Below are 288,358 nucleotides of genomic sequence, written 5' to 3'. Positions count from 1 at the left end.
TAAGTGAAAATCCTTCTGAGATGAACAAACTTAAGACAATAAGAAAGAGGAGAGCAATGGACGTTAGTTACTTTGGAACTTTATCCAGAAATGAAAAGTTTCATTTTGAGAACTTAATATCTCTGTGTGATATTTGGGATTTTTCCCATCTTTTCTATTAAGTTTAGAGTGGTAAAAAGAAGTGATTATAGGTTTTCCAGTTAGGACATAATTACGATTTACTTCTGCAAGTGCTTAGAAATGGAGGTTATTGGCACTGGTTTAGCTAAAAATAAAGTGATAATTTGTTTCCCATTCACTATTATTCTTTTGGCTGCCCTCGTTTAGGAAATGTTATCAGGAGAGAGAAGACTGGCAAAGCAGGATTCCAGCATGTAAAACACTCTCAAATTCCACCAAGCTGCACACATATCAAACAGCTAACTGTAAGGGATGCTGCTAAGAATTCAGAGTGATGGAGTTTTGGGGTGATGGTGGGGTTTGGAGCCGGAGGCCAAAAAAGAATTCTTGAAGACATCTTTGGTGCAAAAAGGTGATTTTATTAAAGTACAGGGACAGGGGGGCGCCTGGGTGGCGCAGTCGGTTGAGCGTCCGACTTCAGCCAGGTCACGATCTCGCGGTCCGTGAGTTCGAGCCCCGCGTCGGGCTCTGGGCTGATGGCTCAGAGCCTGGAGCCTGTTTCCGATTCTGTGTCTCCCTCTCTCTCTGCCCCTCCCCCGTTCATGCTCTGTCTCTCTCTGTCCCCCAAAAAAATAAATAAACGTTGAAAAAAAAATTAAAAAAAAAAAAAAAAGTACAGGGACAGGACCCGTGGGCAGAAAGAGTGGCACTGGGGTTGTGACAGGTAACTAATTATATACTCCCAGGCTGGGACGGGGTTAGGGACAGCATAAGTCTCCAAGGAATTTTGGAATCAAGGTTTCTAGGACATTGAGGGGCTAGCTGTTGTTAGAAAAATGCCATTTATTACCGTTTAGTAAAACTTCAGTCATGAGACCCTTGGGATGTATATCATGGGCCCATAAGCTTGGAGTATGACTCCTAGCATATATCTTGGGGGAGTTGAGATAAAGGAAGTTTCCAAAGGAATTGTTATATGTTAAAGTAGACTTACAGGATCCTGAGGAGTCACGATAATGGTAAGCCAAGATTCCCTTTTGCCCCTAGCAAAGTGTCATCATGGAGGCAGCTGAGCTCCTAGAAGGAGGTCACTCTGCCTGTTTCAAGGACTTGTCAATGGGCTGTAGCCAGTAAGGGAATTTAAATTTTTCATTTGCCTTAGTTTCCCACATCACCGTGCCAAGCACTCAAACCCCAGGAAATGGAGTCTATAGGTTTCTGGAGATTAGGCTATGGATCTCCATAGAAAAAGGTAATCACCTTTTTCTTGCACTTTACTAAGTTATCCATAAACTGAAGGAGACTCCTGTCCTGCATGACTGTGATTTCTATCAGTCAACCATCTGCTTTCTTTGCTTTCCCCTGTTCTTGGGCAGCCAGGGGTGTCCAAGGAATATCAAACATATCCCACCTGGGGGTGAGGGGGTGGCTGCTCTTAGTCTGTACTTTGCCCTCAGCTTGCCCCATGCTCCCTCATCAAGAGGATGTAAGTTAAAGGTAAAGCATGTTAAACCTTCAGAAACAGGCACCAACAGAAAAGTGGTAGTAAAAGCCAAATTTAAGAGGGAAACAAGTGACTGTAGACTAGTAAGGGACTTAGTTAAGAATAAAAGGTTTAATAAACTAAGTTTAGGCTTTAGTTCAATAAAAATTAAGAATAAAAATTATTATTCATGAATAATACAAGAATGGTATTTTTAGAAAGCATAAAAAAACAAACAATGTTTTTGCAGGATGAGAACCCTCAAAGATGCTTTTAGTCTTAGATAGCTAGAGAGTGAGAAGTTGAGGCCACTGCTAAGAAGATAACTGGTCTAATGAATTTGGAAGAAAGTGGGATTAGAGAAGTTAAAACATTAATTAAAATTAAAAAATTCGCATTTTTTTCTTTAAGTCAGATGAAGAGAAAAATTAAAAAAACACAGGGAAATGTTTAAGAAGAAAACAGGCATTTCCTTTAACAGGAAATTAAATACCTAGTGCATAAGAGAGTTTCAACTTATAGATGTGTTGACATGACCAAGACTTACAAATCAAATTTATTTTATAAATATTATCATATTTATTCTATCCTTATTTACAGGGAATGTTGGAATGGAAAAGGTTTGGATCATGTCTACTGATCTAATTGGTTTTGAGAAGCAAAGCATTAATTCGTGCTTAATTCTTATAATTTCTGCTTGGATGCTATACCTACCACAGGAAAGGTTAACAAAGGCAAAAGATATTTGGAGCCAGAGTTTTCATATTATCTTTCAGACTAAATAAATTCCAGTATCCCTTTCTGTAATAGGAACAAATTGATTAAAGATGGTAATAAAGTCAAATCGAACTCATCTCGTAAACAAATGGCACTGCATTATTCTCAACAGTCATGTTTTCCAAATTTTCTATGCTTTGAAACAGCTTTGTGCAACATTTATTTTCTCCATGTACAAGCAATATGATTGTGTTTATGGTTTACAAAAAGCTAATTTATTTCAAGCAGAAGATGCACTTGCGATAACTCAGAGTCTTATGGAATAAAAATTTATTTCTGTATAGTATTTAATTACAATAGGTTCTCACAATTCAAACTTAGTTACATTACTGTGAGGTGGGCACCATTATGTTTACAAGTTAAGGAAATTAAAACTCAAAAGTTAAAAGTGACTGGTGTTAAGATTATGCACCTAATAAAGTATGACTGGGGACTTGAAACTGATTTTATGATCCAAATTCAGTATTAATTCTACCCCAACATATGTTTGGAACCACTCAGTACAGAAAAATAGTTGACTCTACTTTAATCTCAATCTCTGATCCAATTTTCATGGTGATAATAAAACTAAATAGGAACACCTCTTTTTCTAACTGAGCATATTTGAAAAATGTGGTTGCTCTTTCAGAAGTAAGAGTAATTATCTGAGACTTGAGGGATGAGTCCAGCTAGTCTCTCCATTTGATAAAAACCTTCTAGAATAATTTCCTGCCTCACATCATTTTGAATTTTATCTATCATCATTTACTTGATCGTAAGTCATAAATTAAAATGCTATCTAATGACACATGCTAACTTTACAAACTAACACATTTTTTGGAAGATAGAAAAGTATCCTGTATTTTTTTGGTAAATTGCATACAGAATTGTCAGGACTTCATCTTGAAAGGAAAGAAAAGAAATTCACTGTACCCAGGAATAATTTTTAGATGGAATGTATTACTTTTATTTTGAAGAATAAGTAAATAAATATTTTTTTATTATAGGCATGTGAAGAAAACAACAGAAATTACTCATAAAATATTAGATAATGTCACCAGTATGGTACAATTTCAAGAACTACCAATGACTCATTGGGAAAATGAGTTTTTTTTAAGAACAGCTATTGATATTTGCATTCATTAGCCAAAACCCTCTACTTAACTAGGAACTGATGATGGAGACATTTATTTTTCTAAAGTACTTTGAAATACTGTTTCATAGCTACAAATATGAAAAACAATATTACTATTCACACTAACATTGCAAATGTAAGGTCAGCAATACTTTATGTATGAAAGACAGTATTTCCTAGATTTAAAGCTATTCCCAGAGGAGGTCTTTAAAGCCTAAAATCACAAGATATACCCCACTTTGGAACAGATTTCATATTATACTTTTCTCTAAAAAAGAATACTTCCTGCATAAATTTTTCTAATTGCTTCAAGATTTGGTGGTAATAATGTATTTTCTAAAGACAAAAATTAAGACTACTGAAAGGTAATAATTCCAACATGGCAGGACCCTTCTGTAAGGTGCTCTTCTCTAATAAAGGAAAAATATTAGCACTAAAAACTAAGGAAAGGGGAAGAATTTGTTAAACATTTTTCCTTTTAAAAGAAAACTGCAGTTCATCTTTAATTAATTTTTTATCACTCATATTAGACCCAAGATATTACATTTTCCAATTTTTAAAGTTGTACATTCTTCCCTGTAGAATCATAAAAAATGTTAGGTACTCTGTAATCTTCTAGAGTGCTAAGGCTTTGTAAAATGTGTTTCTCTAAGTGGCCTTCTTTTGCACCACACTTAAAGGCCGGAAGCTGTAAATTGGTGCATTATCCTATCAATGATAACAGTTTCTGAAAACCAGTTTCTGATAAACTGATAGTGTTCTGAAAAACACCCTATTTTTGTTACCTTTTGTTGTGTAATAAAACTTTATCTTTTCACTGTTATATATCTTTAGGAACCAGAATGTTACCTTATATATAAAAAAATAAGCAATTTATCTTCTATAATACTGTAAGTCTTTTTCCTTCCGCTCAGCATGACTTTCCATGTTTAAGAATAAAACAAGGATTCAAACAGATGAGTTTCCACAACTAGTCACCACCTTTTCTTTGCAAACCTGAAATGCAATGTCTTGTTCCTCATATAAACACAAGATATTAATAATGTACTTGAGCTATTTTCCATTTGAATTGACTGTTATATGGTAAAATGAAACAAATGCATTTTTTCTAACTTTTTCACTACTGAACTGCTTTCTACTGTAGGAGTATATTTTACATTATTATGTGGGATATATCTCTATCTGACATAAAATATTTTAATACAATTTGCAACTTTTTCATCCGAGATGCACTCTAATGGTTTCCAATCTTTTTAAAAAATTTAAAAGGACATTTGAACACTAACGTAATTTTAGAATCCATTAAAGAATAACATCTCTATCAGAGCTTGATTCTTCCTGATGTTCATGTGATCAATAATATCCATGTGATCAATAATGCTGAGTTTAAACATTTCAAATACCATATTTTTTTGCAAAGTTTCTAAACTTTTTGTATTGTCCCTATTTCTATTGCCATCCCAAACTTAATTTGGAGATACAAATACAGGAGATTATTTTTATCATCAAAATGTTCTCATTTTCATGGAGGGTTGGTACCAGGTACTGCTTACTTTATTTGTAATTTTTCCTGGGAAGACAGAAGAAGCACAGTGCTCTGTTTCTTAAAACCTTCCCAAAATACAGCAATAGATTTTCACATAGCAGCCTGGATAGTCGGTTTTCTTGAGATGGAATCTGAGTAAGGACGGTGCTGGTGGGTGCCTTATCCCAACCAGTGGGTCACTCTACTCCTGCATCCCTGTTTTGTTGCATTATGTGCAAAATAAAAGAGACCAGATTAGGCTCCTTTGACTCTCTGTTATTTGAAAAAAAAAATTTTAAGTAACAAAATAAATTCAAAAATTACCAAACTTAATCTGTATCAACTATATTATACATATGAAATAGTTATTAAAACTTTATACTATGGAGCACCTGGGTGGCTCAGTTGGTTAAAAGTCCAACTCTTTGACTCAGCTCAGGTCATTTCTCATGGTTCTTTTGTTGGAACCAGCATCTGACTCTGTGCTGAGGGTGCAGAGCCTGCTTTACTCTTTCTCTCAAAATAAATATATAAACAAAAAAATCTTACACAATGGGAACAACTGAATATGAATGATTTTTATGACTCTTGACTATCTGATAGTCTTAGAAACTAATAATCACAAAATTCATAGGAGTAGAAATAACTGTACTGTGTATAGCATTCAAGTGGATATGATTACCTGAACAATATTACTTACTACATGATATTGTTTGGTCAATGAAAAATATATATTTAGGAGTTCTATTGGAAGTATGATTTTAAAATTCATCAGACATTTTCAGAAAACAAATTATCAGTTAAAATTTTACTTAGTTTAGGGGCGCCTGGGTGGCGCAGTCGGTTGAGCGTCCGACTTCAGCCAGGTCACGATCTCGCGGTCCGTGAGTTCGAGCCCCGCGTCGGGCTCTGGGCTGATGGCTCAGAGCCTGGAGCCTGTTTCTGATTCTGTGTCTCCCTCTCTCTCTGCCCCTCCCCCGTTCATGCTCTGTCTCTCTCTGTCCCAAAAATAAATAAATGTTGAAAAAAAAAAAACACTTAAAATAAAAAAAATTGTACTTAGTTTAATTTGATTACCAAGCATTTCTGTATGTAAATGCCTAATTATGTTACCAAAAACAGATCTATTTTGAGCTTTTTTTTATATAGAATACAGATTTTTACAGTTCAAGCTGGATGTGGGATTGAACTCAGGAACCATGAGATCACAACCTGAGTCAAAATCAAGAGTTGGGTTGCTTAACCAACTGAGCCACCCAGGCACCCCTATATAAGATACAGCTTATGTAAGTATATTGCTAGGAACAATAAGTGAAACATTAAAATCGGTAAAAATAATCTGAAAACTAATTTAGAAATGATTCTATTTTTAAAATCATTTTTAAAATGTTAAAGCTTATTCCTTCTTGTTGAACTGCTAAAACTTAAGACAATTTGTACAGACTACACCTAGAAAAAAATCCAGGTAGATGAATTACATAGGTTCTTTCTGCCCTTACCTGCTGGTTGAAGAAGGAAAGAGTGACTTTTCAAATTGCATGCGTATCAAAAACACTAATCTGTGACACTCTTCTTCCCAAGAATTCTGTTTCTAGGAATGTATCTTTAGAAATATGAAGAGATGTCTACTATATAGACATATGTATATATACACACATATATATACATATATATACACACATATATCTGTATATGTGTGTGTATATATATATATACGTATATATATGTGTGTATATATATGTATATATATGTGTGTGTGTATATATATATATATATGCAGTATTTGTTATACTATATAACATATAGACACATATATATGCCTATATGTTACTATATAGACATATATATATATACATGTATATACATACATATGCAGTATTTGTTATAGCATTGTTCATAAGAAAAGTTACCACAGCTCAGCAGTGACTTTCACTCTTTTAGAGTGGTAGTAACCTCTTTTCTAGATACATAATCATAGGTTAGTAAAATAGGCAGTTTCTTGATTGAGTATGAACTAATTATGTAATTAGAATTTTCAACTGACATTTGGAAACTGAGACTGTTTTAGTTTAGTTTAGTTCTTTCCAAAACTCAAAGTCAAATCTCGTTCATCTCTAAAAATTCTATCTAGAAACTGGCCAAATTAAATTACAACAGTTTGTTCCAATTTTATTCATTTATTCAACAAATATTCATTGAGAATTTATTACCACATGAGTACCATGCTAAATGCTGAAGATAAATAAGTAAGTTAGAGTACTATGCTTTAGAGAAACAAGAATCTTGTGAGGGATTACAATGGAAGTGAGGAGAAAGCTAGGGAAATTTTTTGTCTTTAATTGCTTTCTATAGGCACATAGATCATTTGACTTTGGAATATAGGCACTCTTAGAATACAAGTACTTTCAAAGAGTATATACATTATTAAGAAATGTCTTTTTTTGTACAAAAAACAAACCTTGTACTATGTCCTCTGAGATATGCTGTGCTAAAATCTTTGCCTACTCTCAAAAACAAACATCCATACTGTTCTAGGAAGACTATGTATTCAAAATAAAATAGAAAACAGCTGAATCTTCTGTAACAGTAAAAACTGTACCAGTTAACTTTCTTCATGATTTGCAACTGGCATTGACCTTTTTCACATAATTATTTCTGTACTTTTTATTTTATAATGTTTATACTATTATGAAATCTGTCTATTGGCAGGCATATATATACATATATGTATATACATATATGCATATATACATATACATATATACATATATATGTACATATGTACATATATACATATATATACATATATGTCACAAAATAAGTATTGCCTATTACACACAAAGAATATTTCTGTCTGACATTGAAATTAAATTCTCATTTTTTCTCAAGCTTTACTAGGGAATTGTGTCTCCCCCCCAACTTTAACTTCTTGAACTTATAGTGTAACTTGAACCATTAATTTACTGAAGTGTATATTTAAAATCAGGAAAAAACAGGTCTATTAAATTCTTGCCAATGTTATCAGAAATGTCATCACTGAAATTGCAGGAAAGAAAGGTCTACTGATATAACCCCTACTCACAATTTCCACTCACACACTCTAGAAACACTTTTTCTCCCCTCTCCACCAATATATACCCCTCCCAACATTTAAAGAGAAAGAGAAAAAGAGAGAGAGAAAGAGGGATAGAGAGGATGCTTTCAGTTGAAAAAGTGTAACGTAGCTAGCTACTACAGGAACCAGGACTGCGCCCGTCTCTATCACAAGGAAACAAATGTGAGAAAAAGATAAGAAAATTCAACGAGAAAGCAATAAAAAGAGCCATAGAAAATAGTCTAAGCAACTGAATAGAACAAGAAAAACATACACTTAGTAAGAGGAAGCAGGCCTGGCTCTTGCAAGATGATTAATGACAATTACAGGCCACCTAGGTTTCTGAACTTGGAAATGATGCTTCATAGAATAAAACTTAAAACAGAAGTATCCATTATGAACAAGTCCTCTCCCTCTCAATTTTTTTTCTCTGTACTATCTACAATACTAATTTCATCATAAACATTGTCTCTAAATCTGTACCTCATTAGAAAGTGCTGCCCACAACCCTCGCCCTAAGTGAACCACAGAGCATTACAGTTTTCCTTGCAACTCCCCGCCTCACTGCCACCAAGAGAGGATAGTCAGACGCTGACATTCCACAAACACAGGGTGGGGGAAATTGCCTCAGCTGCAGATGCCTGCTCTCTAACATACATTCAGTCAGTCTACCTCATGGCTGAGTTGTCTTCATTGCTTTACCCCTCTGTGTTCAAATACTATCCCTCCTATGTCATCAGGCATCTTGCTCTATATACTTAACCCCTCCCCTGCTAATTATTTATTTTCTTAGGGCTTTAACAAAGACCTGTACACCAGCAATTTTATAGCTTCCTTAGCAGTCCAGAAATCTTTTCAGAGTCTCTTCTTTTTCATTATTTTTCCTTTTTTTGTTGTTCTTGTTGACTGTCTCTATTGCTTTAAAGTCCATCACCTATTTTCCATTAAAAATTTTTTAAAAGCTCCCTCAGTTTTATGGTTTCCTATAATCACTTCTCCAATTGTTTCCTTTCCTCATAGTTAAGCTTCTTGAGTTTTCTATATTGTCTGTATTTCCTTTTCCTACTCATATCAGTCTGATTTCTTCCTCTATCAAAGACATTACTTTCACTCAAATTGCCCTTGACCACCTGGATTCAAAATGTAATGATGCATTAAATCTCTTCTTTCCTTTCACTTCACACTGTTTTTGATACCACTGAACACTAGTACGTGGAGCCCACCAGCCCTTGGCTCCCAACAACTGGTCTCTACTATGTCTTCCTGTTTTGTTGCTAGATAGATCTCTTTTGTTTTTCCCAGAACTCCTTAAAGACTCCTATTTCCCTCTCCTATCTTTAGCCCTCTTCTGCTAATTACTCCCCCCCTCCCCCGGCTTTAACAAAGACCTGTGTACTAACAATTTTATATCTTTTTCAGGACCTCAGAAATCTCAGAAATTTAGATCCATATTTCCAACTTCCTGCTGGACTTTAAGACTTGGAAGTCACGTAGGTACGTAAATTCAGCATGGTCAACACTGAACTTATCATCTCCACACCTGCTTCTCTTTCTCTTCTCACCATTTTAGGTAATTACATCATCTAATCATCTAAGTTGGGAATGACCTTCAGTACTCTCTCTACCAAATCCTCCCTTCAATGTTTTATTATTAGGCCTTGGAGATTCTATCTTCTAATTATCTCTCAAACTGGACACTTCCTCTCTTTCATTGTACAAGCCTCATTATTTCTCATTGGTACCTCTGCTACCAGCCTAACTGATTTTATCTGTCAATGTACTGTTAATGTTTTAAAAAACACTTGATGTTGAAGATGAAATGATATGAGCTTTTGTGTAAAATCCTCCTAGGAGTCCTTACAAACTATGAGCCAGCAATTCATTTAATACTTTTGAGATTCTTTGTTGTTACATCTTTAATAGATAAGAAGTATCTTCCTTTCAAGGTTCAATTGTCATGCCTGTAAGTGCCTATTCCTTGGTAAGCACTCAGTGTTGTTTCCTGCTATTATTATGACTCACCTAAGTTTTAAGCCCATTCACAGACTTCCCAAAACCATAATGATAAAATTGGAAATTTAAAAATTACTCTCAGGGTCATTATAATCTAACTCCATTAACTTCTTTAGTCTCATCTTCCTGCACTCTCTGATAGAAGCCCTAATTTCAGTCAGGTGTTTTTTCTTCTCCTTCTTAAACAGTTAATTAATTACTTGAAGACCTAATAAAAATTCACTTCAAAAATGAGCCATTCTAGGATGGCTGATGGAAAGGGTATGCAAGGAGAGACTGCAAAAGGTCAAGAGAATTTCACAGAATATTGAAAAGTTCTATTTCTTAACTGGGGTGGAAGTTACACAGCTATATATAGTTGTCAGAAGTCATCAACCTGTAGGGTTAATGTGTCCATTTTATTGTACATAAATTATATCTCAGTAAATTGATTAAAAATGATTTCATATGGAAACACCCAGTAACTCCTCTCTCCCCAGGCTGAGATATGTGACCATATGTGAACTTCCACAGTAAATATGTAGTACTCTTTTCATAGCACTTATTCCAATGTCTTCTCCAGCACTAAATATATTATGAACCCCGTGTAAACTCTAGGATACTAATTTTTATATCTATATCTCCAACATCTAGTATAAGGGCCCCAAACACAGGAGGGCTATAAAGAATATTTATGTAATTAGTTAATGAGCTAATTACACATTGAGATTATAATTTCAGATTGGAATTTCATAATATTGTTGAATTATATAATTAAACAGTTCCAATTTTAATGAGTGGTTAGAAGAACATGTAATACTGCATTTATGTCTAATTTATACAAAGGTTAGAATATGACACACAATTGCTAATAATAGCCACGTAACTTGATCATAAGATTAATGATGTTTATATCAATGCACTGGCATGAAATCTTAAAGTCAGAGTGCATACTGCATACAGGACTTATTTTCATTTTGTGGGAAACCAATAAAGATGAGTTAATAACTGTCATCTATTTATTAAAAGAATCTCTGTGCAGGATTGAGTATGAAGAATATCTTGAAATGGAAAACTATGATAAGAAAATGGGAACACTACCATTAACAGCATTGCCACTTCTAAACATACCAGCAACGACATGGACTAGAAGGAACCATTATCCCCACTGAACAGAGGTACCTAATAAGGGTCACTGTTGACATAGTCTAGGATACAGAATACCAAGGAGTATGACCCTATAAAAAATACATGTCCATCAGCAGGCAAGGTTCCTGAAGATTATACATGGGATGAGGGAATCATCCTATAAAATGTAGAATAGGAGGTCAAACGACATGGCTTTTAGGGAATTATCAGCAGTCAGGATCATTAATAATTTACTTTGATAACCCTACTCACATAAAGTATTCTTATTCTTGGACTAGGAAGAGATACGAAGTGCAATATATTTTAATTAAATTGATAGTTTACGTACATTACATATGAATTGAACTGCCAAATAAGAAAACACCAATGAAAAAAATGATGCATGATACCGAAGCACAGCTCCTTGGTGTTAGACAAAACAGAATCTTTTTTTTTCCATACAACACCCAGTGCTCATCCCAACAGGTGCCCCCCTCAATGCCCATCACCCGCTTTCCCCTCCTTCCCACTCCCCATCAACCCTCAGTTTATTCTCAGTTTTTAAGAGTCTCTTATGGTTTGGCTCCCTCCCTCTCTACCCTTTTTTTTCCCTTCCTCTCCCCCATGGTCTTCTGTCAAGTTTCTCAGGATCCACATAAGGGTGAAAACATATGGTATCTGTCTTTCTTTGTATGACTTATTTCACCTAGCATAACACTTAGCACTGCTAAGAATTTACCCAAGGGATACAGGAGTGCTGATGCATAGGGGCACTTGTACCCCAATGTTTATAGCAGCACTTTCAACAATAGCCAAATTATGGAAAGAGCCTAAATGTCCATCAACTGATGAATGGATAAAGAAGTTGTCGTTTATATACACAATGGAATACTACTTGGCAATGAGAAAGAATGAAATATGGCCTTTTGTAGCAACGTGGAGGGAACTGGAGAGTGTTGTGCTAAAATGGAATCTTACGTACCAATTACTGTTCCTTCCAAGCCTAGAGTCTCTCTTAAAGGAAAAAGCTTTAACTCTCCTTCTCATGAACTGTTAACCCATATTTAGACACACAGGACCAAGCCCCTGCCACAAACTGGACCAAAAATGCATCTAGGATCCAAGGGCAGCCAATACTCAAACTGAACAGTCATTTGTGATATTTGGAATGAAAGGTAGGGTGGACCAACATGATTGTCAGGTTTGGGACCTGAGGGTGTCAAATGAGGATGTAAAGGTATCGATAAATTCAGAAACTGAATAGTCTTAAGAAAGAGAATGCAGAGTGAAGGGCAGGTTGTAGAGAGCTTGATAAACTGAAGTTGTGGAGAGAGGGAAGATGGCGGCGTAGGAGGACGCTGGGCTCACCGCGCGTCCTGCTGATCAATTAGATTCCACCTACACCTGCCTAAATAACCCAGAAAACCGCCAGAGGATTAGCAGAACGGAGTCGCCGGGGCCAAGCGCAGACGAGAGGCCCACGGAAGAGGGTAGGAAGGGCGGCGAGGCGGTGCATGCTCCACGGACTGGCGGGAGGGAGCCGGGGCGGAGGGGCGGCTCGCCGGCCAAGCAGAGCCCCGGAGTCTGGCCTGCAAAAGCGGAGGGGCCTGACGGACTGTGTTCCGACAGCAAGCGCGACTTAGCGTCTGGGAGGTCATAAGTTAACAGCTCTGCTCGGAAAGCGGGAAGGCTGGAGGACAAAGGGAGGGAGAGCTGCTGAGCCCCCGGACGACAGAGCTCAGTTTGGTGGGTGGGGAACAAAGGCGCTCACCAGCGCCATCTCCCCCGCCCATCCCCCAGCCAAAATCCCAAAGAGAACCAGTTCCTGCCAGGGAACTTCCTCGCTCCGCGCAAACACCCAACTCTGTGCTTCTGCGGAGCCAAACCTCCGGCAGCGGATCTGACTCCCTCCCGCTGCCACAGGGCCCCTCCTGAAGTGGATCACCTAAGGAGAAGCGAGCTAAGCCTGCCCCTCCTGTCCCTGTGCACCTTGCCTACCCACCCCAGCTAATACGCCAGATCCCCAGCATCACAAGCCTGGCAGTGTGCAAATAGCCCAGACGGGCCACGCCACCCCACAGTGAATCCTGCCCCTAGGAGAGGGGAAGAGAAGGCACACACCAGTTTGACTGTGGCCCCAGCGGTGGGCTGGGGGCAGACATCAGGTCGGACTGCGGCTCCGCCCACCAACTCCAGTTATCCACCACAGCACAGGGGAAGTGCCCTGCAGGTCCTCACCACGCCAGGGACTATCCAAAATGACCAAGCGGAAGAATTCCCCTCAGAAGAATCTCCAGGAAATAACAACAGCTAATGAGCTGATCAAAAAGGACTTAAATAATATAACAGAAAGTGAATTTAGAATAATAGTCATAAAATTAATCGCCGGGCTTGAAAACAGTATACAGGACAGCAGAGAATCCCTTGCTACAGAGATCAAGGGATTAAGGAACAGTCATGAGGAGCTGAAAAACGCTTTAAATGAAATGCAAAACAAAATGGAAACCACCACAGCTCGGATTGAAGAGGCAGAGGAGAGAATAGGTGAACTAGAAGATAAAGTTATGGAAAAAGAGGAAGCTGAGAGAAAGAGAGAAAAAAAAATCCAGGAGTATGAGGGGAAAATTAGAGAACTAAGTGATACACTAAAAAGAAATAATATACGCATAATTGGTATCCCAGAGGAGGAAGAGAGAGGGAAAGGTGCTGAAGGGGTACTTGAAGAAATAATAGCTGAGAACTTCCCTGAACTGGGGAAGGAAAAAGGCATTGAAATCCAAGAGGCACAGAGAACTCCCTTCAGACGGAACTTGAATCGATCTTCTGCACGACATATCATAGTGAAACTGGCAAAATACAAGGATAAAGAGAAAATTCTGAAAGCAGCAAGGGGTAAACGTGCCCTCACATATAAAGGGAGACCTATAAGACTCGTGGCTGATCTCTCTTTTGAAACTTGGCAGGCCAGAAAGGATAGGCACGAGATTTTCAGTGTGCTGGACAGAAAAAATATGCAGCCGAGAATCCTTTATCCAGCAAGTCTGTCATTTAGAATAGAAGGAGAGATAAAGGTCTTCCCAAACAAACAAAAACTGAAGGAATTTGTCACCACTAAACCAGCCCTACAAGAGATCCTAAGGGGGACCCTGTGAGACAAAATACCAGAGATATCACTACAAGCATAAAACATACAGACATCACAATGACTCTAAACCCGTATCTTTCTATAATCACACTGAATGTAAATGGATTAAATGCGCCAACCAAAAGACATAGGGTATCAGAATGGATAAAAAAACAAGACCCATCTATTTGCTGTCTACAAGAGACTCATTTTAGACCTGAGGACACCTTTAGATTGAGAGTGAGGGGATGGAGAACTATTTATCATGCTACTGGAAGCCAAAAGAAAGCTGGAGTAGCCATACTTATATCAGACAAACTAGACTTTAAATTAAAGGCTGTAACAAGAGATGAAGAAGGACATTATATAATAGTTACAGGGTCTATCCATCAGGAAGAGCTAACAATTATAAATGTCTATGCGCCGAATACCGGAGCCCCCAAATATATAAAACAACTACTCAAACATAAGCAACCTTATTGATAAGAATGTGGTAATTGCAGGGGACTTTAACACCCCACTTACAGAAATGGATAGATCATCTAGACACACGATCAATAAAGAAACAAGGGCCCTGAATGAGACATTGGATCAGATGGACTTGACAGATATATTTAGAACTCTGCATCCCAAAGCAACAGAATATACTTTCTTCTCGAGTGCACATGGAACATTCTCCAAGATAGATCATATACTGGGTCACAAAACAGCCCTCCATAAGTTTACCAGAATTGAAATTATACCATGCATACTTTCAGACCACAATGCTATGAAGCTTGAAATCAACCACAGAAAAAAGTCTGGAAAACCTCCAAAAGCATGGAGGTTAAAGAACACCCTACTAACGAATGAGTGGGTCAACCAGGCAATTAGAGAAGAAATTAAAAAATATATGGAAACAAATGAAAATGAAAATACAACAATCCAAACGCTTTGGGACACAGCGAAGGCAGTCCTGAGAGGAAAATACATTGCAATCCAGGCCTATCTCAAGAAACAAGAAAAATCCCAAATACAAAATCTAACAGCACACCTAAAGGAAATAGAAGCAGAACAGCAAAGACACCCCAAACCCAGCAGAAGAAGAGAAATAATAAAGATCAGAGCAGAAATAAACAATATAGAGTCTAAAAAAACTGTAGAGCAGATCAACGAAACCAAGAGTTGGTTTTTTGAAAAAATAAACAAAATTGACAAACCTCTAGCCAGGCTTCTCAAAAAGAAAAGGGAGATGACCCAAATAGATAAAATCATGAATGAAAATGGAATGATTACAACCAATCCCTCAGAGATACAAACAATTATCAGGGAATACTATGAAAAATTATATGCCAACAAATTGGACAACCTGGAAGAAATGGACAAATTCCTGAACACCCACACTCTTCCAAAACTCAATCAGGAGGAAATAGAAAGCTTGAACAGACCCATAACCAGCGAAGAAATTGAATCGGTTATCAAAAATCTCCCAACAAATAAGAGTCCAGGACCAGATGGCTTCCCAGGGGAGTTCTACCAGACGTTTAAAGCAGAGATAATACCTATCCTTCTCAAGCTTTTCCAAGAAATAGAAAGGGAAGGAAAACTTCCAGACTCATTCTATGAAGCCAGTATTACTTTGATTCCTAAACCAGACAGAGACCCAGTAAAAAAAGAGAACTACCGGTCAATATCCCTGATGAATATGGATGCAAAAATTCTCAATAAGATACTAGCAAATCGAATTCAACGGCATATAAAAAGAATTATTCACCATGATCAAGTGGGATTCATTCCTGGGATGCAGGGCTGGTTCAACATTCGCAAATCAATCAACGTGATACATCACATTAACAAAAAAAGAGAGAAGAACCATATGATCCTGTCAATCGATGCAGAAAAGGCCTTTGACAAAATCCAGCACCCTTTCTTAATAAAAACCCTTGAGAAAGTCGGGATAGAAGGAACATACTTAAAGATCATAAAAGCCATTTATGAAAAGCCCACAGCTAACATCATCCTCAACGGGGAAAAACTGAGAGCTTTTTCCCTGAGATCAGGAACACGACAGGGATGCCCACTCTCACCGCTGTTGTTTAACATAGTGCTGGAAGTTCTAGCATCAGCAATCAGACAACAAAAGGAAATCAAAGGCATCAACATTGGCAAAGATGAAGTCAAGCTTTCGCTTTTTGCAGATGACATGATATTATACATGGAAAATCCGATAGACTCCACCAAAAGTCTGCTAGAATTGATACATGAATTCAGCAAAGTTGCAGGATACAAAATCAATGTACAGAAATCAGTTGCATTCTTATACACTAACAATGAAGCAACAGAAAGACAAATAAAGAAACTGATCCCATTCACAATTGCACCAAGAAGCATAAAATACCTAGGAATAAATCTAACCAAAGATGTAAAGGATCTGTATGCTGAAAACTATAGAAAGCTTACGAAGGAAATTGAAGAAGATTTAAAGAAATGGAAAGACATTCCCTGCTCATGGATTGGAAAAATAAATATTGTCAAAATGTCAATACTACCCAAAGCTATCTACACATTCAATGCAATCCCAATCAAAATTGCACCAGCATTCTTCTCGAAACTAGTACAAACAATCCTAAAATTCATATGGAACCACAAAAGGCCCCGAATAGCCAAAGGAATTTTGAAGAAGAAGACCAAAGCAGGAGGCATCACAATCCCAGACTTTAGCCTCTACTACAAAGCTGTCATTATCAAGACAGCATGGTATTGGCACAAAAACAGACACATAGACCAATGGAATAGAATAGAAACCCCAGAACTAGACCCACAAACGTATGGCCCACTCATCTTTGACAAAGCAGGAAAGAACATCCAATGGAAAAAAGACAGCCTCTTTAACAAATGGTGCTGGGAGAACTGGACAGCAACATGCAGAAGGTTGAAACTAGACCACTTTCTCACACCATTCACAAAAATAAACTCAAAATGGATAAAGGACCTGAATGTGAGACAGGAAACCATCAAAACCTTAGAGGAGAAAGCAGGAAAAGACCTCTCTGACCTCAGCCGTAGCAATCTCTTACTCGACACATCCCCAAAGGCAAGGGAATTAAAAGCAAAAGTGAATTACTGGGACCTTATGAAGATAAAAAGCTTCTGCACAGCAAAGGAAACAACCAACAAAACTAAAAGGCAACCAACGGAATGGGAAAAGATATTTGCAAATGACATATCGGACAAAGGGCTAGTATCCAGAATCTATAAAGAGCTCACCAAACTCCACACCCGAAAAACAAATAACCCAGTGAAGAAATGGGCAGAAAACATGAATAGACACTTCTCTCAAGAAGACATCCGGATGGCCAACAGGCACATGAAAAGATGTTCAGCGTCGCTCCTTATCAGGGAAATACAAATCAAAACCACACTCAGGTATCACCTCACGCCAGTCAGAGTGGCCAAAATGAACAAATCAGGAGACTATAGATGCTGGCGAGGATGTGGAGAAACGGGAACCCTCTTGCACTGTTGGTGGGAATGCAAATTGGTGCAGCCACTCTGGAAAGCAGTGTGGAGGTTCCTCAGAAAATTAAAAATAGACCTACCCTATGACCCAGCAATAGCACTGCTAGGAATTTATCCAAGGGATACAGGAGCACTGATGCATAGGGGCACTTGTACCCCAATGTTCATAGCAGCACTCTCAACAATAGCCAAATTATGGAAAGAGCCTAAATGTCCATCAACTGATGAATGGATAAAGAAATTGTGGTTTATATACACAATGGAATACTACGTGGCAATGAGAAAAAATGAAATATGGCCTTTTGTAGCAACGTGGATGGAACTGGAGAGTGTGATGCTAAGTGAAATAAGCCATACAGAGAAAGACAGATACCATATGGTTTCACTCTTATGTGGATCCTGAGAAACGTAACAGGAACCCATGGGGGAGGGGGAGGAAAAAAGAAAAAAAAAAGAGGTTAGAGTGGAGAGAGCCAAAGCATAAGAGACTGTTAAAAACTGAGAACAAACTGAGGGTTGATGGGGGGTGGGAGGGAGGAGAGGGTGGGTGATGGGTATTGAGGAGGGCACCTTTTGGGATGAGCACTGGGTGTTTTATGGAAACCAATTTGGACAATAAATTTCATATAGTATAAAAAAAAATAAATAAAAAAAAAATAAACTGAAGTTGTAAGGTTATCAGAATTATAAGCAAACAAAACTAATGAGGTAGAGAAAAGATACAAAGAAGAGGAAAAAGAAACCAAATGGTAAAGATAAGAGCATAGACATGTGTAGCTGTGTCTCAGTTATTGGAAAAAAGAAAAGGCACTAGTACAAAGACCTATGTTTACCTCAACTCCAATAAGTTACTTTGTATCCAGCCTTTCATGGATTCTCTATGTATATGTATCTTTCCAACACACCTATAGATTCCTAAATTAATTGAGACTTAGTTTCTTGAAACCAAAGTAAACAAAGAAATTAAAAATCTTAACGAAAATGACTTTCTGTACATTTTAGGCAAAACATAAAGTTGCCAGTTAATATTTTACTTACATAAAATATGGGGAAAACAACTGCTTAATAAACAAAAATGTGTTTAGGAGATAAACCAAATTTTATTAAAAAATCATTATCATTATTGCTATACAGTATTACTATATAATTTTGTTTCAGCATAAATTTCTTTAATTTGACTAGAAAAAAGATGACAACAAAATGAATTAACTCATTATTTCCTTCTAAATGACATGAAAAGCTGTGTGTACAATATTATAAGCTGAAAGAGGAATGGCCTACAAAAGAACTAAAGCTCTTAATATAGTCAGGAAAAAAATTCTATGAACACCACTATTCACAATGAAAATATGTCTTAAAAGTGTTAAGATATCAAAGAGCAGTAAAACATAGTCAATGTAATTCTGGAAATTTTTCACTCATAATTTTGGAAGGAAAAAATTTCTTTTTTCAAGTTAATTTTTTTATTGAGGTAAAATTGGTGTTATAACATTACATTAGCTTCAGGTGCACAACATAATAATTAGATAGTTGCACACACTGCAAGTGATCACCACATAAGTCTAGTTACTGTCTGTCACCGTACAAATGATCTTTTCACCCTTTTTGCCTACCTCCCAACCCTCTTTCCTTCTGATGACCAACAATGTGTTCTTTAAATATATATTTATGAGTTTTGTTTTGTGTGTTTTGATTTTTAGATTCCACATATAACTAAAATCATATGGTATTTGTCTTTCTCTATCTGACATATTTCATTTAGCATAATACCCCCAAGGTCCATCCATGTTGTTGCAAATGGCAAGATTCCTTCTTTTTTATGGCTGAGTACTATTCCATTGCATCTATATACCATATCTTCTTATCCATTCATCCATTAATGAACACTTAGGTTGTTTCCATATATTGACTATTGTAAGTAATGCTGCAATGAATATAGGAGTGCATATATCTTTTTGAACAGTGGTTTCATTTTCTTCAGGTAAATATCCAAAAGTGGAATGGCTGAATTATATGGTAGTTATAATACTAATCTTTTGAGGAATCTCTATAATTTTTCTATATTGGCTACACCAATTTACACTCCTACCAACAGGGAACAAGTGCTCCTTTTCCTCCATAACCTCTCAAAACTTGTTATTTCTTGTCTTTTTGGGAATACTCATTTTGACAGGTGTGGGATGATATCTCATTGTGGTCTTCATTTGCATTTCCCTGATGATTAGTAATGTTGAGCGTCTTTTTGTGTGGCTGCTGTCCATCCATATGCCTTTTTTGGAAACAGGCATTTGTTCAGATCCTCTGCCCATTTTTATATCAAGTTTTTTTTTTTTTTTTTTTTTGCTATTGAGTTGTATGAGTTCTTTATGTATTTTGATATTAGCTCCTTATCAAATATATGATTTGAAAATATATTCTCCTATTAGATGGTTCCCTGTTTATTTTGTTAATAGTTTCCTTTTATGTGCAAAAACTTTTTAGTTTTATGTAGTCCATTTATTTATTTTTGCCTTCATTACCATGGCCTTTGGGGTCTTATCTAAAATAAAACCTCCAACAACAATGTCAAGGAGCTTACAACCTATGTTTTCTTCTAGGAGTTTTATGGCTTCTGGTTTTATATTCAAATCTTTAATCTATTTTGAGTCAATTTTTGTGAATGGTATAAGATAGTGTCCAGTCTTCCCAATACCATTTATTGAAGAGACTGTCTTTTCCCCATTATATATTCTTGGCTTCTTTGTTGTAAATTAATTGAATATACATGCATGGGTTTATTTCTGGGTTTTGTTTTCTGTTCCATTGGTCTGTGTGTCTGTTTTTATGTCTATACTATACTGATTTGATTACTATAGCTTTGATGTATAGTTTGAAATGAGGGAGCATGATACCTCTAGCTTTGTTCCTCCTCAAGACTATTTTGGCTATTTGGGTCTCTTGTGGTTCCATACAAATTTTAGAATTATTTGTTCTTGTTCCATAAAAAATATTGATAAGCATTCCACTGAATCTGTAGATTGCTTTGGGTAGTATGGACATTTTAACAATATTAATTCTTCCAATGCATGGGCACAGAACATCTTTCCATTTATTTGTGTCATCTTTGTTTCATCAGTTTCTCATAGTTTTCAGTGTAAAGGTCTTTTACCTCCTTGGTTAAATTTGTTCTTAACTATTTTACTTTTTTTGATGCCATTGTAAATGGGATTTTTCTTAATTTCTCTTTCTGATGTTAGTGTATACAAACACAACCAGTTTCTGTATGTGGATTTTCTATCCTACAACTTTACTGAATTGATTTGTTAGTTTCAAGAGTTTTTTGGTGGAATCTTTAGGGTTTTTTACATATGGAATCATGTCATCTGCAAGTAGTGACAGTTCTCCTTCTTCCTTTCCCAGCCTAATTTCTTTCCTTCCCCAGCCTAATTGCTCTGGCTAGGACTATCAATACTATGTTGAATGAAAGTGGTCAGAGTGGGCATCCTTGTCTTGTTCCCTGATCTTAGAAAACAAGCTTTCAGCTTTTCACTGTTACATATAATATTTACGAAGGGTTTCTCACATATGTCCTATATTATGTTAAGGTATGCTTCCCTTTATCCTCATTTTGTTGAGAGTTTTATTATAAATAGATGTTGAATTTTGTCAAAAGATTTTTCTATCATCTATTGAGATAACTATAATTTTCATCTTTCATTTCCTCATTGTGACGTATCACGATTGATTTGTGGATGTTGAACTATGTCTGCATCCCTGGAATAAATCCTACTTGATAATGTTGTATTATCCATTTACTGTATTGTTGAATTCAGTTTGCTGATATTTTGTTGAGAATATTTGCATCTATTGGATATTGGCCTATAATTTTTTTGTAGTGTTTTTGACTGGTATTTGTATCAGAATAATGCTAGCCTTTGTAAAATAAGTTAGGAAACATGAGAGTTTGAGAAAGATAAGTATTAAATCTTTTAATTTTTGGCAGAAATTACCAGGGAAGCCATCTGATCCTAGACTTTTGTTTGTTGGAGGTTTTTGATTACTGACTCAATCTCCTTACTAGTAATTGACCTATTCAGATTTTCTATTTCTTCATTACTCGGTTTTGTAAGATATATGTATATTTCTAGGAATTTGCTTCTTCTATGTTGTCCAGTTTCTTGTCATATATGTTTATAGCAGTCTCAGGATCTTTCATATTTCTGTGGTATAAATTGTAACTTCTCCCCTTTCACTTTTGATTTTATTTTCTTTTTTTTTCTTGGTGAGTTTGTCAATTTTGTGTATCCTTTCAAAGTACCAGCTTTTAGTTTCATTAATTTTCTATTGCTTTTTTTAGTCTCCATTTCATTTATTTCCTCTTTGATCTTTATTATTTACTTCCTTCTATGAGCTTTGGGCTTCACTTGTTCTTTTTTTTAATAGTTTGGTTAGGTGTAAAGTTGAATTTTTTATTTGACATTTTTGTGTTGTTTCTTGAGATAGGGTTGAACTTCCCTCTCAGAAATGCTTTTACAGCATTTCATAGTTTTGGGGTTGTTGTATTTTCATTTGTCTAAAGATATTGTTTTTATTTTCCCTTTGATTTCTTCATTGGCCCATTGGTTGTTCAGTAGCATGCTGTTTGATCTCCACATATTTGTGATTATTCAAGTTTTCTTCTTGTAATTCATTTCTAGTTTCATACCATTGTGGTAAGAAAAATGTCTAATATGTTTTAAATCATTGAGACTTGTTTTGTGTCCTAACATGTGATTTATCCTGCAGAATGTTTCATGTACACTTGAGAATAATGTGTATTCTGCTGCTTTTGGATGGAATGTTTTGTGCATACCTATTAAGACCATCCAGTATAATGTGTCATTTAATGGTGATGTTTCCTTATTGATTTTCTGTCTGGATGATCCATCTATTGACGTGGGATATTAAAGTAATATTAATATTAATTAATAAGTAATACTATTAATTACCCTTAATAGTAACACTACTATTGTTGTATTGCTATGAATTTCTCCCCGTAGCTCTGTTAATATTTGTGTTATGTATTTAGCTGCTCCTATGTTGGGTGTGTAAATACTAACAATAGCCTCTTGTTGGAATCTCCCCTTTATCATTATGTAATGGCTTGTCTTTTATTATAGTCTTTGTTTTAAAGTCTATTTTTTTGTGTGTGATATAAGAATAGCTACCCCAGCTTTTTATTTCCATTTGCCTGGATAATCTCTTTCTATTCCTTAATTTTCAATATGTATGTGTATTTTTAGATCTGAAGTTAGTCTTTTAGAGCCAACATATAGATAAGTCTTATTTTTTTTAAAGTTTACTTATTTTTTTTAGTAATCTCTAGCCAACTAACCCATGAACCTGAGATCAAAAGTTGCACGCTCCTCTGCCTGAGCCAGCAAGGAGCCCCTTCAGCCACTCTTTTTTTGATTGGAGAATTTAGTCCATTTATATTAATTTTATAATGTTTATTTTTTTTGAGAGAGAGAGAGAGCGTGCGCACAAGGGCATGAGCAGGGAAGGGACACAGTAAGAGAGACACAGAGCTCAAAGCAGGGTCCAGGTTCTGAGCTGTCAGCACAGAGCCCGATGTGGGGCTCAAACTCACAAACCAAAAGATCATACATGACCTGAGCTGAAGTCGGATGCTTATCTAGCTGAGCCACCTAGGTGTCCCATACATTAAAGTAATTATTGATAGATTTATACTTGGAGCCATTCTGTTATAACTGTTTTCTGGCTGTTTTTATAGTTATTCTCTGTTCCTTTCTTCTTCTCTTGCTCTCTTATTTTATGGTTTGGTGAATTTCTTTAGTGTTAGGCTTAGATTCTTTTCTCATGATATTTCATGTATCTACTATAGTTTTTCCTTTGTGGTTACTGTGAGGTTCACAACAGTTTATTTTTTAGCAGTCTGTTTTAAGTTGACAACAACTTAATTTTAAACATATTCTAACAACTCTACATTTTTTACTCTCCCATGTTTTATGGCTTTAATATCACATTTTACATCTTTTTCTCTTGTGTATGCATTAGCTAATTACTGTAGTTACAATTTTACTACTTTTGTTTTTTAATCTTCATACAAACTTTGTAAGTGGTTAATCCACTACCCTTGCTATAATATGCGTATTTTTTTTTAATTTTTTCAAATGTTTATTTATTTTTGAGAGAGAGCAAGAGACAGAGTGTGAGCAGAGGGACAGAGAGAGAGAGGGAGACACAGAATCCCAAGCAAGCTCCAGGTTCTGAGTCTAACGCAGGGCTGAAACTCACAAACCAGGAGGTCATGACCTAAGTCGAGGTTGGACACTTAACCCAGTCGGACTGAGCCACCCAAGCGCCCCTACAACCTGCCTTATAAGAAAGATTTGTAGTTTCTTATGTTTTATTATCAATTAATGCCTTTTCTTTTCAGCTTAAAGAAAAACCTTTAACGTTTCTTATAAAGCCAGTTTAGTGGTGATGAACTCCTTTAGCTTTTGCTTGTCTGGAAAACTCTTTTTCTCTTCAACTCTGAATGATAACTGTACTGGGTACTGTATTCTTGGTTGGAAGGGCTTTTCTTTCAGCATTTTGAATATATATCATGCCACTCCCCCTGATATGCAAGGTTGCTGCTGAAAAATCTGCTGATATTCTTATGGTGGGATTCCCTTGTATGTAACATATGGTTTTTCTCTTCCTGCTTTTAAGATTCTCTCCTTAACTTTTGACATTTTAATTAATGTGTGTCATGGTTTGGATCTCTGAGTTCGCCATATTTGAACTCTCTTTGCTTGCTGAACCTGGATGTCTGTTTCCTTCCCCAAGTTATGAAAGTTTCCTTCCATTATTTCTTCAAGTAAGTTTTCTGCCCCTTTCTCTCTTCTCCTTCTAGGACCTCTATAACGCAAATGTTACCCTGTCTGTTATCCTATATCACCCTATAGGTCTCTTAAGCTATCTTCACTTTTTAAAATTCTTTTTTGTCTTTTGTTGCTCTTTTTAGGGGACTTCCGCTGTTCTGTCTTGCAGATTGGTGGCTTGTTCTCCTACTTGATCTAGTCTGTTGTTACACCCCTCTAATGTATTTTTAGTTTAGTTCAGCCCTGTCACTCTGTTTGGTAGTTTCTTATGTTATCTGTCTTTTTGTTGAATTACTCACTGTGTCCATCCATTCTTCTTCTGAATTCAGTGAGAATCTTTGTGACCATTACTTTGAACTCTTTATCGAGTAGACTACTATCTGTTTCATACAATGCTTTTTTTAGGGTTTTGTCTTGTTTTTTCATTTGTAACATATTCCTCCGTTTCTTCAATTCTCTTGAGTCTCTGTGTTTGCTTCTATGTAATAGGCAAAAAAGTTACGTCTCCCAGTCTTGAAGGAATGGACTTGTGTAAGGGATGAAACTCATCATTCAACTTTGCCCTAGCTCTTGGTTGCCTCCCTAAGCTTTGTGATCATCTGAGTATCCTGATTTATTGATAAAACTCAATTGTTGAGGGTATGCCAGGACCTGTTGTTTTCCAAAGAAAATGATCTCAGTCAACACCCAGACACGGGCTGATTGGAACTCAGGCAGAAACTTTTAAAGTATGCAAGTGTATAGAGTCTTGTGGGACTACAATCATAGACCCTGCTGACCTCCAGACCAGGAGATCTGGAGGTGTCACCTGGACAACAGAAGAATCAGGCCTTCATATAAGCATACAAGCTCCTTTCTGGGAGGTACCAGTGAGCTGTGGCAAGACCTAGGGAAGGATATACAGGCAGTATCTCCCTGCCTACATTACCTAGAGTTCCTCTGTAGCCTTAATATGTGTGGCAAACTTCAACCTATCAAGGAAACTTAAATGGGTCTCTTTCACATGCAGTCTGGGGTATGTTTCAGTCTGCTCTCTGTGTAGTCCCCTGGGTATGGTATCCTGACCAGAACTGTCTTTCTGATAGTTTCAGTCCTGTGGGGCCCAGGGGTGCAAACCCCTCTGACCAACAGAGCCCCACAATTAAGAAGCATGCCTGTGTAAACTGCATTTGTCTACAACTTTGGCAAGGCCTGGCATGAGTATTAGGGGCAGGGCATGTGATGTTGTGTCCACACATGCCTGTCTGTGCTAACGAGGTAGAGGGAAAATGCAAAAAATGGTACTCTCCAGTGCCTCTTTCCCCAAGTAAAATCCCAATTAATCCCTGCCCCTTTGGCAGACACTTTAAGATTAGCAGCTGAATAACCTCTACATGTAACATGATCACCTCTCAAACTGCTGCCTTTGAGCTGGTTTCCAGCTCACTCAAAATGAGTCTGTGAATGATCCCTCAAAAGAAATATCTCAGATTACACATTTTCCCAGGTCCTATGGATATAAGCACTGTTCATTTCCAAAACCACACATTTTTGAGGCCTCATCTCTCTGGTACAGGTCCCAAGGGTTGAAATGCCTGATAAATGGGCACAAACCCCTTGATCCTCTGGGAGAGGATCCAGGATCATGGGATCTCTCTGTATTGCATGTCACCACGCTGGGTGGCGGGGGTGGGGGGGTGGGAGGGGTGGGGGGTGGGGTTGACAAGGCCGTGTCTCTGCCTCTCCAATGTAGCCCTTTTACTTCTCATTGTGGAGGAAGCTGTTCAGTTAGTTTTCTGTTCTCTTTCAATGGGAATTATTTCACATGTAGTTGTAGATGTTGTGACCATGGGAGGAGGTGAGTTCAGGGTCTTACTATACTGCCCTCTTCAACAAAATTTCTAATCACACTTTGACCTGATATACCTTACATCAGATTAAATCTTTTTTCCAGAAATCTCTGTATACATTTTCAGCTACACAGAGCAAAACAAGTGCAAGTGACCCTCCTTTGTTTAAAGGAATAAATAATCAAGGAACAAATGCTTCTTATATTGAATACTAATTCCACTGTATACATATGTATATCCTGTTTCATGACATAACTGGGTGGACTCAGAGAGTGACACAATAGATTGTAATAATTTTATCTGGCTGTTTTCCTTCAGTGGGCCAATGTTTTTCTTTTCCCATGAGAACTCTCTATAGCAGTAGAGCACCAATGCCTGTTTCTCGTGACTGCAATGCAATACAGTGTAGGACATAAGTAATCCCTACCATGGGAAGGAAAGAGAGACAAAGATTATATCTTCCAGATTTAATGCTTTGTCCCAGATACTGCATTTGTGGTGCTTAGGATGTCTTGCCCTCAATCACTGATAGTTTGGTTTCTAATATGTTAAATATGAAGATACAGAGCCAGATACTATATGTAACCTAGATGCCTGAAAGAAATGTGTCCTCAGTACACTATTTATGACCAACCCTGGGAAAACTGGGAGCTGCTTTCCCAATTCCCCTTCTAATCTTCCCACATCACACCTAGGTAAAAGGTATAATCAGTTTGCTCCCACATTATGCTGTATCTCAGGGAATGTCCTTCTTAATGCTTTTACATGATTTAGAATTTTTCCTTTACTTTTCCAAAGTCCTCTCTTTCCATGTTTATGCCCCCAAAACACAGAGCACTTTCTTAATTTCAGTATCTACTTGCTCTATGGGTGAATCTTCCAGGCTATATGAGTTGGAGTAGCTGCATTATATGGATCTGGAGGACAAAATATTTGGGATTCATAGGTCCTCAAATCCCTCAAACCATAATGCAGGCCATTCTCCCAAGTTTGAATCACTATGATAATAAGGAAATAGGATAAAGAGTACAAAATTGTCTTTTTCTGTCTCAGATAAGGTAACTGAAGCTCTATTGTTATGGCTGATTCTGTATCTCACTGAACTTTTGAACCTACATATCACTGGGACAATGCTTGGACATCTCATTGGGAAATACTGAATAAATATAATGAGCACATCATATTCTTCAACCATCAGAGGAACAAAATAACCAAAAGTTCATGGATGTGATAATGCAGATAAAAGTATAATAATTATAGCTGGTAACAGGATAAACATTATGCTAATTTTATGTTTATTTAACATATTTTCAGAAATATGACCCAGCACATTAAAGTTGTGATTTCACAGATATTTTTGCTCATGGAAATTTTAAAATAAATTATTATTTAAACATATATGTTTTCACAATTGGCACATATTATGAGCAAGTACTCTGATATAACCAAGCAACTTTTAAACCTGAAGGAATTAATCTTATAATAACTGACAGGAAAAAAAGACCAGTTGTCAGATGGATTCTTTGCGCACAAGTCAATGTAAAAGAAAATTTTCATATGTGGAATTTGAAGACCATAGGGGAAGGGAAGGAAAAATAAGTTACAGAGAAGAAGGAAAACCATACGAGACTCTCAAATACAGAGAACAAGGTGAGTGTTGATAAGGAGTGGGAAAAATAGGATATAGGGATTAAGGAGGGCACTTGTTGAGATGAGCACTGAGTGTTGCATGTAAGTGATATATCACGGGAATCTTCTCCAGAAGCCAAGACTACACTGTATATATTGTATGTTAGCTAACTTGACAATAAATTATTTAAAAAAGCAAAGAAATTTCTCATTTCCACCAAAGAATAAGTATAGATCTCAAAATATTTGTCACTGAATTTGTTAATGACTTTTATCTATCAACCCAGAATAAGATATCCAGAAGATATTGGCTAAAATAAAATTTGTATGAAACAATTAAGGAGAAGTATAAGACGTATCTAACAAACATGCTTAGAGACTTGGTAACCACCCTGCACAAGCAAGTAAATGGAATGACTAGATAGTTATTTTTATGGATTATGCCTTGGTCATAAAAAATAGAAATCTTTATTTTTTATCAAGTAAATGGTTATGATGTTAGTATTGATGGAAACTTATGTGTTAAATGGAAGGACTCCTAAGTTAGCCACCATCATACCCAGCCTTCTGAGGTCACAGATCTTTTTCTTAATTGCTGACCATGTACGTAACTCGAGAGGGAAAATAAAATTTGTAAACATCAAGGGTACAATTTACTTTTCCTGAGGGGTCACAGGGAAAATGGTCTGTAATAGAACAATGTATAAAAGAGAGAGAGAGAGAGAGAACAGAAACACTTATTTAAAAAAAAAAAAACAGTAAAAAAGTATTAGTAGGTTCTCATTTCCCCCTAGAAAATGTGCCTTGAGTATGCTACTATTAATAGAATTCTTGCCTTAAAAATCTATATTAAGAAATCCCCACTTGGGGCGCCTGGGTGGCGCAGTCGGTTGGGCGTCCGACTTCAGCCAGGTCACGATCTCGCGGTCTGTGGGTTCGGGCCCCGCGTCGGGCTCTGGGCTGATGGCTCAGAGCCTGGAGCCTGTTTCCGATTCTGTGTCTCCCTCTCTCTCTGCCCTTCCCCCGTTCATGCTCTGTCTCTCTCTGTCCCAAAAATAAAAATAAAAACGTTGAAAAAAAAAAATTAAAAAAAAAAAAAAAAAAAAAGAATCCCCACTTGAATTCAATGAAATTATTGATCTTACTAACTCTGTACTAAGGCAGAAATGTTTGAAATTTTCAAATCTTGATACCTCTAGATAAATGGATATAAGATTCAAACGCAAAAATGTCATTACATATTGATTAATCTTTACACATTTCATATTATCTGATACATTGAAATTCTGTTTTACTAAAACAGCTGTTATAAGCCTAGAAACAATGTCCACATTTGGCAAATATTCATATGCTGCATTTTAGATAAATTCACAGTCATTTGGCACTAACTTATTAGGCAAAGTTGGGAACATTTGCTGAATATTTCTTGGAGGATCAGATAAACTGTCATACATTTGAATATTTATCCTAATTAGCTGAAGGTTTTCTTTTCTATGTCTACTTCATGAATACAGTGTAAGAGTTAATGAAACTATGTTTTCACGGTTAAAAGATTCAATTTTAAGATATTTATCTTTTTATATTTATAAATAAATATTTTGATATGTTATATACATGTTGTGCTAACTGTAAAGCATTTTACAAATATAAACTATTAGTATATTACTTTCTACCTACCAAAATAGCAAAATTATTGCATGCTTCATGTTTAATTGCTTTAATAACCTAAAGAAATTTAAAGAAATTCAATTCATTGAATTCTCTCTATAATAACTCTCTAAACTTTAGCGAGTATAAGTTGCATCTGACAGGCATGTTAAAAATGCACATCCCTAAGCCAGCTCCATAGAAATATAGGTAAGTCATGTCTCCTTTAAGAGTAACAGATACTCATTTCTGAAAAATTACAAAGCAGTTGAACTACAGATGTCCAATGGACCTCCAGTTAGAGTCACTTTTTTCATGTAGCAGACCATACAGGAATGCTAAGTAAATTTTCTTTTTTTCTAGCTTTATTAATTAAGGTCTGGTTGACAAGTGTATATATTCAATGTATGCAAAATTATTTTTGATATATGTATATATTATGAAATGATGACCATAATCAAGCTAATAGACATATCCATCACTTTGCATAGGTGTGTATATGTGTGTTGAGAACATGAGATCTACTCTTCTAGCAAATTTCAAGTATACAATATATTAACTATAGTCACCATGCTGTACATTAGGTCTTCAAAACTTATTTATCTTAGAACTGAAAGTTTCTACCCTTGACCCAAATCCACACTTTTTCCACATCCTCCAACTCTTGGCAACCACCATTCTACTCCTGTTGCTATGAGTTTGACTTTTTTTTTAATGTTTATTTATTTTTGAGAGCGAGAGAGCATACATGCGCATGCACAAGTCGGGGAGGGGCAGAGAGAGAGGAGACACAGAATCTGAAGCAGGCTCCAGACTCTGAGCTGTCAGCGCAGTGCCGGACGCAGAGCTCGAACCCACGAGCTACAAGATCATGACCTGAACTAAAGTCAGACACTCAACCAACTGAGCCATCCAGGTGACCCAAGTTTGACTTCTTTTTAGATTCCAAATATAAATGAGATCATACAGCATTTGCCTTTCTGTCACTGACTTATTTCACTTGGTATAATTCCTGAAGGTCTATCAATAGTGTAGCATATGATAGGATATAATTATTTTTTTCAGGTTGAGTAATATTCCATTGTGTAAATACAGGTATATGTATATCTATCTCACATTTTTTTATCCATTAATCTGTCAATGGACACTGAGGTTGTTTCCATATGTTGATTACTGTGGATAATGCTGCAATGAACAGGAGACTGTAGATATCTCTTAGAGACACTGATTTAAAGGCCTTTGGATATACACCCAGAAGTAGGATTGCTGGAGGTTCTATTCTTAATTTTTTAAGGAAATTCCATACTCTTTTTTCTGTAATGGAAGTACTGGTTTATATTCCCACCAATAATGTTCAAGGGTTCTCTTTACTCCACATCCTTGCCAACATTTATCTTTTTACTTTTTGGTAGCAGCCATCCTAATGGGTAAGAGATGGTATCTCAGTGTGGTTTTGATTTGAATTTACCTAATGATTTGTAATGTTAAGCATCTTTTTGTATACTTTTGACCTTTTGTAGGTCTTCTTTAGAGAAGTGTATTATCACACACTTTCAATGTTTTTTTCATGGGATTAATTTTACTATTAAGTTGAATGATTTCCTTCTATACTTACATATTAACCCCTTATCAGATATTTGACTTGCAAATATTTTCTTCCATTCCATAGGTTGCCTTTTAATTTCATTATTTCCTTTGTTGTCTAGAAACTTTTTAGTTAGGTACAGTTGCACATGTTTATTTTTGCTTTTGCCTATGCTTTTGGAGTTAAATCCACAAAATCCTTTACAAGAACAACATCAAGTTTTCCTGTGTATTTTCTTCTAGGAGTTTTATAATTTCAGATCTTACACTTACGTCTTTAATCCATTTGGAATTTTTTGTGCATGCTATAAAATAAGAGTCCAATTTTATTCTGTTTCATGTGGCTATCCACTGTTCCCAACAGAATTTGTTGAAGACTTTATCCTTTCTCCATTTTGTGTACTCTTGGCACCCTTGTTAAAGATCAGTTGACTGTATTTGCTTGGGCTCTTTATCCTGTTCCATTGGTTTTTATATCTGTCCTTATGCCACTACCATACTGTTTTGATTGCTACAGCTTTGTAGTATATTTTAAAATCAGGAGGTATGAGGCCTCCAGCTTTATTCTTCATTTTCCAAATTATTTTGGCTAGTAGGGATCATTTGTGGTTCCATGTGAATTTTAGGATTGTTTTTTTCTTTTTCTGTGAAAAATGTCATTAGAATTTGACAAAAAATTATTGTTTTTTGCAGGAGGACAATAACTGTATCTGCTACTCTATCATTTTGTTGTCACTTCCTAAGTAAATTTTCTATGAAAGTATGTTTTTTAGTATGTTTCAGAAATTTATCCAAAGCATAGAACTGAGTCTTAGAAAACCACCCCTAGTGTAAAATAAGTTCCCTGTAATGTCTCAAGTACATTTGTAAATATAAAACACATATAAGAAACTGTGTGTTACTGTTAATTTAATCCAAACATCTAAATCTTTATAATCTTATTTGGAAAGAAGTTGTATATGTACAAGAAAGAATTATAGCACACTGCAAGATAATATAAAATGAAGTGTTAATTTGGATATAATTAGGGAATAAATTATATAATATGCACAACAAATACTGTTGAATTAAATTAACTTTGTTTTTTGTTTTTTTTTTTAATGTTTATTTATTTTTGAGACAGAGAGAGACAGAGCATGAACGGAGGAGGGTCAGAGAGAGAGGGAGACACAGAATCTGAAGCAGGCTCCAGGCTCTGAGCTGTCAGCACGGAGCCCAACGCAGGGCTTGAACCCATGGACCGTGAGATCATGACCTGAGCCGAAGTTGGACGCTTAACCGACTGAGCCACCCAGGCGCCCCTAAATTAACTTTGAATCACCAGTGAAGACTATGTAATAGAAATTGATTTGTACTTCAAATAGCTGAATGGTTTTATGTATAAAAAGGCAGAGCTGAGGTAAAGAAAAAAATGAAAAAGGAAAGGCTTTCGAAAAGATCTGGAAAATTTAAAGAAATCACGACTTAGAGTGGAAAGATCAGTAAACTCTGTGATGAAAACATGAAATCATCCAAGAAGAAAGGAAGCTTACTAATCAAAAAGAGTATTAAGAATATTTATAGAGACCATAAACAGAGTATATATTTACTATATTTGAAATGAAAATAAGACCTTGTTAACCACTGCCCATAATTAATTTTTGTTTTTTTTAAATTTTATTTTTCATCAGTTTTTAAAAACAGAATAATACTGGTTAAATTCAATACTTTTTCTAAAGGCCTTTGGAGTAGAACTTTTTTTCTCTAATCCTATTTTGACATGCAACATTGAAATTTTATGATAGAAAAAGAATCAATATCTATGGCATATAATTTGTGGATTTAGAAAATATCAGTTTATTGCATGAGAAATTTAAAATAAATTGAAACGTTAACTTTTGACCATGAATTTTTAAACTTGTAAAATTCACAGATCTATATTATCAATGATGCCGTTAAAGATTTCTTGTAAAGGAATTGTGTTTGTACAGCATCACTTGATGACATTTTGGTTACAACCAAAGTCACATTAATAGTCACCCTGTGTCCATGTCTGCTGAAACATTTAGAGTACACAAAAGCTAGCTTTTAAAATATCCTGAGGTCCAATCACTTTGGCAAAACAAGAGGTGAAGAACAAAGGATTGTACTTCCATTTAGCCACTGTTCCTGATGCCATGTAGCATTGGGAGAGCTGAATCACTTGAATAGACTGCATCATTCTTTGCTCTGAATTTCATTAGGCATCTTATCACAATACACCTTTTTAGTAGATACTTCTTCATTAATTTAGTGCCTAGAGTTTTTATTACCAAATCACTTGATTTTTATGGGCTTGCTTAACTAAATAAAAATATTATTTCCCTCTGACTTTATATGTAGTTTCGCTCAGACTTTACAGTGTAAGAAAGGCTTTGGACATAGAAAAGCAAGCAAGCAAACAAACAAACGAACAAAAACCCAGTAAGTTAGAATCCAAAAGATATGATTTCTTACTTTTCTAGTATTCATTAACTTTAAGAGTCAGTGGATTACTGCCACCATCCCAGGTCTATAGTATAGACTCTACCTTGAGCAGTTTTTAAAGCACAAGATTTGAAGAAACCTGGTTCAAAAATGAAGGTTACAAGATTGTGTTTGGCTGAAATTCCCTAAGACAGTAGATTTCAATGTGAGGGAATGGGGCTCCTTTCAATATCTCAGGAAACATTTTTCCATTGTCAGCAATATTCAAAATATCATGACATTTAAACCCAAAATGTCTACATTTGTGGTTAGATAATGAGTTGATACTTTTTTTAAAGACTTCTTATTTAGGGGCACCTGGATGGCTCAGTTGGTTAAATGTTCCACTTTGGCTCACGTCATGATCTCACAGTTTGTGAGTCTGAGACCTGCATCAGGCTCTGTGCCGAGAGCATGGAGCCTGGACCCCTCTTCGAATTCTGTGTCTCCCTCTCTTTCTGCCCCTCCCCAGCCCCTATTCACCCTCTCCTCACCCTCTCTCTCTCTCTCTCTCTCTCTCTTCAAAAATAAATAAACATTAAAAAAATTTAAAGATTTTTTATTTAAAAACATCCTACAGGAGCAAATAAGGAAATGATGCCACAAAGTAATGTTAATGTGATTTATCTTATGTATTTTATGCAATAGCTAAAGACAATTCATTACAATATTTTCTCCATTTAAAGAACATTAACTTCTTTGTTAGAATTTAAATATATATAAGTATATAATGTATATTATATTAATAAAATATATTTATGTACTTTTAAAAATATTTTTACCTTTATAGCCTTAGAAATATTGTAAAATAATCCACTACAATCCTCCCTTTACTGACATTTCACTCCTGCTTTTAAAAATTATTATTCACCTTTTAGAAAATGTTTTTGATGATGGGATTTCTTTTATTTCATTTCCAAATATATAACCTACAGTGTCATTAATCCTTTAATGCTAAATATATGTTAAAATAAAAAAAGCAATTTTTCTTAAATACAAATTTGCTTTCTTTTCCTACAGAAAGGGTTTTGCTTTTTTTGTTTTTGTTAAATTTATAAACATGATTACAGTAATTTCTTCGTAAAACAACTTTAGAAATACATATAAAGGACCTAGAAGAACATCAAACAATTCCTGAGACTGATGCAGGACTTCAAATCTTGTAAATTATTTATACAAAGCTGTTGAGTTTAATCATACAGGTGGGGAATTTAGTGGTTTGAAGGTCAGTAGGCAGGGAAAGTCAAAACTATCATGAAATAATGGTATTGAAATATTTTTCAAAGGCCTTAAAATCTTAAAGGAGATGAGTTTCAAATTCAAAGTTATTTAAATATACTATATGAAGAATAAGGTCAAATTTCCATTAATTTAGGAGAGAAGCATCTAATTAATATAATCGTCAATAACATTAAATTTTATTTTATTTTTCACACTTTCTTGACACTGACTAATATAATTATTTTGGATATAAACCCTTTTAAATATACCATAATGTATGACTTTAAATTTTTTATTTATTCTCCAATATTTGTTGAGTACTTCTTAGATGTTAAACACAATGACTGATAAAATAGTAATACGCTAATTCTGCCTTGAAGGAACACTGAATCAAGCAGTGGAGATCAGATGTTTATTAAATAACCTCCAGTCAAGATGGAAAATAGTACTGTTAAATGGATTTAGGTAAAATACTATACAAATTAGAGAAAGAACAGGATCGGAATCAGGAAAAGTTCTGTGATAGTGGTGATATCTAAGGTGAACACTGAAGGAGAGAGAAAAGCAATTGGGGATGAAGATCATTTCAGAGAGGACAAGAGAACTGTAGAAACAGAAGCACAAGAAAAAAGAAGGACAAACACACAGGGAGCACAAAGCAATTTACTTTGGATTGAGGATGAGATGCATAAAATGCATTTCAGTGTAAGATACGATTGGGAAAGTTGTCTGGAATTTTATTATAGATAGGGTGGCTCTTCTATTCTGAGACAGAACACTTTGGAGAGCGAATAGGGTACTACATTAATTATGCCAGGACAACAGGCATAAACCTAGACTAGCTCAGGCACAACCAGTATGAACATGCTATTTATAGGAGATCTTTAATCCCAGGCCGGTATGTTTGGATTTAGTTGTATAGACAGGGGGACTAAAGGAGGATTCACCATTATAGGGCACTTTAAAATAGAAATTGTACCTAGTGGGAAACCAGCTAAAGCATGGAAAATAATTAGGAGTCTATGGAAGGTAATTAACTCTTTATGAACATACTTCTAATATATAACACTTATTCCACAGAGTTTTTTTTAGCTTCAATATGTAACAATGAAGACAGATTGGCCAAGAATTCAACGAAGTAGAAATATTTGACTGAAATAATTTATATCACAACATACATTTAAAGCACAATAAGGGCTATCTGGCATATCACCTTATTTTTCTTGTCAGATGCTGTTTTCAGATGAAGTAATTTCCTGATATTTTAGTTTTAACAATATTTCTTACCTTATATAATTTTTCAAAATTAAGAACATATCAAAATGATGAAGGAATTTATCACTACTTAACTCATTTAGTTTGAAGATTGGTCTTAAAAGATATAATTAATATCAATGTTCCAGCCTGCTTTCTTGTTCAATAATGACATGTATTGTGTTTAAGTGATATATGTATGTCCTTCAAAATTCCAAGGCAGTGAAGCTATTGAATTTCACATTTACTCATCTGTTAATCTATATTTGTCTTTTTCAAAGTTTTCTGGGGCTCTGGGAAGGAGAGTGACATAAATTTGTAGATATCTCAAAGCAAAAGTATTTGAACTCCTTTTGAGGTTAGATGGGCTGTTCACCTCATTAAGAGATTTGGTGGCTAATTCTCATTAGGAGGCCTTTGATCTATGATTAAAAGAGTTCATGGAAAAACCTTAGTAGTACAAATGTAATTTAAAACCACAATAAATCTCTTCCTATATTTAAAACTAAGCATGGATGTTACATAACACTGTTAATGCATGAAAGAAGAAATATAAACTACCTAAACAACAATGAACTATATCTTTCACCAAAGGGGATTAATTTTGCCATTTTATACATTCTGAAAATTTAATGCAATTATTGACTTTTTCCAAAAGAAATAGCAATAAAGCAATTCTGAGGCTAAATAACTGTAAATTATATACAAGCAAAGGTATATTAAAAGCCAATCTTACAATTTCTTATTCATTTGTGCAAACATGTACAAAATTACTTGGTATTTTGGCGGTGAGAGTGGACATCCTTTTCTTGTTCCTGATCTTAGGGGAAAAACTCTCAAGTTTTCATCATTGAGTTTGATGTTAGCATGAGTTTTTCATATATGGCCTTTATTACAGGCCCTCTAAATCTACTTTGTTGAGGGTTTATTTTTTTAATTATAAATGGATGTTATACCTTGTTAAATGTTTTTTTCTGCATCTATTTAAATAATTATATGGTTTTTATCCTTTCTCTTGTTAATGTGACGTATCTATCACATTGATTGATTTGTAAATATTGAACCACATTTGCAACCCAGGTATAAATCCCACTTGATCTTGATGAATTATTTTTTTAATGTATTGTTGGGTTTGATTTGGTAACATTTTGTTGAGGATATCTGCATCAATGTTCATCAGAGATATTGGCCTGTATTTCTGGTTGCTTGTTTTGTTTTGTTTTTGGTAATGTCTTTATCTGGTTTGGGTACTGGGGTAATGCTGGCCTTATAGAATGAATTTGGAAGCTTTCCTTCCTCTTCTAATTTTTAAAATAGTTTGAGAAGAATAGGTATTAGCTCTTTAGATTTTTTTGTAGAATTCACCTGTGAAGCTGTCTGGTCTCCTGGACTTTTATTTGTTGAGAGTTTTTGATTACTGACTCAATTTTATTGTTGGTAATCAGTCTGTACAAATTTTCTATTTCTTCTTTATTCAGTTTGGAGAGGTCATATGTTTCCTCTCCATTTTATCCATTTTTTCTAGGTTGTCCAATATGCTTGCATACAATTTGTCATAATATTCTCTTGTAACCCTTTGAATTTTTGTAGTGGCAGTTGCTATTCCTCTTTCATTTCTGATTTTATCATTTTTATGAAAACATAAAAAATATGTTTATCATCTTTATAATCATGAGCAGGGGAAGGGCAGAGAGAGGAGACATGGGGCTTGAGCAGACCTTGACATGGGGCTTGAGCTCACAAACCATGAGATCATGACCTGAGATGACATCAAGAGTTCGATGCTCAATGAACTGAGCCACCCATACACCCTGATTTTGCTTATTTGAGTCCTTTCTTATTTTTTTCTTGTTTTTTTTTTTTGGTAAGTCTAACTAAAGGTTTATCAATTTTATTGATTTTCTTTTTGTTTTAATTTTTGAGTCCTCTCTTATTTTTTTTTTTCTTGTTTTTTTGGTAAGTCTAACTAAAAGTTTATCAATTTTATTGATCTTTTCAATTTTTTTAGCATTTATTTATTTTGAGAGAGAGAAAGATAGAGAGAGAGCAGGGGAGGGGCAGAGATAAAGGGAGACAGAACCCTAAGGGAGACAGAATAGGGCTTGAAACCACAAACCCTGAGATCATGACCTGAGCTGAATGAAATCAAGAGTCAGACGCTTAACTGACTAAGCTACTGGTGCCCTGCAATTTTTATTGATGTTTTCAAAGAACCAGCTTCTGGTTTTATTGATCTGTTTAACTGGATTTTTAGTTTCTATTTATTTCTGCTCTAATCTTTATTATTTTTTTTCGTCTGCTGGCTTTAGGTTTTGTTTGTCCTTTTTCTAGCCGCTTTAGGTATAAGATTAGTTTGTTTGAGATTTTTCTTGCTTCTTGATGTAGGCCTATATTGCTATAAACTTCCCTCTTAGAACAGCTATTCCTGCATGTTCCAAGATTTTGGACAGCTTTTCTCTCCTTTGTATTTTCATTTTCATTTGTCTCCCTGTATTTTTTATTTCCTCTTTGATTTCTTGGTTGGCCCACTCTCTGTTTAGTGGCATGTTATTTAACTTCCATATATTTGTGGTTTTCACAGATTTTTTTCTTGTGGTTGATAGCTAGTCTCATAGTGTTGTGGTCAGAAAATATGCATAGTATGATTTTGACCATTTTGAATTTGTTGAGACTTGCTTTGTGGCCTAATATGTGATCTATTCTGGAGAATGTTCCATGTGCACTTGAGAAGAATATGTGTTCTGCTGTTTTAGGATGGAATGTTCTGAATCTATCTGTTAATACATCTTGTCCAATGTGTCATTTAAAGCCACTGTTCCTTGTTGATTTTCTGTTTGGATAATCTGTCTATTGATATAGTGGGGTGTTGAAGTCCCCTACTATTATTGTATTACTATCAATTACTTCCTATCTGCTTGCTGTTATCTGCTTTCTGTATTTGGGTGTTCTCATGTTGCGTACATAAATATTTATAATTGTTATATCTTCATGTTGGATTATTCCTTTTATGATTATATATAGTGTCCTCATTTGTCTCTTGTTAAAGTCTATTTTAAAATCTATTTTGGGGGTGTCTTGGTGGCTCAGTCAGTTGAGCATCCGACTTCTGCTCAGGTCATGATCTCACACTCCATGAGTTTGAGCCCCGCATCAGGCTCTGTGCTGACAGCTCAGAGCCTGGAGCCCGCTTCAGATTGTGTCTCCCCGTCTCTCTGCCCCTCCCCTGCTCATGCTCTGTCTCTCTCTGTCTCAAAAATAAAAACATTTTAAAAAATTTAAAAAAATAAATAAAATCTATTTTGCCTGATATAAGTATTGCTACCTGGCTTTCTTTACACTTTCATTTGCATGGTAAGTGATTTTTCCATCTCTTCAATCTGTATGTATCTTTAAGTCTGAAATGAGTCTCTTGTGGGCAGCATATAGATGGGTCTTACTTTTTTATCTACTCTGTCACCCTATGTCTTTTGGAGTGTTTAATCCACTTATATTAAAAGTAATTATTGACAGGTATGGACTTATTACCATTTTGTTACTTATTTTATGGTTGTTTTTATAGTTATTCTCTGTTCCTTTCTTCTCTTGCTCTTTTCTCTCATGGTTTGCTGGCTTTCTTTAATGATATACTTGAATCCTTTCTAATTTTTTGCATATCTGCTACTGGTGTTTGATTTGTGGTTACCATTAAGTTTATATATAACACCTTATGCATATAGCAGTCTATATTAAGTGGATTGTCACTTAAGTCTCAACCCCTTTGTTATCAGAATTCTAACATTATTTAATATTATTTTTATTAAAAAATTACATGATAAAAAATGCACATGGTATGAAAACAAAAGAGCATAAAGTGAAAAAGCAAGTCTTCTGAAGCTTATTCCCCAAAGGCTACCAATGGGCACAGATTATTTTTTTGCTTATTATTCCAGAGATGTTTTGCTCATAAACATATGCCTTTCTATAAACTCAAGTAGGAACACAGTGTAAACCACCTTTATTTTTTACTTAATTTTGGTGATGGTTAATCTCAGTACAAATAAATATATTTGCCTTAGTCCTGACACAATTTAAATAGCATCAGATTATCTGTTTTAAAAGTTTTGAGAGGCCTAAACTATGAAATATTTGATCTTAGTGACTTTTATGGATGTAGCACTTTAATGTATTTTTTTTTCTCCATACAATTGTTCAATTTAAGAATTCTCTCTTCTGGGGTCAAATTTGGTCATTTGTGTTTTCCTATAATGAGTTAATTTTTCTAAAATTTCAAATATTTTTACTAATAATTGTATAATTTTATTATTTTGGTAATTTTCTTATTCACAATTTGAATTGTGTATGTGTGATTTCCACTTTTGTTTCTTGATTGTGATAGATGGTATTTTGTCTATTTCCTCCAATAAAAAGTAATTCATGATATATGTATCAGTATAAGCATATAAGCATACAATTTTTGCTTTTAGCTTATTTCTTTTTGTAGTTTTCTCTAATGGTCTGAATAGAATATTTACTATATTTTTATTCTTCTTGATTCTAAATTATATAGATTAATACCATGAATTTTCCTTTGAACATTCCTACTTTGGCCATATCCCACAGAGTTTGAATTATAATTTTTTAAGACTTCACATACTATAATAATCTGTACTTAATATTTTAAATTATTTTCTGAAATACTGTGCTTTGAAGATTTATTCATCTTGATATATAGATAGTTCTAGTTAGACATTTTTACTGCTTTATCATATTCTATTATATGATTATACAATTTTACATTCATATTCTGAAAGACCTTTAAGTTGTTTCCAATGTGCCAGATTTTTAAACAAGCTGATGTAAGTATTCCTGTACATATTTCCTTGTAAATATGCTGTAGAGTATCTTTAAAGCAAGAGTTTTCATGTTTGAGTGCACATAGGAGTCATCTGTGGATATTGTACAAAATATTAATTTCTGTGTTTATCTTAGATAAAATAAATACAAGTCTCCTCTTGGGCACAGGCACTGGCATTTTAAAAAAGCATTCAAATGATTATAATGCACAACTAGGATTGGAACTATTGTTTTTTAGGATATAGGTGAAATTAGAAATCAGGGATGATATTTATTTACTGTTTTAAATAATAGAGCTTTTACCATATGTTATAAATGTTTTTGGATATTTACCCCCTACACTGCTGCTGTTTGATTTCCAATTTTTCCCATTAATTGACTATTTTTGTCATACAAAATTATTTTCAATTCTCTAGTCCTTCTTCACTCAAATAAGGGAGCTATATTTATTAAAATGGTATTTAATTTGTGCATAAAACTTAAGGAGAATTCACATGAAACATTGCCAGTAAATCTGAGACTTCATTTGCAGTTTAACTCAATTCTACACATAACTCAATTCAGCAGTGTGGATAGCTGGTATAAACCACTTTGGTTGTTTCCAGGTCTTCCTCTATATCCTGATTTCCTGGAACTATTATGACTCTCCTGAGCTTTGTATTTGTAGTCCTCCAATAGTTTTATTAGCTTCTAATTTCCTATTTCAATCCCTTCCTGTAACACTTGGAGTAGTTTTCATTTTCCTGATAAAATCATAATGACTACAAACTACAATATATTTATTTACAAAACCTCCAGATGTTATTTCAATAAAGGCATTCATTTTTTTTCATCTTTCAGTACTTCTAAAGATGAACTTTCTGATGTTAAATGTATAAATTACACTACATGATCATATTCCATATGTTTAGAAAATATTTCAAGAATTATTACAATTTATATTTGCCATAACATAACAGAGTTGTTCATAGTGCAATTCTAGAAAGCACAAACCTGTCTAGAATTTAGACTGTCCATTAGTTTGAATTTTTTACACATAATGGAGCAATTGGTTTTGAGTTTCAGATATAAATGATTCATAAATAAAGTGTTAAATTTATAAAATAATAGTATTACACCAATGAACATACATATATTTGAGCACTTAAAAAAATTGTGGTTTACTGGATGCTTAAATCCTGGAAACTAGTAATGTGGTTACTAACTTCATGAAGACGAAATTTGTATTTTTATTTTCCTGAATGTTTATTGGCTAAGAAGAGGATAGAGAAATAATATCTTTCGTGTGTTTGTAATCCATTCCTTATTCCTCAAATCCTCATCTCTTATTTCCAGGTAACCAGTCATCATTGAATAAGATTAGGTCAATCTGGATGATAATGTGTGGTGTGTTTTTTTTCTCCAGCTAAATTTCAAGAGCTATATATAGTTCCTTTACTATTAAATAGAAAATAACTGAAAGAATAATTTGTAAGGTATTTATCATTTTAAAAACTCTATTTAAAGCTATTCGTGCTCTTAATTTATAATAAATTTGTGTAAGAAGAAAACTGTAGAAGAGCAAGATAACTTGAAAACTCCATCTTAAAAGAATTTAGTAAGAAATGTTGTTTCACTAAAGAAACTGTTAGCCAGCTTACACAGGGAGTTTTTCCTCTATAGTTTTTTTTTTTTTTTTTTTTTTTTTACAAAAAGTAGAGATACTTATCAAGTGGTTCTGATAAGTGAATATTATTTGAGGCACTGTATTGTATTTTATCAGTTTAGGAAAAGGGAATAAATTGTGGGAGACACAGTTTGCAATAATATGCTGTTTGTTGTAAAAAGAATGAATCATTAATCTCTTCAGTAGGCATTATTCAATGACCATTTCTTTTTGAATAGTAGTGGTGTGGTATTCTCAATATTTCCAACTTTTTTCCTTTACATATATGTCTAAATAATTTTGTCTCCTATACTTAAATTTCTATTGGAAAAACCAACAATCTTCACATTTCTCCCCCTTTTCATTTAACTTGCATTTGAAGAGTTAGTAAGGCAATTCTACTTCTGTGAAAAATCACACACATCAATTTTTTTAAATTATGAATAGAGAGCTGGTAAGGCTTCTCCTATAGGCCAGTTTGTTGGATAGTACACCCAGGGTTGGAAAAACAACCTTAATGAAAATGGAAATAATGGGAAAAGATTATGTAAAACAAACAGGGTCTTAACGCCACTCCACACAGCTTTAACATAGCTGAGGATGTTCCCAATGACTCTAGCACTGGAGTTGGGTTGTTGTAACATTGGACAAAAGGTGGGTACAAGGAACAATCACCACAGGTTTCCTCCTCTTTTAATCTGAGATTAGGCACTGATCTACAATATGGTGAAATAACACTGAGATGAAGAATAAGGATCAAATGTATTATGGGTGAGGATTTAGGAGAATTGGAGAGCCAGGACACCACTGGCTTTTGCTGTAAATGAAATGAGGAAATGGAAGAGGGAAAAAAAAAATCCCAACTAGAAAAGGAAAATCCCACAGGGGGGAAAAATGTTCCTATGGCCATATGGAGAGGGGCAAATATCAAATACAATTTAGAATAGGCTCTTGTACTTTCTGTTCTTGTAAAATTGAAATACACTGCAGTCATTAGGTTGTCAGTAAGCTATAATGGGGTTAGGGAATTTTAATGCAATACATGAGCTCAATTGAAAACAGAAGTGTCAATTTGACTTTAATTTATGAATATTAAGGAAAGATTCATCTGTAATGGAAGATTAGTGTAAACTTAGTTTTTAAGTTGATATACATATTCAACCTCTGTCAAATTGGACTAGTGTACCCAATTCTCTTCTTCTGAAGAATTAAATATCACAGTTTCTGAAGTGATTGAAAGAAACGGCAGCAATCGTATTTTTCACTCCTAAACCTGAGAGTTATTTTGATCCTACATTTTATTAACTGAAATATTATTCTCTTTAATATTATTTTCTTTGGAAATGCATTTCCATAGTTTCTATTCAGCTACAAAGTCTTTAATGTTTCCGTTCAGCTCCAAATTCCCTTAATGTAAGAGCCAAATAGCAAGGCGGTGCTTTTCTGTTATACATTCACTTGTTCAATAAACATTTATTGGGCATTATTTACCAGGAACTTATTAAGGTTCTAGAGATTCAAAGAAAAATAATAATATACGGTCACATATGTAGGGGGATTGGATGGTGGTGGGGGAAAGTGGATTGATTAGAGATTAACACATACTTTGAATATAATATGGTAAATCCAATGATAAAAATAGTGGTTGGTCTCTAAAAGCATAGGTGAAGAGCACCCAACCTAGTTTTGAGTAGTGTGAGGTGAGTCAGTTTTTCTAAGTATAATTTGATTCTTAACAGGTGAATGAATAGTATTGTTTAAACTCTTCAATAGGCAAAATGATAAGGGCTATTCTAGGCAAAAAAGAACTTGAGTAAAGTAAAGGCTTTGAAAAATGCCACAGTGTTTGTGAGGGAACTGTACCAGCTGTTCAGCACTGCTAGCGGACAAATATGAAGAGAGAAAATGATGATAAAGTAGATCATCGAGTTAGGTGCGGGCTTTATCTTGCAGAGCTTCACACGCAAGGTTAAAGCTATTGGTTTTTATTCTGTAGCCAGAAAAAACGTTTTAAACAAGGCCATGACAGGCTTAGACTGGTATGTTAGGTAGGTCATTCTCAGAACTGTGTGGAAGACAGAACTTACAAGAAATATTACAGCAGAAGAGATCAGTAAGGAGGCGTAAGAGCAATCCATGAAAGAGGTAATAAAATCCTGAACGAAAATAGAAATGATGGAGATAGAGAATCATGTGTGTGTGTCAGGAATCCCTCAGTTCCGAGTCAAAGGGAACCCAACCCAAAATGCCACAAGCAAAATGGAATGAAAAGCTCAAGTGTAAGCACAAATTGATAAGGGGCACTAATGATGTCACCATTATGCACTGTCTTGGTTCTATATCCCAGCCATGCCTCCCCCATCTTAGCTCTATTTTCAGGAATTTTTTCTCACATGGTGACAAAGTGGCAATAACCACTCCAGTCTCACAGCCTCATAATTTCAAACCTAGATGAAACAAGAACTTCTTTTGCACATCTAAATTTCACAAAAATCTTAAGATTTTCTTTGATTACATGAGCAAAAATCACATGTGTAACCCCAAGCAAATCACAGCAGCCCTACTGTGTACAATGGATAAAGGAAAGAGAGTCAAGGAGGACCCAAATTTTCTATCACAAAAGATTTACAAAGAATACCAAAAAAAAAGTATGTGGGAATGAAGAGTTCAAAGTAAGATATCTCAATGAACATCCTAGGAAAGTTTGGATACATTAAGATGGACTGAGATCTTTCTTCTAAACAAATTAAAATGTTGTCATTACTACTGATTCTTTTCCTAGCAAAAAAAGACATGTTAATAAATGGAAATTGAAAATTGGAAATAAAAGTCTGAATCTTAGAGATCTAGATTGGAACTATAAATCTGAGTATTATCAAAATTATATGATAATTAAACTCGCATGTAATCACCCAGGAAGGTGAGGAGAATGAAAAACATGGTATATTGAAGACTAAATGCTGGTTTATAATAATAATAATTGTACATCACTATATTCCTGGTTCTCCTCCTATCCTATTTATTTCCTATAATTATCCTGTGGTTCCATATTCAGTGTAAAGAAACCTAGGTGCAAAAGATTAAAAATATTGCATAATTTTAGACAATTTGTAAATACAACTTCCAAAATTCAAACACAAGTCATCTGAAGCTACAAGTTTCTGTTATACCCACTCTAAATACCATCTGTCCAAATACCTTTGTCACATGGCCAAAACTATTGATTCAACACTTTGTTTGCATACCAGTGCAGTTAGTGAAACCACCTACACTAAGACATTGATCTTCCTGTGTTAATAATCTTTTCTGGCTACAGGATCATTCACATCAGTAATTCAATAATTTTGCTGGTTTCCAAATCCATTTTTTTTGTTCTCTTTTTGCCCAGGTAAATATTTATAGAAATACTAGACTTAAATTGTTAAATTATCGGAGGAAGGGAAACAGTCTCAGTTCATCTTATTTGTCAGAAGTCATTAAGACACTGAATCACCAATTCAAATCATTAAGTAGAAAGTTGGGCATATATTAACACAGTAGTCAAACTGTGAAGAATTTTTTGATTACTTAATTCAATATTTTTTTCAATAAAATGAAAGTGAGTCAATGGTATCACCTCCCTTAACATTAGTAGAACTTCCAGTGGTACTTAAGCAGACATAACTATTCATTCAACAATGTCACTGCCAATTCTATCTATGAATGATGAATTAATAAAATATGAGGGTAGCCATCCACAGGTGTAGAACCCCAAAACTGTTAAAAATAACTTTATGAACGCATTTACCTTTTTCTAATTTTCTAACAAAAGTGTTGTCATCTAAATAGAGTTTTGAAACTCTCACCATTTCTCAACTTTTTGGCTTTTAAGAAACAGTAGAGTTACAAATGCATCGTATTTTTCAGCATTTGTTTCCTCAGTGTTTGTGACAAAACAAAAGAAAATAAACTATGACCATATACATACAGTGGTAATTTAACTTTTTTTTTCTCTTAAGGTGCACAAAAGTTGCATACGACATATTCACTGATTTACAATCACCGAATGCAAACTGACTGTAGTTGATTTTAACCAAAGCAAATGTCTTTTCATTTCGGCAATTGAAAACGTGTCGTTTTTTTCTTTGCTGCTTTACGTTTCCATCAAAGGCACACTTTCACTCTCCTTGAGACTACTCTATCATTCGTACTTAGTTATGTTAGGAGACAAATCATGTACTTTATCTTCACATGAATTTCCTCACAAAAACTAGTATTGCTTCAAGTGTGGCTGGAACATTCTCTCCATCTCTTTGTATGCTTTTGTTTTCCTACATGAAATTTATGGCTTGAGAGTAAATTTCTTCTTACTTGGCTTGTTTCATACCATACATCACTCATTTCTCATAATTAATAAAATTTACCCTTTGGGATTTTTTCTGTTGTCACTTCAGCATATTTTCAAAAGCCACAAGCAATTATACTAAAGGCCATAAGAAAATAACAAAATATTAGCTACCTAAATGGGGAAAACAAACAAACAGAAATCTCTTTCCCTCTATAACTTCAGAAAAACTTCACTGTATTTAACCTTGTCCAGAGAAATGAAATCCGGAACTATGTTCGTCGTAATAAGCCAAGACAATGCAAAAGACAGGAAGCTCCTTGAATGCATGTTTCCTTTCTAAGATTTTTTACCAAATAATACAGTATTCTTGCAAACTTCTCATAGTAGAGCAAAGAATTTCTGTTTCACTTCCTTTATAGGTGACAAAAATAATTTTCAGACTCCCGGTGACTGATTACTTTATAAACTCTTATGAATTACATGTTTAAGCAATTTTTCCTATATGACATGAGTCCTTCAATGTTTTGTTGAATCAAATTTCTTTAATCAAATGTATCTGGGAAATGTGGTACACAGTTGAAAATTCACAGTGCAAATTAGTACTCTAAGAACTCTGAGCTTTTGATTCATATTCAGAACATCATCACTTAAATGCTTTTTAGACAGGAATTCTTAGATTTAATAATGTCATTTTTCTTAACATCTCCCTAAATTTCACTGTAGTTGATAGAATTCTCTAACAACTCAGATGAATGAGGTCCTTTTATAATCTCCTTCAGAAGGTGGAAGGGGCCCATGTATATGATGAGATATTATTCCTGTGATTATGTTATGTTATTTGGCATGGTAGATTTTAAGAAAGGGAGATTATACTCCCTGGGCCAGACCTAATCAGTATAGTACTTAAAAAGGATAGGCTTTTCCTGCTGAAAGGGATTTGAAGGAATAAACTAGTGTAGAAGGATTCCACAGGTGGGAGATTCTGTACTATTGGCTTCAAAGATAAAGGAGGTCAAATGGCAAAGAATGAAAATGCCCTCTAGTCGAGAACAATCCGTAGCTAGCAGCGAGCCAAAAATGGGGCCTTAATTTTACAACCCCAAGAAAAGTTGTTCTGCCAACAACACATATGAAATTGGAAGTAGGTTGTCCCCAGCGACTCCAGCGAAGACCTCATTAGAGATCCCTGGTTTCAGGGGTGCCTGGATGGCTCAGTTGGTTAAGCATCTAACCTTGACTCAAGTCATGCTCTCACAGCTCATGGGTTTGAGCCCCGCGTCAGGCGCTGTGCTGACAGCTCAGAGCCTGGAGCCTGCTTTGGATTCTGTGTCTCCCTCTCTCTCTGTTCCCTCCCTCTCCCTCCACCTTTCTCTCTCTCAAAAACAAACATTAAAAAAAAATGTTTTAAATCCCTGATTTCAGCCTCATGATACCTAGTTTCCAGACACACTGTGCTAGACTTCTGACCCACAGAAATGGGAGCAAACAAATTGGTGTTAAGTTGCTAAATTTGTGCTAATTTTTTAGACAGCAATAGGTAACTAGAGTACTCACATCCCAAGTCACCAATTCCTGTTAATTCTGTTTGCTATTTATTAAATTTGTCTATTTCTTTCTAGCTCATCCATCACCATTCCACTTTGAATCACCACCTTCTCTCACCTACACTCCTCACTGCCCTGCAGATATATCCTCTGAACTATCCATTCTTTACACAGAAACTAGAATATTCTTTGTACGACACAATTCTATTATTATCATCCCTTGCCTGTTATAAAACCTACAATGACTTTTCATTTCTCTAGGAATAAAATTTTTTTAATTGTACCCTTAAGTAAGATATCCCAATGAACATTCTAGGAAACTTGGGATGTTGTTGATAAGATGGACTTAACAACTTTATTAACTTGAATACGTCCTTAACCGAAACTCTGCCCACCTATCCATTCTAATTTCATGACATTTTTTCCTTTCTATTTGCCAGTCACATTGGTAATTTTTCAGTCCTAGAACCATGTTCCTTTCCTCCTGTTCCCTTTCATGGAGCATTCTGTTCTTTCCTTTGACCCCCATTTCTCCCAGTAATGCTGAGATGTTAATCAGGTGGAACACTCTAAAATTAGGTCCTCTGGAAAACTTTTCTTACTCCACAGGTCTAGTCCATCTTTTATATAAGGCACACATAGCATAACAGAGCTTACTCTTCCCCCCATAGCATTTAATAAAGTCATTTACATGGCATTTTTTAAAAAGTAACATCTATAAGCATTCTTCAGTATTACTGCTACTCAAAACATACCGTCTTAGTTGATCCACATGTGAAACAGTAAATTCAGAATCTCCAGAGTATTTCACCTGTCTCTTTTCTTCAATCTCTCTTTCATATATTGCCAAAATAATCTTGTTAATAAGCAAATATTAAAGCTTTTCCCACATTCTATAAGCTGTTCAATATCTTCCTGAGGCACAGAACTTTAATTAAGAAAATATGGCAACAGGTGTAAAATGAGATTTTTCTGGGCTAAGCCTATCTATAAGCAAACTGCAGCCAAGGTTATAATTTTATTCCGTGTAAGATTTACTACCTTTTGCAGGAATTAAACGCATTCACATTTATTGTGAATACCAATTTATTTACATTAGTTCTATCCATCCTATTTGATATAGTCTATAGGATGCCTTTTTGTGTGTTTTATCCCCCTCTAGTCAGTTGGAAGTATTCTGCTTTTCGGTTTTAATAGTCCAGAAAATTTTCCATTTCAACTTTCAGTGGTGGTTATGCTCATTTAATCTTAATCACACCCACTTAATCTTATATTTTCTATCAAGATCTATCATTAATTAGTCTCCAAATTCCAATTAAATAAAACAAGTGTCGGGGCACCTGGGTGGCTTAGTTGGTTAAGTGTCCAACTTTGGCTCAGGTCATGATCTCACAGTTCATAAGTTCTCTGTCAGCACAGAGCCTGCTTCAGCTCTTCTGTACCCCCGCCCCCCATCGTCTCTCTCTGCTCCTTCCCCACTGGCGCTCTCTCTCTCTCTCTCTCACTCTCTGTCTATCAAAATAAATAAGCTTAAAAAAAATAATACAAGCGTCTTCTTGGGCCTTTATATCCCCCACTCCACTCATACCTACACATACTCACTTGTATACATCACTCTCATGTGGAAACTTCTAGGATCTTAGTTATTTTTATCTATTTTTGCTTTGATATTATGCATCAATAGTAACATGATGCATTAATGACAGATTGTACAGCTTATTTTGTTGTTGCTATTGCGTTCACCACAATTCCAAGAATATTCAGTCTTTAATTCATTTGTCATTTTATTGGGGTGAACACTGATGTAATTATATCAAATAAGGCCTGAAAGTCAATAAACTTTGGATTTGTATCTATTTTCCCACTTTTCATCTGAATGCTGTTTTCCTGAGTATAAGAAAGTAGGTCCAACATAGTCTCCCTTAGTATTTTAATGATACTGTTTTGTTGTCTTCTAACAATCGATCCTACTGATGAGACATCATACACAAGCCTGATTTTTCATTTTTTGCAGGTAATCTGATTTTCCTTTCTGAAAACTATAAGAATTTCTCTTTTTGTTTAGTGTGGCCTTTTGGTTCACTCACTGTCTCAGTCCCCTTTCCCTAGAGCTGATGCATTTTAATCTGCCTTCGGTTCTGGGAATTTTTTTTTTATGTTTGTTTCCTCTCTATTATTTTTCTCTGTTTCTTCCTTCTGAAACTCCTAATACACGTAGGTTGAAACTTTCAATGATTTCTTCCACATCTCTTGCCTTTTATGCCACACTGCCAACTTTGTATTTTTTTCTTTTCAACTTATTCTAGGAGATGTCTACAAGTTCAGTTTTTCAATTAACAATTCACTTAACAGATGCAAATATTATTTTAACCCTTATTTGAACCATAATTTTAATGATTTTTTTATTTCTAAGACCTCTAATTGATTTTTCTAACTACTCTTATTTTACAGATGTGTTATTTAGTTTAATACCTTTTATGTTCATGCTATTAAATGAGTTGTCTTGGGAATTGGTCCCTGTTGTCTCTCACTACTGTCTTCAAATATTTGGTGATATTGATTTGTTCAATATTATTTTAAAAATGCGTTCCACTCTTTGTGAATACTGGTTTTGTTTACAGGAACATGCCTCTGATGAGAATGTTGATGACAAGTTGAATATTCTGTTAGAAAATTGAGACAATATTACATCTTCTGGTTTGAGGAATCTCTCTTCCCTCTGGGACACTTGTCTGGAGCACTCCAACCCAGATCTCAAACTCCCTGCTTTAGTCTGTGAGTCGTCTTTCAACATAAGGGTTGGGAGCTGGGAATGGGGGAGGGGGATCCAACTTGGGCTCTCCATATGAATGTATTTGGTTCAATATCCTTGTCCTAGGACCATTACTTTCTTCCATTATTATTGTTCTTGAGACATGCCTGAACTGCTCATAAAGCCACAGAAATCCTCCCAAGTCGACATCAATTTATGAATTTAGGGTTCTGACTTCCTTCATCAATCCATATCTATCTTCAAATGGTGTCAACATTTCTGGTCCAGAGACTTTCTTCCAATGTCATTAGGGATTTATTCTTCATGAGACACATATTTTTTTTCTTTTTAAATCAAAGGATTTGGGGTAAGCAAAAGGTTCACACTCTCAGTCAGTTTTGTACTATTATTAGCTGTCTTTAAAATAGAAAAAAATTGGTTCACATAATAAAGTTTTTATTCAAGGTCACATAGTAAAAAAGTTGCTAAGTGGACTAGAACGTGAACACCCTGGCTCCTGGTCCACCTCGTATCCATTAATATATGGCTGATTTTGAATAGATATTTCACTGTACTCTTTTTTGAAGGATTAATAGGCATGTCTTTTGTTAAATGTCAAGTGAGTAGATACAGAAATAACCAATTTTGTGCTTTATAAGAATTTCCTTTTTAATAGAAAGTCATCAATGGAAAAACAATTACTGTCAAACGTTCTTAGAGTGCTAGGCCACTGTGACAAAACCTCAGTGCTACATTAGAAAATCACTAAGATTCCAGGGTAAATCTGCTTTTGTCACCAAATATCTTCAGCAATATTCGTTTAGCTGTTAAGTTTAACAGAAGAGTGGAAACTTATTATGTTATTAGCTGGACATTTTATTTTTTTATTATTATTATTTTTTCAATGTTTATTTTTTATTTTTGGGACAGAGAGAGACAGAGCATGAACGGGGGAGGGGCAGAGAGAGAGGGAGACACAGAATCAGAAACATGCTCCAGGCTCTGAGCCATCAGCCCAGAGCCCGACGCGGGGCTCGAACTCACGGACCGCGAGATCGTGACCTGGCTGAAGTCGGACGCTTAACCGACTGCGCCACCCAGGTGCCCCAAGCTGGACATTTTAATTATTATCTGCAAGATGTTTTATAAGGAGCTTAACATGTTAATCATTCTTTTCAACAAACTGACAGTCTTCATCTTCAGAATTCTTTAGCAACAATAACCATAGTTAAATAATGCCAAACACAACATTATCCTAAATCACGTACCCTCATTTAACTTCACAATTATGATTCTCCCTTCAGAAGCAGAATGAACAGAATTAAATCACTAATGGCAAGACTAAGCCATAAAAGAATCTACAAACAAGAAATATAATTTTTTTAAACTACCAAGTACATACTAACAATGATATTTCCATCAAGAGTTGGTTAGAAAACATTTAAAGTATTGTAACATATTAGAAATTTATTCAAAAATATCTTTCTTAGTGCTGAATCTTATAATTTGTCTTCTTCTGGTGCATGTTCCTTGAGGGCTTAGTCCATAAACTTTATTCAAATGTAGAATGCTTGTTAAATGCAACATATTTCATACATACTAAATACAATTAGAATAGTTATTTATTCTAGAGAAAAATTTTTAGAAATAATGATAACAGTAGCTAGCATTTACTGAAATTGTATTAAGTGCCATACTATGTGATAGGGGATTATTATGTATTATTTCAATTAATACTCACAAAAAGGGGAAGGTCGTATTTATTTTCCATACTTTTAGAGGTAAAAACTGCAATTTCAGAGGTTAAGTAACTTTCCAAAGTCAAAGAGCTTGGAAGTAAGAGAACTGAGATTTGAGTAGCTACTAGCTTATGAAAAATAGTTTCTGGTTTTTAAGCTTACTGTTCAACTAAGATGGCTATATTTATTCTTCTTCATAAAAAGAAGCAACTAAATAATAATAATCCCAGTATTCATATAGTAAATTAATGCATAGCACCACCTGTTGGGCACCTGAAGAAAATGAATAGAATTCCCAAGGCTGATCTATTAAAGTTAGGAAATTAGACCAGGTATGGTTTGTCAAGATTTTTATAGCTTTGGTTCATTCAAGACAAGTGTGTCTACAAAACATACGTATTTCTAAATAAATCGTTTCTAATATATTAAGTCAAGTTTTCAAACCCTGTACTGATTAATTTTATACGTCAAGTTAGCTGGGCCAAGTAGTGCTCAGATATTTGGTTAAACATAACTCTGGGTGCACCTGTGTATTTTCAAATGAAATGAACATCTCAATCAGTAGACTGAGGAAGAAAAATTGCCCTCCCCAATATGGGTAGTCCTTATCCAATTGGTTGAAGTCCTGAATAGAATGAAAAGTCTAATGCTCCTCTAGATAAGAGGAAATTTCTACCTCCCTACTTGAAGGTGAGACATGGGTTTCCTTCGTCTTTGATTTCATACGGAAACATCATTTCTTTTTGAGCCTCAAGCCTACTGGCTTTTAAACTAGAACTACACTATGATAATCCTGGAACTCCAGTTTGCCAACTACACGCCTGAGCCATTTCTTTTTTAGTCTCTTTATATATGTGTGTATATGCATGTGTGAGTGCGTGTGTATGTATATGTGTGTGTTTGTATCCTATGGGTTCTGTTTCTCTTCAGAACCCTGACTAATAGAAAGCTCTTACTTTCATTTATAACTCCACATTTCTTCAAACCAGGAGTATACTTTAACTAAGATTAAAAGACAAGGTTCTGGAATCCCTTTTTAAAAGAATAGGCATGATAAATTTTCTGTAATGACTAAGCTAGGCAAGGAGAGTGGTATACCCTTCAGAACTGCTGGGCAGAATAAACAGAGCAAACGTCCAGGAACAAGAGCCACAGATTGTCATCACTGACTTGCTGAATAATCAAGTCACAAGTCCCTTTGAGTGTGACCTCATTCTTAAAGTAAATTTAACTCAGTGTGATGACCTCAAAGACTACCTCATCCCTAAAGGTCTATGGATTATCAATCATGTGTGTTAACTCAACCTTGGTGCTTGAACCCTCCCTTACCAATCTCCGTGTCATTTCACAAAACCCTGACCACGCCCACACCACCATGCTCCTCTCAGGAGCCCACAGCAACATTCTAAACCCTTGCTACTTTGTTTTGGTCTGTAGATACAGCATCAACATCAGCATCACATAGGAACTGCTGAAATAACCTTTAGGTTCAAGATGGAGCTGTTCCTGCCCTGGGTGCCATGTCAGCAAACTTGAAATACAGAAATGCAGTATATACAGTCAGCCAATCTCCAAATTCTAAGTCAACTCTGGGATCTAGGCTTCCTTATTCTTTCTCACCTCAAACAAGGTTGACTATGTGGCCCCAGCCCATCAGATATTTTGTTTGTCTCTTCCTTGTTCTTCTTTATTCTTTATCTTATAAAAGCTTCCTGCCTTTTACCTCGTATCACACTTCTCCCAAAGAAGACAGTCTCCATCATGAAATATCAAATAAAGGTTGTTTGTATCAACTAAACAACCTTTAAAATACTGCCTTATTTAATAATTTTTTAACAGAACTGATTAGATATGCAGAATCTTAGGACCCACCCCAGATCTACTCAAGGCAATCTGGATTATAACAAGGTCTGTAAATGACTTGCATAAACACGAATATTTGAAAGAATTGTTATAGCTCTGCTCAAAGCTACTATGCTTGAGTGGAGGAAGCAAAAAGATTTACTGCCCTTAACTAATCTTTGTATTTTTATATTTCATGAAGAACTTTTAGATCATGGACTCTGACAACAACCCAGTTTTCATATCCTGGCTTTGCCACTTACAGCTGTGGGACTCTGGCAGTCCTCAATTACCTTCCTGAGACCTAATTTCCTCATCTGTTAAGTAGGAATAATAATAGGACCTAATTTATAAAATCAATTTACTTTAAACTGGTTAATATGTGGAAAGGTTAGAAGAGTGTCTAATTCATGGGAGTGTTAGGTTTTTATTAGCTATTGTTTTATAGACATTCTTCATCTTGCATAACTGTAGTCTTTTGGTATCAAATTTCAGTTATGTAACCCCTTTTTGTAAGACAATATCTCTAAGTAATTAGTATTTCAATAATTTTCAATATCTCTTTTTTGGACTTTTGTTTCTCTGTCTTGGTTTTCTTCTTTCTCTTTTTGTCCTTTTCTTCCACTCTTTTTTCCTTTCTTCCTCTGTTCATTGTGCAAAGTTAAGTGCTTCTTTGTCCTGCCTTCCCTTTTGCCCACAAACATCCATTGTGGTGTAAACCTCAGAGATACTTTGTAAGAGGTATGGAACATTTGGCTCTGATTTGTAAACCAAAGCAAGAAGCATGAAGGCTATGTGGCATCTCACAAGAAAAAAAAAATACCTTGTAAGTTAAAATCATTGTTCCTTTTAGAATGTGCCCTCTCCTTTGACTAGTCTTTGGGGAGACAGCGGAGCAAAAACAGTGATGACCCAAGCTTTAGAGTTGGAAAATCAGTTGTGCAAAGTCTGTTACGAACCATTAGTAGCCAGGTGGCCTGGTTAGTAGCCAGGCGGCCAAGAACAAGTTTTCTAATCTCTTTGAATATTGGTTTATTCATCTGTACCTCTTATAAAGTTATTGTAACTGTTCAAAGAGACAGTACCTGTAAAATGCTTAGCACAATTTCTGAAATATAGTAAATTCTTTGAAATGTTAGCTCTCATGGTCACAACCTTTATTATAACAGTACTACTCAACAAAGCAACCAGATATAAATTACTCTCCAAAGTGCAAAGCCCAAATAAACAATATGAACTCGTATTAAAACTCAGATTTCCTGTATTCTCCTGCTAAATTCTGGTCCTCTCCTGAATCTTTCCCTTAGAACTCTCCATCTTGCACACGTGAGAATTTTTCACATTTTCTTTCTTCTTCTGTTTCTCTTTCTTGTTATAGGTAACTTTCCCTTTTAGTGCAATTCTTTCTTTTCCTTTAATTTGCTCTTCCTTCTTTCCACTGCATCCAATGCTTTTAGGGTTTGTTCTTGTTTTTGTATTTCTAGAAAACTTGAGTGAACTTTTACACACATTTTTTTAGAAAAAAACTAAAATAATTTTAAATGGTATCTGGATTATTGAATACTTTCTTGTGTTCCCCTTTGTATGTGGTATCTTTGCAAACTAGCCATTTTGATATCTTAGTAATCTTTTAAATATTCACCAGGTAACTCATTTCCAGTCAAATGTGTCATTCATCTCACCAAAGGCTGAGAAGTCTGTTTTAATGCTTCTGTGATTTAAAGTTTTTTTACACTTTGTGTCTGATGACACAAAATAGGAAAGGTGAAAAATAAGTTTTGGAGCACATTTGGTAGTCTCCCCAATAAGTAATGTTATTCTGTATTCATACATTTTCTATCCATTTGGGTTTCTTTGAGTTGTGTTCAAGAAAATCTGGTTTTAATCCTATGTAGGTCTAATTCCATTTTTTCAATGCCTAGGATGAACTTTTTTTTTTTTTTTTAATTTTTTTTTTTTCAACGTTTATTTATTTTTGGGACAGAGAGAGACAAAGCATGAACGGGGGAGGGGCAGAGAGAGAGGGAGACACAGAATCGGAAACAGGCTCCAGGCTCTGAGCCATCAGCCCAGAGCCTGACGCGGGGCTCGAACTCACGGACCGCGAGATCGTGACCTGGCTGAAGTCGGACGCCCAACCGACTGCGCCACCCAGGCGCCCCTAGGATGAACTTTTGATTGAGTTTAAATTTAGTTTACATTTAGTTTGAATTTAGCATTTCTGTATGTATTTTGATAATTATGGTGAAAATGAAACAGTGTTATTTTATGTTACTAAAAAAAATAAATTAGGGGCACCTGGGGAGCTCAGTCGGTTGAGTGTCAGACTTAGGCTCAGGTCATGACCTCAGAATTTGTGAGTTTGAGCCCCACCTCAGGCTTGCTGCTGTTAGCTTGGAGCCTGCTTTGGCTCTTCTGTTCCCCTCTCTCTCTGTCCGTACCGCATTCGCTCACTCTCTCTCTCTTTCTCAAAAATAAATAAAATATTAAAAAAATAAAATATGAGTTGAATTTTTATTTAAAATATCATCTCCAATTTCATTAATCCTTTAGGAGAAAAAAAGAGAGTGCCGTGTTCTCAATTTATTTTTTTGTTCCTAATAAACTCTTTGGAAACCCCAAAATTAAAATCAAATGGTTTGTGGGTAAGAAAATGTGAGCTGAGCAGTATTGACAAGTGCTGGCAAAATAACTGCACACACACACATAAGAAAAATAGCCTTGAGTTTTTCAAATTGGGTATAGAAGTTCTTCCTCAAGCAATGAAATGCTTCTATGTATTTTTAGGACAATTAGAGAAAAATTCATGTGGGGAGAAATTTAACTTCTCTGTCAATTTTGCTCTCTTGAGTGACTTCTCCTGGCATTTCTCAGAAAGCTGAAATTAAGTGGTTAGTTGACTGATGAGCCAGTGTCTTGTTCATAAGAAAGTCAGAATTTAATATTTAGTATCATGTTTTAAAATCAAAATTTCTGTTTAAAAATTTGTCAGTCATGATTACCTTTTACCTATTCCGTTTCCACTGCCGCTATTCCCCTCGGACACACCCCGCTTCACAGGTAACCCTGTTTCATAATCATGCAGACACCATCTGCCAAAAGTCTTGGTTGTTTTTCTTTCTCCTATCTTTCTGAAGCAAAATGTCATGGTAAGTATAGAGGCCCCAACTTAGCAACACTTCCCGTAAATAAAGGAAATGGTGTCTCATCCCAAGTGCTTCAGAGCTCCTGTGAAGGCAGTGGAAAATCTGCAGAGGAAATCTTTTGAAACATAATCAGCAGCAGCCTTGGGTGGGGCCCTGAAATAAGGTCTTACAACTTTCTATATTGATTTCTCAGTTGAGGAACTTAAGATCAAATATCAACTGGAATATTATAAAATGCTGCCCATAGAAACACACTTAGATCTTGCATGTTATCATTAATTATTTGAAAAAGCGTACATTTTATTTCCAGCCTCATGTCCTCATGCACTACTTACACAAAGTAGCAGCAATAGATAATACTTACATTAAAAGTAAAGCATATCTTAGCATCATTTGAGGTTACGAATATTATTCTTGTGTAAAATATTCAAGGGACTCATTTCTCCACCTATAGGCAAATCTTGCAAAAAAGAATTATTTATGTATTTATTCTATTTATTACTAATAATGTGATTGAATCAATATAGTTTTGACAAATTAAAGATCTGAGTGAGATAAAAGGCCTTTTGTGGTCTATTGGTTCGTTATGATTTCAAATCTACTTGTTTATGGCTTAAGCAAAGTCGCTTTGATCCAAAGGTGAATTTGCTTATAATGCAGAGGTCATGTCAGAATAATGTCATCAAAATTATTGTGCTACTGAGTGCTCATTGACGTGAATATATGGAGAAGTGACTAACCATAAAGTCATGTATATTTAAACTTTAAATTCCAAGAATTTGTGAGGACTTACTGAGGGTGTTCTGCCTGAGCAAGGCTGCTCTACTGATCTAAATAGCTCTCCAAAGACCTTTGGACATTCGCTCCTGCCCTGGGCTGGTAGTGGTGAAAGCCATGCAGCAACCCCACGAAAGAGATCATCTCGCCTGCCAACACCAGTGCCTTTGTTCCACTAGCATCGTGCTCTAGCAACAAGGGACTTTCACTTTGTACTGGCAGCTGGATGTCAGCTCCTGGCTGGCTAAACTAACTTTCCTGAGAACCAGCTTGTAGAATGCTAAACCACAACTAAATCTGGGCTTTATTTGTTTCATCTCTCCTTTGCCTGGAAAAATAGTGGAATTAATCTGTCATTGGTTTGGAGAGAATGTTATTTCTTTATTGGCTTCTTAAGAGACATTATCTGTATGCTTTTGGCTTGTGACTGTAAATTATAATTAAAAATTATATAATTTAAATTTAAATTATAATAATTAATTTAAATTGTACAATGAAAATTATAATTCCCATGGTGAACCTGTGTGAAATAAATTATTGGCGAAGACAATCTCAGTCTCTGAGCATAATGTGTGTGAACAAAACAAAACCCCTTTAAAATTAGATTTAAAATCATGTGATATTCCCCCTAAATTTCAAATTGTATAACTTTGTTTGACACAATATTTCAACTGTTTCATGGTGAATATACTACGTATAGTGCCTTTATTTTTAAATATATCATTTACGTTGTACCCTAGGATTTCTTTAAAGTCGCATTTATAAATGAGATTTATGTAACTATGGATTATTAGTTTGGAAAAAAAAGTATAAATCATTCTATTTACGATGGTTGCTAAGGGAATACTAAGCATAAATGTCGACTATCAGGAACCTGAAGTTCACAGGGCAATTACCTAAAAAAGAAAAATTTCTCACATCAAATTGAAAAAAGAGAGTTGTCTAGACTTCAAGAAAATCTGTGTGTGTTTTTCTTTAATCTGAAAATGGAAAAATACATTTCTTCTTTGTCTCGCTGCAATCTGTAACCTAACCAATAAAAACAAACCACATTAATGCAGTTTTCTGCAAAACTCAGAGCTTGTTTGTGTAATAGCTCAAGTCAACACAGTCTACATATTGATTGTAACAACATCTGAAGAGGTTCTTTTACTCAGAATATGTAAAAAACAACAGGATTTGTGGATATCATAGTCCATTCAATGGAAAAAGAACTGTCTACAAATACGTGTAGCTTAAAACTTATAATAATGTTCTGAAGTATACAATAACTCATAATTTAGTGTTCAATTCTTTCTCTTCATTCTACCTGACCTAGAAGCAGCATTCGGCACAGCTGATCATGCCTTCCTGTTTGTATGTCCTTTACTCAGCTTCTACAGCACCACACTCCCTTGGTTTTCTTCCTAGTGCACTGGTTGCTCCTTCTCAATCTCTTTCATGGATTTTTCTTCATCTCTTTATCCTGTAAGTAGTAAAGGGCTCTAGTTCTTACGTATCTTCTAACCTTTTCTATCTACACTAACTTCCCAGGTGACATTTTTTGTTCATAGGGATTTAAATACCATCTGTGCTCTGGCAGTTCTCATATGCATGTATCTGGCTGAGATCATGCCTCTGAAATTGACTCCTATATTCAAATGCCTACTTGACATCTTTATTTGGCTACTTAATAAGCATGACAAACTCAACTAGTCCAAAATTGAAATCCTGAGCTGTACTTACAAATTTCTCATTTTACAATCTTTTTCATTTAAAATATGGAATCTCCATCTTCCAGCTGCTCAAGCCAAAAGTTTTGGGGGGGGTGGTGGTAATTCCTGACTTTTCACTTTCCTTTGTACTTACACCCAATCCATTAGAAAATCTTATTTACTTTACCTTCAAAATATATCTAGAATTCAAATACTTGTCACATCTCTGACCCAGATAATTTTAATAGTTTTATAATAGTCTTAATAAATTTCCTTTACCCTTACAGTGAACCCAAATAAAGCATGGCTGATAATGCCACTTCCTGCTCAATACCCTCCAGTGGTTTCTAACTTTTTAGACTGAGTTGTCCTAAATTTTATTTCCCAGGTTCATTATCATAGGGCCACATCTTCCAAATAATGTCTCCATGATTCAAAGGTACTATTGATATCCAGCAGCTTTTTTTTACACCAAATGGATCATTGTGCTTTGCCTAAGACTATAGGTTGGTACATAAGTCTCCTTTTATAAACTAAGTTTCTTCTACTATTTTGTATAGATGTTATTTATGGTACAGGGGTGGGATTTGGGGTGGAACATGTTTTTGAATCCTTGCATGGCCAAAGTACAAGTGAATTCCTACATTTATTGTGAAAGCGTGTTAGCCTGTTAAGTGTGGAAAAGTATGGGTAAGAGGAGACAAATGAAGAGTCTATAGATAAACATATACTGAAAACTAAATATTTAATAGGCCAGAGCATTTATGTATAAGATATTTTTTTTGTCTAGTAAAATAGCTATTTTGACTAGACAAGATGGAGAGGGATATTATCTCTGTGCTTTGAAGGTATACTTCTCACTGTTGGACCAGAAATCAAATTGCTATTGGCTCTTATCAACCACCAAAGTCAGTGGTTGTGAGGCAAAATTGAGGAGAAATGTCAAAATATGATCTAGATTTACTGGCAATTCTCAGTCCAGAATTTGAAACTTTGCCGTATAACCAAGGCATAATACAATCTGAAGGACTTTACACAGTATTCATATTACTTCAAGAATATCTGAAAGGCTATCTCCATTAATAGCACTTAACTGAGGTTGTAGGCACCTAGACTTCTAAGGGGCATCATAATTTGCACCACCATATTAGAAGGAGCAAGCATGAAGAAATGTCATGTTCACTCTGCATGAAGTTCATAGTGGGAAAAGACAAAATTCAGCAGAAGGTAAGAAGTTAATAAGGAAATGTTGAATACAGGGGCATCTGGGTGGCCCAGTCAGTTAAACAAGTAGCTCTTGATCTCAGCTGAGGTCATGATCTCACAATTTGTGGGACTGAGCTGTATTGGGCTCTGTGCTGACAGCACAGGTTCATTCTCTCCCTCTCTCTGTCCCTCCCCCACTCATGCTCACTCTCCCTCTCTCTCAAAGTAAATAAATAAATATTTTTTTAAAAATAAATGCTTCATACAATTTGATATCAATAAATTGTCTAGCTTCTGGCTCTGAGGGCAAGTAGATATATATAGTGAGAATACATGGCATAATTGAAGACTACTGTATAGAATAGAACTATGTAGTCAATTATTTTAGTTTCTGATACTACAAAGCTTTCTATAGCCAGTGTAGACCTTTAGACCTTTTAGGCTGTTTGTGGATTTGAGTAGCTTCCTCCAGTTAGTTGTAAGACAAAACTGGTCACAGAAAGTAGAGGTGGAGTTTAGTGTACCAGTATCTCAGGATATATGGGTTTCACTGTTTTTTCCCCCTGAAACCAGAACCAATGGGACATACAAATAGTGTGTAACGGACCAAAACAATATGTATGCACATTTATTTATTTAACATATGTATATTTATTTTGGGGACCTATTGTGTAAGTTGCAGGAGACTTCAAGTTTAAGTGTTCATAATCAGGCTCAACCGGTCTGCCCTATTGTAGATACTCAAAAATATATTTTGAACATGAGAATAAATAGATGAATGTTTGAATGGTTGGATTAGTGAACAAATGTATCAGTGAATGACAAAAAAGACATATCTGTCCTCAATGATCTCCCAGTCCATGAGGAAGACAGAGGCAGTATATAAAACAACTGTGTTAAGTAGTCTTCTGGGGGTAATTCAAAAGTATATAGTGTTACAAAGAATACAGCCTTATTCTTAATGAGAAAGTCTTCATGAGGGTGGATCAGAAGGGGTGATGCTTGAATCATTAGTCAACCCTGTTCACAACTGCCTTAGCATTATTTGCCCTTCCCTTTAAACAGCATTATTTCATTTTGCTTCACTAATAGTTTACGTGAACATATCTCAGGCCTGAAGTTTTTTCACTTATTGCTTCATATTTTAAAGCACCAAACATTCCTAATTATAATTGCTCTACCAATTCACTGAAAGTTGTCCTTCTTGAAAACCATTAAATTAAGTTGCCTTTACAGAATGGATTTATTTCTCCATTTACATTTCCAATAATGCTTCTAATTTCTATGATTGACTTCTGAGTTTAAGATGTAAGTTAGTGGAGGATAGAGGCTGGAAGATAGCTGTGGAATAGGAGGACCCTAGGCTCACCTCATCCCATGAATACAGCTTGATAACTATCAAAATCATCCTAAGTACCCCAGAAACTGACCTGAAGACTGGCAGAACAAACTCTACAACTAAAAGTAGAGAAGAGGCCACACTGAAGAAGGTAGGAAGTATAGAGACTTGACTTGGGAGAGAAATGGATCATAACTGCTTGGGTGGGGAGGAAGATGCGGTTGTGAAAAAGGGTAAGAGACAGACTAGCATACAGGGGAACACATTGGGAAAACAAATCCCCATAGCAATTGGCTTGGGGGATTGTGAGGAAGGTGGAATTTAGTGAGTTCTTGCAACCGGGGGTGGGAGGGGCTTAAAGGCCCGCATTTTAAAAGTCGGCAGGCTTGGCTCTGAGAGAACTCAGAGTACATGGGGCTGCCCTTGGAGAGAAGGTAGGGAAATAACTTACGTACATACATCATGGAAACAGAGATCTGAAGAGCACCTGGAGGCCCACAGTGTGGAGGTTATTCACTCATCTCAGAATGTATCCCAGAGAGACAGTGTTCACAGAGAGACCCCTCTGGGAACAAAAGAGCTGGTTGGTGCCAAGCTCCCCTCTCCCCATCCTTCAGCATAAGAACAGGTGCACCTGCAGAAATGAGTGCAGGGCTAATACTCACTAACTAACTTGCTTACACTAAGTCTCACCCCCCTATATTCCAGGGGAACTGCCCCTCCCAGTCATGTTTGCCTCAGTCCCAGCCCGGGGGGCCCCCTCCCCAGAAGACAGGCTTAACACCTACTCACACTGTGTCTCTCCACATGGGAGTTGTGCAGAGCCTCAGTTCCTGCAGAGATGGTGCCAGGTCTCATTTCACAAACAGACCTAGTTAAAACAGGCCACATTCAGGCCAGGGACTAGACACTGCCCACAACAGGCAAAGAGAGCCCCTGCAGATTACTGACCTGAAGGATAAAGTACCCAAGACAAAACAGCAGAGCACACGCAGCACACATTGGAGATACTCCCAGAAGTGCAAGGCCCTAGAGAACAGGGGTACACTAGACAGCAAGGCATACAGGACCTCTTTTTCATAAGGCCGTTACCTTCAAGAACAGGAGACATAGCTGACTTTCCTAACACAAAGAAACAGGCACAGAGATGTAGACAAAATGACAAGACACAGAAATTTCTCCCAAATGAAAAAACAAGACAAGGCTAAAGACAATTATCTAAGTAAAACAGATATAAGCAATATGTTTGGTAGAGAATTTGAAGTAATGATCATAAGAATACTCAATGGACTTGAGAAAAGAGTGGAAGACAGGAGTGAGATCCTCAACACAGAGATAAGGAATAACATAGTAGAGATAAAGGGCTCAATAAATGAAATGAAAAACATGCTTCATAGATTGAACAACAGGGTGGAAGAAGCAGAAGAATGAATTAGTGACCTAAAGACAGTAAAGGAAAGTAAACAAGCTGAACAAAAGAGAGAAAAAAGAACTATGCAAAACAAGAATACACTTAGGGAACTCCATCAAACATAATAACATTCATATTATAGGAGTCCCAGAAGAAGAGAGAGAAAAGGGGCAGAAAAGCTATTTGAAGAAATAATAGGTAAAAACTTCCCTAATGTGAGGAAGGAAATAAACAGATCCAGAAGGCATAAGGAACTCCCATCAAAATCAACAAAAGTAGACCCATACCAAGACGTATTATAATTAAATTGGAAAAAGATAATGATAATGAAAAAAGTTTAAAAGCAGTAAGACAAAAGAAGACAGTAATTTACAAGAAAAAACCCATAAGACTAGCAGGAGAGTTTTCAGCAGAAACTTGGCAGGCCAGAAGGAAGTAGTATGATATATTCAAAGTGTTAAGTGGGAAAAATCTGCAGCCAAGAATACTCTACCCAGCAAGGCTATCATTCAGAATAGAAGGAGAGATAAAGAGTTTCTCAGACAAACAAGGAATTCATGACCATTAAATCAACCCTACAAGAAATATTAAAGAGGGACTCTTGACGTGGAGAGGAGAGACTAAAAGCAACAGTATAAAGGTATGAAACACAAAACCAGTAAAGATGAAGATGTCTGTAAAAAACCAATCAAAGAACTCACAAAAAAAAGGTTATAAAACATAACATATACCTAAAATTTGGGGAGGAGAGGAGTAAAGAATGGGTTCAAACTTATGACCACCAACTTAATATAGACAGCTATATGCAGAAGAGGTTATATACAAACCTAATGGTAATTATATATCAAAATAACACTAATAAATATGCAAAGAAAAAAGAGAAAGAGATCCAAACACCACTGCAGAAAATAAGCAAAATATGAGAGAAACACAAGAACAGATTGGAGAAAATCTTCAGAAACAACAAATAATAAAATGATGATAAACACACATCAATAATTGCTTTGAAAGTAAATGAAATGAATGTTCTATTCAAAAAACATAGGGTGACAGAATGGATAAAAAAGCAAGACCCAATAATACACTGTCTTCAGGATGCTCATTTTAGAACTAAAGACACCTACAGACTGAAAGTGAGGTAGGTGACAGGGAAACATCTGTCATGAAAATGGATGTCAAAAGAAGACCACAGTCGCAATACTTATATCAGACAAAATAGGCTTAGAAACACAAACTGTAATAAGAGACAAAGATGGACACTATATACTAATGAAAGGGACAATCCACAAAAAAAGATATGATAATTGTAAATATTTACGTACCCAGCCAGCATAGGAGCACCCAAATACATAAAATATTTAATAACACACATGAAGGAGCTAACTGAAAATAATACAAGTATAGTAAGAGACTTTAACACCCTACTTACATCAATGGACAGATCATCTAAACAAAAAATCAACAAGGAAACAATGGCTCTGAACGACACACTGGATCAGATGAATTTAGCTGACATACTCAGAAAATTCCATCCTAAAAAAGCAGAATAAATCATTCACCACACCAAGCGGGATTTATTCCTGGGTTGCAAGTGTGGTTCAATATTAGCAAATCAATCAATGTGATACATCATGTCAGTAAGAGAAAGGATAAGAACCATATGATCATTTCAATAGATGCAGAAAAGGCATTTGACAAAGTGCAACATCCATTCATGATAAAAACCCTCAACAAAGTAGGTTTAGAGGGAACACACCTCAATATAATAAAGCCATATATAAAAAACCCACAGTTAACATCATCCTTAATGGGGAAAACTGAGTGCTTTTCCCCTACAGTCAGGAGCAAGACAAGGAAGTCTACTCTCACCACTTTTATTCAACATAGTACTGGAAATCCTAGCCACAGCAATCAAACAGCAAAAAGAAATAAAAGGCATCCAAATATGTAAGGAAGAATTAGAACTTTCACTATTTCCAGTTTACATGATACTATATATATATATAGATATAGATATTTAAAAAAAAACAAAGACTCCACCCAAAAACTGCTAGAATTGATAAACAAATTCAGTAAAGTCGCTGGATACAAAATCAATGTACAGAAATCTGTTGCATAATAATGAATAAGAATAATGAAGCAACAGAAAGAGAAGTTAAGAAAACAATCCCATTTACAATTGTACCCAAAATAATAAGATCCCTAGGAATAAACCTAAACAAAGAAGAATTGTACTCTGAAAACTATAAAACACTGATGAAAGAAATTAAAGATGACACAAAGAAAAGGAAAGACATTAGATGCTCATGAAGAACAAACCTGGAAGAACAAATTTCTTAAAATTGTCTATACTACTCAAAGCTGTCTACACATTTAATGCAATCCCTACCAAAATACCAACAGCATTTTTCACAAAACTAGAACACACTATTCTAAAATGTGTATGTAAACACAAAGGACCCTGAAAAGCCAAAGCAATCTTGAAAAAGAAAAGCAAATGTGGCGCCCAGGTGGCTCAGTCAGTTGAGTGTCTGGCTTTGGCTCAGGTCATGATCTCACAGTCTGTGAGCTTGAGCCCAACGTTGGATCTGTGCTGACAGCTCAGAGCCTGGAGCCTGCTTCAGATTCTGTGTCTCCCTCTCTCTCTGCCCCTCCCCAGCTCATGCTCTGTCTCTCTCACTCTCTCTAAGATAAATAAACATTATTTTTTTTAAAATGAAAAGGAAAGCTAGGGGCATCACAATTCTGGATTTCAAATGATATTACAAATCCGTAGTAATCAAAACAGTAAAGTACTGTCACAAAAACAGACACATAAATCAATGGAACAAAACAGAAAACCCAGAAATAAACCTACAACTATATGGTCAATTAATCTTCAATAAAGCAGGAGAGACTATCCAATCGGAAAAGGATGATCTCTTCAATGAATGGTGTTGGGAAAACTGGAGAGCAACATGCAAAAGAAAGAGTCTGGACCACATTCTTAACACCACATGAAAAACTAAATTCAAAATGAATTCAAGACCTAAATGTTAAGATCTGAAACCATCAAAATCCTAGAAGAGAATATAGGCAGTAACCTCTTTGACACTGGCTGCAGCAACTTTTTTCTAGATAGGTCTCCTGAGGCAAAGGAGACAAAAGCAAAAATAAACTATTGGGAGTAAATCAAAATAAAAAGCTTCTGCACACCGAAAGAAACAACAAAACTAAAAGACAATCTACAGAATAAGAGAAGGTATTTGCAAATGACATATCCTTTTAAGATCTTAATAGCAAATCCTAGTAAGTATCTTCTGTTGTATATATATATATATATATATATATATATATATATATATACACATATATGTTTATTTATTTTGAGAGAGAGAGAGCGAGCGCACAAGTTGAGGAGGAACAGAGAAAAAGGGAGGGACAGAGAATCCCAAGCAGGCTCCACACTGTCAGCACAGAGCCCAATGTGGGGCTTGCACTCACACACTGTGAGATATGACCTGAGCTGAAATCAAAGAGTCAGCTGCTTAATTGACTGAGTGATCCAGGTGACCCACGGGTACCATCTTGATATGCTGTCTTGATATATCCAAAAGGATATATTACATATACTGGTCTCCATGATTGGATTTATGTGAATTCTGATCGTCCTAATTTGATTTAGGGAATACTCAAATCTAAGACCACTTCTTAGACTAAGATACCTCTGTAAAGAGATATTGATTTATATTATTGATTACTGATTTGTATTATTGATTTAAGTTAGTTTAAATCTCAAGGGGTAACTCCTTTTTGACATTATACCCAAATTCAAAGACCCTGCCTTAGTATATTACATGATACAGTAGCCACAACATTAAAATGGAGTTGAGATGGGATTCAGCTGCCTATACAGAAGATAATACACTCAGGGTGCTTGGGTGGCTCAGTTGGTTAAATGTACAACTTCAGCTCAGGTCATGATCTCATGGTTTGTGAGTTCGAGCCACGCATTGGGCTCTGTGCTGTCAGCTCAGAGCCTGGAGCCTGCTTCACATTCTGTGTCTCCCTCTCTCTGCCTCTCGCCTGCTCACACTCTGTCTCTCTGTCTCTCTCTCTCAAAAGTAAATAAACATTAATTTAAAAAAAAAAAAGACAGCTAAATACTAGCTTTCATGCAATTATTTTGTTGGGAAGCATATTTTAAACAAATAAATTTATAAACACAAATTTTCTATCAATAATATTGTATACTATATAATATCAGATAATTATACAGAGTGATATGTTATCATGATAAACAGAGTACAAAACTCTATCACATGAAAATGGCGCTTCACTTTTATGGTCATTCTCCCAAAGATTCATAGCCATAATGTATAAGAAAAATATCAGACAAACCCAAAATGAGAGACATTCTAAAAATTCCTGACCAGTATTCCTCAAAACTGCCAACATCATCAAAAGCAAAGAAATTTACAGTCTAGAGGATCCTAACTCTGTCACAATAACTGCCTCAATTTTATAAGGCTAAATATACTGCTTAAATAGGACTTTGGCTGATACATTAATCCTGTTTCCATAGATGCTGCAATGCTGGACCAAAAAAAAAAAAAAGAGAGAGAGAGAGAGAGAATTGAATCCATTTTTTTTTTTACATATTTTAAAGGCAGTGTTTAATAATCAAACACTTTTAACATTTAAGACCCTTGAATCAGCACATTTCAGGCAATAAACTCAACATCTGCAAATATTGCTTAATCCCCAAAGAACACTCTCTTTTAATCAATTAAACTCATTACATTTGAATGTTCATTTCCATCTTTAGTACACTATTTAACTCATTATGTCAAAATAATGTGTTTATGATTACCAGAGCCATTAAATAACTTTCTGAAAATAAATCTCCTAGAGAAATTTTAAAAACATATTTCTCAAGGGATAAACTAGACCTTTTGAAAGGATTTCCCACTATTTCCCTAGGATAGGTGGTCAGAAAGGACAACACATAAGAAGTGACATTCAATCTGCAATAAGAGTGATGAGGAACCTGCCATGTGAGGAACTGGGAAAAGGAATTCTAAACAGAGAAAAGGACAAGTCTGAAGATGTAGAGACTTAGTAATATTAATTCCCTTTCAAAGTACCCTTTATTTATTTATTAATTTATTTATTCTATTAACTATTAGTAGTTTACAGTGTCCTAGACATGGGACTCTACTTTTGAAATGTTTTTGTCTTATATGTATTGGAATCACGCTCATGAAGCAGAAAGAGGAAAATCATGGATTCAGAGTTGTAGGGCCCGTGGAAGTCATGTCTAATTTTCACACTCTGTTAATGAGACAAGCAAGGACTAGAGTGGCTAAGGGACAAAGGTTACATAGTCGCTGGCACACAGAACCGGATTATTTCACCCTCCCATAAACAACATTGAAAATGGATCTACATGATTTAGTCTTAAAACTCTCACTTTGAATTACTTAAAAGGCATTAGGCTAAAACAAATTTGTAGCATGTTTTCCCAATCAGGTTCATTTCCCACATGGGTTTGTTACCAGTGTGTGACCCTCACTGAACTTTGCCATTTAGAAAAGGATTAAACAATACTAGGTTTGTATTCACTGGTCCATTCTAAAAAAAAGTAAGAGTAACCTAAAGTTAGCATCTGGTCAAGAGTGAAAGCAGAAATAAATAGATCATTACAACATGAAACCCAAATAAAGGCTAAAGTAACAAGCAGAAGCAAAAGTATTTAGGAGTAAATCAGACTTTCTCACATGAAATAGCACCTATTAAACAATCAAAGATTATTATTGAAAATTTTCTAAGGAATTGGAAAAGAAAAGGAGAATTTGAGTCATCACTATGCCTGGAGTGAGGAATAGTCTTAAACTAGGTATCACAAACAAGTAGTATCAAAGAGGAAATACTTTGTAGAAATTACAGTAACACTGGAGTAGTCTCTGATCCCAGGGCACTTCCTACCATTGTCATGATTTATAGTCAGCTCCTCAATAGATCAAGGCTGGTCAAAATGTTATGATGAGACACACGTCTTTTTGAACACAGTTAGTGTGTAATTGTTTTTTCAGGCACATTTTTCATATAATTACATTCTCAATTATTTTTTTTTTCCCTAAGAGAGACTTAACTTGAAAAGTTGAAAACGAAAGACCTTTCTTTAGTGCATATTTTAAATTGTGTTTATTAGGGTCATGTGCACAGTATATTTAAGTTTAATTTTTTTATAGCACTGGGTCATGGAGGGACAATAATTCGGTTCAAAATAATGTGACTTGGTAATTAAGACTAATGGATACATTATAAGCATCTGACTGATAAAATTCTATAAAAATATTAATCATTGTGTGCAAATGAGTTTTAAAGGAATGTATTTTTGAATCCTGTTGTCTCTACTTCCTCTCAACTCTTCCCTTGACTCCTATTTGATTTACATCCTCATTAATCTATCACATTTTAAAATAAATTAAAAATTTTGTCTCTTCTGTCCCCAAACTCATAGCATTTATTATTACTTTTCTTTAACCTTACCATGAACCATGAAATCTTTTTTTTTTTTTTTAAGAATGTCAGTTTCCAGGGCGCCTGGGTGGCTCAGTTGGTTAAGCATCTGACTTTTGATTTTGGCTCAGGTCATGACCTCCCAGTTTGCGAGTTCAAGCCCCGTGCTGGGCTCTGTATTGAGTGTGGAGCTTGCTCTCTTCCTCTCTCTCTCTCTCTTTCTCTCTCTCTCTCTCTCTGCCCCTCCCTTACTTGTGTTGTCTCTGTCTCTCTCAAATAAATAAACTTAAAAAAAAAGAATGTCAGTGTCCTGCCAAACATCCTTGACATTGCTCCTCAGCTAATCTTATTCATTGACCTTTCTTAGTTTGGTGTCAGCTCCACTCCAATACATTCCACATGTTTTCTATGTTTGAGGGCTCCATGGTAGACTTTCTACTCTGCTTGGCTTCATATTTGTATTGTGGAAAATTTAGGGAAAGCAGATATAAATTTTCATATAATTCAGCCAAGATGTATCAGTTTGTGGAAAAATTTTGAAGATCTGTGTTGATCAAATATACCAGATAAATCCTGTATACTTCACTCACACTGTTTTGGAAAAGGCAAAAGTAAATCTTGTAAACAAAGCATTCATCATGTCTCCTAGAGGTTACCAAAGATTTAGATCAGAAGGCAACTTTAGAGTCTTCCCAATAATAAGTAGCACCTTGTGGGAAAAGCTCCCAGAGATATTGATAGAGTATTAGATCTTCAAAAAATTGAAAACTTAGATGGATGTACATGGGCTGTTTCCTATGTTTAAAAGTTGCAATATTATTTGAATAACTTGTCCAATGGATCTGACTAAAATGGCAGTGGGAGTAATTTGAGTGATGTTAGATTTTCTTTCTTTAACATATTGCTAGTTAGCTGACTTGACATAATCAGGATCACTTCAGAATCTGAAGGTGCTTTGGTTTGTTTGTTATTTTAAAATGTATTATTTAATGAAGCTAGTAGTTTTGCTCCACAAAAATGCTTTAGGCAATTTCTATCCAAAGCATTTGTAACCTCTGAACTTTGTTTATATTTAATTTCTACTTACAGCAATTCAGCAGTTCTAAATACTCAATAAGGCAGCAATAAAATAAATTTGGCTTCACTACATACATTCTGAATTATGAGATTTCATAATTCAGTCTCATAAATCAGGAAACCTGAACAAGAATCCATTAATCATTGGGAGTTTATGAGTTAGAAACCAGAACCTCAAAATAATACCATAAATAAAATCCAAACTACAAAACCAATAGTCCTGGTTACTGATAAAGAAACCAGGGGTGCCTGGATGGCTCAGTCAGTTAAGCATCCAACTTCAGCTCAGGTCACAATCTCATGGTTTGTGAGTTTGAGCCCCACATTAGAGCTTACTTTAGAGGTTAGCTTTTTAACTTTTTACTTTAAAGTAATTTTAAATTTACAGAAAGATTGCAATAGTCCAAAGCATTCCTATACGGTTTGCCAATCATTAACATTTAAAATACTGTAAAATATTTGATTTCTCTCCCTCTCTCTCTCTCTATACATATATATATATACATACATATATATATATTATATATTATATATATATGTATGTATATATATTATATATATAATATATGTATGTATATATTATATATATATGTGTATGTATGTATATACAATTTTTATGTAGTATATAATTTTTTTCTAAACCACTAGAATGTAAGCTGCAAACTTGAAACTTTTTTACTGCTAAAGATTTCAATAAAGAGTTTCCTAAAGACAAAGATACTTTCTTATATAATCAGAGTACATCAACATCAGGAAACTAAATCCGATACAACACCACCATCAGTCTACAAGCTACAGTCAAATTTTGGCAACAGTCCCAATAATGTCCTCTACAGAAAAAGAAAAACAAATAATATCTGTAGTCAGAGACCTAGTGCAGGATAACATGTTGCACTTAAGTTGTCATGTCTCCTTACTGTCCTTCAATCTGGTACAATTTTTCTGTATTCCTTATGTTTTTTAACCTTGATGTCTTTTAAGTGTATGGGTCAATTATTTTGTAGAATTTTGGGTTTGTTGGATGTTGACTCATAATTAGATTCAGGTTATCCATTTTAACTAGACTATCCCCAGAAGCAGTGCTATGTTCTTCACAAGAGTGTATCAGAAAGTCACGTTACTGGTAACATTAACTTTGATCACTTCAAAGTGATAAGTAGTATCTGCTAGGTTTCTCCTCTATAACAATATCAAAGCATCTGCTAGGTTTCTCCTCTATAACATTATTGTAATAAGTATCTTGTGGACAAATACTTTGAGATAATATAAATGAACACTTATATTTTCAGGCATATTTTAAATATAGATTATATTCTCAGTGTTTATCCATTAGTTCTGGAATACATTTCTAAGTCTTGCTTGAATCAGTTACTATGTTTGCCTAATGATGATTTTTTTGTTATTTCTTCTCCATTTGTTTTCCCAACACCCTTTATTGAAGAGACTTTCCTTTCCCCGTTGTATATTTTTGACACCCAAGAATGGGTGTTTATTTCTGGTCTCTCTATTCTGTTCCATTGGTCTCTGTGTTTGTTTTCATGCTAGTACCACATAATTTCGATCACTATAGCTTTGTAATATAGTTTGAAATCAAGAAGTGTAATGCCTCCCACTTTGGTTTTCTTTCTTAAGATTGCTTTAGATGTTGAGGTCTTTCGTGGTTATGTATGAATTTTAGGATTGTTTTTTCTATATCTATGAAAAATGCCATTGGAATTTTGATAAACATTGCATTGAATCTGTAAACCACTTTGGGCAGTATACACATTTTCACAATATTAATTCTTCCGATCTAAGAACACAACCTATCTTTCCATTTATTTGTGTCCTTGTCAATTTCTCTCATCAATGTCTTAGAGTTTTCAGTCATAAATACATTCTTTCTCTCATACATGTTTTTCCCCAACCTCTTCCCACATCAGTAGCCCTCTGATTCCTCAGTCCTTGTAATTTCTACTTTCCCTGAACCTTTCCAATACTAAGATACGGCATTTGCAGTACATTACTTACACTGTTACTCTTATTTTCTGTTCACAACCAGTAAAACTTAGCAATCTTACCACTTCATTATGCCTGGTGTTATCCATGTTCATATAAATGAACATTCATACAAGTTCCATCTGCTGTCAGGGATGAAGTCCTCATTGCCAGCTAACCAACTGGGGATCCACCTACAAAATTCCCATTTATCATCTATTTCAAACACTACTCTTGATACCATCTGCCATAGTTCAGGCTCCTAGAAAACTAACTCAGAAAAATATGTGTGGAAGTGGTTTATTGGGCAGTGTTAGCAGGAACTACTCCTCTAAGAAATGAGGAAAGGGGACTTGGGTAAGGGAGACACTGAATATACTGCAATACACTTGCAACAGGGAACATGGCTAAACCCAGGAAAGCTCTAAAGCTAAGGTGTCTTTGGAGAAGTCTCAGATTGAAAAAAAGGCAGCCAAGCCTTCAAAGCCTCTTAAATGTAGACTGCCCCTGTAAAGACGGTCTTTGTCTCTTTGACCAAGAATGATGAACCAGGAGCAAACAACACTTCTTGCAGCTGGAAGACCTGAGTGCCTCAGTGCTGCAGGGGAGAATCTGGTCACATACTGTATCCATAATACTACGGTTCACTTTGTGGAGCACCCCATTTTGTGAAAACACCACAGTCTTAGAATTAATTTTGTCGGGGCACACTTGGTTTGCTTCCAGTGTTTGTCATTTGCAAACTGTGCTGCTACAATAGTCTTGTACATGTCTTACTTATAAAAAGGTTTTTCTAGGAATCAGTCCAAAAGATACTTTTACAAAGTGCTCAATTGTTTTGAAAATAGTTGGACAAATTTTGACTCGCAACAGAAATTTTGATCCATATACTCTCCAACATTTGATATTATCAGACTTCTTGAATTTTCCACATCCAGAGGGCATAAAATGATATTTCCTTGTGTCTTTATTTGCTTTTTCTTTGTAAATCAGTTTTAGTTATAAATGAATTAAATTAGAATTGAGGCACTCCTACTAAAGATAGCTTCTAAAAAAGGTAATATATTTTAAAGCAACTAATTTAAATGAGCACTCGTTACAACTACCTGATCTACAACCAGCTGGATAGCTCTGGGAACCTGAGTGGAAGGGTATTTGTTTTCAAAGTCTTCGAAGTATTATGAGCTCCTCAAGAACATATTACCCTAAATGACATATTTTCTTTATAATTACCTCAGCATGGGTTCCCACATGCCTGTTTCATCGTGGGTAATGCTCTGGCTACACTGAAAATGTGTTTGGTTTATATAACTCCATCTCTATTAATGAATATTGACATTGAATCTTGAAAATGATATTAAAAAGGCAGAGGCTTTCTCTTTTCTTTTTTAAAAAAAACTAATTTCCCTCAGTGACTGAAGCAGTAGTTTAACCTCTACTCTTAAATACAGGAGGAAACTGCAATTATTTAGGAAATGGAGTTGCTTTGGTACAATATTTGTGAACACCTCTGGGTTACTTTTCATTCATTCATTCATTCACTCATTCATTCATTCAACTATGACTTTGGGTCACAAGATAGGGTTCCTCTTCTACAAATAATAAGTGTATAAATGAGTGAAACTTCTTCACACCTTCCTGCACCCAAACAAGGTGCAAGAGATTGAGCCAAGCATGCAGTTTAGACAAGTTTCATATCCTATTATCCCATAAACAATCTTATTTGGTATACACACATAGCAACCACTAATTGACCATAATAATCACATACTCTCCATAAACTATTTCTAACAAATAACACTCTGCGTATGATACATTCAGCTCATCACATTACTCACTCAAACCTACCTCCCAACAACTATATCCTCAACTGTAAGATTTGCAAATACTCATTGTGTTGCTATCTTACACAAGTCATCTGGAATTTGCAAGAATAGTGCCTCCTCCCCTCCCCCACCCCACTGCCTGCCTTTCTCAACTGGCTTTTTAGCCTTGGGAAACTCTATTAATTATATTACCTTTTCCTTCCAAATAGAATATTTTCAACCCAGCTTGGTAATTTAACTCTTTGCTGCTCTTTTTTTTTTAATTTTATTAAATGTTTATTTATTTTTGAGAGAGAGAGAGAGAATGGGAGTGTGTGAGCAGAGGAGGGCAGAGAGAAGAAGACGACATCCAAAGCAGGCTCTGTGCTGTCACTGCAAAGCCCATGTGGGGCTCACAAACCATGAGAGCATGACCTGAGCTAAAGTTGGATGCTCAGCTGAGACACCCAGGTGGTCCCTCTTTGCTACTCTTTAAGTCTAATTTTCACTTTCCCTTATTCTTTCACTGCCAAGATTATCTTTTGCTCCTTTATTTCTCCCTCCCTCAGTTTTCAAGTACCTTTCAACATTCTCCTCTTCCAATGTGTTTTCCTCCCTTTCTTTACATTACATATGTGAAGATACTTCTGGGACTACTAATTTAAACATAAACACAGTAAATCCATATTTAGTAATGTTGAGGTATTCCAACACTATCTATTGTTTCTTACATTCTATCTACTACAAACATTTCTGGAAACATCAGTTCCAATGCTGGAAATGTATTTCATTTTGACAGGGCATCTTTTTACCTTATAAAAGATATAGAGTCCTATGAAATGTAATATTTGATTTCTTCCTTTACCAAACATAATAATACATTTATTTAAAATTTAAATTTGTTGTGACTTCTGATTTATTGTGTATATTTATTAGCAGTTATGGACATACAGAAAGCATTTCCTTTTTTGTTTTTGATATGGGAATATTGATTCTCAAGGGAATTTTTTCAAGTGTTCAAGTTATAATGCAATAAAATGATATTCTATTGCCTCTGAAATAATGTTTAGCATTTAATTTGTATGCAGGGTTATTAGATTTAGCAAATAAAAATATAGTATAATAGGTATATTTCAATTTCAGATAAACAGCAAATAATTTTTTGGTATAAGTATGTCCTATACAATATTTGGAATACAGTTATATTACAAATTATTCATCATTTATTTGAAATTCACATTTAACTGGGCATCCTATAGCATATCTGGCAGCCATAATATCTCTCAACTTTTAAAAAACCAGTTTTATTCACATATTTCAATAATTTAACAAATAAAGGCCAATCTCTACCCAATTAATCACCACCACCAATTTCAAACTGAAAATATGTTCCTGATGATACTGGTTGTTTAACAAATTAGCATGACATTAATTAAACTAAGAGGAAAACACAAATTTCAATAGAAATAGAGATGGTATGAAATATTGTGAAAATTTCTGAGAGACAGAGGGAGATAGAGCGTGAGTGGGGGAAGGGGCAGAGAGAGAGGGAGACATAGAATCTGAAGCAGGCTCCAGACTCCCAGCTGTCAGCACAGAGCTCGACGCGGGGCTCGAATTCACAAACCGCGAGATCATGACCTGAGCTGAAGTCGGATGCCCAACTGGCTGAGCCACCCAGGTGCCCCAAAATATGTTCATTCTTAATGAGGCTCTTCCCACTAGAGAGCACGCTTTAAATGAATTTCATCATCTTCAACTTACAGTCCTATTTCTTTTCTTTGAATTATTAGGTTCATGGAAAATTTTCTCTTTTCACATTACCCTGGACTAATATTTGTTTTCTATGTTGAACATTTCAGTAATTCCATTCCAGCAAAAAATACTAAGTCTTATTTCATGCTCTCTGGAAATAAATAATCACATCAATGTTTTAGATTTATTTATTTTTCAAATTTACATTGAATAATCAGGACAATGTAGTAACCAACCCTTTACCTTTTCTGGGTCCTGGATACTTTTTTACAAGCTGATGAAAACTAAAGACTTTTTTCCCCTGAAAACTACATGTATACACAGACACACAACAGTTTTTATTAAAACCTCAAGAAGTTTACAGATCCCCTGAAGACTGACCAAACACATCAGTGAAGGACCTAGAAAGCACTAGGTTGAGTAGCTGATGCACTTAACATTAAATAATGACTTACACTTAGTGTTTTATAATATATTGAAATTCTATTTTCATCTGATTTTTAACCAGTAAACAATTCCAAATATAATGTAGCTCACATATTAACACACACACATACATCATGTCACATTTCTTTTATTTTGTATTTTCCCAGTTTAACACACCTTACCTCACAGATGTATCTCACAAGAAAGAAGAGAGAGTAGTAGATTTCCTCTTTTGTACTTTACTAATTACTAATATATGCATATTTTACCTAAATATAAAAAGAGTAAGTTTTCTGAAAGCTGGATTCATACTTCATTCATTGGTACATTTTATGCCTTTAGTTAGCACTGGAAAAATCACCTTAGCTAATTTAGGGAAGTAGTTATCCGTTGAAGTTTTGATCTTCATAACCTACAGGGTGATATAGACATTTAAATTGAGACATTTGGTTCCTTAAAATAATGCTAGAAACAATAATGCTTGGAAATAGCATCAGGAACTAATCTTATTAACATAACTTCATATCATTTCAAAATATACTTATATTGCTTTTAAATTTTTTAATTGCAATTTTGGGTGAAGTTTTAGAAATGAGCTCAAAAATAGTCAAACTCATAGTATCAATGAATGGAATGGTGGTTGCAAGGGGCTGGGGGAAGAGAAAATGGAGGAGTTACTAATCAACAGCATATTTTCATGTTAGATGAATGACCTCCAAAGATTTTTTTACAACATGGTACCTCTAGTCTACAATGTTATATTGTACAATTAAAATTTTGTTAAGAGAGTAGATCTCACGTTAGGTGTTCTTTTACTAAAATAAGATAGAATTTTAAAAGAATACTAAAAATTATTTTTTATTTTCTCATTTCAATGTGTTTTTTAATTTAAATACAAATTATTTTGTTATTTGATGGCACTATGCTTACTTTTCCTTTTCTGTCTTTCTAAGATAAAAACATAGCTCAATTGGTCTTAGTAGGGTGATATATCTAAAAGTACACTATCATAAAATAACCTAGAAAGCCTATCATACATTCTACAAACAGGCAATCTTTTTCTATGTTTCCATAAGATTGGCATAAGGAAGTAAAAGATGAAGCTGAATATGGCCAATCTTATGCAGAAGAAAGTGCCTTCAGTTTGCTTCTATTTTTCAGAAGACTTTTCCACCTTTTGTAGTTGAAACTACTGTGTTATGATAATAGTGTTGCTGTTCCTAAATGTAATTCATAGGTACAAAAGCTGTAAGTACCCCCAAGATGATGTCTGTTCCCTTGTTCAGGCATACAAATATTCATCATTATGATCTGCAGGCTTCAGGTGGTCTGGAAATCTTTGCCATTGTCCATAAGATGATAAAATGTATGTATGGGAATGGCACTGTGAGAAACTTAAAGGCGCCTGTGACCTGGAAAATATGCAAACCAAATGCTTTCTATTTTTCAAGGTAAATCTTGGGAGGACTGAGTTCATTTACTACAGAAGGATGCTAATGAAGTATTATGTTCTACAAACCACACAGACATTCTGCTACTGGAACAGTCTCTCAATCAAAAGTCATTCACTGATCATTTCATTTTGAATATTTCATATCATGTGTAATCTCCAGATAGTCTGTTTTTAAGAGAATGTTTTAGAAACACCGCCCGAAATGATATTTCACATTTAACGTACAGAATGAAAAATGGAAACCATTAAGCCACTGTATTAACTGTAATGTATATTTTCTGCCATGTAAAATTGCCTGTAGTTTTATGCAAAGTCTTCATCATCTCACATTAAATTTCTGTTACAATATACAATACCCAATGAGACTGAAATACTTGGAAAGCAAAACATCAATGACCTCCCAATGAACTTGTTAAGGAAATCATGTTGTGAGTCAGTATGAAAGTTGATGACTGGATATGTATTTGTCTGGTGAATGAAGAGGAAAAATTATTTAAATTGGAAAAGTTAAAATTTTTTAGTACAAAGGGTCAAAAATTTATTTTTAATAGGATAAAATTGGTCTTCCCTAAAATTGAAAAGGCTCTAACATTTAAAAACAATATTTGTATATCTATATTTTATGCCACATTAAAATATAAGCTAAAAAATCTAGTCTATATACATGCTTTAATACAGTGAAAGTAAAAATTGTTTGCTTACTTGTGTTTAATCAGTGTTTAAAGACTATTTGTAGAACTATGTAGTCTGTGCTCTACTTGTTGGTAATTTAAGAAAATACAATTTCAGCTCACATTTCTATTACAGTCAAAAGAAATCCTGTTAAAATCTATTTTTTCAAAGTGAATTATAAAAGCAGTCAAAGATAAATATCCAGATGTCTCTTATTTACAACTATAAAAACCAGATCTCTACATTTAAAATTTTTGATATTTACAGCCACATAACTTTACATATGTGTAATATGCATTGTCTTTTTTCAAATAAGTAACTGTAATCTAGATAATTGTCTTGTATAATGCCAACCATGAGTGGGGAAAACAGCAGTCCATTACACAGTGATATAGAAGCAGGTAAGATAATTACAAAGAAAAAAAAGGAATTCTTAACACAGATAAAAGCTACTCTATGTAATACAGGATAACTACTTTTTAATCCTTTCATTGCACAGTTGTCTGTGGAAGATGGCTACCATTCATAAAGGGTAGAGCCATAAATCACAAGAAATAGGAAATGTACCTTCATACCACCAAAACAATACAGTTATAATAATAATTTTTTAAGAATGAATGATCCAGCAATTTTTTTTAGGTCATGAACAATTGGAAGCATTAACAGGTATTCCTGCAGAATTTCCAGTTAAGATTCCAGCTGGCAGCTATAAAAAATGATTAAGTTTGTTCCTTTACAGTGATTAACTCTGATATTCAAAGGATATATGTATATATATATATATATACATATATATAAGGATATATTTTTTTAAGCCACCATAGGGTTTCTGTGTTTACATAGAAAATACGGTGAAAAGGTACTGTCCCCTGTGCACCTGGCTGTTGTTTATTTGCAGAGTTTCCTTGCCACTGGATTAAAAAAGGTAAACTGGGGGGGGGGGGGCACCTGGGTGGGTCAGTCGGTTAAGCATTTGACTTCAGCTCAGGGCATGATCTCACAGTTTGTGAGTTTGAGCCCCGCATTAGGCTTTGCACTAATAGTCTGGAGCCTGCTTGGGATTCTCACTCTCTCCTCTCTGCCCCTCCCCTGCTTGCACTTTCTCTCTTTCTCAAAATAACTAAAAACTTAAAAAAAAAAAAGGCATATTGGATATCCTACAAGTACTATAAATTCAATATATTCAAACATATTTAAACTGGATAAGCTATTGTTTTCTCAAACATGTTTCTCAAACCTGTCAGTCACAGAAACCAAAAACTGGGTAGTAATATTATGAGTTGATAATTATAAAAGAAATGACTGTCCCATAATGAATTACCAAAAATGAATGCCATATATGGAGCATGAAATAAGGCCATTTCCACCTGTCCCACCCCATAGTGATTCTTTCATTCTGTTAATTGCTTCTGTAAACAGTAAGTTGTAGTAAAAATACCCTAGATTTGGGGATGAGATTTGTATTTCAATCCCAGGATTTTCATTCCATAGCTATATATTTTTGGTAAACTACTGAGCCCTCTCAGGTTTTTTTTTTTTTTTTTTAATTTTTTTTTTCAACGTTTATTTATTTTTTTTGGGACAGAGAGAGACAGAGCATGAACGGGGGAGGGGCAGAGAGAGAGGGAGACACATAATCAGAAACAGGCTCCAGGCTCCGAGCCATCAGCCCAGAGCCTGACGCGGGGCTCGAACTCACGGACCGCGAGATCGTGACCTGGCTGAAGTCGGACGCTTAACCGACTGCGCCACCCAGGCGCCCCTCAGGTTTTAATTTTCTTGCGTACATACTAGAAAAACAATACTAAATGTCGAAGGCAAATTAGAAATGATTATAAACCACCTAGCAGAGAGCCTAACAGCATAGTAGGTACTCATTAAATAGCAGTCATCTCAAGTATTAGTCCAGGTATAATAATGTGGTCTGTGGTGGTCATGGCAGCTTAGAAATCTGTGTTGTAAGTGAGAAACATAAGTATAATGAGAGAGTTACCTGCCAGCCTTCGATGTGAGTAAGATGTGATCTGACTATAGACGGGATACTCATTTCATAAGATAATTACATTGTGGCTTTATTAGCTTTTTGGGGTGGAAAATATGGTGTGTGATGAAATTATGGATTCATCCCATTGATTTTTAAAGATCCTAATGTGACTCTAATAATAGCTTTTGGATTTTTATTATTTTTATACTGATTTTTTTTTTTATGTGGGCCACTATCCTACTGTAAAAAAGGAACCATTACCTTGGTGTTTTCCTGACTTCTTTTTGTCAACTTTGGTTTGAAATAACTAAAGTTTTCTAATAGCATACAAGGGTCAAAGAAATAGCTCCCCATGAAAAAATATTGCTGTAATTTGAGCAGATATTACAGAAGCTTTTTCTGATGACTCCAGATGCCCTGGCCACATACCCAGCCCCAATAACCATGCTCTCCAAACTAAATCTAACAGGAACTTCTGACTATTGGTTTCATCCAGAACTGGTACTTCATTTAACAGATTTCATTGGTATATTTTTCTTTCTTTTTCTCTCTTTTTTTTAAAGCATAACGGAGATTTCTTGAGTTACAGTAGATATTTTAGTAACTATGAAAAACAAATCACTTGCAAACATATTGAGGTCATGATTTGAAAAATCACATAAAGTTTTTTTTTATCTGGCTTGGAGTTTCCTGGAAGAAACTTCTGAGGGATGTTTGACCAAAATGAGCAGTTTTGTTTACTTTGAACATGTGAAATGACTTTATACTGACAGTGTATATGGTTTCACAGAGAGAAAAAACAAGGAAGATAAAGAGAGGTGTAATGAAGAGATACTCAAGATCAAAAGTTAATTGCTATTCTGGGTCAGTATTACACACAGAGCTCCTAGACAGGCAACAGCTGGCATATAAATGTCAGAATGTAAGTGAGAAACATTTTTGCTTTTTTTCCTAGTTACATAAGCATCTGAAAAGACAATCTTCATTTTTTTTCTTCAACATTTATCTAAATTTTTTAATTTTTTGAAAATAAAAAGTTTTCCTATGTTTGCTTTGTTGCCTAGGGAGATGGCTGGAAGAAGAGGAAATGTGAACAAAATGAGGTTTGTGGAGAAGAGAAAATGGTGCTAATTTTTTTCCTGTTAATTCAGAAACCTAAAAATACATGACAAAAAAAAAATCGAAGTTCAAGGGGAAGGTCAAATTATTACCCAGAGGATGTAGCAGCAAAAAGAGACCTGGATGAAATTAGATAGTATCAAGTACTAAATATACATTCCTTTTCTGTCCACTGAAAAATTAAGTTATAGAGACTTAATGCTTGGAATTATTTTAGACTTTTATTTCTAATATCTAAAACATGCATTATTGTTAAGTATATTTGACTGTTAAAATTCTCTAGCAATATACTGATAATGGGAAGTCTAGGGTACGACTTAAAAGCAGTGAGTTTATGATGATTATGTGCCAGTCAGATTGCATACAATCATTTTACTGTGTGAAGATTGTTGTTTACATTTAAACACAAGAAAATTATTAAAAAAAAAAAACAAAAACAGCATTGGTGCAGACTACATTTGAGAGGCATTATAAACCTAATAGTAAATAGATTCTTTTGAATTAAGATAGACCTATGACATAATCCTGTTCTGTTCATTACTACCTGTGTCAGGCTGGATAACAGACTTACCCTCTCTAAACCTCAGTTTCCTCCTCGGCAAAGAAAAGTGTAATGAAATGTACCTTGAGTTGTAAGGATTGCATGAGGAATATTAGTACAGTTTCATAGTCATTGCTCTATTAATCACTGTTGTTATTAATACTGTTATTGTTGCTGTCCCTAGGTCTATCTGATTCCAGCATTCTTTCTTCTATCACTCTGGCATTTATTCAAATGCAGTTCCTGAATTTATATTTTGATATTATGTTTCTGTACTATACCATTTTATCATAAAATAAATTTGCTTCTTGAAAAAAAAGTAGGTAGAAATCTCCTTGATCACTGTTCAGAGATAAATCTCACTGTGCTGGTGTACAGATATGAAAAGAAAAAAAAGATATATATATATACACACACACACACACACGTATATATATGTGTGTGTGTATATATATATACATATATATGTGTGTGTGTATATATATATGTATGTATGTATATATATATATATATATATATATATATATACATACATACACACACACACACACACACACACACATACATACATCACCCTTATTTCAACTTAGGGGCCATGGTAGCTAGCAAAGTTGGTTCCAGATAAAATTCTGTAAAACAGTGTACATTTATCCCTTATTGTCTTATAAGAACTGAATAAGCACCAAGAATTTGTTTACATTTTACCATGATAAATACAGTAACAAATACAAAAGGAAAAAAGAAAATTCTGCCTTCAAAAACTTTAAATCTAGAACATGAAATAAATGCATACACATGCACTCCCCAAACACACACACATGAAATAAAGCATTGCAACAGCTCATAAATCATTTCATCAAGTGCAAGGTAAAATTTCATTTGAACATCATTATTTTATACATTGAATTGTCTTTTCCAGATAATGCTCCATACTACCACTATTATTTTGATAGGAATAAAATAAAGTCTAATTAACTAAAAATGCATGCATAACATACAAAGTGCACAGAGTTTTAGAGTCAGGCAAACCTGAGCTCAGACCTCAGAGTTACTGGTGAGTTGAGCAAGTTACTTGTCTCTCTCAAAGATTTATTTTCACCTGTAACTATCTTAACTTCATAGGACTGTTGAGGAAATCATAGATTCACAAAACACTTTGGGCATTTAGGAAAGAAAACAAGGACCCAGTAAATGACTGACATAATCATTGTGACTATAGCTATACTATTTATTTCAGAATACCACATGCTAAGCACTCTACTTAATTGAAGATTTACTCCTAATCTTGCCTCTTCCAATCATCCAAACTTCAGTAAGGACTTTTACACGCACTGTCTTCAAGTGGGAGTAGGAAAAACAAAGAATCAAATAATTCACATTTGAATTGACATTTTTATTGTTGAAAAGTTCATTTATAAGCTTTTACTAACATCTATTTAATTTTCTTTTCCTTAACAATTATGTCTAGATTACTCATGAAAATTTCTTGAGACATTAAACAGCTCACCGTCTTCTTAAATTATCTTTCTTGCTGACAAATTCTGTAACAGAGGTAACATGAGCTTATTTGACTTTTAGTAAACATAGGTAGAATAAAAGCAGTATATGTACTGCTGATAACACAGAATAATGCCTGTTTTAGTTAAACCAACAACCTTAAACTAGTTATTGAATATTATCTTAAATCATGAGAACTTGAAAAATATTTAGGTTAATTTCTGTATTTCTGAGCATATACTTGATTTATATAAATTCTTGATTTTCTTTTTTTGTTGTAGTTTTTGTTTTATTTATTTTGAGAGAGAACATATGTAAGTGGGGGAGAAGCAGAGAGAGGGAGAGAGAGAATCCCAAGCAGGCTCCATGCTCAGCCTGGAGCCAGATGCAGAGCTCCAGGATCTCTTGACCAAGAGATCATAACCGAGAGATCACCCCTGAGCCCATATCAAGAGTCTGATGCATAACCGACTGAGCCACCCAGCCACCCCTAAATGTTTAAGCCAACTAAATAGAGCTCTTCACAAATTGATTCGGACAATACCATCTCAAGGTATAAAAAAAAATAACACATTTACAACATGCATACATAGATATATATCATCATACAGACAAAGGTAAACAGAGATCTTTACCTTTTGTTTTAAAATTTTAGTTATGAGACAGGTATGATAAAGCAAAACTCAGTAGTTTATAAAAGAACAATTGCTGAATTTAAATTGTGTTTCTAACAGATGAAATAAGAATACCTGTCAGATGGCTTGAACTAATATTTGTGGAGAAGATTAAGGTTTACACCTAATTTCCAAACTTCCTTTTCCCCCTTGTTTCCTTCTGATAAGAATTACCTCCTAAGTCTGCATTTGAAAGAGATGGCCTTGATGAAAGTTCCTAGAGAAGGCCAGGTAGAACATTTACATCTCAAAGGCACAGGGACCCAAGTTCTTCCAAGAAGGACTTTTGTTTCTTAAGGCCAGAATTTTTATAACTACAAGCTTTTTGACATGAATAGGGGAGGTTTTATGATTGGCAAAAAGGATAGTGGGTTTTGAGTTGCATTTGAGTTGCAAATCCAGAGCTGTATTTTTGTTCTTTTAAAGACTCAATATAAGACAAGGAGAGTTGTTTTTAATTCCTCCAAGACTTGGGTAGCAACCCAATTGACATGAAGGGATTAATCTACCCATCCAACTACATTTTTTTCAATTTGCTACTTTAGATGAGAAAGAAAATCTTCAACTAAGATGAAATCAAAAGGTCCTTATGTCCTAGATTTAGAGCTTTGTCTTTGGAATGTCTCCCCACCCCACCCCTCTCTGGATACATTTAGCTTAAGGATGAAGGCATTTTAAAAGTTCCTATCAGGCTCTGAATATTGGCTTCCAATAAGGTCAACTTCTGACCATAGAGCTACTCTAAAAACATATTTCAATATCTTGTCAGGTTTCAGCAGGGACAAACTACAAATATTTCTGGCAGTACTGAACAACCTCATGGTCCGAAAAGGCGTCAAAGGGGTACAAAAGATATTACCCTCCCAAGATCCAAAGCCATTCCCAAAGATAGTTAAAAGAAACATTGAGACAATTTTGTAAGACCTAGTAATAGTTGGTAGGACCCCCACTGCAACTGCAGTGCCACCCACACGTCTGCCCAGCCATGTCTAGCAGCAAATGGGGTACAACCCACATTTCTGTCTGATGATATTTTGGGGCCCCTGACCTGATGGCTGTCAAGCCAAGTTCTTAGGACACAAAATTAGGCAATAAAGAGGGTAAGAGCTATTTATGGGAAGGAATGAATTGGCAACCAATGGGTATAGATTTGGAAAGGAAGAGACAAGGTGAAATGTCACTTTCCTCCCTGAATTGGACAGTATAGACAGAGATCTGGGATAGATGACTCTGGTAAGAATTCTCATTCTTTTCTGGATTCTGACAGTTTTCCCAGGGTCCCATCTTCAGACTCTGGAGCAAGTAGAGTTTAACATACAAAGTGTAGCTCCAGTATCTACTAGATTTTGGCTAAGTTTTCTATTAATTTTAATTTCTCCTTGGCTATTTAAAGAATTAACTGGCAGTTACTGGAGAATCTCTGAGTGGCATCAACCCTGCAAGGGGTTCATATAAGAGTCCTTTTGAAGGTGGATATGAGGGTATCTGTAAGGCCACTAACTTGGCAGACTTTTTGTTTACAGTCTTCAACCTCTTCCAAGTGGAAAGACAATTCAGATGAGTAGACTGTAAATATTCAGGCAAACAAGGATGGAGGGGTGTAATGGGAGACATGTCAGTCTTACAGTCTTTTCTTTTGGATACCTGTTGTGTCCTCTTCACTAACCTTTTGCAGTGAAACTTTCAATGAAGCTATTTTGGAATCTTGAAGCTTTTTTGGAGCCTCTGCCTGCCGATTAAAATAGGTATTCCATTGTGTTTGTTTGATTTGGGATGCTTTACTATAAAGAGCTCTTCTTAAATGAATGATCTGATCTAATTGGAATATTCTCTATAATTACCATTCTAGGTTGTCTTAGTAAGATTTTTCCATTTTTTGTAGATATCTACAGCTTCCAGGATTACAGCTCTTAGGCACAAAATTAGCAGGTGTGCCGGAAGGAAGAACACTTAATTCTTTCAAATTTAAGGAGCCCCTTTCTTTAGGTGAGCCTTGTGCCTCTTGGAGCCAAATTAATACCTAAGAGCAATGTGCTTCTGGGTTGGTGACTTTGTGGTGGTTTACAGTGTACTTTGTTGCATAGACATTTTCTTGAGTCTGGTGGGTGACTTAGTGTCAATCTAATCTATATTGTAATCAATGTATCCTAGCACGGCGGTCATAGAGTTAGATGGCAAGCCCTCTATCAGTAGTTAAGTGCTCAACCAGTGCCCACCAATTTTTCAGCTTTGGCTTCCAAGATTCCCATTAGCAGTAGATCTGTTATTCCTTTTGGATTTCTTTGTAGTGACAGACACCATAATGGCTTTTAATAGTCTGACTTGTGCCTGCCTAGGTTTTGACGAGATATTGGTCTAAAAAGTCTGAATTTCTTAACTTATTTCCTCAAGTCCCCCAGTAGTTTATGCTGTGGACCTACCTTAAGTCCCCTTGTGAGCCCCCTAACAGCTGCCATCTTGCTTTATTTTAACTGACGCACACCCATTATTTTCCCTTGAAAGAATACTGCCAAATTCAACCAGATTTACTGTTTCTGGCTGTCTGTGCACAGTTCCAAAGACCTGGAAGGACCTCCCAAAGGCATTTGCCTCGTAGACGAGGTTGGCCACAAACCCAAAAGTTGTGGCCCACTAAATCTCACCATGAAAAATCTGGACTCTCTCATACCACAATTTCCTATCTAGAAGTATTAGAACAAACAAAATCAAGGAGCTCAATTTGCAAAATAAGCAGAGTTCAATCCAATAGTAGCTTACCAGAGATCCTGGAGAGTGCTGAAGAGGCCACAAAGAAATAAGGCTCTGCAGACATCTTCACTTGCTCCTAGGAGTCATCTTCAGAATCTTTAGCAGCTGACTTCAGGTACCATTTTATTGCCAAAACTGCCAAATGACAAAACAAAAACAATTTAGTAACAAGTTTGATATCCTTCATTCAAGGGAAAATAATCCATGGATTGGGAAAGTACAGTGTCTCACAAACAGTGGACCACTATTCCCCCTAAGCTGACTTTTATAAAACTATAGCATACGCAATTTTCAAAGTTCTGGGTTCCAGTTAAAATAACAGATGTTAGAGAGAGGAAGGCATTGTTTGCATATTGTTAGTAATTTCAAAAACCTGACTTTAAATATCAAGAACGAAAGTATATGTAAACATTGAATATACATAGAACCCATAATATACAAAATAGGAAGAATAAGTGAGGACATAAGAACTTTTTCCTTGTCTTAACATGGTAAGATTTGAACAAGTGAGCAAGGAAGGGGAAATCAGAAAGGAATCAACTGGAATTTAAGTATTGATGAGTCTCTAAGAATGAGCCTAATAACCTAAACTCTAGGCTAAGCTCTGGCAGTTAATTGGGATAATAGAAACCCTTATGCATAGATTGCTCCCTCATATGGTTATAAGAATCCAGAGCAGAAGGAACTGTAACCTAGCATCCCAAATTTCTCAAGAGATCATATTTTTAGAGCAAACCACCATTTACACCATAATTCCTGAGTAGTAAAATTGAAAAGCTTAGATAAGTATAAAACTAGAAGAACCTCAAACGGTTTTACCCTCTCCAGGATAGCAAGGAATCCATATCTTTAATTTCCTTCTTCTTTCTCCACCCAAAAGCACATACTGGCTGAGAGGATTAATGGGCAACAAAAGATTTGATGAATATCTCGTGGAGGCATTTGTTAGTTCTATAACAGTATCTGAGAAGGGAGAGAAAAACAGAAAGTACAGCTGAGAGGCTAAGAAGCTGAGAAAATTTTTTTGGCCATTTCATAATGCTAAAGACAAAAATTAGATCCCAGGATCAACCAAGACAGAGGGATCCTATTGTAGACCCTGAGTATTTAGTTTATATTCCCAGAGGGATACATTCCACTATAGGAGTAAATGTGAGAAATAAACTGACTCTTAACAGAGATTCAAGACCAACTTTGAATCAGCTAAAAGTCTACTTGGATAAAGCTGCACCAGCTACAATTTACCTAAGAGAAGCAAAAGAAAAACGCTCTCTGGAAAAAGATAATGTAAACTAAAAACAATATCACATAGGGGTGCCTGGGCAGCTCAGTCGGTTGAGAGTCTGACTCGGTTTCAGCTCAGGTGATGATCCCAGGGTCATGGGACCAAGCCCTGAGTTAGGCTCCATGCTGAGTATGGAGCCTGTTTAAGACTTTCTCTATATCCCTTTGCCCCTCTCCCCTTCTCATTTGCTCTGTGTCTCTCTAAAATAATAATAACAATAATAATAATAATAATAAATTTTAAAAATTAAAAATAAATAAAAATAAAAGCATAATATCACACCTAAGAGTTTTCATATATAATATATGGTACTCAATAGGAAAAAAAAAAGAATGGGCAAAAAAGAAAGAAAAGAATTAACTGAAAATGAAATGAAAAAAAACAGCCAATAGAAACAGAACTACCAGAGATCCAGATAATAGAATTTTGATAAAATAATTTCAAAATAACAGAGAATAATATGCACAGATATTAAATGACAAAATAAAGGATTTTAGCCAAGAATCAAAACTAAACTAATCAAATAATAATTTTAGAACCGAAACGTGGAAATATTCAAAATATGTAAGTTTTCTAAGAATCAGAAAGTTCTAAAGAGAGAGGCAGTAAACTGGAATGTAGCTCAAAAAAATATCTGATCTGAAGCCTGAAGCACAATGAGATAAAAAATGGAAAATAAGAGAAATATAGAAATATATAGGAGTCATAGTGAAAGGGTCCATAATAGGTATTTGGAGTCCATAAAGGAGAGGAGAGGAATAATGAAATAGAGACAATATTTGAATAGAAAATGGTCACAAAACTTTAAAAACTGATAAACACTCTAGAAAGCACTATAAACCACAGCAAGCTACATTTAAATAAAACCAGTTCTTGGACCACTATGGTTAAAATGGCTGAAAGTCAAATACAAAAATAAATGTGAGCAAACAGGAGGTACAAGAAGAGAAAGAATAAAAAACAAAGAAATGCCTGGTTAACAGAAAACAGACAAGTTGGAAAATAAAAATTAGTAATTTCAACATATATCTTGAATATATCACCCATCAAAACAAACTCTGTCTGAAAGAATTAGAAAAAATCCTTAACACACTCTATCAAACACATACTTAAAAGAAACGTTACATAGAAAGTGAGAAGGGGAAGATCTACCAGGAAAATAATAATAAAAGTGAAACTGGGACAGGGCAAGCAATATTTTATGAGAGAAATTTAAGCAAAAAAAGTTTAAACTGGATGTTTTTGAGTTACAAAATAAGAGTTTTGACCTATCACACCAAAATGTGTGTTCTTTTTCAATCACAGGGAAATTAAGTGGTGTAATTTTAATAGGATGCTCAGTGAGTGTTAAAGGTAAAAAGAGAAGTAATAAACATACATTGGAGGAGAACTAGCATTCTGCATTAAATGTAGGCTGAATTTGAACAGAAAGACCATTGGCAGCATTTGTATTAAACATTCAACAAATATTCCTGTTTTATCATTGAATATCTCATAGCTTTCTTGAGGATCAAAGAATTAATACCTATAAAGCACTTAAAACAGTGATTTTCTTCTAAATGTGTTCAATAAGTATTATGTATTACTATTGTTTCTAGAGTACTGTCCCCAGAATAATATTTTCTAGAAAAAATACTCCACTCCCATTGTCTTATTCTACTTCAATTAAGGATTTTTTTTTTAATTTTTTTTTAACGTTTATTTATTTTTGAGACAGAGAGAGACAGAGCATGAGTGGTGGAAGGGCAAGGAAAGAGGGAGACACAGAATCGGAAGCAGGCTCCAGGCTCTGAGCCATCAGCCCAGAGCCTGACGCGGGACTCGAACTCACGGACCATGAGATCGTGACCCGGGTGAAGTCGGACGCTTAACCGACTGAGCCACCCAGGCGCCCCCAATTAAGGATTTTTAAAAATTTATGGTGAGACTTTCTCATCACAACTTAAGTTATTCTCCATGTATTGTAAAATGTGATGAGAGCTCAGTTTCATTCAGTTTAGAACAGAATACTGAATAAGATGTTTCTTCAAAATGAAATAATTCTTGGAGGAGGAGGGAAGATGGCGGGGTAGGAGGACGCTGGGCTCACCGCGCGTCCTGCTGATCACTTACATTCCACCTACACCTGCCTAAATAACCCAGAAAACCGCCAGAGGATTAGCAAAACAGAGTCGCCGGAGCCAAGCTCAGACGAGAGGCCCAGGGAAGAGGGTAGGAAGGGCGGCAAGGCGGTGCGCGCTCCACGGACTGGCGGGAGGGAGCCGGGGCGGAGGGGCAGCTCGCCGGCCAAGCAGAGCTCCCGAGTCTGGCGGGCAAAAGCGGAGGGGCCTGACGGACTGTGTTCCGACAGCAAGCGCGACTTAGCGTCTGGGAGGTCATAAGTTAACAGCTCTGCTCGGAAAGCGGGAAGGCTGGAGGACAAAGGGAGGGAGAGCTGCTGAGCCCCCGGATGACAGAGCTCAGTTTGGTGGGGAACAAAGGCGCTCGCCAGCGCCATCTCCCCCGCCCATCCCCCAGCCAAAATCCCAAAGAGAACCAGTTCCTGCCAGGGAACTTCCTCGCTCCGCGCAAACACCCAACTCTGTGCTTCTGCGGAGGAGCCAAACCTCCGGCAGCGAATCTGACTCCCTCCCGCTGCCACAGGGCCCCTCCCGAAGTGGATCACCTAAGGAGAAGCGAGCTAAGCCTGCCCCTTCTGCCCCTGTGCACCTTGCCTACCCACCCCAGCTAATAAGCCAGATCCCCAGCATCACAAGCCTGGCAGTGTGCAAGTAGCCCAGACGGGCCACGCCACCCCACAGTGAATCCCGCCCCTAGGAGAGGGGAAGAGAAGGCACACACCAGTCTGACTGTGGCCCCAGCGGTGGGCCGGGGGCAGACATCAGGTCTGACTGCTACTCCACCCACCAACTCCAGTTATACACCACAGCACAGGAGAAGTGCCCTGCAGGTCCTCACCACGCCAGGGACTATCCAAAATGACCAAGCGGAAGAATTCCCCTCAGAAGAATCTCCAGGAAATAACAACAGCTAATGAGCTGATCAAAAAGGACTTAAATAATATAACAGAAAGTGAATTTAGAATAATAGTCATAAAATTAATCTCTGGGCTTGAAAACAGTATAAAGGACAGCAGAGAATCTCTTGCTACAGAGATCAAGGGACTAAGGAACAGTCACGAGGAGCTGAAAAACGCTTTAAATGAAATGCAAAACAAAATGGAAACCACCACGGCTCAGATTGAAGAGGCAGAGGAGAGGGGCGCCTGGGTGGCGCAGTCGGTTAAGCGTCCAACTTCAGCCAGGTCACGATCTCGCGGTCCGTGAGTTTGAGCCCCGCGTCGGGCTCTGAGCTGATGGCTCAGAGCCTGGAGCCTGTTTCCGATTCTGTGTCTCCCTCTCTCTCTGCACCTCCCCCATTCATGCTCTGTCTCTCTCTGTCCCAAAAATAAATAAACATTGAAAAAAAAATTTTTTTTAATAAAAAAAAATAAAAAAAAAAAGAAGAGGCAGAGGAGAGAATAGGTGAACTAGAAGATAAAGTTATGGAAAAAGAGGAAGCTGAGAAGAAGAGAGATAAAAAAATCCAGGAGTATGAGGGGAAAATTAGAGAACTAAGTGATACACTAAAAAGAAATAATATACGCATAATTGGTATCCCAGAGGAGGAAGAGAGAGGGAAAGGTGCTGAAGGGGTACTTGAAGAAATAACAGCTGAGAACTTCCCTGATTTGGGGAAGGAAAAAGGCATTGAAATCCAAGAGGCACAGAGAACTCCCTTCAGACGGAACTTGAATCGATCTTCTGCACGACATATCATAGTGAAACTGGCAAAATACAAGGATAAAGAGAAAATTCTGAAAGCAGCAAGGGGTAAACGTGCCCTCACATATAAAGGGAGACCTATAAGACTCATGGCTGATCTCTCTTTTGAAACTTGGCAGGCCAGAAAGAATTGGCACGAGATTTTCAGTGTGCTAGACAGAAAAAATATGCAGCCGAGAATCCTTTATCCAGCAAGTCTGTCATTTAGAATAGGAGAGATAAAGGTCTTCCCAAACAAACAAAAACTGAAGGAATTTGTCACCACTAAACCAGCCCTACAAGAGATCCTAAGGGGGACCCTGTGAGACAAAGTACCAGAGACAACACTACAAGCATAAAACATACAGACATCACAATGACTCTAAACCCGTATCTTTCTATAATAACACTGAATGTAAATGGATTAAATGCGCCAACCAAAAGACATAGGGTATCAGAATGGATAAAAAAACAAGACCCATCTATTTGCTGTCTACAAGACTCATTTTAGACCTGAGGACACCTTTAGATTGAGAGTGAGGGGATGGAGAACTATTTATCATGCTACTGGAAGCCAAAATAAAGCTGGAGTAGCCATACTTATATCAGACAAACTAGACTTTAAATTAAAGTCTGTAACAAGAGATGAAGAAGGACATTATATAATAGTTACAGGGTCTATTCATCAGGAAGAGCTAACAATTAGAAATGTCTTGCGCCGAATACCGGAGCCCCGAAATATATATAAAACAACTACTCATATGGGCGCCTGGGTGGCGCAGTCGGTTGAGCGTCCGACTTCAGCCAGTTCATGATCTCACGGTCTGTGAGTTCGAGCCCCGCGTCAGGCTCTGGGCTGATGGCTCAGAGCCTGGAGCCTGTTTCCGATTCTGTGTCTCCCTCTCTCTCTGCCCCTCCCCCGTTCATGCTCTGTCTCTCTCTGTCCCAAAAATAAAATAAAACGTTGAAAAAAAATTAATAAAACAACTACTCATAAACATAAGCAACCTTATTGATAAGAATGTGGTAATTGCAGGGGACTTTAACACCCCACTTACAGAAATGGATAGATCATCTAGACACACGGTCAATAAAGAAACAAGGGCCCTGAATGAGACATTGGATCAGATGGACTTGACAGATATATTTAGAACTCTGCATCCCAAAGCAACAGAATATACTTTCTTCTCGAGTGCACATGGAACATTCTCCAAGATAGATCATATACTGGGTCACAAAACAGCCCTCCATAAGTTTACCAGAATTGAAATTATACCATGCATACTTTCAGACCACAATGCTATGAAGCTTGAAATCAACCACAGAAAAAAGTCTGGAAAACCTCCAAAAGCATGGAGGTTAAAGAACACCCTACTAACGAATGAGTGGGTCAACCAGGCAATTAGAGAAGAAATTAAAAAATATATGGAAACAAACGAAAATGAAAATACAACAATCCAAACGCTTTGGGACACAGCGAAGGCAGTCCTGAGAGGAAAATACATTGCAATCCAGGCCTATCTCAAGAAACAAGAAAAATCCCAAACACAAAATCTAACAGCACACCTAAAGGAAATAGAAGCAGAACAGCAAAGACACCCCAAACCCAGCAGAAGAAGAGAAATAATAAAGATCAGAGCAGAAATAAACAATATAGAGTCTAAAAAAACTGTAGAGCAGATCAACGAAACCAAGAGTTGTTTTTTTGAAAAAATAAACAAAATTGACAAACCTCTAGCCAGGCTTCTCAAAAAGAAAAGGGAGATGATCCAAATAGATAAAATCATGAATGAAAATGGAATTATTACAACCAATCCCTCAGAGATACAAACAATTATCAGGGAATACTATGAAAAATTATATGCCAACAAATTGGACAACCTGGAAGAAATGGACAAATTCCTGAACACCCACACTCTTCCAAAACTCAATCAGGAGGAAACAGAAAGCTTGAGCAGACCCAAAACCAGCGAAGAAATTGAATCGGTTATCAAAAATCTCCCAACAAATAAGAGTCCAGGACCAGATGGCTTCCCAGGGGAGTTCTACCAGACGTTTAAAGCAGCGATAATACCTATCCTTCTCAAGCTATTCCAAGAAATAGAAAGGGAAGGAAAACTTCCAGACTCATTCTATGAAGCCAGTATTACTTTGATTCCTAAACCAGATAGAGACCCAGTAAAAAAAGAGAACTACCGGCCAATATCCCTGATGAATACGGATGCAAAAATTCTCAATAAGATACTAGCAAATCGAATTCAACGGCATATAAAAAGAATTATTCACCATGATCAAGTGGGATTCATTCCTGGGATGCAGGGCTGGTTCAACATTCGCAAATCAATCAACGTGATACATCACATTAACAAAAAAAAAGAGAAGAACCATATGATCCTGTCAATCGATGCAGAAAAGGCCTTTGACAAAATCCAGCACCCTTTCTTAATAAAAACCCTTGAGAAAGTCGGGATAGAAGGAACATACTTAAAGATCATAAAAGCCATTTATGAAAAGCCCACAGCTAACATCATCCTCAACGGGGAAAAACTGAGAGCTTTTTCCCTGAGATCAGGAACACGACAGGGATGCCCACTCTCACCGCTGTTGTTTAACATAGTGCTGGAAGTTCTAGCATCAGCAATCAGACAACAAAAGGAAATCAAAGGCATCCAAATTGGCAAAGATGAAGTCAAGCTTTCGCTCTTTGCAGATGACATGATATTATACATGGAAAATCCGATAGACTCCACCAAAAGTCTGCTAGAATTGATACATGAATTCAGCAAAGTTGCAGGATACAAAATCAATGTACAGAAATCAGTTGCATTCTTATACACTAACAATGAAGCAACAGAAAGACAAATAAAGAAACTGATCCCATTCACAATTGCACCAAGAAGCATAAAATACCTAGGAATAAATCTAACCAAAGATGTAAAGGATCTGTATGCTGAAAACTATAGAAAGCTTACGAAGGAAATTGAAGAAGATTTAAAGAAATGGAAAGACATTCCCTGCTCATGGATTGGAAAAATAAATATTGTCAAAATGTCAATACTACCCAAAGCTATCTACACATTCAATGCAATCCCAATCAAAATTGCACCAGCATTCTTCTCGAAAGTAGAACAAGCAATCCTAAAATTCATATGGAACCACAAAAGGCCCCGAATAGCCAAAGGAATTTTGAAGAAGAAGACCAAAGCAGGAGGCATCACAATCCCAGACTTTAGCCTCTACTACAAAGCTGTCATCATCAAGACAGCATGGTATTGGCACAAAAACAGACACATAGACCAATGGAATAGAATAGAAACCCCAGAACTAGACCCACAAACGTATGGTCAACTCATCTTTGACAAAGCAGGAAAGAACATCCAATGGAAAAAAGACAGCCTCTTTAACAAATGGTGCTGGGAGAACTGGACAGCAACATGCAGAAGGTTGAAACTAGACCACTTTCTCACACCATTCACAAAAATAAACTCAAAATGGATAAAGGACCTGAATGTGAGACAGGAAACCATCAAAACCTTAGAGGAGAAAGCAGGAAAAGACCTCTCTGACCTCAGCCGTAGCAATCTCTTACTCGACACATCCCCAAAGGCAAGGGAATTAAAAGCAAACGTGAATTACTGGGACCTTATGAAGATAAAAAGCTTCTGCGCAGCAAAGGAAACAACCAACAAAACTAAAAAGCAACCAACGGAATGGGAAAAGATATTTGCAAATGACATATCGGACAAAGGGCTAGTATCCAAAATCTATAAAGAGCTCACCAAACTCCACACCCGAAAAACAAATAACCCAATGAAGAAATGGGCAGAAAACATGAATAGACACTTCTCTAAAGAAGACATCCGGATGGCCAACAGGCACATGAAAAGATGTTCAGCGTCGCTCCTTATCAGGGAAATACAAATCAAAACCACACTCAGGTATCACCTCACGCCAGTCAGAGTGGCCAAAATGAACAAATCAGGAGACTATAGATGCTGGAGAGGATGTGGAGAAACGGGAACCCTCTTGCACTGTTGGTGGGAATGCAAATTGGTGCAGCCGCTCTGGAAAGCAGTGTGGAGGTTCCTCAGAAAATTAAAAATAGACCTACCCTATGACCCAGCAATAGCACTGCTAGGAATTTATCCAAGGGATACAGGAGTACTGATGCATAGGGGCACTTGTACCCCAATGTTCATAGCAGCACTCTCAACAATAGCCAAATTATGGAAAGAGCCTAAATGTCCATCAACTGATGAATGGATAAAGAAATTGTGGTTTATATACACAATGGAATACTACGTGGCAATGAGAAAAAATGAAATATGGCCTTTTGTAGCAACGTGGATGGAACTGGAGAGTGTGATGCTAAGTGAAATAAGCCATACAGAGAAAGACAGATACCATATGGTTTCACTCTTATGTGGATCCTGAGAAACTTAACAGGAACCCATGGGGGAGGGGGAGGAAAAAAGAAAAAAAAAAAAGAAAAAAAAAAGAGGTTAGAGTGGGAGAGAGCCAAAGCATAAGAGACTGTTAAAAACTGAGAACAAACTGAGGGTTGATGGGGGGTGGGAGGGAGGAGAGGGTGGGTGATGGGTATTGAGGAGGGCACCTTTTGGGATGAGCACTGGGTGTTGTATGGAAACCAATTTGACAATAAATTTCATATAATAAAAAAAAATGAAATAATTCTTAAAAATAAGCCCTTCGAATCATTAAGGCAGGTATTAGAATCCCCATTTTTCAGATAGAGAAATTCAGACTTAGAGAAGTCAGGTGGGTGACTTGTCTAAAATCACATACAAAAAAGTAAACCAGGACCTGAACTGATATTTTCTTTTTTAAATTTTTTTTAATGTTTATTTATTTTGGGAAGAGGGAGAGAGACAGAGCACAAGCAGGGGAGGGGTAGAGAGAGAGGGAGACACAGATCTGAAGCAGGCTCCAGGCTCTGAGCTGGCAGCACAGAGCCCAACACGGGGCTTGAACCCACAAACTGAGATCATGACCTAAGCTGAAGTTGGACACTTAACCAACTGAGCCACCCAGGCACCCTGAACTGATATTTTCTAAGTCCAGTGGTCTTTAAGTATACTCATAACTAAATAGACAAGTTGGGGCTCCTGGGTGGCTTAGTTGGTTAAATGTCCAGTTCTTGATTTCGGCTCAGGTCATGATTTCATGGTTGGTGAGTTCCAGCCCCACATCAGGCTCCATGCTGGTAGTGCAGAGCCTGCTTGGGATAAGTGGTTATTTATAGAAAATTGGTTAATTTTCTATAAATTCTATCTGAAACCAACAATGTAATCCAATTAGAGTTCCTGCTTATGGAAACCATTTTTTACATTCACTAGCTCATTTCACTTGATAGCCTTTTACCTCACTCCAGTCTCTCTCCCACCTTGTGCATCTAGCATTTCCTAAGCCTGCACTGAAATCCATATTAGGTTCTCATCAATGATTCAGATAACAAAGTTGGAGGCTCAGAGTACATTTATCTGGAACATCACAATTAAAATGCAAACAAGAACTCACTCAGCATTGTCTCATCAGATTTTTCTCATAATTATTCTATCCTTTTTATCCTCACTATTTGCCTAACCCTTATACTGGATCAGACCCTTTTCAGTCTCCATTTCATCAAATCTGTTCCATATCCCATTTCCAGATTAATATTCCCAAATTAACTGACTCCCCATTGTCTAGCCAATAAAAGTCTCCTCAGTCTAGTGACCATGTCTTCTCCAAATTGCACTTCTAGCCAAAACTCCACAGTGCCCCTAACATTTTAGCTACAGCTGCTTGGTTCTAAGAGGAATCCTTCACAAATATTACACTTTTTGCCTCTGCTTGAGCTACTCATTCTGTCTGGAATGTTCTACTCAATCATATTTTCCCATAAAAACAGAGACATAAGAGTTTATAGTATTACCATGTTGGTCAGTTGCAGAGACAAGTTTGTCTAACTAGTTTAAAACCAAAGGGATTTATTACAGTGTACTAAATGGCTTATAGCATTCTTAGGACAGCTGAAGGAATGGGCTCCAGGTTGATACTCAAACCAGCACCATTAAAAAAGACCATAAATCATCTTTTTGATGTGGAAGCCACTGGTTCCAGATACACAGTGCCACAATGAACTACCAAAATCAGGAGATAGCAACTATCAAGATGCCAGCACCATCTCAGCAGGCTTTGGCACCACACTGAGACAGCTAAAATAACAAATTTGATTCTTCATACTCTATCTCTCAAACATACCCACCACTGAGGCGGTGGCAAGATCCTGGGATCTCGGCCAACCCTCCCAAGGAGGAAGGAAAATTGTTTCATGACTGAGCTTGGCAGCAGAAACAGCATAATCAGGCCCTCCATTTCAGTGTTGTCTTCCAAATCTTGCATGCAAGCGTAACATTGGTCAAAGTTAAATTGTGTAAGTTCTGGGGTGTTTGGGTAGCTCAGTCAGTTAAGCATCTGACTCTTGATTTCTGCTCAGGTCATGATCTCACAGTTCCGTGAGTTCTAGTCCTTCACTGGGCTATGCACTGACAGAGCAGGAGCCTGTTGGGATTCTCTCTCTCTCTCTCTCCCTCTCCCTGCCCCTCCCCCACTATCGCTTTCACACTCTCTCTCAAAATAAATCAATAGGGGCGCCTGGGTGGCGCAGTCGGTTAAGCGTCCGACTTCAGCCAGGTCACGATCTCGCGGTCCGTGAGTTCGAGCCCCGCGTCGGGCTCTGGGCTGATGGCTCAGAGCCTGGAGCCTGTTTCCGATTCTGTGTCTCCCTCTCTCTCTGCCCCTCCCCCGTTCATGCTCTGTCTCTCTCTGTCCCAAAAATAAATAAAAAAAAAACGTTGAAAAAAAAAAATTAAAAAAAAAAAATAATAATAAAAAAAATAAATCAATAAATTTTTAAAAATTGAATGAGATACTAGTCGGCTTATGAGAAATGTAGTTTTTACCTTTCCAGTCTCTTTGTTACAGGAAACACATTAGTAAAATGAGTGATATAGATGTTGAGGGTTAAGCAACTTCCACTGCAATTCTCTCTTCATGGTGCCCATAATAAATATACTAAGAATGTTCTCCAAATGACCCCTCCCTTCTTTATGCTCCTATACTCTCTAGTTTCTATATCTGCATATGTGCTCTTCTTTTCTAAGTATGTATGTATTCATCTCCTCGATTATAAATTCCTTGAGAACAGGACATTGTAGCTGTCTACACATTTTTGGACTCCATAGTGTCTTCCAGAATGTAAAGGTTGTTTCTCTACGAGACTTTGTATACTTACATATTTAATAAATGTATGCTGAAATGAATTAACAAATATGAATATACTTAGGACATAAGCAAAGAATAGGTCCCTGAAGCAAGATAAATAATGATTTTTAATTTTTTTTAATGTTCATTTTTGAGTGAGAGAATGAGAGAGAGACTGGGTATGAGCCAAGAAGGGGCAGAGAGAGAGGGAGGCACAGAATCTGAAGCAGGCTGCAGGCTCTGAGCTGTCAGCACAGAGTCCAACATGGGGCTCAAACCCACAAACTGTGAGATCATGACCTGAGCCGAAGTCTGGTGTTTAACTGACTGAGCCACCCAGGTGCCCCTAAATGATAATGATTTTTAGAAGGAAAAATGGTACCCAAGACTTCGATGGCTCAAGATGGAAAAATAATAGATTTAGGGTGTAAAACAACGAAGAAAACAGAAAATTCACACACAGAAAACATTTCTGTATATAAAAATTATTCTAGAATAAATCCTTTATATTAAAAAGACTTCTGTTTTTGGCGTTATCCAACAACAAGAGAGAAAAATATGTTAAAAAGTCTCCTTTTCTGGGATTTTCTAAAAATAATAAAGAATTAAAAGAGAACTACAAGATGAATAAGTTCTGGAAAATCTAATATACAACATGGTGGGCGACCATAGTTAATAGTACTGCATTGTACTGACATTTGCTAAGAGAGTAGATCTTAAGTGTTCTCACCACACCAAAATAAAATAATAATAACTATGGGAGGTAATGGATATTTTAATTAACTTGATTGTGGTAATAATTTCACAATATATATGTATATACCAAACCATCACATTGTACATCTTAAGAATATATACTTTTGTCAATAATACTTCACTAAAGCTGGGGGAAAATTGAAAGGTATAAATTAACTAATACCTGATGTGACTGGGAATCATGTGGCAATTTTCTAAGGGAAGAAGATCAATGCAACCACCCCTTCACTTTATAGTTAACCATCTGAAAAAAATACAAAGACAATTTTGGTGGTGTTATACAGGAAGTGGGTGATGTACCATACTGTAGACAGTATTGCTGATTAGCAAAGAGAGGCATTTTGATTTGTGGGTTTGAACAGCATAATTTAAAGATGCTCTTTTAGTATGAACTCTAGAATCTTATGTGGAATGCACTGGTTGTCATGGACATCTTTATTTATTTTTCTTTATAAACAAACCCAGCCCAGTTGTTCAACCATGATTTATAGACAACCTCTCAGATTACTCATTCATTAATCTAAACTCTTAGGAATATAAAATTCTCAAATGCCATTGTTGTTTTACTTTCAGCAACAGACAGCTGGGGAGTAGGAAAGATTTCTCCGAGTTCAACTTTTTTCTTAATCCATTCTATTAATATGTGATTTTGACTAACTTTTTAAAAACTCCATGAGGGCACTTTGTGAAAAATGTGTAATGAATAATGGATTAGTACAAAAATCACATTTAACTTCTGAAAACATCTTAATGATTCTTGTCACTGTTTTAATGTAGCATTGCATTGTTCTTTGACTAATATTAATGAGATGCTTTGGTTATTACTCATTCCATTGTTAGTTGAAGTGGAAAAATCTTCAAATTAACAGCTGTCATATATTAACTTAATCATCAGTATATGTCACTAATTTTTAACGCATGTCTGTGGCAAAATCTACTATTATTCATCAAATGTCTTTCTTCCCTTGTTTCATAAGAACCAACACATAATCACCTACACAGAATAAAGATATTCCCTATCCTGTCTGTTAGGTGTATCCATGTGATTAACTTCCAGCTAGTGGGATGGAAAAGGAAATGATGTGGGCAACATCAAATCACATTCCTAAGAGAAGGGCCCTTTTCCTCTGACTGGAATATGGTACTGCTAGTGAGCCATCATGACCACAAGGATGAAGGCAACAGCTAGAGCTGGGCTGGAGCCAAAACTCGTTAGAGCTGATTGTTAAATTTTCGGGAATTTTGCAAGCCAGTAGTGAAGCCGTTGATAGTTTAAAATCGGCTAATACGGAGATTTGCACTACAAGAACCAGCAAATACACAAATCAGGGATGTTTTCCGCCCCCAGAGAACCAGTTTGCCTGCACACCTCTGTCAATAACAAGGGATAGAGAGAGCAGTGATACATACAGCATCTGGGCCGTTATATAATCATGGTACCATATCTGGATTCTTATGCCTAAACTATTACATGAGTGAGAAATAAATTCTAAGTTGTTTAAGCTATTGTTACTTGAGTATTTGTTACAGATGCTGAACATTCTACGTAATCAAAATGGCTATAATGCCTTCAATTATATATTTAAAAAGTGTTCTAAGAGCCTATCTAGTCTGAGAAAACTATGTATGTTTCACACTTAAAAATCAGTCATATGTAAATTATTGAACCACAAATACATAATTTCAAATATCCAATTTCTAAAAAACTAAAAGACTATATTAAATATATATAGGTCTTTTACAAAAGCCAAAAACTGTGTGGGAAGAAGGAGTTGCAAATACATTTACCATTGAGGTTGATTTCATTGATGTTATTTAGCAAGAAACTTAGCCTGAACTTTCCAGAAGTCCCTGCAAACAGGGAAACACAAGGAGAAAGTTAATCCTTATCAACTTAAAAAAGATGAGTTGGTTTCTGCTTAACTAAAAGAAAATTTACACCAGCATTACATTTACAAAAAGAGTACTTTCATGAGCTCTTTTATAAGAATAACTGATCATTTGTTTTAAAGAAATTTTAAGGAAATTGTATGCAAATTAAAGCATTCTTAAGAAACTCAATTTTACCAAACCGTGTTAAAATCTGGCACTGTCAATAAGATATGCTTCAATGAAGATATTTCTGAATATACCTATCTAAAACTTGCTTTCTGCAAGTCTAATTTGATGGAAAGATAGAGCTCAAAATACATGATGAAACATATAGTTTAATTATTTTATAATGCCACCATTTTAATAAAAACTGAATTTTCCAATTTGATGACCTAGGTTTTCACCAAATGACTTAAATGAACATGAGGTATTTTTCTAAGTGAAATCTTTAATCAAAATAAGATGTTTCTGAGACTAAATTACTGTTAACCTTGTGCCTCAGACTCAGATAATTTCAAAAGTGGAGTAGTAGTAAATTTGACATACTCATTATTCAGAGTATGCATTTAAAATTGCATTGGGGCACCTGGGTGGCTCAGTCAGTTAAGCATCTAACTCTGGCTCAGGTCATGATCTCGCGGCCTGTGACTTCGAGCCCCGCGTCAGGCTCTGTGCTGACAGCTCAGAGCCTGAAGCCTGCTTTGGATTCTGTGTCTCCCTCCCTTCCCCCACTCATTCTCTCTCTCTCTCTCTCTCTCTCTCTCTCTCTCTCTCTCTCTCTCAAAAATTAAACATTTAAAAAAATAAATAAAATTGTATAAACATTATGTATCAACATAAAAGTGTTCCATCATTTTATCTATCTAGAAAATACTGAAATTTATTTAAAATGTAAACTTCACAAACTTTATTACTGTAGATTTTATGAGTAAATAAGTTTATTGGACTAAATAATTTTACTCATAATATTCCTTTTTATTTGCTTAAGGTAACTAACAGTGAGATAGGTACAAAGGTTGAAGTTTGGTTCTGGTTTGACCTAGAGAAATTTACTTTATAATTCATTGTGGACTTCCTAGGTAGCCTCAAGCAAGATCACAATGCAGTTAATTCTTTTAAAACCTAAAATAAAAATAATCTGTAAAAACAACTGTCATTTACCTTAAGAGCTAGACTTTCCTGAATGTAGAATTCACTTTTGAATAGGAAAGCAATTTTGACACTCTAATACAGTCAAAGGGCCAATTGTTGTGATGGAATTACACTGTGACTCTGTCAAAAGTTTCTCATCACCAATATGAAAAGATTGCCAAATATTATATAATTATCCTATATTATCACTGAAAGGTCCATGGCATTTAGGGCTATAACTATAGAGCACTTTCGGCCCATAGGAACATGTCAGAGCCTGAGGAGTCTGAAGAGGTTGGTTGTATGAAGGTGTGTGTAGAAGTGGTATTAGAGCGTGATTTAAGTGAAAAAGGTGTTAGTGGATGGGTAGCAGTAACAAGGATGAGAAGGTGGTTACATTCAGGGGTCACTGGCCTAAGAAGTTACTATAGTGAGGATAACAGAAGACCGGTTTCTCAATGTCAGAAAAGTTTCAAATATGAAAAGGAAAAACAAAAAAATCTAGCATGAATCCTGCAATGTTGAATTAGTATTGATGTGAACTCACAGTGTTGGGTAGATGTTAAGAGATAGATAAGGAGACAGTTCACTAAATTGTGTGGGTGTATAATATTCTTGTACATAACATATATTTGAATATACATATTTGTATACATATTTATATGTGCATATATATAATTTATGAAACATATATAAATTAGTCCTTTGTGTCCACTCAGATGGCTAAGGAGCAGTAATATTTGAAGAGTAAAACGGGGGCGCCTGGGTGGCGCAGTCGGTTAAGCGTCCGACTTCAGCCAGGTCACGATCTCGCGGTCCGTGAGTTTGAGCCCCGCGTCAGGCTCTGGGCTGATAGCTCCGAGCCTGGTGCCTGTTTCCGATTCTGTGTCTCCCACTCTCTCTCTGTCCCTCCCCCGTTCATGCTCTGTCTCTCTCTGTCCCAAAAATAAATAAACGTTAAAAAAAAAAAAAAAAAAAAAAAAAGAAGAGTAAAACGCCCTCTTGACATCTAATCTTGATTTTCAAATATGATTTCTGTCAAAACAAACAAACACCAAACAAACAATCAACAACCAGAAAAACAGGGCTCTTTAAAGAAATGGTGAATTCCAGGGTTGGGACAGAGAAAGCACGAATGAGCCTTTACTTTAGGTGAAAGTAGCACGTGCTCCAAGAAAATAGGGTCATGTCAGGAGGATGTAGAAACCACTGTGAAGGCACTCTAACTGGTCAGATCTGAGAAAATTTGAGGATCAAAATAAGCAATAACATTAATGGATCATAATTCGTTAAATAAAATATAAACCCACGACTCCCAACTTTAGTTAATTTAGTTAAGCTGAAAAGAGAAAGCTTTTGTCTTACAGAACAATGCCAACCAATAAATGTGGAAGGAATGATGGAATTAAAAATTATCATGTGGCAAGCATCAGAATTAATTCAGCCGAGAAACATCAATGGATGCTAAAACAGGTTTGTGAAAGCTTCATCAGGAATGGGGTATTTACATGCTCTCAAAATACCTCCCCTATAAAACAATTATAAATTACAAAGAGAAAAAAGAAAAAAACTTAGAGGAGAAATCTGACAAACACCAATTTAATCTCAATTACAAAGGGAAAAAAGAAAAAACTTAGAGGAGAAATCTGACAAACACCAGTTTGTAAGAAAACAAATCAAAACTGTGTACCACCTGAGTGAAAGAAATATAAACTCTCACATTTGTGATATTCCTGACAAAAATGCATTCCCTGAATCTAAAAGGAAGAAATATTAGTTAAATCAAAGTGTGGAAAATTCTACAAAATAAATGGCTCGTAAAAAGTTGCATGCTCATGAAGTCAAGGAAACACTAAAAAACTGTTCCAGACTTAAGGTGGCTAAAGAGACACAACCACTATTGACACACGCAGTCCTTGACTGGATGGTTTCAGTATATGGGATATTATTAGGACATCTGGTGAAAGTTTAGTTGAGTCTGAGTATTTCACAGTAATAACGTATCAGTGTACCCTTGTTTCCTGATTTTGATGGTTGGATTGTGGTTATGTAGGAAAATGTATCTTTTTTTTTTTTGTAGGAATTGCACACCAAATATTCTTGGGTAATAGATCATCATGTTAGCATATTACTCTCAGGTCAGGAAAAAAATCTTTTATACTTATTCATGTAACTTTTCTGTAGGTTTGAGATCATTTTAAAGTAAATATAAAATAGGTTTGAATTATTAAATTCTTGAGCTCTAATAGGTGAATAAAAATCTGGAAATCCTGTGGCTAAACTATTGCCAAAATAATCTACAAAGAAAATGTGTTTATAGTACTTTATAATATTTTATTTTTAAGAAAATGAAGAATATTTTTTGACAAGATTATGGCTAACACAAGCAGAACCAAAATCTCACATTAGAAGTCAGAATAGTAATTACCCTTGGTGAGAAGGCAAAACTGACAGGTGGCAAAAGAGGACTTCTCAGATTCACTACAGTCTCTGTCAAAATTCCAACAGTCTTTTACACAGAACTGGAAAAGACCAACCTTCAAATTCTTACGGAATTTCAAGGGGCCCTGAGTAGCCAAAACAATCTTGAATAAGTTGGAGGATTGCACTTCCTAGACTTCACAACTCACTCCAATTAATTAAAGTAGTATTGCACTTGCATAAGGAAGACATACAGACAGATGTAATAGGATAGAGAGACCAGAAATAAACCCATCATATATATATATATATATATATATATATATATATATATATAATCATTATTTATATATATGTCAATTGAATTTGACAAGGGTTCAGAAAGCATTTAATGGGGAAAAGACAGTCTTTTCAATAAATGATGCTGGGAACACCAGATATCCACATGCAAAAGAAGGAAGCTGGACCTTTATCTTACACTATGTGCAAAAATTAACTCAAAACATACCAAAAACCTAAACTTAAGAGCTAAAATTATAAATATCTTACAAGATTTTTTTCTCTGTCACTGGGTTTATATGTAAGTGATGAATCACTGAGCTCTACTCCTGAAACCAATACTATACTTATGTTAAATAACTTGAATTTAAATAAATAAATTATGTACTCTTAAAAAACTAAATAAAGACTGAATAATATATATTATGCATATATACACCATAAAAAATAAAATAAAAATCTTACAGAAAACTTTGTGGAAAATCTCCATGACACTAGATTTGGCAATGACTTCATCGATATAACACCCAAAAGCACAGATAACAAAAGAAAAAAATAGAAAGACTTCATCAAAATTAAGAACTTTTGTGTATCAAGTGATATTATCAAAAAAGTGAAAAAAAAACAACATACAGGAAAAATATTTGGAAATTATATGTCCAGAAGTGATTAACATCCAGAACATATAAAGAACTCCCAAAATTCAGTAACAACAACAAAAAACCAAACAGTGGGCAAAGGACTGAAATAGACACTTCTCCAAAGAAAATGTACAAATGGCCAATAAACACGTGAAAAGATACTCAACATCATTACTCAGTAGGCAAATGCAAATCAAAATCACAATGAAATACCACTTCACACCTACTAGGATGAATAAAAAAGAATGGAAAATAACATGTTAGCAAGGATGTGGAGAAATTGGAACCCTCAAGCATTTCTGGTAGGAATGTAAAATGGTGCAGCTGCTGTGGAAAACTGCTGGTTTCTCAAAAGGTTACACATAGAACTTCCAGATGAGTCATCAATTCCCTTCTTAGGTATATACCCAAAAGAATTGACAACAGGGAATATAAAAGATATTTGTATGCCAATGTTCATGCATTATTCACAAGAGCCAAAAGATAAGAACAATCCAAATGTCTATAATCAGATGAATGAATAAACAAAATGCAGTACAATGGAATATTTGGCTATAAAAAGGAAATACATTTTTATATATACTATAACATGAATTAATCACATGAACATTATGCTTAATGAAATAAGCCACAGAAGAATATATATAAAATATTTTATGATTCCTCATTTATTACTATCTAGAACCGACAAATTCATAATTCAGAAAGTCAAAGTTTCCATGCAGTAGGGGGAATGGAAGAAGGTGAATAGTTGTTTAACATGGCATTCCCCTGTATGTGTGGGGTAGGGGGTCCAAATTTCCCCTTTCACTAAGGGCACCAGTCATACTGGATGATGGGCCCACCCTACTCCAGTATGACCTAATCTTAGCTAATCATGTTTGCAATGACCTTATTTCCAAATAACGTCACATTCTTAGGTACTAGAGGTTAGGACTTCAACATACAAAATATAAGAAGGCAAAATTCAATTCATAAAAATTACCATTCTCTTGAATTATGTTTATTTATTTATAAAAGTCAAACAGTAGACATGGTAGAACTTCTTAACTTATCAACATATTTTTCTTGGTAACATTGATATTGCTGAAGTCAGTAAAAACCGCAGGGATGTCGATGTATTTGGGGCATATTTTTACATGACATCTTACATTTTTCTAGAAGTTTCGTTCTCAGCTTTATCTTGTTTTCAATGGATTATAAAGTTTGTATTTCCTCACACTAAAGTAAATTGCCCAGATTTACTGCATTGCCCAGATTTAATGTATTAGTTAATAAAATAAGTATTTGAAACTTAATAAATTTCAGGAATTGTCTCTGCTGTAGGCTCTGTTTTCATATACTGGAATTTTCTCTATGAAAAGTCATGAAAGGCATCTTTCTTTTGCAGGCATGTCAGGAATTACATGAAATGTTTTAATATATCCTCTGATAGTTACCTACCCATTCACCACCCTTCAAGTAGAGCCAACATTCCAAGTGATGGGGGCTACCTCATCTGTTTTATTGCAACAGCAGTTGAAAGCCTTTTTTCTACAATCAGTGTTAAAAAGAGAGAACTTCCAATAACCACTGGAAATCATTCTAGCACACATACTAAATACATTACTCAGTAATAAAACTATTTAAATTTTTCATCCCTGAAAATTAATCTAACAATTTTGGAGGCCATGTGGTACTCTCAGGATAAGTGCAAAATTCTCTTTGATGCTAAGGCATACTGATAAAAATAATTAATCACCCTACAAATATTGTGGTTTGATACTTTGAATCCTCTCCATAGAACACTTACTTTTTGATAAGAGAAATCATATTTTTGTTAAAGAGAATGATAATAACCATCTGTTGAGTTAAGTAACTGCTTGGACTTCACACTAAAATAGAATAATGTCATATCTCAAATCCATCAAAGGTATGATTTAGAGAGAGCTAGCCCATGGTTATAAAATCAGCAATGAAATAATGACACATTCTTTCTTCTATACTTTATCAGAAAGTGCCATTCCAAAGTACAGAGTGTCCTTTCCACCCCTCCCAGAATGAGACAGCTAGGGTTTATACTTCCCAAAGTCTGGCAGAACATTAATGAGCAAAATTTCCCACTCTGACTTTATAAAAGAGATAGTCTGTAACCAGGACCAACAGGGTAGAAAACCACCAACTTTGTTTGGGAAATTTGAGGGGGAGAAAAGTGCTCTTCTGGCCCCAGATAACTTTTGCACTTCTAGTCCAGAGAACCTTAATATTTTGAAGTCAGGAGTTATTTCCAGGAAGCCACAGTAAAAAAGGATTTGCCATAAAGCGCTAAAAAAGTAATAAAGCATTATCAAGGATTTGTTAGCCAAATTTTTAATGCAGCTGTGGGAACTGAGGAAATGAGACAGGGCAAGTATATCCTGATGGGTAATTAAGGAGGAAAGGCCCAAAGCACTCAGCTCAAAAGGATAGGCTGTGGGTGGTGCTTCAGAGGCAGAGTCTGGACTCTGAAAACCTGGGGACATAAGTGTGGGTGCTTGCAGAATAAGGAGAGAGAGAGAAGGACACAGGGATTTCCTCTATGTATTCCATGAAGCTCATGTGTGTAGGCCAGGAAATTAAAAGAATAAAACTTGGAACTAATACAGATAATCTCCATAAAGCTTATTATTTGTCATGTGAAACATATTCACTTTTCACATACTGAAACAGAAGTTTATAATAAGTATTATGTTCCCAACCAAGGTAAAATGAAGGGACAGGAACTAAAAAGAAAAGGCAGCACCTGACATCCAGAAGCTGGCATAGTACTGACAGCAAGGCCTTGGTGTTCTGTTAAACATAATCTCACAGAGCGTCAGTATCAGACAAGGGCACTCTGTAATCATGATGGATCAAGGCAAAAACAAGACCACTCCATAAACATGGCAGAACACAGACAAAACACGAACACTGTCCAACCAGAACATTCTAAACATTCCTTACTCCCAGCCAAAATGAGTGCTTCAGCAATCCCTCCTTTACCCTTGCTCTACTCTATCCTCCCTAAAGATAAGATTTATTTTGAGCTCAATCATAGAAGTGTCCCCTCTTTCTGATAATAGCCAATCTATAGCAAACTCCCAATCTATAGCACTCTTCACCAAATCACCCAAAGCCCAAAACCTCCAATAAGTCCATTTCAGCATCTTCTTACCAATGTACCCCATAGTCCCTCATGGTGTATATTCTCTCACTGTGATGAGTAATAAACTGAAGTTGCTCAACTGCAGATGTATTCCTGGTAATTGCTGGCTAGGACATTAACAAGAAGTGCTGAAATTTCCCCCAAATAAAATTAGATAAAATAACTGAGGATAATTTCTGTTACTGAAATATAAAGCCTCACTTATTGCATCTGTATAATACAGTAATGGCAAAAACAGAGCTTTAATTTGGCCTTAAATAATCTATTAACTACCTCAATTCTCCCCTCTCTATATAAATTGCTTGACAAACCAATTTTGACTTCTGAGTACAAAATTAATATGTACCTTGAGGGGCACCTCAGTCAGTTAAGCGTCCAACTTCAGATCAGGTCATCATCTTACAGCCCGTGGGTTCGAGCCCTGCATCGGGTTCTGTGCTGATAGCTCAGAGCCTAGAGCCTGCTTCAGATTCTGTGTCTCCTTCTCTCTCTGCTCCTCCCTCGCTTGTACTCTCTCTCTCTCAAAAATATCTTTTTTTTTTAATTAAAAAAAAAAGACTACCAGGTACCTTGAAACATAGTTAAAAAATAACTTGTACCATACTGACTTCTGTTATAGAAAAAAAAAAGACCATGAGAGCAATTATGTAAAAAATAAATTTCAAAAATGATCATCAGAGAGTATCTGTTTCTCTGAGTTATAAATACATCTTTCCCCAACTTGTAGACTATTGATGGACCTCTATCGAATTATCCCTCCAGTTCCTGCTCCAGTGTAGTATTTCCCCAAGCTGACTCTGGGTTTGGCCATGTATTTTGTTTTGCCCAATGGGACATAAGCAAATGTTAGTGATTAGATTGGGTCCTTCCAAAATTCACAGGTTGAAGCCCCAAATCCTAGTGTAATTGTAATGGAGATAGACCTTCTGAAGAGATAATTGAAATTAAATGAGGTCATAAGGGTATGGTCTGAATCCAGTGGGACCTGTATCCTTATAAGAAGAGGAAGAGACACCAGGGATACATGTACACAAAGAAAATGCCACGTAAAGGCATAGTAAGAAGATGGCTATGTAAGCCAAGGAGAAAGTCCTCATGAGAAACCAACACTGCAGGAGCCTTTTGAATTTCCAGCCTCCAGAGAAATGTGAAAATTACATCTCTGTTGTTTATGCTGCCCAGTCTGTGAAGCCCTAGCAGGTCAATACTGTAAATACGATGAAAACTGAGTTTTGATAGGTGCTTGTATATTAAAACCTTCCTGGGACCCTAAAACCACTATGCTGTGAAGAAGTTAGAGAGATTTAGAGATCATGTAGATGAGAACCAAGAAACTCAGCCAACATTCAGAATGGAGGCCAGAGACATATGGGCCCAATCAAGCCATCTCTACCATCTGCCAGCCATTTGAGCCATCCTAGCTGAGGTTCCAGACAACATGGAGCAGATATTATGCCTGTCAAATTGTATGACAAATAACTATATCAAATTCTTTGACACACAGAATCATAAGCAAAAAAAAAAAAAAAGGTATTGTTCTCACCTCCTAAATTTTAAGATGGTTTGTTAACATACCAATAGATAAATAAAAGAAATTGGTACTAGAAATGAGATGCAACCATAGCAAACAACTAAAACATGTAACATTGCCTTGGTGACTGGATGGTGGGTGTAAGGTCTTGCATTATTATTCTCTAGAGAAAAAGGCCTGTTTTCACTGGAGGAAAAAAGAGATATATGTACATGTACATGCATGCACACACGCCTCCTCTCCCCAACTGCCACACACCCCACATACATCAGAGACAGAGAGATTTCAAGGAATTCTCTCATGTAATTGTAGGAACCAGCAAGTTCTAAATCTGCACAGCAGGCTAGCAGGTTGGAAATGCAGGAAAGAGTTGATCTTGCAGCTCAAGTTTCAAGGCAGTGTAGAAGCAGCAGTCCTTCTTCACTGAAGGATTTTATTCTTTTTTTCTCTTAAAACTTTCAATTGATTGTAAGGAACCCACCCATATTATGGACAGCAATATGCTTTATTCAAAATTTACTATTCAAATGTTAATAGTATATAATAGAGCACAAAGAACACAAACAGGAAAAAAAGCAAGGAAAAGATAATAGAACAGAGCATCCAAGAACTGTGTGACAACATCCTATGATGAAAAGACAGAACAGAACAGAAGAAAAAAAAATAGGAAAAATAGAATCTGAGAATTTTCAAAATTTAATGAAAACAACAAACCACAGATAAAGAAGCCTAGAGAACTCCAACCAAGGTAAACATTCTTTAAAAACTATAAGTAAAAGAGCAAACTATACCCTAAGCAAGCAGAAGTGATGAATAATTAAGATAAGAGTGACAGTAGAAAAAGTAAAGAAAATAAAAGCTAATATCTGGTTAATTTGACAAGACTAAAACATTTGATAAATATTTAGTCAAGAATAAAGGAGAGAAGATAAAAATTATAACTATCAAGAATAAAAACGGAGAATTGCTTCAGATCCTCATACATTAAAAAGGATAATTCAGGAATATGTTGAAGAACTTTATATAAATAAATTTGAGAACTTAGATTAAAAGGACAAATCCTTTGAAAGACACAAATTACCAAAGCTCACTCAAGAATAGAGAGCCTGCATAGCCCTATATCAGTAGTCACCAAATTTTTCATCAAAGGATGACATAATAATTTTAGACTTAATAGACCACAGAAGGTCTGCTCCAATAACTCATCTCTGATGTTGTAGTGAAAACAAACATAGACAATATACAAACTAATGGACATGGCTATTGTCTAATTAGAATTTACCAAAATAGATGACTGGCCTACAACCCATAGTTTGTCAACCTCTATCCTATTTCGAACAATTCCAGTAAATGATTATTGAATACCTAGAATATAATTGCATCATGTGAGATAAAAATACAATGCTGAACAAAACAGATTCTCAGCTCTCAGAGTTAATGGTCTATGGTCTAGTCACTGATATAAATAAACAATCAGACAAATAAAATGTGATAACTGTAACAATGGAGGTAGTCCAATATTCTGTACAATGTAGGAAAGATACTTAACCCAGATTGTGAGGCTCAAAAAAATTACCGGAAATAAGTTATACCTCACCAGAAGATGAAAGGGAGACGGTATATCGAAACAACAACAACAAAAGTGTAGGTACAAAAATATTAAAAAGAAACTATGGGAAATCTTGGAAACTGAGAAAAACTTCAGTATAAATGAAGCTTGGAAGGCAACTGGTAGAATAGCACAAAAGGAACAGAATCCACCTGTGCTGAGCCATTGCTATACTTTAGGAAAGAAATATTCTGAACTATAGTAGTGGTGGACTAGGGATGGCAGGAAGTAAGTAAATTCAATAGATAATTGGAAAGATGTGGAGTATAAAAGAGAACCAAGAAATCCAGCGTTCTGGTGTAAGTTGGGTATTGATGTCATTTTTCTGATAAAGGAACACAGAAAGAATAATGAAACTACATATCCTCAAAAATGTTAGGTAATTCCAGTTATAAAACAAATAAACCCTGGGAATGGGAATGTAGGGCATGGTGAGTATAGTTAATATTGTATTGTAGATTTGAAAGTTTCTAATTGAGTAGATCATAAAAGTTCTCATCACAAGAAAAAAAAAACGTATAACTATGTGTGGGATAGACGTTAACTAGACATTACAGTGATCATTTCTCAACATATATATTCAGTCATTATGTTGTACACCTGGAACTAATATAATTTTGCATATCAATTATATATCAATAAAAATATTTCAAAATAAGACAAAAAGTTAGGTAATTCAACCAACATATATTGTCTATTATAGAAACTATGTTTTATACATTATATATAGCCCAGTTGTCTGCCATCTCATAAGTCCAGTGTACAGTGTTTGTATTTGTCTTTTCTCCTCCAGTAAAAAGTGAAATTCTTAACGCAATGTGTTTTCTACGTTTATTACATTACAATCATTGACTAGCTGGTGTTTGGCATCTAGGAGTAGACTACTGCCAGCTTCGATGATGAGACCCACTGAAACAATATCAGTCTATACTTCTTACTCAAATACATGCCCTTTGAAGAAAAATTTTATAGTTTATTATTTAAGTCTCTTCAATCTCATTATTTATATGAACATATCACTGGATGAAGACATTTAGTACTGAAATTTAAAGATGTAAGGAATCATATATCAACTTGTTCAGTAATTCAAAACACATGCAAGGAAACTGGTGACAGTGGCATTTGTTGAAGTTTTATCTAGAGGAGGCTTAGGAAGAGGTTAAGATTAGGAGACTAATTTTGATGCTGCATGAGCATAATATTTTACACAGGGGGAGGAAAAGTCAGTTGTCTCAACTGATGGAGTCATGTCTGGGTACATATGTGTGTGTGCATGTGTGTGGGGGGAACAGTGGCGTGTTGCCCCTGGAAATTAGGAGGACACTGAAACTCCCCTAAGGCTCATCTCAAACTTCTACTGAGTGGCCTTATTTCATTTTGGTTTGATTTTAGAAACAACTTTACATAGTTTTATTTTTGTTGTGACAGGCTTTTGGGTATCAGAAAATTACAGAATTAGTATCTTTACTAAAAGATCATCAGACCAAAATTTAAACATTTAAAAAGAATTTTGAACTGTAAGCAATAGCTGAGAACAAGCTACAAACACTGTAAAAGCATGAAGACTGTGGGTTAGCTGAGTGATAAAAAGCTGACTTAGTTGGACAAACCTCTTAGAATATCTTCCAGGTACAGAGAAACCAAGGAATTATAATCTATTTTGTTAAGGCCAAAAAGGAAATAGTTCCCCCTCCCCTTTGTTATGTTTTTCGTGAATGGATAATAGTTTTAAGAATATAGCACTGAGTAATGATGGGATAGTTCACAGAAGAACCAAAATACCACTGGCACTGATTGAATGGCTTTTTTACTGGTTCTGTGTGACCTCTGAAAGGTGATTCCTGTCACCACAGTAAGCATGGCACACAACAGCTAAAACAAAGGTAGAACAGCTGACTCTTTTAAATGGAGCAAATAGAATTTCATGGAAAATTTGAGTACTGTAAAGACAGGCTCTTTAAAACAACGTCAGGCTGTTCCTAAACCAAACAGAGGGAACGAGTTACAGTGATTTCTAGAATAACATAGCCCCTCAAATAATTATTGAGGAAAACAATATGAGTTTGATCTGAGTATCAACCTTGATCATATTCACTCTAACACTAATTAGAATCTCTTACTTCACTAAAGCATAACTTTAACATCACAAATAAAAATGAGGAAAACAAAAGAGCCTAAGCTAGCTACTCTTTCTGAAAGGAAGTAAATATACCCCAATAACAAGTGTCTCAAGTGTGCTGCTGAACCTTGTTTCAAAAACAATTTTTTTAAGGAATGGATAAATAAATAAATCTTCAAAACTAAGCTCTTAGCTGTAGAATATAGTAATAGGAGATGAACTCATTAGCTGAAAATCTGCAGAAGCTGGCCTTGCCCAAAGAAAATCCAATTATGAATATAGATCTCTATCAATTAAAAGTTAATCTGCTAATTGAAGGAGTAAGATGATAGCATATTCTTGAGTTGAGGCTAGATGAATCAAATGACCTGAAATGGGTTCTAGAATTTTATTTCATTTTCAAATAGTACAATCTTTAGGAATTAGAAAAAATATTTTTATAATTAAATTTTCCCATGGACCAAAAAAATCATTTGTTCTGTTCTCCAATTCGCTAATTCAACATGTTTTAAATTACTCTTTATCCAGTATTTCACCTTCACCTCACATACTCAATATGGCCTGTTTAGATTACATTTCTGAAGAACCTAGAAAGCAGACAATGTGCTAGAATAGGAGAAACTATTGCTAAATAAGTGCTCTATAAACACAGCCTGAATTTAACTCTTCTAGACATGTAAAATATCATAGTAGTAAGAGATTCCTTGAGAGTTGAGGGCTAATAAGAAAACCACATCAAGAGATTCTAATCAAGTTTTTATATCATATAAACAGAACTGTAAAATGTCTACCATAAATATAATTTCAAATTTTATAATTTGCTGCAGATTCAAAAATTGCAGCTATTCTTGGAAAATTAAAATTTCTTCTGATTATTTGACTAGGATTAGTCAACCACAGGGGAAAAAATTCATCATTTATTTCTCAAAGTGTCTTCTCCCAAGGTAATAGTGTTAGCCCTAGGAGGAGAAGATGGAGATAGCTAGCTATCTATGAAGAAGGCACCTAACTCAAGATGTCTCCCATTTCTCAATATTAAAATCCTCCCCTTCTTTTGATCACATCTAGTGAAAGGCCTTATAATATTTGGGGGAAAATCACTCCTACAATAGCTACAATTACTTAATCCTTTACTACATAATAGAACTATGTATATGTAACTTTTTCTTTCTAACAACTGCCTCACTAGGTAGTATTATGTTCACCAATAAACATACGAGAAAATGGAGGCTTGAGAAATAAATTAATTGGGCTAAATACCCATGATTTTTAGCTGCAGAGTAGTATTACAACTTACATTAGTATTTCTGAGTCTGACTCCAAACCCCACGATCTTTATTCTGTGCTTCCTCCTATATAGGTAATACCAAAGCAAAGATTAGTGCATCTGACTATCTTATTATGCATCTTGCCTTGGCAGAGACTTCAAGGGGTTTGAATAAAAATAAGGAAGGTATTAAAAGATAATGTGACACCACTAGTAAAGAACTCAACATGGGCTGTTGCTGCCAAGAACTAAGAATGGCCAGCACAAGAATTCTGAACTGGGCCAGAGCCTGCCTCAGAAAGACAGGAGCATAAAGATAAACTGTTCACTCGAGAAGTTCATTTAGGAAACTCCTTAGTATAGAAGTAAAACCTATAGTCTCCTTTCTGTAATAATTATGTCTTGATCACTTATTTGTCAATAGGATAGTATGAAGACAAATTTCAGGTTTTTGGTTTTTTTCTGCAGCAAATATTTATTGAGATACATGTATTAGAGGTGATTCTGATGTTATACACTGGTGAAAAGACATACAACCACCCATTTCTGCTGAATTCTATTGGTTACAAAAGTCACAAGACCAACCCAAGTTTAAAAGAAGGAAGTAAGACTCAATCGAAAAAGCAGAAAAGAATTTGTGGTCATATTTTATCCAATGCAATTTATTTTGGTATACTATTACTTTTCATGTTTTCCTTATGAAATCTCTAGAAAGAAGTTAATTCTCTGGCAATAATAGTTGTTCAAAATTAAATGGCTCTAGATTTGCTGTCTATAAAGAAGTTTATATGTTTAATTAATGCCTTTAACTAACCTACATTAATTAATCACACCAAAACACAATAAAACTAGCCTTTTTGTGTGTGACACAGAATATTCTTTGGAGATTATTTATAATCACAACAAAATTATCCAAAACAGCTATTAAATCAATAGACAAGGTGCATATAATTTTACTGTCATACTGGAGAGTTGTCTAACAGGATCACCCAAAAATAATGTAATTTCCTAGAGTATGTGCCTTTTTGCTTTGCTTTTTACTATTTTTTTTTATTTTATTTTAGAGAGCATGAGCGGGGGAGAGGGACAGAGGGAGAGAGGGACAGAGGGAGAGAGGGAGAGAAAGAGAGAGGGAGAGAAACAGAGAGAGAAAGAGAGAGAGAAAGACAGGGAGAGAAAGGGAGAGGGGGGAGAGAGAGAGAGAGAGAGAGAGAGAGAGAGAGAGAGAGAATCTTAAGGAGGCTCCACACTCAACCTGACATGGGGCTTGATCCCACCACCCCAGGATCATGACCAGAGACCAAATCAAGATTTGGACACTCAACAGACAGAGCCATGCAGGCACGACACTTGCTTTTTACTATCGATTAAAACCAAGAATTTGTGAAGTTCCATGTTCACTTGCAGCTATGAAATATTGGAGATGTAAATAATTTCTTTCTAGAAGAAAGGCAATCCCAAAGGTTGTAATTTTATTGCCCTGTAGAATATTAACCTGTTTTGTCCCTAATTTGGCAAATCTACTTCAGCATGTCTTTCTTAACAGACTATAACAATCTCTGTTCTTTACGTGCTCCTTGAACTAGCTTTACCTTCTTGCTGATTCCCTCATTAATGATTTTAAAAATGTTTGGTATGTGCTCACTTGATATTTGTAAAGAAGTTTTGTTTCTAACTTTAAAAATTATCCTTTGAATGGATCTAGAAAGTATAATACTAAGTGAAATAAGTCAGAGAAAGACAAATACCATATAATTTCACCCATATGTGAAATTTAAGAAACAAAACAAAGAAAAAAAAAACAGACTTTTAACTATAGAGAACAAACTGACAGTTATCAGAGGGAAGGGGTGTGGGGAGGGTGGGTTAAATAGGTGAAGGGGATTAAGGGTACACTTATCATGATGAGCACTGAGTAATTATAGAGTTGTTGAATCACTGTATTGTACCCCTAAAACTTATAGAACACTGTATATTAACTACACTGGAATTAAAAAAAAAAGTCCTTTGATTTTTATGAGTGGAGGTACAAAGAAGTAGTGTCTGAACTTCCTGATGGATTAGAGGTAAGGACTGAAGAAAAGAAAAACATGAAATATAACTTGCAAACTCTCAAACTTTGAAACAATCACTTGTGAAAATAACACTATAAAACCTGAACGTCTCTAAGGGTAAGTTTTAATTTTTTTTAATGTTTATTTATTTTTGAGAGAGAGAGAGAGAGACAGCGTGAGTGAGGGAGGGGCAGAGAGAGAGGGAGACACAGAATCCAAAACAGGCTCCAGACTCTGAGCTGTCAACACAGAACCCAATGCAGGGTTCAAACTCACAAACCATGAGATCATGACCTGAGCCTATGTAGGATGCTCAATACACTGAGCCACTCAGGCGCCGCTACGGGTAAGTTTTAAAGCTATGGATGAATTAATCTTGCCTGCTTGAGATCAAAAGGAAAGAGTATCTGCCCTGTCTCAAATATCATTCAGCAAGTACCATAGGAGCATTTAAAACATTATTTTAACATTTTCTAAGAGAATAACTCTGGGAAAACTATCATTTAGCCATGAAACAGTTGGATCAAGTTTTTAAAGGCAAATAATGTACTACTCACATTTTGGCTAGAAAACAGAAAGAGTAAAATCTGTTTTTTTTTTAATTTTATATAGCTTTATCTTTAGATTTGGGGCATACAAAAATCTTGCCAGGGATTAGTTGATTTGATTTATATAATTTTATTCCTTTATAATGCCGTATTCCTGTTCCTATTACTTTATTTTTGTCCCATACTTTAACAACTGTTAAAACATGTTATCATATATAAGTACTCAAATTTAAGATCCCACCTCTTCTAACTTTTTCTCTCCAGAGAAAATCTTGTGCTTTTACTTTTATAAATCTATATTTTCTTGGTTTCGAAGGAATACCTAAACCCATTTATTTAACAATAAGATCACAGTTTAGATGTTTAAATATCTCCCCCAGCAAGATATTCGTTTTTTTCTCTATGCTTAAGACATCTGAACTGTAAGTAGTATAAAGTTTTTAAACCAGTAAGTCTTGAAATGAAATATATCAAAATAGTATGATTTTTACATAAGGATTTTACATAAGTATGATTTTACATAAGGATATATAACCTTGTGTAAATTGAAAGAGGGCCTAGATGCAATATTTTGTGAACTGAATCTATTCAACTTTGCCTGAAGATACTGTTTAGTAATTCTCAAGAAATAAAATGCTTTGAGCACAGGCTAAAGTTCATTTGTATGTTTTTGAAGTTGATGTTTCCAAGATCATTTGATTTTGCTGATCAAATCTATTTACTTGAAAAATAAAATTAAATTTGCCACAGTGAATGCTTTTGGATGACATGCGCAATAAAATTGAAAGCATGTTGTATTCTTTATGTCCATGATTGTGGCTAAATTTGGATCCTAACTCATGCTTTAGAACATGAGTTTAGTGTTCAAAATAACCATGAAGGATTGAATAAAAAGATCTACATCAATGAAATTTAGTAAGGAAGAGTACATAGTGTTTACTTGGGCTTCCTATGCAGAACAAAGTCAAATTTAATCTAAGTTTATCAAGAAGTAAACCTTTATAGAACCACTGACTCCATTCCTCTGATCTTTTTTGCATAGGCCTGGTTATAACCATTATCTCAGCTGTGTTGATTATTTCCTAGGAGGTCTCTAAGCTTCTGTGAGATACTAAGAATTCCAATAAGAAAGGAGTTATCTTTAGAACCTGTCAATCCTTTCCTGTAATCATCTGGCTAATGGCCTTTTCTGCAGCTGACAAATAACTTTTTAGAGAATCTAATCCATGTTAGGCTCTGTGTTATAAACTTTAAGTATGTATTATTATTCAACCCTCACAGTTCTGTGAATAATATTAACCTTGTATTAGAGGTAAGGATAAATAACTTGCTCAAGGTCACCTGGCTAGCAAGTTGCTGAGCTATATTATTTCTTTTCAAAACCTATAGTCTTTACACTTGAACTGAAGATGAACCTCGTAAGAAGGGAGGTTTTACATTAGTCACATTCATAGCAGAGAAATCTATTGTCAACTACTGGGCAATTACAAATGTTCACAACAGCTGGGGCAATAAAGATATATATTATTTGGTCTAGAGAAAGTTCTTGTATTAGACATTCTATAACATAATCTTTCTAAGAATTATTAATATTTAAAAGTTAAAAAAACATCAAAAATTTGAAAATTATTACCTCCGAGAAAAAGAATACTTCACAATCAATGTCATATATATGTATGTGTGTGTGTGTATATATATATATATATGTATATGTATATATGTATGTGTATAAATGTATATGTGTGTGTGTGTGTGTGTGTGTGTGTGTGTACAGACTCCCTATTTTCTCCAGGCCATTAAATTCTTAAATAATTATAACTGAGCCAAGTGTCTTTTCTTCTCTCCTGTTATCCCATCCAAATCTTGTTTCCATGAATAGCACACTCATAATAGAAATTTCAAATTACAAGTGTAAAGCTGTTCTCTGCAAATCAAGAATTTTGGAAAGATTCAAAATACAACAATAACAACAAAAATTATTTTAATAAGACATACAACCTTTCAGGAAATTTGAACTATGTTTTCTAACAGAACCACTGAAAGAACTTACAGAGCAGTTTTCCTGGACCTGCCTTCAGAGACACTAAAATAGTGGTCACACACAAATCTATGTTTTAATAAATTTCCCTAGTGATCCTGATCCAAATCCTGAATTGTCTTAAAAAGGTTAAATCTGGAAAGTGATGGTCACTTAAAGAATAGTCTTTACATTAGAGAGTAAGCTGTATTTAAGAAAATGTATGAATGGCCTAAAAACACTTAGTGGTGCCTTCCCTCTATCTCCATAATTTTCCTAGATCTATTTTAAAGATCTTCCTTCTTCATAGCAATTATTATTTCTATTTGAATTTCTATTTGAATTCTATCTTCAGTGGCTTGACTCTTTATAGAAGGGTAAGTAATGGTCACCCAAAGATGTTAGGTCCTAATCCCTGGAATTTGGAAATGTTACCTTATTTGGAAACAGAATCTCCACAGACTGATTAGTTTATAATTTTGGCATGAGCAGATTATCCTGGATTATCCAGGTAGGCCCTAAATGCAATCACATGTGTAGACACAAACCAAGAAATGTTGGCAGCTACCAGAAACTGGAAGAGACAAGAAATGGATTCTCCCTTAGAGCCTCTGGAGAGAGCATGGCCTTGCTGTAACCCTGATTTTGGACTTCTGGCCTCTAACATTGTGAGAAAACAAATTTCTGTTGTTATAAGCCACCAGGTTTATGGTAATTTGTTATACCAGCCATAGGAAACTAATATACTCCTGTATGAGGGAAAGAACTTTATCATTTTCATGTTGTATCTCACCACCTAGAACATTGTTGGTTCAGAACAGTGGTTCTAAATCTTGACTGTAATTCAGAATAATCCACAAAACTTTTAAAAATTACTAATGCCCAGACCAAATCTCCCACTACAGAAATTCTGATTGAATCTGTCTGATGTGTTAGTTACTTTTGTTCTGGATTTTTTGTTTTTGTTTTTAATTCTGCAGTTATTTAGTATGTAACCACAGTCAAAAAGCACAGGAATCAAGAAAGACTGAATGAAAGCAGAGTTATTTAGAAGGATGTAGTAGCTAAGAGCAATGGCTCTGGAATTAGACTGCTAGGGGTCCAGTCCCAGCTCCAGCATGTGCTAACCATGTGAATGAGGCCACATTGCCTAATCCTCAGTTTCTTCATTTTCAAAAAATTAGATAATAAAATTTTCTTCATCATAGGGCTATTGTGAGCTTTAAATGAGATAATGCAGATTTTAATATAGTGCCTAGTCCATTGTAAATTCTCAATATGTTATACTTCAATGTTAGAAAAAAAAATCTTTACTTCACAATCTTTAGCCAGTCATTATTTTGAGTTAGGTTAATTAGGAAGACTAAGGATTTTAATTAAAATATTTAATATTACATGAAACATCATAAAAATTTTGGTTCAATTGCTTAAATTTACTGAGCTCCTTAAGTTCTTAAATAAAATTCATTACCAATAAACCCAGAGATCTGCCAAGCAACTTCTTTAAAATCCTACAATTAAATTCCTTCTATCAATTCATGCAATATGTTCTTTTTTAATAATTACATTAGAAGTCCCCTTGTTTAAGTTAAAATTTGTATTGCTCTGGGTGGTAAAGAATGGAGCAACATTTTGTATATGTATATAGTAGAACAGTGCCAATCTTTCCAAAAAAGTCCCCCGCTTTTTTTTTCTTTCCCAAATTCCCATCTGTTTTGCTGATGTGCCAATATCCAGGGTCTGTTTTTCATAATGTCATTTTGTTTGTGAGGATGTCTGTTCCTGAGAGTTCACGAGCTGGCTGACAATGAAAAAGTGATCACAACGAGGCCAGGAAATATCCTGAAAAATAAAGCAAAAGCCAAGAAAGCCACTGCGCCCTGCTGGCCAGTTCCACGGAGGGCTTAGGAGAGCAGAGTCAACAAGTTTCAGACATTACTCTGGAGGATCTCCTTGGTGGCTAAAGAAACTTCCAAAAAGGGTCCACTGAATATCAGAATCACATCACAGCTGCTGAATTTCCCTCCAGAATGGTTTAAACAAAATAATTCTGTGTGGAAAAACAGTTTCATTTTACAAAGAAATAAAGCAAACAAGAAAAATGGCAAATGACATATTTTTTTAAAAATCCTCTCTCTGAAACATCAAGAAAATGAAGTGGGGGGAGGATTTTAAAACCTAAATACTTGTATAAAGTATACTTTCATTTTGTTTCCATATTAACTAAAAGAAGACAGTTTGAGTAATGACTGGAATATAATTCCATGTTTCCCTCACTAATATTTTTGCTTAACTGGATAATCCCAATTTACAGTGAATAGATAAATACATCAAAAGGAGCTTTTTTTCCCCCTCTTTTAAAAAAAAGGAGCATCAAACCCTAGGCAATTTATCTTTGCTAGGATTTTACATACAATTTCCAGTATGATGTGTGGGTCAGTTTTATTTAACAGACTATGTTGCAGATACTAGGAACATAATCATACAATCTTTAAAGTTCTACCTACATGTGAAAATTGCTAATGAAAAAAATTATGTTAATAAGACTAAATCCCCACCTTCTTGATAATAAAAAGTATCTTTAATTTTATGTCATTTTCCATTTTTTGTGTTGGGTAAAAGACATAGATACTATATTTTTATATTGGCATTAGATCAAAGGTCACCCTTGATTTAAAGGCTATTTTCGTACTGATGGAAAATGAGATAAGTCCTTTTCTGTTGGGTAGTATGATAGTGTGATTTTCTTATAGGAGATGGTGGATAGAGGTTTGAAAAATATCTATACGGTAGCCTGTGGAAAATCCTATGGTAAAAGATTACTAGGAAGAATTTCTAGACTACTGTTAATTATTTTTTAACCTCCCTTTTATCAATAAATACTAAAGAAAGGACAAATTTGACAGAGTGCCTGAGAAATGTACAAACGCTCTCTTAAACAGCCCAACCCAGACTATACAGTCAGCCATCAGCTGGACAGCCATTGAGCTAGGCTTTCATTTGTAATAGGAAACTAAAGGAAAAACAAAGAATAAGATTCCTCCTCAGCTCTATTTCATCATTTTCAAGTAAAGTAACTTAGAATATTGCAATGTACTAAAACAAATAAAGAAGTAGGGTAGAGGAAGAAAAATATAAACCTAACTTTGGAAATAGTACATTTCCTAGTTAGTTCTAGGTCTATTCATATTAAAGCATCCATTCAGGAATTAGCTGTAAGTTTCTAAAACTTTTTTGTAAAATTCCATTTTCAGTGGAGATGTCATAATGTGCTACATCCCTTTCCCCTCCCTCTGGCTTTAATTCAGGTGATAGACAGGAAAAGGAGAGTTCCAGAATCCCGCCTTTTCCCAGCGAGGCACAGCTTTTTCAGCTTGAGGTATAACAATTGTAGGAAATGGTGAATGATGGAAACATTTTCCTAGAAGGGGAGTTTGAAACCTAGGAGAGCCACTCCTATCTGAGCCATAACTACTTACAGAGGCATGAATCGGAGGAAGCTTGCTACATTGAGAAGGCCTGTACAGATCAACTTGACAGAGGACTAGATTGTCACTTCCTGAGAGTGATGGAGTAACACACTCCCAGGATGCACCTTCCTCTGACATTTCCTGAGCGTGGCCTCATTATTTATCTACTCCCAGGATTCACTGAAGGGATTACGACCTACCTTTGTTAAAGAATACATATAAAAAGCAGCCACTAATACTCTGAAGCAACAAACCATATAGGTAAAAATCTTTCCCTGTGTTAGCATTTCTCACATAAGGGCAAGTTACAAAGAAAACAACTTAAAGATACCCTTGCATTATAAAGTGCCAAAAGAAAACTGAGCTGATGGGAGACTGAGAAAAAAAAAAATCACCCAAAAAAACCCCTGATTGCTTGTAGTTTGAAAACAAAGCATTCCCATTCCTCATATGTGGATTTTTCAGTCAGTGTTCAAATAAGCAAATCATTCAGTAATTGTCACTGTTTTCATTTCCCCCAAAAGTAAAAGTAAATTGCTTTGGTTGGCCTCTTTCAGATATTTGTCTTACTCTTATAAGTAAGATAAATGGGAAGTGATTTGGATTCAAGATGACTTGAAAATTAATATTGTCATTCTACTAGGCAAGGATGTCATTTATAGAGTGGAGGTAGAGAGATTTTATATTGCATTTTGCTTTAAATACCATTGTAACAAATTACCATTGTCATATTTTACAATTAAGGAATAAATTAATATATACATTTTATAAAGTATTTTAAGATTTGATTTCTTTCTCCCAGAACAGGGGTTTGAGAGTGGGAGGAGGGGATGGATATTAGGTCAGAGAAAGGCTATTTATTACTGAGGCCTCAATAGTAATAATTAGCAAAAGCTTAAGGAGTTAGTAAATTTAAGTAAGGAACTTTCAATTAAACAATGATGATGAGGATACAAGGAATTTCCTGAGAATTTATCTTTGATTGAGAGAAGTTGTTGAAAGCATTTGGCCTTTAATTCTAGGTAATCCTTAATCCCCAGGAAGTATCCTCAACTTTATTGCTATTTAAATACACTACAAGCTTTCAGAGAGAAAATGGCAGATGACAGTTTTTGTTTTTGCTTTTGTTTTTATAAGAATGATGTAGCTCAAAGACACTGAGATCTCTTTAACCATTTCTCAGCATCCCATATACTTCCATGTAGCTTGTAGTATTACTACATATGATCTAAGATTTATAGTATAATGGTTAAAAGTAAGCTTTCTTCAAAACAAACAAACAGAAAAAAAGAGAGATACACCAAAAAAGACTCTTAAATAAAGAGAACAAACTTATGCCTACCAGAGAGGAGGTGAGGCGGAGATGGGTGAAATAGGTGAAGGGGATTAAGAATACACTTAATATGATAAGCACTGAGTAATGTATGGAATTGTTGAACCACTATATTGTATACTTGCAACTAATATAACACTGTAGGTTAACTAGCCTGGAATTTAAAAAAAGTAGGCTTTCTTAGTCATACAAAATACCTTTGAATCTTGGCTCCAAAAGTACTAACTATTTGTCTTTGAACAGATTACTCTATGTTTCAAGTAACCATTTCATAAACTGGAGCATGGGGATAATACCTTCCTAACTAATGATGACTAAATTAAATAATAAAATAATGTGTGCTTAGTACAATGCCTGGTGCATAATTTAGTTCCCTCGTTGGTATTGCTAAGTTTTCCAGAAATTTAAAAACTACAAAAGAAGTTGTATTAATGTTTCCATTATTTAATAATTGCTTTTTTGCATGTTTTTTTCCTCAAAAACTTGTTGAAATAAGCATTTACCTATTCCTACGTTAAAACTCTCTCAAATTGGCATGTTAAAAACTCAGATTATTTCACTAGTACAAGTATGTCTAGACAGTCACAGAATGCACATGAAAATAATGTGTGGTTGCCTCTGAATTTTGCTGTGTCCATCTCACAATGAAGTGTCTCTAAGGTCCCAAACCTCCAGAATCTCCTTGACTTACACCTTCAATCTGGACTAAGAATTAAAAACAAATTGTGGTGTTGAGCTCTTATGCATAGTATGCAATTTGCCAACACAAAATAAAAAGTCTGGCAAAATCATATTAGCCCACAGCTAATATCATCCTCAATGAGGAAAAACTGAGAGCTTTCCCTGAGATCAGGAACACGACAGGGATGTCCACTTTCACCACTGTTGTTTAACATAGTGTTAGAAGCCCTAGCCTCAGCAATCAGACAACAAAATGGAAAAAAAGGCACCAAAATTGGCAAAGAACAATTCAAACTTTCACTTTTCACAAATGACGTGATACTCTACATAGAAAACCTGAAAAACTCCACCAAAAAGCTGCTAGAACTGACCCATGAATTCAGCAAAGTCACAGGATACAAAATCAATCAATGTGCATAAACTGGTTGCATTTCTATACATCAATAACGAAGCAACAGAAAAAGAAATCAAGAAATCAATCCCATTTACAGTGTACTGAAAATCTAAGAATATCTAATAAACCCAACCAAAGATGTAAAAAATCTGTACGCTGAAAATTATAGAAAACTTCTGAAAGAAATTGAAGAAGACACAAAAATGGAAAAACATTCTGCGCTCATGGATTAGAAGAACAAATACTGTTAAAATGTCCATACTACCCAAAGCAATCTACACGTTCAATGTAATCCCAATCAAAATTGCACCAGCATTCTTCTCAAAGCTAAAAAAAAATCCTAAAATTTGTATGGAACCACAAAAGACCCCAAAGAGCCAAAGTAATGTTGAAAAAGAAAATCAAAGTGGGAGGCATCACAATCCCAGACTTTAGCCTCTACAACAAAGCTATAATCATCAAGACAGTATAGTACTGGCACAAAAACAGACAGACCAATGGAATAGAACAGAGAACCCAGAATTGGACCCACAAATGTATGGCCAACTAATCCCTGACAAAGCAGGAAAGAGTATCCAATGGAAAAAAAACAGTCTCTTTAGCAAATGGTGCTGGGAGAACTGGACAGCAATATGCAGAAGAATGAAACTAGATCACTTTCTTACACCATAGACAAAAATAAACTTAAAATGGATGAAAGACCTAAATGTGAGACAGGAAATCATCAAAACCCTAGAGGAAAAAACAGGCAACAACCTCTTTGACCTCAGCCGCAACAATTTCTTGCTCGACACATCTCCAAAGGCAAGGGAAATAAAAGCAAAAATGAACTATTGGGACCTCATGAAGATAAAAAGCTTCTGCACTGTAAAGGAAACAATCAAGAAAATTAAAAGGCAATGGACAGAATGGAAGAAGATATTTGCAAATGACATATCAGATAAAGGGTTAGTATCCAAAATCTATAAAGAAATTACCAAACTCAACACCCGAAAAACAAATAATCCAGTGAAGAAATGGGCAAAAGACATGAATAGATGCTTTTCCAAAGAAGACATCCAGATATCCAACTGACACATGAAAAAATGCTCAACATCACTCATCATCAGGGAAATACAAATCAAAACCACACTGAGATAATACCTCACACCAGTCAGAGTGGCTAAAATTAACAACTCAGGCAACAACAGATGTTGGTGAGGATGTGGAGAAACAGGAACCCTCTTGCACTGTTGGTGGGGATGCAAACTGGTGCAGCCACTCTGAAAAACAGTGTGGAGGCCCCTCAAAAACATTAAAAATAGAACTACCCTATGACCCAGTAATAGCACCACTAGGATACACCAAAGGATACAGGAGTGCTAATTCATAGTGGCACATGTACCCCAATGTTTATAGCAGTGCTTTCAACAATAGCCAAATCATGGAAAAAGCCCAAATGTCCATCAACTGATGAATGGATAAAGAAGATGTGGTTTATATATACAATGGAATACTACTTGGCAATGAGGAAGAATGAAATCCTGCCATTTGCAACAACGTGGATGGAACTGGAGGGTATTATGTAAAGTGAAATAAGTCAGTCAGAGAAGGACAGATATATGTTTTCACTCATATATGGAATTTGAGAAACTGAACAGAAGACCATAGGAAAAGGGAAGGGGAAAAAATAGTTTCAAACAGAGGGAGGCAAACCGTAAGAGACTCTGAAATAGAAAGAACAAACTGAGGTTTGATGGGGGTGGGGGAGAGGAGGGAAAACGGGTGATGGGAATTGAGGAGGGCACTTGTTGAGATGAGCACTGGATGTTGTATGTAAGTGATGAATCACGGGAATCTACCCCGAAACCCAGATCACACTGTATATACACTTATACACTGTATGTTAGCTAACTTGACAATAAGTTATATTTTTAAAAAAAGTCTGGCAAAATCACATATTTTCTCTTTTATCAAAAAAACACAAATTCACATATTATTTACATAGAAATAATTTCTTATAATTATCAACTCTGACAAATGAGGTAGTGGATATGGAGAAATTTATAACTATTTCTAAATTTGGAAAACAGAAGCAATGTACAAGGGTATATTTCATTCTCCACTAATAAAGTGAAGGCCATATTGATAGACTGAAATTAAAGAAATAGAAAAGATGAACAACAACAGAAGCAGCCTCAACAGGGAGGATAAGGCAAAAGGTGATATACCATTCTTCCTTCCCTAGTTTTTATTCTTCCCTGAAAACATGCAGTGAGCTTCTACTATAGGATGCAGGTTGAGGGGGGGATAGAGTAAAAACTTAGACAAATGAGACCTCTGTCCTTGAATAATTCAGATTATGGCAAAGAAGACAGGTGCTCAGTGAAATAAGCACAATGTAATAGAAGAAGCATTATAAAGAAAGCTATAGAGTGGGCAAGTATGCAGAAGAATGAGAAATATGCTATAGGGAACCAGAAAATCTTCATAAAAAGAGCTGCATTCAACCTGAATCTGGAGGAATAAACTAGCATATTCTTAAAGGCAGTAAATTGGGAAAGGTCTTCCAGGACGTGGAAAGGTCTGCAGTTTTTACACAGAGATGTGAAAGAGCACGGTGTGTATGGAAATTATGATACACAGAAGAGTTGAAAAGTGCAGTGTCAAGATTGCAATGCAGAATGAGGTCCAAAGAAGAGCCTGAGACACAACATAAAGCCCTTATATGTCTTGTCAAGGTTAGACTTTCCTGTTACCAGTGAGAAGACTCCAGAAAGTGTTAAACTAGAGAGAGAAGAGTGCTGCAAGAGACTAGCTAGAGGAAGGCTAAGAGGTAATGACTGCATTTGTCCAAAGAGACCTGCCACTAACATTTGTGGCATAGGACAAGCATGTGAATGGAGGCCTAGGCTGATCCCCTCTTCTGTTCCCTCCTCCAGCTCTCCTATTTACCACAAGGGACCTCAGACCAAAACCATCCACTGTCACTACCACCCACCTGCTTGACATCCAGAAAACAAAGAATAGTTGACTGAAACTCAATCCTGCGAGTCCCCACTCAACCCCTTGGAAGACGGAACCAGCAAAGAGGCTCTTGAAAAGTCCTGGGTTCCTGGAGTATGGTCTAGAAGGGTGGAAGACAAAGTTAGAAAGGTACATTCCCCTCAGCTCCATAGATGACTCACCCATGGTGGGTTGGCTCGGAGAGGACCAGAGGGTGTTCCTCTAAAGAGTACAGTTCAAAACAGAGGTCCTCTCACTTGGCTGGTAGTTGTACAAAGATGAGATGATTCAGGCGCAAACTAACTCAATGACAGTGGAATAGAGAAGAAAGGCCAGTTTCACAACAATGAGATTCAAACACAGCAATATGATGTCAGACAATGTAAGGCAGAAGTATGTGAAATGGCTATGAACTAAGAGGTGTGAGTGAAGAAGAACATTAAAATTCCTGGGTCAGTAGATAACAGCAAATATAGCCAATAACAATTATTGTAATGACTACTACTATTACCACTGTATTACTGTATAGTTACTACATACTAGGCACAGATCTAAATGATTTAGTCACTTAAGGAATGTAGGAAGAGAGTGGAAAGGAGTCAGAGGGAATGAAGAAACACTAGGGAGACTTATAGGGAGTGTGGCTTTCACAATTTTGAGTTTGTGTCATTTAATTTTTTTTTTCAACGTTTATTTATTTTTGGGACAGAGAGAGACAGAGCATGAACGGGGGAGGGGCAGAGAGAGAGGGAGACACAGAATCGGAAACAGGCTCCAGGCTCTGAGCCATCAGCCCAGAGCCCGACGCGGAGCTCGAACTCACGGACCGCGAGATCGTGACCTGGCTGAAGTCGGACGCTTAACCGACTGCGCCACCCAGGCGCCCCGAGTTTGTGTCATTTAAAAACATACATACCACTGGGATGTTTGGGTGGCTCAGTTGTTAAGCATCTGATTTTGGCTCAGGTCAGGATCTCATGGTTCAGTTTGTGAGTGTGAGTCCCACATTGGGTAAGCTCGTGCCCCAAATGCATCTGGTGAACACAAGCCCCACTTTGGTGAGCCTCACTTCTCTCTCCCCCTCCCCCTCCTGGTATTCTCTCTCTCTCTCTCTCTCTCTCTCTCTCTCTCTCTGACTCTTGCTCACTTTTCACACACTCTCTCAAAAAAAGAAAAAAAAAAAATATATATATATATGTACACACCTACCACTAATGCGGTTCGATAGGCTTAAAAAGGGTCAGTAGAACAAGCACTTCTATGAAGTACCTCTAATTTAGTAACCAGTTACAAAAAATAATTTCATTTAAGGCACATAACTACACAGATTAGAAACTAGATTTTATTTACTTACTCATTCATGTGTCACTTTGCTTTCAAAAGAATGTGATATGACTCAAAATTACGTATAATCTAATATCAAAGTATGTAAAACTTAAATGTGAAATTATCTTATTTTCCAATAACCTTTGCCAGCAAAGTTGCTTCAAACCACCTTTTCTGCTGAACTTCCTTAGAGACATGACAGCTCAATTTTACAAATTAAAAAAAAGTTTATCTCTTTATTTTGAGAGACAGAGAGCTGAGGGGGGTGGGGGACAGAAAGACAGAGAGAGAGAGAGAATCCCAAGTAGGCCCTGTGCTGTCAGCATAGAGCCCAATGCTCAAACTCACTAACTGTGAGATCATGACATGAGCCAAAATCAAGAGATGTACATTTAACGGAGCTGAGCCACTGAGCCACTCACGTGCCCCTATAACTTTTGTTTTTAAAAAAGGCTTACTCTACTTGTTTGGACTCAGTCCTCTTCACTTAAAAACTTTAATCTCACAGTCAATTCAAAAGAAAAAAAAAAGTATCTGACATGGTTGCTTGTTGGTAAAGCAGTAACCCCCACTGTTCATCATTACTATTGATCTACTGCCTGACTGCCAACCTGCAGATATCAGTTGGTACCTCTTACCATCTTCCCACACATACAACTAAGTTTTTATTGAATACCCTTATTGCTCAACTAGATTCTCATTTATTTTTCAATTATTAGAGGGAAACTTGTATAGAACCATTTCAATTTAATTCATCAAATCAAATTTTATTCAATCATTCAACTTATTTGATTTTCATCATATATAGATACGTAGACACATATTAATGTCCATACTCATGCATTCATATACATAAGCATATACATGTAATTTGGCCACAACACATAGTACAAAATGGCTCTCTCTACACAGTCACCATAGTATTCTTTTTGCTAGATAAATTAAATCACACCAGACACCTTCTTTAAACTGTAAAATGGCTTTCCATAGTATTTAAAATAAAATCCAAACTCCTCACCAAAATCTAACATTACCTGACCCAAAATACTACTTCTACCTTTTTACTGCCACCTCCCTTTTGTTCACCATGTTCAAGCAATACTGGATTTATCCTTGTTCCTTGGTACCAGTTCATTTGCATGACTTTTGGCACTTAATCTTGCCTCTGCAGGGAAAATGCTTATCAAGGTCTTTACCTGGCTGGATCCTTCTCATCTGGCTCCGATAAAATGTCAATCAAATACCAACCCATTCCAGTGATTTGCTATTTCCTTCTTTGGCTGTTCTTACACTTACTGCTATCTAAAATCATATACTTACCTGGTTATTGGTTTATTGTCAACCCCAGCAGAATATAAACTCCACAGCTAGGAGAATCTAATTGTCTTTATCACAATATTCATACTACCCAGGGATGTGCCTCACACATAGAAGGCACCCAGCCCATAATAAATATTCAGTAAATCTGTTGACTGAAAAATGTTTAAGAAGGAAATGAACATTACATATTATGTAATCTACTTTATTTTACAGCATTAAAACTGAGACTGATATTAAACTTTATTTCTAAAGATTTACTATCTAGTTAGTGCCAAAATCAGCACATAAGCCCTGATTTCCTTATTAAAGTTGTTTGCACTGTCAATACTTTATGCTTTCAACTGGAGAATATTGGATTAAAAGAGTCAATACTATTTTATAAATTGTTAATTTAATACTACAGAACTTCGGAAATTGCTCTAAGCCCATAAATAAGTATTCTGACACCTTAGCAGCCCATTTTAATGAACCCCTACTTTGAGTCTGAGACAACAGCAATCACAAAATTATTTCTCAGGTATTGCCCATCAGGGTTAATAGTCAAGAATTTCTATCACATGTCCTTTATTCCTCAGTAAATGGCCCATGTGTCTACAATTATTTACCAAATCTTCTCTCTGCCACATCACTTGTAAAGAGTCTATAAAATCAGTCTACATGATTGGTATTTACATTTTCTAATGACCACCAAAATAAATCTGAAGAACTAAGAGGAATGCTTTTAATGACTAGGAGCTGACTTATTAAGCTTTTAAATATTCCTCATTCTAATTAAAGTTAATTATGATTCTGTGACACATTCCCAAAATCTTTATGGTATTTTTATTCATCATTACTATTAATAAAAACTCAAAATAATATAGTTTTACAGCCAATTCAGTGGATATTCTTTTTTACCTTAACTTCCAGGGCAAACTTATTAACAATATAATTGATGATATTATAAGTCCTTTGGCACTTCTTCCTGGGTGGCTTTTTAAAATGTAATACTTCTGTTTATAATTCTCCTGGGATCACTGTGAGTTCAATGGAAAGTCCTAAATATTGCCATTCAATATAAAAGTTCCTATAACTTAACCCAATGCCATTAAAGTAGCATTTGCTTTTAGATATGCTTTGTTATCCTTATGCTACTAGAATATTTTGATCAAAATTGTATTTAAATTTCATGTGGAGACAATGCAGGTTTGTGGAAGGAAGGTAGTTCACTGCCTAACTTCATCTTAGCAATTTTGACTATGAATATTATGCCACAAAATATTTAATAATTGTATTAAAATGGTAAAATAAGAAAGACATCATTTTACCACTGATATGAGGACTTATTTTATGGAAGCCAAGAATGAATGCTATGCATAAATGAGACAGATTATTATAATAATATTTGCTGTTTGATGTTCAGACTTAAAAAGAATATGTATCTCAACCTGAAACTACAAAACATTTACAAAATTATCTAAGTTTGTAATTAACATATGCAAATATCATACTCACAACATACCTACACAATAAAAATTGTACTTAAGAATAAAACAAACAGATTTAGAGGGATGTTTCTAGCTGATACGTTGCCAATTGCTAAATACATTTTAAACACCCAAACTCACTGTGAGAATTTTTAAGAAGAAACACAGTGCTCCTACATGCTTCATGCTATTTTCAGAATATAAAGTTTAAGCTATTACATCTGTTAAATACTAAAATAGCCAAAAGGAATCCCCAAAGACATAGTCTGCTTTTTCAGGCAGCAACTTTTCCTTTTAGCCAAAGGTTTATAATCAGAGAAGTTTTACCCGGTCCAGGTGTGGCCTTGAATACTGAAGCACAGCTGCAAAGAAGTTAATCTGATTTTTTTTCTCTCTCTCTTTCCTTTCACCCCCTAAGTAATGCAGCAAGTATTGCCTTTTCCTCTCTTGAGGGGAATTCATGGATTTATGTTTTGAAAGATCTTCCTCTTTCTGTTGCCTAGCAAACAAGCTGCTGTGGTCAAATGAAAAATATATGCGAGTGAAAGCTAGGAGAGCTCAAGATATGTGTTTATGATATGGCCAAATCTCAGGATAAAATAGATAATTCACTATATATAGCATGGATTTTTATGACTTATTATCATTTTACTATGTTTTTTAAAGGAAGATCTTATGACAGTTTAATGTAAAGTTATGAATTATGCATAAAAAAGATGTTTACTATTTTTTTAAAAAAACATGCTAAAAGCTACACAGTTTGAAAAACACATGAATTTTGGACTCTTCATAAGCTAATGGTGAGCTCATTTAATGGAATAATGATGTCTTCATTGTGTTCTTTTTGAATATCCCCAAATGCTGGCTTTATAAGTAAAAAAGGAAGCACAAATCCCATGTGTGTCTTTATCAACAAACATTTATTCAATAAGCATGTATTGACTAGCTACCAGGTTCCAAGTTTTGTGTTATATGTTTGAAATTCTGAGACAAATACCCACATTGAGTTCATAACCCACTGGGGAAGACAGGCATGTGAATAAATAAAACCCAGTAATGAGATATAAACAGAGTTCTTTAAGAATCTAAAGACAGTAGCCAATTTGCATTTGAAGAATCTTCTGTGGTACTTGTTGAAGTAATCAATTCTTGGCCTAGACTTCAAACTTACTGAATCACAATCTTAAGGGTGCACATAGGAATTTATAGGGAATTTTGTAAGCACCCCAAAGTGATTTTTTAATGTACTATTAAGGTCTACTGAAGAGAAATTCACATTTCTGAAGGTGTTGAAAGCTTCTTCAAGTAGCTAATTGCAGGAACTCAAGAGGGGTACACCAAAATACTACTTTTCTTTGTCAGAGTTCTGCTTGTTGATAGAGAACCAATTTTACTTTTATTATTCATTCAATATCTGTTTAACAATCATTTGATCACCTATGCCAGGTGACTTATATACGCAGTAACAACAAACTTAGAAATACTGAGCCTCAGAATTAAGAAAATGAGAGTAGTAGGCCCTTTCACCACATGGCAGAAAGAAGAAACATACCCTTGTTATAGGCCAGCTCCCACAAAGAGGAGATGAAGGAGTGGAACCATGCCTGTCTGGTTGTTCCTCCCAAACTCACCAATCTGAGACTCTTTCCACTTAAGAGAAGAAAAATAGGGAGAGCACATAAAAGTCATACTTGTAGAGATCCTTCCATATGGAAGGAGTCAACATGTGTAGGAAATATTTCCCTTCCTCCTCGATGGTGACATTTGAACTGGATCTTGAACAAAGGGTAAGAGTTTTCCAAGTCATGGGCTGTTGTAGTAGCAGATAAGAAAAATAAAGAAACGGTAAGCATATTCTAATCGAAGCCCGTGTTTGGAATCAACACATGAGACAATGAAGAGCTTTCAGAGGATTTTAAGTCAGTGTATAAAAAAAGCAGCTTTGTCTATTTAAGAAAATGGTTCTGAGATCAGTGTACAGTCTGGGATAAAAAAACGACTGGTATTAGGGAAGCTAGCTGCAAGGATGTTGTAATAATTCAAGATGGAAATTGGAAAGGTCTGGAAGAAGAGCATAGCAAGAGAAACAGGGAGCAGCAGACATGTTCTGTAGATAGCTCTATAAGATGATGGATAGGAATTAATGGCTAATTGTGTACACAAGGGAGGTGAGAGAAAACAAGATTGAAGTTGAGTGTGAGACTCTAGTTTAACAGATTTGGTATAATACAATATTACATCAAAACATAAGATTGTCTAGGGGTAAAAGATGAGCTCTGTTTTACATATTATTGGGTCTTTGTATAGCTAACACCTGAAACCCAAGACTTCATCCTAGGTTCAGGCTGAAGTTGGCTGACTCCCTTCTTGTCAGCATCACTGAGAACTCAAATACTTTTGTTTTCTCCTGGACAGTACCACAATCTTTCCTATCTTGTGTGGTTCCAATCTATGGAATACCAACTGCAAAAGAAGACATATTCTTCTTATCATCTTTCCTCACTGTTTCCTTAAACATCCTTTTTATTTGTATAAAGCAAATAAAAATAACAAAAAAACACACTTGTATCCTTTCTCATTTTAGGGATATTGAAACCTGTAAGTGTGAGCAAACTCCTTTGAGACTACTCAGAGGTAATAAGCAAAGTGGGGGGGGGGGGGTTCAGTCATGTCTCCATTCAAATATCATCTTTTAAAGAAAACATCCCTTACAATATTATGTAAAATGCCAATGCATCACATAACCCTAGCCACATAGCATAGATCTCCATCCCTTTAACCTGCTTTATTCTTTTTCATAGCATTTGCTACTACCTTCATTGCTGCACTTACTATCTTTATTCTTTTTATCATTGCCTTTCTCCACAAGGATGCAAGATCCGTAAGAACAATTTATTTTTATTTTTGATCCATACTATAACATCAGAGGCTAGAATAGTGTTTGGCACATGGTAATACAATAATATATATTATTTAAATGAGTTACCATCAGAATTATAAATTATGACTTGCCAGTGGTGATATGCTGACAATCTTACAAATTAAAGGTATCTCCTCTGCTTCAGAGTTCATAGCCTTTGCAACATTACTCTTAATACTGTTACGGTCTCCTCTAAATGTGATTGCATCCATGATGCATGACTCCATCATCTACAGTTGACTGAAACTAAGGACATCTGGTGTAATGCCAAAAGAGGAACTGGACCATTCAAATCTCTTCTCAGAATTTAACATGGGAAAGAGAACAAAGCAATGAGCAGCAGGATCTAAAGCCAATGAAAGATCTGAAGAAGAGTTAAGGCCATAAAAATTGACATAGAGTTAGGAGCCATGGAGAATTATGAAAAAAATAATTTTATTAAGTGGCAGAAACCATGAATAGCCAGAAGCAATGAGGAGAAGAAAAATTAGATTAATTAGAAGGAAAAAAATCAGGAACCAACAAGCCAGTGGTAACGGGAAATTAGAGCAGAAAGATTGTACAGAAAGAATGGTGTAGACACACAAGAAAAAGGAGAGAGATTTAGTATTGCCCATGAGATGGAGACAGAGTTCCTTGTCTCATCTTTAGACCTAGCACGGCTTCTAATGACTTTTAGGCTCCAATAAGCCCATATGTACCTTGTAATAAATCTTTATTTAATATAATTTGAACATATAGTTTTACGTGTTCATAATTCATCTGTACTAACTATAAATAAATGCCAATATCCAATGTCAATATACTTTATAAAGTACCATGAAATATTTAATTTCCTACAAAACACAACATTGACATCACTATTCTGATGCTATTAAATGAACCTACATTGAGTATTTACAGTAACCTACAGTGGAAGGAAAAGGAAGAAACCAAAAGCAACAAGCTAAGAGAGATTCTTTCTATGAGGTTACACAGTTGGTATTACTTGTCCTCTATGACTTCTTCCTAGTTGTGACTATCAACTATTTCTTCTCCTTTGCCTCTGTCTTAATCCAACCAGGCTGCTATAACAAAATACTTCAAACCGGGTAGTTTAAAACAACAGAACTTTATTTCTCACAGCTCTGGACCAGAAGTCTGAGATCAGAGTGGTAGAATCATTGAGGGAAGTCTCTCTCCCAGGTCACATGCTTCTCATAATATCCTTCCATGGAAAGAGAAAGGGATCTCTCTGGAATCTCTTTTAACAAGTGCACTAATCCCATTTATGAGGGCTTCACCCTCAGAACCTAATAGTTTCCCAAAGTCCTGACCTTCTAATGCCTTTACATTGAGTATTAGGGTTCCAGCATATGAATTTGGGGGGCACAAACATTCAGACCATAGTACCCTCCTCACAAAAAATGAAAATAGGGTAAGTGTTATTTTCTATTGTTTAAGCATAATGCAAGAGGGAAGGGGGAAGCAAAACTAAAGGATCTAATTCAACCTATTCTTTCCCCAAGTTTATATTAGAATCCCTCTTTTCTGAAAATTATGATCTAAGATTTAGAACTTAGTGCCTTCTTCATGTGACTATACATTGAAGTGGAAATTGCTAGAATCAAAATCACAGAATCAGAATTTAATTCAAAAAAGAGGCTTTTAAAGTGCTCCCATTATACATGCTTTATTAGCTGTGGAACTTAATGTTTAGAATTAAATTAACCTCACACTTGTTTTTAAAAAGCACATTTCTCTCAGAACTAAAACATAAAAATTGCTTCATACAAGTCTTCTTTGCAATGAGTTTTAACTTCGTGGAAATATAACAATCTATGTGATAAATTGTACAATAAACTGCTCTCAGAAACTTCTGGACAGAACTCTTTAAGATGGGGATGACAACATCAAAGCAAAGAGGTTTGGAGCCTTGATTTTAATTTAATTGGGTCAAACTAAGAAATATAAATCAAGCTTAATATCGAGCAGCACATCTCTTCCTAAAAAGGCAAGATTCATCAATTAAAAAGAAAATATAGCTAGGGACAAAATATAAAAATGATCTTTATTATATCTTTATGAAGTAGTGATTTCCAGTTCTGGAAGTCTCCTTGCTTTGAATTCTTTCCTCCCTTTTGAAATATGAGCATCTCTTCTAATCACATGATTCTGAAAATCTCCATGGAGGGCAAACTGAAATACGTAGGTTAGAAAGCATTGGAAACTGTGTGAAGAAAATTAAAATCAAAATTTGCTGGGAGTCTAAAATGCCTCATTTGTGAGTTTTTTTAATTAAAACTTTCTGATGTACAAGTGTTAAAAATACAAATGAAAGAAATCCATCTCTGGAAGAGAAGCTTTTTCCAATAAAAATAATGTATTTTTCAGCTAAAGCTTAATATGAAAAAAAATTGCTAGCTTTTTTTTGTAAATAGAATGATTAACTAGAAAGAAAAATCCCATGATAGATATAGCCATTGTGTGTGTGTCACATCATTTCTATGATAATTACAATTTAAAAGTTTGATGGTTCTTATAATTAACAGTGAGGAGTTAGTCCATTGAAAACATCTGTCTGGATTTTCAGTCTCCTTCACGGTTTAATTGTAAGCAAATTCCAATTTTACGGAGGCCAGTTGAAATTGATTAGTAGGAACAGTGATTATGTTAAGTGAGGTGAAGCCCTGTGATCCTGTACCATTTGTGTTTAGCTAAAATGTCTGTACTGCTCAGGAGTCTTTAATACCATAAGTGGACCTATCCGTGCAGAAATGAACTATAGTAAACTCACTGATGTCAGAGGTGAGCCTGGCTGATATCACCAGGTGTGACAAAGACATCTCAATTTGTGAAACTCTAAATGCCATTCTTTTAGGAATAATGTGTGCACACAAGAACACTTCATAGTACCCATTTTTTCTAGAAAGAAATCTCAAAGAAAAAGTACAAAATATGCTCATAAAAGGTAGGCAAGGTTGTATCTGCTAAAGGAAATAACTCTTAATAGGGCACTTGTTTCCATTCATTTGAATGTCTTCATTCTAACATCAGTCACTCACTCACTTTATGTGTGTGTGTATGTATGTATGTATTCATTGAAGAAATATTTTACAAGCAAAAACTAGCACCAGATGTATCACAGATAAAGTGATAAAAAGCTTGTTTGCCTAACATAGGCAAGACAAACAGGTTAAAAAAATCATTTGAAAATTATCAAATGGAGGATTACACAGAATGCTAGTGGTGCTCACCTGAGATAAGTCTTCACAAGGAGCTGGGGGAAGACAGAAAGACTAGCATTTGCAAAAAAAAAAAAAAAAAAAATACAGAGGAAAGAAAGTTTAGGAAACTGCACCTATCCTGGAGTAACAAAAGCCCAAGGGAGATGTGGAAGGATGGCAGAAACAAACCTAAAGAGATGGGGCAGTGGCAAATCACAAAGTCTCCCGTTACTAAGTTAAGGAATTTTTATTTTATCCTGAAGTTGATGAACTTTTAAAAACTTGCAATTCTTGAGGACTGAGGTCACAAATACCTCTCAGAAAATGAACTTTCTTCTTTTTTAAAATGCTATTTTCCAAATTTTTTATAACAGTATTATAAAGATGTTCATTGGCTATATTATTCATAGGCTATTTTAAATGTTAACTACGTATCTGTGTATTCTCACCACAAAAACAAGGAAAGACTACATCCTAGTTTCTTTGAAACTTAAAGACTTAAATCTTTCAGCAGCTTAACAGCCTTAAAACACCCTAGAATAATATTCTTTCTAATTCTTCCTCTTTCGTCTCTGAAAGGAGTTGGTTGAGAGGGGAAAAAAAATGCTGGTTTCAAAGGGATGTCAGGAAGGAGAACTGAAGAGATAAGAAATATTAAGTAACAATCTTTTATCACCTTATACCATTTTCTCATTTTCCAAGAATTTTAACATCTTTTACATGTGACAGAAGTGATACACACTTCTAATCCAATCACATCATAGTCTTTATTCATAAAAAAAAAAAAAAAGATATTTACTTAGACATCATGGGAGTAGGGCAAATACAACACTAAACTGAGAATTTTGGATTCCTTGCTGTAAACTCAGGTTCTGACACTAAAGAATGACATAACTCTCAACTCATTTAAAAAGGAGAATTAGATTAGATCTTAACATTGTATCTGTAGCCAATACATAAGAATTCTATTAGCACTGAAAAATGTGTAAACTCATAATTTGATATTGTGTCCTACAATTTCACCTTGAACTTGAAACAAATAAGAAATAATATATGATGCATGTATAAGCCATACACATAAATTATCCACCCTATTAGGTAAGTAAATATATCACTCATGAGAATAAGGTGTCTCTCAAACCCAGTAAGCTTAGTACTGAAATAATATAAGGGCTGTATTTTTTTTAATATATGAAATTTATTGTCAAATTGGTTTCCATACAACACCCAGTGCTCATCCCAAAAGGTGCCCTCCTCAATACCCATCACCCACCCTCCCCTCCCTCCCACCCCCCATCAACCCTCAGTTTTGTTCTCAGTTTTTAAGAGTCTCTTATGCTTTGGCTCTCTCCCACTCTAAACTCTTTTTTTTTTTTCCTTCCCCTCCCCCATGGGTTTCTGTTAAGTTTCTCAGGATCCACATAAGAGTGAAACCATATGGTATCTGTCTTTCTCTGTATGGCTTATTTCACTTAGCATCACACTCTCCAGTTCCATCCACGTTGCTACAAAAGGCCATATTTCATTTTTTCTCATTGCCACGTAGTATTCCATTGTGTATATAAACCACAATTTCTTTATCCATTCATCAGTTGATGGACATTTAGGCTCTTTCCATAATTTGGCTATTGTTGAGAGTGCTGCTATAAACATTGGGGTACAAGTGCCCCTGTGCATCAGTACTCCTGTATCCCTTGGATAAATTCCTAGCAGTGCTATTGCTGGGTCATAGGGTAGGTCTATTTTTAATTTTCTGAGGAACCTCCACACTGCTTTCCAGAGCGGCTGCACCAATTTGCATTCCCACCAACAGTGCAAGAGGGTTTCAGTTTCTCCACATCCTCGCCAGCATCTATAGTCTCCTGATTTGTTCATTTTGGCCACTCTGACTGGCGTGAGGTGATATCTGAGTGTGGTTTTGATTTGTATTTCCCTGATAAGGAGCGACGTTGAACATCTTTTCATGTGCCTGTTGGCCATCCGAATGTCTTCTTTAGAGAAGTGTCTATTCATGTTTTCTGCCCATTTCTTCACTGGGTTATTTGTTTTTCGGGTGTGGAGTTTGGTGAGCTCTTTATAGATTTTGGATACTAGCTATAAGGGCTGTATTTTGACTGTTTATAATATTCTCAAGTCAGTATTGGCTTAAATTATTCATTAGAGCTAGGTTCCTTCATAGAAAGGCAAAACTTATCTGCATTTATTTTTAATTCTGGTACAATTTATATTTAAATTCTATTATGTGTGTTGACATGTTGTTAGAATTTATTTGGGAAGAAAAAATTCAGTGATGCATGTAGCATATTTCAAAATAAATCAGTGATTCTAATAGTTATATAAAAATGATCAGTTGTTCTTCTGACTAGTATATTGCTTCAAATAAATCAATCTGATGCATGTTTTCCATCTTGAATTTCTGAAATCTAAATCTAAATCTAGTTCACTAAAAAAAATAAATGACCCCCCCCCAATTTTTTTTCACAAAACAAAATTCACTCTAAATTTTTAGATCCATTTTTTGGTTTCCTGAAAAAGTGTCCTTTTATTCTCCCATTTGAAAGAAAAACAAGTAATAAAAAGAAACTGCATAGGAAAATATATGTCATTAGAGAATTGAGGATCATCAAAATGTACATGTAAATAATAGTATTATTTTATAGGGCATTTAAGGAAGACTATGTTCTCTTATATGTGTGTGTGTGTGTGTGTGTGTGTATTCTTGCATATATACATCTTTGTTCTATCTCTAAATATCTATAGACAAAAGATAGAAGAGAGATACATATTTTCTATAGATATCTATAGGTAGATTCTATAGATTCTATATAGAATATAGAATCAAGATAGATTCTATAGATTCTATAGGTTATAGATACAAGATATATATCTATATATAGATAGAAGAAAGATATAAAGATAATGCCTTCCAGAGTTAAAATGACCAGATTTAAGAAACTGAAGTGAGTAGAGATTGAGTGTGTTGCAAGGCTCTTAAAACGCTTATTGGAAAATATTGAAAAAATATGAGACTTAGCAACATGGACATGCAAAGTGTGGAAATGGTTTACAATATCTGCAAAACTGCTAATTTGAAAAGAAAAGATAGAAGTGGAAGAACAGAGAAGATATGTTTAATAGCTGGGCAATTTACAGATTAGTTTAAATAATTTATTTTGGCTTATGTTTCCATTTCTTTGTTGTTGTTTTAAATTCGAGCCTTCATAGTTTAACGTGTAACCAGTTTACTGAATAGTTTCAAGTTATCAGGATATATGCATAATATGATTTTAATTTTCCCAGTAATTGCCTTCTAGCTATGCTATGTTCCACTTAGTGATATTTTGGCTAAATTCCATCATTTTCTTGTTACATTTGGCTATTATCATGGCCTCATTTTATTTTTAAGGCTCAGTTCTACTTTTTAAAAAGTTCATTCTCAAACTTGAATCCATGTTTAATGTCTTCTCATTAAAGGAGATGTGACTCCTGCTTACTAAGAATGAGAAGGTGCATAATTAGCTTGACTCAGAGATAGCTCCTTTTTTGTTTTCCAGGCACTAGTTTCACTACTGTTGAAGGCACAAAGGAAGATACAGAAGACAAAGATGTTACTGCTCACACACCAATAAGATGTGTTCCGTGCATCACTATGATTCAGTCTGTTCTGATACCAATGTTCTCTACTGATGGAATGATCTTCACATAGTTGGTGCATGTGGTTTTCTTGGGGCAATGTTCAGCATCACCCCTACCTTCCTTGATGCTGGGCACAAAAACTCCCAGCTGAAAGAACAATTGGGTAATTAAATCCAGTACCCACTCAGTTTCTCAAGGCTGTGTCAAAAGCACCCAGAATGGTGATTTAGTCTATTTTGCACAAAAGCCTTAAGCGGAGGACTCCTTCTGGGTCTGCCTTTGACATACCCTTAATGCTTTTGCTAAACTGGATGTGCCATCAAGTTGCCCCTTAGTTTCTGCTCCTCATGTTAACATCTTGATCCTTCAGGTGAAGCTATGGGAAGAGATGGGGTTCTCTTTTATAATGCAAGGTTTCCTAAACTTTTCCAAATGTATTTGTTACTCTACGGTCCTTCAAGTCCTGCTCACCTTGATCACTCCAAATCCTGTTCAAGAACCGTCTCCCTACCCAACTTCAGAAAACATACAACACAATCCCCTTTTATTTCCAATAGTAAAGGGAGGGAACTGGAAAGGAAAACACCTTATATTCCCGGAATCCCCAAATTATCTCCCAAGGACTCTCTCACTACATACTCTGATCCTGGAATGACATCATTGTGGACCTATTTGTATGCAGCTTATCATGCTTCCAACTAGAGAATTAGATGCTACTCTCTTTGTTCAGCTACCTCCAATCCCTATTTTCTGGTATTTTCCTTATGTGACTACACACTATTAAAAGCACCTTCACCCTTAGAAAATAAGGAATGGGCTTCCACGGAAATAATATTCAACCCACAAGGCCAATGTTTAATCACCTCTGTCATGCTATTTCCTATGTGACTGGGAAGAAAGATGGTAAAATACTGTTGGGATTTGGCCAATTCAATGAGTCTACGCAGGGGGTGGCTATTTCCAATTGAATGTTGATTGCTGTATTTTTATGAACGAGTGTTCTCTTTTGTTCCTAAATTTGGGCCTTAGCCAATTCAGTAATAACAGTAAATATTCTATTTGGCACACAATGGCTGCCTCAATTGTTATAAATTGTGATAATGAGTCACATTATCAGTTTTAGCTTTCCCAGTTCACCAAAGCACAAATTTATTCTTCCTTAAACAAAGTTCTTCATATATTCTTGATACAAAACTTTCCATTTCTCTACAATACACCTGGAATAAAATCCAAACTCTTCAGCATACAATGTTTACCCTTCTACAAAGTCTCAGCTATCTTTTTGTCTTTCCTTAGTATATCCTCCCAGGCCCCGATGGCTCTACTTTCCCATGCTACCCACCATCCTAGTACTTCCCACGCTACCCACCATCCTAGTACTTCCCACATCTGTTTTTCTCAATCCATGTGCTTTAGACAGACTTCCTTTCTCTTTCTTTCCCCAAAACCAACTTATTGAAAATGTCCACTGTTTTCAAAGACAAGCCCTAATTCTACCTTCACCTTGAATGCCCATCATCCCTGCAAGAATCAACTCTATGAATTACCTTAAAAACTAGTTTAGGTCCCTTACATCACTATTTCCATGAATCCTTGCTGAATAAGTCAATTAAAAATATCCTCCAGTAAATTTTAAGATCTTTGAGGTAGGAATTATGTTATATTTTTCTTTAATTCCTCACAAAGAATAAAACAATGTGAACTATATAGTAAATGTTCAATGTAATGTCCCATGAATTAAATTGAAAACTAGAAGTGGTACACAGAGAAGAGACCATGAGACAATAAGAAAGTAACCAAGATATCAATGATTCCTCATTATGTTTCCATTTGCATTGGTAGGCATAAAAGGGTGCACTGGGTTTTTGGGAACATTAGGAGTAAAACTAGAAGTCTGTTAAGACCTTTCAGATGGTGTAGTGTAAATAGGGATGCACTTTCCACTTTCCTAGACACCATGGGGCAGCTCTGGCATTACGAAGATGCAGCAAAGCACAAGCAGCTTGGGAAGCACCCTTAGGAGATTTCAGTGTACTAGCATCGTGGCAATAGTGCACAAGGGAATGAAGAAGAACCTAGTGAATTCTGGAGAAAGACACTGCCATGCATTGTAGCCTTTAGAAACGATGTACTCTAGGGGATAATCACATTGCCCAGAAAAAAATTAATGCCAGGAGTGCAAAATACCCAAAATGATTGGACTCATTCCTCCATATGTTTGATTCAACCCATTGAGATTTCCCGAAGTCCTTGAGAGGCACTTAGTGTGAAATTCTGTGCGAACAAATGAGACCTCCCATATGAGTTGATGTAAACCCATCTGTACCCCCAATCAAATGAAGAAGAAATTTTAATTATCTACCACCACCCATCCAATAGACAGATGGCTAGAGATGAATTCCTGTGCTCTCTTTCTGTCGCTTGATAAACATAAATGTTGGAAATTTCAATAGATCAAATAGAAACCATTATAACCATGCTTAGAGTATTGTCCACCCAATCTAAAATTTATATTAATTTTATTTTTAACAATGCAACTTGATGCTGTAAGATATCATCTTTATTTTTCTAATAGTCAAGTTTAATATTTTTAGAAGAAATAAGCTGCTCTCCTGGGAATTAAATGTTGTTTACATTCTTTTTTCAAAAGGAACAGACTTTGTGGCCAGGTAACATCATACTTTAAAAAACATGTTTAATATATTATACTTGGAATAAATTATAATTCTAATAGTATTCTTGTCATGTAAATGAACATTAATCAGAGTTCTGAAAACAACTTAAAGAAAATATGCTAGGGTTTCCATATTCGTGCAGTACTCCTAAATTATCACTTATATAAATTTGATTTACTGATAATTTAAAGAACTATAAATCCAATTTAATGATCAATTAAACCTCAAGTACTATCTATGCAACCAAATGACTAGATTAATGCACAGTAAATAAAGATATTTTAAAGATTTTAAAGCCCAATTCCAAAATGATTTGGATGTTAATATTATTTCAGATCATGAGAAGTTCAGTTTAATGTACATGTTTAGAAATGGAGACACAGAGTTCGAAGCAGTTTCCATTCTCTGAGCTGTCAGCACAGAGCCCAATGTGGGGTTCAAACCCAGGAACCGGGAGACCATGACCTGAGCCAAACTCACACGCTCAACCAACTGAGCCACCCACGTGCCCCTGATTCCACTTCTGTGTCTATGTTCATGTTTGTGGGAAAATCATCTAATAGGATTCTGTGAGATTGGAGAAGTGATTATCCTCAACTTTTGCCTAAGGCAAAATAAGCATGCCTAATTTGTTATAAAAAAGAAGAGCCATTGTCAAAGACAGGAAAATAGAGCAAGAAGAGAAACTAAAGGAAGAGGGTTGGTGGTAAATCGTCCAATAAAATATGAAGGCAAAAATTAGGGCTGAGTATATGGTCAGAGTGAAAAAGATAAGATCAGAAACAGCTGGGAAGTGATAGGGAAAAAAAAGGTTCTGTCTTAAAAATGCAGGGATGCTAGTGACCATTGAATGTGCCATCCTGGTAATTTAAAGGAAAAAACTATGTAGAACTGCAAAGCTTATAAGCTGCTCAATGAAAACCAGAATTATAGAACATAACTCAGAAGATTATCAAGCAACAATGGTATAAAAAAAATCCAAAAACTTCATATCATCCTCCTCCCAAAATATGAAATTTTGATGATTAGAAGTTGGACTAATAAGTTGGATTAATAAATTGGAATCTAAGAAGACACGAAGGTCTTCTAAACCATCATTCAACTCCATTCCCTAAGAATAGGATGTTAATTGAGATGAATCAAGTTCAGGGATAGATTAGGCATTGTGAAGCCAAGGGCTAGACTTTCTTAAGTAAGATGCACCCTATTTAGAAGAATCCTGGTATACAACATAGATAATCTGTGCTCTGATCATTGGGCAATGTTCCTTTGTCTTTCTTTCCTTGGATTTATAATTCCTTACCTTCTTAGTAATAATTTTTAGTTGGTCAGTTTTATGGTATGAGTATGAAAGGAGAAATGCCCTGAAATGCTATTCAGTATGCTAATAGGATAGATTCTGGGCCAGAAGTGCAGGCAGCAGTTGGATTCTCTCCAGGTCCACACCCCAGCCCCCTTCTCTAAGAAACTATTGAGTATATTATTGCTGCTAAGAATCACAGCACTGTCTTGTTTTTTGCTCTTCGTAAGGAGTAGTTGTTCCAATTTTTCTTGGATCCCATGAAATAACCTAATAACCTGTTAATAAATTCCACCAGGTTTTAAATAAGATACTTTGAGTTTTTATTCCTTGTAACCAAATTAAGAAAATCTCCAAAATGATTCCATCAATCACATTAAGGTCAGGGCTTCTACTTAGAAGTTTAAAGCTAAATTTAGTTTTAATTAATTATAAATATGCATTTGGTTCTTTCCTCTCTGGATTCTGTGGTAAAGAAAAGAAGTTCATGAATGAACTGAGGATGGTCCCATAGCTATCTAAATAATAGGTCATGACAACAAACATAATAAATTTAGTGCTGTTAAGAGGAGTTCTTTTGAAAGCTTGTCTAAAGAAGAAAGCAAATAAACATGAGCTAGGGAGATTGTCCTCTTAATACACTGGATTTCCTGAACTTCTTTGTTTAAAAATATTCCTACTTCATCAGCAGATCTCTCAGAGAAAATTTATAAGCGAGGGATTTCATGAAGAACACATTTTAAAAAAAAAGTGAGAAGTACTTACTTGCTTAGAACTATAAGCATGTGTTGTTGTTTTTTTATTTTTTTAAAAATTTATTTTTGAAGGGCGGGGAGACAGAGAGAGAGAGAGAGCAAGTGCAAGTGAAGGAGGGAGAGAGAGAGAGAGAGACAGAGACACGGAATCCAAAGCAGGCTCCAGGCTCCCAGCTGTAAGCAAAGAGCCCAACGCAGGGCTTGAACTCATGAGCGTTGAGATCATAACCTGACCGGTCTCACGCTTAAACGACTGAGCTACCCTGGCGCCCCTGTAAGCATGGTTTAAAAGGTTTTTGGCTTTTCTTCCTTCAGCTATCTACTCATTACAAAGTGGTTCTGTGCCAAATTGGTATATAAACTTCCCAAACAGAAGAGAACTGCTTATTTTGAGTGTAGGTGGAAAAGTTCATATGACAGCATTGACAGAACAGCCATTGATTTCATTGTTGTTGTTGTTCTTCAAATATAGGTTGATCTATTTTTTCAGTCCTTGCTTTTATTTTTTCCAAATGACTATAGAAATAGACACAAGAGGATCTTTTGTAGCAATCCTCTAAAGCTCTCTCACTTCAGCTATAGAACATCAGCCCAACACCATTAACAGATGCGATCTGCCATGTATTGTGCATTTAACTTCCTACCAATATATCTCTTAAATATTTATATTTAAAAATGTACCAACTGTGGTGTCTGGGTGGCTCAGTAGGTTAAGCAACCAGCTCTTGATCTTGGCTCAGATCATGATCTCACAATTTGTGAGATCAAGCCCCAAGTCAGGCTCTGTGCTGACAGCTCCAGAGTCTGCTTGGGAGTCTCTCTCTCCCTCTATCTCTGCCCCTCCCCTGCTCACACTCACTCACTCTCTCTCTCTCAAAATAAATGCATAAACATTTTTAAAAATGTATAAATTGCCTAGGGCAGACAGTAATAAATAACATTATGAAAAGAATCTCATGATTTTGATAATTTCCATGTTTCTTTGGTTCATTCTGTACTTGGTAAAGTACCTAGCACATAGGAAGGACTATACGTCTGTTAACTAATTGGAAAATCAACTGAGAAAGGCCTATTCTGCCATTATACCTCACACATAAAAAATAGTATTACGAAGTAAATCAAAATAGAAACAAAAATAATTTGTAATTTGTTTTCCCTTCCAAGGTCAGGTTTTACTCCACGTTTTACTGTCTTTAATCCCCTCAAATAAAGTGACTATATTAAGAATAATCATTATTAAATCTGAACAGTTTGCTGTAATAATTAAATATTAACATAACTTACTAATAATTAAATCCTAAAAAGTAAAGAATAATAAATGTGTTTCTATAGTGGAAGAAAACTGTTCAGTTGAGGTTATAAAAATACTTTAGAACATATTTTAATATTCAAAATTACTGCTCTGGATGCTATCTGTGCTTTGGAGCTTCAATGAATAGTCTATATACATTATTTTACAAGAGACACTTCCACTAACCAAAGAAGAACATCATTTTGCTTTGCCTTCTAAAACACATCTATTTTCTCTTTGTTCACTGCCAGATGGAAATTGTATCAGGAAATGAAAATATAGACTCTCAGTAGCCATGTTAAAATTAGACCCAAATTTGCTAACACAACTCCTATTCTGACTATTGAATAATATGCAGAACAGTTTCTCAAATGCCTATATTCCAAAGTCCACTAGGGATCAAAGGAATGAATTATGAGGAGGATGACTAAGGTAGGATTTGTACGTTTGGTAATGAAAGCTGAGATAAAGGTCATGGGACGAAGTTCTAGGGAAGGAAAATACCATCCGTTAATTAGTTTAAAACTTGGAAGCATTATTTTAGAAAACATATTTTGTAAAACCCATGGAAGTAATTTTACAAAACAGAATGGCTGAAAAGAAATTTAAGATGTAAAATATCAAGAAACAAATAGAATTTACAAAAGTAAACAAAAAACCATCATTCAAATCAACTCCAAATCCTTGTGTTCCTAATCACATTATTTTATAAAATATTTATCTAGTTGGGGGAAGGAGGGCAAGAAAAAGGATAAATTTAAATTAAAAATTGAGGGTTTTGTTATCACCTGATAGAAATATTAGCCTGTAGCATTACAAGATGTTTATCTTAATGACCACTTGTTTTTATGTAAAAAGCATAATGTAACAAAGACTTTATAGCAGAGATATAAACATAGAAATAACATTTTTACATACAAGGACTAAGGATTAAATCACAAGTTTGCCATAAATTCTTACAAACATCTCTTTTTACACACCAGTGGTTAGTTGTTTATATCTTCAAATGTTGACTTTAAAGTCAATTAGTGGACATCACTCCATTCAAAAATCTTTCTAATATGTTCCAAGTTTGTCACCGAGTAAAATATCTCCTTTTCTTATAATAATCCATCTGGATTTGTTTATGCTTTCAGTTATATAAAGTGTAATAGCATCAACCATCTTTAATTGGAAAAATTGGCAACAAAGAGAACTAAGAAATCAAATGCATTTAGACAGAATAACAATTGTACATTATGCCTGGCTTCCACTCCTATTTGAGATTTACTAGCCACTTGGAAACAGAAAGTTACTGTCTTAGCTCTATGCTGGGAAAATAGAAACCTAGTTACATTATGTGCTGTTACATTTTTTTAAAAGGTCATAAAGCATACAGTACCCGGCACCGAAGCACTAGCTGTACCTCTCTGGCTGTTCTAGTTCTGTGACATAGCAAAAGAAAAGAAACAAGAAAGATAAACAATCATATCTTTTTATGAATTTGTCAGGACTCTATTACACTGAGCTGATGGAGTATTCAAAATGTGTTTTGGCTTCCATAACTACTGTAATAATCTTGTTAAAGACTCCCAACAATTTTTTAAATGATAAATCCGTGGATTCCTTCAACCTTTATCTTCCTAAATCTGAATACAGTATCTCATAATACTGACCACTCCCACTTCTTGGATGTCTCTCTTGCTCATGGCTTCCATGCCACTACTTTTTCTTTTTCCTACTGTCATGACTACTCTACTCCTTTTCAGTAACATTTTCCTCTAATTTTTAGTGTTACTCATGATGCGAACCTTGCAGGTTTACTCTTCTCCATACAGTGATGATTTCAACTGTTACATGTTCTTTAATGACTTCTATCCTAGTCAGTGGCTTCTCCTGTGGTCTAGAACCTTATGTATAACTGTCTTCTGGATGTGTCCACCTGATTATCCCTCAAATACCTCAAGCACAGGATGTGAAAAACTGAATTCGTTACCTTTCTTCCGAAATCTGCTTTCTCATTCTTCACTGTTTATTATTAGCTTGTTAGTCCATCCATTAGCCCAAGCCAAGAATCTAGACCACTTCTTTACCTTCATCACCTTCATTTCATATTCTCAGCTGTCTGTCATCTATCCCCTAAAACATCTTCCAAGTATGCACCCTCCCCCATTCCCTTTACCAGTAATATAGTACAGATTTTTATCAACTTGTACTATGGCTATAAACTTGTCTTCTAACCTTCAATTCCATGCAGCTTCAATTAAGGCATACTGAAACCAGTACAATGTTTCTAAAAGAGAAAATGTGAACATATTTCTTCACCACTTAAAATCTGGTAAGCCTGGGGCACCTGGGTGGCTCAGTCAGTTAGGCAACCAACCTTGGCTCAGGTCATGATCTCGAAGTTCGTGAGTTTGAGCCCCACGTCAGGCTCTGTGCTGACAGCTCAGAGCCTGGAGCCTGCTTCAGATTCTGTGCCTCCCTCTCTCTCTCTGCCCCTCCCCTCTTGCACTCTGTCTCTCAAAGATGAATAAACATTAAAAATTAAAAAAAAAATCTGGCGGGGCACCTGGGGGGCTCAGTCGGTTAAGCGTCTGACTTTGGCTCAGGTCATGATCTCACAGTTCATGAGTTTGAGCCCCGTGTCGGGCTCTGTGCTGACAGATCAGAGCCTGGAACCTGCTTTGGATTCTGTGTCTCCCTCCCTACCTGCCCTTCCCTCACTTGTGCTCTGTCTCTCAAAAATAAATAAATGTAAAAAAAAAAAATCTGGCAAATCTGTTCCTCAACATAAAACAATCCTTAAAATCCTTAAGTAATGCAAACAGTTTTCTCTCCTTCTATTTCACACACACACACACACACACACACACACACACACACACACAGCCTGTTCTTTGGCCAGTTGGAACTATTTATAGTTCTCAGAAAGCCTTGTGTTCTTTCTAGTTCCCAGTCTTTTGTACATGCCTAGATCCCTCTTTACATTTTTCTATCCATCAAACACGTAAGCATTTTTAAACTATTAAGTATGTCACTCTCGAGGCAATTTAATGCATCTTCTCTTTAGTGCCCTTTAGAACTTGTAATATAGTAGTTTTTACTTTATTGAAATTATGTGTTCAACTCCCTCCTTCTTCAATTTATATTACCAAACATGGGCTGTACACGTTAATCTGTATATCCCAGTAGTTATAACACTTCTTAGCATTATTAGGTTTTCTCTAAAAATACGATTGCTGGGGCGCCTGGGTGGCGCAGTCGGTTAAGCATCCGACTTCAGCCAGGTCACGATCTCGCGGTCCGTGAGTTCGAGCCCTGCGTCAGGCTCTGGGCTGATGGCTCAGAGCCTGGAGCCTGTTTCCGATTCTGTGTCTCCCTCTCTCTCTGCCCCTCCCCCGTTCATGCTCTGTCTCTCTCTGTCCCAAAAATAAATAAACGTTGAAAAAAAAATTTTTTTAATAAATAAATAAAAATACGATTGCTGAATTAGTGAATAAAAAAATTTTAAATAAAGAGTATGAGTGGTTTTAGTTTCACATTTCCTTGAAAAGATTTGACATATAAAGGATTTTGCATCTGAAGAGATAATCAGCTGTTGTTAAATAAAAGAAATGATGTGATAAATGTAACAAAGTGAGAACAAGAAAAAAAATTTTATTTTCTTCCTTAGAGAATCTAGAAATTACCAAATAGCCAGACATATTCAGTGTGCCATTATCTAAATTGCCAAAATATCACCCTTAAAACCTTTTTTTTTTAATTTCCTGCCTTTGTCCATAGATTTAGGGAATTATCAAGAACATGAGTACAAGTCACTACAGGCTTTATTTGGGTGCCCAAGACTCAGAATAGTGACCCCTTTCTTACAGCCTGGAATAGCAATTCACCACAAGTACCACCATGTTAGTTACCAGATCCTCTGACATTTCTTACTTGCTTACTTTATTTCTCTCCACAATCAGCAGATGTTTTACGATACCAGGTTTCCGATTCAAATTTGAATACTGCCTATAATCCTTATCAAAATTAGATATATAAATTCCATCCCCATTCAAATAAGCAACTGCTTCTAAAAGATCAATCCATACAGTGCAACCCACCAAAAAACACTCATTAAATGTTTCTCAATTTGCTGGTAACGACAGTGCCCAGTGATTTATGGTCTCACTCCCACACCATCCATGAACCTAAATGGATAATGTTTGGGTTTTTTTTATTAACAAAGTTGAGTTCTGTAATAAAATACATTTAAAGCATAGTTCTCACGGATTTTGTATATTTTAAGAATATATCTCGGGGCGCCTGGGTGGCGCAGTCGGTTAAGCGTCCGACTTCAGCCAGGTCACGATCTCGCGGTCCGGGAGTTCGAGTCCCGCGTCACGCTCTGGGCTGATGGCTCAGAGCCTGGAGCCTGTTTCCGATTCTGTGTCTCCCTCTCTCTCTGCCCCTCCCCCGTTCATGCTCTGTCTCTCTCTGTCCCAAAAATAAATAAATGTTGAAAAAAAAAATTAAAAAAAAAAAAAAAGGAATATATCTCTACTTTGCAGAAACAACTAGAATTGTTCAGTGAAGTTTAAGGAAAGAATGACTTAGTTTCTTATTTATGTTTCCTTTTCTAAGTTTATTTATTTATTTTGAAAGAGAGAGAGAGAGCAGCAGGGGAGGGGCAGAGAGAGAGGGAGAGAGAACCCAAGCAGGCTCCTCACTGAGAGTGCAAAGCCCAATGCTGGACTTGATCTCACGAACCATGATATCATGACCTGATCTGATATCAAGACTCAGATGCTTAACTGACTGAGACAACCAGGAGCCCTCTTATTTATTGTCTGAATGGAGACCATATAGCATATTGATCTTATCCATTGCTAGCCCTTTAGTGGAAATCAGTGAAAAAGAAGTATTTGGTATCTTTTACATGAAGTACAACTTCATACATTTTCCTACTTCAACAACAGAAAAATGTACAAAACAATCATAAAAGGCAAAGCAACAAAAGGGCAATTTTAAACAATAAATGCATACCCTGTGATAACACTGTCTTCAAGTGATTTTATCAAGTCAGCATCAACCTAGTAATACCTAGTAATGGATCTTCTTCAAAGTACAAGAACTCATGTGAGACATCAATGTAAAGTGAGTTTCTCGCCCAGCTAATTTGGCTGCCCCGTGTTCTCTCTTAGGCACAGCTGCGGATTTGCTGGTATGCGACAGTATCGTCAGGATTCATTCTTTTTCTTCATCCTAACCTCACTGGCCTCTTTTTCCTGCATTTAAAATGGCTACTTCTGGGGCACCTGGGTGGTTCAGTCAGTTAAGCATCCAACTCTTGGTTTCAGCTCAGGTCATGAACTCACAGTTTGTGAGCATGAGCCTCACGCCAGGCTCCACACTGATAGTGTGAAGCTTGCTTGGGATTCTGTCTCCCTCTTTCTCTGCTCCTTCCCTACTAGCTATCTCTCTCTCTCTCTTTCCCTCTCTCTCTGCTCCTTCCCTACTAGCTAGCTATCTATTTCTCTCCCTCTCTCTCCCAAAATAAATAATAAATAAACATAAAAAATGGCTTCTTGTAATTGTGCAGGGAAGAGGAAAGTAGCTCTGGATTATGCCATTCTAAAAGTTAATATCCCAGGTGCCTGGGTGGCTCAGTCAGTTAAGCCTCTGACTTTGGCTCAGGTCATGATCCCCTGGTTCATGAGTTCAAGCCCCATGTTGGGCTCTATGCTAAGAGCTCAGAGCCTGGGGTCTGCTTCAGATTCTGTGTCTCCCACTCTCTCTGACCCCACCCTGCTCACACTCTGTCTCTCTCTTTCTCAAAAATAAAAAAAAATTTAAACTTATTATCCCAAGGAAGAGAAACACGTAGTGTCTACACACTACCCCCCACCTAAAAATTGTTTAGCTCAGTGTGGATAATGTGTCCACATTTAAAACAATCACTGTTATGAAACCAGATCACATGATTATCATTATGGAAGGAGAAACTGGATCATAACCAATAATATCAGATGAACTGGATTCAGAACAATAAAGAGAATTTCAGAGGAAGAAAGAAGAGGAATAAATGTGGGAGGTCAAACACAGGGTATAGCAACTCACCTCTCCTTAAATGGCCAATATCCACACATTTTTTTCTCATATAATAATTTTTAATGTTCTTACCTAATATAAAGCCAGCATCCAATATATCTTAGAATTCAAAATTTCATGCAGTTGCTGAGCCAGGTCCAAGTCCAGGGTCTCCAGGTAATACACATGCTTCTTAAGGAGATGCAAAAGTGGCCTGGCAACATATGGTTCACTGATCAATTTGACCATGTAGGTAGGATGGCTCAACCTAACTAATATACCTAGTGGAGAAGTAGAACAAGAATACAGTATCCTGCTAGACAGAGTTTGTGTAATCCAATGTACATAAAAGAGCAACATATTTTCTGAAATGGAGTTAGAATATCAATTGTATGGGAATGCAAGCTGGTGCAGCCACTCTGGAAAACAGTATGGAGGTTCCTTAAAAAACTAAAAATAGAATTACCCTACGACCCAGCAATTGCACTACTAGGCATTTATCCAAGGGATACAGGTGTGCTGTTTTAAAGGGACACATGCACCCCCATGTTTATAGCAGCACTATCAATAAGAGCCAATGTATGGAAAGAGCCCAAATGGCCATCGATGGATGAATGGATAAAGAAGATGTGGTATATATATACAATGGAGTATTACTCAGCAATCAAAAAGAATGAAATCTTGCCATTTGCAGCTATGTGGATGGAACTGGAGGGTATTATGCTAAGTGACATTAGTCAGTCAGAGAAAGACAAAAATCATATGACTTCACTCATATGAGGACTTTAAAAGACAAAACAGATGAATGTAAGGGAAGGGAAACAAAAATAATATAAAAACAGGGAGGGGGACAAAACAGAAGAGACTCATAAATACGGAGAACAAACTGAGGGTTACAGGAGGGGTTGTGGGAGGGGGGATGGGCTAAATGGGTAAGGGGCACTAAGGAATCTACTCCTGAAATCATTCTTGCACTATATTCTAACTAATTTGGATGTAAATCTAAAAAAATAAAAAATAAAACAAGTTAAAAAATATCAATTTTATAACTTAATGCTTAGAATAGATTTATGTGAGAAAAGTATCCTATAATACACAAAATAATGCTTTAAATGTTTTGTTACTTATAAAAATAAATTGACTTTTGCCAGGGGTAGGGGTATATTTTGAAAGATAAAGTGATTAATATTTTGCTTAGCATAATACTCTCTAGCTCTATCCACGTCATGGTAAATGGCAAGATTACATTCTTTTTTTATGGCTGAGTAATAGTCCATTGTGTGTGTGTGTGTGTGTGTGTGTGTATACACATACATATACCACATCTTCTTTATCCAGTCATCAGTAGAGGGACATTTGGACTCTTTCCATAATTTGGCTATTGTTGATAATGTTACTATGATTTCATTTACATGAGGAATTTTGGAAATAAAACAGATAAACATGGGGGGGGGGGAGGAAAAAATAGAGGCAAACCATAAAACAGACTCTTGGCTACAGAGAACTGAGGGTTGCTGAGGGAGAGGTGGAAAGGGGGGGTGGGTTACATGGGTCATGGTATAAAGGAGGGCACTTGGTGTGATGAGCACTGGGTATTACATATAAGTGATGAATAACTAAATTCTACACCTAAAACTAAATTATACTGTAAGTTACTCAACTGGAATTTAAATTAAAATTTGAAAAAAAAAAGAAAATAATTAATATTATCTGTTCCAACATTAGAAGAAAAAAGTCATCAAATTGACACATTCTGAGTACTTGTAAAAACAAGAGCAGACTTCTGGTTTCTAGTCCAGTATACAAGAAGCTGGGAAGTCACCACTCAATCCAAACAAAAAAGCTGAAACAAATTGAAAAATCAACAATTCTTCTTAGATCTATAAAAGAAGTAAGGTCACAGGGCAAACTGCTGTCCCCAAAATTGGAGAGACCAACAGGCAAATACACAGAATCACAACTTAATAGAGCAGAAATGCACAAGCAGAAACCACCACAGAGTAACAGAACCAGGGCCAGGGTAAGAAAACCTAAACAGTAATTGATAAATTTCTGGAGGCCCAATGCAGACAACTCAGAATCAAAAGCTCCAGGGGAACACAGTCAAGGCAGGCAGAGGCATATTTTTGTGTTTCACCTCCAGAAGCTTGACCAGGTTCTCACAGTGAATATTGGAGAAATTCCAGTCAGGGAAGGGGAAAAGTAACCATTTTGAAACACAAGAGGGCATTCTGTTCTTAACATGTCTTGCCCACAGGAGAAATTAACCAGACCCTATCCTGCTGGGACTTTTATCAGAGCCTAAATGACCTGGAGGAAGGGAATACTTAATTCCAGCCCACCCTTAGTCATCCTATCCTGCCCAAGGAGAGAGGGGATACTAACAAGCACTTAGGAAGTCCAAAGGTACAAGCTCACTAAAGGACTGAGACCTACTCATGAGACTATAGCATTCTTCCTCTCCCCATCCTCACCTTACTACTACATTACTAAAGCCTAAAAACAGCAGTTATTTTACCTGGGATATCATGCCAGCTATCAGGGGAAAATTACAAGGCATACCAACAGGGAAAAGAGACAGACACAGAATAAGCATCAAAACCAGAGGCACAGGAATGTTGGAATTATCAGACTCCGAATTTAAAACAACTATGATTAATATCCACTTATCCAATGGATAGAGTAAACAGCATGCAAGAACAGATGGCTAGTGTAAGCAGAGAGATGGAAATTCTAAGAAAGAACCAAAAAACAGTATTATATATCAAAAACACTATCAGAAATGAAGAATGCCTTTGAGGTACTTACTTGTCAACTGGTCATGGCAGAGGAAACAATTTCTTAGCTTGAGGATATCTCAGGAGAAACCTCCAAAACTGAAAACCAAAGGGAAAGATAAAATAGAATATTCCAAGAACTGTGGGGCAACAGTTATGTGTATGATATGTGTAATGGTAATGCCAGAAGAAGAAAGAGAAAGGAACAGAGGAAATATTTAATGAAATAATAACTAAGAATTTCTCCATATTAGTGTCAGACACCAAACCAGGAAGCTCAGAGAACAGCAAGCAGGATAAATGCACAATATACACTGAGGCATACCTCATTCAAACTACAGAAAATCAAAGATACGGTAAATGTCCTGAAAGAATCTGGAAGAAAAAAAAAATCATACCTATGGAGGAGAGCAAAGATAAGAATTATATCTGATTTCTCCTCAGAAACCATGCAAACAAAAGGACAGTGGAATGAAATATTTAAAATGTTGAAAAAATAAAACCCCACCAACCTAGAATTCTGTACCCTGTGAAATTATTCTTCAAAGATGACAGAGAAATAAGACTTTCTCAGACAAGCAAACCTGAGATATTTGTTGCCAATAGACTAGCCTTGTAGGAAATGTTAAATCCTTCAGAAAGGAAGAAAATGATATCGGCCAGAAACTTGGATCTACTTAAAGGAAGAACACTGGAGAGAAATAAGTGATGGTAAAATAAAAATTCTTATTTTACTTATTCTTAATTGATTAAACACATAAGTTTGTTCAAAATAATAGCAACAATGTATTTGAAAATGTATACATATAATGCTTAAAATGAAAGGCAGCAAGTATACAAGATATAGGAGGGAAGAATTAAGATTATTTTGTTATTTTAAGGTACTAACATTACCCATGAAGTGGTATAGTGTTATTTGATTAGCTGACAATGTGTATTGCAAACTCTGGGGCAACCATGAAAAAAAATTTTTTTTAATTATAACAGATATACTAAGAAAGAAGTAAAGTGGAACTATATAAATGCTCAATTAAAACCACAAATGAGGGGCGCCTGGGTGGCTCAGTAGGTTGAGCATCTAACTTCAGCCCAGGTCCTGATCTTGTGGTCCGTGAGTTCAAGCCCCGTGTCAGGCTCCGTGCTGACAGCTCGGAGTCTGGAGCCTGCTTGGATTCTGTCTCCCTCTCTCTCTGCCTCTCTCTCTCTCTCCCTCCCTCTCTCAAAAATAAATAAACATTAAAAAAAATCTAAATAAAAAAACCACAAATGAAAGAAAAGTTTGAAAGAAAAAATGAGAAGAACAAAACCAGTAACAAATGTGGTAACTATATCAATAAACACTTTGAATATCAGTGGTCTAAATACACCAATTAATAGAAATTGTCAATGTAAGTAAAAAAACAGAACCCATTTATATGTTGTCTACGAGAAATTCACTTTAAATATAAAGACACATATAGATTAAAAGTAAATGGAGACAGATATACCATGCTAACACTAATTTAAAAAAAAACAGAAGTAGCTATGTTAATTTCAGAAAGAACAGACTTCAAAGCATGAAAATTTTCAAGAATGAAGACATTACATAATGATAAAGGGGTCAGGTCTCCAAGAAGATATAACAATCCTTAACACGTATGCACTTAACAGAACATAAAGATATTTGAGGCAAAAACTGTTAGAATGGCAAGGAGAAATAGATGAAATCACTATTACAGTTTGACACCTCATCACTACTCTAACAGAAATGGACATACCCAACAGGAAGAATATTAGCAAAGACATAGCTGAAGTAAAAAGCACCATCAATCAACTAGATATAATTGACATCTACAGACTACTTTATCCAACAACTGCAGAAAACACATTCTTCTCAAGCTCACATGGAACATTTACAAAGATAGACCACGTTGTTGGCCATAAAATACACTTCAACAAATTTAAAAGAATATATATCATATCAAGTCTGTACCCAGACCACAACAGAATTTAACTAGAAATCAATAACAGAACGATAGCTAGAAAATCCCCAAGTGCTTGGAGATTAAACAACACACTTCTAATTAACACATAAATCAAAGGAGAAATCCCAAGAAAAATTTTAAACTATTTTTAACTAAATGAAAATGAAAATACAACTTATCAAAATTGGTGGGATGCAACAAAGGCAGTGCTTAGAGGGAAATTCACAACATTAAATGCATGGATTAAAAAATAAGAAAACTCTTGGGCACATGGGTGGCTAAGTCAGTTAAGTGCTGGCTCTTGGTTTCCTCTTGGTTCAAGGCCCATATCAGGCTCTGCACTGATAGCATGGAGCCTGCTTGGGATCCTCTCTCTTCCTCTCTCTCCGCCCTTCCCCTGCTCTCTCTCTCTCTCTCTCAAAAATAAACAAACTTTAAAAAATAATAATAAAAATAAGAAAATTCTAAAATAAATAACCTAAGTTTCTACCTTAGGAAACTAGAAAAAGAAGAGCAAACTCAAAGTAAACACTAGGAACAAAACTTGGAGAAGAAACCAATGAGATTGAAAAATGGGAATCAACAGAGACTGTCAACAAAACTTTGAAAAGATCAATAAAATTTATAAGCCTCTAGTCAAGCTAAGAAAAAAAAAGAGGACACAGACTACTACCATTAGAAATGAAAGAAGGGACATAAATACTAATACCATGGATATCAAAATGATACTAAAAGAATATTATGAACAACTCTACGCCCATAAATTTAACGACCAAGATGAAATGGATCAATTCTTGAAAGACAACCTGCCAAAACTCATACAAAGAGAAAAAGACAATCTGAAAAGGCTTATTTCTTTACTTTTTAAAGTTTGTTTATTTAATGTAAGAGAGAGAGAGAAAGAGAGTGTGGGGGAGTGGCAAAGACAGAGAATCCCAAGCAGGCTCTGCACTGTCATAGCAGAGCCCAACACAGGGCTGACCTCATGAACCTTGAGATCATGACCTGAAGTCAAGAGTCAGCCACTTAACTGACTGAGCCACCCAGGCACTCCTGAATAGGCTTATTTCTATTAAATAAGTTGAATAAATAATTAATAGCCTTCTAAAACAGAAAGGACCAACACCCACTAGATGGGTTCATTGGTGAATTCTATTAAACATTTAAGGAAGAGATTATACCAATTCTCTACAATTGTTTTTTAAAGATAGATGTAACACTTCCAAACTCAATCTAGAGTCCAGAATTACTCCAACATCAAAACCAGACAATGACATTACAATAAAACTATAGGCCAATATTTATCTGAAACATAAATGCAAAATCCTCAACATAAATCAAATCTGACAATGTATAAAAAGAATTATTCAAAGCTGCTGAAATAGTCCAAAATCAATTAATAAATATATCACATCGACAAGCTAAGAAGAAAAATAAGAACATATGAATACCCGCAGAAAAAGTACATGACAAAACCCAACAGCCATTCATGATAAAAATTATTGGCACTAGGGAGATAAGAGAACCCTTCTGAACCTCATAAAGAATACCTATTTTAAAAAGCCTGCAGCTAACATCATACTTAATGGTGAAAAACTATAAAATTTCTCACTAAGATCATGAACAAAGCAGTCTCTTCTCAGCGCTCTGTTTCAACATCGTACTGGAAGTCCTAACTAATGTAATAAGAAAAGGAAATAAAAGGTACACTGTTGTAGAAGGAAGAAACAACTGTGTTTGTTTGCAGATGAGATGACGTTCTATGTAGAAAATCTTGAAGGAAAAAAAACAAACAAAAACAAACAAACAAAAAAAACTTCCTGAAACTAATAAACAGCAAGATTGCAAAATACAAGGTTAATACACAAGAGTCAACACTGTCCTATAAACCAACAATGAACAACTGGAATTGGCAATTAAAAACTAATCTATTTACATCAACACTCCCCAAAATGAAATACATACTAAGTTATAAATCTAACAAAACATGCACAAATCTGTATGAGAAAAACTGCAAAATTCTGATGAAATAAATGAAAGATATAAATAAATAGAAACACATTCCATGTTCATGGGTAGGAAATCTTAAAATTATCAAGATGCCAGTCTTTCCGTTTTGATCTTAATCAAAATCCCAGAAAGTTATTTTGTGAATGTCAACAAGCTGATTCTAAAGTTTGTATGAAGTTGGCAAAAGAATAGCCAACACAATATTGAAGGATTGACACTATGTGATTTCAAGTTTACTATAAAAGCTACAGTAATGAAGAGAATATGGTATTGTTGAAAGAATAGAAAAAAAACAGATCAATGGAACAGAAATAGCCCATAAAAAGGCCTATATAAATACAGTCAACTGATCTTCAACAAAGGAGCAAAGGAAATACAACGGAGAAAGATAGTCTTTTCAGAAAACGGTGCTGGAACAAGTGGACATCCACACACACAAAAATCTAGACACGGACTTTACACCCTTCACAAAAATTAACTCAAAATGAAGCATAAATCTAACTGTAAAATGCAAAACCATAAAATTCTTAGTAGATAACATAGGAGAAAATCTAAATGATCTTGAGTTTGGCAATGACTTTTTAAGTTAAATTTTTGAACACAACACCAAAGACATGATCCGTGAGAGAACTGATAAGAAGACTTCATTAAAATTGACAGTTTCTGCTGTCAAAGGCATTGTAAAGAGAAGAAAAAACACCTAATGAGAGAAAATATTTGCAAACGACACACTGATAAAAGACTGTTATCTAAAACATACAAAGAATACTTCAAATTCAATGATAAGTAAACAACCAATCTGATTTAAAAATAGTCTGAAGACTGTAACAGATGCCTTACCAAAAAAGACATACCAATGGCAAACAGACATATGTAGAGGTGTTCCACATCATCTGTCCCAGGAAAATGCAGATTGAAACAGTAAGATACTGCTACACACTTAATAGAATAGCTGAAATCCAGAACTAACACCACCAAATGCTGGAAAGGATATGGAGCAACAGGAACTTTATTTCATTCCTGGTGGAAGTGCAAAATGATAGAGCCACACATTGGAAGGATTTTGAGACTTTTTTTTATAAAGTTAAACATACTCTAACTATGCAATCATTCTCTTTAGTATTTTCCAATGGAGGTGAAACTTAAGTTCATGCAAAAATCTGCACATATATGTCTATAGCAGCTTTATTCATAATTTTGTCAAACATGAAAACAAACAAGATATCCTTCAGTAGGTGAATGGATGAACTGTAGTAGAATCAGACAACAGAATATTTTTCAGCACTGAAAAGAAATGCATATCAAACCATGAAAAGACATAGAGGAAACTTAAATGTGTATTACTACATGAAAGCAGCCAATCTGAAAAGGCTACATTCTGGATGATTCCAACTATACGGCATACTGGAACAGGCACAAGTATGGAGACAGTAATGGTATCAGAGGTTACCAGGGGGTTGTAAAGAGGAAGAATTAAATATGTGGAGCACAGAGGATGTTTAGGGCAATGAAACTATTCTGTAAGATACCATAACAGTAGATACAGATACATTATAAATTTGTCCAAACTCATGGGATGTACAACACTAAGAGTGAACCCTAATGTAAACTATGCAATCTGCATGATAATGATGTGCAGGTGGGGGATGTTGATAATAGATGAGGTTACACATGTATAAGGGCAGGAAGTAGGAGGGAAATATTGCACCTCCCGCTCAATTTTGCTGTACACCTAAAACTGCTCTAAAAAATAAAGTCTATTTTTAAAAAAGAAAAAAAAGAAAAACTACAGACATCTTGCATGGAGAAATTGAGCTTCCCACATGTGCAAATAAGGAATGAACAAAAGCTAGCATATTCCAAGTCAGATGACTTGGAAATATCCAAATATCCAAATACTGTCTTGGAGAATATATTACAGAGATATTTGTTAATATGGTGTTTATATGTCCAGGAATGTGTGGTCTCAGTAGTATTATAAAAGATTTTCTGAAGGTAACAAAAGGATGAGAGCAAGACACTGAGAATAAGGCACAGGAAAGGTAGTATTGGAGGACCCTGCCTCACCCCATACTGCATTGCCCCCTTCCTCATGTCCCTTTAGGTCTTATCACCAATTATTCTTGTATTGGAAAAACCACAGAGTGCTTGTATTTAGTGAATAATGAAGGATTGCCAAAGCCAGGAAGGGAAGCATGAACTATAAATCAGGTCAAGGTAAGAAGCAAGGTTGACTGCTACTGCTGCACCATATGGTATCAGACTAGGTCTTGACATCACTAACCAAAGGTGGAACCAGATCAGAAACTAGAAATGGAGTTGAAATCCAAAATTCTCATCAGAATTAAGGACATTTCCTACTTAGAAACGTGTTACATTGAGGCTTAGCAAGAAAACAACTTAGAACTCTATGGTCTGGAACTGGTGATTTTGACACTGTGACCCTTTTGAATAAGCCAGGCTATGAATTCCTAAGATACTCAGTCTAAATTAAACTTTCAAATCTACAAAGTCAGGGGAAAACCTTTCACATTAAAAGGAAAATTTGATCTTGTAAAAGTTATTTTTAACATAGAGACACCAATATAAGGCTCTTTAATATGGATAAGAATTTATGGAACTCCAAATGCATAAATATGAAAAGCAACTAAGAAGTGGAACATATCCAACATCACCCCCAATGTAGGAATTCTTTCTGCAATATTTTCAACCAAAATTTATACAGTCTCTGTCTATACATGCAGTGGCGATGAGAGCACTCCTTTTGTAGAAAGTTTAATGTATTCATCTTTGGTCATCTACAACAATAAACATTTTCTGTGAAAGCTCTAGGCAAGAATTATACAGCATGTATAATAAATATATTCCTTCAGATAAATTTAATTCCATCTCTTTCTAACTTCCATAGACTGGTCTTTATTTATTCCTATAGTACTGCACAGAAGCCTTTAGTGTTTCTTTTCCAGATAACCATTCCAAGCTATTTCAACTACTCTTCATAGAAATGCCCTGCAGAATACGCTTAATCTGGATAGCCTCCATTTGCTGCTCTTACAGAGTGATATCCTGAACTAATGACAATATTTCAGATATTGCACAGGCTCTTTGGAGCAAGGTAGAACCAATACTTTCTTCACATGGAATATAGTTATTTCTGACATAGCTATATAGCCTTTTTTAAAAAATATTACAGAATTTGGTTTGTGATCTGTTTAATGCATTCTAGTGACAGAAAATTAAAATGATTCAAATATCATAAGGCATTATCCTAATATTAAAATAAATTGAAGGTGAAAAAATTTTTTAAGGTCAAAAGCACTGTGGGGCATGTGGGTGGCTCAGTCAGTTAAGCATCAGACTTCAGTTCAGGTCACGATCTCCTGGTCCGTGAGTTTGAGCCCTGTGTCAGGCTCTGTACTGACAGCTCAGAGCCTGGAGCCTGCTTCAGATTCTGTGTCCCCCTCTCTCTGTGCCCTTCTCCCTCTTGCGTGCACATTCTCTCTCTCTCTCTCTCTCTCTCTCTCTCTCTCTCTCTCTCTCTCTGAAAGATAAACATTTAAAAATGCACTGTATAAATAAATATAAGGCACTAGTTATTATTAGATTCCATTATAAGGCTTTATAATATAAGGACTGAACTTATAGAACATGGCCACATGCAAGGACTACAGATGTACATGCAAGAATATTTTTCATGTGGGTGACACCTGGGCCCATTTGAGTGTTAATAGTCTCATAGGAGTGAATGTTGAGAGAAAAGAGTCTTACATTTGTAAGGTTAATTTGCCAGGCTGGCTAAGGTAAATAAATCACTGCACTTTAAAAGCCAAATAGGTATGGGCACCTGAGTGGCTCAGTTGGTTGAACGTCCGACTTTGGCTCGGGTCATGATCTTGCAGTTTGTGAATTCGAGCCCCGCCCCGCATTGGGCTCTGTGCTGACAGCTCAGAGCCTGGAGCCTGCTTCAGATTCTGTGTCTTCCTCTCTCTCTGTCCATCCCTCGCTAGTACTCTGTCTCCCTCTCTTTCTCAAAAATAAATAAAAACATTAAAAAAAATTTTAAATAAAAGCCAAATAGGTACATAAAGTTTTGACAATAATTTCTTTCAGTTTTTGTGGACTTTGTTGTTCCGAATAACAAAAATGTGTACTTTGGCATGTTATTCTTTACCCAAACACTCTGCTAGGTCCTGGACTTCAGGAAGACTATGTAACAGAGTTCTCAGTTTTAATTGACTGGAATTCTCCTGGGACCCTTGAAAAATTATTGGATGGGAAACATTTTCACAAGTGAGAATTCTACTCCACAAGAGACAAGAAACATGATATTCTAATAAGATAGTAGAGAATCTCAACAAATGCTCATATTTCTTCCACTTGCAATTTTCCCCCAAAGTATCTTGGAACTTGTTAAAAATCGGAGTTCAGAGGCAGCAATAGGGCCAGTTGGCTGATCACATAGAAGTAGATTTTGCTAACTGCTAAGAAAGAGAGTGGTTCATCCATGAGAATACAAAATGATGTATATTGAGAATTTGTCAACATTTTCAAAAGCCAAGGAGAAAACATGGGTCAAACAGAATTTCAAATATAAACAAGTAAGAATTTATATTCAAACCAATGAGAATTAGTTCTTAAACACAGAATGCTATATTAGAACAAATAATTATCTAAAATATTGCTCTTCAGAGATCACATGTATCAAGAAGTTTTATTTTGCTCTTTGGACACATACCATAAAGTAAATAAAACAATAAGAGAACATTTTGATTAGTAAGCAGGTAGTTTGTGATGATCAAATGTAAATGGAGAGGAGTAGTGGCAAGTAATACCAAATAATTAATCAATTAAAAAGGCATTTATGCTTGGCCTTTGGTGTGCTTTTGCTTTAGAAAATAAATAATGGCATGTCCAGGTTTCTAGATATCCTCAGTACTTCAAATAATATAATGCAGACACACTTTGATGATATTTCACAACCAAACAACGTTCTTTTCTCATCCTCCGCCTGACACTGCTGATCTTCCTTACCTCCCGTACACTTTCTAGGGTTAGCTTTTACAAAGCATGCACTTTCTGGAATTCTTTAATATTACTCTAATTATAATTCAATAGTGAAAATAATTTATGGCATTTTAGTGTTACAAAAAGAAATTAAGAGATAGTTCTTTTGCCGATTTCTCTCCCTACTTATTAAATACTTGCTCAACCACAGATGGCTTCCTACTCAGAGGATGCTGTACTCAACTCCCAAGCAACATCAAATTCCTGCCCCCATCTACATTTCACTGTCTTCTATACTTTGTCATGAACTTTTGTTTTATCTTGGGACCAGTGCAAAGAATAGTAAACAGATATATCCAGAATGGTCTGAAATGGGTCTGATGAACACATGGTTTAAGTCAACTGCAAGGGAAATGCATACATTTAAAATATGTTCCTTTTCAACTTTATTAAACAATTAGCATACATATACTGACAGGTATTTTTTATTTGCCTTTCTTCTCCCATATTTTCTAGACTAATTCTCCCTTCTGCATGCAAATCTAAAAATAATATTTAGATTCTGCTCTCTTGAATGCTGATAATGTCTCACTGAATTTAACCCAACTCTCTTATGGGATTTAAACTTTCTATCAAGTGACAAAACATATATTTTCATCATATCCTGTTAAAATTCTCGTACATGCGCTGCCCCCCATAAGCCAGATTTAGACAATTTAAGATCTACGACAATTTCATTGGCTAGTAGGAAAGATAAGCATACACTGCAACAGATATAAAAATAAAAATGCATCCCTCTATGGAAAAAAAAAAAAAAAACTTAAAACATCCAAAAGAGACAAATCTTATTTAATTCATTCACTCTACATATAATTCATGTTTAGCCTGCTCTGTGCCAGGTACTCATCTAGATGCTGCAGATACACAAAGAAAAAGAGGCACTCTATATTTGAAAAGACTTTTTGCCACTTTACAATTATGTTTACACATTCCTGCTGAAGCTAGAGCTTCTGAAATATCTCACCAAAAAAATTAGCCTCAAAGAAGGGACTGACTGCCATTGAAGTTGTACACACAATTCTACAAGTTGCTATCTTGAAGGTTTTAACCCAGGGTTTAATTTTCATTTGACAATTCGCTTAAACAAATAAGAATTCTACTTCCAAAATATTTCCCTCAATTTTTAATGTCTATTTCTGTTTCTAACATATTTTCTTCACAAGTTGAATTTGTATACATTAAAAACTACATAAAAATACATAATTTCCTATGTAGAATCTAAAAAAGTTGAACTCAGAAACAGAGAGTAGAGCGATGGTTGCCAAGGGGTTGAGTGGGGGAGGGAGAAAAGGGAGAGATGTTAGCCAAAGTGTAAAAACTTTCAATTATAAGATGAACAGGTTCTGAGGATCTAATGTACAGCAGGGTGAATATAATTAACACTGCATAATATACTTGAAATTTGCTAACAGAGATCTTAAGTGTTACCACACAGAGACACACAGGTAACCATGTGAGGTGATGGATGTGTTTGATTGTAGTAATCAATCACTACAGAGTAAATATACACAGTTTTTATTTGTCAGTTATACCTTAATAAAGCTGGGTGGGGAGGAATCTACGTGCATCCCAAGCAAATGAAAGAATCAGTAAGTAAGATAGAACATATTCTGATTACATCTTGTTTTCTCTGGGAAAGTGAACTAGCTATGGCACAATTCCCTTTGATAGAGATTGTTCCAAAGTTTTTTTTGAAAAATTGGCTTTCAATGTTATGTATCAGTAATGTCTATTCAACAGTGAAAAATCACCCAAATTATGTCAGCCATCTGGATTTTTTCCACTTTAATCCCCAAATAATACACTGTGAAACACAATAAAGGCATGACTGCTGTCTATCTCAGTATTACACAATAGGTATTGCTTGATTCACAGTTTATAAAAGTATACCTCTTGAGAAACATTAGGAACATAAAAGATAAAGCACAGCATCTTTGAGGATACTTTTTTCTGCTCTGAGTAAAATCTTTATAACCTTGAAAATGGGCTAAGATGGGCTATACTTGTGCAGAATTATTGCTTCCTAATTTTATAAATTTCCAATTTTCTGTGTACACAGGTGAGTAATTCTACTATTTTTATTTTTTTATGTTTATTAATTTATTTTGAAGAGAGAGCTTCAGTAGGAGAGGGGCGGGGGGGGGGGCGGTGGAGAGAGAGAATCTCAAGCAGGCTTCATGCTGTTAGTACAGAGCGAGACATGGGGCTTAATCTCATAAACCATCAGGTGAGACCATGACCTGAGCCAAAAGCCAGAGTCATCTACTTACCTGACTGAGCCACCCCAGGCACCCCGATTCTACTATTTTTAATTTCATCCAAATAAAGGAGACAAAATATATATTTTCTTGTTGCCATGTAACTTTTGGTTAGTACAAATAAGGAGAGTGCTCTGCATTGTTTTAACACAAGGACATAGCAAACAAATATTAGGCTGTCTTTGTGTGCAAGGCTGTAGGCTAGGAGCTTGGAATCATCTCAGACATATTGCTGCCATTTGCCATAATTTCAATAAATAACCACAGTGTAATGGTTAATATAAAAATCTCCGAAGATGCAAGGTACAAATATTAGTGCTTCCAGTTACTAACTAAATAATAAAAGATGAATTATTTTCTTGTTCTTCTGGTTATTTTTCTCTAAAATTAAGATAATAATCGCACCTACATCACAGCTATAAGCACAAGCTGAGTTTTACATGTAGAGCATCAAAACAATATCTGGGAAGTAATAAGTTCTCAGTAAAAGTTAGAGAAAAAAAACAATTAGATACAAGAGTGTACAAGAGTATAGCTGCTTCAAGAACTGTTAGAATACACAGTAATTTCCTGCCAAGAGTAACTAATATTTTCCTACATAGACAAAGCTTAATAAAATTGAATCTGGGTTCCAATAGTCATATCTGGTTTTCAAGATACCATATCAACTTCTAGAGAAATTGTTTTCTACCTTTGAGAACCACACTTTAGATTTCTCTTATTCTTTTTGTAGTTATTGAATAAGCTACAGACAATGTTTTATTTTTATAGTAGGAAAAAGCACATAAAATTATTCCTAGTGACCTGTTTATTATTTCATCATACAAGAATATCTGGATGTGGCAATGCATCTGAATGTTTGTGCCCCTCCCCCAACCAAATTCAAATGTTGGAACCCTAATCCTAATGTGGTAGTTTCTGGAAATGGGGCCTTTGGAAGGTAATTAGGTCATAAGGGTGGACTTTCATAAACGGGATTAGTGTCCTTAAAAAAAGAGGCCCAAAGAACTAGCTCACTCTCTTGTCAAGTGAAGATATAAAAAGTATCAGTTTGCAACCCAGAAGAGGGTCCTGACCATATAATTCAACCATGCTGGCCCCCTGATGTTGAATTTCCAGCCTCCAGAATGGTAACAAATAAATTCCTGTTATTTATAAGGCACCTAGTCTCTAGTATTTTGTTATAGCAGCCAGAATAAAGATGGATCATAACTAAATTTTGAAGATGTTTGGAATTGACAGACAACATTTACTGGGAGATGGAGACTTGGGGTCATCTCAAAGAGATTGCCATTCATCATTGAGTAGCCACAACAGAGATTTATAAAGGGTTTCCGTGACTATATAGCATTTCTCCCACAGCAAAGTAAAACACCTCAGACATAGAAATCAATGTTTTCAAGCATAAACTATAAATAAAAGGTAAAAAGAATATTCAAACCTGTAAGTGCTGATTTTTCTAGAGCTGCCTCTCAGTTTCCTCCCTGAAAATTTATTTACCCTTTTAAGCAACTTCAGAGGTCACCATGTTATAAAAATAATGAGGGACGCCTGGGTGGCTCAGTCCGTTAAGCATCCAGCTTGCACTCTGCACTAGGGTCATGTTCTCAAGATGTGTGGGTTTGAGCCCCACTTCGGGCTCTGTGCTGACAGTGCGGAGCCTGCTTGGGATTCTCTCTCTCTCTGCCCCTCCCTGACTTCTGCTCCCCACCCCTCTCTCTCAAAATAAATAAATAAATTTTAAAAATTATAAATGAAATAGAAATAGACACTATTACCCATATTTTTAACCTCCTTATCTGTATTATTTTTTGTTACAAGCCACATCTAACATTAAAAGGGTGTATAAATACAATCTTCTTCAGTTCCAGAGAAGCAGTTAATATTGATGAACAATATTAATAACTCTCACAACCAATCCTCTCAAGATAAATGCCACCAAGCCTTTCCACATTACACAGAGAGGCATCCATACAGGTGTTATTCTGGATTCCTATAACTTCACAGAAAACTTTCACAGCGTCCAGAGCCCTTGATGTCCTGCAAATAAAGGAGCAGGATGCCCTCAAATTCCTTTCATCAGGAACCCATTTGGGTGGCACAAACCTTGACTTCCAAACGAAGCCATCATCTACAAAAGGAAAAGTAACGGTATTACCTCATAAATCTCAAGAGGACCTGGGAGAAGCTTCTGCTGGCGGCTCGCGTTGAAAACCTGGCTGCTCTCAGTATCATACCCTCCAGGAGCACTGGCCAGCCAGCTCTGGTGAAGTCTGCGGCTGTCACTGGAGCCACTCCTATCGGTGGCCACCTCGCCTCGGAACCTTCTCTAACCAGACGGAGGCAGCCTCCTGGGCGCGGAAAGCCAGACTTCCGCCATTATTGATCCCAGGGCCGACCCCCAGCCTCTGGAGAGGTGTCTTATCCTAACCCACCTCTGCCACGTCTGCGCCATGTGGCCACTGCCACCCCAGAGCAACCACGAGGCAGCTGGCTCCGCGGGTGTGACGCGGGGGGCGCCGTGGAGGAAGTTCTGTGCGCCCACGGCCCCATCTCCCTGAGCCGCCCCGCCACGGAGGGTCACGCCTGGTCTCCACCGGCACTGAGATCCCACAGAGACTGAAAGGGACGAGCAGGACGCTGCTGTGAACCAGGAGGAACCTCAGGTGGACCGGCCGCTCCAGCTCCCAACCGGCGGCCTCTCGGCACGTGCTGGCGGACCGGCGCGAGGTGCGGGCGCCCTCCGAGCCTGCTGGGGGCTCCCTCCTGAAGCCGGAGCGGGAGCCGGCCCCCAGGACCCGCTGCAGCCCCGGGGACGCCTCTCCGGGTGGGCAGGGACCACCACGGGGTCGCAGGCGCTTCTACACACTCGTGGACGGAACGTGGCAACAAGGTCAGCAGAAAATAAAGTCTCATAACAGACACGGCTTTAGATATCTATGCAAACATATTTGAAAACCTAAATTAAAAGTCTAATTTCGTAACTGACTAGTCAGAGAAAGGAAAATATATGACTTCACTCGTATGAGGACTTTAAAATACAAAACAGATGGACATAAGGGAAGTGAAGTAAAAATAATATAAAAACAGGGATGCGGGCAAAAACGTGAGAGAGACTTAAATATGCAGAACAGAGGGTTGCTGGAGGGGTTGTGGGAGGGGGAATGGGCTAAATGGATAAGGGACATTAAGGAATCTACTCCTGAAATCATCATATGCTAAGTTGGATGTAAATTACAAAAAATAAATTAAATAATTTAAAAAATAGGTATATATAAAAGTCTAATTTCCTAGATAAATACAGAATTTTACCAAAAAATCTATAATTAAATTAGCCATTCCTTTATTCTTTTAAGGAATTACAGTTTGCTTGATGAAATTCTGTGGAATTATTTAAAAAGATGACTAAAAAGATGACAAATTATATGGAATATGCTTGTAATATGCTACTTTAGAATTTTAGAATTTTTTTATTCCTTTCCTCTGAAAATAAAAAAAATATATATATAAATGAAAAGCGCCTCCCCTAAAGTGCCATAATTTCAATGTAACTTTTCTGTGTAATATAATCTCTCTCCTGGTAATTAAAAATATAAAATATAAATATAAAATATAGTATTTATAATCAAATGAGATCCTTTATGCTGAATAAACTATTTATCCTCTACTTTTTTTTGCTTAAAATAATCTCCCTTGGGCTTTATTCTCTCACTACCAAAGCAAGTTTTCAGGTATAAATTTTTAAATCCTTTTTATTTTTACATTCTGGGGTGATCTTTTTAAAATGTTTTTCGGGGCGCCTGGGTGGCTCAGTCAGTTGAGCATCCGACTTCCGCTCAGGTCATGATCTCACGGTCTGTGAGTTCAAGCCCCGCGTGGGGCTCTGTGCTGACAGCTCAGAGCCTGGAGCCTGCTTCAGATTCTGTGTCTCCCTCTCTCTCTGCCCCTCCCCCACTCATGCTCTGTCTCTCTCTGTCTCTCTCTGTCTCTCTCTCTGTCAAAAATAAATAAACATTAAAAAAAATTTTTTTTTAATGTTTTTCAACTAGTATAGCACATGATATTGTCAAAATCACTAATCAATTTAGCAGATAATGGCTGTTAACAAACAGTATGGTTATACTGACCTATACGGGCTCATCCTCAGCGCAGCCTCCATATAGGGTAACCATACCTTTCTGTTTACCCCCAGACAGTTCTAATTTATACCTGTTCTGGCATACTTTATAGTGTACACTTTCATTCTCAAAAGTGTCCTAGTTTACATGACAAATTCTATTGTCACCCTGACTTATACATACTGACATAAATGATTCCCTGGAATATCAAGTACCATAGCTGTACTTTCATTGAGGACTAGATGGCAAATATTTCCACTTTAGCGCCCTAGTACATGCCAGTGATCAAAATTTCTATTTTCATTAACACAAAAAAATCCTGATGTGTATTCTTGCCCCGGCCATAAATTACTCCATCTCTATAATAGGAAAACTTGCATGCAGGGCCTGCAAGAATCTTGGAATACCGTATTTGAATAAGGAAGGATGTAATTAAAGCCTTCTCCTCCTGACCAAAAGTGTGAAGACATAACTTGCTCAGGGGATTCTAAGGACAGACATCAACCAGTCATACATTCTTCCTAGAAGAAGAAATCTAAAGTGACTCCCGAGGAACTTTTGCTTGTGAGCAGGCAAACGTCTCCATGAGCCCCGCTGACTGTGTGTAATCTCTGAAATGCACTCCTCCCAGACAGCTGAAAGTAGATGGAGAGCCCAGAGAAGGCATCACAGAAGAGGCAAAGTTTGAGCCAGGTTTCCAAGTGTAGATGATGTACACAGTGATTGCAGGGGAGTTTGCCAGAAGCAAGGCTGGCTTCCTCTCAAGAGGCCACACAGGGTAATATTCATTACCTGGGTAGATTCACTGTGGCCCGTGAATTGGCCTGCAGCTTTATATGTCTCATAACTTGATTTTGTCAGCATACCAAAAGCAAATCCACTTCGCAAGAACAAGCTCACATTATCCAAGCTCCTGAGGTAAATAAAACCAGAATGTGACTTAATTTACATTGTGAAATAATTGTTATAGGAACTAAAATTTTTGAAGCTCATATGAACAACACATTTTGTCCTTGTAGGCAAAAACATGGAAAGACAATAATCAGAAGGTTGTTTAATAAATGTGGAATCAAAACAAAGAAGTTAGATGAATCCAATTTTTAATGGCATTAGGCTCAGACAGCTGATTAATTCATCTTAAAATAGGGATAGGCTTGCCAAACGAGTCAGGAGTCTGTATACTCAAAGTCTGTTGGCTAGTGTCTTTTTCTCCTGGGTAATGCTTGGATGGAAATTGCCAAATTTGCCTTCATGGCTTCTTTTTCAGAGACTCCCATGACTAACCAACTTGCATCAAATTGACGTTCTTTCTTTATATATCTTAATGCTCTGCATCAAACTGCACTCATTGCATAGCCAGTAAAGCCTTGTTTCTTTTTTGATTAAAATTATATTTTAGGGACACCTGGGCAGCTCAGTCGGTTAAGTGTCTGACTTTGGCTCAGGTCATGATCTCGTGGTTCGTGAGTTCAAGCTCTGCGTCGGGTTCTGTGCTGACAGCTCAGAGCCTGGAGCCTGCTTGAGATTCTGTATCTCCCTCTCTCTCTCTCTCTGCCTCTCTCCCGCTCATGCTCTGTCTATCTTCTCTCTCTCTCTCAAATATAAATAAACATTAAAAAATTATATTTTAAATTGTGTAAATTGTAAAATACATAATCTTTTAAAAGGGGAAACGTTCAACTCTTTCCAAGTTCCACTGCCCTTCTCAGAAATACACACATGCATATATGCACATATGTATACAGGTGTATAAGAAATTCTACACTGGATTCTTTCCTTAAGATTAAATTAAATCCTAATCCCAATTTTCATCCATTTAGGCTGGCAGGATATTTAATTCTGGTCATGAACGCTTGTCTATCCCATTCCTATCCCAGGACTCTTGACACATTTGGTCTCTGCTGCCACAGTCATTTCCCATGGCAGCCACTCTCCAAAGACTGTCACATCTTCAGGATTTTGCAAGAAACTTCATTGTGTACTGTCACACCATTGCAAGTCTCATTCCACCAGGATTTTCAGTTCACTGCCCTGCCTCCTTTCATTCTCCAATACCATCTTGATTTCCCCCACTTCTTTCCCACCTAGCTTGGATGCCATGATTCATCATTTTAGCTATTCTTTGCATATCCTTGGGATTTTCATATCTGTTATCTGGACTTCATTCCATCTCACCTGGAAAAACTCCATCTGTGAAAAGTCACCCATTATGTTAGGCAGTTAGTTAGGCATGAGTGAGGAAGGATAAAGCAGATGCTGGCCACCCTTGGTGCCACCCTTGAGGGTTAACAGCCACACCTTTAGAGCCACCTCTAAGGACTAACAGAACAGGAAAGGGCGAGCCACAGAGCTGGCTCAAAAGCCCACGGGGTCTTCCAAGAGCTGAGCATGTGCACAAAGAATACAACTTGCCCTTAAGTTATTTTAAGGTCACAGCAAAAGCATTAGAAACTCGTAATTATACAATACATAAATAAATACAATCATAACAGAATGCATCATGGGTAGGTACATGTGCAGTAGCCAAAATATTATATAACCACCAGCTGTCAATCAAAAATGTCAATCAAAGCCAATAACATGTAGAAAGCAGGCTTAAAAGGATGTGGCTAGAGCTTCTTGGGGCCATTGCCACTCTTGCTCTGGCAGTGGCCCGCTTTCTCTCTTGAAAGTGTCCTATACTTATCTACTCAATGAAATCTATCTCCCCATTTTGGTCTCTGGGCTCCAATTCTTTAGTGCATCTGGGACAAGAACCAAGCATCCCAGTAACAATTCTACCCCTGAAGCTAGCTAGGTAACTGAGCGTAGCTGAAGAAAAGCAAACTTATACTAGCCTACATAATTTACAACCACAAACCCCAAGTGGTCTGTTAGGGCTGTCTGGTGACTGTACGACATTTCTTTAGTTAATTCACATTTCCTTCTGCCAAAATTATTATTTCACCCCTTTTTTCTCTCAGTTTCAAAACCCTATTATTACTACCTTACTCTTAACTTATTGCCTTGCTTTCATTTTCACTTAGAAAATATAAAATTTTAAGGAGAAATTTCACATCTTCCACCATTAAATCTACCAATTTGCAGGTCCTTAAGCCCAAACTATACTTTTTATTTTATTAAAGTGATAAAAAGCCTCTATTTTATTAAAGTGATAAAAAGTCCCAGTGGGCCACCTGAGTATTTGTTCTCATTTCTCTCACAACTATAAACACCACTTTTTACCATTCTCCTCTCTCTTGCATCATCATGTTTTCCTCCCTGTGGATCATTTCCATCAACAACAACAACAACAAAATGCCCCATTTCTTTGTTTCCATTTTCAGGAAAAATAAACAAGCAAAAGATGGGAAGTATTCTTTATATACACCGTTTTCACTTCCTCTCTTAGCTACCCCCTCTACTGAAACAGCTGTTTGAATTTCAAAGTTCTATACATATTCAACAGTCAGATCTCAGTCTTCATCCAACTTGACTTCTCAGTATCATGTCACCACTGATAACTCCCTTCTTGCAATTCCCTCCTTCACGTGTTTTCAAGACACTGTGTCCCTAGCCAACAGTCCACACCAATTATTTCTTCTGTCAGCTTTCTTTGCTGGATTTTTCTGCTCTTCCTAACCCCTACATGTTGGAATGTTCCAGAACTTACTCCCCACGCCTCTTTTTTTCTCCTTTTACAGTCACTTTCTGGGTGATCTCATCAAATCCCATATTGTTTAAATCACACATGCAGAGTCCTAATTTTTTTTAAATCTTTCTTTCTTTCTTTCTTTCTTTCTTTCTTTCTTTCTTTCTTTTTAAGAGAGAGATTTAGTGCAAGTTGGGGAGAGGGAAAGAATCTTAAGCAGGCTCCACGCTCGCACAGAGCCTGACACAGGGCATCATCTCATGACCATGAGATGATAACCTGAGTTGAAATCAAAAGTCTGACTCTTAACCCACTGAGCCACTCAGGTGACGAGGAGTCCTAAATTTTTGTACATAGGCCCATTCCTGTTGCTGGATTCCAGACTCAGATATCCAGTTTCTAACTCAGCATGACTACTTGGATATCCACAGGAGTCACAAGTAAATATCCAAAACTAAATTTTTATTTTTCATACACAATCTGTTCCACTTCAAGGGACTCCATCTCATCTTGTTAAATGGTAATATCATTTGCCCAGATTTTAGCCCAAAACGTTACAATCATCTTTGATGCCTCATTTTCACACCAACATACTATCTGAAAGCAAGTGCTATCAGTTCTATTTCAAAACATATACAAAATGAAATAACCTACCACCCTCACAAGTATCCCCATGGTTTAAAGAGACAGCCATTTCTTGCCTGAATTATCATAAGAAGCTGTAGGATTTCTTCCAACACAACCAGGTTTGTTCCACCTTCAAGGCCTTTTGCAATTGATATTCCCTTCGCAAGAATGTTCTTTCTTCCCTTATGTTGGCAAAGTTCATTCCCTCATTTCACTCAACTTCCTAATCTTATTTCACCTGCTCGGACAGACCTTCCCCCTCACCTTTAATAGCAGGTGCTGCCATGTTCATAACCTTGGTGTTCTAGATTCCCAAAGATAGATACAATAATTCCTCACATGTAATATGCCCTTTTGTATATAATTTGGCCACTTTTCCCATCAAGAGGTAAAAGCTATGTCGCTTTCCTATAAATCTGGACTGGCCTTGGGACTTCCTTGATGGAAGTTATGCTGTGTGACTTCAGGTCTACGTCTTAGGAGTTGCTCTGTTGGTTCTCTTGGAAGCCAGTCACCATGTAAGAAGCTCGGAATATAATTCTGAAGGATGAAAAACCACATGGACAGGCCACATGGAGAACTGAGTTACCCTAGCCAGCAGTCAATGCCACACTCCAAGACTGTGTGTGTGTGTCCAGTCCCAGGGTTTTCTTGCTGAGTACAGGCACAGAAATGATCCCAGACATCCTAAAAGATTTTTCCCTGATTCTAGGTTGTTCTTAATCTATAAACAATTAACCATTCTGTTTATGAGTAACTAAAATAATTTCAAAAGAGCTTTTGTGGGGGAGTTTAGATCCTTTTACTTCCAGAGAGTATATTGTGGGGTTGGAGTAATAAGAAAATCTCTTCCTTCAGTTGAGAAAACCCAGTGCAATCAAAACTGTCAATCATTTCATTATCTTGGCATCAAGAGAAAGATAGAAAAGATTTTGGCAAATATAATAGAGAAAAAAGTATTCAAAATATAAATGATGATAGATCATTGATGATAGATCAAGAGAAGAAGACCACGTAGATTTTAACTTTATTTCACATTATGTGAAATGAAATTTACATTTATCAACTAAAAACCCCACAATTATATTTTTCCAAAAAATGTTATGTCTATGTAGGTTTATGACACCCTATGAATTTTGAGAGTTCTGTTGAACAATTCCTGTTCAAACATAAGCCACAATTATTGTCATTTTTAGAAGTTAAAATATCTGTACAGCTGACAATTTTTACTGAGAAAAACCATGTCAAATTAGTGAAATAGTTTGCCTGTTTATTCCATTAAAATCTCACTTCAACTATTCAACTTATTTTAGAACTTTATAAGTTGGGGCGCCTGGGTGGCGCAGTCGGTTAAGCGTCCGACTTCAGCCAGGTCACGATCTCGCGGTCCGTGAGTTCGAGCCCCGCGTCAGGCTCTGGGCTGATGGCTCGGAGCCTGGAGCCTGTTTCCGATTCTGTGTCTCCCTCTCTCTCTGCCCCTCCCCCGTTCATGCTCTGTCTCTCTCTGTCCCAAAAATAAATAAAAACGTTGAAAAAAAAATTTAATAAGTTAACACTATAATTTCATGAATCCATTCATTATATGAATGTTTTTGTGATTTTTTTAATTTAAATATGTCCTTGAACTTTTTTATATCAGCACATGACTTTGTCCCTTGCTATTTATTTAGTATGAAGTATTTCCTAGCATGTTGACTGTGCAAATTGGATTACCCAGAACGCAGACTCTGAGATAAACTTTAGCATGCATAATTCATAATAAGAAGTGTGCTTGGAACCAACACTTGTGCAGAAGTGGGAGAGACACAGCAAGATTAGGCAGAGGAAGAAGTTGAGCTGCAATGCAGTCCTGACAGCGTCAGCTGACTCCGATGGCAGTTCTCAAATGATGAAGAACTTTCAAAGGTGTCTTGTGTTGTGCCAGAATGAAAGATATTTATATTTGTGCACCTGTTTATCATTATATGTGAATCACAACATTCATAGGCCCACTTTTACACCTCCTTTGGTATAAAATAGGTCCTCTGGATGGATACAAAGTTATCAGGATCCCATGCTGGTTGATCAAACACGATGTAAACTGAACTTAGACAGTAGTGCTGGCTGAGATCCTACAAGTAGGAAATGCAAACCCACCCCTGAAATGTCTTATCAGAGCTCATCACTGGCATTTTCATGGAAAAGAAAATGATCCAATGTTGCTTACTTGTCACTAACTGGACAGTTCATCCCTTAAAGAGGTGGTGCCATATCCAGAGACTTAGTCTTGGCCTTTGTCATCAACAGGGTGGACATTTTGTGGCAGTAGTAAGTAGACCAGTCTCAGTAAGCTGGAGCCTATGCATTTGGATTCACACGTAGCCTCCATCATTTACTTTATTCATATGTGCATTTTGCCAGCATGGGAATGGCTGGTAACAAAATCTGGCTCCTGTCCAGGTCTTTAAATGTACTTTGTTCTTTAGTGCCTCTTACCTTATAGGTGTTCTCTGATTGGCATTAACATTTGATATGAAGATTTTGGACTTCATATCTACTTCTATGTACAACCAAATGCCTCTTCCTCAGACCTCTTGATCTTTAATTTTCTAATTATTCTCTTTCTGGGCTCCTGAACAGCTAGCCAAGCCATTTTCCACTGGCTACACACACATACACATACAAACTCCTTTAAACTATGTACATATAGTATGTATAGGAGTATGTATAGGAATCTGTACATATCTAACCTGAAGCCACTTCTCTTTCCACACAAATTGGATGAACAGGTGCATTATCCAAACCTCTGCCCACTAAAAGGCTTCTCCTTATGTACTGTCGAGACTACCCCTCAGTAGGGCTGTAATATAGGGCTATCCAGTTGCAGCTTGACACCCGTATCCTGTTCCAATATCTTAGACACAGGATACCTCTAAAATGGCTCCAGTGATCATGGTCTCATGATATTCAACCTCTGGTATAATTTCCTTCCTTGGGTGTGCCCTTGGATGTTGGCATGAACTATTACTTCTGATCAATAGATATGACAAAGGTGATGAGATGACATGACACTTCTACAATTAGGATACATAAAAGAGTAACTTCTCTCTTGCTGGATCACTCTCTTTTTCTGGTTTTAATTGAAAGAAATTGGCATGTTAAAGAAGCCCCCATGAAAAGGAATTAATGATAGCCTGAGCCAGCAAAGAACTGAAGCTCTGATCCCAACAATCATCAAAATATGAAATCCCACCAAAAACCACACAGTTTAGAAATGGATCCTTCCACAGTTGAGCCTTCAGAGAAGACATCAGCCCTGGGCAATATTTGTAGTCTCATAAAACATTACGAGGAAGACTCAGATAAATCATGCCCAGATTCCCAAACCACACAAATTATGAGGTATTAAATGTGTATTATTTTATACTGCTAAATTTTGGGGTGATTTGTTTTGCAGCAATAGATTATTAATATACCATCCATGAATTAAATAAGACTATTTTAAAAATAACTTAAAATCAGAAATTATCTTTATATAAGGAAGTATAAAATATAGTGGAGAACTTTCAGTTATATTCTGGGTTTTTGTCTCTAAATTTGGTAGGAAATAGGGGCCATTAAAGACTTCGTTACCCAGGAATTGGGGGGATTTTTTCCCCAGTGGTTTAAACTTTGGGGAGGGGGGGACCCACAGTATATTGAAAGAATAAAGGTGAAAACAGAATGGCATCATGCTTGTATAGACAAGGAAAAATGAGGGTTTTAGTCAACATATAGCAATAAGAATGTAAAAAGAAAAGCTAAATGAAAGATTGTCTCAACATTCAAGTGGCAGTATTAAATGTGTGAGATTAAGGAGGGGGAATAGTTTGCCACATAAGGCATGGATTACTGAGAAATTGCTGGCCTAACGTAATGAAGAAGGTAGTAAGAGTTGTTGGCTTAAAATCTTAAATATTGCTTAATTTTAAGGAACTAACAGGATATAGAATTTTTTTCAAAAAACCAGGTTAGAAATTTGGATATGGACCCTAAAAGATATTCATTTAGTTGATATCAATGTAGCAAAAATAGTTTAAAGGAGAATATAGAGAAAGAAGAGATTTGTTTAAGGAAATGATTTTGGAGAATTAATCCATGTGGGAAGACAAAAAAAAAAAAGGTAAGATGTGAAAAGGGAGTAGTCAAAGACTATAAGCATGAAGGCTAAGGTGTAAAGGAGAATTAAGAAAGTAGAGCTAAAAATTAGATGGACTGAAAAAAGTTCATTTGCCCTGGAATTTAAGACATAACAAAAGGATTCATTTCCAAAGAGCAGTATAGGAGGTAACTGGATCGTAAGAGGTCAGTGGCGAGTGGGAGGCAAAAAGTTGTGACAATAAATTTAATTTCTCTCAAAGAGCAGTTTGATGGAGTAACAGAGATTAAGAACAAGAATGTGGGATAGGAGTCAGATAGGCAGAGGGAAAAGGAACTTTGAAACCAGCAGACAGGAAGTTGCATCATCACTTATCAGATGGCTCCCACTTCAAAGCCATAAATTACAAGAAACTGGGTGAGGCAAGGTTGGAGTTTAAGAAGGGTGGAAACATTTAAAATAGTCACTTCAAGGAATTTAAAAAAAAGGAACATTTAGAACATCCTTAACAGTGATGAGAATCCAGCTACATTTAAACAGCACATGTAACTTGCTCAGTTATGGCTGCAATCTCACCATTGGAGGACCGCATGATCAAATAGAGTCCCAAAAGGACAAGATTTATGTGTTTTATCTGAGCCCCCTTTTGTTCATCCAAAATCCACAATCAATGGACACATGAGAATCCTTACTGTGATTTCTTTAGCTCAAGCATATTACATTATTTGCCATTCTTGACTCATACCATGCCTCCACACATTCACTTACGTAGCTCCCTCTGCCTGAAGTGAGTCTGCCTGTATATTTTAGGTCCTAGCTCAAACATGATAGAGTTTATGAAGACTCCCTGAAACATATTCTCAAACACTGTAAAGTAGACCATATTCTTCATTTCGTTGTACCCTACACTTCTATTATATAAGATCAGCTAGAGAAATCCCTGTTTTCAAATGTAAAGTATTTTATACAACATATACTAAAGTCAAATGAGGAAAAGTCAAACGGACTGATAAAGTATAAAGATGCAGACAACCCCAGATAAATAATATATTCTAAATTACTTCTTTTTAGGTAATTGGTTCTGAATTCCCAACAGGTGTCATAGTGCTTATGCACAGATTAAAAGTCAATTAATTAATCAATTAAAGCTTCAACAATTTTTGTCTGGAATGTCACAATAACCTCCTAATCATTCTCATCAGTCTTTTCTAATTTCAATGTTTTGTTTTGTTTTTGTTTTTACTCACACATCACCTTTCTATAAAATGAGATGAATCAGGTCCTTTCCCTATTAAAAACCCCATGGTCCAGTATAGGAGGTCTTTCAGTGCAATTTGGCTTTTGGACTCCTCTTCCACCAGCATTCCAATCAGGATATGCCCCTACCCTACACCCAAAGCCAAATATCCCTTCACACCCAGGTCTAACCTTCTGAACCTGGAAAAAAATTATAACTCATCATTAAGACCTGGTTCCCATGTCACCATGTCAATGAATTTATTCCTAAGCAATGTTAGTTGTTCCTTCTTCTGTGTTCCTTATAGTAGGTGATCTTTAACTCTGAAAGAGTCCACTTGCATTGTAATGGTGTACTATAACTAATCTTTTGGCAGTTTTCCCCCAATAGACTGGACATATTGTAAATAGTCAACAAACACATTTAGTAATTGATTCAAATTTCCATGTTATTAATAAGAATCACAGAATAAAACAAAGTTGATCATGGTAATTTTATTTATTTCATTCAACTGAACCCCAACTTTGTGCCTAGCTTAGAAGTAAAGACAGGATATACTGTGGTGAAACCAAAATATGTAGTCTTTATAGAACTTAGAGTTAAGTAGGGTAGAGTTGGCACACAAACAAAAACAAACAAACAAAAAACCCTGTATGGGATGACAAATTGTTTTTAAATGTTAAGAAAAAGCATAACGGAGCTTATATTAGTTTTGATAATCAAAGAAACCTCTCTGAGTAGTTGATATTGAAGCTAATAACCAATAGCAGGTGCTGGGGGGGGGGGGATTAGTTGTGGAGGAACTAGTTGTGGGTTAGAAACTTCCAGGCAGAAAATAACATATACAAATTCCTAAGGTAGAACAAAGCTTGGCATGCAGAAAAGAGAAAAGGTGTGGCTAAAGAATGGAATATGTTGGGGAGAGTGGTATGAAATGAAGGCATGGACAGGTAACCAAAAACCATCTTACTTACTAAGGAGTTTGTCTACCAAAATAAGAAATTTTTGCTTTATTCCAAACAGATTGGAAAGAATAGTAAAGAGTATTATTCACTAGATTGACATGTCCAAATTACAATTTAAAAATTTGCCCTACTAGCATGTGAAGAATGCAATAAGGGGTGGCAAGAACAGAAGCAGGGAGAAGGAGGAAAATATTGTGGACGTCCAGGCAAAAATGAGGTCATAGAAATGAGGGTGATAGAAATAACAGCAGTCTTAGGTTATATTGAGGTGTGCTTTCTAGAGAATAGAGAAATTTTAGTAATGGATTGGTTGGGGAGTTAAGGGAATCAAGTTAGATCTCTAACCATCATTTATCATTTCTTCCATTATGCCTTATGTAGGACTTGTAGCTTGCCTACAAGCTCTGCCAATAAATAGAGGGGAAAAAAATAATCAGTGTATGTAGTCAATGCTTTTCTCAAAAGAAAGGAAAAAAATAGCCCCACATTCACCTCCCTCCATGCAACTCTCAATTTTGTAGTCAGGCAAACTTGATGTATAATTCTGACTCCACCTCTCCATGACCTAACTAGCTAGGCAAGTTACTTCTCAGTTTCTGAAATTTCTCATCTGAAAACAAATGCAATTATTTTGTATGTGCAGGGGTGTTGCCAAATTCAAAGGAGACAATATATGTGAAAAACATAATGCAGTACATTGCCTGTAATAAGTACCTATTACAGTTCTTTTCGGTTGCAGATATTTCTTTAAAAGGTCCTTTTACATCATTACATATGCGCGTACAAGGAACTTCAACTCCTCCAGGAAGGCCAAACAAATTCAGTACATGTTCAGAAATACCTGGTTTGTCCATTATTAGAAGACTCTGACAACTGCTTCAAATAATGATTTCACATTTGAAAGACAATGGACTATCAAAATACATACTGGCATATTTTACACTGTATTAATTGTTAAACATGTTACAGGGGGTATAAATTGCCTTGGAGACATAAAGTATTTCAATAGAATATCTTAAGACTGCTTCAGCTCTTTCTCAAATATGTTTTCTCTCTGTCTATGAAATTGCCAGGTTATAAATATTCCCATTGTACCTATATTTTTTGGTACTGTATTCATCCTTTGGAACTGGCAGAAGTTTGAAAGAAATATCAATCTATGCTAGCACATAATCCTAGCATTTGTCAACAGGTAAAATAGCAAAGATGATAGCATTTACAATAGGGACGGGAGCATTTTAGAATCTCCCATTTCTCTTAAAATCTTGAACAGTATTACACAAAACTGTCACATTCCCATACAACGCCTTCAAGGTTTTTATACTTTAGGAAATCTAGGGTGTCAGTAAAGTCTGAAGATTGATTGCCATTATGATGAAAAGAAGGAATGCAGGCTAGTTCCCTCCTTTCCTCTTTTGCAAAAAGCAATTCATGATTTCGAGAAAATCAAAAAGTAAATGGAAAAGACAGGCTAGTATAAAATGATCAGGCTCAATTTCCATGTGAGTAAATGATGTAAATGTCCAGGTGTCAGTTCCCAGGGCAAGATAAACAAATGCCCTCCCTTGAGTGTCAGCCTCTCTCAATAATCTGTACCCTCATTTGGATCATAAGTGATTGGATTTGCACGGCTACCCAGCTTCCTGGTGAGGTGTTGCAGCCTCTTTCCTGGTGAGGAGCTGGCAGCTACCTCAGCTGAATAAAGAGGAGTCCAAGGCAGTGAACTTCTCCATTTACTCATATAATAAACATATTCTCAAATAGCTGTCATTGTCACATTTATGTATGGGACCCTGCATCCTTGATTCCTATTCCAGTGTGGTTGCCTTCAGAAATGTTCAACTTCAAATATATTACAGTTTTTAATTTGCTTTTTCTTTTCTTCACAAATGTTTTACATTTACTTTATTCTTTCGTTGAAGTCTTATTAACATACCATGTTATATTAGTTTCAAGTGTACAACATAGTGATTCAACAATTCTATACAATACTCAATGCTCATACATTACTCAGTGTTCATCAGTATAGTCACCCTCCTTCACCATACATTACTATAATATTATTGACTATATTACCTATGCTGTACTTTTTATCTCCAGGACTTTTTTTTTAATGTTTACTTTTGAGACAGGGAGGGAGAGACAGAGCACAAGTGGGGGAAGGGTAGAAAGAGAGGGAGACACAGAATCCGAAGCAGGCTCCAGGCTCCAGGCGGTCAGCCCAGAGCCTGATGCGGGGCTCAAACCCACAAACTGAGATCATGACCTGAACCAAAGTTGGACACTTAACCAACTGAGCCACCCAAGCACCCCTCCATTACTTATTTTATAAGTATTTTATAGTATAAGTATTTTAATCCCCATTATTTTACTCATCCCCCCACCATCTCCCCTTTGGCAATCACCAGTTTGTTGTCTGTATTTGAATCTTTTGTTCACTTGTTTTGGGTTTTTTTGTTTTGTTTTAAGGAACAAATAAATTTATATTACAGTGGAGAAAGAAAACTGACAGTTTTGAGCTAGTTGTCAATTTCAATCTCACTAATTTCCTGACCAAATAACTTATGCACAAACTATCGTTAACCTGCATATGATTCTTATATGTGATCATAATCACATTTAAACAATGATACCCTTTCACATAAACAATGTACGTATGACGATCTGTGGCTTCCACTATTATAAAAGTGATTCTGAGGATTAATGTGTCAAAATCTATTTGGGCTAATCAAGGTCAAGTCCCCATTATGGGTTACAATTTCCTCACCTGTAAAATTAAACAATCAGATTACATGATCTCTAAAGTCCCACCCAAACTTAAAGATTTAGAAGTTTAATTGCAAGAATGGGAGTGAAGGAATCCCACCTGTATCTCTGACCATGACACTAAATACACTGTGTTCTTTTGACTTTTTTTGTCCCCCAGAGGACTTAGCTCTAAAGAGTATGCATTCATACCCAACATGCTACTCACAGTAACAAAAAAGTGAAAATTAAGACGCTAGATTGCTCAGTGTAATATTTCAATTCTTAGAGACCCAAAGACAAAAGCCAGCTTCCTACTGATTGGAATTAATCCCACTTAATAACAGTCATGAGAAACATACACAGAATGGTACCTTTAACTCCATTAAATCTCCGTATTCAAAGCATTACACATGTTATTTTAAACTTGGCTGGGGAATGGTGATATGAGATAGCGTTAGAAGGAATCTATTAATATGAACATGTTCTTAATACACCAAAAACTGTGACTGATCTCTTTCAGATTGTAATTGGCCTTCTGTCACAGCCTGGTCTAGAAATAAAGGAAACACTGCAACAGGATAGAATGAAACCCAAGAAGGCTAAGACATTCAGAAGGCAATTTTTTTTCTTTAATGTCTGGGACTTGAGAAAGCAAGTATTGTTTTTCTGATTCAATTATTACAAAATAATTTAGAAAACATTTAATTATTCATACAAATAGAAGCACTAACAATTTATATTCCCTGATAATTCTAACTCCTTCATTTGTTTCCAGGTTCTCATGCAAATCACATCTAAGCTTTAGTCAAGTGTCAGAATTCACCTTGATTTAATCAGTTTCATCTGCCATTGCTCCCCTTAAACTGGAGTTACTTATGAATATGAGCAGAGCAAGTAGAAGAATTGAAGGGGACAAAGACAAAAATAAACACGGATAAGGTCTCTCTCTTCTTTCTGGCCTCAGAGAGACCTCACATTACAGCACATAGCTCATTCCCCCAGTGGCTAGCATAATTCAGGTGTTCGCCACATAGGTCATTAATACCTGAGAGTAGACCCAGTTCACATAGCACTTGAAGCAACAGAAACACGTTTAATATATCAACAATCGGTGGGTAGTATGTGTCATGAACAGCCTGGATTCCAACCTGCAGATTTTTCCCTCTCAGCTTTGCTGTTTCCTCAGGACTTAGAGCTAGATTTTGTTGTAAATTTCTAACTATACAACCTCTTTTGACACTGGAATTCTACATTGAACATCAGCCTATCTCATGGATATTACAACATTTCGTTTTATTCCTGCCAGCCACACCACTTCCAGGGCCTAGCTCTAGCCAATGAGTGTGCACGTTCCAGGATCTACAAGTCTGACCATAGTAATAGGATATTGAATGGGGCGGTTTCTGACTCAAGTTTCTACTGAGATCCAGGACAGTAAGTGCCAACTACTTCAACATTCCCATGTGAAATACTAGCAGGACTGCAAAAGGGCAGTCTGTGAATCAGTTTTCACTCACTCTAGATTTTCACTCATCTCTGGCTTTTAAATGGGGTTGGAAAACAAGAAGAGGAGACCGTTGCTAGTGAGCTAGAGGGGGCATGTGCAGACACATGGTGAGTTTGCCCCTAGTGCCAAGTCAAGTAAGCAAGGCTTCAGAGAGACCACTCCTTCAGGAGTTTGACATAATCCCCTGGAGTTTGGGGATACTCAGTCTAGTTTCCAACTCAAGCCTGATTATAAAAGGGGCAGGAGGCCAGTCAAAACAGCCTGTGGCAGTAGAGGAGAGAGCTAGTTAAGGAAGCCACTGGCCATCTCACAGTGGGTTTCCAACAGACAAGGTATATACGGTCACATGGGAGACAGAGCCTCCCATGCCTAAAGAGGTTTTGAATCATGTCCAAGAGGGCTTTCTGCGAGGGTCAAGACAATCTCACCGAGAAAGGCTGGTGGTATACAGCCAAAGACAGAAACTGGGTGGGAATCACTACTGGACAGATTAAAGAAAATTATCCATGTGGAGAGGGCTTCAGGAAAATTGGAGTAAACACCCTGAACACTAAACCCCCAGGAAAGAATCACCTCAAAACAACAGCAGAGGCCAGAGGAAGTCAACATCAGATACAACGTAAGCTCTTATAAGAACAATCATGCCACTTATTCCTCATACTTCCCATAATCCCACCCTGGCGAAGGCAGCAAAGGTCCAGGAACAGGACAATCATACCAGTGCTAAGAAGATAGCCATGAAGGTAAAGAAGCCATCTACCTTCACCTCTAATGCAAACTGCCAGCTGGAATGTACATGAGCAATGGGGGAGGGAGGATTTAACTTACAGTGAAGTTTGCCATTTTGCCCATTATGTGAGATTGGATATTTTCTTTTTAAAGTTTTTATTTATTTGAGAGAGAGAGAGAGTGAGCACATGAGTGGGGGAAGGACAGAGAGAGTTGGGGAGAGAATTCCAAGCAGGTTCCTTACTGGCAGTGCAAAGCCTGACGCAGGGCTCAATCCCACAAATCATGAGATCAGACCTGAGCTGCAACCAAGAGCTGGTCCCTCAACTGACTGAGCCAGCCAGGTGCCCCTGGGATTGGATATTTTAATTATTGAATTGAGTCTTTGTGGTTAGGAGGGAGCACAGAACTTTTTGCTACCCAAGATAACTATAAGAAGCACGAGGCTGGTCAAAGATCTCATCCAGAGGCAGGGGAATTACCAGGGAATAGAAGAAATTTAAACAAACAAATGACATCAAAGATAAAATCAGTTTCCAATTCCACCATGTTATTTCACATATTGAGTATACCATTAATAAGTATTACCTATCCTTCCAAGTGTTGTAGAAAACATGGACACCATATCTTACTTCCCATATCAAAGCCAATTAAATGTGCATTTGTTGGGGTATTATAACATGTTTAACAACTTTTCTAGAGGAGCAACAGCTCTATATTCTAGTTAACTCCCCTGTTAAGTTTTGTACTCCATTACTCCCCACTTCCATTGAGGTATCAGCATGTCTTATAACTGAATCCTGTGGTAAATTTAAAAAACAAACTGGTGACAGGTGTTACCTAGAGATTGGTAATTAGAGCTGTTTCTCTGGTAATCATTTCAGAAGTAAATACACAGGCCCTTTGCTTTTCTTTGCTTATAGCCTTTCTTTATCAGTACTCTTTCCTTTTAATGTATTTTTTTAGTAAAATGGACTTGGGAATTAAATTTAAAAAAATTGTCAATTGATTTGTTTTTCATACCAGTAGCTGAAACCTTAAATATAGCAGGAGGATAAAATATTTAAAGTGAGGTTCAGAGATTATCTTTGTTACATCTGATGGCATATTTGGCCTACAAGCCAAAGACTGAAAAAAAAATAAAAATTCAACACTTTGTAAACTGATCCATAAGTTCAGCACATGTAGATATGCATACCAAGATAAATTATAGCGTTGTAAGCCATGGCATAAAGGAAAACAACAGCAACGACAAAGAACGAGAAACAATTATTTCTCAATAAGGAATGGTTGAATAAATTATACTATAGCAACACTATTGAAAATTTCAAAAAAATAAGGATTGGATTAAACCAATTGCCCTGGAATAAGGCCCACATTACAGCCAAGTGCAAAAAGCAAGGTTAATTTCATTTTTTGCCAACATTAATTAATTTAGTTTTAAGAATAGCTGTATATGTGATATGCTTGATTATATTTGTACAAGAGAGCAAAAGTAGAGAATGACATACAACATGACACTGAGAATGAACAATTACTAAGAGAAAGAAAAATTACTGAGTTCATATATGTATATAAGCTATATATATCTTTTAATTTATAGACGTGACCATGTACTCTATTTTTATGGTTGAAAAAAGTCTAGTAACATTACATTTTAAAATACATATGTATACATACTGCATTAGTTTCTTATTACTGCTGTAATTATGAGATTACAACAAACTAGTGGCTTAAAACAACACAAATTCTTCTCTTACAGTTCTGTAAGTCAGAAGTCTGAGGCAGGTCTTCTCTTCTGAAGGTCCTAAGGGAAAATCTATTTCCTTGCTTTTTCCAAATTCTAGAAGCTGCCATAATGCCTTAGATCATTGCCCCATTTGTCATTTTCAAAGACAGCAATGCCCTAGACAGTCAATTCTTCCTTATATATCGTCCCTCTAACACTGTTTTCTTTTGCCTCCTGCTGCTTCTTTTAAGGACTCTTGATTATATTGGGCCCACCTACAGTTATTCAGGCACTCTCCCAGTTTTGAACTGTTTGGAAAAATTTGCCTGATAATTCTCTTTTGCCCGGTAATAAACTATTCACAAATTCTGGGAATTAGGTCATCTTTCTGCCCACTCCACCACGGCTACCCCTACCCCTACTACCCCCAAAACACATGATATTGTTTCTCTGTTTAGTGGGAAAAGCTTGGTAAATGTCTTTTTACATGTCAAATGTCAGATAATGCTTCCTCATGTTAGAAATGTATCCTCTGACTTCCCTTTATTAATCAGCATGGTTACCATTTGTCTAAGTAAACATTCTGTGAATTTTATTTTAACCTTCTCTAATGACAAGTTTCTTTGTATTTATTCCTATGCACTGGATAAAGTAAAAACAACCTTTATTTATTCTAACACTAATCCCTACAAATGAAATGCATAGGCTTCAACAAGGAAATCAAGTTTGTTCTATCCCTAGTTCCTTCTTTGAATTTCATGGGAAATCTGCTTTTGGCAGTAGAACTGAACTCCATGTATTTGCTACAAGTAGGTGCTTGTATTGAGTTTTTAGTGAACAATTTTATAGATGGTTGGAAAAAGACTAGGTTCACTAGTGAATTAGAGTGAAAGACAAAATCAGGTGTTACAATTTGCCTGGGGTTAATGGTATAATAAAAGTCTCACAAGGCTGGATAGCATGGTTGGGGTGTGTTTGTTTTTCTTTCTCTATTTCTTTTTCTTCCTTTTCTTAAATAGAATTCCCTGGAAGCAGGGCCTGAGATGGGAATTCAGGCATTTATGATTTATTGGGGAAGTTGTCTTTAGGAAAAACCTATATGAGACAAAGGGAAGGATAGGGAAAGGGAAAGAGCCAGCAAGCATGTGAATTCAGTCCAAGGCTAGTCCTAAGTGTAAATTACACAGAGTTGTCTCACCTGGAAGCAAGAGGGCTGGGATTTTTGTACCGTATTTTAGTCAGTTATTGTCTGCCCTAAATATAGGGAGGCACATAACCTCTCAAATAGTAGCAGATGAGGTTCAAGTCAGCAAAGGACAACTCTCAAGAGTTAGTCTCAACATTTGCACAGCTAGGGGATGGCTTTCTGATCAAGTAAAAAGGATATAGGAAGGACACCAACAAAATCTCATACATAATTCCTTTGATACTACATCACTTCCTTCATCCTGTCCTTTCTTCCTTTCTGTTTTCCCTTTAATACTTGCTTTCCTCCACAATGCTAAATTTTCAAATATTCAGGTCTTATGGGAAATGTTCACCTATAGTCTTTAAGCAATGGAAAATTTAAAATCTTTGTGATTAAGCTGATTAACATGATTACTGAATCTGAATAGGTCCCCAATTGATAAAACTGCAAAAATTTTATTTCATGTTATAAATACAATGTGGAAAAAAAATTAATTAGAATCAGGTCTTAGTGACACAAACATAACACTTAAAATGTACCCTGTCATCTATGATTTCTGTCTGATCAATCTGCTGGATTCTATCTGTCTACAAGATGCTACCACAATTTTGACATCTTTTCATTTAAACCATGCATGGTACCAGGTTGACATAGCCTTGATGATTTCATTGCCTGAAAATTGTAGTAATGAAGTGTCAGAATATTTCTACTAAAAGGCGTATTTATCCAAGGACTATAGGTTATAATCAAATTTTGAGTACTTTCTTCAGATACTGCAAAACTTGAGCCTAAGCATCCTTAAATTTGATGGACAATAAATTTACAACATAATTTAGTTGTATTTTACAGGGGAAAAAACCCATATTGGAAATCAAGAAAATCTGGTAGATGTACAATAAGTCAAAGTTTTTTTTGCATGTTTCATTTCCTCATCTACAAATGGTTTAACAAAATGACCTAAAGAATACCTTTCAGAATTAAAATTCTATGATTAGATGACTCTTTCTTTTTTTTTAAGTTTGCTTATTTATTTTGAGAGAGAGAGAAAGAGAGAGAGAATCCCAGGTGGGCTGTGCTAACAGCACGATCCCATGACCCATGAGATCATTACCTGAGCCCAAATCAGGAGTCAGACTTTCAACCGACTGAGACACCCAGGCACCCCTAAATTTCTAATTTGAGATAGTGTACAGAGTAGTACTCAGAGTTATAACATCATTCTTTGGCTGCATGGTGTTTCAGCTGTTTTCATTCTGAAATAAAAGGATAATGTAAAACAAATGGGCCATTTTCCTCTTAAAAGGGGCTGAAAAATCTTATGAAAAAATAGACTTTCTGTAACCAATACATCAAATTGTCACAATACATAATGCACAGAAAAAAATTAGAGATTCTCATAACTGCTCACTTCATTTCTTTTACTGACATAAAATATTTCATAATAATAATTATAATTCATTGTGGCTCACATTTCTTAACCAACTTCACAAACATTTTCTTTTCATAAAAATTCTTGGAATTTTTATCCACATTTTACATACACACTGGGAAATGAGAGACCAACGTCAGATAGTGTATCAGTAGTGCAGTCAAAATTGGAAATTATAATTCCAGATTCATGTGCTTTTTATATGATAGAATGCCCTTTTATCACCAGCCATAGTTTGACTTCTTATAATAAACAGATTTCATTGCCATCACAAAACTAAACCAAGTGTTATGCCTACATTCAATAATAAAATTTATAAATTTTATAAATATTTGCATTACTCATGAGCCAACTATAATGTTCACAAGTGAACTATAGATTTATGGCCAATATTATCACCCATATTGCTGGATGGGAAATATTTTCAAGTAACCTAAGTTCTTAGATTCCTTGCATTCATCTTTGGATATGCTCAACTCCACCTCTCATCCCTCTTGCTGACCTTTGATAATCACTTTGGACTCCCATCAAACTTTATCTTCCCCATCACCGATTTGATTAAAAGTAAAAGTAAGAATCATGTGTATATTCAATTCTTACTGTGACTAAAAGACATGAGCCCAAATGACCTTTCCCAGTAATGCTAAGATTATCAAATTAAATCATTGTCTCTGTGTAGTTCATTTTTTCATGTTTCCATTTTTCTTCACAAATTCAATATCCTTGCAAAAAAAATTAACTTTCATTTACTCATCTGATAAGTACTGTTAAATTAATCAAACAAGGAAGCCATTAGACTGAGGTGATTCTAATACCTTAGAAGCCTAGGTAAGCAAATCAAAAAATATTCCTATAAATGCCTAATGGTTAAGAAATCAAAACCTAAGGACAAGCAATCACAAACAGCCAAGTAGGCTTTTCCAAAAAAGGCACACATTAAGCCAATCAAATAATTTTCTTACTTTGCTTCCACCTTTTCTTTATAAAAGTCTCTCCCCAAGCTCTTACAGTGAAGTGCTCCTAATCATTTCCTGTTTGGTGCTTCCCAGTGTGAATCAATTTTGCTCAAGTAAACTCTTAAATTTTTAATACGTCTCAGGTTATCTTTCAACAGTTCAAATGATAGTGCTACACCATATATGCAGTGGAATAAATTGAGGCAATAAACAGAAGTGAGAGAAAGTGGATTTATCTAACAATTTCTGATATATACAAGGGATCGCTATTCTTAAAATTCGTTTCTTCACTGTATTCTACCCTTTGAAGCTTGTGGAACATTCTCTAGCTTTGCATCTAGGTCCCCCTATCTGCAAAGCATGCAAATTTGCAAAAATCTCATTGTTTCTCGAGAGGTTTGACTGAGTCCTCCATGTCTATCCTCAATCTATCATTGTAGCCAGGAAAATGCAATGCATTGATCGTGTTAGGACTGGTTCACATGCTTCACTCCTGAGATATCGTGGAGCCCCACTTAAGCATATGGACAGAAGAGGCGATGTGGAGTTGATTCTCAAATAAAAATTGGCACTGTTGCCAAAGGAACAGGGAGTGGATGCTGGGAATAAACAGCAAATTTTCACTACGATAGAAATTCCTCAGCTTTTATTTACCATCCCTTGATTCTCATATAAATATTCTGAAATGTCAAAAAATGTCAAAACATTTTTCTAATCTAGTCACACTGCAATTCCTATTCAAATGCCAACCCTTAGAATCATTTCCTAAGCATGTAGGAATTCTTTCCTCCCATAATAGTTTGCCCTTTTTTTTAGTAAGTTATTTCATTGAACACTACTTTATTATATCTGTTTAATCTCTGCCGGCATTCTTGACCTGGTTTTCAGGTAGGTGATTCCATAACTACATGGTCTTATTTCAAATATGTATTTCCAATAGTGCTTCACACATCTTGACAGGCACTTATTGAAATGAAATTGTCAATAAAAATACCAAGAAACATACCCAGGGAACAGTTTTTTAACTAACCACAATGAGATACGTTGAAGAAAATCACACACTACCATGTGAAAGGGCATTTCAGTCGGTATTAATAAACAGAGGTTTTTGCACTGTCATAGAGTAAAATTCGTTGAACTTTAGGATGCTTAGATTCAACAGCATCAAAAGAGGAGAGAGTACAATTCAGACAAATGTCCCAGGGCTGCAACAAGTGTTCCCCAACTGCAGCAGACCTGTTATACTGGAAGTGCTCCGAATGGCAGTGCCAGGATCTGTGCAGTACAGAACATGCGTGACTAGACACAGCAATTCTGCATTTTTACTTTCCATCGTAGTCATTTTAAGCTATAAAGCACACAACTTTTTCATCAGAAGAAAAAAATCATAAAAATCTAGATGAAGAGAAAAGGTATCTAAGGTATAAGAGATCATTGATTCAATGTTTGTAATAGAAGTAATGCTGCACAACACAAGGAGAACACATGTTTTGAGTTATATTTTCAGATAAGATGACATGAATTTCTCCTTTTTTCAAAATTTTATTTATCTTTTTTTTTTTTTTTTTTTTTTGGAGAGAAAGAGCATGAGCAGAGGAGAGGGGCAGGGGAAGAAGGAAAGAGAGAAAGAGTCTCAAGCAGGCTCCATGCTCAGCGCAGTGATCAATGCCGAGGCTCAATCCCAGGACCCTGGGATAATGAGAGCCGAAATTAAGAGTTAGACATGCAACCGCCTGAGCCACCAGGTGACCTGAATCTCTCTTTTTCTACTCAGCACACTTTGGTAATTGACCTTTAGTAATTATTCACAGTGAAGTGGAATGAGCTAGATTGTATTTATGGACATAGAGGTTAATAAGCTGCTCAAATAGATCTCATAAACATGACTTTAACTTCATTAATGGGAGTTCTCCAACAGTTTTTTCACCTCTTAAGAACACTCCTGAGAGATGAACTCATTTAAACAGCTTGTATGGGTTTATGGGTGCACACAACTAAAGATCAATGGTTCTAAACAGTGGTTCTCAACCCAATGTGGTTTTCCCTCCACACCTGGGTAGGAGGTGAGTGGCACTACTGACATCTAGGGATGCTGTTAAACATCACAGAATGCACAAGACAACACCCCCACAATAAACACTTATTCAGCCAAAAAGCCAAAAATATGAATAGTGCCCAGAACGAGACACTCTGCTTTAGAAATAAAATTACCTTGTGGCCTTTATCTTTCACAGATCACTGTTACTGGGAAACACTTCAAACTGATATAATGACTCATGATAATGAATAGGGTCTCACAGAGGCCTTTTGAGCTGAACACCTAATGCATTCTTAAAATGTTACAATACTGACAACACTAATCTAAACTTTAAATAGAGATTTGGTTAAAAATATGATGGCATATTATGCGGTTGTTAAAAATAATATTTTAGGATAACTTTAAATGGTATTTAAAAATGACCATGACCTGATAATTAAAAAGAATCCATATTTTTTAAACATAGATTATAACCCCAGTATACATACTTGGTAAATATAGGCATGTCAGACTATGGTCATACTGTCCCTGGTATAACATAAGTTTTATGGTTTACCTATTTTAGTTAAGTATTTTGATTGTCAAATTCCTGAGGGGAAGCTGAGAGGGAGTAGGTAGTGTCTATTATACACTTTTTAAAAAAAATATTTATTTTTGAGAGAGAGAAAGAGAGAGACAGAATGTAAGTGGTGGAGGGGCAGAGAGAGAGGGAGGCACAAAATCTGAAGCAGGCTCCGGGCTCCGACCTGTCAGCACAAATCCAGGTGCAGGGCTTGAACTCATGAACTGTGAGACCATGACCTGAGCTGAAGTCAGACTCTCAACCAAATGAGCCATCAATGTGCCTCTATGTCTGTTATACTCTTAAGAGGAATCTTATGAGGGGGTTTGCTTCAGTCAGATCCTCCCAGCATTGTTCCAAAATATGTGTTTTTACCTCCACCCAGAGACCTCAGGTCCTAACCTTTCCCTCTCTGCCCATTTTATCCTATCTTTCCCTATCACACAGAGACTTAGCTTTAGAAGTCCCACATGCTTAACAAATACTTCTAGGTGGTTCAGGACATTAGGAATGCAAGTCACAACCCTGAGCTCTCTGTAGAGTTGTCTTCTTGGCTCTCCTCCTCACTGCCCATCCCAGCTCTGAATTCCCCTTCACTGACTGCCAAGTGCCACCTCTCCCACCTCCCCTCCCCGCCCGCGCCCCCCCCCCCCCCCCGCAGTAAGGACTCCAGGAAGTGCTTTGTTGCCTGAGCTCACTCTTTTGCCAGATATTGCAGCTGTATAGTGACAGTATGAAAGGAGAGGAAACCTTTATATCCTAAGGATGGAGAGAGAAGGGGACAAAGCCACTCTGAGTTCTGGCCTTGGATTATCAAATCTTTGTATGGCAAAAATCAATATGCTAGTGAATATTTTAGATCTTAGTATGTTGAAAGAATTGCTGTCTTCTATCTTGGATTTAGAGATTATTAAAAAACTCTGTCTGAAACTTTAAACATTATATGTATCAGGCTTCGGGAAATGATAGAAACCCTCAAAATGCATCCGTCTGAAGATTTCTTTTCTTTTCATAATAAAATCTACAGAAAACAAAGGTTGGAAAACTTGTGCAGGTTGATCTTGATTTTATATTCTTCCTCTCTCCACCTAACCAAGAAAGATTCTCAACCTGTGAGGTTCTTTCCCTAAAAGAAGTGGGTGGGATAAGGTAGAATGATTTGTAAGATTTTCATAATAATCAAAGGAGGATGTGTGCTATAGACTGAAGAGTTGTGTCCTGATAAAATTCATATGTTGAAACCTAATGTCCTACTAGGGTGTGGACCTTTGAGAGGTGATTAGGTTAGTAGGGTGGAGCCCTCATGAATAGGATTAATGCTCTTGTAAAAGAGGCACCAGAGAATTTTCTTGGCCCTTCAGCCATGAGAGGACCCAGCACAGACAACCATCTATGAGCCAGGAAGCAAGACTTACCAAAATTCAACCATTCTGCCCCCCTGATCTCAAACCTCCAGCCTCCAGAACTGTGAGAAATAGATTTCTATTGTTTATAAGCCACAAAGTATATGGTACTTTGCTATAGTCGTCTAAACTAGACATCAAAAGAAGGTGTGGTTCAACAATTTTAAGAAATGCTGCTTGAGAGGACAACAAAATGAAGTGGATGATAGAGATAATTGCCTAAGTGATTGATCAAAGGCACCAAAACTTCCATTCAGAAGATTTCAAGGTTTAAAACAACAACAAAAACAAAAAACCCAGATTTAACTCAAAGTATATTCAATACCCCACTTCATTTTATCATGTAAATGGCTTCATCCATTTTATTGCCTTATGGAAACAAAGTGTAATTGACTTTATAACTGAAAATATTTTTATATTCCTTATAAGACTAAACACAGTGGTAGGGAGGCTTCTTGAGTATGAAATCCGAAAATACAAAAATAAAAACAAGTTTTGAAAAAGCAAAACAAACTTAAGCAATCCCATCTCTCCTATGCTCTTCCCAAAATAGGTCAGAATATTTATGCCAGATCTTGAAAATTCCCTTCTGGAAAAAAAACCCACTCAGATCTATAAACTGTCTAAGACCAGAAGCTAGACCTGATGGCAAAGCAGATACCTTGAGAACTGGGCCCAACATGTCTCCCAAAAGAACATCTTGAGTTGGGGACACTGTGATCTCATATTTCTGCCAACAGAAAAAAAAAAAATCTAAAATTTTTAATTTGCAGTTATATTGAGAAACATTAGGAATAGGAGTGGGGTTGAGAATAGGAATAAAATTATTTTCAGTGCTTCCTAATTGTCTTGCATTTAAACATACTGTATTAGGTTTCTCAGGAGAAATAGAAACAATAGGATGTATACATAATATAAACAGATTTATTTTAAGGAATTGGCTCACATGATTGTGGAGGCTGGAAACTAAAACCTGAGTGGGCTGTCAGGCTGGGGACAGAGCAAAATTGATGTCTGAAGGTAGCCTAAAGGCAGAATTCCCTTTTCCTGAAGGCACACGACCTTTCTCTCTAAGGTTTTCAATAGACTGGCTAAGGCCAACCCACATTTTGGAGGATGAGCTTCTTTACCTGAAGTCTACTGATTTAAAGGTAAATCACATTTTAAGAATGCCTTCACAGCAACATCTGGACTGGTATGTGATGAAGTAGCTGGTACTGCAGGCTAGACACATTGACACATAAAATTAACCATCACACATACCAGTATTATATTCACTTTTTGTGATCCTAATGACTTGACTAACTTCAGAGGAAAAAATAATTAATATTTTGAACACTCATTTAAATTGCTTAAGGAACAGCTGTATTTTATTAAACTTAACTGAAAATTTGGAAACGGTTAAAGTTTCATTTCAACACTTAAATATTTCAAAGTGCTGCATGCTTCACAAGGTAGTGATTGTGGCTTCTACATTTGGCTCAGTCAAGTTTCTGGTTATTAACAGGTCCCTGCACTGAGAAAATAATTTAAAATTGTTAAAATATTGGGTGAATGGGGGCACCTGGGTGGCTCAGTCAGTTAAGTGTCTGCCTTTGGCTCAGGTCATGATCTCACCATTCATGAGTTGGAACCCATGTCAGGCTCTGTGCTGATGGCTCAGAGCCTGGAGCTTGTTTCAGATTCTATGTCTCCCTCTCTCTCTGCCCTTCCCCTGCTCATGCTCTGTCTCTCTCTGTCTCTCAAAAATAAATAAAAACATTAAAAAATTTAAAAAAAAACCCACCTAGTATGTGATTATATTCACTACTTGAAACCTTGGCTTCACATGGTATTCACCTAGAGAATGTTACAGATACTGAGGGCTGGGCCTCTCCCCAAAGGTTCTTTAATTGGTCTGGGATGCTGACTAGGGATCAGGATTTTTCAAAGTTCTCTAGATGAAGCTAATGTACTCCCAGAATTGAGAACCACTGCATATATGATAGTTCATCAATCCAACCTGAGTGTGTACAGCTCATTATCAGTACAAGTTCATAGCTGTATCTACATTCATTCAGTAGAGAAAAATGTTTATCCTTTTTACATTTAGTGTGTTGATAACACAGATAAGTTTTTTTAGATAATTCACTCTAATTATTCAAATATATATTTTGAATTTACTAGATACTTCATATTCATAAATCAAATTAGTCCTTGGTTTTCTTTTTTTGCTTAATTTCTCAGAGCTTGGTATTAAAATGTTAGGAGAATTTCCTTTTTTAAAAAATTATTATTTTTTTGGAAACAGAAAAATGAAATTGTAAACGTACAAGGAAAAATAACATCTGGAGCGACAGAAAATTTAAGGACAGTTTGCATAGGTTGGAGGATATGAACATTTAAATTTTCTGCCAGGAAGTAATGATAACTTTTAAGAAACTTTCTGAATTTGCTAAGGAGGAAAAAAATTATTCTTTCTATGGGACAGAGAAGGTTGGGAAAAGATGTTTGAAAGAGACTTCCGAGATCAGGGAGCGGCTGGAGCAAACACCTGGGGAGAGGAGAGTGTTCCTGGAACAGCAAAAGCCAGGAGGAGGGAGGAGTATGCTGTGTTCAAGGAGTAATGAGGAGGTAGACACAGAGGAAGAGTGGGTGGTGTCCATTCAATGCAGTGGGCAGCTAGCTGATCACGTGGGTGAGTACCTAGCAGGGCTGGAGACTTTAAGACTGGGGCCCTGAAAGAGGAGGGATACACCCAAATTCTCACAGAAAAGCCCTGTTGGGGCCTGGATTTGAATTTAAACAATTTCTGCAAACTGGCCTTGATCCAAGAGCCATTTGAGGTGAATCTTAATGGGTGCATAGTTTACTATGCAGGAAGTTGCTGATTCATTCTGATACCCTCATTACCCAGCCTTATGATGGGTGTTACTGGGCTCCTGAAAGGTCTACAGCTTTGTGGGATAACAGGGAGAACAGGGGATGGAAGACTCCATGGGGAAACAGTTGGAGCAAAGGGCAGAGGTGGAAGAGATCCTGTGTGTTTTGGCAAATAATTTTATATGGCGGCAACGTGAGGATCGCTTGAAGGAAATGAAGCCAATTTTGCAAGACAGAATAAGATGGGGAGGTTCCAGGACTCTTTGGAAGGCAACAAGGAGCCACAGAGGGTTATGTGAGGAGAGGGTGTGGCTGGATCTGAGTGTCAGATGGCACCAGAGCCGTGAATGAGACTGGACTGGATGGTGGGAGCGAGGGAGAATTGCCCTTTATGTCTATGTTTTAGAACAACTTAAAAGCATCAGGATGTTATGTGCTTTGAAGGTTTTATGTAGTGTGTGACTTAATAGATGTGTATATATTTTTTACATTGTTAAATTTTTAGTTTTCAATAACTTACTCAATTTCTTAATGGCATTTAACCTCCTTAAGTTTTTATTTTTCTTCTGGTGTCTTTTTGCAATTCATATTTTTCTAAAAAAAATTATGTCTTCCACCTCAATTTTTAAATGTACTGACATAGGTCTGCTGGTTATTAAACTAGTGTCGCTCAGCTTGAAATCCACCATTCCATACCCACCATATGCGATGCTGGGGCCAGGACAGGGCAAACCCATTTCCCCTGTACACAACCTGCAGGGTTGGGCCAATAAGGAGAATTTCCTGGAGGGACTCTGGAAAACTGGAGGAGACCAAGGAAATTTGACCTTTCATTGCTTCCTGTTCCTGTCTGCATGTCTAAGGTATTAGATTTGTACCATAGCAACATCATTTGGTTCAAGCAGGCACAGCTGCTTCAGTTCACGATTTTCCCAAATCTCCAGGAATCAGGTCCATTGGGTCTCCTCGGAGATATGTGCAAAAGTCACCTGTTGCCCCAACTCAGATCTCTGGGTCTTATCCTTGATGGGCCCCTTCTCCAAGCCTCTACATTTTACTAATCTCAATTCTTCCTTTTGGTCCCTCCAGCTCCAGGATGGGAATTGTTTCCTATGTTTGATACCTCTGTGATACTTCAATGACCTTTTTTGATTTTCAGTATTCAAATCTGGTCTACCATTCTTTACATTACATTTTCTCTGTCAAAAGCAAAAACAAAAACAAACAAACCCCACAACTGTGGTTTCTGTTTCCTAATTGGAAAACTATTCAGACTTATTCTCTCATAATTTGTTTCATTTCCTCAATATCTGTGAGTATATTACCATTGTCCTCAACATAGAGCATTTTTTCTTTATTTTTTCATTTTTTACTGTTATTCATTTTTAATAAATTTTCTGAAAATTTTACATATATTTAAGTTTACATGAATGAATGGAATAATATAAAACATGTGAATTTTTGGAGTACAACATTTTTATTTAATTAGTTTTGCTTGCCCTTATTTCCTGCCTCTCCTACTCCCCTTCACCCACAGTAGCCCCACCCACATCCAATATGGGCAAATAACATGAATGAACAATCTAACATGAAAGTGTAATTTTCTCCATACACAAAAAAGTTATGAACACCTACCTTCACTTCACACATGACTCTAATTAGGGATTTTTTTTATCATATTTTAAAATGTGTTGGGACACCTGAGTGGCTCAGTGTGTTAAGTGCGGACTTTGGTGGAGGTCATGATCTCTGGTTTCATGGGTTCAAGCCCTGTGTCAGGCTCTGTGCTGACAGCTAGAGCCTGGAGCCTGCTTCGGATTCTGTGTCTCCCTCTCTTTCTGCCCCCGCCCCCTGCTCACACTCTGTCTCTTGAAAATAAATAAAAAGTTAAAAAAATAGCATAAAAATAATAAATAAATAAACAAGTAAATAAATAAAATGTGGTCATGGGGTGCCTGGTTGGCTCAGTCAGAAGAACACGTGACTCTTGATCTTGGGGTCGTAAGTTAGAGCCCCAAATTGTGTGTAGAGATTATATAAAATAAATAAAACTTTTTAAAAAATTTAAAAGATAAATAAAATAAAATAAATTAAAATGTGGCCATAATAGGCTTTTTACTTTTCTTACTTAAAAAGACCATGTAAAATTATTTAAAGTTAACTTGTATAAGTTTAACTCACTTTTAAAAATTGCTATATAGAATTAAGGTATTTATAGCTTAACTTATTATTCAAACATTTCTTTTTCAGTGGACATTAACTTTGTTTCCAGTTTTTTCACATTGTGTACAAGGTATCAATAAACATCTGTATTATCCTTAAGTAATAATGAGGATAAGTTATCATGTTCTATGGGAAAGATTTTTAAGAGTGGAATTGCTGAGTTAGTGATTTTCTTAATAGATGTGATCAGAATACTTCCCCGCCCCCCCAAAACATTAATACTTTATACTTCCGCAAGTAATATGTGAGAGTAGCTTTTCTCCTGAGTCCATGAGAACAGCAGTTCTTTTTAATTATCATCAGATGGGGCACCTGGGTGGCTCAGTTGATTAAGCATCCAACTCTGGATTTCAGCTCAGGTCATGATCTCACAGTTTGTTAATTCAAGACAGCATCAGGCTCTGCTGACAGCTCAGAGCTTGCTTCAGATTCTCTCTCTCCATCTCTCTCTGCCCCTCCCCGGCCCATGCCCTCTATCTCAAAAGAAATAATAAACTAAAAAAAATCACTGTCAGAGTAATGGATTTAAGTAATATCTAATTTAATTTTATATTCTCCTTGCCTGCTAGTGAATTTGAACATCTCATTTGTTGGGCATTTGGATTTTCTCTTTTATTTTACTCATATCATTTAGTAAGAGTTTCTTTATTATAGATACTAACGTTCTGTTCTTTTCATTGCAAATATACTTTTGCAAATCCATTATTTGTTTCCTGATTTATAACAGTGTTTTTCACCTTTTAATTAAAAGCATCTATCACTTTTTTATAGTTGTGGGTTTCTTGTCTTTATTAATAAGATCTTCCTCATCCCTAAAGTACCATTTTCTTGCAGCATTTCTGTTGCTTTAGTTTTACATTGATTTTTGTATCTGGTATAAGATATAGGTTTAGTTTAATTAAAACCCAGATAGATAGTCAGTATAGCAACACCACTTACTAAATAATTATCATTTTTCCATGAACTGAAACAACACCTTAGTCATGTATTAAATTCAAGTATTTACTAGTGTCAGTTTTGGTTTAATCATTTGTTTTTTTATGCCAGTGCCAAATATTGTTTTCATTTGACAAAGCCTCTTCCTTGACCAAATTTCAGACAGTCTCCTTGGAGCTCTCTTCTGGACTAAGCCTCAACTTAGGTGCCCATCCCCGTTGGGCCTATATAGCCCAGTTTTAGAAAGAATCCTGCTAAGTCAGTTTAGACAGACACACCCTCCCACCCACGCTACCAATATCTGGTTAAATTATTCATCCCCACACTTGATATCGAATCAACCTGGCCAGCCTTCAGGAAAAATCTAGTCTTTAAGTTGGTTTAGCAAGAGTCTCCTTACCCTTGAAGTCAGCTCTTAGTAATTTTTCATCTACCACACCCTCCTCACCATGCCTCTGGGCTATAAATCTTCACTTTTTCTTGTTATGTTCAAACTTGAGCCTGCTTCTATGCTGAGATCCCTTTCCTCCTATTGCAGTAGTTCTTGAATAAATCTGTTATTACCACTTTACTGTCTGGCTCTGGTTTTCTTTGACACATTACAGTTAATTTACTGATAAAAGCAAGTCCCTTTTATGCTGAATACAGTTTTCATATTTTTCTTGGATACTGTTCAGGCATACTTTTAGGCATAGATACTTTTAAATGACATTTAAGATAATTTTAACCAATTCTTTATATATATATATATATATATATATATATATATATATATATATAATATTATATCTAGTGAGCTCTTATCTATATCTACATCTATATCTATCTATATCTATCTATCTCTTTATCTATCTATCATCTATCTAGCTATAGTAAGCTGTATTTGGAATGGAATTAAATTTGAAAATTAATTATGGGAGAACTGGTATTTTACGTCTCTCTATGTAAAATGGATGGTATTTATTTGGACAATCCTGTTTACGTTTCCCATTTTCTCAAATCTCACTTTATGCTCTCTAATTATTTTATGATTATTATGTGTCCTGACCTTATTTTTATTTTTTATATTTTTAAGTTTATTTATTTGTTTTGAGAGAGATAGAAAGAGCAGGGGAGGGACACAGAGACAGGGAGAGAGAGAATTCCAAGCAGGCTCCAAGTTGTCAGTGTGGAATTCATTCATAAGCATTTTTATAAGTTTTTGATAGTGTGAATGAAAATGTTTCCCTCTTTCTGTTTTTAAGCGTTTATCAGATTATAGACAAAAATCTCTATTTTGTATATTATATGTGCAGGTGCCATACCAAATTATTTTAATTTGTCTTTATTTTTTAACTAGAAGCTCTAATGTTTTCTTGTTGTGAAATGTACTATCAGCAAAAAAGAAAAAAAAAAAAAGTTTCAGCTCTTCTTTGCCAAAGTCTGCACAAATCATTTTTCTTTTCTTAATGAATTTGCTAGGATCTTCAAAATGAATACGAATGATAAAGTCTACATCAAGAGTTTCTTTGTGGTGTTTATTGTTATTTAAATGGATTAATGTTTTGCTAATTAGAATACTATTTGCTATAGATTGTGCAGGATAGCTTCTATTAAAACTGTTTGTTTCATATTATTCCTACTTTACTTAGGAGTAGCTCTTCATTTTATTAATACCTTTTTAACCAATTAATATAGCCATAAGATACACATTTAAGATATCCTATGTATGTAGCTTATGTATACATGGAAGGTATATAAGATAACATATAAGATATGTTCATATTGTAAATAGATTAGGGAGATTTTATAAATAGTTTCTGAGGTTTTAAATGGTTTAATGTTCCAATTCCCTATTTTTTAAAAGTTAGAACCACCTGGTCCTCTTTCCATTTCCAACGATAGATTAAGCAGTCTTCCAATCTTATCATCATTGATTGATTCATTCGAGATTTTCAATAATCTTTATTCCTTTGTTAGTTTGTATCTTGCTAGCAAACAATTAATTTTATGCTTTTCAATTTTTTTCATAGATTTACATACCATACTGTCTAAAACCCTTTTAATAACTTCAAATTCTGTGGCTATGTACCTTTTCTAATATATTCTTGTTTTTCCTTCAGATTTCTAAGAGGTCATCTACTTTGTTGGTTTTCTCAAAGAATAAGCTTTTAGATGGACTTAATCTTTATACTTAACTTTCTTTGTTTTTCATTTCATTAATTTCTACTTTTATATTAACTACTAGTTTTCTTTGGATTAGTGCATATGTGTGGAATTTTATGTTTCTAATGTAGATGAGTTTCTTTGCTGGGCTTCAATATAAATATTTGTTTTTTCTTTCTTGTTGGCTAGATCATTTATGATTTTGAAATTTCCGTTTTTATCCATGGATTACCTAGGAAAATGATTATTAGTTTTCAGGCAGTTAATATTTCAATAATGTTTTATTTATTTCTAATTTTATATTAATATGATCAGAGAAATTGCCTAATAAAACTCTTCATAAAATATATTTTAATAGCCAATATATAATCCATTTTTGGTCAACTCATAGAAAAATGAAAAAACATAATGTCTAGGGATTTAGAGATCTTATAAAATTATTAAGCCAAGTTTTTAAAACAATTTAATTAAATTTTCTTGCTTATATTTTCTTACTAGTCATTCCTAAGTCTCAAAAACTAACAAAATTCTCTCAATATAATTGTATTATGAGTTTATCCTTTTATTTCTAAATGTATTGATTATCTTTACCTGCTATTTTTTGTGTATTCTGTGTTTATTATTATATTTTTCATAAACTGTATTTTTCATTATGGTATTATGCCCATCTCTATCCTTATTTATTGCCTTTATAGATAAGTAATAGCCTTTCTAATATTAATACAGTCATTCCTGAATTAGTTTTGCTTGTGTGCCTATTATCTCTTTGCTTATCTCCCTATCACTTCAATTTTTTCTTAGAAATATCATGTATCAGTTTTGCTTCTTGAATTAACCTGTCTTTTAATTAGTAAATACAATTCATTTACCTATAGCATACTGACAAATACATATGCATTCTATTCCATCCATTATACTTTATTTCCTGTTGTTCTTTATATTCTTGTTTTCTTTTTCCTTAATTTTGCTGATATATCTAATTGCTACTTATTTCATTTTCTTTCTTTGTCCTTTTTAAATGCTATCTAATTAGGTTATTGCACATTTATTGGTTCTCTTCTTTTTTTGCCCCAGCATCATAGTCAGAAGCGTATTTTTGTACTATTTGAAAGAAAAAAAAAACAATTTCCTACATTAATAAACTCTTTTTTCCATAACTTCCTACTTGCTACACCTCAATAAGATGATGAACTCTTAAAATACTTATTATTTTACTCCTTTTTATCATTGTTTTTTCTGAAGTAATATTATAGTATTCTTTGTAGCATGTTCCTCCATTTCAAGGATTCTTATTTGGACTTATTATTATGCATTCTCAGTCCATGACATTCAGCTGTAACTATATACATATGTATACCATTCATCATCTAACACTTGCTTCCTCTGCTCATTCCTCACCCATGATGATAAGACTGTTTTGATTGACTTGTTTAATTAGAGTATTTCCTCTGTACTTTGCTTTTCAGGATCACATGATTTATATGTATGTGTGATACACAATAAGATATTTTTATATTCTCAAATATCTATTGTTCTGGCAGATAAATGTAAACTTGGCTTTGGTTGAGCTTTGGTTCTTCTCTCAGAAGCCTATAACTTCTTTAAAAATCATATTGTAATAGCTGGGGTTGCAGATGAGGAACTGTTCTGATTTGTTTTTATTCTTCTTTACTAGTGAAATTTTTAACACTATTTAACCCATTTAATGGGTAACTTTCGCCATTGAAAATGTAGATATTTGTCATTCTTCAGTTGAATGAAATTTTCTTCTATTAATTTTTACATTATTTTTTCTCTTACAAATGTTTCCATTTTTATTCATGGAGCCCTATTTACATTTTATGTTTATTATTTACTATTATTTTGTTATATACTCTTTATTTTACTATTTACTATTTTATTCAGATTTTTTTAAAGTAATATCAATGACCAATGTGGGGCTTGAACTCATGACCCTGAGATCAACAGTCACATGCTCTAACAACTGAGCCAGTCAGACACTCCTATTTTTATTCAGATTTTTTGCTCTTAAGTTTTCTCTGTGTATTGAATTACTCCTGTCACTATTTTGGATCTCAACTTTAATCATATTTTAATCACCTACAGAATAATTTGCTACAAACATTCTACTTTTTAAAGAAAAGTTCTTGAGAACACTTTTTTCTACTATTTGTAACTACTGCTTGAAAGGAAAAAAAAAATTTCCCGCACTAACACACTCTTCTTTGCATAACTTCTTACTTGCTACTTTAATTTTATTAAAGTTTCTTTTGGTTTTGGTTTTGGAGAGGAGGTGAGGGGTGGAGTGTTGCTTGACTTGTTTTCTGTTACCAGTAGTGCAATTTCTCTGGAAGCCTATATTGTAATGGAAGGCATAGGAGGCCTCACTCCACTGTTCAGCTTCTCCCCAGGGTCTTATGGGCAGACTGACATGCTTTGTGATGGGCGTTAGTCTTAGCCCAAGCCTTGGGCCAGCTCTGTCTTTCAGAATTCTCGCAGGGCCTAAGGCTCAGGTAAGTCAGCTCCTTGCCATCTCCAGATGCTCTGAAGGAACAGATGGATTAATTATCAGAGTAGAAGGGATGTAGGAAATGCTCACATAGGGACACCATCTTTACTTTTTGATTTGTTTTACTTTATTAGATTATTTATTGTTTTGTTTTTCAAATAAACAGCTTTTAAACATATTTATTATTTGTATTCTTTGTTTCTGCTTTCTCCTTTTATCTTTATTGGTTCTCTTCTTGCTATCCTCTTTTGGTTGTCTTTTTAAATGTTCTTCAGGTGTATTTATTTCAAATTGAGGCATTTCTTTTCATTCTTTCTTGTTTCTAATGCAATTATTATACTATGATTTGGGGGGAGATACAAACTTCAGTCTTCCTAATTGAGTTACTTCAGTTGATCTCGTAGATCATAATATATCATTTTTCTTAATTGTTAAACTTTAGATATTTTTACCATTTTGATAACAAAAATCATTATTTTCTGGATTTTTGTAGATCTATCATTATTAACTTTAATGTTATCATACTACGGCCAGAAGACTACACCATACTATTTATTAATGTTCTCATTCTACTGAGACTTGAATTGTGACCCAACATTTGATCAAATATGATATGTTCTATATCAAATTAGAGGAATCCTGTATCAGACAAAAACTGGTGGTCACTAATACCCTGCTGTGATCAGTCATTGCCTAGGAAGAGTCTGGGGCTACCTGGCCTCAGATTCAGAGGGGTGGTAGTCCAAGCTACCGTCATTATGCTCCCACAGCAGCTTCTTGTAGGAGATCTGAATGGTGACTCTTCATGACCATAATACACAGCCAAAGTTTAACTGAAATATAAATTTTAAGACCTTACCAATAGACATTCTAAGAGAAGAAATGTCTCTGAATAGGGTAAAAATATCAGCAATAAATGAGTTATTTAGTTATTTCCTTATAAAGTTTTGGCCCCCATTCCTTTATAGTTATAGGTGATTTTTTTAATTAAGTTGGACAAAACTTGGGAAATTATTCTTCTGCTGAACCTTATAAAGTCTTTGTAAAAATCTCTCTCAGGCTTGAGGTATGTTCAGAGTAGAATATTACTTGACTTTCAAGTATATAGCATATGGCCAATAACATCATTTGGAATTCTGACAGGGGCAGTTAAAGAAGGGTTGATTGCTAAAGAAGATTTACAGGACCCAAAATGGCAATGCTTCAGATCTACAAGAAAACAATACAATGTAACAATAGCATAAAGAATGGATATGCATCTTTGAGTAAGGTATCCAAGGCAGGGGCTTTAATTGTCCTTCCTCTGTAAAGGCCATAACAGATACATCTTCACTCTCAGATCAGGCATCACTGATGTGTGCATGTAGTATCTCCAAACCAAGGAATCCAAAAGGGTATCTCAGGTTAGGTTTCATATATTTTTCTGGTTATATAGGTATATTCTCATATAACCAGCCACAACAGCAGAGCCTTACAGTGTCTCAGTGAGACCAGATGCAAATCATCAGTTTCAAAGTAATCGATAAATAACGCTGACAAACCGATACAATTCCTCTCAGATTCAAGGTTACAAAGCAGTACTATAAATCCATATGCAGAGGTATGGTTCTTATTTGAGTAGAAATCTCAGGATGATTCTAAGCTGTTGGAACTAACTCTTACAGTGTAGTCCACTCTCCTGCCCTGTGGTCAAGGCCTTTTAATAAAACAAAACAATCACTTGAATCTGAGTCTTATTTAAATCCTATGGAGAATGTTGATATTTTGTCTTAGCAGACAACTGACCTAATTAAGTTCCAACCTAAATTCTGTGGTCTGTGGGTCCAATATCAGTTCCATTTTCAAAACCTTCATTGTGCTGTTAGAATTTATGCCACATGTATACCACCCAATGGACAGCATGGGACCTGGTCCATCGTCTGTTTGCTTAGTTCCCCAAATCTTTGGTATGCTCAAGATCTGTTCGTGCACATCTCAGGGGTGAGCTCAGGAGCATGTATACAACTTTACAGGATCACTTTCCCAAGCTCCTTCCTCTTCATGATCTCCTGAGTATTTTTCAGTTCCCTGGGGCTCTCCCTAAGCAGAAAGTTGGGTTGTTGGTTTTACCTGACTCAGCTGTACACTGCAACAATTGTGCCTATGTCCCCAGGGCCAGTTGTTTAAGATTTGTCAAATAATCACAAGTTACACAACAGGAAAAGAATGTCAGTACTGAGTTGTGACATTAAAGCTATTAAAGTACATGATTGGTTACATTCTCCAGTTAAAGAGGACTAAAAGCAAATAAAGACAAACTGACTGCCAAATTTTGATCTTCTTTCCAATCTGTCAGCTGTAACCAGTATAGATGTTTCTCAACTTACAAATGTTCAATGTAATGATTTTTTTATTTTACCTTGCAAAAGTGATACACGTTCAGTAGAAACCATACTTCAAGTTTTGAATTTTGATCTTTTACCAGGCTAGTGATAAACAGCACGGTACCCATTCAGCCATGCAATCATGAGGGGAAACAACTGATACACTTAAAACCATTCTGTACCCACACAAGCTTTCTGTTTTTTGCTTTCAGTACAGTATTCAATGAATTACATGAGATATGCAACACTTGTTTATAAAATAGGCTTTGTGTTAGATGGTTTTGCCCAACTGTAGGCTAATGTAAGTGTTCTGAGCACATTTAAGGTACATTTAAGCTATGATGTTTGGTAGGTTAGGTATATTAAATACATTTTCAACTTACAATATTTTCGACTTAAGATAAGTTTATCAGGACATAAGCCCATTATAAGTCAAGGAAGATCTGTATATAAATCACATTCTGCCTTCTGCCCAGATTTTAAAGCAGTGTTCAGTGAGAAAGGGCAAGTGTGCTTACTCCGTCTTACCTGGAATTGAAAATCCAAATCTTTTCCTAAAGAAGTAAAACATTATGGGGCACCTGGGTGGCTCAGCCGGTTAAATGTCTGAGTGTAGCTCAGGTCATGATCTCACAGATTGTGGGCTTGAGCCTCACCTCAAGGCTCTGTGCTGACAACTCAGAGCCTGGAGTCTGCTTCAAATCCTGTCTCTCCCTCTCTCTCTGCCCCTCCCCCCCACTCTCTCTCTCAAAAATAAACATTAAAAAAAATTTTTTTAAAAAGAAGTAAAACATTACAGATACTTCTGAAATCCATTTCATACCATTCTTCTTGTTCTGACACAGGTAACCAGTATCTGAAATGAGGGTTTTTAAATTTTTATTTGAGAGAGAGAGACTGCATGTGTGCAAGCGGGAGAGGGACAGAGAGAGAGGGAGAGAGAAAGAGAATCCCAAGCAGGCTTCATGCTGTCAGCACAAAGCCCAACTCAGGACTCAATCTCATGACCCTGAGATTGTGAGAGTCAGATGCTTAACCAACTGAGACACCCAGGCACCTCACTATCTGAAATTAATATGTATCTTTTCTGACCACATTTTTATATTTTAATTGTATATGTATTTCATAAAAAACATATATAGTGTTATTTGCATTGTTTTATAACTACGTAATTTTGATATATTGTATGGATCTTTGCCATTTGATTTTTTTCTATAAATATGATTTTGAGATGTATTTATGCCGACATATATATCTGGTTAATTATTTTAAATACTAAGGGCTGACCAAAGAAAGCCTGTGTCACTGTCTAAGCATCATGCTAAAGAAAAATAGTCCTAATTAAATACCAGGACAGTTAAATATTTACATGAAATCTCATAACTAAGGAACTACAATAGCAAAGATATATAAAATCTTTTTAAAAAGTAAAACATACTTTGATGGGAGAAGGTATAAGGAATGACTGAGGCCACTGTGTTATAAAACTGAGGGGAAAATGCACCAAGATTATGGGAGAATAAAAAGCATTTCCAAGACAAAGCATGTAACCAAGATGAAGAATCTGGGGTGAACAGGTATTGTATACAATATACTGTATACAATATACAATATACTGTATACAATACAGTCTAACATACTACAATATCACTCTTTCCTTTAATAAATGAAACAGAATTCTGATGCGTTAACATACTTTGCATTCAGTTGCTATAACTTGATGGCTAAAAATCAATATGATGGAAAAAAACTGCATTTGAAGCAGTGGAATTTCTTTTTATACTGAATCATTCCTGCGTTTAAAATCACATATGAACTAATTTGCACTAAAAGTATACATTATATCAGGATAGACTAGACTATAATTTTATCTAATTCACAGTTCTTAAACACTCAATTATATGGCTCCCAATAATTTTTTAATTGTCAATTTTTTCAAGTAAAATTGTGAATGAGTATAACATTCAAATTACTATTTGCACAGAAAACACTGATTTTTTTTTTTTGTCTGATGGTTGGCAGAGAGGAGAGTGGGTAAGGGTTTGGGCAAAATGGGTGAAAGGGAGAGGGAGATACAAACTTCCAGTTATGGAAAGAGTAAGTCATGGGAATAAAAGGCACCCATAAGGAATACAGTCAACGATACTGTAATAGTAATGTAACAGGACAGATGGTAGCTCTACTTGTGGTGAACATAGCATAATGTATAAAGTCGTCAAATCATTAAGTTTTTTACACCCAAAACTAACATAACATTATGTATCAACTACACGTGAATTAAAAATATTTTTAAAATAAAAATAAAAATAAAAATAAATTGCTATTGGCTTATGATAGGGAACAGATATATAACTTTCAAATTAAACTGTGATGACTATTCTTAGAATGATAATAGAGCAGAAGGTGTGAATTTCATGAATTTTTAGCAAGTCCTTTGATAAACTTAGCAGTAGAATATCAAAATCATAACCAGCATCTTACTGGCACATGGCTATCGACATAAATGTGTTTTGTGTCAAAATTACAAATGCCTTAAGAAATTTCCAAAGGTAAATCAAAGTAATAGATCTTTTACAAGGTTAACATCGGCATTTAATACAGGGCCCAACAAATATTTTTTTGTAGAAAGAGTAAATCTTTTGGCTTTGTGGGCAATATGGTCTCTGTTGAAACTATTCAAATCTATGATTGTAGCATGAAAGCAGCCATAGGCAATATGTAAATAAATGAGCGTGGTTGTATTCCAATAAATCTTTATTTACAAAAACAGGCAGCAGGCCAAGTTTAGCCCATCAGCTATAGTTTGCTGATGCCTGATTTAATAAGTCATAAATTGGTTTACTTAACTCTCCTATGCTCAGAAAAAGCACCATAATGATAAAACTCTTCTTGACTCGTGCCTATAGATTCAAGTAGTATCACATGCTGCTAATTTGGAAAGGGCCAATATTACTGTTATGATAGCAGTGTGACTGGAAGGCATGTTGCATTAAATGCAAGCTAGTTTAAGTGATGTATACTATGTAACGGATAAACTATCAATTATATCCCCATCGAGCTTAGTAAAAGAATTGGTCATCCTAATTCTATGCAATCATTAATGTCTTATCAAATGAATTAATCCATAGTTCTAATACATAACAAATATTTCAGTTATCATAGTTATAAAATGATTTTTAAGAAGCTTATCAAATATTTCTCTCTCACTTTCTCTCTTTGGATATATACGCATATACATCCCTAATTACATACAGATAAAGAACAGTCAAAACAATCCAGTCACACTCACTTCTATTAAAAGCTCCAAATTAACCAATTAATTCAGCTAAAACTGAAATTTAAATGATCATAGATGTTAATAACTTGAAGAAAAAAAATTCCTCTATTTAGAACAGATTCTGACAACTATATTTTTCTAATGAGACTCTAGAAAAATTAAAGTGATGACAGAAAAGATAAATCAATCAATTCTACAAACATTAAAAATCATATTTTAGAAAAACCTTTGCCTATTTGGGAAAAGTTTTGTGATATGAAAATACATGAGGAAATCTGTAGCTATAGCATTTTTTAATGATGTTATTAACTCAGGAATAATTTAAAAATTGAGAAGATAATTGCTTCTCACCATTCACACCCCAAAAATCTCAAGACTAAGAGGACCTGGAAAAAAAAAAAAAAAAAACAACTAAAAGGACCTAGTCCATGCCTCAATGGAAATGCCATTGCTTGCCACTCTAACCCCACTTCCCACTTTGTTTTTTACTACAGGCTGGTCTGCTGATCTGACCTGCATGGGTATGAAAGAAATATACACTGACTAAAGAGTGAGAATAAAAGGTTTCTATTCTCTGCCCTTTGGCCATAGAAACAAGTAGTTGTTGATGCAAGTGCTCAGTGCACACATGCACATGCCGTAATGCTTTGTTTGGCGATCGCGTCCTACACTGTCAGCTCTCTCCGAATTAGCAAGCAATAAAACCAACTTTCTGTTTAAGATCCTCCATAGTGGCTTCTTCCTTCAAAAGTCAGTTTCTATTAAATTGGAAGAGGTGGGGTAAGAAAAACAGAGAGAGAAATAAAATTAAAGTAGTGAGAAGTCTTAAGAAAACGATCTTACAGGTACAATGGACTTTCTGGAACCAAAGTTGTGATTTCTGAAATTTAGAAGAAAACAGTAAATAGGAAAAAGAATGAATACAATGTAAAATAATGTAAACTAAAGTACTGGTGTGAGCAGATTGAATATGGAGATAGCTCACAAAACTAAGTGAACAAAGAAACTGAAATAAGAGTCTTGAAGGCCAATACTCTAGGTCTTATATTATCCTTTTCTGGAAGGAGTAAAAAAAAATGGAAAGAAGAGAAACAATCATTAAAAGAATGAAAGAAGATTATGGTTAGACATGGGAGAATGAACACATGTCTACTGCCTCCAAAATCCCTACTAAAGAGAAAATAAAGGATCTTTTTTTATATCAACCTGTAAAGACTAGGAGAACAAGAGAGCCAAAACAAGATTTTGAATGGTGAATATCAAATGGAGAAAGATAAATGATAAGAGAAACAAATAGTTAAAACTAAGAGTCTGGGGGTGCCTGGGTGGGGTTATGAATTTGAGCCCCAAGTTGGGTCTAAGAGATTACTTAAAAATAAAAGCTTTAAAAAAAAAAAAAAAGAAAACAAGGTAAGTGTCGGGAGAAAAGCAACCACAAAGCAACCTGATTCATATTTGAACTTGAACAATAAACACGTATTTATAATTTAAAAATGTTTAAGTATTTAAAAAGCACACAACTACATTTCTTTAGAAATCAGAGTATGGATAGCTAGAAACATGGCTGTATCACAGGGGTTACACTTGTACAACATCATGGGAACCATTCATTTTACATGTCTTAACTTCAGTATTTTATGTTTAATAAGCAATTAAAGATATTGTATCATTCCTTAGCATGAAGAGTTATGAGACAGAAGTCTAACATGAACCAACCCCAAAGTTGGTCTCATTTTCTTAGTTTCCATTCTTAATTTGCATACATTAGTGTACTGAAGTGTTTAACTTTTCATTGCACGTGTCTCCTTCTTAAGGAGAGGTGCCTGGGTGCCTGGGTGGCTCAATTGGTTAAGTGTCCGACTCTCTCTCTCTCTCTCTCTCCCTCTCTCTCTGCCCCTCCCCCACTTGCTCATGTACACACATGCACGCTCTCTCTCTCTCTCTTTCTCTCCAAATAAGTAAATTAAAAAAAAAAAAAATTATAAAGATGGGCGTCTGAGTGGCTCAGTTGGTTGAGCGTCTGACTCTTGATTTCAGCTCAAGTCCTGATCCCAGGGTCATGGGATCAAGCCCCACATTGGGCTCCATGTGGAGCCTGCTTAAGATTCTCTTCCTCCCTCCCTCTGCCCCTCTCCACCACTCGTACTCTCTGTCTCTAAAATAAAAAGATAAAAATAAATAAAAATTTTTTAAAAATTAAAAAACAAAAAAAATTGTGAAGATGATCTGCAGATCTTCTTTAACTATACAGTAGCTTGTAAATGCATTCTTTAAATACCATTTAAAGCTTTGTGCAAAAATTTATATGTAATTTTCATTGCAATGATATGTATGATAGCAAAATATTGAGAAAATATTCAATTAGAAGGTACTTTGGTTTTGATCATCTTTATTGTGGAATATCAAGCAGTTATTTGAAATGACATGGTAGAAAAAAATGACATGGAGTATTTTTTCATGGTAGATGATTACAAAATAATGTGACCCTAGTTTGGCTTTTTTTTAATGCATGTGCTATACATGTGTTTGTATGTTACAGAATTCATGTATATGTGTATATTCATATGTATGTCATTCATTTATAGAAAGAGAGAAAAAGAAAGAGGGAGACAGAGAAAGACTAATAGAATACAATAAAATGTTTAACTTTGAGGGTGAAAGTAATGGGTAGAAACCAGAGCAAACTCATCAAAATTAGCACTTTAAAAAATATATATACCGTTGAGAGGCCATATAAAAAATTCTTTGTCACATGAGCATACTGATTGCTCCTTCTTACAGGATCAAGTAATTTTCAGAGGCTCCAGGATCCCATTGAAAGATACCTAGTAGTCACTTTTGCCAACTCCAAAGTCTTAAATTTTTCATACATAAAGAACAATTCATTAGAACTCATATGGATAATAATTGGCAAAGGTAGGATTTAAACCCCAACCTAAAGCATTTCTGTTATTATCCCTCTGTCTTTCTTCCTCTCTCTCCATGTATTATCCTCTAATTCAATCCTCAAAACCAGAATATCATACTCAATAAGTGAAACCATCTCGTCTGTATTTCTCCAGTTTCCTGTCAACGGTGAATGCAATCTCTAGCTGTAGAGTTTCTGTAGACAGAAAACTCAAATCATTTTTGGCCCTTCCCCCTCCCTATCCCTCTATATCATATCAATCTTCAAGTCCTATTGATTCTACTTCGTAATAATGTCTCAAATCAATACACTGCACCCCACTCCTATTCCCATCACAAGTATAAGTTAGAGTGATCTCTTAAAACAAAATCTGCTCATGTTATGTGCTCAATTCAAATGCTTCCATAGAACCCCATTGCTCTTCAAATTAATTCTCAAATCCTTAAGATGATCCTCCAGGTTCCTTTTTTTCCTCTAAGGCTCCATTGTTCTTCTTTCAGTCCTTAAAATGGGTGATTCCATCTCTTTTGCCTGAAAGCTTCCCCACAGTCCATTTCTGCCTGTAACACTCTTTCCCCCAGTCTTGTAGTTGCAAATTACTAGTCATCTTTCATGTCTCAGCTTAAATTTTACTTTTCCAGGAAGGCTTTCCCTGAACTGAGAACCTACAATGAGTATTTCTGCTTTTTTCTGCATAGAATTCTGCATTTCTCCTTGTATTACTCATCAAATGTTTGATTATTTGTTCAAAGTTTATCTTCCAGGGACAATGTTCATATTGTATACTGAATTACTCCAGCAATTCACATTCTTGGCACATAGTAGGGGCTTTACACTTATTGAATAGATGAGTGATGTTTATAAAGAAACTGCCTATAACACACATACACACAAACACACACACACACAAAAGAGTCAGAACTGGGGGAATGGTCCCTCTGACAGAGCAATTAAAAATGTTGTGGGGCTGGCTAGTGTAGCCACATTTCTTTCCACTTCCCTAACTTTTACAATTAATGTCTCAATGATCTGGTAGTCTTTTGGAACACACACACACACACACACACACACACACACACACACACACAAAACACTCCTACTAATATAGAATGTAATTTGCATGGTTTTGGAATCTTAAATTAGAAGTAGCCTAAATATACAATATACAAGTTGTATATAATAAATGTATTTATTACAATATTAAGGTTTATATACAATAAGCCTTACTAGTTAACTCTTCTGGAAAGACAGACAATGTAGCAAGTGTTCCACAGCTATGGTGATCATCTTTGGTAAAAACTCACCAAATTTCAAGTGATTGTAACATAATTGCCATATAAGTTTCCTTGGAGTACATTTTGCAACCAGTTTTATGTGTACACTTAAAATTAGCAATGCCTGAATTAAGTAACTGATAGGTGCTTTCTGTGGGTGCCTAGTATTACTGCCTTAATTTTTTTAGGCTCTAATCTTAAGTTATAATAATCATAGTTTAGTTTAAGAAAAAGAACTTTGAGCCATTAATCATCCACTTGTCCATTAATGAGATTGGTAGCAACTTTCTGAAGAATATCTTGGTCTGCTCATAGATACTCCTTTGGTTCACCAAAGAAAAAATGCCATGGTCTTCTCTTCAGGCATATGTTCTTTCATAAAGTCCTCAGCTTCCACACAATGGGTTTATTGTACACTTTTCTATGCACTTGCTGGCCTTCTGGACTTATCATAACTATGTCACACTGTATTATAACTTCCTATTATTTTTCTATTTTCCCCAGTAGTTAATAAATTTCTGTGAGGACAGAGTCCATTTCTGTCTTCTTTACAATTGTGTTTTAATTTTCTAGAACAGAAAAGAGACATAGTACATGTGCTAGGTAAAATCAGTTGAATGGATCTAGTGAATAAGATGATTATGTGAAAAATTGTGCAAAATGCAATATGACAGAACTTCATGCATAAATATCAATTCAAATGACTAATTAAGTACATCTATACAATAACTACATGTATGTATGTAGTTAATACATGTCATGTGAGGAAAACACAAAAATGGTAGCAGATGAAATAGATAGTGTCAATGATTTTATGGCATGCTATATTCAAAAATGAATATATTAATTAAATTATGGTTTTTTGCATAGTGGGCTATCAGATTTTAGACATATAATCAAATATACAGATGATAGATATTTTATTTTATTTTTTTTTTCAACGTTTATTTATTTTTGGGACAGAGAGATACAGAGCATGAACGGGAGAGGGGCAGAGAGAGAGGGAGACACAGAATCAGAAACAGGCTCCAGGCTCTGAGCCTTCAGCCCAGAGCCCGACGCGGGGCTTGAACTCACGGACGGCGAGATCGTGACCTGGCTGAAGTCGGACGCTTAACCGACTGCGCCACCCAGGCGCCCCTAGATATTTTAAAATCTAAGCAAAAACTTAAAGCATTTCAGTCTTATTCCCTTTATTTTAATAAAAGAAATCATCTGTTTTCACTAGATGTTGGAATGCTATTTGATCATGCCAAGAATCTGGTCTTAAAGTTGACAAAAAGGAGCAAGTTTAAGGTTATAGCCTATAGGTCACAATAGCATTTATAATGAAAAATATTCTAATTTCAAACACAGGTGTATGACCACTTTTATAAAGATGGGCATTCTGAAACTGCCGCCTCCAGAGAGTTCAGCCAACTAAACAATTCACCATGTAGTTTTCCAGAAACTTATTATAAGAAAGATTTTTGAGGGGCACCTGGGTGGCTCAGTCAGTTAAGTGCCTGACTTCGGGTCAGGTCATGATCTCACGGTTCATGGGTTCAAGCCCCGTGTTGGGCTCTGTGCTGACAGCTGGGAGCCTGGAGATTCAGATTCTGTGTCTCCCTCTTTCTCTGCCCCTCTCCTGTTTGTATGTGCCATCTGTCCCTCTCAAAAATAAACATTAAAAAAAAACTTAAAAAAAGATTTTTGAAATGTAAATAACCTAGCAAATATAACTATTAAAAGTAAGAAATCTGACATTTATTTTATTAATCCTTTGAGGTAGAGGAAGTATCTTATTGGCAATTATTATATTTTCAGAGGAGCTACACGGGGAATCTTGGTGCAGTTAGAATCAAAGATGTATTAACAGTTCTGCTATATTCTACGTGAATGAACCTTGAAAATACTATACTAATGAAATAAGTCAAACACAAAAGGATAAATATTATGTGATTTCACTCGTACAAGGTACCCAGAATAGTCAAATTCATATACAGAAAGTAGAATAAAGAATACCAGGAGCTGATGAGACAAAATAATGGGAGTTACTGTTTAATGGATATATGGTTTCGGTCTGGGATGATTTGAAAGTTCTGGAGAGGGGTGATAGTTGCACAACAATACGAATGTACTTAATACCATTGAAGTGTACACTTAAAAATGGTAAATTTTATGTTATGTATATTTTACTACAATAAAAAATAATAAATTTTTAAAAATTCATTAACATATATTAAGAAATGAAAACTACTCGGTTTATAACTGGTCTATTCACAGCCAACGTCAGATTCAGAATTTTCTGTGGGGATGATTAGAACGGGCAAGAGGAGCCACATGAAATCATTCTGGCTTATTAATGGAAGTCATTGGTACCACAATTTATTGATTGGTTGTTTGGCTGATTGACTCTCCTGAGCATTTGAACCTTTTGTCAGACCTTTCTTTTTTGAACCAGACACACAGCCCACTGGTTGATGGATACTTTCGAAACCTTTAAGAATAGATACTAGAAAGAAATAATAAAGGTAAGGCAGGGAGGAAGAGAGCAACTCATAAATAAGTCAAGGAATCAGAGGGCAGACCAAGTTAATATGTGCCAAGGGTGCGTGATGTCCAATCACACAGATCAGAGAGAAGATAGAGTTTTGAGCTAGCTAGTCTGAAACTGACTAGCTGCACAGTAGAATGAGGATGATGATCAATTTTTCAACTTATTAAATACAAAATAAAAATAAATTATTAGTCATGTTACGAACTTCTTACTTTTCTAATTCAGCCTTCTCTCTAAAATTTTTCTCTTTTTCTGACTTGTGTTCCTCTGAGGCCAGAGACTCATTTAGCTTATCTTCAAAGACAGAATCACTAAGAGTGGTCTATCACACTCTTGTGCTCTGAAAAACTGAATCTCCATGTGTTCATTAGTCCTGTCCCTTTGCTTGAATCAGATACTTAAAGTTCTCCAAAGCATCATAGGGCCTTATTATTTCTTTCTATCTTGAGAACATTTTTAAAATCTTAATGTAGGATATATAGTTGAGCTATTTTTCAATTACTAAAAAATAAAAAGGTAGTATTTTTGACAATAGTAAATTCTTCACAAGCATTAAGTCAATGATACCTGTATTCAAATTGAAGATCCATCACTTACCAGCAGTATGATCACAGAAAAACTGTTTAAGATTTTTTAAAGTCTGTTTCATCTGTAAAATGGTAAGAATTATACCTACCTCATAGTATATTGTGAGAAATAAATGAATTTTCACAAACAAAACATTTAGCACAGTGTCAGGTATACTATGAGCATTCAATTGATGTTGGCTAATAACTTTTAATGCGAATTGGTTATATAGTTTCCCTTGTCTTTCATTACACATTGAATGGGCAAGTCATTTTAGCCAAGGTGGTGAAACTGATATGGGCATGTAGTTAGAGTCAAGGGTTGCAGAGAGAGGCAGTATTGAACTTTGGGGGGCCAAGCAAACAAAGGACAGCTGAAGTCTAACCTTTGCTCACAAGGACCTCAGCTTCAGATTCCTATGTTTAAACTGAGAAACATCTTTGTCATCAATATTCCCTGATGACCATATTATAAACAAACATAATTATTTTTCTCTTTCTGCAGAGAAATTGACATCAAAAGTCAAAGGAGATGTGTTACCCTAAGAAAATAATTTGAGAAAGCAACTCAGTGCGTGTAAAATCTTAATAGGTTTGGGGTTTCTGTTCTGCATTTGGTAATATTCAAATTTCCTTTTTAGGAAAATTATGAAATTTCACTTAAAAGTGGGTCGGCCACAGCTCTGACTGGTAATTAATAACAGTAATAGTCCCAAATATAAAAATAAGTTCTCACATTATCTGTAATAAACTTTAATAGGAATTGCAAGATGCAATCTAAGCCCAGATCTTTGTATTTTATCAAAGTTTTATCTTATTTTTATCAAATGGAAAGATCTCTCAACTACCAATGTACTCTTTTTACTTTTTTTATGGAAAATTTTAAAAACACACAAGTAAAGAGTATAATGAAATATCATATACACATTACTGATCCTTAACAACCACCAATTTAATGATGCTATCAGTAGCTTGCCCCCAAAATTAATAGTAATTTCTTACTGTTGTCAAATTTCTAAACAATGTTTTTCACTTGTCATATATGTACAGTTCTTTTGAAATGGGATTCTAATAATGTCAATACACTTTCATTGGTTAGTACGTCTCATCTATTTTTATCCACAGACTATCTCACTATCTGTCCCTTTTTTTCCTTGAAAGTTATTTAGTGAAGAAACCAGGCATTTCTTGTTGTAGAGATTTTCCAGTTAGATTTTGCATGCCCCTCATAATAATTTACTTTTATTTGAAACACCAGGAATAGTCCTCATTGCCTAATCTTCAAATACACATATTAAATGAAGATAAACTTTTATTTCAGTCAGGTATGTGGCCATGCATTTAAATTTCTATGAGTTTCTTAATATATATTAATTGGCCAGAGGGCAAAAATATAAGGTCACCTACCCATATATTTCAAACTGTAATAAATTGGAGTGCCCACAGTCTAAATGCAATAATGTAATCATCTTTACAATGTTTCCTAGATAGTTTTAGAGTCCTTGAAGATGCTTTCCCCTTGCACTTGAAAGCAGAAGCTATTCAGGCTCATTTGTCTCAGCCTTTTCTTAAGACATAAAGAACCACTGTTTCTTGTTCTTAACAGCTATGGTACCACTGACTTCCTTCAAGATGCTGCTACTTCTGGGGTGCCTGGGTGGCTCAGTCAGTTAAGTGTCTGACCTTGACTCAGGTCATGATCTCACGATTTAGGAGTTCAAGATCTGCATTGGGCTCTCTGCTGTCAGCACAGAGGCCACTTTAGACTATCTTCCCCTCTCTCTCTGCCCCTCCCCCATATGAGTGGGTGTGCCTGTGTGCGTGAACTTTCTCTCTCTCTCAAAAATAAATAAACATTAAAAAAAAAAAAAAGCTGCTACTTCCACCATGCTGTTTTCCAAATATGTGAAACTTTGGATGATAAGGAGAAGATAATGCTCTCCTCTTTTCTGATCAATTCTCTAGTGTGCAACAGCAGTTCAGAGACCGAGTTGCAACTTTAACAAGATTTTACTGAAACTTCTGCTATAAAGGAAGCCAGACAACATAAAAAATAATTTAAATTGTTACCATGTATAATTATTCTTAGGAATTACAAGTCATGTTGTCAGGCTTTCTTTAAAGATATTCCCTGCCTGCTTTCAGTCTATTTTTAAGAGGTTTGGCCCCTACCTCACACCGTATACAAAATTAATTTGACGTGGATCATACATCGAAACATAAAAGACAAAAAATCATGAAGATTTTTAAAGAAAATATAAAATATTTTTGCAAACTTGGAATAGGCAAAGACTTCTAAAGAGAACATAAATAACTCAAACTATTGAAGAAAAAAGACAAACTGGATTTTATCAAAATTTAAAATGTCTACTCATCAGAAAATAATGCTACCAAGAAAATTGAAAATCTAGTTACAAACTGGGAGAAAATATGTATGATGTAAATAGCTGGCAAAGGAATTTATCTAAGATATATAAATAACTTTTATAACTGAATGACAAAAAATCAAACCACACAATTTTTTAAATGGACAAACCCTAATAGACATTTTACATAGAAAGATATATGAATAAATAATAAGTGCATGAAAAGTCACTCAGTATCATTAGTGGATAGGAAAGTATATATTAAAACCACAATTAGATAGATAATCATTTATGTCTTAAAGAATTGTTTAAAAGTTTTAAAATATAGGTTTGGAGGCACCTGGGTGGCACAGTTGGTTGGGCATCTGGCTCCTGATTTCGACCTAGGTCATGATCCCAGGGTTGTGGGATAGAGCCCTGTGTCAAGGCTCCATGCTGAGTGTGGAACCTGCTTAAGATTTTCTCTCTTTCCCTCTGCCCTACCCCCCACTAATGCTCTCTCAGTCTCTCTCTGTCTCTAAGAATTAATTAATTAATTAATTAATTAAAATACAGCTTTGGTAAGAATGTGAAGTGACTGCAAGTTTTATTCATACATTGATAAATGATGGTGCAGAATTATCAACCACCTCAGGAAATGTTTGGAAGTATGTTACAAAGTTAAATGTACAACTACTCAAATTATCTAGCAATTTAATGACTAGATATTTACCCCAGAGAAATAGAAACATATTTTCTACAATAAGACTTGTAAATGTTTCTAGTAGATTTATTCATTATAGCCCCAAACTAGAAATATTCAATAGGTTCACGAACAAATGAATAGATTAAAAAATTGTGGTGGATTCATACGGTAGTACCACTTGAAATGAAAAAAAACATACTATTATACAACAATAATGTGTGTGGCTCTCAAAAACATGGTGAATGAAGGGAGGTAATGACAGGAATACATACTTAATTGTTGTTATTACAGACCAAGTTAACTCAGGGTTGAAAGAGATCAGAAGAGTGATTGCTTGGATTGGGGTTGGGGGAGTATTGCCTGGAAAGAGACAGGAAGGTACTTTCTGGAGTGATGGAAATATTCTACACCTTGACTAGGGTAGTACCTACACACGTATAAATTTGTCAAACCCCATCAGACTGTACTCTCAAAATTTATATATTTTGGTATTGTGTAAGTTATACCTCAATAAAAAAAGTTTTTGGAGGAAAAGCACATATTATGTGCCAGATAATATGGAAATCATTATAACAAACAATGGCAAATAAGACAGATGCAGTTCCTACTTTCATGCAGCAAGTTCAAGCTCAATCAAGAGATCAAACATAGCATTAATATGCCCATAACACGAGTTTCAGGCACAATACCCAAGTCTAAAAAAAAAAAAAATTCATAGCTTAAATTCTCCCCCCCATTCCTTATTTTCCCAATTCAAAGTGAGCCACTTTTTATGATATTTAACAATTATAAAGTCTGCCTCCAAGAAAAAAAGCAGAAGTCATTGGGTATGGCTTACCCCTCTCATCCAATAGGAAATTTACATCTGAACATAACAATCCAGCATTCAGCACATATAAATAATTTGGTTTTAAATAATAAATACTATTGGCAAGTGAACAGTAGTCCTGTAAACATGAAGACATGCCATGTCCAGTCCAAATCGATTTTTACAGTCTCTCTTAAAGCATGATGTCATTCTGCCTGACCTTTCCAGAGACTCCTGTCTCAACGCCTCTTCATTTTTGAACCACAGGCTGGGCATATTTAGAAATGCAGTGCTTTATTAAAGGATATGTGACTACCCAGCAGAGCAGTGTCTGAGTCCAAATTTAAGGACTTACCTGACACAAGCTATTTATCCTACCCCTAGAACAAGGATACCTCTAATAGCCATTCACTCAGTACTAAACAATCCACCTAGAATATCAAAATTGCTTGGGAATCCTGGGGTAAAACCTCAGCTGTGCATGGAGGGACAGTGCGTCCCCAGCTGCTCTGAGAAATTCCATAATCTTGTGTAGATGATTATATACCCATTTTTCTGTTTATGTCTTACTTAATGTGTGGCCAATAGAGTAGAAGTGAATCTTCAATATATTAGCCATGAAATGGCTTTAGCAATGCATTATAAGTACTTTGTCTAAGCAATTTACAGAAGCAGATTAAAGGGGCAGTATAACTTGTTTATTCATACTGCATAATAGTTACAAAAATTCTATAAAGATCCCCAGTTATTCTAACCAAGACCAATTTTAGCCTACTCCTCAGACTCAACAAAAATAAAACATCACCACACACATACAGAAAAATTAACACCATACAAGGAAAGGAAATATTTTCCCAAAGAAGCAACAACTGTAGAGAGCTGTGACATTGATGTAGATATAACTCAACACTTTATAGTGTCATCAGGACTTTTAGCTTTTCAGGCTAAAATATATATATTCAAGTTCAAACTTTTCCCACAGGCAATGGGATGTGTACTTCATGTGCATTTGTTTAACTGAAGGTGCTCAGGAGTGCTGTACAGAAGTAAGCTACCTGAACGGTACATTCAAGCTTCACATCCTCCATAGTTTGCTTTTAAAAAGCAGTTGAGTTGATTTGGGTTTGGGGTTTTTTGGGGTTTGTTTGTTTTCTGTTTTTGTTTTGTTTTGTTCTTCAGCTTCACCCCATCAATGTTTGGCAGAAAAAAGAAAAAGAAACACAGAAAAAAATGAAGACCACATTTTGAGTTAGCACACCCTGTTAGAGAAAAATAAATAAATGAGATTCCCTTGAAGAACATTTGGTTCTCTGCTGAAGAGTTTTCTATTCAATGGAAACTTCATTTTTAGTTTTAACATCAAAACTTTACATCAGCTGACAAAACACAGAAAGAAAAGGAAAGAAATCTTTGTTGCATTTGTTTTGGCTTTTTTCTACTTATTAAACAACAGTCGCTCTCTGTATATCAAAACGGTGAGGAAGAATATTCTCTCATTTATAATATTGCCTCTGGAAGTCAGCAGGGTATTGGAAAAATAGAGCTTTGAAATGAGAAGTGAATTCAAACTCTGAGTTTTCCCTCAATTAACTATATATTTCAGTATATTCTATCATTTTTCTAAGCTTCGGGCCTCTCATTTGTTAAATGGGGATAATTATACCTGACAATCACTCTGGTAAAGAGACATAATTGAATACTGATTCTGAGTCAGATGGTAGCTAGCTTTCTGATATTTTTTTTTATTTATGGTCTTCCTATGATGCCATTTTTTATCTATGAATTTTTAGAATTATTTAAACCTTCAGCTCTAACAATTCCAAATTATTATGAAGACAATCAATATTTTTATTAGCATCTTTAGGATTCCACTGAAGACTTACCCAGATAGCTATCTAACTGACAGAATCATTCATCCTAACCCTGAATTAAGCGATATTCTTATTTGCAAGTTTTATACACCTTAGAATGAAACCTTAAGCTATAAAATTCTAGAGATAAGAGGTCTAAAATAAGAATTAAAACTCTTCTTCAGGGGGCGCCTGCGTGGCTCAGTTGGACGTCTGACTTTGGCTCAGGTCATGATCTCAAGGTTCGTGAGTTTGAGCCCCGCATCAGGCTCTGTGCTGACAGTTCTGAACCTGGAGCTGCTTCTGATTCTGTGTCTCCCTCTCTCTCTGCCCCTCCCCCACTCACACTCTGTGTCTCTCTCAAAAAATAAATATGAAAAAAAGAAACAAATAACTCTTCTTCAGGAGTTTTCCTTCTTCAGGAAAGGCCAAGAAAGACCAAGTTTATTCTTCAAATGATTCTTTTTCCGTGTAATTATTACTTCAACTAACCACTGAAAAGTTGTGGCACTTTCCAACTTCCCCTGAATGACTTCTCCAGGCTAGATTGCAAGCAGATAGTTTGCAAAGAGCAAACGTTAATTGCATCTCAGGGATGCTTTTAACAAAAAAATTTTACTGAGTAAAACACTGAATGCAATAGAAGGCAAGGAAACATAGTCTAAAAAACACTAGGTTTTACAAATTCTGACAAAACCCTTTTCCAATAGAAGTCATATTGTATTTACATGTAATAATGATTATTGTGGTCCACTCTAACCAAATTCTTACAATGACACCATCTAAATCCTCTGCTCTTCCTTCTACTGGCAGTGCTCACTAAGGCTATAGCTCACAGCACTCTCCCAGTTTCTGTAACTACTGTAATAATGATTCTGATGCACACAAAGTATGTTCCTCAGATCTACACCTCGAACTGGCATAATTTCCCCCTGGACAGTATCCTTATTTTTCCAGATAAAGAAAGAGACTTCTTTATATTCCAATTACATATAAATAAATAAATAAATAAATAAATAAATAAATAAATAAATAAATGCTGAGGTCATAATCTAGCCAATTTAAACAATTCAGGGATTTTCAACCTGGGAGAAGGGATAAAAAGAAAGAGAGGGTGGCTATGGTATCTCTTTTCACACATGCATGTATCTACTCAGGAGGAGTATGTCAAGAGTTTCAAAAGGCTATATTCAGTACTAATATTTGAAAAAATATGTCCAATATTAAACTCGAAAAAATTTAAAAAGGAATATTTAATACTAAATTTTGTTTATTTGGTGATGGTATTTAATACTCTTTTGATATTGCAAAAAATATTAAAAGAATAAAGTGGGGGGTTTTAGTATGAGAATATTGAACGAATTTAATACCTAAAGTTGTATCTATTTTTAAAAATTGTTTTTGATGTTTTGTTTACTTTTGAGAGTGAGATAGAGCACGACTGGGGAAGGGCAGAGAGAGAGGGAGACACAGACTCCAAAGCAGAGTCCAGTCTCTGAGATGTCAGCACAGAGCGTGACTTGGGGCTCAAACTCAGGGACTGCATGATCATGACATGAGCCGAAGTCCGACGCTTAACTGACTGAGCCACCCAGATGCCTCAAGTCATATCGATTTTTAACGAATAAGGAAGGTAATAAATCAAGAGTCTAGGAGCCACGTTTTAGTACTCTAAAAGAAAAAAGCACTCTTAACAAATATCTACTTAATATACAGAATTTATGGTACAAGACATCATTATTCAGCATAGAATATACCTAGTCCATTTAAAAACAAGCATAAATATTTATATTTTCTGATGAATAGATCCAATATACACTTAAATGTACTAATGGTACAACATTGAGAACAAACCTAAGCATATGGTTTTTAATCAGATCAGTCTGTTTGCTTTGCAACATCATTTATAAAAGTGCTATGTCAAAATACATAAAAATTACTAATGGAAAATTATATAACTTTTTGAAAAAACTAAATCTTTGTGTATTTGGTACACTTGGAGCCAACTTTTAGTCCTGTAAAATAAACTATATCAATATTGGTTTTATCAGCGCTTGTATAGATTGCAAAACAATTTGCATCAGATTGTTTTAATGCCAAGTGATGGCAAAGTCTAATTTTTTAGGTTCTGTAGAAATAGGCCACTTCAAACTAATGATTTTTATTAGGTTTATTTTCAAAATAAAGATAAATCCACATCGATTCAGAATTTTAGGGTGAATAGATAGCCCAACTATGTTATTTATTCCTTATGTGCAATGTGCAGGTATGAATGCATATAAAAAACTTCTGTTGACCATGGCCATGGTATGTGGTATTATGCTGGCTTTTGATTGGTGAAGACCAACAGTTGAGTGCCTAATATTTGGGAGGACTTATATGTAGAAAGCAAAACTTTAAACTGCCTGTGTTTTAACTTATTAAGATTAAAAATCTTTAACCTAAATGTTTCTTAGTCTTTATATCAGTGCAAAAAAATCTTAAATCTATTTAAAATATTAATGTCGTTTTACTTTATCATTTTCAAAATTTAGTATAGCTAATGTTCATCTCTTTAAGCTTCTGGTAAGTCAGACTTAAATGCTATTATGGATTTAATTGTGTCCCCTTTAAATTCATATGTTGAAGTTTTAACATCTAGTAACTCAGAATTCAATCTTATTTGGAAATAGTGTCACTGCTGTTGTAATTAGTTAAGATGAGGTCATGCTGGAGTAAGAAGGGCCCTTAATCCAATATGACTAGAATCCTTATTGAAAGAGCAACTCTGGACACAGACATGCACACAGGGAGATCACTTTGTAAAGATGAAGGCAGAGAACATGGTGACTCCTAAAAAGCCAAGGAACACCAAAGATTGTCTGAAAACCACCAGAAGCTAAGAGAAAGGCATGAACCTTCAAATTTTCAAAGGAACCAACTCTATTGACATCTTATTCTTGGACCTCTTGCCTCCAGACCTGTGAGACAATCAATGGTCTGCAGTTTAAGCCACCAGTCTGTGGTACTTTACTACAGCAGCCCTAGTAAGCTAATACAAATGCCTGAATTGCAAATTATTGCTAAGTATTTAAGTAACTTTTGTAAATGTGATGAACCAAACATAAATGTAAATCTGGCTTTTCTTAAAATATACAGATAAAATTCTCCTACACATTTCAAATTAAAATCTTGCCAATATGTCTATGTTTCTTATGTGTAATTGTCTTTCAAGTGTATATTCACATTAATCAATGTATATTCACATTATCATGCTGATGTTAAAAATTAAATATCAAAATATTAATTTTATGGGATTCTTTTACTCCATTAAATATTTACTTATTTTTACATTTTTTCTAAGTTTCAGTGTTTAGCTTACCTGACCAAGGGTCATATTTATCATCTCAGACAGGCTAACTTTACCATCATCTTTTCATATCATTCAATGGTCTGCTTTGCATTCATGAGATTATGTACTCCCCCAACTCAGAATTATAAACACTTTACTGTTTTTTTAAGTTCTGAATCTTTATTTGTCCCTTAGCCATTATTCTATTCTTCAGCTTTTCCCACTATTCTGTTATTACTTTATTGGCAAAGGAGTCCTCCTATTTGCTAAGAAACGTGGCTTATGAAAATCAGCTTGATAACAAGCAGGTTTGGGAGGACACCCATGAGGGTATCTTGACACTACATGTCTCAGGTCTGGACAGTTGAACATCTACTCAGTTGGTAGACAAAATCCCAAGCTACTGAATGAGCTTGAACCTATTCAGCAATTGGGTAAAGTTACAGGAGTGACCAAGACTTGAATTGTCCCTTTTAAGAGGTACTTATCCTAAGCTAGGCTTGGGCTCCCTTTCAATTCTCAATTTAAAACAATAATAACAAAAATACAGATTCAATATCTGCTACAAGAATAGAGTGATCAAGGGGGAGAAGAAGATGACCCAACACATGAAATGAAGTCATGGGAAGCCAACCGCATAGGGAGTGTAGGCCAGTGTGGGGAGTTGGACACAGGGGTAAAGTAGCGTGACTTAAAATTGTAAAAGATCATGTTTCTGGTCCATTGCTCTGGACAGTCCGCTAGAGACTGAGCATTCACCCTTTTCTCAATCCTGGTTTCTGATTAATGAAATTTCTTCCCAGCAAAGGAAGAAGATAAGAAAGTATGGATTTTGGGACACCTGGGTGGCTCAGTCAGTTAAGCGTCTGACTTCAGCTCAGGTCATGATCTCACCGTTTGTGAGTTCGAGCCTCGAGCCCCGTGCCTGGCTCTGTGCTGAGAGCTTAGTCTGGAGTCTGTTTCCGATTCTGTGTCTCCTTTTCTCTCTCTGCCCCTCCCTCACTTGTGCTCTGTCTCTCAAAAATAAATAAATGTAAAAAAGAAAAATTAAAAAAAAGAAAGTATGGATTTTAATTGTATAATTTACTAACATCATTCTCACCAAAGTCAGTGAGGAAGTAGGAAGCACCTGAAGTTCCCTAGAGCATTTCAGTTTTAACTCTACCTGATTAAACTTCCAATCTGCTTGTCGTTGCATCCCTCTTGTGATTAAAAACTAAATCCTTCATTCTGTTCTTGTTTTGTCCCTCTGCTTCAGTAAGGTCTCTTTTCTCGGTATCTGATTTACTTGCATAGTTTTTCCTAAATGTATTGATACCAGTCTTTCTATTATATCTGGCTATCCTAACGCATGTTTTTCCCATCTATACCATGTATTCACAATTTGATTAGTACTTATCAATATGTCAAGATGGTATCTCCACCATTACCCAAGGAATTTCATAACAAATAGCCAGCTTGTTTAAAACTATATCCTGGCAAACAAATTAGAATATTCAAATCAATTATTTCTTTAAAATCAATCATTATGATAATAAAACTACATTTTATTGATTTGTTGTACTGTTTAAATAAGACTCTGTTGAACGAATGAATGAATGAATGAATGAATAAATAAATAAATAAATATTGCCCAAGTAGGAATTTGTTTCTAGTAAAGAACACAGGAAAATATATATTCTATAGTTTTTTTTAAATTATGAATATAACTACATGTGCCAGCCCGTGAATATATGCTGGGGTACGCAGAGCTCATAGATCCCTTGTGTAACCCTACTACCTAGTGAGGAAGACAGAAGGGTAAACACAAAACTAAAACACAGTATTTTAAATAATAATCATGTCATTCATCCATTCAGTAAATATTCATCAGGTCCATACTTTGCTCCTGGCCTTAAGCTAGGAATACAAGAAAATAAATTAACTGACCTCAAAAAGCCTATATGCAAGCAGAGGAAAGAAGAAGTCATCAAACCAAGAATTAGAATGCAATGTGTAGCATGTAAATTATTCGTTCATTCATTCAACACTTCTTGACAATTACTTTGTGCCAGATGACGTGGCAGTTGCTTGAGATATAAAGACATAGTAATTCATGATTATTTCCTGTAGAGGCAACCCATCACCTCTAACACATTTTGATGCAACAGTTTGTGCAAAACCATAGAAGTAAGAGAAAGCAAGGCATGTTCCAGAAACTGTAAGAGGCAGATTAGGACTGTGCATGGAGTACCGATGGAGAAACAGTAAAAATGAGGCTAGACAGGTAGGAGCAGATTTTAAGAGGACTGACTCTAAAAGACTGTGTTTATATTCTCCAAACTCTATAAATGTTTCCAGAAACTTTTTCTCACTGCACTACACAAGTATTTTTTTTAATTTTTATTATTTTTATGCAAATATTTACTATGTAATATGTATAGATATTGTGGAGCGTCAAGAAATGGAGTTTACTTTCCCCCTGAAAGCAGAGCCCAAAACTAGGAGTTGTGCCCAGGTAGTTTACTTCGGAGCCGATTCCACAGGGAGTCAGAAAGAGGAACTGGCTAGAGGAGGAAAGGAGGAAAAGCCAAATTGAGGGTGCTCTCCTGGGTTGACCACCACTGTAAGCAGCCAGGGCTCAGTACCACCTAGACTTTTTCTGAGGAGGATTTCGCAAAATATTCCATGCAAGGATAGAGAAGTAAAAGGAATTCATCAAGCAGCTCCTCTCCCCGCATTATTGACAGGAGCCTTAATGTCACCCACCACGCATGTTCATGCACGTGCACGCACGCAGTCCGCGAGCGCGCAAACGCAGTGCTTCGGTTTGACATGCGCATGTCTGTGCGGCAAGCAGGCTCCCGCTGGCATTTTTCACCTCCGAGCGCCCATAGGACAGAAAGCAAAAGTTGCTTGCTGGACATGAGACATTGTCACTGCAAAGTCAACCGTGGAATCCTGTGAGGAACTAACTGTCCCCCAAGTAGAGACTAGAACCAGATCTGAGGCTGAAAAGGGTATGAGAAGGACCCGAAAAGTGTCTTAAGGTACTCATTTATATTATGATACACAATTGACTTTTAACGATGTGAGTTTGAACCTTGCAGGTCCACTTACACGTGGATTTTTATAGTACACTACTGTAAATGTATTTTCTCTTCCTTACGACTTTCTCAGTAACATTTTCCTTTCTCTAGCTTACTTATAGTACTTAATACGGATAACATACAAGATATGTGTTAATCGACTGTTTATGTTATTGGTAAGGCTCCCCGTCAACAGTAGTGATGTTTTGGGGGGGGCTCAAACTAAATATGGATTTCTGACTGTGCATAGGTCAGTGACCCATGTTGTTCAAGGGTCAACTGTATTTCAAATGCCCCCTATACATGTGATGGTGATTAAAGACTGACCTCTCACCCTAAGAATTAATATGTCTTAAGGTTAACCTGTTTAGGTACACAATTTAGGACGATCTCTTGAGTAGCGGTTTTCCACATGGAAAAGTTTGATGACAAGGAAACCAAAGTGATTAGGGCTTATACAAAGCAATGGAAGAACACAGAAAGGAATAAGGATCAGAAAGCTTCTTTAGGAGATAAGATCGGTAAGCTGGAGAACATAGGAGAGAGACAGCACCTCTTAGGATGGTGTTTCTCAGACATTTTTAATTACAACCCACAGGAAGAAATACATTTCACCCCAGGAAGACGCACCCTCCCTCAGGCCTTCCTATACACATACACTTTAATAATACAAAAGTTGTACAGATAATACCTACCTTTACTATGTGCAATGCTAATACTTTTTTATATTCTACTGCTTCTATTATAAAATATTGGCTTCGTGTTGTTGAATCACTATATTGTACACCTATATATAACACTGTATGATAACTACATGAGAATTAAAATTTTAAAAAAAGAAAAACGAACAAACAAATAAATAAATAAGTAGATACTGGCTGCTTAAATTGGTTATATTACCATAGTTTTAAAATACTGATTTAGGGTAATTCCCAGCTTTCTAGCTTGGCAACAGAGAAAAAACTGATAGCTATATCATCAAAATGGGAAGTACAGAAAGAAGGAGGAGAGAGTTTTGAAAAGAGTTTAGCATATGTTCAAGGTATGTTAGAAACTTTCACATGTAATGCTTCATTCAATTTTTATAATTACCTTAGTAGGAAGTTGGTATTCCAATTTTAAAGATAGAGAAATTAAGGCTTATAAAAATAATGGTAGTTTTCAAAAATTGTATAGGCAGAAAATGGAGGAAAGTTATGAAGCAATTTTTTATTCTCCTATTAAAATTAGTTTGCAAGATTCCCCTTAAACTTAAATAATATGAACCTTGCTTTATATTTGAAAGCTAAAAATGTAAGTAATAATACCTTTAAACTTCTGACTGACCCCGTGGTCTATTAAGAGTAGTATTTTGTTAATTTATTTTTTTGAAATAAATGTTTTTCTGGTGTTTATTCATGTAACAACCACTCTTTGTAAGGAAAAAAACAAACCAAATTATAATTCTGTTTGTTTTATAAATGAAGAAGAATAAAAGGCCTGAACTAATTTTTTCTTTGCACTGTCCATTTAAATAGAATTTACATAGAAATTTTAAACTACAGATGATACTGTAAGGATCATCTAGAAGAGATATCCAATTCCTTTATTTCACAGATGAGAAAACTGATCTCATCTATTTATTGGCAGAATACAGTATGTAGGAAACCCTACTAAATCATGTGTTCGGCCATTTAAAGTTTACAATTATTATTCAACTTCCCTCTCAGCTCCCCTCTGCAAACATTCTAATTACTCTTTCCAGAAAAATAATTTCCCAAGTGTCCAGATCACAAAATAGAACACAAAGAAAGATTCAAGCACAAGGAGGAGGAAAGGGTGGAGTTGTTAACATCCTCCTTTCTCCAGTGGGTTCAAAGCTTTTTTTTTTTTTCCACTTCTACTTTTGCACACACACACTGACCATGTGTGGAGGTTACACTTTCATCTGCAGGTCCTACAGAAACTAGAAATTTCTTCTCTTTCTTTCCTTTCTTTTTCTTTTCATTTTTCTTTTCTTTTCTTTTCTTTTCTTTTCTTTTCTTTTCTTTTCTTTTTTTCCTTCCTTCCTTCCTTCCTTCCTTCCTTCCTTCCTTCCTTCCTTCTTTTCTTTCTTTCTTTCTTTCTTTCTTTCTTTCTTTCTTTCTTTCTTTTTCTTCCTTTCCTTCTTTCTGTGTTGAGGGTTGACAGCTGACATCCCCAAGTTCTACTTTCCCCTTCACTTTTCTCTTTTCCTTCTCTATAAAATAGCCGTTAATAGACCACTGCATGTTCATGTATGTTACAGCTCTGGTTCCACCAGGATGGCCATTTGTCAAGAAAGGCCTGTTCTTTTCATGTATACATCATAGAAGAGTGGAAAGCTACAGGGAAAGAGGCACATAGAGGGATTCAAGGTAGGCCCTAGGGAACTGTTTGTGCACTTCAAAACCCAAATGTGGGAAATTCTTTTCTAATATGTGCAGTACGTAGAGTTAAATTATTTGGGGCATAAAAACTCTCTTGATTGCCCAGTATGGCTTAGGTGTTTGCAAAATTTTGTATGTATATTTAGGATATGTTAAAATGGTTGAAATACTTTGATATTGGTAATCACTTAATTCAACTGACTAATAGCCAGCTATATTACTCTAGGTTCTCCTGAGAAGCAGAATGAGTAGGATGGAGAGAAAGAATGATTGAAAAAGAGATCAATTGATTTTAAGAAATTGAATTACATCATTTACAGAGGCTGGCAAGTCCAAAAGCCATGAAGCAGGCAGAAGGCTGGAAACTCAGGTAAGACTTGATGTTGCCCTCTGGAATCTAAATGTCACAGGACAGTATGCTGGAAACAGAAAGGGTTTCTTTGTTGCAATCTGGAGGAGAATTCTTCTTAAGGACGCTCTTAAGGCCTCAGCTGACTAGATCAGGCCCAACCCACATCTGCTTTACCCAGTGTCTACTGATTTAAGTGTTAATTACATCTAAAAAATATCTTTACAACATCTAGACTGGATAGCTTAGCTTCTCACAGGCAGAGTAAGTATTTAAAATTGTAATATAATGGTAGGGTACCTGAGTGGCTCAGTCGGTTAAGCATCCCACTCTTGACTTCATATCAGGTCATTATCTTGCAGTTGCTGGATTCAAGCCCTGGGTCAGGCTCTGTGCTGACAGCACAGAGCCTGCTTGGGAGTCTCTCTATTTCTCTCTCTCTGCCCCTTCCTCACTTGCATGCATTCTCTTTCTCTCAAAATAAATAAATAAATAAACTTAATTTAAAAATATTTTTAATTATAATATAATGGAATTATATTAAATTTCGAAAGCATCACTGTGGAGTAACATGCATAACCATTTTAACTATTTTAATTGATTTGAGTGCCTAATTAATTTTCTCAATAATCACTTAACTTTATTTAAAATAAAAGAATAATTTGCAGAAGTTTTTGTTTTGGACTTTGGTATGTGTGTGTGTGTGTGTGTGTGTACGTGAGAGAGAGAGAGAGAGAGAGAGAGAGAGAGAGAGATGGCACTATTACCTGATAAAAACTAAAATTTTATTTTGTGTTAGTTGTCATTTCGATTTGGCATTTATATTTTGAAACTCTCTAAGTCAAACATATGTACAGAAACCAGATAATTTAAAGATTTAACTTCAACATCAATATATTCCCGAAGTTATATGCTTTAAATTATACCAAATAAACTAATTCTGAAAGAGAAAATAAAACTACCTCCATATGATTTTATATTAGCATGTGATTTTCTTAGAAACAAACAGCATTTTTCTTACATAAATATATTTTGCAAAAACTTTCCTTCTTTCCCAGAGGAGAAAAGTAAGTATAAAAAATAATAGCACGATGTACCTAATTTCTATAACAGGTTCATAGTTATATGAGTTAGTGTGAGCAATCTTGCAGGTTCTTTTCTTTTTTTTTTAATAATTAGTAATAGCGGCAACCTCCCTCTTGGTTTGACCTCTCTAGTTTATACATTCCCTCTGTGAGGTTCAGCCCAGGTTCACTTGTAAAGTCAGCAGAAATGTGAAACTCTTTGCTGGTTAATGCTATCGTTAATAGAGCTATTCATCACTCAGCACAGAATACATAGAAAGTGGCTATGGTTTTTTTGTTCATTGACTTTTACATTTCTCCCCTTTTAATGAATTATCTCAGAGATTTAGGAATCGGTTCATAGCCAACACCCAAATTTTATAAATGTTAAATTTTTTACTGTTTCAGAAACTTTTGGAAAGAAATGAAAAATGACAGATGCAGAGAAAGTCTCTTAACACCTTACTCAGTCCTATAGCCTGAATCACTCCTTGGACCCTCCTACCTGCCTCCTTCCCTTTTCAGAGAAAGCCAATATATTATAGATTGTGTAACCTTCCTATTTTTGTTTTTATTACTTTTCCCATATATGTATAGCACCATCAAACTTATAGGTAACATTTTACATTATTTTAATTTTGTATGATATATATTTACAACCTAATTTTTAATTTACCTTTGTGTTTTCAAAATGTACCAAAGTTAATACATGTAGATGTGCTTCATTTATTTTGACTGCTAGGTAGTATTCTATATTAAAAATACTGTAATTTAGCTAATCACTTCTTTATCAATAAATATTTAGATGGTTTCTTAATTTTTTTCTTTTATCAATAGTGATGCAAGAAATAGTCTTGTACATGTCTTCTCATGGGCATATACAAGTGTTTCTCTAGATCATACTCCTAGCAGTGGAATTTCTGGAAAATGCGTTACACTTGTAGTCTATTTTGCTTGACTAAGTATTTTTTTCAAAGTGCTTGATCAATTTACATTACTGCCAGCCAGCAGGGTATTAGAATTTGTTTTCCCATTCCTCCAAAAGCTGGGTATTGTCAGAGGTCTCAGTTGTCAGAGGTCTGCCAAAGCTAAATGTGAAGCAATATTTCATTTTCAAACCGATGAGAATTCTCCCTCCACTGTTCAGATTTAAGATCTTTTCTCCATTTCTGCCATTCTAGCTTCTTCTTCCATAGGCATTTCAGTCATATTATTTGTCCACTTTTCTTTAAAAAAAATTTTTTTTAATGTTTTATTTATTTTTGAGACAGAGAGAGACAGAGCATGAGCAGGGGAGGGGCAGAGAGAGAGGGAGACACAGAATCGGAAACAGGCTCCAGGCTCTGAGCCATCAGCCCAGAGCCCGACGTGGGGCTCGAACTCACAGACCGCGAGATCGTGACCTGGCTGAAGTCGGACGCTTAACCGACTGCGCCACCCAGGCGCCCCAATTTTTTTTTTTTAAATGTTTATTTATTTTTGAGACAGAGAGAGACAGAGCATGAGCAGGGGAGGGGCAGAGAGAGAGGAACACACAGAAGCTGAAGTAGGCTCCGGATGACAGCAAGAGCTGTCAGTACAGAGCCCAACGTGGGGCCCAAACTCACAAACCACAAGATCATGACCTGAGCCGAAGTCAGACGCTCAACTGACTGAGCCACCCAAGTGCCCCTATTTGTCCACTTTTCAATTGGGTAATTTGTCTTACTTATTTTGAGACATTTTTACTATACTAAGATACCAGTTTTTCTGTTTATATGTGTTAGAAACTGTTTCTCTCAAGATTATTACTTTCTATTAAATTTTTTCAGGGTATCTTACAGTACAGAACCTTGCATTTTAAACAAGATTATAGATGATTTCCTTTCATTTTGTGCTTATTATGTTTTTGTTTAAAAGTAAGGTATATTTCCTTCCAAAAGTTTTAAAGAATTTTTTCTCACATTTGGGTCTTCAGTTTTCCTGGACTTTATTTTTAATGTGGCACAAATTGAGAATTCCTTTAACAAAGAATTAATTTTACTTAGCACCATGTATTAAAAACTGCTCTTTCACAACTAATTACTCTGCTGCCACTAGAGTTCTTAAATATGCATAAATCTTTCTCTGGGATTTTTATTCCTTTCCATTGGTTGGTTTGTTTAGCCCAATACAAATAGTAAGATTGCTTAAAGATAAGTTAATAAAAGTTATTCATTCTAAATACTAGGGAGAAAAAGATTGAAAACAAAAATGACTAGAATCTGTTGGGTCTGAGGATAATATGATAGTAATATCAAAAGATCTATTATTTGGAGTATATGAAGTAGGGAGGTAGAGGTTGCTGCAGAAAAATATTTGAAGACATAGTGACTGAAAAAAAATTCTGCATGTTTGATGAAAAAAAAATTGACAGAAAAAAAATTTAAGAATTTCAGTAAATCTCAAACAGTCCAAGTTCAAATAAAAAAGAGAAATTATACCAGAGGGGAAACTTGTAACTTTGGGAATGAAAAGGAAAGCAAGAGCAATGATACATATCTGAATAAATATAATTTACTATTTTTCTTTTCTCAGCTCATTAAATTATACTACTTTTGAAAGTAAAATTTATAACATTTTCTGGGAAAGTTTAAGTGTATATACATGTTAATACATATGACAGAGCAAGGAGACAAAATCATCAAGGGCGTAGAAAACCTGAATAACACTATCAACCAACTTTACCTAATTGACATGTGTAGAACATTCCACCCAATAACAGAATATACATTCTTTTCAAGTACAACCTAAAACATTCACCAAGATAGATTATAAAACAAACATTAACAAACTTGGAAGAGTTCAAATTAAACAAATTATGTTCTCTAAACATCAGTAACAGAAAAAGTGTGTGAATATTGAATAACCCATGAGGTAAAGAAGAAATCTCAAGAAAACTTGGAAAATATTTTGAACTGAATGAAAACACAAATTAACAATATAAAGAATGTAAAAGATGATACTCCTACAGACTCCATAGATATTAAACGATAATGAAAGTATACTACAAAAATCTATGCCCATGATTTTGACAATTTAAATGAAATGGATCACTTCCTTCAAAAATACAAATTACCAAAACCTGCTCCATAGTAAATAGCCTATATCTGCCCCTATAAGGAAGTTGGATTTGTAGTTTAAAATCTTCCAAAAAAGAAAAATCTAGCACCAGATGGTTTTACTGGTGAATTCTACCAAGTATTCAACAAAGAAATAATACCAATTCTACAGAAAATCTTGCAGAAAATGGAACGGCTGGGAGAGAGGGCAGGAGCACTTCCCAACTCTATTTATGAAGTCAGCATTCCCTTGATTTCGAAAACAGCCAGAGATACTAAAAGAAAAAGAAAATTTAAAAAAACACTGTCTCAATGAACATAAATGTAAAAAATCCTCAGTGATATGGTCTGAATATTTGTGTGCCTCCAGAATGCTTATGTTGAATCTTAACTCCCAAAGATGATTGCATGTTAGTAAATGGAAGTCTCAGGGAAGTGATTAGGTCATAATGATGGGACCCTCATGAATGTGATTAGCACACTGTAAAAGCATTTCACAGAATCCCTAGCCCGTTCCACCACATGAGGGCACAGCAGGAAGGTACCTCTTATAACCAGGAATTGAGCCCTCACCAGCCACCATATAAAACCTACAAACACCATGACCTTGGACTTCCAGGCTCCAGAATTGTGAGAAATAAATTTATCTTGTTTATAAAATATAGCTAGCATTTTGTTATAGCAACCTGAATGGATTATGACACAAATTGAATCTTGAAGTATGTAAAAAAGATAACATGAAAATAAAAATCATGGGGTGCCTGGGTGGCTCAGGTGGTTAAGCATCCAACTTCGGCTAAGGTCATGAACTCGCGGTTCGTGACTTCAAGCCCCATGTCGGGCTCTGTGCTGACGGGTCAGAGCCTGGAACCTACTTTGAATTCTGTGTCTCCCTTTCTCTGTTTCTCTCTCTCTCATCTCTCTCTCTCTCTCTCTCTCTCTCTCTCTCTCTTTCTTTCTCTCTCTCTCCTCTCTCTCTCTCTCAAAAATAAAAAAATGATTAAAAAAATTTTAAAAAAAGAAAAAAAATAAAAATCACAATGAGATACCCATACACATGTACTAGAACGCCTTTTCTACAAAACTTGACAATACCAAGTACTAACAAGAACAAAAAGCAACAGGAACTCTCACACATAGCTGGTGGGAATGCAAAAGGCACAGCCGCTCTAGAAAATAACTCCTAAAAGTTGAACATACACTTACCACAACAATTACCTAGCAATATCACACACTGGCATTTGCCCAAGTAAAATGAAAACTACATTCATACAAATACTACAGTAATTTTAAAACAATTTTGTTAGTGTCACCAGAAACCGAAAACAACATAAATGTCATTGAACAGGAGAATAGATAAATAAATTGTGCTACCTCCATATAATGAAACAGTACTCTGCAATAAAAAGGATTGAACTACTGATACATGGGAGAAATTGATGAATCTCAAATGCGTTATGCTAAAAGAAAGAAATTTTTCTCCAAAGGCTATATTCTGTATAATTCCATATATGTTACTGTCCAGAAAAGGCAAAATTACAGAGTTACAAGACCAGTCAGTGGTTGTCAGACATTAATACCAGGGGAAGTGTTTGATTACAAAGTGTTGTATGAGGTTATTTCTTCTGGAGTGATAGAACTGTTCTGTATCTTTATTATGGTGGTGTTTATACTACAGTATGCATGTGTCAAATGCATAGAACTCTATACCAAAAAGAGCAAATTGTCCTGTATGTAAATTTTTAACATATTTTTAAAATATTTGATAGGTGTTTGGAAATAATTTGTCTCCCTATTTGTTGAAGGTAGTGCTTTAGATGCATCCTAATTTTTGATATATGCAAAATCTGTCATTTTCCAGAAAAGTTGTATCAAAATCTCCCAATACAATGGATAATTATCAATTTCAACTTTAATACTATTAACATTTGCTCTATGCACTTTTCAAGGCATTGCAGGTTTTCCGGTATATATACATTCAGTGATGTATCTTTCTAGTGAATTATGGTGTTCTTTCACCTAAGTCCTTTTTTGGTTCAAAGTTTATTTTGCCTTTTATTAATATTGCAAAAACAAATTTAGTTGGGTTCATCTTTGCTTTGCTTGTATCTGTTTTTCCATTTCAGTATTTCCTGTATCATCATATGTAAGTGTATTTCCATCAACCCAGAATTTTAAAAATCTAATTTGAAACTACCTATCTTTTAAGAAGTAAATTTAGACTTAAATCTAAATTTATTTAAGTTTAGCTGGTAGTTTAGCATTTATTATTACTGCTTCATTTTAACTTACTTTAGTAGCTTATTTTTTAATTTTATTTCTCGTGATATTTGTTTGCTTATATTCTTCCTCCTTCCTTTATTGAACAGCAGAAACTTTTATTGATTTGTTATTGTTTTATACTCTATTGCTCTACATACAGTGTTTATCCTTAAATAATCAACATGCAATCTTGACCCAGCAGATAAAAATTTAGTCAGTATTACTAACTCCTCCAGAAAATCGAAGGATCTGAAAAAGCTTGAGCTCCAATGATTTGTTTGATTTTCCATGCACTTTGAGCCCTGTTTTTAAGGCACTCAAAATTAATCATCATCATTATTTTTATTATTGTTTTTAGCATTCATTGCTTACTTAGATTCATCTATAGATTAATCAGTTTTTTACAAACATGCTCATCCACATGTTAATCACTTTCTTTGATTCTTGCATCCTGTTCTTCTTTGTTCCCTGTTCTTTGTAAAGTGCATCATTTGAGGGGTGCCTGAGTGGCTCAGTCGGTTAAGCATCCAACTTCGACTGAGGTCATGATCTTACAGCTAATAAGTTCGAGCCCTGAGTCTGTGCTGACAGCTCAGAGCCTGGAGCCTGCTTCAGATTCTGTGTCTCCCTCTCTCTGTGCTCCTTCCCCACTCACGCTCTCTCTCTCAAAAATAAATAAAAACATTAAAAAAAATTAGAGTACATCATTTGATGTTCCCTTTAGTGGGTCTGAGTAATGATCCTCAGTCCTAAGTTTTCTCAGTACGTTTTTATTTTGTCCCTACTCTTCTACGTTTTTATTTTGTCCCTACCCTACTCTTTTATAACAAGATATTATTTGGTTCTGGATACCAGATATGGATTCTAAGCCTTACAGTTGAGGGAAAAGCCCTAACAAAGCACCTCGAGTCTAAAAACACTGGTTTTCCAGCTATTGATGTCACCCACGCATGAAAGGATTGTTCAAAGGCAATTTTTCTGCAAAACGAATACTCCAACCCCCACTTTTCATTCAATATAAGAGGAGGTTTAGGAAAATGGAACGTGAATTTTTGTGGGATACACAATTCATGAAGAAAGTTTTTATTTCTCCTCACATACCCCTCCGTGTAGAAGAAATGTGATTATTTTCCTCCCTGAAGCCAGGAAAGGGAGAAACAGAATTACTAAAACAAATTGGGGTTATCCAAACTACTTATTTTCCTGTAAGTCAGTTAATCATGAGTATCTCTCATCTAAACTTATCCAAGCTATTCATTTGGCCGGAGAGAGCCTGATGTTTTTGTGATATGGAAACAGGGACCAGGAAAAATCATGCTAAAAGAAAAAAATGTTAGTGAAGCAGCCAGCACTTCCACCATTTGGCTTCGCAGGGAGTGAGTTAGTTTCTCAGAATTTTCTAAAGCCCTTAGCCGTCTTATCAGTACACGGATTATAACTAGAGCTAAAAAGGAAAGCAAGGACTAAGAACCGAAGCCAGATTTCTACATCAGAGACAACACAAAAGAAAGACACTCACAGGACTCTCTGAAGAACCAATTAATGTGTTCCATAAAAATAGCACCCATTTGTATGGTTGCAACTGTAGAAACTGGAAGGCTGTCAGTCTGGATCTTCAGAAGCCAATGACAAGAAATTATTAAAAAATAAAATGTTAACATCCCAATGAGTTGTTGCTTCTCTACAAAACCAATAAAACCTAAATAACATTTTAGAAAGGGATAGAATTGAAAGTTTTTATTTTTGTTTCTGCTGAGGTCCCAGGTAATTTCTTAATTTAGGGTTGTGTCCCATATAGGATGTTAATGTCCAAGTCTGGTTTGGATTGGGTTCTCAGTTTCTCTACCATAACTTTGTTTTTCTTCTTAACCCTAATTTTCAATAACACTACTTCTTACTACTTCCTTAGACTAGTGGCAAAGTTTGGGTAATCTCTGTTTCATAGATAGAGTAGACCTTAACAGGTTCTGTCTTCATTGAAGCCCTACCTCCAAATCTCCATTTAGATGCTAAAATTCCAAACCTTCAGTCTTTAAGGTCCATATATACTATTTCAGCCCCATTGCCACATAGACGACTATGACTTCAGCTGTTCCTTATTGCACTGGCTTAAAATTTTCCTCTCATTTCTGCCATTTGAATAATTATTTTCTTTGAGTTAATCACATATTGAAAAAAACAGTTTATATTTGTCCATCATTTCTTTGTAGTTCAGATCAAAATGTCCAACATTAAAGTATAGCTTTTATCTGTTAAAGCCCTATATCCTTTTTATATAGGGTAAAATCAATGTATTTAAATAAATTCATATACCTGTATTTAACTTTTTATTAGTGATCTGAAAGCAATGACACTGTTGAGACACTTCCAAATTTTAGTCTCTGCTGTGGTCTGAATGTTTATGTCCCTCCAAAGTTCATATGTGGCAAATCCTAATGCCAATGTGATGGTATTAAGAGCTGGGCCCTTTGGGGGCACCTGGTGGCTGAGTTGGTTAAGCGTCTGACTTCAGCTCAAGTCATGACCTTGCAGTTCCTGAGTTCGAACCCCACGTCGGACTCTGTGCTGACAGCTCAGAGGCTGTAGCCTACTTCAGATTCTGTGTCTCCCTCTCTCTCTGTTCCTCCCTGCTCGCATTCTGTCTCTCTCTCAAAAATAAATAAAGATTTAAAAAAATTAAAAAAAAAGGAGAGAGATGGTGCCTTTGGGAGGTACTTAGGTTATGAGGGTGGAGCCCTCATGAATCAAATTAGTGCTCTTATAAAAGAAATGCAAACAGAGATCCCTCATCCCTTCCATCATGTGAGGATACAGTGAGAAGTTGTGACTTGGAAGAAGGTTCTCACCAAACTACCTTGGCATCCTGATCTTGGACTTCCAGCTTCCAAAACTGTGAGAAATAATTTTCTATTATGTATAAGCCACCCCCAGTCTATGGTACTTTGCTATAGCAACCCAGACTGACTAACTCAGGTTCCATAACCAATCTTCTTTCTTTTTTTAAAGTTTATTTATTTATTTTGAGAGAGATAGAGAACCCCAAGCAGGCTCTGCACTGACATGAGGCTCAATCCCACAAACTGAAAGATCATGACCTGGGCCAAAATCAAGAGTTGGACACTTCACTAACTGAGTCACCCAGGCACCCCAGGTTCTGTAACCATCTTCTTAAATCACATATCTAGGATGGAAAATCACATTTTGGGGTGAAATGAGCTTTGTTAGTAAGAAAAATTAAAATATTACTTGTAATCTTATAAATACACATTTGCATGTACACACACACACACACACACACGCAAACTTATAACTAGTTTCTAGTAGGGTTGTCTCCAAGATTGGGTCCCTGCTCTCTTGCTAACTTTCACTGAATTTCTTAACTAAAGAAAATGAGAATATATCAATAGTAGCTAAAGCTATGTTCTAAACAAGCAGGTTTCAACTCCTGTTATTTCATCACTGGACTCCTCCCAAATAGAGTTTGGCAAGAGTCATTCTGAAATCAACACGGAAAGTCACAGAAGAACAAATTGGGGTCATCTGACTCATTCCACTTGTGACTTAAAATGCACTTGAACCCACATTTCCAGAGGGGAAAGTTAGTTATAAAGTATCCCAAATCAACTAATGTCACGTGTTTCAGTTCCATTTAAACTTTGAGTCAGGAGGAAGACAAGGTGGAAAAAGAAGTAAAAGGAGAATGAGGATTTTTTAAGCAGAACATTTCCAAATTGCTGAAAATGATTGTTTTTATATCACAAATTTATAAATAAAGAAAAAGATTATATGATCCATAAACTTTACTGTCATTTTTAATAAGATATTTAAATCATACTTCTAAAATAAAAAGTAATTATTTTTATTAAAGCCCATTTCTGACATTCCATTTCTGAGTTCAAAATATTTCACAATGCAGAAGCTCTAAAACTAAAGTATTATGCAGTCAAACTTACTTATCCTTCCTTTTTTTAGATAAAACCTCATGTTTTTAAGTTTTAGATAATTATATTCTTAGTAAACTATGGTTTTAATTATAATACACAAAAATATTGTAGTGAAAAGTAAAATGATTGTTGATACCAGCTTTTTGTTTCATAGGAGTTATTTGGGGACTTAAAAGAGAAAGAATGTCCTTCTCTATGTTCGCCTCACTACTAAACCACTGCGTATAAGAAGGAAGGATAAGCTTTTGTTACTGAATTGGCTGCCACTGTAAACATTAGTAGAACAATCGATTCTATTTGTCCATCCTAGTCTTAAACTCTTTACTCTTGTTTCCTTTTTTCATCTTTAACCCTGCTGAGTTAATATTTATTTTCCTTCCTTTTGTTCTCTGTATCTTTTCCTATTCAATCAATTATTTTGAGTGCTAGCTTAAAGACCAACACATCATGGTGTTGTAGTAACCATCTCTTTTCTAACAGATTCTTCTTTTAAAGAAAAGCACTGCCTCTGAATGACTAATGGGTGTGAAAATGCCAATTCAGCTATGCTTGGAGTAAAGCTGATTAAATTCTTCACTTACGACATACGTGTATCTTTTTTAAAAAAATGAAGCTATGTTTTATAGGTTCCTAAAAGTAAAGTGTTCCAAGGATGATCAAGGATTTTTTTATAAAAATCTTGTTATATATTCTCCTAAGGAGATTATAGGTGCATATTAATAATGCACTTATCATTGCTTCATTATGATGTTCTCTGAAGAGGCATTTTATTATTTTATTTTTATTTTTTATTTTTGAGAGAGAGAGGCAGAAAGAGAGGGAAAGAGGGAATGCCCAACAGGCTCTGTGCTGTCAGTGCAGAGCCTGATGCAGGGCTCGATCTCATGAACCGTGACATCATGACCTGAGCACAGATCAAGAGTCAGATGGTTAACCAGCTGAGCCACCCAGGCACTTCTGAAGAGGCATTTTAAATAATCTTTATTAGTGGACTACTAAGCAACAACATGTAATGCTGGGAGAAGAGATCAACCAGTTGTGAGAATAGACGTGTTTTTTTTTTTGAGAGAAGTGCCATAAATGACAATCGTTGGGCCATTCATTGGCCCAATAATACTCACCATATTCTAGTCTCTTAGCTTAACATTACTGTACCTCATCCTTCCAACCAATCTTGCTTCTAGTCAATCTCCAACCCAAAATACTCTGGGTATTTCTATCAAGACTTAATAGATGATGAGATAGAGCCATAAATAGGTTATGTAAATTCTCCATGATCACATGAGCAATAAACGGAGATTCAAACACAGATCTGTCTTCAAAGATGATACTCTTGACTGTCAAGCAAAGCTGGGAAATGGAGAACTAAATCCATTATATAAAAAGAGCTATGTGAATATAGATCATCCTGAAAATTAGAAAACCTGAAAAATAAACAAACCTCCCAAGAATGCTGTAGAAATAGGTATCATTAAATTCTTGACTGGTAGCAAAAATAATTTGTACATAAAACTAAAACATAAAAATCAGAATTCTTCATGAAGATGTATAGCTTTTATTTAAAATACCTATCCTATATAATAAAATGATCACATCTTCCCTTTTCTAATTCAAGAGCAATTATTTACTCTTATATTAAAGAAGAAAAATTGGAAGTTTCACTAAGTGCTCAGGACTTTAAATTTCAGTAAGTAATAGATTTCTGCGCATTCCTTACACAAGATTTCAAAATTAGGGGTTTTATATGTAAGTTTTGAAGCTCTAATTATAAAGAATATATAACTGCTAGTCAGATGTTACAGTAAATTTCACATTTTCCTATATTTTAATGTGCTGTTTGGGAAAAGTAATGTAGTAATAACTTCACTAAGACACAGTTGCAAAAATGCCCATGGGTGTTACTAACATATCAAAAAGTACTGATTTATTATCATGTAAAATACACAAACTAATGAAAAGGAACATTTCCTATATATATTTATTTAAGCAGAATCTAAGGGAGTCTTTATTTGTACTTTCTTGAGATTGAAATCATCCAGAGAACCTCAGAGTAACAATAGAAAGAATGGGACTCTTCCTTTAAAGATAATGTTCTCCCATCAGGAAATTAAATGTTTCTCCTGGCAGCAAGTGAAGTACACAGAGGAATGCAGTCTCACACGTATACCTCTTTAAAGCTTATCACAGACCGGGTTACCCAAGGTTCAGACTAAAGGTGTGGGGGTGGGGGGCAGTCTCACCCCTAGATATTATTTGAACATATAAGCCAGTTTAGAAGTGTTAATTAAAACACATTTGCTTTTCTAGTAGACTTTTATGAAAGAATTAAATGCAGTAAACTATAACACCTTTATATTACCAGAAGGGAAACAACTAGCATCTGCCTTAAAAATGCCCTAGGTTATGCTGTGTGTGTTCAAAGCTGTAATGTACTTGACCCATATATATAACAAAGAATCCTCTAAAAGTGCTCATCCAGGCAAAGGCAGTTTTATGGAGAGGAAAAAGCAAGTGGATTTGGAATCAGAGAATCAGTGAGTGAACATGGGGTCAGTGACTAGTTGCTATGCCAACTTACCAATGTTCTGTAACATTTGGGGCCTGTGTCTCCAACTGTAAAAATAGAGATAATAATAATACCTGGCTTACAAAACTGCTATAAAGAATAAAATAGTACATGTGAGAGGATTTTTAAAATTTCTAGTGCTATACAAGTATAAAATAATATTATCAGTCAGATCTGTAAATCAGAGAGGGCCATGACTAAAATTTTGCCACATGAACATATGGAATCTGAAAGGTTACACATTATAGAAAATGCCCCTGTCTCTTCAGGGCCAATACTGGGTAAATAAATGTCTCCTTGCTGTGGAATCCAGTGTACTCTAGGTTGAACTAACACGTAGAAGTAGCAAAGTGAGACTGGCACTAGAGAGACATCTAGTGTTTGAAAGAACAGGAGAGTAGATTTGAGATTGAAGCAATTTTGTTTAAAAAAAAAGTGAAATGGTCTGTGTCCACATAAAGGTATACAAAAATTAAATCAACATAATAATATTCCTACACCATTTTGAATCCTCCAGAAATGTGAAACTTTTTTATTGAATTTTCAACTTATACACTGGCATTTTTAAGGAAAACCAGGAGTCAAGGAAGGTAACTCCTGGAACTTCCCTCTTAGGACATTTACCACCTCCCTGGGTAAAGTTTGGTTCAAATGGGAGAGAAGATAGGTCTGGGGAGAAGATAGATGAATAGCAGAGGGAGATTATGTTTGGAAAGAAATCAATGGGGGCACCTGGGTGGCTCAATACATTAAGTGTCTGAATTCAGCTCAGGTCATGATCTCACAGTGGGTGGGTTTGAGCCCCATGTCTGGCTCTGTGCTGACAGCTCAGAGCCTGGCCAAATCCTATCTCTCCCTCTGTCTCTGCCCCTCTCCTACTCATGTTCTGTCTGTCTCTTCTCTCAAAAATAAATAAACGTTAATTTAAAAAAAAGAAAGAAAGAAATCAGTAAAGGAAAAATAATTAGGGGCTCCTCTGTGGAAAAGGTGAGCACGGGCTATGGGAAAAGACCAGACAAGAAGATTCTACATTTTTAGTAATAATGCGCCCTTCTAAATATATTGCTGACTATTATTTTATTAGCCCCACATATGTGGTGATGCACTGAAAGTAATTCAGTTTACAGGTTTTAATAACTAAACATCAACAAAAGAATTCCTGCAGTTCAAATAGTTAATAGATATTTATTAAATGATTACAGTGTGTCAGAAATCTTCAAGATATTGGGAATGTACCAACTAACCAAACATAAAAATTCCTAGCCTTGGAGCTTACATTCTAGATAAGAAGAGAGACAATAATTAACATGGAAAAATAAGTAAAATACAGAGTGTCTGAAAGGAGGGAAGAGGGAATGAAATTTTTGCTAAAGTAACACTATACCTAATCTTCCTCACCAGAAAATCAAAAATGATTTTGGAGCCATTTTTAAGGCATATATTAGTTTTTTCCCCTTCCAATGTCAATAAAATTTGATAGCCACAGTTCTATGTTAGCTATTCAAGCTCTTGGTTGGAATAAAGTAAGTAGTTGAAGCAGCCATATTTATGTGAAATTACTTAGTTTTCCATATCTCAAAGTTCTCATCTAACATTTTACTTTTTTTTTTTTTAAGATTTTATGTTTAAGTAACCTCTACACCCTATATGGGACCTGAACGCACAACCCTGAGGCCAAGAGTCACATGCTCCACCGACTGAGCCAGCCAGATACCTCTCATCTAACATTTTTCTAATCACTTTTGTTTCGATTTGTAAACCTGCTAAAGTTCCCTGCCACCACTAAGATTTCATAAATGGCTTTAAATGATAATGGTAACAAGAAATACAGAGCCTCTTCTTCTTTTTATTTACATGCTTGGATAATGTCTATAGAAATATTTTTCTAAATATATGAAGAAACTATAATATTAGTTTTTTGTCCCTAAGTTCTAAGAATCACTAAACTCTAGTAATGTCAAGATTCTGCTAGGGATAAAGTACTCTTGTCCCCAAGACTGAGACTTATTTTTTTAAAGAAATAAATGGTAAAATGCAATGCCAAGCAATTCGGGTGTTTAAAAAACTCTTAGAAACCTTTGATGAAAGCATGTTATTTTCTTTTAGATCTAACTACGAAATGGGTTAGACATGATATATTTAAGGGATGGACGTAAGTACATCATTGTTATACATACCAAAATAGGCAAATATTCTCCAGGAATTTTCATGTTGGTAGCCTTTTTCTGAAACTTTTAAAAAATGTTTATTTATTTTGGGGTGGGGGGTAGGGGGCAGAGAGAGAAGGAGAGAGAGAATCCAGAGCAGGTTCTTCTGCACTGTCAGCACAAGCCCGACTTGAGGCTCGATCTCACCACCATGAGATCATGATCTGAGCTGAAATCAAGAATCAGGAGCATAACCAACTGAACCACCCAGAAACCCAATGTGCTACAATTTAACAGCTCTCTTAACTCTCAGAACCTAACAATACATATTACTATGTTTTGATACGTAATTTGGTGTGAAATGACATGACTTGTTTATTTTTTAGTAACATTGTGCTATCACAATTCTTTAAGAATTCTCAGGAGATTTAAAATCCAATATGTAAATTTCTGTGTTCAGAATCTTTTGTAACTAAAATTTGCCAAAAGTGTTATTTTTCCTTTTATTATGATAACATTTACTAATATAACTTTAGTAAACTTTAGAGATTTCTCCCCAACATATCTATATGCATATTCTCTATGGAACCAAAAAAAAAAAAACCTATGGTATGCATAGAAGTTCATACAGCATCATATTCTTATTTTCCTTATCCAAGAAACCAGTTTTCTTGATTCAATATCCTTCACTATATACATTGCTTATGGTCTTATATTGATTATTTCCTTCTGGTCTGCTTATGTAATGGCCATATTTAAGCTTCAAAACCATAGTGAGAAATGCTTATTTATGTGATGAGAGAAGAATTTAACTCCTTGCTCACTTTCCATTCTGTCATTAGTAACAATTATCATCAAACATTCTAAATTTTTCACTCAATAGGAGTCCTACTTATAATTTCAAACCCTTTAGCTGAAACACATACACACATAGAGACAGAGACAGAAAGCCGGAAAGAAGGAAATTGTTGGAATAGAAAGATTATATGAAAGTCTTTTATTAACTCACATTATCTTCATTACTTAATCTGAAGGAGGAGGTTGATTTTGAATGTTACTTTATCTTTAGTTCCATTGAGTGGTGATGTCACTTCTAGAAATTTGTATCTTGTTTAAAAGGTACCACAAAAATATTGACCTTTCCATGCATCTTGCTACTATGAGACACTTTGTTATGATTACACTCATTTTGCCATGTAAGACTTTGAGATGTTGTAGAAAATGACTTATTTCCTAGGTGTTATCCACATAGAATCCATCCAATTATATGGCAATGTGGGATTTTAAAAAGGTAACAATCCTGAGATGTAACATTGAAAAACTCAATCCAGCACAGTGTGGTTTGGGAGCCATCCCTGTCTTCATAACAGAGTCTATCCAAATCCTTATATGAATTTTCTCTGGCTAGTTTGATGGTTCTAGAATCCCACTGACTGGTATAGAGACTCTCTTAAAGCAGACTAAAGGACAGGAGACATCTGCCTGCTATCATGGAAGCCAGTAAGGCAAAAATGTAGCCCTCCTTTTGCAGTGTTATTCAGCCTTATGCCAATGAAAGGATCCCTTAAATAATCAGAAAGCTGTGGATCACCTAAAGTTGGAATTTCACTAGACCAGGTATTTTTCACATAAAAGCACATTAATAATAGTTGTATAGTCACTGTTTGCTTCATAGTTGGATACTTACAGATTTGGCCAAATTAGAAGATTAAAAAAAATGGGAAAAAAATTGTATTGATATGATTTTCTGGTTTCAAATCTGTGATAAAACTGCATCATAGATACACTGGAGCACATTTTCATCTAACTATCATGTATAATTATAAAAACAATAGCCATAGCTATTAGCAAGTAGCATGAACCAGTCAGGATGTAAAGCCCTTTAAGTGAAATAATCTAACTTCAGTCCTTACAAGGTAAGGTATGATTCCTTGAGGTAGATATGATTCCTTTTATAACAGATGAGGAAACAAGTTTCCCAACTAGATAATGTTGGCTGGAATTCATTCTAAGCCTATTGTCTTCAAAGCCTATGCCCTTAAACACTATGCTTTACTGGTGTCTGGAAATGAAATCAACCTAAGTATTTAAAACTCAATATCTAAAACCTGGAACATGAAGTTTAACTTTGATCTTATGTCTATAAGAGGTACGAAAAGTTAGAAAACAGAGGTGCCTGGCTGGTTCAGTGGGTTCAGCAACTGACTCTTCATTTCAATTCGGGTCATGACCTCACAGCTTGTGAGATCAAGCCTCACATCAGGCTCTGTGCTGACAGTACGGAGCCTGCTTCAGATTCTGTGTCTCCCTCTCTCTCTGGCCCTCAGCTTGCTCATGCTCTTTCTTTCAAAATAAATAAATGAACATTAAAAAGAAAAGAAGCTACAACTGGGTGTTATATGTAAGTGATGAATCACTAAATTCTACACCTGAAATCATTTTTACCATATAAGTTACTAACTAGAATTTAAATAAAAACTGGAAATCATTATTTTTAAAGAAGCTACAATGGTTTGCGCCTAGGTTAAGATGGTATCCACGGACACATATTTACAGTAAACGATAACTACCTGAAATATTCAATTAAGTTATGTATCAAACAGCAGATCTTATCCTTGTTCTCTGGGATACAGTGCACAGTGGAAAGAGCACCACATTTAAAGTCAGACAAGTCGTCTCTCAGCTCCAAACTTAGCAGCTGTGAGATCTTAGTCACGAAACTTAAACTATTTGCCTCCATTTCCTCAGGGAATAATAAAACCTATTTCCTATTTTGTAGTGAGCATTCAGTGACACAATGTACATAAAGTTGCTGACACTCACAAAGTGCTATGAGTGTTTTCTAAAACTGACTTTCAAAGTAAATGATGGGAAAATTTTATCCTAAAAATTAAACATTTAAAGCATTGAATTTTGAAAACATGCAAAGTGTTTTTGAGGCCATACATATTTTTTAACTCTTGTATGTATATATGGACTAAAATTGGGTTAATAAATTTTTCCATCACATGTAATTTAAAAAAAAAATTTTTTTTAACGTTTATTTATTTTTGAGACAGAGAGAGACAGAGCATGAACGGGGGAGGGGCAGAGAGAGAGGGAGACACAGAATCTGAAACAAGCTCCAGGCTCTGAGCAGTCAGCACAGAGCCCGACGCGGGGCTCCAACCCACCGACCGCGAGATCGTGACCTGAGCCGAAGTCGGCTGCTTAACCAACTGAGCCTCCCAGGCGCCCCTATCACATGTAATTTTAATAATATATGGCAACAACCTTAACAGGCTACCTATGTTAGCAAACTACAAAGGGGAGCATAGCTTGATGAGGATATTTGAACATGTTTTCATCTATACAGAGAGCCACTATGGTAAAAGCTCCTAAAATATTATTCACTGAATGACTGTATATTTATAGTAATTTTGTTTCAAATATGTCTTACCTTTAGAAAATTATTTTATGAAAACTTTTGATTTGCTCAAAAATTGTTTTCTGAACCACAAAATTTTCACCAATTCTGCCTTTCAAATTAGAATCTCAAATATAAGCTAAAAGTACCCCCCAATCCTTTACTCCATTCACCACATTTTTACAAAGAATGAAACATCAACCTGAGGCAAAGTGACTTGTTCAAGGTCTTACTGTGTTTCTGATTTTTGATTTAGGGCCATTGTCATCAAATAGGCTCCCTCCTGTTTATTTTTTTCTTTTTTTATTATTTTTTTAAGTAATCTCTACACCTAGTGTGGGATTCAAACTCACAACCCTGAGATTGAAAGCCCCAAGCTCTTCTGACTGTGCCAGCCAGGCATCCCAGGGTCTCTCCCTCTTTAGATGGCTTAAAAATTTTTTTTTTTTTATTTTGAAGTAATTACACATTCAGAGTAACTTGAAAAAAACAGTCTCGTGTAACCTCCACCCAGCTTCCCCCCAGTGGTGCCTTTATAGAACTGTAGAACAATATCAAGACCAGGAAATCGACACTGGTATGATGCTGTTAACTAGACTAGAGGTGTTATTCAGTTTCACCATTTTTTACATGCACTCATCTCCATGTATACGTGCATGTGTGTATAGTTCTATGCAGTTTTATGCCACCTATGAAGATGCTTTTGCTAACGCAGTGCGGTGCAGGAAGCTCCTGTAGCTAGATGATGGGCAATGACAGAATGCCTCGACTGCTTGTTTTCTTATTATAAGTTTTCATGTCTCCTAAATCAAGTTCTTCTGGATTTGACATAATTTCTTTTCTCCCCTGATTGGATAAGCCTGAGCAAATAACTAAAGATTTTGAATGTCAAGTTTCCATTCCATGAATAAAGAAATTAAAGCAAATGAGCTGAACTTAATAGTAGAAAATTGGTCACATTATTTAAGGCTATCATCTATATTATGCAAAGGAAAGCAATTAGATGACGACATCTTCACACATGCTTATACCTCCAGAAAGAGGGCTGCGCGTCAGGCTTTTGTGGAAAGCACACTGTGCCAGCTACTTATGACCTAAGATCAGTGTCTACTTCACTCAGCATAAGAGAACAGGTGGGTCTTTGATGGCCTTGCATATCATGCTTAATACACTTGATAGTTTCCCTTGTGTTTCTTTCTGTAGATGTGTCATAAGAAGATTGAGGCAATCTATGTTTGGCTCTTGCTATAAATATCTAAACTGATTTTACGAAGGCACATGTTGGTAATAAAATACTAACTGCCTCTTACAAGCACTAGAAAAAAATTAAAGGATTATTTTAAAAAATGTATTTTTACAGATTTGATCAAATGTTTAAATTGCAATATGTTTTATTACTTAATAATTACTTACAGAAAGGATTTCTGAGATTTTCCTTTTCTAGACGTATCATCTAGATTCTAGATAAATTAAAAAATATTTGCAGTGTTGGTTGCTATAATGAATTAACAACCAAACTGAAGATTATGCATTTATATTATACATAAATATGTAAATATATATGTTTATATATATACTTACATATTTTAATGTAAAAATTGACCAGTTATTTTATGTCATCTCAAACATTTAAGAACTGCTTAAACACAATGCATGGAGTCTAGGGAATTGTGAAGCATTTCCAAGGCATTAATCTAAAAAACCACTTTTGAGACTTTATCTCACTGAAATACAATTACACAACCATCCTATTAAAATATAACTTTTTACTGCGTTTTCAGTAATGGTGACTTTTTTATTAATATTTAATTGTAATAAATTCAGGAAATACATGGAAAACAAGCTCAGAGAAATCCATACCCTCAAACAAAGAGAAAATCTGATAAATATAGATTTCTTTTTTCAAATAATTAATTTTCATCAATTAACAATAACTTTAACAAAATCAAAGATTTAGCATACCATTCAGTGAGAAAATGGCTTCATCATGAAGGGTATTTTCATCCAGATTTTGCAATTTAGAATGGAAAGCTATTACCAATTCTAATGTTCTTCTAAAACTTGCATTTGTTCCTTTACTCTTTAATTTAAAAAGTATTGGGGCGCCTGGGTGGCGCAGTCGGTTAAGCGTCCGACTTCAGCCAGGTCACGATCTCGCGGTACGTGAGTTTGAGCCCCACGTCAGGCTCTGGGCTGATGGCTCAGAGCCTGGAGCCTGTTTCCGATTCTGTGTCTCCCTCTCTCTGCCCCTCCCCCGTTCATGCTCTGTCTCTCTCTGTCCCAAAAATAAATAAACGTTGAAAAAAAAAATTTTTAATTTAAAAAGTATTTATTGCATACCTACTACAAACCAGGCATTGGGCTGATTCAGAGGATACATGCTAAAGAAGAAGACAGAGCCCTTCCCTCAAAAAATTTTAATCTAATAAGGCAAAAAGAAAAGAAAACATGGACCCATAGTATAGAGTTTGACAACATTAAAATAAACATTTATTTTCAGTTTGTCCTTAATTTTTTTTGAGATTATTAACACAATTTTTTAAATTTCTTGGAAATCCTATATCTTTAAGAGCACAGTGCTTTTTTGGGGTGCCTAGGTGGCTTAGTCAGTTAAGGGTCCGACTTCAGCTCAGGTCATGATCCCACGGCTCCTGAGTTCAAGCCCTGTGTCGAACAGCTCAGAGCCTGGAGCCTGCTTCAGATTCTGTGTCTCCCTCTTTCTCTGCCCCTCCCTAACTCATGCTCTGTCTCTCTCTCAAAAATAAATAAACATTAAAAAAAAATAATGAAACAAAAGAGCGCAGTGCTTTTAAGCAAGTTTTTTATTTCCTCTGTGATCTTGCAATGGCTATGAAATTTTCTATCAGTTATTTCTATTTGATTTATGATTATCAAATATAATTAATTGATATATAAGAATTTTAAATATTTTGGGGTGCCTAGGTGACTCAGTTGATTAAGCATCTCGACTCTTGTTATGGGCTTAGGTCATGATCCCACAGTTTGTGAGATCAAACCCTGAGTAGGGCTCTGTGCTAAAAGAGTGGAGCCTGCTTGGGATTCTCTCTCTCCCTCTCTCTTTGCCCCTCTCCTGCTTGCTCTCTCTCTTTCTCTCTCTCTTAAAATAAATAAGCATTTAAAAATTTTTTTTTAATTTAAAAATTTTTACACTTTGTGCCAAAAATGGCTTTAAGATTAAAAGTCTATACATTTTTTTCTTATTTTCCAAAAACTGTATTTTCCCTGAACTTTATGTTAACATTCTATCTTAATAGTGATAAAGAAGAAAGTTCCTCTACAGAAAATTCTCCTCCATTTCACTTCTTCAACTCTTTCTCTTCCAAAACACTCACTTGAAAGTTTGATCTATGTGTGGAGAGGATATGAACCCTTAGTAGACATAATGAAATCTGAGGTCATGCATATTTAAAATGATATCAAAGACATAATAAAGCATATGTGTATGCAATGCACATCTAAATACTTCTTTTGATTGGAAAAGCATGCACTTTGTCTTAGATCAGAGCTTCCACTGATAGTGCCTATGACTTCACATCAGATGGGGAAAGGTTGGTAAATGGAGAGAGTGATAAAGTTAAACCACTAAACACAGGAGAAATTTTCCAATCTGATGTAACTCATCTCTCTTGAGAATACTGACCCAGTGCTGAGTCATTCACCCAACTGGAAAGCACATCATTGCTTTCAGGCAGCCTTATTTATCATAAGGGTGAATAGACTTGGTTCTTTCACTCAAAGGTGTTGTACATTGAAATTTAGGCTCTGATAAGATAAAGATTAAGAGGGCTTAATGGTCTGATACATTAACAAACCCCATAAGCCATCATATTTCTTCTGACCTCAGAAATTTTAGGCTACCTTTGTCCTGTCTTTTAATCCTGCCTTTAACCTAATTGATAATGACTACTCAGCCTTGTTTGCTACTTAATTTCTTGCTTTTGTTTCCTAACCAACCATTTAAGTATGGATTCTGACCTTGTTATTTATTTTTGGACCATTTCTCTCTATCCATTTAACATTAAATATTAGATTTCATTGTAAGCGTATCCTTTCTTATTTATGATATTTAGACTCCATCTTGTGCCTAAGGATGTAAATATTGCTTGGCTGCCTTCTCTCTTGTATCTTAATTATCAGCCTATAAATGACATAGCTCTAAGTATGATGCAGGAAAATGTTATCATGTCTTGTCATCTGTGATTTCACAAAATACTAATAAACAGAATTACATCCTTAGCTACCTGCTAAGACATTTTTGAAGATAGGTAGAAATCCTAAAAGAAAATGTATTTTAAAATGTTATTTCTGATAACTTCAGTTCATCCTGCAGATTGTAATACTGAGCACATAATAAGAAAAAGAGAATTTATGATAAATCTTCACATATGTATGCTACATAATATATACTACATAAATACTACCTTTATATGTCATTCATCCACTAATTAAAGTTTTGTTTTGTTTGGGTAGTTTGAACTTGGGTTCCTCTTCTGAGAAAATGTTTGTTGCTATCTCTAAACACCATTGCCAAAGGAAGGGAAGGAAAAGAAAGAAAAAAACCTTTTAGATCCAGGTCTTGTAGCCATTAAATTTTTTGTTTAAAATTTCTAGGATCTAAATTTTGCTTAAGGGCCATGCTGTTAACATTATTCTTTTCTGAAGAAGTGTCATTAATTATGACACATATTAACCTTTCAACTCAGGTCTTTATAAGTAAGACATTTTGGGTAATTTTTATTTCTTGTTAGAACAAGTCATGTGCTTTATGGCTTTTCTACTTGGTCAGGATAATAAATATAAACACTGATTTTTTCTAAACTTTTTTTTTTTTGGTTTGTTTTTCAACGTTTATTTATTTTTGGGACAGAGAGAGACAGAGCATGAACGGGGGAGGGGCAGAGAGAGAGGGAGACACAGAATCGGAAACAGGCTCCAGGCTCTGAGCCATCAGCCCAGAGCCCGACGCGGGGCTCGAACTCACGTACCGCGAGATCGTGACCTGGCTGAAGTCGGACGCTTAACCGACTGCGCCACCCAGGCGCCCCTTTTCTAAACTTTTTAATTTGTTTTCTGCAAAAGAGAACTTTGAAGCTTAAACTCATATTAATTTTCCAGTTCACTAGGAAATAAAAGCATTTAGTCACAAGTTTTAGAAATCCGCGTATTCAGCATTAGAGAAGAAAGAGAGGAGTGGAGGGTTGAGAGAGAGAGAGAATATGGATTCAAGTCAAGGTATTGAATGATTATGAGTTATCTGAACAACCATAGTATATAAAAAAGTAAACTAGTAAAATTCAGCAATTGAGATGATATTATAATATGTGATATCTTTTTAATGAAACCAATTTTTTTCTTGAACATTTCCTTTCTCCTATATTTGTTTTACTCCAAGTGCTACTGTTCTTTCCCTCTTACTCTCTGTCCCTAACTACCCTTAACTTCCCTGTCCTCCAGCCTCACAAAAGCCAAAATGGCTATTAAGGATAGAGATGAGGGTGGGGAAAAGCACTTAAGATAATGTACCCCCACTTAAATATTTTATTCATTGAAGTATTCTTATCAGCTTAATATTTTATAAGTATATAGATAAATATTACGTCGATTTAGCTCAAATAATCTAACTGGAGATCTGCCCAGCTAGCCTCCCAAGAAAAGAAAGCACAATTTCCATCTATGCCTAGAAGTTTCTAGGACATTTGCTAAACTGTTAAGAAGTTAGAGAAGCCATGTAAAATATTTTCCTTCATGCAAAGAAAATAGAAAACTTAGAGTTCAGTCAGGCAAGGGGAGGTTTTCCTAGGCATGACACCAAGGCACAAACCATAAAGGTAAACAAAGATAGATGAGATGTCACAAACATTTAAAATTTCAGAACCAATGGGACACCTGAGTGGCTCAGTTGATTCAGTGTCCCACTTGGGCTCAGATCATGACCTCACGGGTGGTGGGTTCAAGCCCCTTGTTGAGCTCTGTGCGGACAGCTCAGAACCTGGAGCCTGCTTCAGATTCTATGTCTCTCTCTCTCTGCCCCTCCCTTGCTCAACATGCTCTGTCTGTCTCTCTCTCTCTCTCAAAATAAATAAACATTTTTTTTAATTTCAGAGCTGAAAAAATAATTAGGTCAAAAGGGAAATATCCACTGCTCTGTCATATAATATTGATGGGTATATAATTGTTATGATTTTCTTGAATCTGTAGTTACAGATTCAGGCATAGATTCAGAAAAAGATATTGATGATAATGGCACAGACATAGATTTTAAACTCAACTTACCCTGTGCACCCAAAATTCCACTTCCAGGAGTTTATCTTAAAGATATGAGACTAACAAGGTTAAATGTATGTATTTTCATGGAAGAAAAATTTATATCAGGAAAATTAACCTAATATCCAAGTGGGGTGGATAAGTTAAAAAACATTTATAGTTGCACTGAGCAATAGTGCAACTATAGAAAGTGTTTATGTAGTTCTGTGTTTTTATACATTTGTATTGTCTCATTTTTAAAAGCTCTAAAAGAATATATGTAAATTGTATCATTCCAGTTTTCTTTTTAAAAAGATATTTATGGGTTTATCTGAGTGCATGCATTGTGAAAATACTTTGAAATAATGAATATCAAAATTCAAATGATAGTTATGTCTGATTTGAAGGTTGAGTGATTATTTTCTTTCTTTTTATGCTTTTCTAAAACTCTGATTTCTTCAAAGAAAAAACATTTGAAATTCACACTGAGAAAAAAATCAAACAAATGCAAGCAAAGGCAGTGATTTAGAAAGCATATGTTCTCATTTTGGATTATGGATCTAAGTTCCTTTCTAATTTTTATTATTCTAAGATAATTAAAATATTTTACCACTCATTAATCACGAGTTGACTATAACATATAACTATAACATATGCATATCTAAAAGTCATACTTATAAAAAGGTAACTTACATAAATACTTATAAGTCCTTTTGATATTTGAATTTCTTAATAATGAGGCAAGTTCTCCAAATCATATCCTATAAAACACATCTAATTGTTTCTTCCCCTTCATTTGTATTCTTCCTCCTCTTTTCCCCCTTTTGTCTCTTTCTTGACTATTCTGCAAATCCCATAATTATCTATGATTTCTTAAGTTCTCAATGAATCTCTAAATTTATGGTATACAAAGACCCCTGGAATTATGCAATTTATATGCTATCAAATTGAGGATGATAAAATAATTAATAACTATACATCTTTAAGGAATGTGAAAATTCAATAATATTTAATATTAATATTTTACTTTTTCTTTAAATATTTAAGTTATTATATACTTTTTTTGATAATTATAATGCATTTCTCCAGAGTAATTTTCCAAAAGCACTTTTCATCCAGTAATTACACTCACAGAACATGGCATAATTCTTATTTAATACAAGTTTCTTAATGAAAAACTATATCACTATTACCAGTTCTTAATTATAATAGCTAGATATTTGCTATATACCAAATAATTTGCATTCATCATCACATTTAATCTTCTTTCCCTTACCTTAAAAATAAGGAAACTAAGTCTCAGAAGAGTTGTATAATTTACTCAAATTGGATAGTTGAAAATAAAAAAGTCATATGTAATATTATTATGAGATTATTTTGGAACAAATATTATAACCCAGGTGTCTGTAACAAAAATTGTCAGAATTCCCTTCAGGATTCTATTTGAGAATAAAAGGAAATGTTAAATACTCATATTTTAAACTTTAAATAAAAACATGTACAGAGGGAAGACCATTCTAAATAGCTTCTCCTCTCTATTTTTGAATAAAACCGTGACAGAAAGTAATTCTTACTCACAAAATAAGTTTGAGTAATTTTATGTCAATTTAACCCATATCTTAGAATAGGAACAAAAAGTCTGGAATGCTTTCCTTTTCTCTTACCAGCGGTGCTCCCGAGGCTGCCACGTTTAGTGAAAAAAAAAAAGTGTGGAGTTGCTTGGAAATGTAAAGAGGAGGCAAGCGTGCCTATTAACTGTAATGCTCACAACAATGTCAATATCATGTCTTTTAATTTCTTTGGAAACTGAGTAGGACACAACTCAAGGGATGGGTCAACCATGTGAGATTAGGAAAGATGCACAGAAAGGTTTTTATACACAAAATCTCACATGGACGCAGTCTACAAATTAGAGTCTTATTTGGACTGGTAGGTTCCTCTTCTATAATAAAAGATTTTCCTGGCAGAATAATTCTACCAGTTATTCCCATCTTAATTTCAATTACTTAATGTATAGCTGAGATAAACAAATCTGGGAAATAGGAATATGATAATTAGGGGAAAGAGTGGTTATAATTGAGAATTATAGAATATAATTGAGGTAATAGAAAAATATTACCAGTGATTACCTTTAAAGAACTAAAGAACTCGATAATGGTGATGGAGGAGAAGGTCTGGGAATAAATGGGTAAACTTGATAAGACATGTCCAGAAGATAAATGGGATTTTACCAGTAACACTTTTCCAACATGCAATCTTGCTTAGGGTTCTGGTGGTGGTTCCCTCATTTTATCCCAATCTCAAAAAACCTCCAACTGTCTGTCCAGCTGTTTATTCTTTAAGAATTTTTCCCAACTGTATCTCTTTCTCCTCTAAATAATTAATATTTACTATTAATTTTTATCATTGGAAATACCACCATTTGATATTCTTGAATAGTTGCCTTGTACACAAGTGGGAGCCACAGCCCTAAAATATCAGGATGGGAAAATTGGGATGCTGGTAAGGGATGAACACTCACTCCACTAAAAATCATAGGGCCCAAACCATGGTGACTAAGAGCAAAACCCTGGAGAGAAGCTGAGCAAAGGCCAAGCTGACTATCCAAAAGAGTCATTAATCCTGATGGCTTGGACAGAAAAAGAAACTTCCTAAGTCAGTGAAAAGGAAATAGCCTGGGCATCCAAGGAAATAAAAATATTCATAACAGAGAGCGATCCAGGACAGAGCTTTGAGAGAGACCCTGAAATAAAGAGATTTGACACAGTAAAAAGAGATCACTTTGGTCTGACCACTTAGTTACTGTTACATCAGTTTTGCTCTGCTTCTTCTATTAGATTGCCAGAGAATATTCCCTGTGAGTCTTACTGAAAACTCCTGCCATTCTTTTCCTAAGTGTGAGGAAGCAGAAGCTGAGCAACGTTCAGAAACCACTAACACCAGTGGTAAACCCAGAAAAGGAACAAACCAGGAATATAATCAGCGCCAAGTGTTCCTCTGACCTAGTCTTTTGATTTATAAATTTCCTTGTTTTATAAATTGCTTCTTCCACCAGAACCACATGGTTGACCTTTTAATAATGAGAGAACTGATAGAAATTAATTGCTATGTCCCTTTTCCTTCTCTGAGCCTCCCCATCTTCCCCACTGCCCACCCAGTAAGAGTTTTCACTACCCAATTGGATAAAAATTTCCACTACAAATAGAAGATGTAGAGGTACGAAAGGAGGAACAACAGAATTAAGAGACTCAAGGCAAAACTAACATGAGAAATCTGGAGGAGCAATCAGTTAATGCAGTCCCCTTATTTTACATGAGAAGAGCTTGAGGGAAATTAAGGTGATATGATTAAATTAGATTCTATATATTTTGGATCCTCCATTTAAAAAAATTGTCTCTAAGAAGTTGTTTTAAAATGTTGGTCATCAAAAACCATTTTCACTTGAAACAAATTAAGTCCATAATGCAAATAGATTGAAGACATTTTCTATAAAAGTGATGGCAGAACCATTGGTACATCTCGGGGACCAGTTATTGTTCATTATGTTGCCAGGCACACACACCACTTGTTTGGCCCCTTAGAATCTAACTCTTGCATAAAGGTGGGGGGGGGGGTGGTTAATGGAGAATAGAATTACTTGAGATGAAGTAATTTGGTTCTGTTAGATGCATACCACGTAGATGCACCATTAAAGAGATCTAGAAGTAAAGAGATCTCATTGGGACAATTTCAGCTGAACAAACTATAAAAGCTAACGTCCACAAGCAACCTGCCTATGGGGAAGAAGGGAAGGGGAGAAAAAGGTCTAGATCAGCCCACCTCACACCTCAGATGACAGAGTAGTCTTTCTTGTGAATTATTTTTTGTCCCAGTTAGTTCACCATTTGCACCTTTTCCTTCTGAAGTGCTTGACGTCAAGAGTGAGTTTCAGCCCTGCACCACTGAGGAGAGGCTTAGTCTGCAGAATAATATGTGACTTCACTCTTCCTAGTGCTGAGTTTATCACACCCTTCCTCAAACGGCTGCCAAGTATTTGTGTCTTCCCGGCAGATCCTTGAGGACAGAAACAATGCCCATCTTGTTCAAGACTACTGTCACTATTATTTACTAATATTCATAGAGAAATTTACATCTCAGAATATGTACAGACACATAGAAACAACAATATAATGAAATGGGGAGGGATTTGTATCACCACCTGAGGAGCAGACCGAGAGACTAATGTGTCCAAAGGGTGTGATGGCTACCCAGGACAGGAACCAGGATTAGAATACAGGTAGCTCCCTCCTGATTCAGAGTTCTGCCTCTCCTCAGGCCAGTCATAGACGCCTGTACCAGGATAGAGAAATAGATGCTGTTCATATTACATGACCACAGAAAACTAAAGGAATGTAAAAGGGAAAGGAAATCATTTGTTAAGAAAATCAATGGTGTTTCTTCGCTCTTTTTTTCTGAATGATTTCTAGGATTAAATTACTCAGCTAGGTAGAATGATTTAAAACTTGCAGGATATTGTCTAACACCAAGTAATTCTATACAAAATGGGGACCCATGGAGTGCTTTAACTCATGCTGTTTTCCCAGTTTTCTCACCCTTAATTCAGGAGCAGACAGAATGACTTATGTCAAACTATAATAAGGTACTTCTGAAATTTTATGAAGTATTCTGACAAATCACCTCACTCGCCCCAAACGGTAGCTGCCTCCAAATGCAAACGCCACATTTATCTTAAGGATCCAGATATCTGAAGAATAGTAAAGGTCTGCTCAGCATTTCTTTCACTGTAGGAAACTGTAAAATTCCACAGACCACCATACAATGCGGTCTTATTTAGAAAAGGAAGAAAAGCCAAAGGCATGAGACAATATATTATTTGTTTTTAGTGTTTCTTCCACTCAAATTATTTGACTTCAGGCTACGCGAAGCAAAGAGAGATAACCCCATACGAAGCTCCTCCTAAACTTCAAAACTCTGTGAAGGATTTGAAGACAGATGTAGGATGTCTGCTGGCTTTGATAAGAAACTGTACAAGTAAAGACAGAGCCTTAGGAAGTGGAAAGAAACACAAGTGTATTCATTACCCAACTTAGTAAGATTATGATAAAGAACAGTTGCACTGTTTGTGTTAGCTAAAACTCTGAAATGCAGAGCATATATCTTTGTTACAGCAGCAATCTAGGTTTTAATAACAGGACAAGTAGATGGGCTTTTTAAAAATGATTTTTATCAAATTAAAAAGCTATAAACCTAACTTGTAATGTTATTAGTATAATCATTGAAAGAATAAATTGTGTGTAGGGCAAGCTATAAAAAATGTCATTTGAGGCTTTCTTTTATCAAAAAGAGACATTTGTAAAAATAAACTTCTCACAAGGGATTATGCAAAACATGCACTTCAAAGCCTGTTTCTCTTTGATGACAGCCAGAGACAACTCATAATCTAATTGTCAAGGGTTCTTGGAATTCATTCCTAACCCATTCATTAATTTACTAGAAATATTTATTGAATGACTACTATGTGCCAGGAGCAGTGATTGTTATATAAAGACCAAAAATATGTGTCCATGTTACAGTTCTGATCTCTAAAGCTTTCTCTGTCAACTTTTGCTGTAGCTCTGAATTCCTGCCACTCTTCACTCTACATTGATAAGCAAGTGGGGAAGAAAGCAGCAGGATTTATCTATCCAGAGAACTTGTGTAAATTACTTAAAGTTGTGGCAGCTCTCTTTCATATTTCCAAATTACTTAAGGCAACAGCCTAGAACAAGGTCAAGGTTTTGCTGCTCCCTGTGTGTTTGATTTGCCTAGACAGTAAATAATTCTCACTTCTAAAACCAATTAAACTATATGACTTTGGGAATTTTCTACTTTACCTGAGCATGTTAGAATTGCACATGGCTTTTCTTATTACTACGGAGCAATTTATTTGCTTCATTGCTTTCATATTTTGATTACTTCTTTGAACTTTATAAAAATTACAGTTTTTATGAACATGAGATTTATGTGCCTTATTGCCTTTAAAGAGAAAAACAAATGCTAAACACGTCATTAAATATAAATAGATCTAAAATTTAAATTTAACTATAACTTTTAAAAAATGTTAGTGTTTATTTATTTTTGAGACAGAAAGAGGCAGAGCACAAGTGGAAGAGGAGCAGAGAGAGAGGGAGAAACAGAATCCAAAGCAGGCTCCAGGCTCCAAGCTGACAGCACAGAGCCTGACGTGGAGCTTGTACCCAGGAACTGCAAGATCATGACCTAAGCCAAAGTCAGATGCTTAACCGACTGAGTCACCCAGATGCCTCTAAATTTAAATATAACTTTAATGCATACTTTTATAATATAATTTAAAGTATAGCTTTTAAATTACATTAAACTTTTAAGGGCAAGTTATCTACATAGCTTAAGTTACTTGACTTTCTAGAATTTGAACTTTTTGCTTTAACTTAAATATTAAATCAGTGGCTCTACTAAAAATGGTATAAAATCACATTTCAAATTAAACATCTTAAATCATTGACCTAGCAGTGACCTAGCAATCAGGTTAGTAATTCATTAACTTGGAAATGCTTTTAATATTAATTATTCTAATCACATGTATTTAGTTTAAAAGCTTTAGGTTCATAGACTTATAAGACAATTGCAATAGATCTGAGTGCTACAATATACTTTAATTTCATTTTTGAAAAGCGTAAAATGGAAATATAGAAATAATAGACTTCCTAAAGACCCTTCTGGATTAGTGAGACTAATTAAATGTGTAAACTTCACCGTTTTTACTTACATTTTCCTTGACATGGGTTCGTTTTTTAAAAACCCCTCCAAAGAGAGATATAAGATATTTGGTTTGGAATAGCAAAAAGCAGAGTTCCAGAGTCATCAATGCATGGTTCTGGAAGGGACAGACCAGAACCAATTATGGCCATAAATTTGGTTTCAGAAAGGAAAAAAAACTTTTGTAATGAAGACTTATGTTTAAGAGAAGAATTCTTTGAGAGAAATTATGAAGAGGACAAACTCTGTAGGTAGAGCCCATGTTTTCTAGGAAGCCAGAATCTATTCACCCAGACCTGTGCCAAAATAGAACCTCTGGTTTCTAACCTGTCTTATGACAGCTCCAGTTCTTCCAAAGAATTTAGGCATCTCACTTGCAGAAAATGCTTCAGTTATGGAGTCTAAATTAGAGACATGTCTATGATCTTTGATTTTCCTTGCGTGGAAAAAAAGTAATTGCTAAAGAAATTCTCTACTATTCATATAAATTTAATCTTCTCAGAGTATCAACTGGCCCTTTTTCTCTCCCATGACCACCTAGAATGGGGACAGAAGCCTGAGGCCACAAGGACCTAACATAATAAATCAGTCTTCTTGACAAACACATCAACTGTCACGAACCTTGACTCTCTTTGTGCAGTTGATTTAATTAGTGGACACTTTAACTCACGTCAGTAGAAAAACTTAAGAGTCTCAGCCCATATGGTTCATGTATACATGTTCACAGAGAAGTTAGTTTGGAACAGTGAAGGAATAAGGAATAGAAATGTAGCTTTTTGTGTTAGTTTTGTAACAAGAGCTCCAAATTCTAATACCATCTTCCACTGAGATACCTGAGGGAGGCACTTACCAAGAAACAAAAATTTTAGACAGACGTTTTCACAAAAATTTTAATTTTGTTTGTTGTTCAAGTTATCAAAGCTAAAAGTTTCTCTCTGAAGCATCTCTGTGTTAGTCCCTAGATAAACAGAGAAAAAGGCACGTGGCTAATATAATGCGAAAATAAAGGAAACTAATGTTAAATCATGAATAAACAAGTACTATTTTAGAAATTGTAGCAAGAATATAATCCCAACTTTCATAACAGCATTATGATTATCAGGGACAGTAATAGGTAAATTATTTACATATTTACACATCTCAGGTGTACTTATGTTCCATCAGATCAATATAAAGCATCCAATCTAAATAATCAGAAAGATTATTGCCAATGGCATGCTAGAGAGTCATTTGAATAGCTCATCTCAGTAAGGAACTAACCATATCTCAGTTTTTTTAATATGAAACTCAAAAATTTCCGTTATTTTAAATTAGGTGTTGAAATCCATTGGAAATTCTTTTGAAGTGTGAATGCCTAAAGGTACTCTAATCCAGACAAGCAAACTTAACATGCTTCAGTAGTTTAAACACAAGTTAAAACACTGAAGTTTTCCTATGCACAACTATAAAGTATTTTGTTACATAGAGAAAAATTAAACATCTGCTTTAAAAAATAAAGTCCTAAAACACTTACCTATAACTGAACTGTATATTTTAAAAACATATTTTGAAGTATATAAATGAATGACTACATTTATAAATAGAATTTGAATAAATGTTATTTCATATGCAAAGTAATTGAAAGCATATCATTATGAGAAGATTATTTTATGTGATTTTGTATTTGTTTAGTTAGTTAATTAACTAGTTAATTAGCTATGTTTCTTCATTTAAAAAAATTATGTGCAAGGTCTTAAAGATATCAAACCCCTCCCAATTGTGAAATCAGATAGACCAGGGTTTGAAAGTTTCTCCATAATATATTATGTAACTTTAAAAAACTACTTAGATTCTTGGGATGCCTGGGTGGCTTAGTTGGTTGAGTGTCTGACTTCGGCTCAGGTCATGATCTCGCAGTTCGTGGGTTGAAGCCCTGTGTCGGGCTCTGTGCTGACAGCTCAGCGCCTGGAGGCTGCTTTGTATTCTGTGTCTCACTCTCTCTCTGTCCCTCCCCTGCTCATGGTCTGTCTCCACCTCAAAAATAATAAATAAACATTTAAAAAATTAAAAAAAAACTATTTAGATTCTTTTAAATTTTTTGTCAACTGTTAAATGGAAATAATAGCTACCTCACAGAGTGGATTATGTAAGATAGGATATGAAGCACTTAACACAATACCTAGCCTATGGCGAACTGAATATTAGTTAATATTAGTAACTGTCATTATCAACCATGCTATGCCAAATACACATGGGGTTGGCAGACATGAAAAATTACCTAGAGGAGGTAGAAATTTAGCTAGACCTTTAAATGCAGAAATATTATAATAGCTGTTTAAGTTTATGCACATAAAATATGCTAAATCAACATTTTCTTAAATGGCTGGGTTAACCTGGTGCTTTGTGGAGTAATAAAAACTGTCCCCCAAAAGAAGCCAGTCACAAAAGACCACGTATTTTATGATTCCAATTGTATGAAATGCCCAGAATAGGCAAGTGTAAAGAGGCAGAAGTAGATTAGTGATTGCTTAGAGCTGGAGGAGGGAGTTTAAAGGACAATAGCTAAAGGGCATGAACCTTCTTTTCAAGGTAATGAAAACACTCTCAAATTGATTGTGGAGATGGTTGCACATCGTTGTGAATATACTAAAAACCATTAAATTATACACCTTAAATGGATGAGTTGTACTATATAGGAATTACATATCTTTAAAATAAAGTTGCTCCAGGGGCGCCTGGGTGGCGCAGTCGGTTAAGCGTCCGACTTCGGCCGGGTCACGATCTCGCGGTCCGTGAGTTCGAGCCCCGCGTCAGGCTCTGGGCTGATGGCTCAGAGCCTGGAGCCTGTTTCCGATTCTGTGTCTCCCTCTCTCTCTGCCCCTCCCCCGTTCATGCTCTGTCTCTCTCTGTCCCAAAAATAAATAAACGTTGAAAAAAAAATTAAAAAAAAAAAATAAAAATAAAAATAAAATAAAGTTGCTCCAAAGGAAAAAACCTGTTTACCAAAGGCTCTTACTTTACTGTTCTTCCACAATATGGACAGTATGTGAGTATAGGCTCTCCACCTATGCTGAGTGGAGTTCCTATTCCTATGGTGTGGCTCAATGAGGAGGAAAGAAGGAGCCTCACAGGGACCATAGCTGTCATCCTTCTGCCCTGGAATTCCTTCTTCAATAGGCCCAAGAGTTTTTCTGAGCATCTGCAGTTGAAATGCATCAGCTATTAACAAGATATCTTAAAATGGTAGAAGGTATTGGCATAAAAGAAAAACAAGTTCTTTCTAGGAGAGGTGATGTGTTAAAGGCCTTTGAAGCATGCATGTCATTTAAGAGTGACCAAAAGGTTTAGAGCCTAAGGAGAAAAACTACAGTAAGATTAACAGAAACTGTGAGTTTGAAAATAAGAACCAGAATAAAACATAAAATTTAGCTCAAAGGCTTGTTCAGTAGCTCTTAGGACTAAACTGCTTTCAAATGCATTAAATCTAAACTATTAAAATTCATTGAGTGGCAAACTGGTAAGCTAATACAAAATGTGCCTATTTGTAGGCTGTGAGGAAGGTCACCTTTTACTTTTTCCTATCTTAACTGTGACCCTTCTCCTATCTTAACTGTGACCTTTTTGTCATCTACTTATATATGTAAACCATTTGACTTATTACTAGATACATGATCAATTCATTTCTCATTCCACAGCCAATAATTTATTCCTTTTAATGATTTCCTTATTTAGATTATATAATGTTGTATTTACATCCTAATGGTACATATTAATAACACAGACATACACAGAGACATACCCAGATGTTTACATATTGTCAATATAAAATAAGAGGAAAATTTATGGGAAGCTTTGTGTTCTTATTCCATAGAATAACTCATGAAATACTCCCAATGAATAACGCATTATGCAGAACACTTTCCAGTCCACTACCATAGAATTAAGAATTTACTCTGCTTCTTAGGCAGCTAGACTGTGGTCAATATCTGGCCAGATGGTTTAAAAAAAATGGTGACATTGAAAAATTGGAGAAAAGGAGACTTGGAATGGTATGTGTGAATGGAATACTTGGGAAAGGCCCAGATCATGAAAACGTTTGTACCCCATATGGAGTCTAACAGTCCCATTCCTCATAAATAGATCTTTAATAACTCAGATGTATAAGCTGAATATGGATGTGAGTCATTCTCCTGGTTGACCCAGGACCACAGGCTTTTAAAGTTGTTATGGGGGCAAGGATGGAAGTTACACATGAGTTCAGCCAGCTGATGCTATTATTGAATGTCCAGTCTGCCAGCAATAGTGGCCAAACATGGTGCCTTAAGGGAACCGGCAGCCATCTGGAAACTGCTCAGTTGAATTGTGGCCTTTTCATTGCCAAGGAAGCAATCCATAAAATACTACCTTCAATCAAGATACCAGTTTCAAATTTTAAAGCAGCAAACTAATGCTCAAAAGCAATAATCCTTATGGAATAATCAGATTCCTTATTGAAAACTTTCCTATACTACCAATTTGCAAACAAGGCTTTGTAACACTGAGGTGCTAACTTGCAGGATGTGATATTTGTTCTGAACAAATGAATAACACACATATATGGTTTTGCTTCTCCAAAAATGTGCAAATCCTAGTATAATGGGAGAGAAGTGCAGATGAGTCTTCTAAAATAATATTCAATAATCTTGATAAATGTCTTGCTTTTTAGACCAAGAATTCGCTTTTGTATAAGTATTAGTACCCAAGAAAGATATGTGTATACCATTGACACAATAATAGTTTCTCTGAATTAAAAACAGAAGAAGCTGCATCCTGGTTATTTTGGTTTTATCCTGACTTTAGGTAAAGACTTAAAAATTGCAGCTATGCTGTCGTTTGACATTGATTATCAACAGTAAATAAGATTTCTGCCCTACAATGGGACTAGGAAGAGTTAGGATAGAGCCTAAAGGAATGCTGTATGATAAAGAAAAATCAGTATGCTTCAAGCCTTTATAGAAAGGACCACTAAGTCCTACAAAAAATGAAGGATTAGATCACATCACTAAGAAAACAGCACCAACCAGCTAGGATTCTGTCCAACCACAAGGGAAATATGGAATCAGTAGTGGAGAAAGGAAGTGAAAATTACCAGATATGCTATCTGCAGAAATGAGAACTCTAGTCTATACATATATTCTTCACTTTCTGAGTATATACCTTGAAACGTGCATGCATGCGTGTGTGTATCTGTGCGTATGCGAGCATGTACATAAGTGTACACACAGTTTCATCCTCTTAACTTTCTTTTCTTTTATAGTATTATGTGAAGAATATATTTGCAATGGTTGAATTTAACACTTACACCACAGGTTGAGAAACATTAATCTCTTCCATTGGTTCTGTGAGTAATGATTTATCCTTTCAAACATGTCTTTTTAAAGTTAACGTCATAAGTCAGTTTTGACTTCTTATACCAAAGAAGTCAAATAGCAATTATATATATTAATTTCAACCATGGATTTATAGCCCATGTGGAATAAAGACAAAAGCAGGAAAGTCCAGAAATAAAATCACTGTTCAGATTTTTTGAATATTAAAATTTTTTAAATCTAGCCAATTCTTTGTCAACAAAATTTCATGGACTCCATTCCAACTTACTTTTAGTATAAGGGAGAAGTATAAGATAATGTTATTAACTATCATGTACTGAGTATCTACTATGTATCAGGCTATGATACATTCATTTAACACTCATGAGTTATGTATTTTAATTATACAAATATTGCTAATGGGAAACTGATATTAAATTATCCAAATATCATACCATTAGTAAGTACCAGTGTTATGTTCTTAACTATCGTATTATATTACCTCCTTAAAAATCAGTCTGTTCAAGGTATTTGTGAAGAAGCCTTGGCAAATGCCTTCTGGAAGAGGGGCATAAAATAATCGATGGGTAGTAATCAAAAAACTCCCAGAAAGCAAAAGTCCAGGACCAGATAGCTTCACAGGTAAATTCTTCCAAAGACTTAAAGAAGAGTTAACACCTATACTTCTCAAATTATTCCAAACAATGGAAGAGGAAGGAAAGCTTCCAAATGTATTCTACAAGTCTAGCATTACCCTGATATCAAAACCAAGATAAAGAAACTACAAAAAAGAGAAGTATAGGCCAATCTCTCTGATGATTGTAGATGCAAAGTCTCATCAAAATATTAGCAAACCAAATCCAACAATATATTTTTAAAAAACTCATTCACCACAATCAAGTGAGATTTATTCCTTAGATGAAACAGTGTTTCAATATTCACAAATCAATGTGACACATCACATCAATAAGAGAGAAGATAAAAAACCATGTGATCCAGGAGAAGCCAAGATGGCAGAAGAACATGGAAGTTATTTTGCATCTCGCATCCATGAAATACAGCCATATCAACACTAAACCATCCTGGACACCTAGAAAACTGATTTAAGGATTAACAACAATCTGCACAACCTGATCCACAGAACTCAGCGGGTACGTGATGCAGAGAGGTGAACTGAGGCAGAGAGAAGCCGTGGAGGGCAGGGAGCTGTTTTTGCTTGTGGAGAGAAGACGGAGACAGAGGGAGGGTACAGGAAAAGCACACCCCCCACAAAAGCAGCTGGAAAGTGGGAAAGTGGAAACAGCCACAGGGACTGAACTAAAAAAGGGAGAAAGGAGAAAGGAGAGGGTTTAAATTCCATTAAGACTCTATAAACAGGAGGAGCACAGAGTCTGAAACTCCACAGCTTGATACCTGGTGGTGCTCTTGTGGGAAGAATGAATCCTCAGGAGCAGAGTGAACTCCAGGGGGTCCTTAGGCGACATGGAGAGAGGCAGTTCTCCTGCTGGGGGGACATTTGGTAGAGGCTGTGAGGCCACCCCACAGGCAAAGGTCCCAGTAGACCCAAGAGAACAACCACCTTCACTGGTGCCGTAACAAGGATGTTAAGGGTGAAGACTGGTTCCAGATGTGTGTTATGATTTTCCATAATCCCTGTAATGCTGCTGCTACACAATCTCATGAACTTTTTCTGGGGCGGGCTGGCACCCAGCTACAGTCTCTGGGCATTGGGAACAGCGCAGTCCCATGAACATTCCTGGGTGCAGCTGGCACCCAGCGATTGCTTGGTGAAACCCTCCCACAGAGGGTCAGAATGGGTAAAGCCGCAGTCCATCAGAAATGAGCGATCAGGAAACACAGCCCCATCTGAGATAAAACTCAGGAGGGAGGTACCGCCTGGCAACCTGATGGCTTGCTCATAGACAGTGTAAAAGCAGGGTGTGGACAGAAGCCAGAGGCAAAGGCAAGGTACACTATTGCCGATCGGGGAGATCTGGAGTTCTGAAACCAGAGACCGGGTAGCTGGGGGATGCCATTTTACACCCCTCCCATGCATGTGCATACACACCTACAGGTGCCACAACAATCCACCCCAGTAAGGTAAGCAGCGCCATCTAGTGGAGAATGGAGCTGTTATACTAAGCCCTACCCAACTGGGCCAACCTTGTTCTTCAGGAACACCATAAGTCTATCTTCCTGCTTAGTTTACAGACTATAAAGTGCTTCATAGTTCCACTTCTAGGGAAAAATGATGTAATTTCAAATATATTTCAGTCTGTTTGCTGGTCCATCTATTTGATTTACTTCTTTTTTTCTTTTTCATTTATTCTCTTTTTCTTAAATAAAGAAAAATTTATTTTCAATTTTTATTAAAAATATTTTCCTTTCTGGCGGCGGGTCTGACTCCCTCCTGGGGCCGCAGGGCCCCTCCCGAAGCAGATCACAAAAGGAAAAGCAAGCTGAGCCTGCCCCTCCCACCCCCATGCACCTTGCTGATCCACCCCAGCTAATACACCAGATCCCCAGCACCACAAGCCTGGCAGTGTGCAAGTAGCCCAGACGGGCCACACCACCCCACAGTAAATCCCGCCCCTAGGAGAGGGGAAGAGAAGGTACACACCAGTCTGACTGTGGCCTCAGCGGTGGGCTGGGGGCAGACATCAGGTCTGACTGCGGCCCCACCTGCCAACGCAAGTTATTCAAGACAGCACAGGGGCCTGCAGTTCCGCACCACTCCAGGGACTATCCAAAATGACAAAACAGAAGAATTCCCCTCAAAAGAAACTCCAGGAAGTAGCGACAGCTAACGAACTGATCAAAAACGATTTAAACACTGTAACAGAAATGAATTTAAAATAATAGTCATAAAATTAATCGCTGGTCTTGAAAACAGTATAGAGGACAGCAGAGAATCTATTGCTACAGAGATCAAGGGGCTAAGAAACAGCCAGGAGGAGCTAAAAAATGCTATCAATGAACTGCAAAATAAAATGGAGGCGACCACAGCTCGGATTGACGAGGTAGAGGAGAGAATAGGTGAACTAGAAGATAAAGTTATGGAAAAAGAGGAAGCTGAGAGAAAGAGAGATAAAAAAATCCAGGAGTATGAGGGGAAAATTAGAGAACTAAGTCATGCACTAAAGAGAAATAATCTACGCATAATTGGTATTCCAGAGGAGGAAGAGAGAGGGAAAGGTGCTGAAGGTGTACTTGAAGAAACAATAGCTGAGAACTTCCCGGATCTGGGGAAGGAAAAAGGCATTGAAATCCAAGAGGCACAGAGAACTCCCTTCAGACGTAACTTGAATCGATCTTCTGCACGACATTTCATAGTGAAACTGGCAAAATACAAGGATAAAGAGAAAATTCTGAGAGCAGCAAGGGGTAAACGTGCCCTCACATATAAAGGGAGACCGATAAGACTCGTGACAGATCTCTCTACTGAAATTTGGCAGGCCAGAAAGGAATGGCAGGAAATCTTCAATGTGATGAACAGAAAAAAATATGCAGCCGAGAATCCTTTATCCAGCAAATCTGTCATTTAGGATAGAAGGAGAGATAAAGGTCTTCCCAAACAAACAAAAACTGAAGGAATTCGTCACCACTAAACCAGCCCTACAAGAGATCCTAAGGGGGATCCTGTGAGACAAAGTACTAGAGACATTGCTACAAGCATGATACATATAGACATCACAATGACTCTAAACACATATCTTTCTATAATAACACTGATTGTAAATGGACTAAATGCACCAACCAAAAGACATAGGGTATCAGAATGGATAAAAAAACAAGACCCATCTATTTGCTGTCTACAAGAGACTCATTTTAGACCTGAGGACACCTTCAGATTGAGAGTGAGGGGATGGAGAACTATCTATCATGCTACTGGAAGTCAAAAGAAAGCTGGAGTAGCCATACTTATATCAGACAAACTAGACTTTAAATTAAAGGCTATAACAAGAGATGAAGAAGGGCATTATATAATAATTACAGGGTCTATCCATCAGGAAGAGCTAACTATTATAAATGTCTATGCGCCGAATACAGGATCCCCCAAATATATAAAACAATTACTCACAAACATAAGAAACCTTATGATAAGAATGTGGTAATTGCAGGGGACTGTAATACTCCACTTACAACAATGGATAGATCATCTAGACACATGGTCAATAAAGAAACAAGGGCTCTGAATGATACATTGGATCAGATGGACTTGACAGATATACATAGAACTCTGCATCCCAAAGCAACAGAATATACTTTCTTCTCGAGTGCACATGGAACATTCTCCAAGATAGATCACATACTGGGTCACAAAACACCCCTTCATAAATATACAAGAATTGAGATCATACTATGCATACTTTCAGACCACAATGCTATGAAGCTTGAAATCAACCACAGGAAAAAGTCTGGAAAACCTCCAAAAGCATGGAGGTTAAAGAACACCCTCGTAAAGAATGAATGGGTCAACCAGGCATTAGAGAAGAAGCTAAAAAATATATGGAAACAAATGAAAATGAAAATACAACAATCCAAACGCTTTGGGATGCACCGAAGGCAGTCGTGAGAGGAAAATACATTGCAATCCAGGCCTATCTCAATACATAAGAAAAATCCCAAATACAAAAATATTTTCCTTTATTTTTTTCTACTGTATTTTTTATTTTTGTAAATTTTTCCTTCTTTTTTAAAAAAATTTTTTTAATGTTTATTTTTGAGAGGAAGAAAGAGCATGAGCAGGAGAGGGGTAGAGAGAGAGAGGGAGACACAGAATCTGAAGCAGGTTTCAGGCTCTGACAGGTCAGCACAGAGTATGATGTGGGGTTCAAACCCACAAACTGCAAGATCATATCCTGAGCCAAAGTCAGATACTTAACCAACTGAGCCACCCAGCAGCCCCTGTAAATTTTTCCAATTCTATTTTACTTCCATTATTTCATTTTATTCTATTTCATTCTATTCATTTTTTCAAAATTTCAAACATTTTCCTTTTTTTTCCATTTTTTTCTCTAATCTATCAAGATCCTTTCAACACCCAGACCAAAGCACACCTAGGATTTAGCATTGTTAATTTGATTTGTGTGTCTGTGTGTGTGTGTTGTTTTTAATTTTAATTTTTTTACATAATTCCTTTTCTTCCTTCAAAATGATGAAACAAAGGAATTCACCCCAAAAGAAAGAGCAGGAAGAAATGACAGCCAGGGACTTAATCAACACAGATACAACCAAAATGTCTGAACCACAATTTAGAATCACAATGATAATAATACTAGCTGGGGTCAAAAATAGATTAGAATCCCTTTCTGTGGAGATATAAGAAGTAAAAGCTAGTCAGGATGAAATAAAAAACACTATAACTGAGCTGCAGTCTCAAATGGATGCCACAGCAGCAAGGATGGATGAGGCAGAGCAGCGAAATCAACGATACAGAGGACAAATTTATGGAGAATAATGAAGGAGAAAATAAGAGGGAAACTAAGCAAAAGAGCAAGATTTAAGAACTAGAGAAACCAGTGACTCATTAAAAAGGAACAACATCAGAATCATAGGGATCCCATAAGATGAAGAGAGAGAAAAGGGGGTAGAACGGTATGTGAGCAAATCATAGGAGAAAACTTTCCTAATCTAAGGAAAGACACATCAAAATCTAAGAAGCACAGAGGACTCCCATTAGATTCAACAAAAACCGACCATCAAGAAGGCATATCATAGTCAAATTCACAAAATACTCAAGCAAGGAAAGATTCATGAAAGCAACAGGGGAAAAAAAGTCCCTAACCTACAAAGGAAGACAGATCAGGTTTGAAACAGACCTATCCACAGAAACTTGGCAGGCCAGAAAGGAGTGGCAGGATATATTCAATTTGCTGTATCGAAAAAATTTATAGCCAAGAATTCTTTATCCAGCAAGACTGTCTTTCAAAATAGAAGGAGAGATGAAAAGTTTCCCAGAAAACCAAAAATTAAAGGAGTTCATGACCACTAAACCAGCCCTACAAGAAATTTTAAGGGGGACTCTCTGAGGGGAGAAAAGGTGAAAAAGAAAGAAAAAGACCAAAAGCAACAATGACTAGAAAGGACCGGAGAATACCACCAGAAACTCCAACTATACAAGCAACATAGTGGCAATAAATTCATATCTTTCAGTACTCACTCTAAATATCAATGGTCTAAATTCTCCAATCAAAAACGTAGGGTAACAATGGATAAGGAAACAAGATCCATCTATATACTCTTTACAAGAGACCCACTTTAGACCTAAAGACACCTTCATATTAAAATTAAGGGGATGGAGAACCATCTATCATGCTAATGGTTGACAAAAGAAAGCTGGAGTAACCATACTTTTATCAGACAAACTAGGCTTTAAAATAAAGACTGTAACAAGAGATGAAAAGGATATTATATCATAATTAAGGGGTCTATCAACCAAGAAGACCTAACAATTGTAACCTTTTATGCGCCAAATGTGGAGCACCCAAATATCTAAATCAATTAATCATAAACATGAAGAAACTCATTGATGATAATAATACCATAATAGTGGGGGGCTCCAACACCCCACTTACAACAATGGACATATCATTTAATCAAAAAATCAACAAGGAAACAATGGCTTTGAAGGACACAATGCACCAGATGGCCTTAACAGATATATTCATAACATTTCATCCTTAAGCAGCGGAGTATACACTCTTCTCCAGTGCACATGGAACATTCTGCAGAGTAGATCACATACTGGGACACAAATCAGTCCTCAACAAGTACAAAAAGATTGAGATCATACCGTCGATATTTTCAGAACACAAAGCTATGAAACTAGAAATCAAGCACAAGAAAAAGTTTGGAAAGATAAAAAATACTTGGAGACTAAAGAACATCTTACTAATGAATGAATAGGCTAACAAAGAAATTAAGAAGTACATCAAAGCCAATGAAAATGATAACACCACAGCCCAAAACCTCTGGGGCACAGCAAAGGTGGTCTTCAGAGGAAAGTATATAGCAATCCAGGCCTTCTAAAGAAGGAAGAAAGGTCTAAGATGCACAACCTAACCTTGTGCCTTAAAGAGCTGGAAAAAGAACAGCAAATAAAACCCCAAACCAGCAGAAGACAGGTAATAATAAAGATTAGAGTGGAAATCAATGCTATTGAAACCAAATAAACAGTACAACAGATCAATGAAACCAGAAGCAGGTTCTTTGAAAGAATTAACAAAATTAATAAACCCCTAGCCAGTTTGATCAAAAAGAAAAAGGAAAGGACTCAAATAAACAAAATCAAGAATGAAAGAGGAGAGATCACAACCAACACTGCAGAAATACAAACAATAATAAGAGAATATTATGAGCAATTATATGCCAATAAATGGGCAATCTGAAGGAAATGGACAAGTTCCTAGAAACATATACACTACCAAAACTGAAACAGGAAGAAATAGGAAATTTGAACAGACCCATAACCAGTAAAGAAATCGAATTAGTAATCAAAAATCTCCCAAAAAACAAAAAGTCCAGGGCCAGCTGGCTTTCCAGGGGAATTCTACCAAACATTTAAGAAAGAGTTAACACCTATTGTCTTGAAGCTATTCCAAACAGAGTAATGGAAGGAAAACTTCCAAACTTTCTACAAAACCAGCATTACCTTGATTCCAAAACCAGACAAAGACCCCACTAAAAAGAAGAACTATAGACTAATTTCCCTGATGAACATGGATGCAAAAATCCTCAACAAGATATTAGCCAACCGGATCTAACAATACATTAAAAAAAATTATTCACCACAACCAAGTGAGATTTATACTTGGGATGCAAGGCTGGTTCAATATCTGCAAAACAATTAACGTGATTCATCACATCAATAAAAGAAAGGACAAGAACCATATGATCCTCTCAATAGATGCAGAAAAAACATTTGCCAAAATACAGCATCCCTTCTTGATAAAAACCCTCAAGAAAGTAGGTATAGAAGGAGCATACCTCAAGATCATAAAAGCCATATATGAACGACCCAATGCTAATATCATCCTCAATGGGGAAAAACTGAGAGCTTCCCCCTAAGGTCAGGAACAAGACAGCGATGTCCACTCTCGCCACTATTATTCAACATAGTATTGGAAGTCTTAGCCTCTGCAATCAGACAACACAAAGAAATAAAAGGCACCCAAATCACCCAGGAGGAGGTCAAACTTTCAGTCTTTGCAGATGACATGATACTCTATATGGAAAACCCTAAAGATTCCACCAAAAAACTGCTAGCATTGATTCATGAATTCAGCAAAGTTGCAGGATATAAAATCAATGCACAGAAATCGGTTGCATTCCTATACACCAACAATGAAGCAACAGAAAGAGAAATCAAGTAATTGATCCCATTTACAGTTGCACAAAAAACCATAAAGTACCTAGGAATAAATCTAACCAAAGTGGTGAAAAGTCTATACACTGAAACCTATAGAAATCTTATGAAAGAATTTGAAGAAGACACAAACAAATGGAAAAAGATTCCATGCACCTAGATAGGAAGAAAAAATATTGTTAAAATGTTGATACTACCCAAAGCAATCTACATATTCAATGCAATCCCTATCAAAGTAACACCAGCAATCTTCACAGAGCTAGAACAAATAATCCTAAAATTTGTATGGAACCGGAAAAGACCCCGAATAGCCAAAGCGATCTTGAAAAAGAAAACCAAAGCAGGAGGCATCACAATCCCAAACTTCAAGCTATACTACAAAGGTGTAATCATCAAGACAGTATGGTATTGGCACAAGAACAGACACTCAGATCAGTGGAACAGAATAGAGAACCCAGAAATGGACCCACAAACCTATGGCCAACTAATCTTTGACAAAGCAGGAAAGAATATCCAATGGAATAAAGACAGTCTCTTCAGCAAGTAGTGCTGGGAAAACTGGACAGCGACATGCAGAAGGATGAACCTGGACCACTTTCTTACACCATACACAAAAATAAACTCAAGATGGTTGAAAGACCTAAAGGTAAGACAGGAAGCCATCAAAATCCTCGAGAAGAAAGCAGGCAGAAACCTCTTTGATCTTGGCCGCAGCAACTTCTTACTCAACACGTCTCTGGAGGCAAGGGAAAACAAAGCAAAAAGGAACTTTTGAGACCTCGTCAAAATAAAAAGTTTCTGCACAGTGAAGGAAACAATCAGCAAAACTAAAAGGTAACCGATGGAATAGAAGAAGATATTTACAAACGACATATCAGATAAAGGGTTAGTATCCAAAATCTATAAAGAACTTATCAAACTCAACACCCAAAAAACAAATAATCCAGTGAAGAAATAGGCAAAAGACATGAATAGACCCTTCTCCAAAGAAGATATCCAGATGGCCAACCAACACATGAAAAAATGTTCAACATGACTCATCATCAGGGAAATACAAATCAAAACCGCAATGAGATACCACCTCACACTTGTCAGAATGGCTTAACATTAACAACTCAGGCAACAACAGATGTTGGCGAGGATGCCAAGAAAGAGGATCTTTTTTGCACTGCTGGTGGGAATACAGACTGGTGCAGCCACTCTGGAAAACAGTATGGAGGTTCCTCAAAAATTAAAAATAGAACTACCCTACAACCCAGCAACTGCACTACTAGGTATATATCCAAGGGATACAAGTATGCTGTTTCGAAGGGACACATGCACCCCCATGTTTATAGCAGCACTATCAACAATAGCCCAAGTATGGAAGGAGCCCAAATGTCCATCGATGGTTGAATGGATAAAGGAGAGGTGGTATATATATACCATGGAGTATTACTCGGCAATCAAAAATAATGAGATCTTGCCATTTGCAACTACGTGGATGGAACTAGAGGGTATTATGCTAAGCGAAATTAGTCAGTCAGAGAAAGACAAATATATGACTTTACTCATATGAGGACTTTAAGATACAAAACAGATGAACATAAGGGACAGGAAGCAAAAATAATATAAAAACAGTGAGGGGACAAAACATAAGAGACTCTTAAATATGGAGAACCAACAGAGGGTTACTGGAGGGGTTGTGGGAGAGGGGATGGGCTAAATGGGTAAGGGGCATTAAGGGAATCTACTCCTGAAATCATTGTTGTACTATATGCTAACTAATTTGGATGTACATTTAAAAAATAAATTTAAAAATATGTGATCATTTTAATAGATGCAGAAAAAGCATTTGGCAAAATACAACATCCATTCCTAGCGGAAACTCTCAACAAAGTAGGCTTAGAAGGAACGTACTTCAACATAATAAAGGCCATATATGAAAAATCCACAGCTAACATCATATTCAATCGTGAAAAACTGAGAGTTTTTCCTCTAAGATCAGGAATAAGACAAGGATGTCAACTCACACCACTTTTATTCAGCAAAGTACTGGAAGTCCTAGCCACAGAAATCAGACAAAAAAATAAAATAAAATAAAAGGCATCCAAATTGGTAAGGAAGAAGTAAACCTTTCACTATTGCAGATGACATGATACTCTATATAGAAAACCTGAAAGGCTCCACTGATAAACTACTAGAACTGACAAATGATCATTAAGGTAGCAGGATACAAAATCAGTGTGCAGAAATCTATTGAATTTCTATACACTAATAATAAAGGCAAAAGAAATTAAGAAGATAATCCCATTTACATGTGCACCAAAAATAATTAAATACATAAGAATAAACTTAATCGAAAAGGTGAAAGATGTACCCTAAGAAAATTATAAAACATTGATGAAAGAAAGTGAAAATGATACAAATGGAAACATATTCTATTCTAATAATTGGGAGAACCAATAGTGTTAAAGCACATTACCCAAAGCAATCCTTATAATACCAACAGCATTTTTCACAGAACTAGAACAAATAATACTAAAATTTGTATGGAACCAGGAAAGACTGGTTCCATAGGAAAGACTAGGAAAGACTAGCCAAAGCAATCTTGAAAAATAACAACAAAACTGGATGTATCATAATTCCAGCTTTCAATATGTACTGCAAGGCTGTAGTAATTATAAGGGTATGGTACAACACAAAAACAGATGTATAAATCAATGGAACAGAATAGAGAGCCCAGAAACAAACCCATGATTTACAGCAGGGAAAAGACAGTCTCTTCAACAAATGGTGCTGGGAAAATGGGACAGCTAGATGTAAAGGAATGAAACTGGACCACTCTTTTATACCATACACAAAAATAAACTCCAACTGGGTTAAAGACCTAAATGTGAAACTTGAAACCAAAAAAACCATAGAAGAGAGCATAGGCAGTATTTTCTCTGACATCAGTCATAGAAACATTTTTCTAGACGTCTCCTGAGACCAGAGAAACAAAAGCAAAAATAAACTATTGAGACTACATCAAAATAAAATGCTTCTGCACAACAGCAGCAACAACAAAAAACAATGAATAAAACTAAAAAAAAAAGGCAACCTATGGAATGGGAGAAGATATTTGCACATCACATATCCAGTAAGGGTTTGGTATCCAAAGTATGTAAAGAACTTATACAATTCAACACCAGAAAAAACCAAATAATCCAATTTAAAAATGGACATAAGACATGAACAGACATTTCTCCAAAGGAAACTTACAGATGGCCAACAGATACATGAAAACATTCTCAGCATCACTTATCATCAGGGAAATACAAATCAAAACCACAGTGAGATATCACCTCACACCTGTCAGAATGGCTAAGATAAAAAACACAAGAAACAAGTGTTGGCAAGGATGTGGAGAAAAAAGAATCCTCTTGCACTGTTGATGGGAATGCAAACTGATGCAGCCACTGTGGAAAACAGTATAGAGTTTCCTCAAAAAATTAAAAATAGAACCACCTATGATCCAGTAATCCCACTGAGTATTTACCTAATAAATATAAAAACACTAATCCAAAGGGATACATGCACCCCTATGTTTATTGCAGCATTATTTACAATAGGCAAACTATGGAAGTAGCCCAAGTGTCCAGGGATAGATGAATGGATAAAGAAAAAGTGGTGTGTATATATATATATATATATATATATATATATATATATATATATATACCACTGTGTGGTATACACACACACACACACACACACACACACACACACACACACAATGGAATATTATTCAGTCATGTAAAAAGAGTGAAATCTTGCCATTTGCAGTGACATGAATAGAGCTAGGGAGTATAATACTAAGAGAAATAAGTCAGACAGAGAAAGGCAAATTCCATATGATTTCACTCAAAGCAAATGAACAAAGGGGAAAAAAAGCCAGAGAGAGACAAACCAAGAAACAGACTCTTAACTATAGAGAACAAACTGATGGTTACCAGGGGAGAGGTGGGTGGGGGAATAGGTAAAATAGGTGATGGAGATTAGAGTATACTTATCATAATGTATGAAATGAAATGAAATGATAAAAAAATAAATTTAAAAACTTAAAAATGTCTAAGAAGCTTAAATTAAAAAAATCAATAACCAATTGAGAAAATGAAACCCAAAACAAGAGGTACTCTCCCAAAATGTGGAGATTACAGCAAAAGTAAGAATAAAACATGCAGAATAGTACTTTAAAATATGTATTTTATATCCTCAGAAA

The 288,358-nt window shown here is 35.7% G+C and overlaps 1 long non-coding RNA gene across 1 annotated transcript; it reads right to left on the bottom strand.

The window, feature by feature from the left end:
• Positions 1 to 88,111: 88,111 nt before the first annotated feature.
• LOC123596826 lies at positions 88,112 to 103,872 on the bottom strand. Its single transcript, XR_006711872.1, has 3 exons — positions 103,737 to 103,872; positions 102,112 to 102,192; positions 88,112 to 88,973 (listed from the first exon to the last, which is right to left on the bottom strand). It is a non-coding gene; the product is annotated as an uncharacterized LOC123596826 (long non-coding RNA).
• Between the last annotated feature and the right edge of the window lie 184,486 nt (positions 103,873 to 288,358).

The sequence above is a fragment of the Leopardus geoffroyi genome, chromosome C1 (assembly GCF_018350155.1).
Source record: "Leopardus geoffroyi isolate Oge1 chromosome C1, O.geoffroyi_Oge1_pat1.0, whole genome shotgun sequence".
NCBI lineage: Eukaryota > Metazoa > Chordata > Mammalia > Carnivora > Felidae > Leopardus > Leopardus geoffroyi.
Note: the sequence above shows the minus strand (reverse complement) of the source record. Positions and strands in the feature narration are given on the sequence as shown.